General features: G+C 33.6%; 1 protein-coding gene, 3 long non-coding RNA genes and 2 pseudogenes across 14 annotated transcripts; 2 read left to right on the top strand and 4 right to left on the bottom strand.

Annotated features, from left to right (window-relative positions):
- Window positions 1-3,684: 3,684 nt before the first annotated feature.
- LOC122222409 lies at window positions 3,685-4,104 on the bottom strand. The gene is made up of 2 exons (XR_006203736.1): window positions 3,972-4,104; window positions 3,685-3,862 (listed from the first exon to the last, which is right to left on the bottom strand). It is a non-coding gene; the product is annotated as an uncharacterized LOC122222409 (long non-coding RNA).
- A 5,339-nt stretch (window positions 4,105-9,443) lies between these two features.
- LOC122222618 lies at window positions 9,444-12,628 on the top strand (annotated as a pseudogene).
- A 2,999-nt stretch (window positions 12,629-15,627) lies between these two features.
- Window positions 15,628-66,710, bottom strand: LOC122222408. The gene is made up of 6 exons (XR_006203735.1): window positions 66,547-66,710; window positions 64,480-64,529; window positions 38,312-38,420; window positions 35,338-35,485; window positions 22,045-22,155; window positions 15,628-15,669 (listed from the first exon to the last, which is right to left on the bottom strand). It is a non-coding gene; the product is annotated as an uncharacterized LOC122222408 (long non-coding RNA).
- LOC122222411 lies at window positions 46,722-52,251 on the bottom strand. 2 transcript variants are annotated; one of them, XR_006203739.1, is made up of 3 exons: window positions 52,215-52,251; window positions 51,001-51,091; window positions 46,722-46,761 (listed from the first exon to the last, which is right to left on the bottom strand). It is a non-coding gene; the product is annotated as an uncharacterized LOC122222411 (long non-coding RNA). The 2 variants fall into 2 exon arrangements; XR_006203738.1 differs by having other exon boundaries at window positions 52,159-52,216.
- A 1,051-nt stretch (window positions 66,711-67,761) lies between the features above and the next one.
- Window positions 67,762-217,027, top strand: NOVA1 (NOVA alternative splicing regulator 1). 10 transcript variants are annotated; one of them, XM_042942876.1, is made up of 9 exons: window positions 69,805-69,893; window positions 74,957-75,071; window positions 75,867-75,923; window positions 76,963-77,042; window positions 94,761-94,915; window positions 116,411-116,512; window positions 179,639-179,805; window positions 189,902-189,973; window positions 213,955-217,027. In XM_042942876.1, the coding sequence occupies exons 7-9, from the start codon at window positions 179,725-179,727 to the stop codon at window positions 214,957-214,959; spliced, it is 1,158 nt and encodes a 385-aa protein (XP_042798810.1). In that variant the 5' UTR covers window positions 69,805-69,893; window positions 74,957-75,071; window positions 75,867-75,923; window positions 76,963-77,042; window positions 94,761-94,915; window positions 116,411-116,512; window positions 179,639-179,724; the 3' UTR covers window positions 214,960-217,027. The 10 variants fall into 10 exon arrangements, with proteins under 10 accessions (XP_042798809.1, XP_042798810.1, XP_042798812.1 ...); XM_042942878.1 differs by lacking the exon at window positions 75,867-75,923; XM_042942877.1 differs by lacking the exon at window positions 94,761-94,915.
- Window positions 206,121-206,603, bottom strand: LOC122221338 (annotated as a pseudogene).
- Window positions 217,028-242,552: the final 25,525 nt, after the last annotated feature.

Raw genomic sequence — 242,552 nt, 5'->3', positions numbered from 1 at the left:
ACATCCTGTGCGGATTCGCTCCGGACGAACTCTTAATTGCCGCAGACTTTGGGAACAGACTGCGGAGGACAGAACGAGAGAGCAAAGGGAAGGGGTTCTTTACCCACACAGGTGCGAGCAATCTGACCTGTTTGCTCTCAGACCTTCAGACCCCACCAGGGGGCTATCCTGGCCAGTGGCCTTCCATTATTAGAGGAGTACTATAAAAGATAAGATTCTGTAGGCAGAGAGGGAAAGGTAAGGAACTGAGGTCCCCGGGAGGGGGAAAGCATTTATTTTGAAACGATGCTGGGAGTGTCTGACCACCGCAAACCCCTCAGGCTTAAGGTTCCTCTTAAGAATGTGACAGACAACACCTACCCACCCCTCAGGTTTCCCTCAGGAATTTGACAAAAGACCTGACTAAACATAAGTACACCTTCAAGGATCACCCACAAGCAACTGGTATGGCCATAGACCACCCCTCATACAATAGGAGCCAACCAATCCAGTTGGTCAACCTAGGCAATAAGGGTAGAACCAGAGAAGAAAAGGGGCCACTCAAAAATTTATAAAACAAAGTCCCTTGCCTATAGTGTGTGTGGGGGGCGGGGGGGGGGGGTATTCATTTTCTAATGCCCCCACTCTGAAAAGAGAGCTTTGAGGCTATTCTTACTTTCTGATCTTATACTCTAATAAACTTTTGCCTGCTGCTCATTTTAGCCTGTGTCCACCTCTTCATTCTTCCAAGCTGTGAGACAAATCCTGAGGTAAAAAATCCTGCAACAGACTGCTGGTAGGAATGCAAACTGGTGCAGCCACTCTAGCAAACAGTACGGAGTTTCCTCAAAAAATTAAAAATAGAACTACCCCACGATCCAGTAATTCTACTACTAGGTATCTATCCAAGGGATACAAGTGTGCTGTTTCAAAGGGGCACGTGCACCCAAATGTTTATAGCAGCGCTATCAACAATAGCCAAAATATGGAAAGAGTCCAAATGTCCATCGACAGATGAGTGGGTAAAGACGTATGTATATACAATGGAGTTTTACTCAACAATCAAAAAGAATGAAATCTTGCCATTTGCAACAAATGTGGATGGAACTAGAGTGTATTATGCTAAGCAAAATTAGAGAAAGACAAATATCATATGACTTCACTCATATGTGGAACTTAAGATACAAAACAGATGAACATAGGGAAGGGAAGCAAAAATAATATAAAAACAGGGAGGGGGACAAAACAAACTCTTAAATACAGAGAACAAACGGTTGCTGGAGGGGTTGTGGGTGGGGGGATGGGCTAAATGGGCAAAGGGCATTAAGGAGGACACTTGTTGGGATGAGCATTGGGTATGTAAAAGGTGAATCACTGGATTCTACTCCTGAAATCATTATTGCACCATATGCTAACTAACTCAGATGTAAATTTATAAATAAATAATTATATATATTAACAACAACAATAAAATCCTGCAACATTACTAGGGTTAGACTACTAAAGAGCCAAAAAGAGAAAGGAGGGAGTGGAGGGTCCCTCCAGAAGGCAAAAGGTGAAATCCTTCACACTTTCAGGCAAGGGTGATCTGGCTCGTTCCCCCTTGGGACTTAGGATCCTCACCTAGGAGTATCCTCTGCTGATGCACATCATAAGTTCCCCAAGGAGTACTAGAGTTGGTCCACCAAGGAAAGTCCCAAGAGATTCCTGGAGAATCTGGGGAGAGCAAAGGCTCCTTGTGCAGGGTTCCCCCAAGTGTGGGGTGGGCCACAAAGTCCCCCCATATGGGACACCAAATGTGGTGCCTAAATGGGGTGTCTCTGGATCGGACGGGGTCCTCCAAATGTGGGGGCAAAGATCGGGTGGAAGTTGGTGGCACTGAAGGTAAAAGAATTCACCTGAGGCAGAACAAAGCAGGAAGAAATTTATTGAATACACCACTAGGGAGTGGTGGGCAGGACAGCAGAGGAGAGACTGTCCACCGGGAGGCAGTGGGTGAGGGCTGCTTTAAAGGGGGAAGATGAGGAAGCATGGCAATGTATGGAATCTTCCCCTTTTCAGTAACAGTGCCTAGTTCTAAGTAACCCATTGGTCAGTTAGTGCCATATGGATATATGCCAAATATATGGATATTTCCAGGTGGGTCACCTGATGGGCCTGTTTAAAGTCAGCCAGGTGTTGCCTGTGGGCCCTTTCTACATTACATTGTTCAAGCCTGTTTGCCTGAAAGCGGCCCCTACATTCCTCATGGTATACAGTCTTTCACAAGTGCTTTTAGTCACAATGAAATAAGAAAGAATACCAACTGCAATCAACTAGGAATGCACAGAGAGAGTGTGATTTTATACATCCTAGTTATTCATAAACTGAATTGAATTCAACATGTCTTGGGCCTGGGATTATAAATAACATCTGAAGCAAGATTTTTCCAATATGGAAGAATATTTTTTTTCTGTAAGCCCTTGACCTTGAGCTTGCTATCCTAAGCCCCCAGACACTTGATTCATTTCTGGACACCTGATTGCCACTGCTAAATGCATTCTGTTCTCATCTATTGCCTGTTCAACTTCTTTGGTTACCTGGATGCAACTCCTAGATTCTAGCCTGTGCCTGTATTTCTATACTTACTCTCCTTTTTAACCTGATTTTAACCTAAAGATTTTCCTTGTATCTATGTTTATGTACTTTCATTCAGTATAGTTGGGCTTCTGGCTTCTATTCCCAGACATATCCCTCCTCTGGTGGCCTCTTGACTGAAATATAATTAATATTAAAATGTGTTTGCCTTTCCTGAGTATACAACAACCAGTGGCAGTAGGAAGAATATAGAGAGAAGGGCATCCTTCAGTTAAACATTCTTTGTGGAGAGTCTACAAATGATACAAACATTGCTAGACAATCAAAAGCTCGTTGTATTGAAGGCTGATTAATTTTACCTAATTATTCAATTCTTTTATTATCTGAAACATTTCCATTTCTCTTTATCTATTATCTACCTTTTTACCATTTCACTAAATTGAAATATTAACATTTCTTAAACCAATATCTAAAGTGAGATTTAGAGGAGCGCCTGGGTGGCTCAGTCGGTTAAGCATCTAACTTTGGCTCAAGTCATGATCTCATGGTTTGTGGGTTTGAGCCCCACGACAGGCTGTGTGCTGATGGCTTAGAGCCTGAAGCCTGCTTCAGATTCTGTGTCTCCTCTCTCTCTCTGTCCCTCCCCCATTCATGTTCTGTCTCTCTCTTCTTCAAAAAAAATAAACATTAAAAAAAATTTTAAGTGAGATTTAGAATTTGTGAATTTCAGTGATTTGTGCACCATTGTCAAATCAAGAGTCAACACTTTCAGAAGAAATACCTAAAATCTAGATAGTTCCAAAGGATTTAAATATTTCGTCATTCTAAAACTGAGGTTTTCAGGGGTGTAGCAAGAAGAAAACGTATGCCAACTTTTTCTGAAAAGTAGTGGGGAGTCAACTTATTGATGCCAGTAGCTAAAAAAATTGCTTTAAACTAATTTCCTTTTGGATAATTTGTACATTACATTTTCCACTCACCTACTTTATCCTTATATGTGTTGTTTTGTCTGGCTGTTATTATATAAAATATATGTTTCAGTCACTACTTAAAATTCAGGGGCATAATAAAAACAATTTAATCCTTTGCCATTTTAGCATTTTGCTACACTGACAAGAATACACAGCATTGAAAAAAATGAGGATATCATTCTTTATCATGTTTTAATCTTACATCTTAAATCTATTCTTGTATCTTCAATCAGTTGTTTCTTATAGTTTTAGCTATTTGAGTATGGCTGCTTTGTTAGGCAGGATTTTTTCCAAGCTTCTTTTTTCAGTTGCTTTCCAAAGGTGCAAAAATAATCCTGTCACAACAGAGAAGAAGAGCTTATAAAGATGCTTTAAAAACCTTATCACCAGGAAACAGTGCACAGTGCATTGTATAATATAGTGTCTTAAAATACTTCTGCTTACCTCCTCATTGATGCTGCTACAATATTTACATAACACTGCTAACTAATTCTTCATTATGTAGATTATTTATCCTTTCTCTTGGAGACTGTCTTCCCAGAACATTTAATATTATCGAAGAGAGGCATTGTTTTTATTTCTACCTGTTTAGCAGCAATGTATCTCTTCTCAGTTCTGGGGCTCCATTAGTGGGTCAGGATTCATGTTTACTGCTCCTTGGGGTAAGAAATGAAAGTAGGAGGAGGTCTGTGGCAGGACAGAGTCTTGGCTAGCCATCAAGGCAAGTTGTTTATGGATGCAGGATGGGTTATTTCAAAACCAGAAAAAAATAAAATAAAGGAGCAATTGTGGTTCAGAGGAACAGTTGTCCTGGGAACAAAAAAGTGAAAGTGGAAACTAATATTTTTAAAAATATTTCAACAAAAAGACACTTTTAGTACAAGATACCTAAGAGGCTGGGGAAAATTATTTGAAGCATTAAATATTTTCAAGACTTTCTGCATTGAATACATTTTTAAACCCTAGGCAAGATGTTTTTTTGTTAACATTTCATGTTGAAGAGTTGATTCACATCAGAAACAAACAAACAAAAAATCCTATTTCCATGTGACAGAGGAGCACTCCAAGGCAAATAGCATATAGGCATTTGGCTCTACCTAGTTTCAACCTGAAGGTCAATCCAGATGGACAAGGCCTTTGAGTTCCCTCTTTAACACTTCAACACTCTGTTAAGTCTCCTTTCCCATTAATCTTGTTGTACATGTGTCTACCATTACAGCACAGTGCCTCAGGCCGAGATCACCTAGCTTCCAACACCGTTGTTGGTCCCACTCCACAAATAAGTCACCTCATCAAGCAGCAACCCACAATGTCTTGGCTCATACCCACACCCTAATCTCCTGACGCTTAAATACACTGCTTCTCAAATACATCCCTCCTCCAGAAGCTAGGGAAATGAAGCCTAGAGGTCACTTCCAAGCTAGGTTTTTCCATGATTCCTACCAATTCCCCAAGCAACACCAAAGGCAGATATTTACAGTAATAGAGTTGCTGAACTGCCTTAGATTTGCTGAGGGAAAAAAACAAAAAAACAAAAAACATCCAGGTTAACGTTTTTTTTTTTCTTAGCTGAAACGATCAACATCTAAATTTTAGAGGTTCTATAAACCTGTATATTTTGATGTACTAAATCTGGCTGTGTTTATATATAGAGTGGCCATCCACCCTTTTTCTCACCAAGTCAAACAATAAAATCAGGATCATTCTGTCAAATAAATGCAGTAGTCCTTCCAAACCAAATGACCAAATTCATAGGGTCATTTAATGAGCAAATTACACCTTTTAATATGTCTAGCTAAACATTAAAGTCATTTAGTGTTAAGGCTAAATAATTAAGGCTTTGAATACATACATACATATATATATATGTATAGGGAAGTATGAAACCTTCCCTATTTCTTATAAAATTAAAGAAATAAATATTTATTGACTAGTAGAAAAGTGACACTGAACTGCAGACTTTCACAAAGTTGCTCCTCAGTGATACTATGAGTTGGATTTTATCATCCATTCAAACTGAGGAGAAAAACAGCCTCACAGAGAACAAGTGACTTCTCAAGGTTACTCAAGCCATTAAATGAGCTCTGATTCAGTTCTCCCAACTCCAGCCCCAGTGTTATTTCCACTACTTGATGCTGCAACTCTTCATTTGAAAATTTAATCATAAAGAATACTATATCATTAATCTACCAACATGTTTTCATTCCACCTTGTAAAATTTGCTGAGTAAAAATGCTGTCCTCTGTTAAACTGCATAACCTTGGACAGGGCTAGGGTAGTTCTGATGTAGTGAAACAGATCTGATTACAAACCTACATCAAACTATAGGATTAAGAATTTGAAAAGCAAAAGTAAACTTTAGAGCTCACAGTTCTGTTTCCAGCAAGAATGTTTTTAGATGATTTATAATGGGAATTTTTCAAATTACTTATTATAATAAAAATACTTGATTGTACTTAGTAACTGTACATAAGCATATTTTAAACCATTTTAAGAGGATGAACATGATTTAAAACTCCTTATACTAATTTCTGCCTGATGTAGAGGACTTATAACAGATGCATTAAGGAGATTTAATGAACTTCACAAGGATAAAACTTACAACAGAGCACTTTCTTTAATGCTGAATTTTAACTCTTATACAATACTAGTTTAAGAGTACATTAATGAGCTTTAAAAAATCTAAGTAGATTTAATGTGTTTGGGGTTTTAGTTTTTGTCTATCCATAATGCAGAAGGGTGTGTTGTCTCATATGAAATTTTGTTGAACTGTAGATAAGTCATTTTTATGACCCTGTAAACAGCACTACATATTATATTAAGTGTGTTCAGTAGGTATTAAATAATCATTTTGACTTAGTTCCACAATTTACATGCAATACGTTACTTTAGCTTCTGGACCAAAGAATGGTATGCTAAAAGTGCTATTTGACAACTGGACATAACTGAATGACTACTATTTTGTTAAAATGAAATTAATAACAGGTGCAGCCATTTCATGTGCAGTGTATTCATCTCTGGTGCTTTAGATTCTTATGCAATTTGGGTCGTAATGTAAATAAAATACCTTTTGTCCTTTCTGTATGATCCCCAGTGGGCATTTGTTGGCATTTTCTCTACACTAAGCAACCTACTACTGTTTACAAATATCAAGGTAGGAGAAAGAAAGAAAGAAAGAAAGAAAGAAAGAAAGAAAGAAAGAAAGAAAGAAAGAAAATTAAAAAAGAAAACTACCTTTTATAGTTTTTTAAATATAGGATTAATCATTTTCTATAGCTATCAATTATTCTAATTAGCAGGTCTATTGTTTAATCATCCCCACCTTGTTATTCTTTTCATTCTCATACTTGATTCTTGGCTACCTGAGAAAATAGAAGTTTCAGGCCTTGTGAATATACATGTGAATTCCACCTATTTTTAGTTGAAAAATCCTCTTCAATATTTTTGTATGCTAGCAACTTGGTTCAGATAGAGCTTATATTCCCTGCATAATCCAATAAAAATAGCTTATGTGTGTTTAAAGTGCTTTATACATATTAATATTCTTACCAATACATTTGATCCTCCAAGTCCAGAAACATATTTGGAAAGTTTATGTGACTTACATAAGTGGCATCCACTTACCCACAGTCCTGACTCTAGAGCTCTGTACCTTCTAATGAGAAGAACCCTAGTAGAAACATATGTAGTAATATCTAGAGAAACATAAATAAGTAAACTAAAACCTTGGGAACTATAGAAAGACAAAAATACACATCTGTACAAATAGCTTAGAATTAAGAAATGCTCCCAAGGCTGCTTCTGACTTCTAGGAAACAAATTCCTGAAGAGTTTAAAGGTTGCCCTACTCTCGTGGACAAATTAGTCTCTAAAGTTTCTGAGCCTTGACTTCTTACCTATATAAGGGAATTAATAACTGATATATCTAAATCTTCTTCAGTGGGCCTCCATTTTATTAAATCCAGATCTTCCTGAGCAACATGGAATTCTATGTAGTCTTCCATTTAATTACCAGCATAAAGTATTGTCCTTATGCCATTTGGTATCATAATTCCATTTCACTGGAAAATGAACAAAATCGAATTCAATTTTAGAACTAAAATCAAAATGTGCATTATTGAAAAACTTACATATAATATGAAAAAAACACACAAAAACTCCGTGTTTGTTTTTAAGATGCCAAAAGAAAACTGAGGTTATTTTTATAAAGAATATGATTTTTTTAATGAAGAAAAATTAGGATGAAGAGACATACACAGAAATAGATTCACACTACGGATTTTGATGACAAATCTCTCTCTCTCTCTCTTTCTCTATCTTTCTTTCTCTCCTAATTTTCCATAAGAACCAGGAGCACAGAATTGATGATAATTCACAGCTCATGGCCACACTAATCACTGGATTGTGAAAAGGACAAAAGGTAGTTGAATTCATTTATAAAAGAGAACATATACAAAAGAGAGAAGAAAGGGGCGTGACCAACAACAAATATGTAAGAATGGCTAAAAAGTATAAGAATGATTTTTAAAAGGCCAATAACCATAATGCAGTGAGGCTTGCCAAAAATTCTAAAGACACACAAAATAGGGTTTTGAAGTTATGTTCAGAGAAAATGAGCATGTTGCTTCAGAGTAACATTTTTATAACACATGACAAAGAAAAGGCCATACCACTCAACTTTTATTTTATTTCCATCTTCTCTGTCAAGGATAGCAAAAATAATGTTGGTGAGAGGAAATTGAAACCCAAGAAATGTAAGATTGTAAGAAAGCAATTCTTTTTCTAAATGACATCATATCTTTTGTCCCAGACGAATTATAACCCAGGTTAAAAAAGGAACTTTCAAATAAAATGTCGCATACCATTGAACTATTTCTTGAGGCATTGTTAATAATCAGAGATAACCAAAATACTAGAGCAGGGGAAAAATGTTATAATTTCTTTTTAAATTAAAAATCAAGGACTGAGCCATAAAAAAAGAATGAAATCTTGCCATTTGCAACATGGATGTATCTAGAGGATATAATGCTAAATGAAATCAGAGAAAGAAAAATATCATATGATTTCACTCATGTGTGGAATCTAAAAACAAAACAAAACAAAACACTTAAAATAGTGAACTGGTGGTTGCCTGGGGGAGGTGAGCGGTGGGATGGGTGAAGCAATGAAAGGGATTATGAGTACTCTTATCAGGGGCACCTGGGTGGCCCAGTCAGTTAAGCATTGGACTATTGATTTCTGCTCAGGTCATGATCTCAGGATTTGTGAGATTAAGCCATGTGTCAGGCTCTGTGCTAACAGTGCTGAGCCTGCTTGGGATTCTCTCTCTCTCTCTCTCTCTCTCTCTCTCTCTGTCTCTCTCTCTGCCTCCCCCCCATCTCCCTCTCTCTTTAACAAAAAATAAATAAACATTTTTAAAAAGGTACAGTTATCATGGTAAACATTGAGTGATGTATAGAATTGTTAAACCATTTTATTGTGTACCTGACACTAATATAATGCTCTATGTTAATTATACCTAAATAAAAATATAAGAAGTTAAAAAAATAAAGAACACTTGAAAAAAAAATCCAAGAATTCTATACTATACTGGAGAATGAAATTAATTCCATAGAAAATCTTAGAAATTATTATTAAAATATGGTTTATTAACAATTGGAAACAAATGTTCAGTAGGAAGTAACATGAGTTCACTAAACGTAAATCATGCATGTCTTATCTCGTTTTTTTGTTGACAGATTTAGCCCATTTAGGTAGCAGGTGATTTCTAGACACATATTCCAATTTGGGAAAATTATCAATTAGATACAATCTTGGATCATATATTAATCAACAAGAGAAAAAAATCACTCAATTCCATTATAATTTGCTAATGGTTTCAATGGGTTGTATTAAAAATACATTATACAGCTCTTTCCCTTTCTAGCTGCTGTAGGGAAAGGGGCTGCCGCCATGTCGGCCCACCTGCAATGGATGGTCATGCAGAACCGCTCCAGCTTCCTGATCAAGGGCAACAAGCAGATGTACAACCCTTTGCCCAATAACCTGAAGGCACGCAACTCGTTCTTCTACGATGGGATGATTAACCACAAGACTGTGGGCATGGAGCCCACAGCCGGCCAACTGCAAAGGGGTGGTTGTGGTCATTAGGCAGAGATCTGGCCAGCGAAAACCTGCCACCTCCTACGTGCAGACCAACAAGAATGCCCAGGCCACTCTCAGCAGCATCCGTCACAAGAACAAGAACATTGCTGCCATTCACAGAACCAGCGCCATCCTGCGCAGCCAGAAGCCTGTGATGGTGAAAAGGAGGCACGCCGCACCACCAAAAGCTGCCTCCACTTCCAGAGCAATAAAGACGTCAACCACCTCTGCGGGGGGGGGGGGGGGGAGTTATAATATATATAGATTTTATATATATATATATACATATATACATGTATATATGTATATAATCTGAAATGACATTTTTAGTGGAACAGGGTTCTGTTCTAGGTTCCATTCTCATCAAATTCATCTAAGAAAAATATTGCATAAGTCTGGATTGAGCAGAGAAAAGCAGTGGTGGCTACAGGCCATGATAATATACCTCAATGATCAACTACAAGTCTAATTGACCAGGGTCTGAAATCCAAATGTGTGTTTGTGCTGAAGGTGCGTCTCCCAAGGGCTGCTCATAATTAACCATGGAACCTGGTAGGGATCCTGAAGCAAGTATGTTACTGGAAAATGTGGGACTCCCTGACAGGTGATTTTGGCTTAAGGGCTCCCCCATGGCCTTGCTGAACCTTCCTCATAATCCAGGATTGGATCTCCAATCAGATTGAGGGAAAACTTACTCAGTTAGGCACCTAGAGCATACTCATGGATCACTGGATTTCAGGTCTCAGCTACAAAAAAAAAAAAAAAAAAAAAAAAAAAAATAATAATAATAATAATAACAATAATGATTGGAACTCTAGATTCTAAGTTTGATGTAATTCCAAGATCTATTCAATGGGAAGTGATAATAATACCATAAATGTAACTTCCTCAGAATCGTAGGGCATCAGTAGATTCAAATAGGAAAAACAAAAGCTAACAAATGAGGAAGATTTCAACATCTTTGAGATTGTATTAGTCTAAGAGTAGTTTATATTTCTTTAAAAGAAATCAACTTGTAAGTAAAATAGGGTCACAGGAAGTACATAAAAATAGTTTGGTAGTGCTTTTTAAAAGAAAATTTTTTAATGTTTATTTATTTTTGAGAGAGATAGAGAGAGACCGACTGCAAGCAAAGGAGGGGAAGAGAGAGAGGGAGACATAGAATCCGAAGCAGGCTCCAGGCTCCGAGCTGTCAGCACAGAGTCCAACACGGGGCTAGAACTCACAAACTGAGATCATGACCTGAGCTGAAGCTCAGTTGGTTGAAGATCAACCAACTGAGCCACCTGGGTGCATCAGTTTGTAGTGCTTTTGAGACAACACATGACCACATACATATACACTCCACTGATTTAAAGAATCTAGCCTTTCATTCTTCTATCAGGAAACCTCAAGTTTCCCTTCCACTTCCTCTCCTGTGCTGGATATACTGGATGTCTCCTTCTGTTGCAGGCCACCCTTCTTGATGTGTGTTAGTGTGGCTCACCACCTGGTCTGTAGAGGTCTTTATCTTAATTTTTTAACCATCCTGGTAGAATGTGGCTTTCCATTATTTAAGTTTTTAGGAAAGACCAAAAGATATGCTTTATTTTCTCATTCACAGATATCCCTAGTGGACTTGACCTGCCAGCTCTACAGATGTATATGGATAGCCATGAATGTAGTTTAAGCTCTCAGGCTAGGAGCCAGAAAAGGTAATACAAGAGATATTCAAAGACGAACTGCTCAGCAGGCATTTGAAAATACTAGATTGGAATTCAGGAGAAACTATACCAATGGATATAGATTTAAGGATTGTCTGCATTAAAACAACAACTGAAGAATCAGAAGAGATCCATTTAATGAGGGAAGAAGTGTAGAGAGAACAAAGGACCAAGACTGAATCTTAGAAAATGCCAATGTGACCTGGGTTTGGGGACCTATTTGAGCCTCTCTACAGGTCAGCCCTTAGACCTTTCCATGGTCTCTACTATCTCTCTGTGTACTTTATTTCTTTCTGTCTGTCTTTGCAGAAGCTCCCACAAACTCAGCCTTCTCCATTTGACAGTTTCTAGCACCATTCCAACTTGGGATTCTGTTCATGTCAGCTACACGGTAGCATAGTCTCCCCAACTTCCCTGACTTCCTTTGAAAATTATCTAGACTCTCCTTTCCTCAGGGTCTTTCTCAGTAGCCTCTATAATAAAGCACAAAAATACACACAACAGAACACGTGCAAATATGCACACATGAGGGAAATCAAAAATAAAAAGAACAAGAAATACAAACCGTTAAATGTAGTTTTTAATCTCTAATTGAACAAGTAGGGGTAAATGGATACCTGATTGTCTCCATTTAGCCCTAGGTTTTCATTTCCCCACAGATAAGAGCCCATTACAGTTTCCTTCTTGCCTCATTCATTGTCTTAACCCCTCTTTAGGAGACACCATTTCAGAAGTTCTCTTAGGCTTAGCACAGTAATTTTCAAACTCTCTTATCCATGACCCATAGTAAGAAATACACTTTATATCATCGCTCAGCAAACACTTAGCTGAGTGTGTGTACATGTGTTTGAAACAATAATTCCTATCCTTACTGCAACAAATGATATTATTTTTCTTCTACTTTTTTCCCCCCTGTTGTTGGTTATTACCTACTAAACTAATCCAATGACCATCTATTGAACCTAGAGTAGAACCATGTTTTGAAAAATCCTGGTTCAGAGACAACAATCATGCACGCAGATAAAACACATGGAGAAGTAAAAATGTTCCCTTTCTCTCAAAGGGGTCATTTGCATTTCCCTAGACCCAGCAGCCCTCATCCACAAGTCTTCTGCTCAGTTTGGCATTTTCCTGTTTTTGCTCATATTTTCAGCATTTTCCCACATTTACTCATAGGAGTCTATGGGGAAAGGGTTGAAACTCTGGCAAGAGGTATTCCTAATTACAAGGGCACAGGAGGAGGCCAGAGAGTAATAGCACTTACCTCATATCTTTTCTCAAATGTCACTTCCTCTGGGAGGTCGTATGTGGTCATTGCACCTAAAATCCAGACCTCTACTAATGCATATATCCCTATTCTCCTTCAATATTTGCTTTTCCTTAGCAGTTGACAATATCTAATATTTTATATATTTAAAATACCTATTTAATTTATTATCTGTTTCCCCACTGTCATAGTAACTCTAAAGGAACAGATGCAAAGAACCAGAGTGTTTTTTTGGAGGAAAACTTAGAAGCAGAGAAAGAAAAAATAAACATTTTTCCTGAGCTCTCATTATCCAGGAGGAATGTGCCTAGGCCAAGTGAGGCTAGACTGCATACCCTATAGCAAGCATGCAACAGAGAGGAACCCTTATCCACATAGCACTCTACACATTTATAGGTACAGGGAGAGAAAACAGCTTTGAATGTAACAAAGGAAAGTTCTGTTCAAGAAAACAGCCTTCTAACTTTCTCTTAAAACCTACTAAAGATTTTAAGGGAAAATTTTAAGGGAAAAGACACGATCAGACTTGCTTTTAGAAAGTATACTTTATTATAGTGTGAAGTTGGTTAGACTGGCTATTAGCAGTTCCTCTTGTCACTCTCTCTACCTTCTGAAATTGGCTAAGTTTTCTCCAGGTTAAGGAATTTGGCTGGTCGAGACCTCAATAAATCTTAGGTAGTTCAGGGAGACACTTGGCTCCATTAGCTGTAAAGAATATGTACTTGAGGGTTGCCGATGCAGTCATTATGTGCAAGGCAGAGAGAAGAGGGATTACAATATAATTTTGTGTACTTTATTCCAATTTTTAAAATGATAGAAGATAAATCAGGAAAAACTTCTTTTCACCTTGTAACTCTAAGGAGCCTAATCAAAAATGTTTGCTATCTGGTATAATTTGCTTTTTACAAGATTTTAATAAAATATGATTCCTTTCTACAAGGACTCTGAAGTATTAAAACACAGTAAAACCTTTTTTTTTCTCTTATACTGATTAGGAATTTTATTAGAACCTTGGATTTCTTAAATTTCGCCTCTAGAGCAGCACTATTTAAGAGGGACAGAATGTGAGGCACAAGTATGTATGCAATTTAAAACTTTTGTATACTACATTAAAAAAAGAAAATAGGTGAAATTAATTTAATATTTTATTCACATTAATGTATCTAAAATATATCTATTTCAACATGTGACAATGTAAATAATTAAATGAGACATTTCACATTCTTTTTTCTTATAATAGACTTCAAAATCTGGCATGTATGTACTTAACACATATAGCATGTCTTAAGTCAGAATAGCCACATTTTAAGTGTTCACTTTGCCTAGTGGCCTAGTGGTTACCGTATTGGACAGGCATATTTCTAGATCTTTTTTTGAGAGAAAACATTGGTAAAATGAGATCAGGAAAGGAATGTTTACTGAGTACCTACTGCCGGCCTGACTGTACAGGCAATTTTACATTGATTTAAAATTTAATACTCACAAACGCATGTGAGGTAGTTCTTACTATACTCACATACTGCCACTCAGAGGTTTAATGAACTTATCAAAGGTCATCAAGCTAATAATTCTAGTTGGCCCCAAGATATCCTCTGTCCACCCCTCTTTTCTCCCTCAAAGGAGATATCCTTACTAAACCTTTTATTATCAATAAATGCTTAAGCTATAGTAAATATTACCCAAATCCTAAATTGTTATCTATTAAGGCAAGGAATGAGGAAACTGTATTCATTTTCTTTATTACTTCTTTATTATTATTATGCATACACTACCATGATATCACAAAAAAAATGTAAATTTGGATTCATTGATTTGTATATTTCAAGACATGTTTTTCACAGAGCTCATAAATTTGGAATCTCTAAAATGATACCTAAAGCTGGTGCTTGTCAGCTTCTGTCATTATCAGATCAGTCTTTTTATAAACTGAATTTCTTGGTCTTGGTTGTGAAGGGCAGTGAATATGACAGTGTCTGACATGGCTGAAGAAAATATGTTTGTTCTGATTTGCTCTGCATGAAAAATATTAATCCCACAACATGTAGGCCTATATTTACAAGCCATTGCAAATTGATGCTCTGCATATTTTGGTCACAGATAATTCTAACATAGTTGAATGTGAAATTGGCCATGCAGTATTAAGAAGATAAAAAAGTAATTGTTGTACATATTTTGTTGTTTGAATTTGACATATTCTACTACTTGAGAATTGCTTTATTTTGATAACCTGCCACTGATAAAAAAAAATAAAAACAATTTTCAAGAGTTTATAAAATGTTCTATGCTCTATCTGATTGAAAGACAAGAAAACAATTTCTTTCAAAAGTATAAAATTCCAGATACTACTATTGTAAAAGAATAGATTACGGAAAAGAAGCTATTTTTGAAATAGAGATTGATTTAGTCCTATAGAAAAATAATGACACATGCATCAGAACAGATATGCAAAGATAATTTTATAAACTCATACTCTCAAATAAGAAAAAATGTTAAAGTTAAAAACTGAGAACAAGCTGAGGGTTGATGGGGGGTGGGAGGGAGGGCAGGGTGGGAGCGAGGGCAGGGTGGGTGATGGGTGTTGAGGAGGGCACCTTTTGGGATGAGCACTGGGTGTTGTATGGAAACCAATTTGACAGTAAATTTCATATATTAAAAAATAAAAAAAAATAAAAAAAAAATAAAAAATGTTAAAGTTTTATCTATGATTTAAGCAAAACTGAAATACAGTATACATATATATTAGATAGAAAATTAAAAGAAATAAAAACCAAAAAGAAAGAGCTCTACTTTTGATAACTTAATCACTGACTAATGTATAATTCATATACTTTTATTGGTGAACAGGAATTCACTTTTTCTTGAAAACACTACTCATTTTCTTTGGTTTCTTTTTTTAAAATTTTGAATATTCAAATATTTTTGATGTATTGAAATAATTTTATCTGTAAATAACATGAATGTTGGCAAGGATGTGGAGAAACAGGAACGCTCTGCATTGTTGGTGGGAATGCAAACTGGTGCAGCCACTCTGGAAAACAGAATGGAGGTTCCTCAAAAAATTAAAAATACAACTACCCTACCACCCAGCAATAGCGCTATTAGGAACTTATCCAAAGGATAAAGGAGTGCTGATTCATAGGGCATGTGTACCCCAATGTTTATAGCAGCTCTTTCAACAATAGCCAAATTATGGAAAGAGCCCAAATATCCATGAAATATTTATTTAATTTTGAGAGGGAATGAGAGAGAGAGAAAGAGGCACAGAGAGGGAGATGCAGGCTCCAGGCTCTGAGCTATCAGCACAGGGCCCAACACAGGGCTTGAACCCACTAACCGTTATCGCGGTGAGAGCATGACCTGAGCCTAAATTGGCTGCTTAACCGACTGAGCCACCCAGGTGCCCGGGTTGATTACCAGTTTTTGACATGAAAATTAGATATTACAGAATTCGACATAACTATAAATGTTTGTTTTATATGAAGTATGTGATTTTTTAAATCAAATCATAATGCAGATGAAAGTATTTAAACTTTATTTTGAAATTTTATTTGTTTTGATTTGCATTTAAAAGAAAATCATGATTCACATAGAAAATTCAGTTCTAAAAGCAACAGTTTTGAATGGCATGCCTTGCAATTTCATGACCCACTTGATCATGATTGATCCACAAATATGGAAGAGGATTCAGAGGTAATTATAGCCAAGTTGAATTATGACAAGTTATAACAATGGGTAAGAACATAATTTTTGAAGTCTGAAAGACCTGAGACTAGAGTTCTGCCTCTCCCATGTAATTACTATTTGACCTTGACATCTTTAAACCTTTTTATTGAGATGAAAATTAGAAATACTAATCATATCTACCCCATAGGATATTAAGTCAGATGATATTTACCAATGGATTAAAGTATGGCACATAATTAGAGCCATGTTAATTTTGAAAGACTATGGGTAAATGGACTCAAACAAATTTAAAGTTTTGTAATGAAATATTCACTTGTGTCATTTTTAAAATTTGGATAACATGCTAATTTTTGTTAAATTTTCCCTCAAAATTTCAAAACAAATTTCTTCTTTCTATGGCAAGTGATTTAGAAAGTAATAAGTACCCTTCTATTCACACCACAGTAAAAAAACAAGTAAATGGGGAGCTCTGGAATATTTGTTCTCTTGTCCAATTGAATTGTAAAAATTTCATGTATGTCAGCCTATGAACTAATTAGTCAAGTAACTTGTGTGCACATTCTTGTTGTCTCTTAGCTTTATTTTCAGACAATGTGCTAATTGTATTTTCCTAGCTGCCTGCTAATCTAATCTAATTGTTGCGATATAATAGAATGTCATTTAATAAGTGCATTTTCAGCATCAGATTCAAATTATGTTTGCATACATTTTTGATAACATTAAGCTGTTCCATTTATTCTTAAAGAATTTGAAAGCTTTATTTTTATACTCACTTTGTTTTGTTTCAAATAATGTTGTAACTTGGCAGAGATTGTAGAACTCTTTTCAAAATTTCACTGCATAAACACACTAAGGATTTGAGTAATTTTTATTCCCATGAAAATTATCCCCAACAAAAATAACTTTAACTTTCTTGTCATATTTTTTTCTTTAAATTTCTAGTGATTTTGTAGAAGAATTTCTGGCATAATATATAATGGCTTAACATTTAATATAATATATGTTACTTCATCTTAAACCAGATGAATCTCATTGCTAGATTCTTTCCTTTTTTTAAATTTTTACCAACAATTTTAGCTTTAATAGTAATTATATTTCATTTGAAAAAAGTAATAAAAAAGTTATGAAAAACTATAAAGGTTATAATAACACTATTATAAACAATCATAGAAGAATCTAAAATTTAAAGTAACTGCTAAAACCATTTCAATACCATGTGTATTAGAGTTCTCCAAAAAATGCAATCAATAGGGTGATTTATAGACACACGAGAGAGAGAGAGAGGGAGAGAGAGAGAGAGATAATAAGGAATTGACTCAAGTGATTATGGAGACTGACAAGTTCCAATATCTACAGGGTAAGCTGGCAAGGTTGAGACCCAGGAGAGCGGATAGTGTAGTTCCAGTGTGAAGGCAGGCAGGCTAGGGTCCCAGGAAGAGCCTACCTTCACTTTGAGTCAGGCTTTCAACTAACTGAATGAGATCTGCTCAGATTACAGAGGGTGATCTGCTTTCCTCACTCTGCCTATTTAAATATATTCACATCCATAAACAACCTCACAGAAACACCCAAAATAATGTTTGAGCAAATATCTGGGCACCCTGTGGCCCAGTCAAGTTGACACATAAAATTAATCATCACACCATATTATACACAGAGTTTACTATATCATTATTCCCCAGTCCACAACAAAATATGACCCTATGAGTTGAGCCTGCACTCATAGATAATGCCTGATCCTCACCTGGCATTAAATTCAGTGCAAAAATATACACACACGCTATAATAGTTTTCTGCTTTCCACAGTTTACAATTCTTGGCATGCAGGGGTCTGAATCTTTTTGGTACCAGTGTAGCATTAAATTATATTCAATGATTCGATGAAAAGTTGCAAATATATGCACAGAGATGACAGAACAAGCTTTTTCTGATACATGTAAAAAATGAGTTAACCTGGCAAAGCAAGTTAACTAATGGTCTCTGATGTTTTGAATTCAGCATACAACATTCTTGATATATTGTACTGCTTTATTTTATAGTTGAAGTTATTTTCTATTAAATTTTTTACTAACTTTCACAGGATCTGAATCCTCTTTGTACTAATTCCTAGCAGCCACTTTTTGTTCTTACTTATGGGTCACAGATCATTACTTGTAGAAGTAGCACATTGAACATCAACTCTCTAAAATTCTATAAAATCTCTAGGAGACCATCTGGAAAGGAAGAATTTTCCACTTGATAATAAGGAACAAGCATATTCTAAATTCTGGTATAGGAATTTAAATAATCCTCCATTGATAATTTGGTATTAAAAATAAGAACCTGTCTGGAATTCTCTCCTTTTCCTTACCTATTTCCTGTTTTTCCTCCAGTAGGTGGGGTTCTGGGCATATTTGGTCAAATTGTTGTGCCAAATCAGCTGTCATACAGAAGCCCTCTCTGCCCGTTAACTTTCTGGCTTCATACCCTATATTGGCAAGCAGAGTGCTTCTGGACATGTGTGCGTTTTGCCATTTTAATGTCCTTCAAAAGCACATTGATAGAAGCACTCTTTGTGTCTCCCTTTAGAACACAAATTATATTCTTATTTGTCCACCATATTTTTGGCCTTTGATTCTTACCTATGTCCTGAGTGAAATTCAATGAGACCTCCCACCTAGAAGGTCTCATTGCATTTTACTTAGAAGCAAATCAGTTTGACATTTAAACCCAGAACAAGGGTTCTTATCCCTGGGCACCTTGTATATTTATGCAAAATTTTGTATGTATGTGCATGTATACACATTTTCCTGGGTAGAGAGCATACTGTTCACTGAGTCTTAACTGTGTTCTTCATCCCAAATAGGTAAAGCCACTGAACCAGTAGGAAGAACCGAGATTCACTAATTTCTTTTTGTATTATGGTTCTTCAGGGTTCTCCAGAAAAACAGAACCTGTCTCTCTCTCTCTATATATATATATGAAAGAGTGAGTTGAAAGAGGAATTTTAAGCAATTGGCACACGTAATACAGAGGCTAGCAAGTCTGAAATTCACAGGGCAGGCTATCATGATGGAAATTCTGGCAAGAGTTGATGATGCAATCTTGAGTTCAAAGGCAGTTTGGAAGAAGAATTCCTTTTCTTTGGGGAACCTCAGTCTTTTCTCTTAAGACCTTCAACTGATTGGATAAGGCCCACCCACATTTTGAGAGTGATCTGCTTTACTCAAAGTCGACTGATTTAAATGTCAATCACATCTAAAACATGCCTTCATAGCAACATCTAAAAAGGTATTTGATCAAAAATTGGGAACCATGGCCTAACCAAGTTGACACACAAAATTAACCATCAAGCCTTTTATGCCCAAGGGCATCTTTCTGAGTACTTGCTTTTAATAGTAGTATTCTGATTCCCAATAAACATTCAATAAATGTTAGCTTTGTATTTGCACATTTCAGCCTGCCTTTGGCTTCAGATCCAAGAGGGGCCACCTACCACACCTTGCTAAGAATAGAACGGACTGCAATTCTTTATCCTAACTGTTCTCCAATAGCTTGTCTGAACCCCCTTACCTCTGTGCATGCTATAAAACCTGTTTCCTAATGGGTAAAGTCAATAAGATGAACTAGTCAAGTTGAAAGATAAGTAGACAGGAGAAAAATAAACAAGTAAACAAACAAACAAAAGACAGTGCCCGTAATGAAAAAACAGCAGTATAAAGAGAAAACAGAGAAACAAATTTAGAGGTAAATCTTTGCTCTTGCCCTCTAAGTTACTAATTGATTTGCTTCTTGAAATAGGACAAAGTCATGGAATCATGAAGACCCAGTTTCCTAAAAATGTATACTGACTAAATTTAAACTAGCTAATCACTGCTATTTAGCAATTGTGTCTTTAGTTGACTATTTATTCCCTATGAAAATAATTCTTAAGGTCAGGAGGGAGGTTAAGAGTAGATATTTTATTTGAAACAATTTTTCTTAAGATGAATATATACTATCTTTGGAGGACCAGCCCTCACTGGGGAAAAAACCTAGAGCAATCACTGTTACAGATAAGGGTACATCATATTTCTCAGGGATGATATGCTGACAAATATTTGAGACTACTGCTGTAGAATCATAGAAGTGTTTATAACTGGAAAAGGCCTCAAAGTCCATAATGCCCAATCTCATCATTTAATAATGAAATTATGATGTCTCAAAGGGATTCAGAGCCTTGCCATAATCACTCAGCTGTAAGAACTGTTTCAAACCTTTTCCATTTTTTCAAGCTTTTCCTGGCTGCTCTCCTTTCCCTGTCCTTATCTCCTGAAAGTTCACCTCAAAGTCTTAACACCTTTAGCCTTACAGTCTAAATTAAAACTATTATCTTCATTCTACTTTAGCTAAGCTCTCTCTTGATATTCATTTTTTATCTTCCCCTATGCCTCAGAAAAAACTTGCCCTTCCTTTTCGAAGCTAACCCCAGTGAATGATCTTGGTCTTTCTCATCTCCATCTCAAGACCTGAGAACTTCAACATGTGATCTGAGGATACCAACACCTGAAATATATTTTTTCTTATTTAAAGTTCTATTTTCTGGTCTCCACTTTGATATTACTGAATCAGAATTTCTGAATGGAGGCCAATTTCAGAAGAAACATCATCTTTTAATTTTTTTAATGTTTATTTTTTTTATTTTTGAGAGAGGGAGAAAGAGGCAGAGAGACAGAGAAACAGTGTGAGCAAGGGAGGGGCAGAGAGAGAGGGAAACACAAAATCCAAAGCAGGCTCCAGGCTCTGAGCTGTCAGCACAGAGCCAGATGCGGGGTTCAAACCCACAAACTGTGAGATCATGACCTGAGCTGAAGTTGGATACTCAACTGACTGAGCCATCCAGGCACCCCGAAGAATCATCATCTTTACCCAAACTGTCTAGATACTTATCCATACTAAATACTTGAGAAACATTGCTATCAATAATGTCCACCAATATTTACCTCTTTCTCTAACACATCCAGAAGTTTCCTCTTAGCTGTCTCTGATATTTGACTTCCTTTCCTCAATATGGTCTACAAATTACACTCAGGGATTATTTATAACACCCTAAAATGGCATTAAAATGACGTTTCCCCAGTCTCTATTCTTCCTGACCTCTTAATGGCATAAAAGAATACTCACATCACAAAGCACTGAACTTCTGAAATTTCAAAGTTGGCGAAAGACAAGGGAAAGAAAATGGTAACATAAGCAGGTGACTTTTGTGTTATTCCAGACAATGAGGCCCTGCTCCAAAACAGGCATCAGATGGGATACTTCAACTCACCATCATCTCAGTAGGTCTCACATAGTGTGAACTACTTGCTCACCAAGTGTAAGTCCAGTGTTAAAAATTGTCTTGTACATGCAACATGGTCCCTACATGAAATTCAACTATGTCTTATGGAGCTGAGAGGGAAGGAAGGAAGGAAGGAAGGAAGGAAGGAAGGAAGGAAGGAGGAAAGGACCTATTCCAATTTGTGGGAAAAAAAAATTACTTCTGTTGAATTTTTATAGAAAAACTATGTGTCAATATACAATATGGCACTTCTGTAAAGTAGTTTTGACTTTGTCATTTTCAACTTATGCCATGAGGAATCATAGATAGATATCATAGATAAGATGAAAATTCACTCCTTAACTAACTATACTGTTTATTAAACCATTTCCTTCCTTAGTCTCAACAAGGTATTCTTGTCTGGGTTTTCTTTTATCTTACTGTTCATTCTTGGATCTTCCAGATTCCTTTCCCTAAAAATGAAGGCATTTTTAATCCCTTCTTTCTTCCTTCTTCCTTTACTTTCTCTAGCTTCTTCTACCACAGGCCCAACTGTAGAACAAGACCATCATTTAGTTTCTGAATTCACTCCCACCAAGGATAGAAGTCTTCTAAGAGCACCAACTCTACCAATTTAAGTAGATTTGAAATAAAGTCCTGGTTCCTAGGTAATGAAACTTAGTGATCCAGTCACAAATGTCAAAATGCTGTATTGCTACCCCAGATTTCCTTATTAATTTTCAGATCAATTACTTTATTACTTGGGAATATACTGCTAATACCTAGGTCACCTGGAAGTGATAGGAAGTCTCTGTTTCCTCCTATGTTGACCTTGTCCACAGGTTTAGTTTCTGTCTTGAATCTTATTGGGTAGGCTGATTGTTGGCCTATGCTTTCTGTGAGACATTATCAGCTTCTCTAATTTTAAGTTCTATCAAATAGTGAAGCAAAGAAACAGATGAATTGGCCAGTGAGATAGACCAAAACCTAGAGACAGAGTTCCAGTGGACCCAGGTATAGACACTATGGGAGCTGAAAGTAAAAGAAATGGAGGGACGGGGAAACTTATGGAAAGCTCTTATTTTGCAAGAGGTTAGCCTTTAAGGCACTTTTCATTTCATAACTACTATCCAATATTAGACTGAACTTTAATAGTAACTTTTACAATTTATGATATGTTCTCACTTTTATTCAGAAAAGCACACATTTCTATGTTTGAAAATGTCAAAGAATCACTATGAAATTAGTTCTAATCGGATCCTTGCCATTAGCGAAGTGTGAATTCAGCAGCATTCAGAGGAAATGGCTTTCTGAACATAAAAGTTAATCTATCATGCTAAAAGATCATTGAAAACACTATTTTATAAGCCAAATTGATGGCAGCTATATTAACCAAAATATATTTGCAAAGGAAATTTTTAAGAAGTATATCTTTATTTCTGTTAGATGAAAGTATATGCATGTCTCCACTCATACATAAGCAGTTAAAATTATAGAATATTTTATAGTTGTGAAGAACTTAATTATGAAGTCCAGCACTTTCATCTTACAGATAAAAGTACTAAGGCCTAGAAAAGGCAGACTAAATAACATTTCTAATATCTAACTACTGGCATTACTAACTCTAGAGCTCTTCTCCAATGCTATTTAATTTATGCAACAGTTATGTATTGAATACCTTCTTTGTATATCAGGACAATGATAAATGGAAGAATCCTGTTCCCCCAAAGCCCACAGTACAAAGGAAAAATCATTTAACCCAAATGTCAACTCCTTCAGCCGCAGTTACCACCTTCCCCTTAATATTTAAATAAATTCACTCAAGCTCCTGTCATGTGTATGTTGGAAATCATAGCCTTCTTTCCCATCTATTAGCTTCTCTGAAGGTTCATGTTTCTCCTCCCAAACTGACAATTTCCTCCTTTTGATGAATTATCACATTTATGTTTCATCTTTTCCAAAGCACCCATAAATGCAAGACCTTAATATTCATCTTAGTTTCCTAAAAAGTTGGGTACAGTGAAAAGATATTAAATAAGAACTGTACTCTTAGGATCTGTTGGTTGTAATCAATTAAAAAAAAACTCAAATAGTACTAAACTATTTATTCATTCAATAAACAGTGCTTTATTGGTCCAGGCATTGGGAATTAGTAGTGAAAAAATAGTAAAAAAATCCCTGTTCTTGGGGAGATGAATTTTTCTTGGGGGAAACAGATAAGCAAGCAAATAAATAAATATGTATGTACAGTGATCATACTAGAGATAAGACTAGGGGAGAGAAGGGCATAAGGTATAGCTCACCTTTTATTTATTTATTTTAGTTCATCTGTTAGGGGAGTCAAGGAAGAACTTGTTGAAAAGGTGGCATTTGAAAAGAAACTTGAAGGAATTGAGGAAGTGAGCAATGAGAACATCTGAAAGACAGGAGTTCTAGGCAGAGAAAACAGCAACAGAGCGACACTGAATTTGAAGAAAAGTAAGGAAGTCAGTGTGAGAGACCAGGAAAGTAGTGTATGAGGTCTGGAAGATAACTGAGGTCCATATCAGAGAGCTTTTTAGGCCAAATGAATGTACGTGGGCTTTTACTGATAGTGGAAATTTATGACTAAAGACTGGCTTGGTTTAACTTACATTTTAGGGAATCACTATGTTTACTGAATAGAGAATAGGATGGCAAGAGTAAAAGCAGAGAGGCATTTTGGAGGCTATGGTTATAATCCATGAGAGAGATAATGTGGGTTTAGATTAGGGTAATGATAACAGAAATAATAAAATGGTAAGATTCTGTATACATTTTGATTGAAAAGCTGACAAAATTTGCTAATGGAATACATATGGGTTGTAAGAGAAAAAAGGGAACAACTGGGAGGAAAGAAGTGCCATTTAATAGAATTAGTAAAAAAAAAAAAAAAAAAGTAAAATCAATAGACAAATTAGTAACGAAATATGTTGTGTTTCTATCCACAAACAGTAAACTAACACAAATTAAATTAAGAAAACAATCCCATTTACAAATGCATCAAAAAGAATAAAATATCTAGGAGTATATTTAACCAAAGAGATGAAAAGTTGTGCTCTAATAACTATAAGACACTGATGAAAAAAATGAAGACAGTACAAATAATGGAAAGATATACCACACTCATGGATTGGGAGAATTAATATTATTAAAATATCAATACTACCTAACATCTATTGATTCAATAAAATCCCTATCAAGATACCAATGATATTTTTCACAGAACTAGAACAAACAACCCCCAAAATTGTAGGACACCACAAAGAGCCTGAATAGTCAAGGCAATCTTGAGGAATATTAAAGCTACAGGTATCATGCTCCCAGATTTCAAACTGTACTACAGTGCAATAGTAATCAAATCAGTATAATAATGGCACAAAAACAGACACATAAATCAATGGAACAGAATGGAGAGCCCAGGAATAAATCCACACATATATGGTCAATACAATAAAGGAGGCAAGAATATACACTGGAGAAAAGATAGTCTCTTCAATAAATGCTGTTGGGAAAACTGGACAGCTATATGCAAAATAATGAAAGTGAACCACTTTCTTAAACCATAAACAAACAAAACCTCAAAATGATTTAAAAACTTAAATCTAAAACCCAAAGTCATGAAACTCCTAAAAGAAAATATAGGCAGTAAGCCCTCTGACATTGGTTTTACCGATATTTTTTGGATTTACCTCCTCAGGCAAAAACAACAAAAGCAAAAATAAGTAAAAGGGACTACATCAAACCAAAAAAACTTTTGCACAGTGAAGGAAACCATTACCAAAATGAAAAGGCAACCAAATAAATGGATGAATATATTCACAAATGGTATAGCCAAAAAGGGGTTAACAACGGAAATATATAAAGAACTCATACAATATCAAAAAACAAACAATCCAACTAAAAATATGGGCAGAGAACCCGAATAAACATTTTTGCAAAGAGGAAATGCAGGTGGCCAACAGGCACATGAAGAGATGTTCAACATCACTAACCATCAGGTTAGTGCAAATCAGGTAGATGCAAATCAAAACCACAATGAGATGTCACTTTACATCTGTCAAATGGCTATTATCAAAAAGTCAAGAAATAACAAGTGTTGTCAAGGCTGTGAACCAAAGGCGATCCTCAGATACTGTTGATAGGGATGTAAATTGGCACAGCCACTATGGAAAACAATATGGAGGTTCCTTAAAAAAATTAAAAATAGAACTACCATTATCTGAAGAAAATGAAAACACTAATTCGAAAAGACATATGCACTCTATGTTCATTGCAACTTTATTTACAATAGCCAAGACATGGAAGCAACCTAAATGTCCACTATATAATGAAATATTATTCATTCATAAAAGAATGAAATCTTGCCATTTGTGACAACATGGATGGACCTAGAGGCTATTATATAAAGTGAAATAAGTCAGACAGAGGAGGACAAATACCATATTTTTTCATTTGTGGAATCTAAGGAAACCAAACAAATGAATATACAAAGGAAAACAGAAACAGACTGATACAGAAAACAAACTGATGGTTGCCAGAAAGGAGGTTAGGTAGGGGGTTGGAATAATTAGGAGAAGGGTTTTAAGAGGTACAATCTTCAGGTGTGCCTGGGTGGCTCAGTCTGGTAAGCATCAGACTCTTGATTTCAGCTCATGTAATGATCTCAGGTCAAGGTTTGTGAGTTCAAGCCCAGAGTCAGGGTCTGTGCTGAGAGCATGGAACCTGCTCTTTCTGTGCCTCTCCCTCTGCCCCATGTGCACATGCTATTTCTCTTTTTCTCTCTCTTTCTCTCTCAAACTAAATAAACTTAAAAAAAAAAAAAAGGAGCTACAATCTTCCAGTTATAAAATAAATAAGACACAAGGGTGTAGTGTACAACATAGGGAATATAGTCAATAATATTGTAACAACTTTGCATGAAAACAGTTGGTAAATAGACTTACTGTGGTGACCATTTCATAATGTATATAAATGTTGAATTACTATGTTGTACACTTGAAACCAATATAATACTGTATATCAATTATCCAATTAAATAAAACAATAAATAAAATTTATAGCAAATGCTGTAGGAGAAGTTTTTGGAAGTGGGGGGAATTAAGAGTTTGGTTTTATTCAGTAAATGAGATTCACTGGGTCATCTAAGTTGAAATCTAGACAAGAGATTTGGAAGCCTTCAAGATCAGTTTATATAGGCCATTTGATCTTAGTGACTACATCAAGTCATCAAAGACTCATCTTTTTCTTTCCATTATTCCATCTCTGTTATTCACAATTACAGTCTTCCTAAGGATGGGTCCCCATGTGATCAAAGGATAACTGCTGTCAGAAATTGAAACTATGTCACCACATGCAGTTGGACAGGCAAGACAATTCTCACAACCATTAGACACAAAGTCTTGAGGCTCTTCTGAATAGATCTTCCCTAAACCAACTCCTGTGCCTCAGAAAATGTCAGGAAACGTGTTGACTGGATTAAGCCTACGTTGTTTTCAAACTAATCACCGTTTAAATGGTATTATGGGATTACCTGATTATTTAGACCAATTTGCTGTCACTACTGGAGGAAGAAGAAAGGTTCATCCAAATGGTTGCTACATAGTCAGGGAAGAGTGGAAGAGATGTTTTAAAGACAGACAATGACCACTATAAATGCACAGAAGAGCAAATGACTTAATATTAAATGCTGGATGCAACCATTCTTACAAGTCCTTTGGCAATTCCCATTCTGGGGAAATCTCACTGGATGTTTTATTTTTATTTATTTACTTACTTAATCATTTGTTTGTTTGTTTGATTGATTGAGGTTCCCCAACTCAAAAAGAGTTCCATGTTGCATAACCTTTCCTTCAAAATCTTTCTCATATTTCCTCCTCATATTACTTCTCTGGCTCCCTAAACCTCTCTCCCTCATGTTACCACAAGAATATGCAAAATCCCCATCACCTGTCACTTTAGTATGCAGAGAAATTAGCTTCATGCCAGTTTTGCATATATACAAATTCATGAAGGTGGCCTGTTAAATGAAAGACCGTTCACTCTAGTTACGAACTCCTTAGCAGACGAACCTACAGAAATTTGTAGTTTGGGTCTTTTCCCTTTAAACACATGTAAGTTTTTATTCTTCCCCATCAAGCTCTGTGGGTGAAAGGTAACTATATGGATCTTTTTTAACAGGCATGAATTGCCTTTAGAAAACAAAAATAGCAAGATAGGATTATGTGTGTTTATCTGAGAATTTATTGTATTTACTGTTTTAAATAGCTTACCCCTTTTTCACAATAATTATTCAGTGAGTCAAAAACTCTAAATGAAGTATGTACAGAGTGTTATAATAGCTAAACAGAATGGGCATCTAATTCTGCCCAGATGGTGATAAAAACAGGTATTAGGTATCGTTTAGACATTACTGAAACTACTATGGTTTCCAAGAGACACAATTGTATTCTAGAAAGATACCTCTAACAGTTACAGAGGAGCAGTTAGGAGGATGCTAAATAAAACTAAATGCCATGCAGGCAGGAAGCTGCAACAATAGTCTAAGAAGCACAGAATAAGGGACTGGCCCACAAGAGTGACAGGTTGGAAAGAGGCCCCAGTTCAAAGATAATTATGAAATTGAATTATTATTATGCTGTCTCTCTAATATTTCATATAAAACTCACTATAGCAATATGGGGTGATATTTTTGGAAGCCTTAGAATTTAATAAACTATTTGTTATTTTGCCACATTCTTTTGGATTTTGTTATGTTGTCAACATCTTTTTTTCTTCCTCCATTAACAACACCTGAATTTTGCTTCAAGGGCAATGCTCTTCTCCCATTAGATACAATCTGGTTACAGCAATCAAGAGAATCTGTCTTCTTCCATATTCTTCTCTTTTTTTTGGTGCAAAAAAAAAAGTGATTTTATTAAAGCATGGGGACAGGACCCGTGGGCAGAAAGAGCTGCCTTCTATATTCTCCAATTGAGACCAATAAGATAGATCTTCTCTGAAATTTGCCAGAGTGGGAGTGGGAAGGAAGAAATAAGGATGATCACAAGCAGCACCTGATGAGACAGTCTATTTGTTGTTACTCCTACAATTCCAAAAGCTGCTCTGATTCTTATATTTTAGATTTTCCATACTATATTTTAAGTAATATATCCTTATATCTCCCTATAACCTCCCAAGAAATTATTTTCTGCCTATATAAGCTAGGATGGGTTTCTATTCCTTATAACAAAAGCAACCTAAATAACACAAAAGTATGCTAAAAACAAATGAGCCAAAATGTAACAGGGATAAGAACACCAGTCTCCTAATACTTGGTCCAGTAGCTTTCACACCATGTTATGCTACCTGTAAATGCCAAACAAGAGAAAATGTTCTTCAGACATAAAAAATATAGCATCTAATGGAAATGTCTTCTTTAACATTAGAATAAATAATAAGGAAGGATATAATAACCGGTTTAGATCCCACAAGGCAATGGCAAAGAACAACTTGGATATTACACATGTTTTGACTTTATGATAGCACATCCTACCTTAGCCATTTCTGGGGATTATATAAAGATGCTCAGCAAATCTAACACAGTTCTAAGGGTTTGGAAGTAACAGACCACATGCTAACTACTCAGATCTTGTCATAAAAACAACCTAGGAATTTCTGAGCTCTCATTGTTGCTACTGCTACTGCAAAATTCCATGTTGTGGTTTGTGGGTGAATTAAAGAAACTTCAATCAAGACTTTACATTGGAGGTTTTGAAAATAATAAAAAGCCTACTTGAATAAAATTTAAAATAATATTTTTGGTTCATTGAGCACAAGAATAAAATTTAATGGAACCAGGAAGCTCCTTTCTGCTCAGTTTGCCCTCAAGTTTAGGTGATGATCAAACTCCTATGATGGTACCTTGATCTTTCTGGCTTCTTGGGCATGAAGGAATTCTCTAATTTATCTGCTAAGTGGGGAATATGGCTTCCACAATAAAAATCAAACTGAAATTTATAATACAGGAACCATTAGAAGGGGGAGGAAAGATGAATTCAAAGAGAAACAAACCAACAGGCTGAACAATCCTGAAAGCTGACACATATCAGTGCTGAAAACATTGGCAGATCGCCAGAAAGTATTTCTGCAGAAGATATTTAAGTTTAGAAGAGCTAACTTTGGAATGAGAAAAGGCAGTTAAGTGGAGAAAAATCAAAACAAAATGGATAGAGGGGAAAAATAGTTAAAATAATCAGAGTTATGTTCAAGAAGAGACACTGACAGTTCCTTTGTTTTAATAAGAAAAATACCAAGAGCAAAAAGTGAAAGTTTCCCTACGTCTTGAAGAATCTCTAAAAATGAAAATCCATTATAAGTAACCAACAACACTGATGCTTTCTCTGATTTAATAGACTGTGGTCTAATTAACAAGACAAATTACGAATACTGGTAAATAAAGTGTAATTTCCTTGACCCTTGCCAAATAGATTTGAAACTATAGGCCATGACCTCCCATTGATCTATTCTCCAAAATCCCTTTGGTAAAGGTGACCTTTTTGTTTTTCCTCATGAAGCCATTTTATTTAGATTCCAAACAAACCAGAGAAGAGGTGACCACAAATTAATCTGGTCACTTGGGAGTTGGGAACCTAAAGTTTCTGGCTCCTGCCAGCAGGAGCTGCAGACAAGGCCAGGTTCTAGGTCTTTCAGGCCACCACAGTTCACCCACCGACGTGCCCCGCCCACCTGGGCAGGCCCTGACCTAGGTACCCAGCACAAGTAGGAGCCATCTATGGTGCTAATGAGAAGGTGCTGGGTTCCATGAGAAGGGAAGTGATGCTCAGGAGGATAGTCCCGACGTTCTGGGTGGGGTTCCACCGCTCTGAAGGGGGATCCCTGCTCCAGGGGCCAAGGACCCGGGGGGTGGAGGACCAAGGATGGAGACGCAACATCTTGCAGATGCTGGAGTGTCACATGTTGGTCGGCAGGTAGTAAAAGCAGTCGATAGTGAACTTGAGGCATGTCCTGAATTGCCCCCCCTTGCAGTAGATATTGGGGGACCCAAAGATGGCCACCTCTCAACTGTACACTTTCATCCTGAAGGTCACCTGGAAACCCTCAATGTCCTGCGGCCCCTTGAACTTGAGCAGCTGTGCCTTCTGTGAGCCGGCCACTAGCAGTCTTAGCAAAAAATTACTTGTCTACCCAATGCAAGATGGCAGGACAGCAGTTCAGTATTTCTAGATTTTTTTCTTTAATTATATTATTTGGAAATTTTTATTAATTGAATTACAGAATAAATAATTTTTTAAGGAGATTTTGAATTAATTGTGAAAAGAACTTAACAAAAGATAGTATTTATATACAATCAAGTAACAATAGTATAAAAAGCAGATGAAGGAAACTTCCTTGATGACCAAGTGGAAAACATTTTGATTTCCTATACATTGTTTCCCTTCTATAAAAGATAATTTTGTTTGCATGTTGCTTAACTGGATGGCAATCAGTGTGACAGAGGTGTAGTGGCATGTTATAAATATGTCTTCACAGTCTTTTGGCTTTCATTCCTTAAAAACATTTTATGAGCTGTGTAAAGTTACTTTAATAATTAAACTGTGTAAAAATATAATACTACATATGTAGTTTATAGGTGCATTCAGAGTACAAGTAAATATTTTGATCAAAATTGGAGAATAAAAGTAACTTCTACACGAGAAAACTTTAACAAATTATCATTTGAAAACCTGAATTTGCGTGTGTTTCTTTCTTTATAATTAAACAACTTATGGTCTAATTCCAAAGCTTCAACAGCACATGTTTTGAATTATTGTTCTTTTATTTTATTTTTTTTTTAATTTTTTTTAACGTTTTATTTATTTTTGAGACAGAGAGAGACAGAGCATGAATGGGGGAGGGTCAGAGAGAGGGAGACACAGAATCTGAAACAGGCTCTGGGCTCTGAGCTGTCAGCACAGGGGCCCGATGCGGGGCTCGAACTCACAGACCGCGAGATCGTGACCTGAGCCGAAGTCGGCGCTCAACCGACTGAGCCACCCAGGCGCCCCAGAATTATTGTTCTTTTAAAGCATTCTTCTATTCCCAAATAATCTTTAACATTGCTCTATCATATGTATGAATCTGAATGCAATATTTAATAACTACTGTCATCTATGTAAGCATATGTCTATCAGAAAAATATGGGGTAACTAGAATTTACCATCCCTACCAGTTATATTTCTACAAGATATCGATGACCTATGCATCAAATCTATTCACAAATAAGCAATGTTTATTTATTTTGAGAGAGAGAGAGAGAGTGCACGAGTAGGGGAGGGGCAGAGAGAGAAAATTGGAAAGAGAGAATCCCAAGCTCTTTGCTGACAGTGCAGAACCCAACACGGGACTCGATCCCACGAACCGTGAGATCATGACCTGAGATCATGACCTGAGCTCCAACCCTGATATCAAGGGTTGGATGTTCAACCAACTGAGCTACCCAGGCACCCCAACAATTTTTATCTATATCATTGTTTGAAGAATGGCGTCTACTTATGAAAATATTGTTTTAACATTTAAACCTATTTCTAACCTGTGTGGAAAGGGTGTGGTGAAATGGAGCAAAGTTCCTAGACTTAATTGAGATTTTCCTGTTATAAACTATTGAGAAGACTACATTATTTTAATGACTCAAAACTTAATAAAGATATGTAACACATAAAATATTTAAATAAATATCACTATCTTAATACCACAGATAACTTCATCTGTAAGCAATTAAGGCTTAGCTGAACCATGAATTTTTTGGTGAGGAGATTTATTCATGTGTTAGGAATTTCTCCTGGTCCGTAATCATTCCAAACTTTGGATTTATGAAGGGAAAACCTTTCATTAACTATAGGTACTTACCAGAGAAAAGCTTTTATTGTTTTTTTTCCCTCAATTTGTCTAATGAGCCCATAGTAACTCCACCAAATGACAGTTTTCCCAAGGTCATGGGAACATGACAACATCATGAACATGGCAACATGTAGAATATGTGTTTTACAAATGCTGTTTTTTCCTTCATTCAGAGAAGTATCTGAAAGCATGCTTCTATATACTTTCAATTCCATCCCAAAAGCTCTTTCAATTTTCAATTATTTAATGGTCAGTTTATTTTAGAGGGTTTCCTTTTCTAAAGTCTACAGTTGTGTCTATGGCCATACCATCCTGAACGTGCCCAATTTCCTCTGACCTAAAGTCTACAGTTGTACAACCAGATTGTCTTAAAGGTCCCTAACTAAATTGCCTATGGGTACCAACTTTTCCCTTTCAGTATATTAAAATTACTCAAATTAGAAAGCATAGTTTGTTATACAGATATAAAGAAAAATACTCCAATAATTTGGGGTCTCATTCGCTGAGCAATTCTGTTTAGGGAAGGCACCTACTTTTCAATTACTCCATGACACTGTGCAAGTCACTTAACATCTCTTGTTCTCATCTTTCTTCTTTATACAGAAGTTGAACAAGATGGGTCCTTTGGTTTATTTTAAGCTATTACATCTTATTCTATTCTCAATAGCACAATTCTTGAATGCATGAAGGTATTTCTTTCCTAACTATCATTGACTATCAACCTACTATGTGTTAGACTCTACACTAGACCCTTTTTTCAAGGTGGAGCTTATTTTTGAGAACACTCTTAGATTTATAGGGGAAAAAACTGAGATGATAATACAGAGTTTATTTACACTCTGCATGCAGTTTCCTCATTTTTATTTTTTTAATTTTTTTAATGTTTATTTATTTTTGAGACAGAGAGAGACAGAGCATGAATGAGGGAGGGTCAGAGAGGGAGGGAGACACAGAATCTGAAGCAGGCTCCAGTCTCTGAGCTGTCAGCACAGAGCCCGACGCGGGGCTCGAATTCACGGACTGTGAGATCATGACCTGAGCCGAAGTCGGCCGCTTAACCAACTGAGCCACCCAGGCGCCCCAATTTCTTCATTTTTAACATCTGACATGAGTATGGTACTTTTGTTAGAACTGATGAACCAATGTTGAACCATTATAGTTAACTAAAGTTCACACCTTATTCCAGTTTCCTTAGTTATTACCTTATATTCTTTTTCTGTTCCAAGATCCCATCCAGGATACTGCATGATGTTTAGGTGTTATATCTTTTTAGACTGTTCTTGAGTGTGACAATTTTTTTTAGATTTTTCCCTGTTTTGTATGGCCCTAGCAGTTTTGAAGAATACAAGTCAGATATTTTGTTGAATGCTCCTCTAGTAGAATTTGTCTGTTTTTTGTTTTTTGTTTTTTCCTTCACAGCGAGACTGGGGTTACAGGTTTTAGCAAGGAAAATAATAGTTAAACTGCCATTTTATCACATCATGTCAAGGGCACATACCATCACCTTGATTTATAACCTAATATAGATATTGATGTTGACCTTGATCACCTGGCTAAGGTAGTATTTCTCAGGTTTTCTCACTGCTCATCCTCCCCCTCCTTTCCATATTGTCTTCTTAGGAAAAAAGTCACTGCACATCTCCTACACTTAAGAAGTGGGGGTTTATACACCTCCCTTCTATGAAGGCAAATATCTACATAAATTATTTGTAATTCTGCTGCAAAGGAGATTTGTCTTTTCTTCCCTATACATTTATTCAATCATTTATATCATCATGGATTCATGGGAATTTATCTTATACTTTGGATTATAATCTAATCCTTTATTTTATTGCTCATATTTTTCCAGCTTTGGCTATTTGCAATTCTTTCAGTTGGCTCTGTTATCCCTTCAACATACCACATCAGTGTAGGTTTTTGTTTTGTTAGTTTTGTTTTGAGCACTCCTTAGTTCAGGCTGCTACAATACAGTACCATACCATTAGCTAGGTGGCTTATAAACAACAGAAATTTATTACTCACAATTCTTCAATTCTGGAAGTCTAAGATAAGGGTACCACCATGATTGGGTTCTGGTGAGGAACCTCTTCTGGGTTTAGTCTCCTGACTTACTGTATCCTCACATGACAGAGAGAGAGAGAGAGAGAGAGAGAGAGAGAGAGGGGGCAAGCTACTACCTTTCTTCTTCTTACAAGTGCACTAATTCCATTTATGAAGAGTTCACCCTCCTGTCTTAATAACCTCCCAAAGGCCCTGTCTCTAAATACAATCACATTGAGGATTAGATTTCAATATATGAATTTTGGAGGGACACAGATATTCAGGCCATAACACTTCCTTACTTTCTAGCACTACATAATGCTCCAGATTCATCTTATATATTTCCAGATCCAGTCTTAGAATCAACCATTGATCCAAGAAGCCCTGTTTCTTCTTATGTAGACAGTAGTAGAATCCAAAATCTGGGTACTCAATACCCTTGTTGCTACTAGGGTGTCATTGTTTCTGGATCTCTCAAATGACAGATTGAGAAAATGTAATTGCATATATAATCTATGTATTTATAATATAGAAATATTTCTCTATGTAACTATCTATATCTATATTAAGCTAAATATGAGTTCCTACTGGTGTTTCCAGCTCTGATCTTTTACAGCATGGATTATTCTAGTTCTTCCCTTTTCTTACCTCTAACCTCCACCTACGAGGGAGAAACCAGGCTTCCACCATCTTCTATTCATTTATTTAATTCTTCAATTTAAATATGTATATTGTGCTTTATCAGCATTGTTAGCTAATACTCCATAGGAAACAGCTTTATCAACTAAAGTGTTTTACCTTAAGTATTATAGGCTCCACTCATTTCCAGCTCTTTACATAGCACCTTTCCTCTCTATGTCCTTCTTTGAAGTTTTATTCGTACACTTATAATACAGTCGGATTCTTTCATCACAGTCTGTATTCCATCCTGGGATTCTCCAACTTTCTAGACGAATTTTTAAATATTTGCATACATTAAGGTCACTCTTTGTGTGATAAAATTCTATAGGCTTTTGACAGATGCATACTATTACGTATTCACCATTATCACATAGAATAATTTCAGTCCCTCAATAAAAAACTATTTTTCACTTATTAGAACTTTCTCCCTCTCCTCTAGTAACCACTATATTTTTTTATTGTTTGTATATTTTTAACCTTTATATACCATTTTAAGAATAATACTATAATCGGAATTCTAATGCATGTAACCCTTCAGACTATCTTCTGTGAAAGAAGATAGCAATATACATTTAAGGATACTTCATGTCTTTACCTAGGTTGATAGCTCATTTTCTTTACCACCAAGTAATATTCAGTTGTATGGATGCACCACAATTTATCATTCACCTACTGAAGGATATCTTTGTTGCTTGCAGTTTTTGATAATTATGAATAAAGCTACTAAAAACATTCACTTGAAGGTTTTTTGTAGACATGTTTTCAAATCAGTTGGGTAAATACCTAGGAATTGAACTTTTATGTGCAGCATGACTATGTTTAGCTTTGTTTAAAAAATCCAAAAAACAAAAAACTGCCAAAATGTCTTCCAAAGTGGCTGTACCATTTTGCATTCCCACCAGCAATGAACGAGAGTTTCTGTTGCTCCATCTTCATAGTGTTTGGTGTTGTCAGTATTCTGGATTTTGGCCATTCTAATAAATGTGTACTGGTACCTTACTGTTCTTTTAATTTGTATTACTCTGATAACATATGAATGGAGCATCTTTTCATATGCTTCTTTGCCACTGTATATATCCTTTGGTGAAGGATGCAAATCTTTTGTTCATTTTTCAAACGGGTTATTTTTTCTCTTTTGTTTGAGCTTGAAAAATTTGTATATTTTCTATATTTGTATATTTTGGCACCAATCTCATACCTGATATGCAAGGTAAGGAAGACTGAATGGTACAGCTCACACGGATAAGACTCACAAAGCAAAGATCAAAGATAGATGTGAGTAAGGGTAGTGCTAGTAAATACAATTTCAAAAGAGAGAACAACCATCTTAGAGATTTCTTTGCATGTAGGCATATATGATCTTTTTCATTTTAAGTTATAAGAGAATGAAGCTAATGGGGAAAAAAGGTTGAAATTTAATTTTGAAAAACTTCCTACTCACTAATTCTACTATTTTGCTATTTTTTTCCAAATTGAAACTTATTTAGGGGTTGTCATTTAGGCACCGAAATTTATGTGGCATATGTAAACTTAGAAACTGAAATAATGTAAACATCATCTAAATCTATAAACTTTATTTCAAAATCAATTTACATAATATGTAAACAAACAGGCTTTCAATCAAAATTTAATCAACTTATTATTAAATATTAATATAAAACTGACATTTCCTCTAATTTATGTAACTACTGATCAAGAAAACCCTTAATGTACTTTGTGGTTTCAAACCTCATTTGTTTTCTTCAAGTACTAGGAAAACATTCCATAGACAAAAATTATAAAAGTCAGTTTATGGAACATAATTTTAATATTAAGCTTATCTCAACTTGAGAAAGTGTATTTTCAACCAATTAAGTCTAAAGTTTTATAGATTCTTTTAAAAATTCATGTTAACTTTTTTAAAGATCTCACGTTCATTTAAAGACACTGACCTGTTATTTGGCAAAAACAACAAAAACCCAGCCTTTAAAATATTTAAACATTTCTACTACTATTTTCTAAGTATGAATAGTTTTGTCTTAGATATAACCACCACTTGAGGTAAGAAAACCAGAAAATGTATTGTCCAAAGTACAGTTCTGTGAATAAGAAAGAGCGATAGTAATGATAACAGTCATAATGAGACAGTGGGCATAAACTGAGTCTGTTCTGGGTAAACTTGGATAAAGGGTTAAGCCCAACATTAACTTAAAAAATCTGAGTCACACATTACCAAAAATACTCAAAAGTTTACAAAATGCCTAGCGTTAGGTGGCACAAATATAATGATGTGTCATTTACAGTAGATAATTTACCAGCAATTTATTTACCAAACTGGTAATACTCAGTTTAGTGTAACAATTAGAAGACTAACTTGATCTTGGCTTGTTAATAAAGGGTGGGAGACTAAATATAAGATAGTAAAATTTTTATTTATTTTATAAAACAATTTAAAAATATATTGAGGAGCGGGGTGCCTGGGTGACTCAATCGGTTAAGTATCTGATTTCAGCTCAGGTCATGATCTCACAGTTCATGAGTTAGAGCCCTACATCGGGCTCTGTGCTGACAGCTCAGAGCCTGGAGCCTCCTTGGGATTCTCTGTCTCCCTCTCTTTCTGCTCTGCTCATGCTCTCTCTCTCTCTCAAAAATAAATAAACATTAAAAAATTTAAAAAAAGAAAAAAAATATATAGAGAGAGGAATGCCTAGCTGGCTCAGTCAGTGGAGCATGCAAGTCTTGATCTTGGGGTCATGAGTTTGAGCCCTACCTCATGGGTAGAGTTTAAAATAAAATAAATTAATTAAAATAAATAAATAAATAAATAAATAAATAAATAAATAAAATAATAAATAGAAAAATCTTTAAAAGGCTTTCCTTCTCCAAACTTATTTACCTAACAAGTTCCCTAAAAAGCCACCATTAAACATTAGTTGCTTTTGTTTAAGGCCACATTTTTGAAAGTCTATTCAAAGCACATCAGACTGTCAAACCCTACTAGTTATGGCAGAACCCAAGGAATATGTCCTACTTGAGGACTAAAACCTTTTGATAAGACATTTAACATTTGCTTTTCCTTTTACGGAAAGAAAACAAGATTAATAGACCTTACCTCTAGCCTATTTTTAATAGCAGAGGTACACCAACATACTTCTTTCCAGAGATAAGATGAATTTGCAAGAAGGCAGGAGAAAGAGTTAGAAGATTTCTGCTTAAACCTCCTGTATTAAAAAATAATAATAATAATTAAAGTAATCTCTATTCTCAACGTGGAGTTCGAACTCACAATCCCCAAATGGAGTCACATGTTCTACCAACTAAGCCATCCAGGCTCCCCTAAATCTCCTATATTTAGAAATCATGTCTCCTTGATTTTATAAAATTTGGGAGATATTTTCCCTTTTTATAGGAAATAAGACAAAAGAATAATGAGCTTCACAATAAATGCACAATAATCTTGGGGTACCAAGATGGGGAACATGTTACCAGTTAACAGAATCCAGAGGATGTAGCTGCAGGGAAAATTTGCCAGAGAGATGTGGCCCTTAGTAGGGAAGCACAACTTGCATGGAGAGAGCTGGGGAATGTTTCAATTAACTATTGATGCATAACACAACACCCCAAAACTTAGTGGTTTAAAACAACTATTTTACTATTGTTCATATTTCCACGATTTCACTGTGTGGTTCTTCTAATCCACATGATGCCAGGAAGTCCAACAGTCATTTAGAGTTCAACAGGGTTGGAAGGTCCAAGGTGGCTCATTCACATAGTTTCCATTTGATAGTGGCTATTAACAACACACTCAGCTGGATTCATCCACCAGAGTATTTTCCACCTGGCCTTTCGATTTGGATATAGCTTTTCACAGCATAGGCTACCAGATTCTAAGGGTCAGATAGTAGAACCTATATGTCATAGGTTGGATTCTCCAGAAGAAGATTCTGAGAATTTTGGGGTGCAGAACATTTATTATTGATCAACACCTGAGAGGGGGAAACGTGGAAGAAGCAGGATTAGGCAAAGGAAGAAGTCCAACTGTGATGCAGTTGGTTAACCTGCAAATCTGTTGCATATCAGGCAAAATGTCCAGACCTTTTATAACATCCCTTTGCTTAGTCTTCAGGAAAGGCATGACCTGAGGTGAGGTGGGTCTCTTTAGCTGAGGCAGATGCTGAAGGAACCGACACTTAATGTCTCTCTGTTGTCTTCATTCCTCACTGCTGAACAAGAAGTTCTTCTCTAACGTAGGATCTGAGTAGCTCATCTCAGATCTGCCATATCACCAATCTTCTTAAAGCCTGGGCTCTTAGGTCCCAAATCAGTAATTTCACCAATTTCATGGCCATTTGATTGATCAAAGTTAGTTACAAGGGCAGTCCATATTCAAGGAAAGGGGCAATAAACTCCACCACTTGAATTAGGAGTAACACGCATATAGAAAGGGAGGAGGAATTTGGAAAGGCACTCCAGCCTCTGCCTTCTGGCTATAACAATTCATGTACAAAGTACACTTAACACCTCCCAATTACCCTACAAGTTTCCATCCCCTTATGGCATCAGCTCATATCAAAAACTCTTATCACCTATATCAGAGCCAGATATAGATGAGACAGAGTCCTCAAGCTCCTCAGGAGCACCTGAAAACTAAAAAATGAAACACTAACACAATAATTATCTGTCCCATACACACCTAACATACAATAATGAGGAAAACACATGGCAGGCACAATAGAAACCTTCACTCTAAAAGTGTAAAACTGAAATAACATAGCAGTTACTGGCCCAAAACAATTCTGAAATCTAGCAGGACATGTTACCATTTCCTCTGTCTCCAGGGATATACCATGTTTCTTGATTAGGTCTATACTCCCTGAGAATGGTTCTTCATGGCTCTGCCTGCTCTGTTATTGTTACTTTTCTATAAGAAGTAGAATGTGTTTGCTGCTGAGTAATTTTCTTAGCTTGTGTCCTATTCATAGGAAATTACTAACACCTGAGACCTTTTTCATTTTGTACTACCTCAGTCCCTTTTAGTCCACGCTCTTAAAATTTCTGTTAAAATGTTTGGACTTCCTATGTACCTATACCTTATTTTATGACAGATTTTAAAGACACACTCCTCTCTACTTAGGGCTTAGAATCAGGACGCTGTAAGGACAATGCCTTTAAGATTCTTGAAATCTTTTTTTTTCTAGCTGAATGGGCCTACAAGGCAAAAAAAACTTTACTGTCTAGCGAGAAAGAAGGTCAACAAGGCAAGCCCCTTAAGATTTTTAAAAATCCCATTGTCTAGCTGACAGGGTCTAAGGGACAAATCCTTAATCTTTATGAAGGTTAAACAGTCTTTCAACTGCATTATTGAACTGATCTTCATAATGTGGCAGCACTCTGGATTTTATCTTTGCCCCCAGGTATTAATTTACTCTGAAAATCTCATATGGGCTGGAAGAGATAAATAGGAGAATAATTTATGTTCCAACTCACCAAATCCTTATTTGAAAATGTTTTTTCTGGGTCAGAGGTTGGTCAACTATGGCCCACAGGTCAAATACAGGCTGTCACCTGCTTTTGTCAGTCAATTTTCTTTTTTTATTGGAGCACAGTCACATCGAATCACTTACAGATTGTCTGTGTCCACTTTCATGCTACAAGTACAGAGTTGAGTAGTTGCTACAGACAACATACAACCTGAAAAGCCTAAAATATTTACTATCTGGCCCATTTCAGAAAATGTGTTGTTGACTTGTATTCTAGATACTGCTTACGAGTTAAATGGTTTCTTCTCAAGTCATTTCACCCTATTAATGGTCATATACACCTAAAGAAACCAGTAGACTCTTAACTTTGTTTGGAAACCTTCTGAGCCAAATACACAAGGTTGTTAGATATATTTTCTATCTCTCATGTTACCAAAAATTACAGCATTGTCAAACATTCTCCCTCTACATAATAGGGCAGAAACTCACCTTTGCTCCAGGCTCAACAATTTCTTCACTGTCTTACAGGCCTCCATTGATTACCTCTGTGAGATCCCTTATCCCAAAGCCAATGCCACATGTTTAAGGTTTTTGTTACAGCAGCACATTACTCCCTAGGTACCAATTTCTGTTTTGGCTATCTATTATTGCAAAACAAACTATCCCAAAGCTTGGGAAACAACCTTCATTGGGTGCCATATTGGTGACTAGCTACCACAATGACTCACTCAGATGGCCGTCAATAAGTGCCTGATATAGCTAGAGTGCTTGATTCTCATTTTTGTGATTCTTCCATCTATCTTGGGCTTCTGTCTATCCTGGGCTTCTCATACCATGGTGGCTAAATTCCAGGAGGCAGCAAATAGAAGCTTCCAATTCTCTTTGGTCTGAGTTTGGAAGTCTCAAATTGCCCTTCTGCTACATTCTATTTGTAGAAGCTAGTCAAGGGCCAGCACAGATTCAAGGAGAACAGAAATAATCTCCAACTCTTGATAGCAAGAGTGATATGTATATACAAGGAAGGAATTGTTGGGGTTTACCTTTGAAGACTAGCTAATATAGGGAATGAATACCCCATCTACCCCATCTCATTCTCTTCCTGCCCTCTAACGTATTGCAGAAGCTTCCTATTGGACTTCCATCCAGTAGTCAGAGGACAGGTCATCTCTTGAGGCAACCCCTAGATGTCAGCCTTTGGGGGTACAGAGAAGATTCTGAAGGAGTGAAACTAGACGGGAAAATAGAAAATACCCATCACAATTCTGAAATATAGGTTAGAAGTAGTCCCATGGAAATTATATTTTTCCATAAAGTTTGATTATATTAAATAAAAAGTTTTCACTATCTATAAAAGTAGCATAGCAAACAGGATGGCTTTTATAACCAGTCCTTTCCTCTTTGGTCTGGCCAATTGCAGGTACAGAAATTCTTCACCTTGAAAATTTAACCCTGTGCAATACAAAGTTGGGAATCATGTAAGTCTGGCCACAATTCAAATTTCCATTCATAGCTAAATGAAAATATAATGTTCTTAGTGTGAACCTCCTGGAATAAATAGCTAATTTGTATATCTTTTATTTGTGATTATTAGCCTAATTTGTGTTCAGATTTACATTCTACCTCCCTGCTAGCAAGCCCTATTCTGCTTTTCAGCCTACTCTGTCCTCATCTGTAACTTCTCTTTGTAGAGACAGAGCCCTATTACTTTATGGCCATGTTCTAGGTACTACTACCAGAGGGCTTGCATCCATCACATCACATCCCATAGGTATGCTTTCTAAATCAGATCCTACATGATATTGTCTTGTTGCCTTAGACATTATACCTGTGGTCACCCATACTGGAGTCAGTCCTCTAACCCCTATTTCATTCATGCCTGATTCAATCTCCTCTCTTTAATGACCTGCCTTTGAAGAAAGCACTGTACTGGACCTCATACACTTCTAAAAAAAGGACAGCTGGTAATTTATCTGTGATTTTGGCAGTGACAATATTTTTTTTCATGACCATTTGAAAAACTAATGTTGTACGGTTGGTTACCTGTCATCTTCAAGAGTTAAAACCAAAATCAGCAGCACGGCATTTTAACATTCAGCGCTAACATCCTAAGTAGGAAGGTTGCCTTTTGGTACTTTGTTGAAAACACTCTTCCTATGGATTTGTATGTCCCTGAAAAATTTTTCTACCATGCAAAAAGCACTATTAAAGTGTTTTCATAGTTTGGTATGTGTTTAAACTTTCAGCTTTCAAAAATCTATCTAATTGCTATCATTTTTTATCTCTTCCATTAAGCTAAATGTTTCTTATCATCACTTACAACCAAGCCAGTGATGATCTAGATTGCCAATATATCCATTATTCGTCAGACAATTTCCATTAGTCAGAAGCTAAGGTGTATTTTTAATATATTATTTTAATATAGTATATGGAACTATATTGAAGGTATAAGGTATTTTGCAAACATTAATCTTCAAATAAGCTGGTATATTACTGCTATTCTATAAATATAAAAATGGAAATGGAGCTAATAAGTGAATTTCCCAACACCTTGCGAAAGTCAAAACAGAATTAGGGTATAATCAATTCATCGTCAAGTGTCCTTGGACAACAAAATCAGACTTTTCTTAAGGAGTTATATAAGTCACTTATCAAAGTATGATTCAACCTATTTTATGGGTCCTCGTGTGTCAGGATTATTACTGAGGACTTCAAAATAGTTTTGTCTGTGAAATATAAAATACATGAAGAAGAGTATATAAAATGTATAAGTATAGGTTACAATGCAATAACAACATGAACACCCATATTTATACCCCCCATGTTAAGAAATAGAATATTAGGGGTACCTGGGTGGCTCAATCAATTGAGCATCCAACTTTGGCTCAGGTCATGATCTTGCACTTCATGGGCTTGAGCTCCGCATTGGGCTCTGTGCTGACAGCTCAGAGCCTGGAGCCTGCTTCGGATTCTGTGTCTTCCACTCTCTCTACCTTTCCCCTGTTTGCACTCTGTCTCTCTCTCTCAAAAATAAATAAACGTTAAAGAATAAAATAAAATAAAAAAAGAAATAGACTATTACCAGTTAAATTCCCTCTATTGTACCTCCTTACCCTCTACCCAGAGAAAAACCAGTATCCTGAATTTTGTATTAAACATTTCATAGGTTATCTTTATATTTTTACAATCTATGCACAAGTTCTAATACAATACATAACTTCCATGAACTCTTCATGCTACATTCAACACAAATGAAATCTTAACTATATCTATTCTGACTTGCTTCTTATACTAACCAATATACCTTGAGATTTATCTATGTTGATGAATTTGGCTATATGTGTTTCATTAATTTTCTCGTCTCTATAGGAGTTCACAGTATGAATATACTATAGTTTCTTCTTTTATAGCTGATAGATATTCCATTTTTTTCCACTTTTTTGCTACTACTGCGATGTTCTTTAAAGCACTGTTCTTTTTTTTTAGGTTTATTTATTTATTTTGGGAGAGAGAGAGAGAGAACGTGAGTGGGGGAGGGACAGAGAGAGGGAGGGAGAGAGGGACAATCCCAAGCAGGTTTCTCACTGTCAGCGCTGGAGCTCAAATACACAAACTGTGAGATCCTGACGTGAGCCAAAACCAAGTCCAAGAGTGGACCCTTAACTGACAGAGCCACTCAAGTGCCCCTTTAAAGAATTTTTCTAAATGGCTTCTTTGTGTACAGAATCAATAGGATAAATGCCAACTATTAGAATTGCTGGCTAATAAATACAAGCATGTTCAACACTACTTGGTGATACTAGAGCAATCATAATGGACTAGTACAACCTCCAAAATCTTAGTGGCTTAAACATCAAAGTGTATGTTATTGGTGTTACATTTTCATCTTAGATGGGGGTTGAGTAAGGAGAGTTTCTTCCACATCACCTTCCTTCAGCGAAGGAAGTAGCCATGGAAGAGGGGGAAAAAACTTGATCACTCACTCACAGGTTTTAAAGCCTCCCACTTCGAAATGATACTGGTCACATAGTCACACATAACTTCAAAGGGTTGGTACAATTTAAGCATACACCCAGGAAGAGAATAAAACGCATGTATGAACAATCTGAATGTCTATTGATGATGACTACAAATTGTTTGTTCCTTGTTATGATGAGCACTGGGTATTGTGTGCAAGTTAGGAATCACTGAATTCTACTCCTAAAACCAATATTTCAATGTATGCTAACTAGAATTTAAATAAAAATTTAAAAAGAAAAAAATACTGCTAGGGTAATATCTTATTAAATACTAAGATACATTCTACCCTTAAAAAAATAAAGTGACTGCTTCAATTTGCACACCTACAAGAGAGGATGAGAACTCTGTTGCTTCACATTCTGCTAAATCTGATACTGTCAGATATTAAGACTTTTAAAATCTTATGCATATGATCTATCTCAACTGTGGTTTTAATTTACATCTTTTTGATTAGTAATGAGATTTAGCATTTCACAACTTGGTAAGTGCCTTGTACTCATACAAAATTCTTCTTTTGTAAAATTACTTGTTATTTTGTCCATTTTTCTATTGAGTAGTTCAAACTTTTTCTTGTTTCTTTTTAATTCAAGTATAATTAACATACAGTGTTATATTAGATTCAAATATACAATATGATTCAACAATTCTATAGTCAGTGCTTATTGCGATAAGTGTACTCTTCATCCCCTTCACTTATTTCAACCTTCTCCACACCTACCTCCACTCTGACAACCACCAATTTGTTTTCTATATTAAAGAGTGTTTTTTTTGTTTGTGGCTTTTTTTTCTTTCCTTGTTTCTTAAATTCCATATATTAATGAAATCATTTGGTATTTCTTTCTCTCTGACTTATTTCACTTAGCATTATACCCTCTAGATCTTTCCTTGTAAATAGCAAGATTTCTCCTTATGGTATATATATATATATATATATAATAAATATAAATATATATAATATATAATGTAAATTATATACTATATATAATGTAAATTATATATTATATATATTTACATTTTATATATCATATGTTATATTATATATTATATATAATTATATGTAAAATATATAATTACATATAAAAATATAAAATATGTTTTATATATATATATACACACATATATATATATATTAATTCCTCACATTTTCTTTATCCATTCATCTGTCAATGGACATTTAGGTTTCTTTTATATCTTGGCTATTATAAATAATGCTACAATAAACATAGGGGTGCATATATCTTTTCATATTACTCTTTTAATATTCTTTGGGTAAATACCCAGCACGGAATTGGTGGATCATATGGTAATTCTATTTTTAATTTTTTGAAGAATCTTAATACTGTTTTCCACAATGGCTGCACCAGTTTGTATTCCCATCAATAATGCATGAGGGTTCTTTTTTCTCTACATCCTTGCCAACACTTGTTATTTCTAGTATTTTTTATTCTAGCCATTCTGACAGGTGTGAGGTGATAGCTCATTGTTTTGATTTGCATTTCTTTGAGATGTTGAATACCTGAGTGATGTTGAATATCTTTTTGTGTGTCTCTTGACCATGTGTGTGTCTTCTTTGAAAAAATGTCTTTTCATGTCCTCTGCTCATTTTTTAATTGGACTATTTGGGTTTTCTTAGTGTTGAGTTGTATAAATTCTTTTTTTAAAAAAATGCTTATTTATTTTTGAGAGACAGAGAGAGAGAGAGAGAGAGTGCCAGCATGAATGGGGGAGGGGCAGACAGAGGGGGACAGAGGATTCCAAGCAGGCTCCATGGTGACAGCAGCAAGACTCACGCAGGGCTCGAACCTATGAACTGTGAGATCATGACCTGAGCTGAAGTTGGACACTCAACCAATTGAGCCACCCAGGAACCCTGAGTTGTATAAATTCTTTATATATTTTGGATATTAACACTTTACCAGACATGTTAGTTGCAAATATCTTCTACCACTCAGTGGGTTGTTTTTTGTTTTATTGATGATTTCCTTCATTGTGCAAAAGCTTTTTATTTTGATGTAGTCCAAATGGTTTAATTTTGCTTTTGTTTCCCTTGCCTCAGGAGACACATCTAGAAAAACTAACATAGAGAAATCTGTAGCATTTCTATACACTAATAATGAAGTAGCAAAGAGGAATTGAGAAAACAATCCGATTTACAATTCTAGCAAAAAGAATAAAATACCTAGGAATAAACTTAACCAAGGCGGTGAAAACCTGTACTCTAAAAACTATAAAACACTGGTGAAGGAAATTGAAAATGACACAAATAAATGGAAAAACATTCCATGCTCATGGATTGGGAGACCCAATATTGTTAAAATCTCCATAAAATCCAAAGCAATCTCCAGATTTATTACCATCCCTATTGACAACCAAAAGCATATTTCACAAAACTAAAATAAATAATTCTAAAATTTGTATGGAGCCACGAGAGACCTTAAATAGCCAAAGCTATCTTGAAAAAGAACAAAACTGGAGGTATCATGATCTCAGATTTCAAGCTATACTTCAAAGCTGAGTAATAAAAATGGTATAGTACTGGCACAAAAATAGACACATAGATTAAGAGAACAGAGAGTCCAGAAATAAACCCACGCATGCATGATTAATTAATTTATGACAAAGGAGGCAAGAATACACAATGGGAAAAAAGACAGTCTCTTCAACAAATGGTGCTGGGAAAACTGGACAGCTATATGCAAAAGAATGAAACTGAACCACTTTCTTATACCATACACAAAAATAAACTCAAAATGGATTACAGACCGAAATATAAAATCTGAAACCATAAAATTCGTAAAAGAAAACATAAGCCATAATCTTTTGACGTCAACTGCAGAAACATTTTTCCAGTTTGTAAATAGTGGTTTGGAAGAATATATATATATATATATATATATATATATATATATATATATATATTCTGAATATTAATTATTTATTGGTTTTATGTGTTGCAAATATTTTCTCAAACTCTGTGGCTGATGTTTTCACTCTCTTTAAGGTGTGTTTTCATGAACATTTTTAAATATAGGCAAATTTATTAATTGTTTATTTTATTACATTTTTCATGTCTTTTTAAGGAAATCTTCGCATACCTGAAGAAATAAAGATATTTTACATATTATCTCCTGTTTAATAGCTTTGTCTCTCATCTGTATGCCTTCAATCCACTAGAATTGATTTTAGTGTAGAGTGTGACATAGAGCTCCATTTTTACTTTGTTACTTCTATATGTGTAATTGTACATGAATCAGCCAAGTGGCTCTCAGCTGGGGCGGGGAGGGAGTTTTGCCTTCTAGAAGACGTTTGACAATGTCTGGAGACCATTATATTTGTCACAATGGGAAAGAGGGCACTTCTGGTATGAAGTGGGTAGAGATCAGGGATGCTAATAAAAAAAAAAATCCTTCAATTCACTGGACAGCCCCCAACATCAAAGAATTATACTATCCCATTATTAACATGGAGAATTATTAATATCATATCATATCAATATCCCATTATTGACATTGAGAAACTCTGGATTAGATTATCCCAGTGGTTACCAACAACAAACAAATCTTTTGACAATAAAGGTTACTTCTCCCTCCCATTCATGTCAATTGAGGACTGGCTAATGTTCTATTCTCCAGCATGGATCACTGCCAATCTCATTAGCAGAGGGGAAAAGGGAATGCAGTCATAGCATATATGCAGTGGTTCTGCCAGAGGAGTCACACAGCTCTTCCTCTCAAAATTTTTTTGGACAAAATCAGTGGTCTAAGTTTCCGTCAAAGGAGCTACAAAATAGGGCAAATTAAACCCAAGCTAAACATAAAAAAGAAGATAATAAAGATAAGAATGAAACCCAGTGAAACAGAAATTAGCCAAACAATATAAAAAATATATCAAGTGAAAAGCTATAGTTTGGAAAGATCAATAAAATTGATAAATCCATAGATACAAAAGAAAAAATAAAGAAGCCACAAATTATTAACATAAACAATGAGAGAGGGAACACCATCATAGACCCTAAAGATATTAATAGGACAGTAAAAAAATATTATGAACAACTTCATGTCAATAAATTCAATAACAAACAGAATGGGCAAACTCCTTGAAATTCCAAACTCCTTGATATAACAATAAATTTCAAGAGTCTGAATAGCTTTAGATCTCCCCAAAAGTTAATTAACAACCTTTTACAAAGAAACTCCAGGCTTAGAGAGCTTTAGAGATGAATTCTGTCAAACACTTAGGGATGAAAGAACACTGACCATACACAAAATCTTTCAGAACACAGAAAAGTAGGTAATACTTTCCAACACATTTTATGAGGCTGGTATTACTCTGATACTGAAACCAGACAAAGATATTATAAAAACTGAAAATTAAAGGCCAATATAACTTATGAATATAAACACAAATATCCTTAATATAATATTAGCAAATAATTAGTAATAATTTCCTTCCATTCTAGTTAATACTTAGTTCACCTATAGTTGTAACTAACATAAAGGAAGTAGGGGGGAGGATTTTACTTGTGCCTTTGTGGATGTGTAGAAAAATGGGGTCAAAAAGGGTCAAGGTCAGGCTAGAGGATGTAGAGGAAGGAAGTAAAATGGGACAATGAGGTGAGTATAATAAATAATGATAAGAAGGGCCCAAACAGCACAAAGAAGAAAGCAATGGACATTTTGTTGACTCCTTCAATATGCCAAAAGAAGGAATCAGTTCACCTTTCCCTCACAGAGGAAGTGGTAGTTTAGGGATATTATTGGAGACAAAGCTTGACTCTAAAGTCCTGAAAGTTGTGTTCCTGTGTATAGGATATTTATTATTTGGGGAATACTGGTGGATAGAGCCTTGCAGTGGTTTTATTGCCTATATATTAACTAATAACAATATATACATACTAATACATGGTTACTATTTAGAAAATTCATAAAGCATATATTAGTGATTAGTTTACATAATAATCTCTTGATTTTGAGATCTCACATACATATGATAATTTAGTGCTTCTTACTATTTTGACAGTGTTAAAAATGATTAAAGACAATTTAGGTGATACAAACTATTGAACACTTGGTAAGGCAACTAATTTCAGAGAACTGCAAAAAGGGATGGAAGGCAGAAAACTTTTACAAGAGAAGAATGACCAACAAGGAAGAGAAAAATAGAAAATATTTGATTGGCTGGGGCCATATATTCAACCTTGTTTAGGGTGAGAAGATGTAGAGTTGGCTTGGCATTTAGGGATTGGTGGGCTGGATGTAGTGCATTCCTGGTCAAGCAGAGCATTTATAGGGGTACAGAAGTTCAGTTTCAGTTTGCTCACATGGCACTCTAGACAGAAGCAGAAGAGGGACCATCTTGGGCCTAGAAATTGTTTCAACAACAGCCTGCTATTTTTGAAATTTGAATTGTATACTAAGTACGCTATCTAAAATTTGTTTAAAACTTCACCTTTCATCCTTTTAACTACAAAATTACAAGCATCTGTGTGAATATAGTTTCTCATACTATATGGATTATAGAACGATGTAGTAATAGTAATAAATCTATCCGTTTACCAAATGTGGAGGCTTGTGTAGATTTAGTTCTAAGATGATGACAAGCACTGATCTAAAAATGGTAAAATAAGGGCTACCCATCATAATGTAGCTGGCTTAAGTATAGCATAAACCTTGCAAATTTGACTCCTCCTCCTCCTGAGTAGCTTGCATTTGTCTTCCTTATGGTTAGTGTATACCCCAAACCTCTTGAGTTCTCACATACTACAGATGAAATCGATAGGTAATTAAATAGTAGCAGTGACTCATTTAAAAAATATTTACCAAACACATATTCTGGCCATGTAGTGTGCTAAGAAATGAAAATGCAACATGACCTAGTTAGATATAAGCCTTGGATTTCATAACCTCACAGTGCAAATTAATTAAAATGTCTAACACATATTCTGTGAAGCCCTCTGAAACAACCTGTACTGCATCTACTGGCCAGGCCAATGTAACTTTTTGATGGTATTTGAATCAGAACTAGGAAAAAGAAGCAGCCTTATAAGACACCATAGTGAAGTGATTTTCATATTTGTACATCTGGTTAGGAACATCTCAAGATGTCTTGTTATCTCCAGCATCACCACCAAATCTCAAAGCAAAATAAAACAGAACAAGTAAACAAACAATGAAACCCCCCAAAAACTAATTATCTATGCCAAGTGACCTATTCAGGAGGCTGGGAAATATTTGTTATAATACCAAACAAAAGGTATTTTTACAATTTCTGGACGATGCAATTCCAAAAAGCTTGGAATATCTACCTTAAGGTCTCTATCTTCATTTTCTTCTATATAAACTTCCATGGACACAATGCATTATTTCCTATTCCTCCATTCATCTGAGATTTCTTAGCTGAAAGAGCACAAATATGGCTAAGGCATCAAGATAATTTCCTGGTTTAGCTGGTTGTAGATTTCTCTTTCAGAATTAAACATATTGTAAGAAAGGAGGAAGAAAAAGGAAAAGAAAAATGATCCTAGTTTTAAGTAAAATGTTCGCTAATCCTCTAAGTATTTTTATCTTGTGCTAATTGGTTATTGAACAATATTTTGCAAACCTATGACTCCTATTATCTTCCATAAGAGCTGAGATTCTGCATACACTTGATTTGAATATTTGAGCCTGTATATATTTTTATCATTTCAAGGTTATGTTAATTAAATGTGTCACTCACTAAATTTTAATACATCGGTGGCCAGCAATACTTGCCTTTGTGTTGTCATATTAATTTTTTTTGGACTTTGCTTGAGTAAAAAATTTTGGGGGGATTTCTCAATTTTAAATTTATAAAGCTATAAATTAATAAAATTATACATGTGTAAAGCTGTAAGTTTATAAAATAAAGTTCCTATTATAAAAAGAATTATAAAATTAGCAGAAAAGATAATATTTTAAAAAATCTATTATTACAAGTTTCAACTTGTCTTTGTGAATCAGGATTTTCTTGCTACTCTGCCACCAAATAAAGAAATAAATCAGATGCTAAACCTGTTATTAAAAACCCCTAATTTCAAATCTTTATATCAACCAATAGTTTAATTTTTAATAAAATTAAATTTTAATAAATAAATAATTTTTATTTATTAAAATAAATGTGGTAAATTTAATTCATATAGTAAATTCATATTAATAAAAGGCTCTTTCCTTCCATTTTATAAAAGGATTATATATTTATTGGGAAAGGATTCTACTTAAAACCACAACCTATATTATATAGTATATCTAGCTTAGCTTTTATTTTCAGTGGTTGGATACCTGAACAGCTTTCTGTCAGGGTAGAATATTTGAGGAACTATAATTATTATTTAATGTTGCTTATGAAGTTACAATGAAGATATTATGTCTTTTTAATTGGCATACAAAATCAAATTGAAAAACTATAATAATATTTTTCTGTATTATATCTATAAAGTACATACAATGCAATTCTTGTCTATTTGGAAATTACACCAATCAAAGGTTGATATTCACTCACTTTAGAAGGCTTGAAGAGGGGTGCCTGGGTGGCTCAGTTGGTTACGCGTCCGCCTTCAGCTCAGGTCACAATCTCATGGTTTGTGACTTCAAGTTCCACGTTGGGCTCTGTGCTGACAGCTCAGAGCCTGGAACCTAGTTCAGATTCTGTGTATCCCTCTCTTTGCCCCTCTCCCACTTGCACTCTGTCTGTCTCTCTTTCTCTCTCTCAAAATAAAATAAAAACATTAAAAAAAACTTTAAAAAAAATTGAAGAAATTATGCTAAATTTGGGTGACAAGAAATACAAATTCTTTATAATAAATCCAGATTAAAAGGGTTTTTTTCTTTATTTGTTAAAGGTTTATTTATTTCGAGGGATAGCAAGCCTGGGTGGGGGGATGGGGGTGGGCAGAGAGACAGAGGAGAGAGGATCCCAGGCAGACATTGCACTGTGAGCACAGAGCCTGACGCAGGGCTTGATCTCACAATCCTGTGAGATCATGACCTGGGCCAAAATCAAGAGTCAGACATTCAACCATCTGAGCCTCCCAGGAGCCCCTGAAAAGTTTATTTTAATTCAATATTAAGAGTCTTACCAAATGGGGGTAAACATATTGGCTGAAATCCCAGGCAGGTAACAAAATGAGTGCAGTAGTCCAGTATAAGTGTAAATGATGGGAACCAGAGGAGGGCCCCATGCCTATGTCCTATCTAAAGGGACAATTGCTATTTAGCTTTGGCCAATCATTGCTACATGGAAATGTGGCACCAAAGTTACTAGAACGTGATTTTTCAAAATGACACTGAAAAACCTATTTTTTTACAACATGAAACCTATTTACTTTTAATTTTTTTTGAAGTTTGCTCATTTTTGAAAGAGAGAGCATGTGAGCAGGGGAGGGGCAAAGAAAGAGGGAGACAGAACTTGAAGCAGGCTCCAGGCTCTGAGCTGTCAGCACAGAGCCCGACGCGGGGCTTGAACCTATGAGAACCGTGAGATCATGATCTGAGCCAAAGTCAGAAGTTTACCGATTGAGCCACTCAGGCACCCCCAAGTCTATTTACTTTTAAATGCTGGATCCCAAATGGAAATACAGTTCTGGCAAAATAAACAAGGCAGTCAGTCTGTAACCTCTCAACTATATAAATCAAGCTCAATTCTTTCAAATTTCAAAATTTATTTTGCATGAATCACAGGGATTCATGTAAGTCTCTATTACAAAAGAATACATTCACTATTTAAAACCATGTAAAGAATTTAGGCTCACAAATAAAATGTAAAGCCACTTGAAACTTTATATATTCTTTAAAAATATGTATTTCAGTACATTTTATTCTTCTACCTTTGGCTACCAGTAATACATTAAAAGTCTATACGGGAATATTCTCTCCAAAAGTAATAGATTTAAACTTAATTTAACTATTTAACTCCTTAGAAAATAAAGAGGCATTTCCTTGACTTCTTAATCATATTTCATAGTGTTTTCAAATCACTCTTACAGAAAGCCAGAAACATAAGGATTCTTAAAAACAATTTAATAAAATCCTTTATGTTTTGGATGAATAATATCCAGAAAGGGCCAGTGCTTGTCCAGTATTATAGATTGTTAACAGCAGAACTAAAAATACTTTCAAAGAACATAAAGTTAAGAGGTAACATTTAATACTCCAAATTGAGAATGTGAACAGACAGAAGTACAGAAAGCATGTGAAGAAACACAGCACATGTAGTAAATTAAAATATAATAGTGGTGTACATGCACACACACCTGAGTGAAATTTACTAGGTCTAACTAAATAAGCTTAGTCTTATTTTTAGTGGACATTCACTAGTATCTTTATGGCTGGTAAAAGAGTTTCCAAGTTGTTAACTTAGGAAAGAATTCTGGATGGGTGCCATTTGTGAGCGTCTGGGGGAATTTCAAAAAGACTTGTGGCAATGGACAGAGCTGGTGTCCAAACCTTCAGTAGTAATTAAACTTAGTATCTGTCATTTATCTCTGTTTTGCAAATAAGCTGGGAACTCAGAGATTTCTCATCGACAGAAAAATAGGAATTTAGTGGGCAGTTCAATATATAAAAGGTTTTAGAAACTGTAAAAGATGAGAACTCTGCTTCTAACTGTCAGAAGAGCTGACAGGATTCAGACAGATTCCAGCAGGGAATGATGGCATTTTCTATCAGAATCACAGAGCTGCTGCAGAGACCAGGACTGGATATTAATGTAGCCAGTATGAATTTGCTCCACATACTAAGTAGCATGCTTCTTTTGTCCTAAAACAAGCCAAATACTCACCATGTGGAGTTGTACAGAATTATATTTGTTGTATTTAATGGAAAGAGCTATCTTCCTTCCTAGGAATATCTAAGGATCTGGTGGGCATATAGTTGCTATCTGTCCAGAAGTTGGGGGCATGGGATGTGGGCTGGTCTTTATGTTATGGCAGTCATTATCTTCTTATGTTCCATGATAATGTTATTGCATTTCATCTTCTGCTGTATGCTGGACACTGATCCACTGACACTCTCAATAAGCTTGCATGGTTACACCACTCATTGAGCGCAGGCTCAGCTGTCGAGACCTACAGGACTGCCCTGTAGGCTGCAATGCTGAGTGGTTAGTCTTTCACAGCATCACTTAGTCATTCTCCATTAAGAGAGCTGCATGCAAGAGGACTCTGACATTTTACAACTCTCTCTGTATCTCGGATACAGTCACTTTCCCCTTCTCAACTCTCAATACCAACATTTCTCTCCTTCTTTTGAACGAGTCTCTCTTGCCTTAAAAATTCTTGGGTGTTCCGGGGTGCATGGGTGGTCAAGTCAGTTGAGATCAGGCTTCACTCAGGTCATGATCCTGCAATTCGTGAGTTTGGGCCCCACGTCGGGCTCCCTGTCAGCATGGAGCCCGCTTCAGATCCTCTGTCCCCCCCTCTCTCTGCCCCTCCCCAACTTGTGTTCTCTCTCGGAAAAAAAAAAAAAAAATTAAAAAAAAAAAAACCACAAAACCTCTTGGGTGTTTCTTCTCCAGTTACCTAACAAAACAATTGTTGTATTAGGGACCTGAAACAGAAACTTTTACATCGTCCCACTTAAAGCAGAAACTTCAGATTCAGAATACTAAGTCTTGGCTATCTTCTGATAGGAAAAAAATCTCTCTCATCTTTAGAGTATCCTATATTCCAAGGTGATACAAAGCAGATAATAGCCCAATAAATTCCTAACACACAAATTCAGGTAAAGGAATTCAGTTTCATTTAAGATAGAACTAACTTTATAGCTGGTCAGTAAAAATGCTTCAGACAAACGCATGATGTTTGGGTCAGGGGTGAGGTGTAAGGTTGTGTTAATAATATAAGCAATTACAATCTTTGAAATTAGTTAGGGAAATATGGGGCCATGTCCTGGCCCAAAGATTTGGTTGAAACATAAAAATTATAGCTTGGGACTGTGTGTGGGGTGGGGCAGAGAGCAAGAAGTAAACCTGAATATTAAACTGAGAAATTTATTACCTAGCTGTGGGGATATCTCAGATCTATCTTCAGCTAACAACACCTGGATAAACATGCCACCATGGAATATTTGAAGTAAGAAAAAGGGGAGCAAGCCCTGGTGTTTCATAAACATACACTAACTAAGCCATTTTATGGATAAAATTCATGATACAGGGAACACTTCAAACTTTTATTTTTCTATGCTTTCTGTTTTTTCTTTTCTTAAGTTTCCTACAAGTTCTATTAGAAAAATTCCAATTTTTCCTTAGTTTAGGGGGCAAAATGTCTTCTGAGACCAAAGCCTAGGCATAAAGAAAATCTGAGTGTTCATGAAGTTGAAGCATGGTGGTAGTACCATTCATTTTGGCTTAGCACTGTAAGAAGAACTAATGGAACAAAGAGGTGAAAATCCAGAATGAGAAAGTTTGGAACACTTGAAATATTTGTCCCTCAGCACCATACGATTTTCCCTCATGTGGGATAGTAGGGCTTCTGGAAAGTGGAAGATAAAGAGAGTCATTTTGTAGGCTCTGAAATATACTATGTATATGGATATTGATAATTCTGTTCAATCTAAAAGAGAATCTTGCCATCTACTTCCTTATGTTTCTCTTCCTTCTCTATCCTCCTCCTCAGGTACCAATAAACTCTCCTAAATTTTAATTAAAAAATAAATTATTGTTAATATTCAGGTCATTAGGAAGTTATAACTATGACCCTCTGGCTTCTCATGTCTTCCACAATACATGACAAGAATAGTTAACACTGTGCTGGGACAACCGAATTTCCACAAGTAAAAGAATAAAGTTGGAAACCTACTTCATATCATACACAAAATTAACTCAAAATAAATCAGTGATGTAAATATAAGACATAAGATAAAATTCTTAGAAGAAGACATAGGAGTAAACCTTCATGACTTCAAATTTTGCAGTTGATTCTCAGATATGACACCATAAACAGAAACAAGAAAAGATAGGTAAGTTGGACTTCATCAAAATTGAAAACTTTTGCATATCAAAGGACAGTACTAATGAACTGAAAAGACAATTTTACAAGATGAGAAAGAATATTTGTAAATGATATATCTGGTAAGGGACTAATATGCAGAGTATATAAAGAACACTTACAACTCAACAACAAAAATAAAAATGTGCAAAGGACTTGAATAGACATTTTTTTCAAAGATTACAGAGGCTATACCCATGAAATGCATAATTTCTGAAAGGAAATGTAATATACTTTTCCTTAAATATTTTTATTAGGAATTAAAAGCTAAATAGAAACATTGTATGTGAGTGGGGTGGTGTATATGTGTATATAGTATTCTTTGTTCTATCATTGTAGAATATCTACATAAATATGATAAATATGCTCTCATTCAGCATATAGGCTATATACTTTTTGTTCAATAAACAAATGCTTATTATATTTCTAGTATAATGTTTTTGAGGTTCATCCATGTTGTAGTATGATTAAGTACTTCATTTCTCTTTATGCTTAAATAATATTCTATTGTTGAATGGTATATATGTTACATGATGATACAAAATTTTGTTATTCCTTCATTAGTTGAAGATTTGGGTTGCTTCTACTTTTTGGCTATTGTGAATAATGCTCCTATTAGAACTTGTGTAAAGGTATTTGTTTGAAACCTGTTTTCTTTTGGATAAGTACATATCTAGGAGTGGAATATCTGGGTCATATGAAAATTCTATGTTTAGCTTTTTGAGGAACAACCCAACAGGGTGGCTAAAATTCACAGTGTAACAGAGTACTGAGAGAAAAGAGCCACAGAAATAGACCTTCAGAAATATGAAAGGTTCTCCTTGGGTCTTCAGTTGAATACTAACCAGCAGATGCACTGAAGGAAACTACGTAAGGAAACTAGGTACAGGGCCTGGTGCTCACACAGAGCTGGGACTAGTTCCTGCTCCTTGTACCTGGAATGGAAAACCTCATAATTCACTGTGCATCAGCTAGAGTATTAAGAGGGTTTTGCCTAAGTTGTGGGACAAGATTATCCCTAGATTAGGTGGTGATTCGGTCCTACCTCATAAAGCAAAACTCCAAAATATTGGACTGTTTCCAATAACCACATTCAAGGACAAAGCTCAAAAATATTTGTAGAAATGAAACACAAAAACACCCAGCATACAACACGGTAAAATTAATAAAGCTTGACATCTCACAAAAATTACCAGGCATGCAGAAAAGCAGGACAGTATAATTATATTGAAAAGAAAAAATAATCATATCAGGAATGACACATACTATAACCAATAAAGATATTAAAATAATAATTGTAACTGTCTTCCATATGTTCCAGAATCCACAGGATTTATTCAACATATTAAGTGGATACTTGGAAGATATAAAAAAAAAAATCTAACCTTAATTTCTGGAGATGGAAACTATAATGTCTGAAATGGGAGGTCTACTAAAATCTTACTTGATTCATATATGTGGAAAATTCTATGTGTAGTGTCCTGAAATTTGACTTGAACCACCAAAATGGAGTGTCATGGCCCCTCACTCAAATTCTGGACTTGAGTCAATTTACAAATCCAAGAGGGAGAACTTGAGAAAGGACCCTGCTATATTATAAGTCTTTTTACTATAAAATTTTTATATTGTGTGACAATGAGCTCAGACTCATGGAATTCAGCTGGCTTGACAGGACTGTGGATTGCCCTTTTGAAAACTCAATCATGGTATCAGCTAGGTGGCAATACCTTGTGAGACTGGGGCAATGTCCCCTAGGTTGTGGTCCATGCTCAAATCAGACTTAACATATTGGTGCTCTTTCTCCCATAATCAGGATTTATAGATCTTTAAGTTGTAAATCCAAGGGCTGGAAATGGGAGTGGCTCCTCTTATGATTGCCCTTGGTCTAGAGGTCTTATTGTTATTCCTTCATTAGTTGAAGATTTGGGTTGCTTTTCCAAAGAAAAGAATGCATCCACCAGACAACAGAATAAAGAATCTATTGAACTAGAAGTTGAGGCTGCCATCTGGCCACCTTGGGCTCCTCGAGCCTCTGAATCAACAGGATGAGAAAGGAATTACTGTGCTGGCTGTGGTGACTGATCCTGTCTCTCAAGGAAAATTGGGTGCTATTATACAATGAGGGTAAAGAGGATTTTTCTTAAATACAGGAGAATCCCCTAGGAGATCCCCCTAGGGCATCTCTTTCAATTCTCATGTCCTTTGATTAAAGTCAGTGGAAAGCTACAATGACTCAATTCAGGTAGGATTTCTAATAGCTCCAGAAACTTCAAGAATTAAGATTTGGGTCATCCCAGGTGGCAAAGACCCAGAACCAGGTAAGGTGCTTGCTGACAGCAAAGGGAATACTGAAAAGGTAGAGAGAAGGCTCCCACGCGGGGCTCGAACCCATGAACTACGATATCATGACCCCAGCTGAAGTTTGACAGTTACTGAGTGAGCCACCCAGGCACTCCTAAAGATTTTGTATCCTCTCCTGGGGAAAGAGGTTGGAGGGCTAGCATGTTTTTAGTCTTACAGGGGATAGTTCATTCTGTTATATCATTATTTGCAATATGCTATGATTTTGTTAGTGTATTTATTTGGTGATTGAAAGTGGTTTAAGAAGCTGTGTATGGTGTCAAGGTGAAAAAGAGTTGTCTGTGATGGCTTTGTGATATGTCAACTTAGGTTGAACTACATTTCTCAGAATTCCTTGTCTAGTATGTTTCTAGTTAGGGTAGTCTACAAGGAATATTATTTGGTGACAGTTGGAGGACAGAGAGGAAGCAGCAGCCACTTTGCAGCATATACACAACTTCCTCCAGCTATTCAATCAAGCAATAGTCTAGGGCCTGATGTGAATGGATTTTGGAGATGTGATTAGAGTTCTAATTTCCAGTTAACCAAAAGGGAGATTACCATAGGTGGGCCTCATTTAATCAGATGGTAGCTATCAAAGCAACTAGGTCTCTGAAAATCAGAAACTTAAAGCAGTTGGGCCTGCAATTGCTCTCCCTGTATTTTCCCTTCCTGAGTGACCATCTGTGGACTTTGGGCTTGTTTAGCCAGAGCCCACAGCTGTGTGAGCCAATTCCCTTAGTATCACTATCACTATCTATCTATCTGTGTGTGTGTATAAAATAAAAATTTTTTAACTATATATCCTAGTGGTCTGCTTCTCTGGTTGAAGCTTGACTGATAGAGAATTAAAAGAGATTTAAGTAACATATGAACCAGTTGTATTTATTGGGTAGAGGTTTAAACAAAATGTAAAAAAACGTTGTAAGACCATTGAAAAAAAATTAAACACAGACCAGACACTTGATAGCATTAAGGAGTTTTTGCCAATTATTTTCAATATAATAATGGTATTTTGGAGATTTACAAAGGATATAATGTTTTCAGAATAAAAATGTAATATTAGATAGTTAGAATTTGCTTCAAAATTACCCCAAGAAAGAGGTGAAATGAAATAAGATTGACCAGGAGTTTACAGTTTTGAAGGTGGGTATACAGTACATGGGATCCATTATACTCTATCATCTCCTCTTGAATAATTATGAATTTTCCATTATAAGAATGGAAGTTTAAGAAAAAAACAGTTGTCTTAAAGCCCCCAATTTGACCTTGAGAAGAAAAGGCTAAGTAAAGGCACATTATGCATTACTACTTTTTCTACTCCCACTACAGACATTAGATAGAACTGGTATACCAGCCTGTTCTCCTCTCTCTCTCTCTCTCTCTTTCACACACACACACACACACACACACACACACACACACACACACTTCTTTCTACACCAAATGCACATAAACATCCATATATAAAACGTAGGTTTGTTAATAAGTAAGCTCTATGCATTCTCAATTACACAAAATAAACATGGATAAAATAATATAGAATTACATGAAGTCAGTTAAACACTTCTGACCTACCATAGAAATGCTTACAGAGTGAAACCAAAAGATTAAATAGCAAGGCAGAATCTGGCAAGGTAGAGTATGGTAATGCATTTTTTTTTAATATACAAGGAAACCAATTTCTTCTTGTACTTATAAACACATGTAACATTATTATAAGACAAATGGAACTTTCTATTACTTGACCTATAATAAACAGTGGAAATAGAAAACAACATTAGAAAGAAGCCTTGACCAGAGACATTAAAAGCTTGTCTGGAAGTTAAGAAGGACTAAGACTTATTTTAACAGTAGGAAATAAACCCAGAGAAAATGTGAATAATCCATAATGTAAACAATTCTCTGATGCTGTATGTGGGTCCAATGTTTATCATCTGAAGATGTATTTCGTTATATTTATAATGTCTCATTTATTATTTCTTCAATTCACTTCATCTTGCTACATACAGTACTTTCGAAGAAGACTTGTCCTATCAAAATGATTGTTTCCATGTTAAAATGTGAAAAAGTAAAATTTAAAACTCTATCCTACTACTTTCTACCTCTGTTCTTGATCTCTGGTCTTAGCTACAGCTAAGAATAGTATAGGTAGGGAATTAAAACACCATGAAGAGTAGAGGATATGGGGATGTACAAATTTTTTATACTACAATGCAATATGAGTGAACTATGATAAACATTTATATTACACTTGGGGAAATTGACATATAAAAGAATCCGATGAATAAAAAATATTTTATGGTTTATAATTAGCAGGCTAAAACAAAAAGTCAAAGCTCTTGAGTATTATTAAGGTGACCATATAATTTACTGTTCAAACTGGGGCAATTCTGAAGGTGTTGAACATTGCTCTGGAGCATATGGCCTAAGCCAGGACCAGAGCAAACGGAGACTCAAGATCACTCCAGGCATTATAAGAATAAATGACATTGATTCTTCAGATGAAGATGTTTTATGCATGTAACAGATAAGTAATTTCAACTTAGTTGATATAATATATGAATATTAATTATGGTTTCCTTAATTTTCTTTTGAAGTTCTTGTTTTTCTTAATTTTTTCTGTTTATCACTCTATCCTCTTTATCATTTACTGTTTTACTCCAGCAATTCTTCATATTCAAATGGCTTAAAAGATGAAATGGTCACATTTTGAATTGTGGTGCCAGTAAAATATCTTTAACTATAGACTTCAATGAATGATTGCTTTTAAAATGCAAAAACATAGAGAATATATCAAATATACTCTTTACCGTACCAAATTGTTTTCCTTGGTATATTATTTTCCATTGTGTCTAAAGCACATCTTCAAAATGTGTATTATTAACAGATTTAAAAATACATGTTAATGCACACAGTATGTATTTTGATGTTGACAATTTTCTTTATAAGATTCTATGAATGGTCATAAACATACTGAGATAGAAATTGGTTTTTAGAGATGTAAAGAACATCTACCAACTCTCCCATTTTACAGATTAAGAAACTGAAAATCAGAGCAGGCAAATGAGTTACTCTAGGCCACAAAATTAGTAGGTAGAAGAGTCAGAACCAGATTATCAGTTCAAGGTTCTTTATTTTTAACTTTTTATTTTGAAATAATTCAAAAAGTTGCAAAGATTAAAAATTCCCTTATAGCCCTCATGCGGATTCTCCTAACACTTATCTTTTACATAAACATGTACCAATTATCACCAGGTTCTTTTTATTGCACTGTGTAAGTGTGAGTTCAGGTTTATTGTCTTTAAGGTAAGTGTGGAAAGATGTATTTCATAATATGTAGAAAAATGCTAGAAAAATTATTCATCTATTACAGACCAAGGAAATATATTCAGTGCCAAAAAATTTAGGATTCTTTCTAACATTAACATATCTCTTTATCTACCGGGATGACATAATCGCAACTGGAATATTAAGGCTTGGGGACTTTTTGGAATAATGCTAATAACACATTTATGTTTCTATATAAATTAGGGTGAGCTTTCATATACTGTTTCATAAACATATTCACCAACTGTGAATTTATGTGATTAAATACATAAACATAAAAGCTGTTTGAATTTTTAAGAAGATAAAGTTTAACAAATCATTTTCTAAGAAGTGCAATCTCAGAAAAGTATTTCTAATCAATATGTCTATTTATAGAACTTGTTATACAACCCCAAGATGTGGGATTAGGTGATAAACTCTTCAGTATATACTTGCTCCTATTTTCTTTGTGGTGCATTGGATGAAAAAATAATCAGAATATGTACATTGATTCTTCATGTCTTATATCTTAAAAAATTAAAATGTATTTTTTAAAAACAGAAAAAAAAGCCCAAATTATTCAATCTTCTTATAATCAATGGTTACAATATTTGGATTGTGAAAATTATAAAATCTTAATTTCCTCAGTATCTTAAGCTTCCCATATTCTTTCATATTTATTTGATCTTTCCAAAAATGCCGTGCATTAACAGTTTTCTCATTTTCCTTTTTCCTACATTTATGTTGATATTTGTAACAAACTGTTATTGCCCAACCCATATCTCCTTGCCCTACCGTTTCAGAGCACACTGGCCTGATTTTCCATAAAGGTGGGGGATGTGTCCACAGCAGGGTGTTAATTCCCTAGCATTGCCAGCCTGTGTAAGGGCAGAACAGATTCCAGCTGCCAGAGAAAGTCCTCAGAAAAAGATGCAGCTCTGGCAATTGGAAGACTGGCCAGCAAGCATTGAATTCATAATGTACCCAAGGAAAAGACCTCCATCAATGACTGAAGGGAGTTGGTGCATATATATCTGAGTTTTCTCACATTTTGAGTGGGTTAATTCTGAAGCTACTGTTTTAAATGGTTTCTTAGGAATCCCAGTGAGATTAAGCTCTGTTTGCTCACAATGTAACTTGCTTGGGTAATTCACCCTTCATTGCCTTCCTTCCATTCCCTGTCTCACTTCCCCAAATCCCTACTGTTTCCTGAAATCACTTTCTAAAATACACTATTTGCACTTGAATCCTTAACTCAGGATCTGATTTCAGCAGAACACAAACTCAGAAAAGTTTCCTAAAGCATAGACTGAAAAGATACTCATGTAGAGGGGATATTTATGTTCTATAGTTAACAGGATTTATTGTAGGAAAGGCAGGAGGATGGGGACAAATGGGTTTAGGAATATTTGTGGACATCAACTACCTGCGTTTTCTCCACAAAGCCAATCATTATTACTGAAAATAGATTATCTTGTGTCCATATTACTCAGACTAAAACTCAGGAAGAAAAATAACCTTACTGAAAGTCAATAAAGACTAGGAATTTTGTTCTTCAAATTAATATCATTTTCTATCAGAGTTGCTTATATTCATAACTCATCAACTAAGCAATGAAAAGTATACACGTTCTCTTGTATCTTATGGTATTAGAAAATAACATTAAATTTGCAGTGCCAATTGTTTGGTTACTTAAGAAAATAAAATATTTCTTTTCAGAGAATTAAAAGGTCAAATATTTCTATTATATTTTTCAAAAAGTTCATTCAAGCAGTTTATTTGTACCCTAAGAGGTACAGCATACTATAAAGTGGGAGCTGCTTTTTAAAAATTTCCTCAGTTTTTTTAGCTGGTAAAAAAATGCAGGACAAGAGATCAAATGTTTATGTCTGTTTAACCAGAATGGTGGAGGTATATAGTGTGAAATGGAGAAGTATCCTTTCTTAAAGAACAAGAAAATACAAGAGAATAAAGGCTGGAATGTACTCTCTGATAACCTTCATGACCAAATCATAATCATAGCTAACTGACCCTTTGAAGTCTGAGCAGGTCTTAGGATAGTCTGTGTAATTCCTGGCATGCCATAGTTAAATAAATTATTGGTAAGCATGCTATCCACATTTAAAATCATACCTTCTGCTCCTAGGCCCCATGGAATGGTGGGTAATATTTAAATATTAAGTCTGAAGAAGGAAATAAGAGAAAGGTCAAATAAATAACATAAGAATACAGTGTCACGACTCTCAGTAAGCTTAAGTCTATAAGGCAATTTAACTTAGCTCACTTTCAATTTAACTTACACATGGCAATGACAGATATTTTCTAAGATATTTTAAACATATTTTACTTATTTTTAGAAATTTGGTAACGTCAGTTTCCAATTCTCAGTCTTTTCCAAATTCAAAACTACATGATACTGAATACTTTGTCCAAGCTTTAATACAATATAGCTTTGAACTATTTTCATTTTTGTATTATCTTTGTCTCCTTTTACTGTTTTAGAACAATATAGTAGCAAACTCCAGCCCTTTTCCAATTTTTTATTTAAAAACATCCTTGCATATTTTTGGTACACTTCACAGAACACTTTGATTACACAATGTCTGGCATCAGCTTTTTCTATCTTGACTACCACATCCTTATTCCAAACCCTGATTTTCTTTCATCGCAGCTCATTTTTTTGTTGTTGTTTTAAATCCAATTCCGTGTATAAATCCTCTTTATTCTGGGCATAAAGGCTGTATCATGGTTTCCTATTACATCATATATCAGATAAAAATTCTGGACTTTTAAAGGTTCATAGAGTTTTACCAGTTACATACTAACTTACCTGCTTTCCCTTTCTTTGAGGTCTCAGCATTTCTTCTTCTCTGACTTGAGGCAAAGTGTTTTTCATACTCCAGATAAACTTTTATTCCCACACTAAATGTTATTTTTTCCCTTGTTCAGCAGACTATCATCTATCTTTCATCACTTAAAAAGCACCAGAAATCCCAATGCCTCCTAGATGTTCCTTGCAATAAAGGACGCTGTGAGGAGGGTTAGTATTCTTTTTCATTCCCTCCTCAATCAGGAATTAAATTTTATTCTATTCGCTTTGGTGACTGCCTCAGATATGCAGGTATTCTTGGTTAGACTATCATAGAATTACAGCGAAGTTCTTTATTATGCTAGCTTTTAATAAAGGCATCTTTCAGGTTGAAGTGCTGTAGTGAAAAGTACAAGGAAGGAGCATCTTTGTTCTAGAAATGTAGCGAATATGTTCATACCTTTTCACATCTTTCAATACATTATCTCATTTGACTCATAAGACCTATGGGAAGCAGAGTTACAGCCCCTGCTTTCAGTGGAAGGAACTGAAGCTTTAGGGTCCTGCAATATTCCAAGAGGATAGACTTTGAAATCAGGAAGACCTGAGTTTGAATTATTGCAACAATGCTTATACCTGTGCGGCTTTGGGTTATTAATGTCTCTAAACCTAAACTGCCTCGTATAATAGGTACAGTAATAACTATATGATACACTGCATGTAAAGAGCATCGCATGTAAAATGATTCCTTGGCACATGGAAAGCACTTAATAAACAGCCAACATGTTAAAGGATCTGCCCAAGACACTTTTAGAACATGCCTGCAAGGAGGTGAAACCAAGATTTCGGGCTCCAGAGCCCATGTGTTTCCATTATCCCTAATTCCTAGCGCGCTGATTAATTAAACAACTAACTTGATAGATGACCTTGAGCAAAATACTTCACTGAATCAGTTTACTCATCTGTAAACTGAGTCTTTTCAGACTTTCAGTCTATTGCAGCTACGATATTTTTTTTTCTGTAGCCTTGTACACTTGATGTTCAGACTCCTTATATATCCAAGATCTGTATAATCATAAGCTGTGCACATTGCAATGAGTTTCATTCCTATATTCATACTTAGTTCAATAATTAGTTTTGTGTACACTCAGCTGTTGCCTGTCTTTAGTCTGCGTACCAGCGCCTCTGAGGGGAAGACCCATACCTAGCTTTATTTATATCCTGGCTTGCTCCCGAAAGGATTAAAGGCAGCGAGCGACACTAGAAGTTCCCTAACGATGTTACACAGTGCTACTAATAAATACTCTTTTTATGAAATCGCCCCGTAGAAAACCGCCGATGAGTTAAGATGATGTCTCTTACCTAACTCTTAAAAATAAAAACTAATGTACCTAGCTAGAAGTCCTGGAAGCATATAGTTAAGGTTCTTTCTTCAGCCTTGACGCTGTTTCACCCGTTGTCAACGGTCACTCGAATGCCCTTCTCAGACTAGCCAAAATTGTCGCCACTCCAGCCCCGGCTTGACCGAGATCCCACCCCGCCCCTTCATTCCCTCTCATACCCAAGTTTCCTGATTGGGAAGGGGCCTGAAGAGCCTTTCTCACATTCCCATTTTATTGGCTGGCACGGCTGTCAGTAATCTCTGCTTCCCGCCTTCTAGCCTAGCGGGTTTCTTGGACCCCTTGGTTTCTGCGACAAGCCGCTTACGTTTGCCTGAGCCGTGTTGCCGGGGACCGGCGACCTTTCACCCCTCCCTTCCCACAGGAGCGCCCCAGCCCCCGTCCCCTCCCCCGCCGCCTGCGCGCGCCCCCGCGCACGCGCTTAGCCCGCGCGCACACACGCACGCGCATACACACAGCCTCCCCCCCACCCCCCAGCCCCCGCCTCCGGCGGGGCCCCCTCCGCCCCCGCAGGCTGAGGCATCAGCGCTGGGAGGCGGCAGCGGCGGCGGCGCTGCTGAGAGGCAGGGACCGGAGCGCGAAGTGTGTGGGAGTCTACGAACTCAACCCCTCTCTACCCTCCCCTCGCAGCCATCCCCCTCCCTCCCCGCCAGCCCCCCCTACAAGCGGGAGAAATAATGAGCGAGACCCGGCGGCAGCAGCAGCATCGCCGAGCAGCCCAGGCAACGGCAGAACCGCTCCGGCAGCGGCGGCGGCGGCAGCACCAGCAGCGGGAGCGAGCGCAGCGCTAGCGCGGCGCGGGGACCGCCGCGCTCCTTCCCGGCTCCTGCCCTCCTCCGCCGCTCGCTCCTCTCCGCATCCACCTCCTTCCCCTCCTCCTGCTCATTCACTCTTTCCCTCACTCTCCCCTCCTCCTCGGCTTCTCCCCGCGCCCCGCCAGCCCTCGCGCTCTCCCACTCCCTCTGCCCGTCCTCCCCGCTCCCCTCCTCCCGCTCATTCACTCGCCCCTCTCCCTTCACTCTCTCCCCCTCTCTCCTTTCTTCTCCTTCTTTCACCCTCCGTCTCTCACACCCCCTCCATTCCCCTGTCTCCTTTCTGACACTGCACTGCAGCTGCTCCTCAGCCCTGCCCCCTCCCCAGTGAGAACAAACCAGCAACATTGCTTTTTTTTCCTAAAGAGATTTCTATTGATCCGATTAAAAAAAAAAAAAAAAAAACAAAAACCTTAAGAAACCCCAAACGCAAAAAAAAAGAAAAAAAGCCAAAACAAAAGGGAGAACCTTCTCCCCGTAGCAGCGGCAGGAACTGCAAACATGATGGCGGCAGCTCCCATCCAGCAGAACGGGACCCACACTGGGGTTCCCATAGACCTGGACCCGCCGGACTCGCGGAAAAGGCCGCTGGAAGCCCCCCCTGAAGCCGGCAGCACCAAGAGGACCAATACGGGCGGTGGGTATCGCTTCCACCTCCCCGCTGGCCCCATCCCCCGCCGCCCGCCCCTGCCTCCCTCCCTCCTGCCGGCCTCCCTCCCTCCCGCGGCCCGGACACCTCCAGCCCGAACCCGGCGGCTCCCGCGCCCCTGCCCCGCGCCCCCTCCCCTGCACCTGCCCCGCACCTCGCCGTCCCGGACACATTTCCATTTCTCTGTTTATCATTCATCAAAATGGCGACCGGTTTTTCGGAATAGACCTATCTTTCCATTTAATCGGTCTAAAGACTGACCATTTAAATATCCTAGACCTGGGCAAGGGGGTCCGTTAAAGAGGAGGAGGATGACCCCCGAGTGAGGTGATGGCCGCTCGAAGATGCGCGCTGCATTTAACAGTCTGATAAAATAAATAAATAAATGGCACTTGGGTAGCGGATAGCAAATGATTGGGGCATCGGAGAGTTTTTCCCTCTCCATCCCCTTGCTTTGGGCCACAAGTAGTATGCAAAATCTTGATGAGTGCATGCTCTTACCGCACTTACACTGTCGTTGCAAATATCTCATTGATTTGTCTTCAGAGGTGTGCATACGAGGGTGGGGGTGTCTGGTACTGTGACTTGTTAGTTTAACATCCTGCGCTTCCTGGGAAGATGAGTTATAACGGGACCGGTATCGCTTCTTCATTTGCACTGGAGTCATCTTAACAATGCACCCAATGCATCGAGGCAGAGGTGAATTTATCTACAGCATGTACATTAGAGACGGATGGGGGTCTTGCGAATGGCACACCCGCAAAATTTAGAACGTTTATTCACATAAGCTGGATTTACTGGGGTGTTTCCGATTTAAGACTTGATCAGTTTGTCAGAAATTAAAGTTTATGGAGTTGGCTTTATATTTTCTACAACATTTCATTTCACTCTTTCTTGGTTCATCCACTTACTCTGTTTTTAAAGCTGCGGCTATTTTGGAGAAGTAACATAATCTGTTTGGTCACTTTTAAGTGTATTTGATATAAATGACTCCTAAGCTTTTTAGTATTGGCAGAATTCTTCTTAAGGTCCTTTAATTAATGAGCTTAAACGAGATCATGGTAGACTAAGAAGTGCTAAAGAAATACACCAGGATTAGTTAGATTTGCCAGTTCACATCACTTTGAGTTATTTCCTGGCAGTTATTGCAGACTTGGAATACACCCTACAGTTTGGGTGGATTATTTGGTAGGAGAAATGTTTGTTTTGCATACTTTAAGTAAGATATAGGCAATGGCTGATTGTAGTCCTTAGGTGTTTGCTAATGTCAAACCAATATAGCTCATCACTATTTACAGTCCTTTTACTTATTTGTATTGCAATATGGTAAGTGAAGGTTTGTCATCATATAAATCTCTGAAGTTTTGTTAAAGGGTCAGTTCATTTCATTTTACCATAGTAACCACAGATAGAATTGGAAGACTTCCATGTTTGGAATAACAACTGGAATTTAGTCATCAGTTTCTACAGTGCTGCAAAATAATAAAACATGTTTAGATTTTAATTCCAAGTTTAAAAGTATAAATCCTACAAAATGAGAAACATTTTGTACCTATTTATTTTTCAGTGTAATTGGCTTACTTTTGTTCTTTAAAAAAAAAAAAATTAACCCCATATTTCCTGCAGCTATATGCCCAATGTTTTAATTGCTGTTTTTCCCTCTTGAGGGTGGAGAGGGGATAGAGAGTTTAAAATTATCATGTTAACCAAATATATTTCTTTGCATTTTTCAGAAGACGGCCAGTATTTTCTAAAGGTTCTCATACCTAGTTATGCTGCTGGATCTATAATTGGGAAGGGAGGACAGACAATTGTTCAGTTGCAAAAAGAAACTGGAGCCACCATCAAGCTGTCTAAGTCCAAAGATTTTTACCCAGGTAGGTGCAATGGTGAAGAGATTGTTTGATAAATCCCCAAGGAAATAAAGAGAAGATCTACGTGTGTTGTATGTTGTATTGAAGGAAATTCTTAATAGTATAGACTTTATTTATATATTGTATTTGTGGAAAATTTTAAAGAATATTTCCACTCTTGATTATGTTTTGTTTCTATAATCGATATACTGTGTCTGTGATTTAGAACAATTACAAGATAACATCTTTTGGGTATGTCTAAATACTTCTTTCTAATTAGGAAAAAACTCTAAAATGTAAAGATAGAAACATGGACAGCTGGCATCAGGAAATAGGGTTCTTTTGAAGTTTTCAGACATCATTGTAATGACAATTAGTCTAGAGTGAATTCAGAAGAGGGGGTAGGAAGGCTTCTTAAAGAATGGACCATTTACTTCTAAATCCATTATGTACCTCTTTCTGCTTCACTGCTTTGTTTGTTGGCCCTGGAGTGAAGTAAAGAGGACAAGTGCTGCCTCTTCAGATTTTTAAAATACTGCGTTTTTAGTGTAATTGTGAAAAGGAAATATATTATTTTGTAAGAAGTAAAGTAATACTTCAAAATTTGTGTTATGAAGAGCTGTATTGGATTAAAATCTGGTAACAGTTGTGTGGTACTATAACCTACTGGAAAATGGCAAGTTTCCTAGGTGGCATAATTTTTTTTGTACTTTTCAGTGTGTGTTTTTTATTTCAAGTGTTATACAGTTCTCTGTGTTTTATCTTTTTCTTTTTATCATTTTGCTACTCATTATATGGATTTTAAATATAATTGGATAATCTGCATAATTGCATAGTATATCTCTTAGATAAAACATTAACTGATTTGCTTTTACTCAGGTGTAGCTTCTGCCATTTTTTTTTTGGTTATTTTGTCTTCATGGCCATAAAAAAGTATTTATTCAGTGCTGAGGGGACTGATACTGCTTCTGCCCCCCCCCCATAGAAAAGCAAAGCTCATTTGCTTTCAATGATCTAATTTCAGTAGAATTCTTTAGTAGAGGATTTCTTTTTCATAGCCAATTGATTGGTGGGAGAAAATGGACCATTTTGCTAGATAAGAAGGTTTTAGAATGGTTGAAAATATCACTTAGTTGTATAAACTAAATGTAGTATATTTGGTAAATACTACAAACATTAAGCTAAAATGTAATCTCTTAGATATGCTGTCCTTCGAAAGTTTGTTCCTGTGAGTGTAGTTTTGTAGATGGCTCTCCTTGTCTCTGAAACTTTCCTTATGCATTAAGAAAGTTTACTAACATATTCACATTCATATGTTTGAAAGGTATATTATGATGAAAAAAATCAATGTGGAATTGTGAAAACCTTAGTACAAATAAAAGCATTCAAAAGAGCTTGATTGCAGAATTAATAACGTGATAGTTCTAGGAAAAGAGCTGCAATGGTAAATTAAATTCACTGTCAATAGATGAAAATGAAATAGCTTTTTTGCATTATACATGAGGTGGTATCAGATGTGCAGGGATGTTACAGAAAATTGGTGTTTATCAAGGATATTCCAAATAGTAAATTAAATGCCTTTTCATTTGAATATAGTTTATTTTCAGTGGGTTTGAAAGGGTGCACCGAGAATTAGATCTTTTGTTTTTAGTCCACTTAGTTATACATTTTTTTCTTATTACATTGAAATTGCTTATTTTATTTATAGTTCTGAAGCACGTTATTCATATAGAACAAGAATATCTGTTGGAAAAAATGGAAAACTGGAATGCGTTGAACAAAATTTTGTGTGTGTAGTGACGTAACCTGATCAAATGTGATTTGAAATGTCTGGATAAAAGAAGGCTTATACTCTGCCTGTAACAGGTGGAAACCAAGCACACGCTATGGAATTAATTTTAAGGATAAAGTAAAGCCTTGTAATTAATAAGAAGTTGTATTAATTCTGAACACTTTAATTTAAATATGGTATTACTGGATTACTCCCTGTTCAGACAGATACATCTCTCTTCTTCTGACAGCCTTCAATTTTAATAGTCTTTCTGTTCACACTTGACCACAAGCCTGTGGAATTATCTAAGGTCCTGGTATTCTTCAACATAACAGCCTCTGAGCTACTTTCAACTTCTCGTACTCAGATATATTTAAGGGATACTTACCTGCTCATCTCAGATGAACCAAATTATAAAACTGTGATTTCTTATCGCCGAGTTCTTATAGGATTATGCAGTAATTTGGAAGCCCATTTTTGTGTTTCATATATGTATTTATGAGTCCTCTATTAGAGTGAACATGCCTGATGTTTATTTCATCAAGAATCTTTCTATTTCTTGTTTGGTAAGACAGTGTATTTGGGGAAAAGTATACTTTAGTTGTGTAACCTAATGGATTTTCTCAAATTACCTAAGTTTCAAACAGAATGTAATTGTGTTCGGAAGGTTTAGTTAAAATACTGATGTATTTAACACAGACTTTCTTTAGGATGTATAAGCCAGTATACAGACACACTTTGGGGATATTTTAACAAATTTCAACTCAAATGTATGTCCATTGTTTTTACTATAGCCAATATAATATACTCATATTTATCATATTTGTGAAGTTTTTTGTTTTTTGTTTTTTGTGTTTTGCTCAGCTTGTATCTTTAAAATATCTTAAACAACCTCGCCTTCCTGAGTAATTTTTAATATTTATGGTTGAAATCAAAACATTTTTTGTGCATTAATTGGTGTGATTTAGAATTTGTAGAACTGTATATTATATTGTGTATTTCAGCATGGCATAGTAAATAAAATAATTTGGGGAGATTGAGGATTGTGAAATGAATTTTTTAAATTACTGTAATCAAAAAAGATGTATGAGTAGATATACTTTTGCTGTGTATAATTCATCTTTTTAGAAATCTAAATCTTACAGGATACTACTTATTATCTGTGGTTTATGAATATATCTTTTTTTCTTACTTGATTAAAGCAGCCTATATATTTACATATCTTTTCTATAATTAGGTTACCTGAAGTTGTTGCCTTGTAGTAAAAAGCAGCTTTCTCATTTTCGGGGAATATATTACTGTATGCATTTTCAGAATGCGATAGTGTTCTTTTATTCTTTTATTTGGCATCTGAAGATGTGTTTAGTTTTGTTAATAAATTGATTGATTTTATATGTTAAAATAATGCATGGTTCAGGTAGATGATCCAAAAAACTTATTGAATACATTATTGGTTGGGAATAGTAAAGGATTTATAAAAAATATTTTTTCATGTGTGCCTTAAATTTTAGAACATTTCATAATGCACCTATTGTTATTCCATTGTATGACACTAGAGATCTTCATTATATCCACCAAACAGAAATACTTCACTGTAATCGCAGCATATATTAGTGTGTATCTTACACTTTCTTCGTATTTATGGCTATAAAACTGGATCACATTTGATGTAAAGTATTTCCTTTTATGGTCCTTAAGTTAAAATTTGAACTTATATCCCTAGATTTATTATATCGTAATCTTAGCATTGCACAACTTGGGTGATTTTTTTTGTTAATCACAAGCCAGTTATGTGTTAAATTTTTAAAAGTCTTGAAAAAGAATGTAAGTGCATTTTTCTTTTAGTGAAGGGAGTACTCAACACTGCCTTAATTTTGACATGGGGAAAATTCAGTAGCCAATTTAACCTTTAGGATCGAGACTGTGTAACATAAGAATGATCATTTTTTTGGAAATGAGATGAGTTAATAAAGTTTTAGAATAGATCACTTCTTTTGTTTACATTATTGAAAGAAGAGAATTATGGTGTTGGTAGTACAATGGGAATACTTTTGTCCAGCTTTTAAAAGTTGCAGTCCAAACACTTTTCTTTAATCTTAGATGCAAAGCATTTTAGAAATTTATTGGTATGTATTTTAAGGAAAAATTAGTAGATACATAAAATTGTAACAAGGAAAAATAAAAGTAGTGTAATTTCTAGTATTGTTGAGTTTAATATGATGGTTATGATTACACTGTGCTATCCCTTTGATTTTAGTATGATCAAAGAGTTGCTGGCATGTAATGTGCTTTTCTTTAAATCTTCAACTTGTAATATTTATATTTATCATATTACCTGTTGTTATATTTTGTCTCTCTATACCCTTAGTTGAAGGAAGAACCATAATCTTTCAGTTAGACATTAGTATCTCTCTGAAATTTGCTGTATTTTTAATATTTTCTCATTTTAAGAAACAGGAAATCTCAACATATGAAGGAATGTTACTGGCATAGCACAATCTATGTTAAAATTGTAGAGTCTGAAGATATAGTTTTGATACTTAACTCCTGTAAACAAATGTTTTATAGCATAAGATTTTTAGAAAAATTGAATTAGCACTAAAAGTCTTAGGTATTCTATTTATTTGATTTTTTTTTCATTCTGATGTTTTATCTTCTATCATTGATTTAGTAAGTTGTGGAACATCATTTAAAGTATTGACGTTTTCATGAATTATATTGTATAATGTCACTTTGATATTAGCTATTCGAAGCCTTCTGGATTTTGGAAAAATAGCTCATTTAAATTTGTGACGTTGTAAGGAAATTCAATATGTCTAACAATATTGCCTTGCAAATATCACCCCCCAAAGCTTTCAAGAAGAGTTTAAACATAGTGAATATAACCAGTGAAATAGTTCAATATTTATGTATGGAAGGTGTTTTGTATAATATATAAGAGGAAAAACAATCTGCGTCTTGGGAACTCTAAGGAGTATGTGGTATCACTAAAAATCTGAGCAATAAACACCCATCAAAAACTTGTCTATTTTATAGCTATTTTGTTTTGTTTTGCTCTGGCTTAAGAAAATTAATTTTTAAGCTTCTAAATAACACAGATAACATTTATTGAACATAATTATGCCACTTGTTACCTAAAATTCAGTACCTAATAAAACTGTTTTTTACCATAGAGTTTAGTCTTAGTTGTTTTCAGTTTAGCGGAGTTGTTTTAAAGCACTTTTATGAGCAAGTGCAGCTTTTCAAAATAAAATTGGGGGGACAAGGGTGGGAGATTTGTGCTTGATTGCCATCTCATTTCCATCTTTGGATACAGCTCTAGCATAAAGTTAAACAACATCTGCAGAGATCTGACTGACAAACATCTCTCTGGGACTCATCATTGCAGCCTGCAGCAGGTGCATTCAGCTTGCAGTCTTTTCCAAAAAGAGGTTAGTTTGTTCTAACATTTATCAGTAGACCAGTGGGAGCAAGTGACTAGAGAGAAGAGGTTGGTTGTCACTTGTCCAGTGCTGGAATACTACAGGTAATTGGACTGGACTGGTGGGAACCGCAGCAGCGTGTGTCTCACATTGCACTGCAGCTGCTATGGGGCTTAATTAACCTGACCCTCAGAGACTGAAGTGTCATGGTATAAAACACAACATGCAAGAAACGAAGCAGTATTTTTCAGATACTTCCTGGTGCTTGACTTGGTGAAATTTCCATTTTCTTCGTCTCGTTCTTAAAAAGATATGGCATAGGCTTTTTTCCATTTTTTTATATGGAAATATTTGAAACTAAAATGATTTCTATGAATCTGATAGAATCCACACACATAAAAAGATGTTGTATAGAAATAGAAAGAAAATAATCTTAAGTCAGAACATATTCCACAAGTACGTTTTCAAATCATGAACGAGCAGAAAACAAGTGGAAGTACATTGTAATTTTTTAATTATCATTATCGTAGCTTAACATTTGTTTATTTTCAAACATAACCCATGTAAAATTAAGTTATATCATTTTAGCATGTTAGAGGCTTTGGCAAGCAAGCTTTGCTGAGTGCTTTGAAGTGTCTCAACAAACAAGACAGGTATAGCATAAAAACTCAAAAAAAATTAATCTGTCATTTATTTCTATTGTTTGAAATTTCTTAATCTGTTTGAAATACTGACTTACGATATGCTTCCATGACATATATAGAAGTTTCTTACGTTTTCTAATAGTGTTCCCACTTATTGTAGGTGTCTAATCACAGTGCTGTTTATTAATTGGCCCTTGAATGGAAAATAACTTGCAAGGTAAAAACGCCTTTAAGTTAAATACGGCAAGTGCTATATTACTTTAAAATAATTCTGAATTAAAAAATATATTTGGAATTTTGTGAAGGAGTTTTATAGTTTTGATTTTTCTCTCATTTTTACTGATTTGAATTTTTTGGTCTTCGTTGAATATAACCTGTCAATTACCAAAGAGGAATTAAGTTTTGGAGTTTGCACAGAGTTTTTTGTAACTTACATGCTTTTATTGAAGGAATTTTTACCAGTGTTGCCAGTAACTATTTGATTCTGAAGTTACTGCTTATAAGAAATCTTTTAAAGTTTATTTTAATTGAATTATGTATAGTAGTAGTTTATTGGTAGTTATAGTAATCATGGGAAATAAGATTAAAATAATCATCACTAGAAGTTAATATAATCATTCCCGTACTTTTAAGCATATGTTATTTTTCAGTCAAGACTTTTCATTTTTGAGACCTTGGATCTTTGTTTTCTTTCCAATTCTTATCAATATAGAAATGATTCTTTAAAATTCCACATATATACTGCACCATCATTTTTAATTTTTTTTAGAATTTGGTTTGTATGGATATTTATGTATGTGTGTAATTTTATACTGACCGACTCAAGTTTTTTTGCTTTTTTTTTTTTTAATTTATTTGTTTTTGAGAGGGAGAAAGAGTGCACACAGGGAACAGGCAGAGAGACAGGAAGAGAGAGAGAATCCCAAGCAGGCTCTGCACTGCCAGCGTGGAGCCTGATGTGGTGCTCGAACTCACAAACCCTGAGATCATGACCTGAGCCGAAGTTGGATGCTTAACCAACTGAGCCACCCAGGTGGCCCTTTAAATTTTTGATAAAGAAAACTGAATAAAAATAAACATTTAAGACTACAAAGTAAAAATGAAAGAATATTATATACACTGATGAGCTTTTGAGATATTTTCTGTATTCCCTGAGTTTCAAACTACTATATGGATATCCTTTCCCATAACAAAACTTGATCATGAAAACATATAATATCTACGTTCCATCATTGATCTTTTGCTGCTTCCTGCAGGGCCTGTCATAGCATCGTTGACAGGACCAGATGAAAAATGAAATCAGTATCTTGAGTTTTTTAACAGCAAAATGATTCAGGTAAGATTATTTGGCATAGAAAATAAACCATTTTTTACCATTCCTAAACTAATTTTATTTAATAATTGATATTTAAAATTAATATATATATTTTTTATTTCAAGACCTGTTCTATGTTCTACTGATGTTCAGTATGTTTGTAATTTGCAATGAATTTTATTCTGAACTCAGTAATTTTTAAATTTTAGACTGTAGTGTTTTTTACTTTCGTCATGAAACTAAACATACTTTTTGAAGTTTTGAGAAATAACTTCTCTCTTTCAAAGGTTTTTGAGAACAGTTTTACACTGAAGGCTCTGTAATTGTTTTGCAGGATAAATTTTCACATAATGTACTTATTAATTAAATAAGACTTCAAATCCTGCATTCCCTTTAGGATATAATATATGCTGACTCTCAGTTGATTCAATTTTTAAAAATCATTTTTATCTTAAAGAAGAAAGTTTTCATTTAAATTGTTAATAATCTGCTTCTCTAGGAATTAGATTCAGTGACTTTTTATAAGATCTAGTAATTGTGGGGGAAGGGCAGAAAGGAAGGAATTGGCAGAGCATTTCATTAACACTGAATATAGTAAAGGAATGTGGTATGTATTTTTGTTTTATGTTACTAAATATTTTAGAAGAACGGTAACTTTTCAATCTGATTACATTCATTCTTGAAATAACTTGTTTCTAAAGGAGTTAGTATTGGAGGCTATTGAGCTTATCATTCACATTTTTAGTCTTAATTATTCTTTGTATAACTGCATTTTAATTTTTCTAAGATTAATTTATGTTTTTTTAAGTCACGGAGGTACTTTTTAATAAAACCTGGTGTGAAATCTGTCTAGAAGCTTTTCTCTTGTTTATTATGTGTATTTATCAGATGCTTCCTATGAACCCAGGTGTAGGAGCTCCTTGGTCATCACGACTTAGAGTTATTACAAAGCATTTTTTCTTTGTTAAAGGGTTATGGGTATGTTTTACTTTTTCCTAAAAAGTTGTGCTTTAATTGTTCTTGTCTTCTTAAGTTTTGTGTTAAATTTTTTTCTCTTATATGGCATCTCTGTCAAAAGACTTATTGAGGACCCTTAGAAATAGCAGAGAGGCTTTCCATTTTAAGAGACTGAAAAAATCATGGAATTGTGGAACCAGATGAAAGGAATGGATCTTAGATCTCATCTCTTCCAGAATCTCTATTTAACCATTGAGCAAACCAGGATACCAAGATAATAAGTGGTGTATGTCAGTAATCATCCTTTAGCTTTTAAATATGTTTTCTGAATTTGTGGTACAAATTTTAGTAGGTACTTCTTTCTCTTCCTGTTTTGCCCCACTCTTTTTTCCCTTTCTTTTTGGATATGACTCTCTGAGGAAATAATTCTTTAATTTTTCTCTCTCCTAGTTTTAAAATGAATGTGCCTCCCCCCCCCCCCTTATTTTAAATAAGTTGAAAGCACGTTAGTTATTTTAGAACAGTTTTTGTTGTTGATTTGCTATACTGAAGGGCCAAATACAGGTATACAGGTTCTCTTTATCACTACCACACATTAAAAAAAAAAAAAGTTATGATAGATTATATTACTTGGAATATAGCCTGGTCTCTTTTTCCGTAATTGTAGTTTGAAGATGTCAATATTTCCAGGGTGATTTGATTTCTACACTTTGTTACTTTTCTTCATTGGCAATGTTTGCTTTCTTTTTCTTTCTTTTTTTTAATGTTTATCTTAAGAGAAAGTGGGAGCGGAGGGTGGGGCAGAGAGAGAGAGAGACAGAGAGACAGAGAGACAGAGAGACAGAGAATCCCAAGCAGGCTCTATGCTGTCAGAGCAGAGCCCGACACAGGGCACGATCACATGAACCATGAGATCATGACCTGAGCCGAAATCAAGAGGTAGGATGCTTAACCAACTGAGCCACCCAGGCACCCCTGCTTTCTTTTTCTTTCTTTTGCTTGCTTCCAGTGTTCCTTAGCTAAATTTTTTGTTTTTGGTTTAACAGAGTATTGACCTTGATTTAAAAAAAATGTGTAGACTTTCAATTCAAAATCTGTTTTCAAGGATATATATATTTTCTATATTTTTATGTCTTTCATAAAAATTTTCTTAAGTATTATATATTTGGCTGGGTATTCATAACAGTTGGTTTAAAAAGAAAAAAATATTATGGTTAAAAAATAAGCAACAGGCTAGTTGTAAGGCATTTTAAGTAAAGGTGAAGATGTATTATACAATAATTTTTAATTTTAAAACATCACTATTTTCTCTTTTTTGCCTTTTTCGTTAAATTGGTTTGCTTCTCTGAGTTCTGATGATGTTTGCGTTGTAAGCTTATGGACTACTTTCTAACATAAATATAAAAGTACTCTGTGATTTTTGAGGAATTTTTTTTCTTCACAGCTTTAAACCAAAATGAAAAATCTTTTGTGATAGCCTTTACTTATGTCATTTAAATAATTGAATTAAGCTCCATTGGTATGAAGGAATTAATGTTGTCCTTCATGCCTGTTGCTGTATGTTCAGTTTACAGCTCAGTGCTGTAAACATAGGTGGCAGTTCAAATTTAAAAGAATGTATGTATGAATGAATAAATGACTGATTTGAGGCTTCTTCTGTGAAGTGTGAGTACAATGGATAGTGGGCAGTTTATCTTTAAATTTTCATTATATATCCAATTTACCTTGAATGGGGGTGGTGTGTAAAACCCATATTTCAGATAAGTGAACAAATGAGTTCAAAAATTTAAACAAACAAGAAATGGCCGTAGAAGTGTTAACACAAGTATGGGCCAGGTATTAAAAAAGAAGAGTAGAGTGAGAGAAGGGAGTTTTGCTTTGTATTTAGCATGTTGTTCTTTGTGAAGGAAACTGTAAAGCCAGTATTATGGAGTACTTAAAAGCCATTTCCAAAATGTAGATAATTAATAAAAATATTCTGACTTAACCAACATGAGCTTAATTCACATTTATTAATAAAAGTGATTTGAAATACCTATATTACAAGATTTTAGAGTTACGTCACATTATAGTTTTTTTGCTGCCACATGTCTACTTGTTCGCTAAGGAACATCCTGTTGATGACTTTTCTTGAGATATCCTGAAAATCAAAGTTTATTAACCACTAAATTAAAGTTACATTATTAAAAATATGATTATTTTAATTGTATTTTAATATCTTCACCTGTAGAGGGGAAGTTAACATGTATAAATACATTATGACTTTTAGAAGCTAGACTATTTAATTTTCTTATTTGTGAAAGAAAAAAGTATACCAGTTAACATAGTAGAGCAGAATTTATTTGCTTAGAGTTTGACTAACTTGAATATCAAGGTGTTAGTATGTGTTACTTTATTTGAAAATAAAATTATAGGAAAGTTATTAAATTTGGGCTTCTTTAGTCTTTTACTTTTTAAACAGTTAAAATTTAGAGAAATCCATGAAATACTAATGCTTTTATTGTATTAGTACATTCAGTTTTGCTACAATGAACCAAGAAACATCTAAGATTTAGTAGATAAATCTAGTCTTATGCTTAGTCCTTTACATTTTTATAAATTCTCTTAATTTTTTTAAAAGCTGGTGCAGAATAGTGGGCTAAAATACTTCTATTGTAGTGTTTCTTTACCTGATGCTTCCTTTGCTACTACCATGGGATTGTACTTTGCTACTACCTCTTGGGGTTAGAACTAGGTATACAATGCTCTGAAGATCTTATTCTCAAGAAAGAGAGCAGTAAGACACAAGAAAGATAAATATCTGGTTATAATAAATTTTAATAAATGTATAATGGTAGAGTTGTGTCTACAAGTTGAAACTACCTCTGTCCGTGACCAGATCTTGCAGGGAGAAGGTGGACTTCAAAGAAAACTTCAAAGAGGAGGGGGGTTTTGAGGGTTGAATTTTAATTTGCTTGTTGGGCAAGAGTGGAAGGTCATTTGAAGCAGAGACACAGTGTATATTTAGGTAGATATGAAAATTCCTGTCCTATTCAGGGATCCAAAAGTAGTTTGGTATTACTAGGTAAAAAGTGGATGTTGCTGGGGGGAAAGTGGGGATAGGGAGATACTATAGATATTTTTGGGGACGAGAGAGAATGTATTACATGTGAAAAAGATAAGAACTTGTTTGAAAACTGCTATTATTAGCAAGAATTATTTTAAAGAAAAAATACCTCTGTTGTGTCTGTAAAATGACCCACAATGGTACTGAAATTAAAATTTATGCACGTATTTGTATAAAAGTTAATAGTTGTACTTTGGAGGAGGATTGCCTTAATTATCTAAAAGTAGAGCTGAGTAGTAGACTGAGGAATGTGACTTTCTGCTTAGCAATGTAAGTAGAATTAAAGAGAAGACTACTTTGTTTACAAAGGAAAAGACTAAGGGAAAGGTGAGGCAACTAGAAATACGGAAAAAGAGATGTTAAGAAATACGATAGTTGTGTTTTATTAAGCAGTTATGTGCCAAGTGTAAAAGAAAAGCATGGGAACCTAGTGAAGGACAAAATCCAGTGAAGAATGTTTTGCTGTACTCAGGAATAGTGTGGAGAGAAGTATGTTTTTGACATTTATTCGCTTTTACATACCTTGTTGTCTGTGCAGACACATTTACAATTAGCGACTTGGTTTCTTTTACTAGTTTGTTTTTGAATCATATATCTGATACAATTTTTCTCATTTCTTAAATTACATGAATATGTAGGCCATTTTAGCTCTCTTGATATGTGATAAACAGATCTATTCATTTTTAATTTGATGAAAATTCGTGATTTACACAGCATATACATTTTTTTTAATGTGTGAATTTGATGTCGTTCCAACACTAAAGTTTTGGTATATGAGAGAGACATTGGTCAATGAAAATAAAAACTGAAACTTCTTATTCATTGTAAATGGATTTTCTGTTATGTAATTATTTTATTTGGAGTTTCACACGATTATTGAGATTCAGCAGGATTCTCCATCATTGATATTTATTTCCTAAAGGAGTCACTGTTAATCGATACTCGATCAAAATCAGATTAACTTAAAAAAGACTGAAAAATATGGCACTGTGTTTCCATTTAGAAAATGAGATTAAAAATCTATCTAGTGTTTTATACTGATTTGTGAAATCATTGGCTAGTTGTGTAGAGAAACATTAAAGAATTGAACAGCTGAAGTGACATTAAGCACCAGATGGGTATTTGAAATGAAAATATTCACTGTGTAATCTTTATTTAAGTGCTATTCATAATTCAATAATACCAGTCGTATAACTCAAAGTTGAATTCAATACAAAAAGGAAGCATAAGCAAAATCTCTGCCTTCAAATTGATACACATATCATGGTATGATATCATGACTTGTTCTTAAAAGGGATAAATAATATAGGTAAGACAACTGCATACATTTTTTGCAGAGGCAGTACAATTCTCTTTGAGAAAAATTTTGAAGAATTTTGGGTTGTGAATTGTTTCAAAGTAATGTTTATTTAAATGGAACATCTTTTATGAATTCTGTCTTTGAAATTATATTCTATTTTGCATTTACAAACATCTTCTAAACTAGAAACTTCCAGCCATATTTTCTTTACAGTAATATTTTAAATTTCTTCTGAAGTGTATACCTATTTTGTTTAAGGAAAGGTATGTTCCTCTGAAAGCTTTATCACGTTTTTAGCTAAATTGGTATATTTGACATCTTGTTTAAGAACTAGAATGACTCTGGATATGAAAACACAAACTGTGATAATAAGAAAGATACGCCATATGTGGCAGTTTAGGTTGGCATATATCTCAAATGGCATGTTTAATGTACTGTATTACTAAAATTAGTAATTTTACAGTGGAAGGCTGCTACTCTTAGTACATAGTTTCATGCTGGTGGGCTTAGAATGCTGACAGACCCTTTACTTTGTAAATCCCTGTTTTCAGTCCTTGTAAAAATCTTTTCTCTGTTAAAATTATCTACATGGGATATGTGTTAGTAACTTATTCTCTGAAGTTTGTGAAAGTTAATGAAAGTATTATAAATAGTATATAGTTTGACAGATGATTATCGATGTGAATAGCAATCCTGTATGTTGTTTTTTTTTGTCAAGGAATAATAATGCTAATATATTTATATGGCAAAAAATAGTTTAGCAAAATAAATAAGAATCGAAAACAGTATTTTTACTTTTAGGGAATGTACATATGTTGGCAGGAAAAGCTTTGAGGTTCTAGAGTCTTGGCACTGAAGCTATTTGAAACAAACTGAAATAAATTATTGCCCTTTACAAGAAAATACTCAACTTTGAAATCATATTGCAGCTTTCTTGAACATAATTTTTTTCTTTTCTCTTTTAAAAATATTGATTTTACTGAAAATTTTTCTTAAGGCCCATCAAATAATTCAGCAGACTGCATTAAAAATAAGTAGAGGGGCGCCTGGGTGGCTCAGTTAGTTAAGTGTCCAACTCTTGATTTCTTTTCAGGTCATGATCTCAAAGTTTGTGAGTTTGAGTCCTGCTTCCAGCACAGAACCCTTGGGATTCTCTCTCTCTTCTCTCTCTGCCCTTCTCCTGCTTGCTGTCTCTCTCTTTTTCTTTCTCAAAATAAACTTAAAAAAATAAGTAGAAACTGCAATGTGATGGGGATAATTTAGGTGATTTCAAGGGATAAATAATATAGGTAAAGGATATGAACATTTTTTGGCCACTTAAACTATGCAGGACAAATGCAGTTCTGCTTGAGGAAAATTTTGAAGAAATTTTAACTCAGAGAGATGTTTCAAGAAATAGTTATCTAAGTGCAGTATCTTTTAACGAGCCTGGCTCTGAATTTATGTGAGTATTTAAACTATCTCTATTATCGTTAATGGGAAAAGTGATAGTCTTGTTTTTAAAAGTCTAAAACCAATTAACTAAAAGTTACTTAATAAAAGTAAGTGGTATATAAAAGTAGTTTATTAATCATGGCTTAGTTAGCTCTTACATTCTATCACTTATTTCAATTCTTAAAATTTCAATGTAGGCAAGAATTCTTATTTCTGTTTACAGTTCAGGAAAAGTAAGAAAGACAGTGAAAGTTGAAATGATATGTGGTATAGTAAGTTAATGATGAACCTGTTTTTTTTTTTAACTGTTATTCTGTACCTCTTTGCATTAGACTACTTACAAAGTTGATTTCAGAAATACAGTATTCAAAATTTAAGTAAGGTTCACCAAAATGCTGCATTCATTGGTCAATCACTGGGAAATAATAGATTTTTTGATGGCTTAATAATTTTTGGCCCTATTCACATAATAAGGAAATCTTACAAATTTGAATTTTGCCATCAAAAGAAAAGCTGTAATAATTAAACAAAATGGAGACATAAAAACAAGTTTTCTGTCTTGACCAGATCTCTGTAAACATTGAATTTTGATATCTTTTATGTACTTTTCCATCTTCCTATTGATATTAGACCTCTAAGGTAGTTTGACATTTCACCTTATCTATGAAATTATTTTTGTGAGGTTATTTAATTATTCTCAGTTTGGCACTTATGATTTTGCTTTTACTTTTTAAGTCGTATATAACCACTGTAGAGATTTGTTAAATTATACATGAAGTTAGAAAGATCTAGTCAAATAAATATGACAGTACTTCCTATAATAAAATTTTTCATGAGGAAAAAAATGTGTTGGGTGTTAGATAGTGAAGTTTATTAAGAAATTATCAAGTCAGGGGCACCTGGGTGGCTCAATCAGTTAAGCATCCAACTCTTGATTTCAGCTCAGGTCATGATCTTGTGGCTCATGAGTTCCAGCCCCTCATCGGCCTCTGTGCTGACCCTGCAGAGTCTGCTTGTCTTTCTCTCTCTCTGCCCTTCCCGTACTCACTCACTGTCTCTCTCTCTCTCTTTCTCTCTCTCAAAATAAATAAACTTAAAAAAAGAAAGAAATTGTTAAATCAGCTCAGTGCTTTTTAATGCCTTCTGGGTATGTAGAATGGAATGCAAGACCCTCAGGGACCGTGTGGTGTCAGAGCAGAGTTTATCCGATCTCGACATTTAATAGCTGTATGATTTTTTTTGTCAGGTCCTTGGATCTATAATTTTTTCATCTGTCTAATGGAAATATTAGTACTCCTCACACAGTCATAAGTTGTTCCGGGTACCACAAAAGGGAAGATGTAAAAGTATGTCACATAATACCTGCCATATAAGCATTTTATAACCATCTTTTTAAATTTTTTCTTTCCCATATTTGTTACATTTATAACACTAAATATACAGCAGACATTTTAATGTAAAATAAACTATAGAAATGTAGCTCTAAAAAGGAAAACATTGCTATAAGGAGTTTTTCTTTCAAAATTGCTTTTTTCTTTTAATAACTGATTGTTATTAAAATATAAGCAATACATAGAAAGTTAAAGCTCATTTTTCATCCCATCCCTTTAAAATAATATAAATAATTTGGTGTATATTCATTTTGACTTTATAAACGCCTTCTTATATTTTTATATATCTTATATATTCAATTTTTAGATACAATTGTCATATATATTTGTATTTGAATAGATAATTACAAGTGATATTCATTGTTATAAATGGGATGAATTTGCAGCAAATCACCTCTGTTGGTTAATGGATTTGTAGAACTTCTAAATACTCTAAGGTGTCCTCCCAGTCACAACTATGTGGATATTTTTATGTGAACATTTTTATGTACATAGCTTAAAAATGTGTTCTGTGATACCCCTGAGGGTACACAGAGCCTTGTTGTTTATTTTTTACCCATATGATTGACCTGAAAACTAGAGATAAGGATTTATAATATTGAAGCATATTATAATCTCATATGAAGCACATGGGCTTCATTGTATTTAAGACTCTTGAAAATTAACATAATTTATTAAACCCTCCTTTCTTCATCTTTGTACATTCAAATATAAAATGTTAAAAATATTTAATAAGAAATCAAATCGTATATAGAATATTTAATACTTCTTTCATGATCTTTTTCAAGATACTGAGACTTCTGAAAATCCTTTACCTGTTAGTTGAAAAGAAAGTCATAGTGTATTAAATGATGAAGCTAGATGTTTAGTAATATAGGTGATCGTTCAAGACTTATTTTTCAGCCGTTTTTAGCTTAAAACATTGTTTTAATTGCTTTTGTAAAGCAATGTAGTTCATGTTCATGCAACTTTCAGGGAAGATCCTCTAAAATTTAGTGGTATAGTTTTACTAAGAGTATGTTTTGGGGTCATAGCATATTACTTTCCATTCCTTAACAAATATTCATATTTTCCATGACTTATCACAAAAATTCTTGATTACCATTATGGTGAAAAATTTTTTATGATGTGTGTATATTTTGTTATCATCAGTGTGTAAACTTAATGTATTCAAGTGCCTTGCATATTAGATATATTTATATGTTAAATATTTAGGATTTGTCTAATCCCATAGCAAAAACAATTGTGTATATGATTTTTTGTGTGTGACTGTGACTTTAAGGGCAATAAATATACTTAAGATCATATCGATTCTTACTGCTTTGTGGAAAGTATAAAACCTTAGTGAATATCTGCCATAGTACAGAGTAAATTCAATTAAATATTTAGAATGTTACACCTTTGAATATGTAAGAGTACTAAATGTTTTAGGAAAAAATGAAGCGAGAAACTTTGCTAAAGTTTATTTAATTCCATAATAATTAAATTTGTGGGCCTAATCTTTAGAGTGATGGATTTATTCTTAGATACTTAGAACACATAGAGATGTTGAGAGTGTTTGAAATCTGATTAGATTGAGTGTAATATTGAATGTTGGCAGTTTATGGAAGAGGAATCTGTATTAGTCGAGGGTAGAGGAGACTGAGGATTATCTCTGATTATATTAGGGTATGGGTTGAGGAATTATTGAAATTTGAGATAGTCTGTGAAAGCTGAAAATAGCTCCAACTTCCTTGTCACCTGCAGCATTTTCACTCTTTTAGAACTAGGGCAGCAGGCTACACCATATATGATGACTTTAAGTATTAATTCCAAAACTTTCACTGTCATCCTGATTGATGATCTTACGTCCTGTTTCACTGAGAAAATAAAAGTAATTAAAAGAAATTTCATAAGCTCCCATCACCAGATCTAGCCACCTAACTACATCAGTGCCTATGTAGTCTGTATTTTCTCTTATTCCGATAAACTGTCCCTGCCCATACCAAAGGCTAATCTTCCACTTTTAGTCTAGATTTCATTCCCTCTTAGCTACTCAGGAATGTTTTAGCAATTCTTTCTTCTTCTTATGTTATCAGTATACCAGTCAACAGCATTTGACAGTGATCACTGTCTTCTCTTTAAAGCATTTCATTTTGCTTTGAGCACACCTCTGCCTCACTGATTGCAGCTTCCAGTTTCCTTTGCTGGTTTCTTCTCATTTTCCTGAGCTCAGTCCTTGGACCGCTCCATACTTTTTCTTGTACATGTTTACACCCTTGGAGATCCTATTCATATTCAGTGTCATGGCTTTAAATAACCATCTGTTCTTCCATGACTACCAAATGTTTATATCCATTCTGGACCTTTCATCTGATCTCTAGACTAATGATGCAGTTACCTACTGGGTATCACTTGTATGTCTAATAAATATGTTAGAATGAAATATTCTGATCTTTCAAATCTTCAAATCTACTTCTCCCACCGTCTTCTCTATCTTAATTGCAACCTCATCCTTACAGCTGCTAAGGCCAAAAATCTTGGAGTCATCCTTACTTTCTCTCTTTCTGTTAAAGTTTACATTGAATCCATCATAATTCCGACTTTGTTCAAGATTATTTGCCTAATGTGAAAGCCAAAAGCATATATTAAAAACAAAGTAAATATTGTAAAAATGCATTCTGTTCTGCTTACCCAGGTGCAGAATCAAGGAAAGATGTAGTTAGCTGTGAGTTCAGTGTTAAAACTCTGGAGAGTGACAGAAAGTAACCTGTCCTAGTTACTGGATTGACCAGACTGAGCCCTCGAATTGTTCATTGTTTCAAAAGATAAAGCAATGGGAAATCTAGATTCATGTTTAATTTTATGTTATAGGGAAGTCTATAGGAAATAATCTGTATTCTAAGGATTATAAGTATCAGTACAATCATAATAGTAGCATAAATGTTTTATACCTGCAGGAATTGATTTTCAGAGAATAAATACGAAGCAGTAGAATTAAGAAAATTCTAAATAATGCCAGTTCATTGGATTGTATCAAAATTGAATCTTTTGAATGTTGAGGACATAGTTTAAAATGCAAACTGTTAGTTTAAAATGTAAACAATATATACATTGTGAATGATGATTAAATATATACTGAACCATTTGGAATATTGTGCCAAATCAAAACTTCATCTTTTTTTGAGGATTATACCTTAAAGAAAATACACACCTAAAAAAATAAATTTCCTGAGTGGTAATTGTTTTCCTATAAAATATTTTGAGATACTTTTATGCTTGTCAACTGGGAACTTCCTCATTTTGCTGTCTGTCCATGAAATATTATTCTAGTTAATGGACTTCATTTCTCTTTCTAATTTAAATCAATTAGTTTTCCTTTACTATTTTATGTTTCTCATTCTGAAGTCAGTTATTAAAGGAAATTGTATTATTTCAAACACAAGGAGAAAAAAATAATTGAGTTTTTATAGTGCTAATATATTTTCAATAAATAATTATGTATAACAATTTGGATTTCTTTCTAATTATACATTTCATTGGTATGTCTTCCTGGCAAAAGATCTTTGATCTCTGGAAATAATCTGCCAGAATAAGATAAAATCAATCTGTATACCTGTCAATGTATAGATGATTCAGTAGAGGAAGTTTCAGTAGAGGAAGGAAAGCTGATGGATGTGGCCTCCTGGAATTTAGGGGCAAGAATGTGTGTATGCATTTGATTTCATTTTTACATGCAACATTGAAATTTGATTTTTGTGGCTCAAAATTTTAGCTTAAAATTTGTGACTTAAAACATTTTATTTTGGCATGCTTAGTAATTACATACTTCTTTCTTAAATCATTCCTTAGTATTATTAGTGCTCATTTATGTGAGATGTGAGTTTGCACATCATTCTTACATACTATTTTGGAAATATCTATATGATACTATTTTCATACAGGTGATAGAGACAGATTTTATATAGGCTTTTCTGATTCCAAAGCCCATTCTCTTTTTATCATATCATATTATGTTGTCAAAAAATCCTTTCAGTGAAAGCAGTTTTCCCATATTTTACTCATTTTGAAGTTTTTTTAATTAAAATTTATTTTTAAAGTATTATTACATCATTGGCTGGTTTCAGCATACTCAAGTCATGCTTTTAAATTTTCATCTGTGTAAAATAGCTTTAAGATTTGTCTGCATAAGCAAATAAAGCATATTTAGACTATGGTTATATTTAATAAAAGTTATATATGAGAATGAAATATAACTGGAATTGTAACCTAATTGCTGATTCATAACTTGATATTGTTTCTATAAATTTGGTATTGACTAAGTTAAAGATGTGAAGTAAAGATTTACTTATTTATGTACTTAGCTAGCAAATATTTATTAAGTGTGAATTGCATAGTGGGCATTTCGCTATGTGCAGAGATATTAAAGACCAAATATCCTCTCAGAGAGAGGATATGAAATGAAGCTGGAGTGTCTGGCTAGAGGGTCTTTTAGTTGTGTCAAATAATTTGGAGTTTTATTTATTTTAAATCTAATTGCATATAATATGTTAAAACGACTTTCTAAATCTCTAGTTATTACATATTCAAACCTATATGGATGATCAAAACACCTATATGGTAGAGGGTATTTGCAGTTGTCAGAGAATTATTTAGTTAGAATTTACCTAGGACATATTTGACAATATAGTTAGCATTTTTTAATATTAAAAGGCATTATGTTTGGAGTAGCTGGCTAACTTTAAAAATGTGAAGTTATTAGGTAACTATTTTCTGATAACATTTTTTTTTTAAGTTTTAAGTAACCATTCATTTGTATGGCTCTGTTTAAAGCTGGAACCAAAAGTTGTTTGCTGCAAAATATAGCTTTATATTAAGACTTTGTTAAAGAGAACGATGTGTATGGAAACTATCAGAATTAAATGATTTGAAATTAAATATGAGTGACATTACTAAAGTAGCAGTGAATGTGTTACATTCTACACTAACCATATCATTACTGTTTTACTTTTTCCAGTTTTATGGTATCCATTTCTGTTCTTGAAAATCTTTAAAAATGTGTAATCCTTGTTTTCTTGAACTGTCATTATTTAAGATAAAAGTGTAGGGTCTGATGCTGCTCAGCCTCATGCTTTTATTGTCATCCACTTTTTGTACTTTTGCTCTGAGGTCACTGAGCATCCCTAGATAAAAGACTAAAATTGGACCAATTGATTCTGCTATTCAGCATAGCATATTATTTCCAATTGAGCCAGCTCATGTTTGTTTTTTTTTTTCTTTCAATAATCTCCATTTAGCTTTCTATCCTGTGCCTGTGCTTCAAACTTTCCATCTTTGTCAGCCTAGCAATTCACCCAACACCTTCATACTCTGTAAATGAACTTGCTTCAGTTTCTTGAGATCATCTTCACAGACCTCCATTAACTTCTTTTATACTTTATATTACTCTGTAACTTTGCTTTTAATCTTTTCTTACATTTATCTTTTGAGATGGAATTCTCTCTTCATCTTTTGAGGCTATATTTCAGCCTGTTTCTTTTTACCTTTTTTAGACTCTTGTTTTATTATCTCATTCTTTTGGATCTTTTTATTTTTTTCATTAGATCCTTCTCTTTGGCTTAGAAATCTCTTCAGTTCTTATTTATCTTAAAGTACAAAACACTACATCCTTTCTTTGATTCTGATAATTCTCTTATGGTTACGCCTCTCATCCCTCTGCAAATTTTCTTGAAAGCATAATCTGTATGCTGAATTTCCGTTTTCTCAACATTCAATGCTCCTGAAGTTATTCAACTCTCTTAAAGTTTTGTTATCTCTTAGTTCTTTAACTCACTGAAATAACTTTTTCAATTATCTAGTCATCACCTTCTTAATTTTCTGGAGTATTCCATGTTGATAATCACTCTCTTGATACTTTTCTTCCTTTGACTTTGTTGACATCGTAAGATTCTGTTTCTCTTACTGTCTTTCTAACTGTGTCTTCTTAAGCATTTTGAGGAGTTTCTCTTTTTTAAATCATCCCCTCAATGTAAAATTACATTAGATTTTGTCCTTGCTCCTATAGTTTTTTCTGACTTTATTACCTTTGTTCAGATCATTCTTAAGACCATATGTTTAGCTCAAAACTGTTTTGAACTTTAATTTGTGTAGTTCTCATCATAGATTTCATGTATTTCAAAAAAAGCTGATTATTATTTATTTTTTATTTTTTTTAACATTTATTTATTATTTAGAGACAGAGAGAGACAGAGCATGAGCATGGGAGGGGCAGAGAGAGGGGGAGACAGAATCTGAAGCAGGCTCCAGGCTCCGAGCTGTCAGCAAAGAGCCCGACGCAGGGCTCGAGCTCATGAATTGTGAGATCATGACCTGAGCCACCCAGGTGCCCTTAAAGCTGATTATTTAAACCTTATTTACAATCTTTCTGTTACCTTGCCCTAAAAGTACAAGTTCCTTAATATGGTTCACATGATTTGCCCTTTTTTTCTTTCCATCTTAATCCTTTATTAAATGAAACACACACAACATATCCACATGCGCGTGCACACACATGCGCGCACACACACCACTATTCCTATGTATCATTAAGGTTCCTACTTATATATGTCATCATTTATAAAGTCTTTCGTGACCATGAAAATCTAGTTAAGGCACCCTTCTTTTATGCTCATGAAGCATTCTGTTCTTAATGTTCATTGCAATTGTAAATCTTATCTAGCAGAGTAAACTACTAGCTCATTGATAATACAGACCATATCACCTTTACTTACAGTGTATCCCTAATATTTGACATAAGATCTTAATGAAAATGTAGTCTCTTTCTTTTGAGTACCCTCAGCATGTAGAGATCATTCCCTTGTTTGGCAACACCACAGTGGCAGGGTACTCCCAAAGAGAGACTGTCTGATCTCAGTTGTTCTCTGTTCTCTTTAGAATGTAAGATATTTATTTCCTCCTTCTTCCCTTCTTCAGATTCTAGTTTCCAAAACCGCAGGCAATATGAAAGGCATAATTATTCATTATATTACATATGTATCGAAATCTTTTTTTTTTTAATGTCTTATTTATTCTTAAGAGTGAGAGCAGGAGCAGATGAGCGGCAGAGTGAGAGAGGGACACAGAATCTGAAGTAGGCTCCAGGCTCTGAGCTATCAGCACAGAGCCTGATGCAGGGCTTGAACTCACAGACTGCGAAATCATGACCTGAGCCGAAGTCAGACACTTAACCGACTGAGCCACCCAGGTGCCCCTGTGTCAAAATCTTTTAATCCATATTGTTTAGTCTCTAATCCAAAATAACACGTCACCAGTCTTTGCTCTCTACTTCACTAATCTGTAAGTCAGGTGTGAGTTGATATAGAGGAAGGGAGAGAACAAATTCTGTAACCCATCTACTTCCATATATATGTGGTCAGTAGACTGACCAGGAACAATACTTATGCGTATATATAATCTGTGAAAAGAAGCATTGCACAGAATTTAGGAGGATTAAATGAGGGAGAACATGAATGATACATTGAACTTAGGCCTGTTTGGAATTATTTTAAAAGGTAAAGTGCCCACATACTATAAAACTTATGGAAGATTCTATTTCTGCATATTACAGTATTGTAACACTGCTTCCTGAAGAGGTGATTCAGGAGATGATAGTTGTGCCAGAGTGATTTACCCTTATGTGTTGTTTTGGGAACAAAATGCCACTGCAACTTTTATCTGTGGTTTTAGAGTGTATATGTATATGTGCATGTAAATGTGTCTGTATATTTGTATATAAGTGTACATATATATTATATAGATAATAGCCCTCCTTAATCTGTTTTGCTGAGAAGTTCACCTTGACAACTGCAGTCAAGTGATGAGATTTTCAGTGCTGAGATTTGCAGTGCTACAATCACAGTGACTGAGGATGGATAACTTTAGTCAACTCAGTTTTTGGAAATAATAATTTATATCTTTAGTGAGGGAGAAAAGTATTTCCTCCTGTTACCTTTTTTGACATTTACTGTTGTAGATCCTTTCATATAAAGAACCAAGAATGGAAGTTGTAAAGCCATTAAGTAATGAAAACAATGGACTCCTGTTTCTGTGTTGAATCAGAACTTCAAAATTATTTGGGCTTATTTCATTATGATACTGAAGATCACAAAGAAATAGTATACTATTGAGGAACTAAAGATTTGAAACAATCTGGGACTAATTCTTTTCAATTAGAAAATTGCCTTAGGCTACTTTCTCAAGTATTACAGTAGTTGAAATTGGGTGTGGTAATTATTCGTCATTAATAATGGGCAAGTTTTACGTCTTAAATTTTGCCGCTTTGAACTTTTTGATAGTTTGTATACCTAGATCTGAGTCTTGTCCAGTTACTTTCCATGATAAACAGAATTTTCTAGATAAAGAAATAAGATTGCTATGCACATGTAATTTTTAGAAATTAGATTGGAAACATTCTTTAACACTCAACTATATCATCCTTATCCACTTCTTGGTCTTTGTTAATATTTTAATCATCTGTTTTGTTGTCAAGAAATATGATCTAATAAACTGCATGCAAATGCAGACTATAATTCAGGCTTTTAAATAATTCACATTTCCTGTTCATTCAATCAAAATGTTTGTGTTTTTGGGGAGGAAAATGGGGAAGAAATGAATTAAAATGTAGTATGATATTCTATATGCAAGATACTTTCCTCGGTTCTTTCATTTCAGTGATTTTTCATTTCTAGAAGTGTTGTTTGATTCTTTTTCAGATTTCTTTGCCCATATGTTTACAAGACTCTACATACTTATTTTAAATTCTCTGTGATAATTCTGCTGTTTCTTTTTTCTGCTGGTTGTAGCCATGCTTCCTTGTGCATTTTGTAAATTTTTTGTTGTTAATTTTTGTTATAGTTCATGTAGGAATTTTTGAAACCTTGGATAAAGGTGGTTTCCTTCAGAGTGATGTTGCATTTACTCTTGTAAGGTGGCTGTGGTCAATCCTAATTGGAACAACTTGAAACTGAATTCTTGGCTTGAGGTCATTTGAACTATGGAGGTCTGAATTCAGGCTGAAAACCTGCTTGTAAGTGGACTTGTAGTTATGAATTCCCAGAAATTCCTCCTCCACACTTTCCAAGTGTGTGTGCTGGGGGACTTGTCAGAATGAAAAGATGTTTCTGTTTAACTCTTACACTGTATTGGTGTCAGGATTATTGGGGACTCTTCCTAGGCTGTCCACCTTGGACATACTCTGTGCTTTTTTTTTTTTTTTTTTCCTAATCCTTATGGTCAGGAAGATAAAAAGACAGAAGCTCAGATTACCTTGGTTCATCAAATGTACTCAAAGTGAATATGCTCTCAAATGTTCTACTTACTCATCTGGGTTCCTGCATTCATTTAGGTCTTGACTTCGATATATATTACTGTCTTGCTAGCTAACCAGTGCCATTGAAGAATGTGTTAGTATTTTTCCCCAGTATGTTTAGATGTTTCAGGCAGAAAAGCTGATCTGATTATCTAATGTACTATTTTGTAATATATAAAGAATGCTATATTTTTTTATACCAAATTATCTTACCTGTTTCCCCTAGGTACTCTTGTAGTCAGTACATGTATTAAAACCATTTCAGAAATGAGGTTACCTGACCTAAGTCATGCAGCTGTAACTGAAGAAGGTTGATCTTTATACAGATTGATCTATCTGACTCCAGAGTCCATGCTCTACATTGTACAACACTGCTTGCATGTGAGTTTAGATTCTTCATCTACAAATATTTGTTCTAAATAGTATTCATTTTGTTGATCATTGGTGGTATATATAAAGAAATGGAATCCTGAATTCGTATCTGCAAGGAGTCTTGAGAAAGAAGATATAATAACCATTACTATACTGTAGAGTTAGCAGTATGTGTCAAAAACAGGTCATAAGTGCACTGGGATTCCTTTACAAAAAAAATCTATTTTCTATTTTCCCTACATCTCTCCTGTTATCCCAATGTTATCTGCCTAGTTTTTTTTCTAACATCCCAGCAGATCCTTCCTTATAGCCATCTTTCCCTTAACTTTCTCATAGCAATCCTGTCAGTATTTTTGTTAGGATTTGTCACCTTGTAAATATCAAGAAACTCTTCAGGCGTTACAAATGCATGCAGAAATAAACATAATACAGTATTTGCCAAGCTTTTCTCAGTAAAGACACAGTAGTGCAGGAGAGCTTTATTGATTACCAAATGGAAAACTATTAAATAAGAAAAAGCATAACTGGTTCATCTTGAGCAAGAAAAAAATTGCTTAAGATGTTCAGATGTTTTTCCTTTTGAGATAGCTACTTCAGATTTAATAGATTTGAGAAAATGGAAAGTTAATGAAGCAGAAGAGTGGAAATGAAACAGGTATAAAATAACCATGTGCATAATAGAAGTGATCTTATTAACAGTTGTCCAGATTAGGTTACTCTAACAACTACCAAACTATTCAAATCAAACAAGATGTGTAAATGTTGTAGGATAATGCAAATAAGAGAAACTATAAATAAATTTTTCTAAAAGCATTCTTCATAAATTACATTTAAAATTGATTATACTGTATATTATTTTAGATTTTAACATTTAAATCAAAAGTACATAGACTTTAATACAGTTGCTGTTTAGATTATAACTTAGCATCTTTTTTGTGAAGTTTATTGGGAAAAGTGAGCTAAATTAAAGGAAAGTATTTTTATAGGAAATTAAATGGATTTTTTTTCATTTTCTAGTCATTCATTGAACTCATTTTCTGTGAGAGATACTTCTGAGTACTACTGAAGAAATATATGAGGTTCTACTTTTGGGAGAGGCAAAAGAAAAATATGTTTGTCTAAAGATTGGTCTCTTAGGGAAGATTTTAAAAAGTAGCATTTAGCCCTTTAAAAAGTATGTGAATGGCTCTATTTGCTTTTCTGATCTCTTATTATGATCACTCCTGTTGTCTTCTAATTTTTATTGATAATGGAAATTACCAATGTCAATAAGAAATACCAAGTAAGAAAGAATAATTATAATGGGTCTTCTTTCTCAGTGTCTGTTATTTTACTTTTAGAACTATAGTTTTTGCTTTCATAGTCTCGGTCATATTATGGGATTAATTTTCATATTAGTTAAGAGGTAAAATAGTAGATAATAAGGGACAGAATGTAGCAAAATGATAACAATAGTGATAATAATACAGCTAACATTTATTGACCATTTACTGTTTATAAGGCTATATTCAACACACTACATATTATTCGTTCTGGCCAGTAATTTTATGAAGTAGGGTCTATTCTTTTTTTTTAATGTTTATTTTTCAGAGAGAGAGAGAGAGAGAGAGAGAATGGGGGAGGGGCAGAGAGAGAGGGAGACACAGAATCCAAAGCAGGCTCCAGGCTCTGAGCTGTCAGCACAGAGCCTGACACAGGGCTTGAACCCAAGAACCCTGAGATCATGACCTGAGCCGAAGTCAGATACTTAACCGACGGAGCCACCCAGGTGCCCCTGGGTCTATTCTTACATATAAAAAACTAAAGCACACACAGAAAAAAAGTTAAATCACTTTCCCTAGGTACTTAGTTGTAACCACTGAAGCCAGACTAGAAAACACATGTATATAGCAGTCTGCATACAGTTGATTTTTAATGGTAATTCTTGTTCTGGTGACAATGAACTAGACCTGGAATTTGAAGCTACTGATAATATAGAATAGTTCTGTTAATAGCCTTCAAAATAGATATAATATTTTCTTAGAAGTTGCAAATCTGTTATGTACCCTGTGTCTAACCTTAAACTTTGCTTAAATTCTTTAACCATGGCATTAAGATTTGGTTAGCTGTTTTGTTATGTCAAAACATAACATTATGACATTTTTGTTTTTTACATTACCATGATTCTGAAACAGTATTTCATCATTCATGTAATTCATGTAGTTTTGTTCAAATTATATTTTCATCTGTGACTTTCTCCTCCATGCAGCATGTTTTCCTACCAGTTTTTCAGTTTTATTGTATTTTCTTTCCTTTTGCTCATTTAAATGCTGTATAATGATCATAGATCGATTTCTGAGTTACTATGTTTTTTTTTCTATATGAATGCCCATTTTATGTCTTTCTTTTTTTGTTGTTTATTTTATTTTTGAGAGAGAGAGTGAGTGGGGGAGGAGCAGAGAGAGGGAAACACAGAATCTGAAGCAGGCTCCAGGCTCTGAGCTGTCAGCACAGAGCCCAATGCCCGGCTTGAACTTACAAGTCCTGAGATCATGACTTGAGCCGAAGTCAGACAGACACTTAACCGACTTAGACACCCAGGTGCCCCTATAATGTCTTTCTTTATTTAAGAACTTTATCTTTACTTTGTGTTCTCATGCTCCTTTTTTCTTGTGTCACATTTTCAGTACAATCAGGGATTAAAGAAGATTAAAAAGAAAATGTGGTGGTCCTGGTTTTAAGTTAGTTTCATTTGTTAGTGACTTCTTTTTATTATGTAGTTAGTTCATTTCCATCCAGTATCATTTGGTCCTTACTGTAGAACAGTGTTCAGTGCTAGATTACACAAATGAATGAGCATGGTCTGCCTTTTTTTCTTTGTCTATGCAGTCTCTTAGAGTGTCTTGGCCTCATATCATACTGAACTTTTGGTCTTTTATATATGGAAGCCAAGAAGTAATAAGACAGATCTAGAATAAGACAAGAAAGAAAAAAGGTAAGGGAAAAGAGTAGAGAGTGGTGGACTGTGGGAGCAGGTGTGCAAGCACTGTTGTACTGGGACAACAGCAGATACCGTGGCACAGAAAGAAGCCCCTGGAGGACAGAATGTCTTTGTAATCTTGCAAGCGGAAAGGGTGCTTAACAGACCTCAAGGGCAGCACTGTAAAATAGTGAAAGTCTTAGCCACAGGATAGTTGCCCATCATCTGTTTTGGGGTAGAGGATAAGTCAAATAGCTACCTAGATATTAAAAATGATAACATTTTGTTATTGCAGAAGTGCAAGAGTCCAGGTACAGTGCGTATAGATGAAGAGCAAAGTCAAACAGCTATTGTGTTTTTTTTTTCCAGACAGAAAGGCCAATGACAGAAGTGAATTTTCTCAGTATTGACTTAACAAGGTGACAGCTCCTCCTGACTTCAATAGCTCTTGCGTTTTATCTTTTGTTATTTACACTAACTACCTTGCCACACAGTATAATTACTGATGCTCACAGTGATGATCTTACTGTATCAGAAATGTTTAAGTTGCATACCTAATGTTTTATGAAGTTAGGGATATATATGATACATTTTAGAAAAATTTCCATAAATGTATTTAAAACTCAGGTATAGTACTTAAAGGTTTCACTTTTTTAAAAAAATACTATGATGGGAGAAAACCCAGTCCCTACCTGAAATCAATTTGCATATCTCATGTGTAATGCAGAGACCTTAAAGTAAATTTCATCATGTAGGTTTTAAAATAATTTTATCAAAAAGGACTTAAAGCATTTTACATAAGTACAAATTGCAAATTAATATGATTTTTTTGTTGAGCCATAAATGACTTGTAACATTATGTATATGAAAGATTTAACATTTTTATCTCACAGAAACACTAAACCAGACATACATGTTAGACATATTTTAATAATTAAAATAGTCCTTTACCACATTGTTTATATATTACAGAGTAATAGGGTTATTTACTATCAGTTTTATTATAGTTTTCACCCATTTAACTAACTTACCATATTTAGTAAGAGAAAGAACAAAGGCTTTGAAATAAGTCCAAATAGAGTATGAATTTGTCTTTTCATTTCATTTGTTAACACTGTGATCTTTGGGCAAGTGGCTTGATCTCTTTTAGTTTCCTAGTATAAATATGGATATGGGAGTACCTGTTGCAAAGAGCTATAATGAGTGATGATGTACATAAAAACTATAAAAATACAAACTGAGCCCTCAGTAACTCATGTTGTCTCAGTATAAAGCAGCATGTGGTTACAAAATTATGTAAGAATGGCTTCTTGATTTTTACCTTAATTAGCAGTGCTTGAGGTTCTCTGTATGTACCAAAGAAGAATGACTCAGATCTACACAAAACTTATTAGTAAAGTTAATTGTAATTAAAATTGTTTGACATTTCTTCTTTCACTACTCTTTATTTATTAAAGTAGCCATTGTATATAGTTTCTTCAGGCATGGATGTGAAATCGTGTTGTGGAAAACTTTTGTTTTTGGAAAATAATTATTACTCTGTATCACATGTATGCCAGTTCACTGCTTAAACATTTTCCATCCGAACTGAAAGTATGTTGAGAGTTTATATCCCAGGGGATTACAACAGAAAGGGTGAGAAGCAGCTGAGCAAGGAATTGAAGAATGAATGCTGACTAATTGTCCCATTTATGCTCCGTATTCACTGGCAACCAAGTAGTTCTACTTTTAATTTTAGTCTTTATTCTTATACAACCAAAGAAACAGTAGGTTCTGTTTACAGAAAATGCTCTACTTAAAAGCAGTTGCAGTTTCAGAGAAGAAAAAAGCGTTAGAAGTTAACAGGTCTCAGGGAAGGGAATGAATTATGTGTAGTGATGTGACAGTGCTGTAAAATATTTTAAAAGTCTCTGGAATTAGGAGCCCCTGGGTGGCTCAGTTGATTAAGTGTCTGACTTCGGCTCAGGTCATGATCTCGCCATTTGTGAGTTCGAGCCCTGCGTCAGGCTCAGTGCGGTCAGCTAGGAGCCTGGAGCCTGCTTCAGATTCTGCATCTGTCTCTCTACCCCTTCCCTGCTCGTTCTCTGTCTCTCTCTTTTTCAAAAATAAACAAACATTAAAGAATTTTTTTAAATTTCTGGAGTTAGATTTCCTACTGAATTTGGAATTTTCTGTCTTCCATTCATTAGCTATGTAAACTCCAGCAGTTTACTTAATCTGTGTTTCAGTTTTCTTGTGTGTAAAATAGGAATAGAAATAGTACCTATGTCACAAAATTGTGAGGATTACATTAGTAAATACGTATAAAGCAATTCATACAGAGCAGTTCATACACAGCAATTGGAATAGTGCTTGACATATTGTAATGTTAGTTACCATATTTAACTGGGTCTAAAAGTACCATTGTTTGTAAGATAAACTATTACTTTATGTACCAAGAAAGAAAAAAGTGTAGAAGGATATGTGTCTTAGAATCATTGCCATATAATGTTATTAGGTAAGTAAATTTAATAAGCTTTTCATATTGTGATTCTTCTAAAGGTAATGTTTTTTTTTTTCTCCTTCTGTGTTATATTGGTAATATTTCACTGACTTTAACCAGATACATTATTTATTTTAGGGGAAAAATAAAAATATGACAAACCATGTATGGAAGTATTTAGTTTGTACAACTCTTGTTTTGTCAATTTATAATTTTTGTGGGAGAAATTCTCATTTTAAATTTATAAAGTAAATATTATTTGGCATTCTATTAATTTTGAACACACTTTCATATATCTCTAACACATTCATAATAATAGCTTGTAGTTACGTCCTTTGGAACCTATAAGATTCTAAAGTGTTTTGCAAATAACGACTATATATTGTGTTTAATAGATTTATAATGCTGAGTAGAACATAGTAGTAAAGATAACAGCCTCTGGGATGAAATTGCCTGCATTTAAATGTCAATTCATTCACTTATTAACTACTAAAGTCACTTTGCCCCTGTGTGCCTTTCTTTTCATATCTGTAAAATGGAGACTACTTCACAGAATTGAAATTTATGTGAAAAGTGCTTAGGACAGTGGCACTTAGAAAGTACATTGTGCTTGCTTGCTTGCTAATTTTTTATGTTAATTTGATTTTGCATTGTAAGTATTTTTTGAAGTTCTAATAAATTTTATTAACCAGAATTGTTAGTAAGCCAGATTATTCTAAATTTTACATTTGTTTGTTTATTTGTTTATTTTACTCTTTTAAAATGTAAAAAAAAGACAGACCTAGGGCTGTTTAATGCAGGACAGAGTGTTCTGTATACTCCAGAGATCTGTGCAAGTATGATAATTGGTATGCATAATAACACCTAATCATCGAGAAGGTAAGGAATGATATTTGATCACTCAAGATTATGTGTGGTAATTAAAAATATCTCTTTAATAACAAATTGTGAAAAAAGGAAAGTTTTGTCGCTTGAAGGTATATGTTTCAGTTCATGTCTGGATTTTATGTGAAACAGTGCTGGTGCTGGGTAATTTAGATTATTACTAAGTTAAAGTTTAGAAATTGACATCAGTCATGTATTACTTCACTTTTTAAGTAGGCAGTTTATCTAATTTACTTTCTTAGGTTGATTTTAAAAGCTTAAATAATATATGCACAAAAAGCAAAAAAAAAAAATTGAAAGAATTGAAACTAAATGACTGCATTCCCGTTTCACTGCCTGACATCTTCCACAGTCCTGCTCTCTGGAGGCTGTCACTTTGCACTTTTGGAGCTGTTTCTTATAGCATTTCCATATCTTTAAATAATACATAAAATTTTTTTTAATGTTTATTTTTTGAGAAAGAGAGAGACCCAGAGCACGAGTGGGGGAGGGGCAGAGAGAAAGAGGGAAACACGGAATCTGAAGCAGGCTCCAGGCTCCAGGCTCTGAGCTGTCAGCACAGAGCCCCACACGGGGCTCAAACCCACGAATTGTGAGATCATGACCTGAGCCGAAGTCAGGTGCTTAACCGACTGGGCGCCCCCATATTTTTAAATAATACTTTTAAACTGTTGTGTATTAATTGATCAATTTTATCTTTATTAATTTCACTTTTTATTAGTTGGAGATTTATTATTCTTGTATTTAGTTACCTTGTTCTCATGTATTTACACAGTAGTCACTCCATTTTCTCAACATACTTACCCAGTAATTTTGCATTATATCAGCACTGTTATATTATCAATATGGCTACTTTTTGAATGAAGTAATGCATTCTAATTGTCTCCTTTGTCTTGCTTTCCCCTTTTTTCTGCAGTTAGTAATTACTTCATTTTTGTTTGCTTACTTTTTGTGTACCTACTATTTTTTCCCTTAAGTATTTCAACATGTTATATGCATATCAATAATTTCTTTGAATGCTCAAATATGATTTCAAACACTGTATCAAATACAGTGTTTTTTTTTTTTGTTTTTTTGTTTTTTTGTTTTTTTGTTTTTTTTTTTTTTTTTGTCTGGAGACTTCTCTTTCCATTATGGTCTGTTCTCCATTTAGATTATTTGCTTTCTACTCCTAGTACGTAGTGAATATCTTGGGGCTTCCCTTAGCTATTCTGCAGGGCCAAATCCTTTAGTTCCTGAATCCCATGCCCCCTCCCCTTTTTCCTTTTTTTTTTTAAGAAGTATATTTTATTTTTCAGATGCTTCCTGATAAAGGAGTCATAGAAGTTTGCTTACTTGAAAATACCTTATCCCATTATCACTTTTGATATTAGCTTATATAAATAATTGCAATTTATAAAATGAGTTTTCCTCAGAATTATCAAGGCATCACTCCCATTCTCTTTTCTCTCTTTTTTTTTTACTTTTTTTTTTTTTTTTGCTACTTATTAGGACATTTTCTAGACTTTCTATTTCATTGAATATTTCATTTTAGCTACTTTTATTTTCTAAATGTTCTTACTGTTTCTCTGATTTTTTTTTCTTTTTTTTAACATAGCACATTGTTCTTATTTTGTGACTGTAATTATCATTTCTTATGTCTAGGAGGATGGTATTTTTTTTTTTTTAAGTTTTCTTCTGCTCTTTGTGTTGTATTTCCTTTGAGTACTTTTCTGTTTATTTATGTTGGTTTTAGTCTTTCCTGTTGGAGACTTTTCTGAAAGCCTGGGCTTAATGAAGTACTACAGATTAGGTTGGAAGCTGCGTGTCTGGGGACAAGAATTGTTGCTTCGTGAGGCTTTATGAAGATGATCAAGTAGAGAGCCAGAATTTTTCTTGGAGATGCCAGATTGTGGTATCTATGTATCTATTCTCTGGAGTCTTAAAAGTTCTCCAGTGAGTTTGCAAATATTCTTTCTGAGTGGTTTACATCTACCTGCCAATTTGTAGGAACCAGTTCCGGTCCAATTGACCCTTGTTCCTTGATGTTTATATATGTTGTGCTTGCTAATGTTAGGAACATCTCTGATCTTCTAGAAGTGACAGAAAACATGTGAAATTAGGGTAGTTTAGCCTGTGTGTAAAAATGTTCTCTGTATAGCCTTTTAGAGAATCCCTCAGTATTCATTGCTAACATTACCTCTGCGTTTCTGGGGTTCCATTAAGCAAATTATCTTGATTCTATTATCCTGTTTTTTCTGCCACTTAGTTTTCAGCTTCCTCTACTGTGCTGAATCACTAGACTTCTGCCCGACTTTTTCATTTTCTGAAACCATGTTTAATTTCTTGTTTGCTGTTGTCTTCTGTACCATTTTCTTTGTCCTTTGGTCATTTTAGTGGAGTTTGAAAAGGTAGTGTGCTGAATCTGCCATATTTACTGTAACAGTGATATTATTAATAATAATACTAAGTAGCATTTATCCAGTACTTTACCATGTGCTAGATTTATTCTTAGTATTTTAATGCAGATTTTCATTTAATCTTCAAACAAATTTCATTAGAAAGACACTACTGTTATCCTCATTTTATAAATGAGGGAACAAAGTGAGAAGTAATTTGCCTAATGCCACATAACTAGTAAATGGCAGAAAGATTTGAATCTGGGAACTTGTAGAGCCTGAGATTGCTACTTTATCATTATAGACCAGAAGTCTACAATACCTTTATGACATTTAGAGTTACTGAAATGAACACACATCTTAAAAATCACTTTAAAACAGGCAAGTCACTAGATCATTTAGAGGAAAACCTAGTATTTTATAAATATGCTGCATATAGACACATTCACAAATGTACATACAGAAGTTACTTATTGAGTGAAGAGTAATTTTTCTGGTAACACAAAATTTAATATAAACTATTAATTATCATTTACCACCATTTTTATAAGTTGTTTTTTTTTTTTTAATGACATTTACTGTCTGAACTGAACACAGTGTTCTACATACTAGGCATACCTAAATAAAATCAGAGGACCAATAAATTTTAGTTGATCTTATAAAAGTTTTCCCTTTATTTAAAAATTTCAGGAAAAGTGGAAATGTTTGTTTGCAAGATTTAAAGATACTGAATAAATAAAATTTTTATTTTTTAAAAAATACTATAGTCAAACACTTGAAATTTAAAATAAACTTAATTCTACATTGAGTATCACTAGCCTAAAATAAATTCTTTTCAATATACTTTGAATATATATAGTTATTCAGTATCAATATCAATATAGTTATTTTCTTCATAATAATAATAAATCATTTCTATTTGTGTAATTTTTTTATCCTTTTATTTCTTCAGTATAGACAGAACCTATTGCCTTCCTGCTGAGGATATAATTTCTGAATCTAGGCAATGTACTGTCAGCACAGTGAAGCAGGAAATTATTCTCCTGTGTCAGCTGCTGCTGTTAAAGAATAAAGAAGGTGGGGCGCCTGGGTGGCGCAGTCGGTTAAGCGTCCGACTTCAGCCAGGTCACGATCTCGCGGTCCGTGAGTTCGAGCCCCGCGTCAGGCTCTGGGCTGATGGCTCGGAGCCTGGAGCCTGTTTCCGATTCTGTGTCTCCCTCTCTCTCTGCCCCTCCCCCGTTCATGCTCTGTCTCTCTCTGTCCCAAAAATAAATAAAAAATGTTAAAAAAAAAAAAAAAAAAAAAAAAAAAAAAAAAAAAAAAGAATAAAGAAGGTTTGGGATAGGATGCAATTCTATTATCTCTACTCACAAATCTCATATGGCATGCAAATAGGTTTTAAATTCAAGACAGTTCAAAGCTTTTTGTGACAAGAGATACTCCCTGCCCTCAGTCCTTCATCTATTCTCTCTAAAAGTCCCAAGTATGTTTCAAAATTCCATGCTTTTTTCCTTTTGCAGTGGCAGTAGTCCCCAAACTTATTCAGCTTATTTAAGTGATAGAACATGTGTAAATCATTGTGTTCTTCAGAACACCGGGAGCACTGGTATAGTGCTTAAACTTAACATTAGTAGAGCAGCAGCAGTGATAATAATAATAGCTAATAATTATATAGAACTTAAATGTGAGCCAGGAACAGTTATAACTACATGCTTTCTATATTTTAATGGAATTAGTCCACACAGTAATCCTGTGACATAAAGGGATTTGCTCAAAGCATATATGTATGCATGGTCCATATATATGTGTATGTAAGTGTGTGTGTGTGTGTGTGTGTGTGTGTGTGTGTGTGTGTGTGCGCGCGCGTGCGCGTGTGCGCGCACGTGCATATATACATATCCATAAGTATATGGAGACACATTAATTATATTACTTGGAAATGTATGTATGTATACATACATATGCAAATATATGCATATTTGTTATATATGTAAATGATTTTTTACCTGTAAAATTAAAGGCAAAGATGGGATTTGCTCATAGCTTGCCCCTAAGGTCTGTTCTCATAACTACCATGTTATGCTAATAGAATATTCTAGTATAGGCAATTAGCAGGGAGCTATCAAATATTAAAACTTAGATAAAATGTCAAAATTAGGTAGTTTTATCCCTTAATCTAATTTTATATGAATTGGGCAAAGACTGGTGTTACTTGAGTTTTATCTCCAAAAAGCCTCAGGAAGTTATAGATCATCACTTTGTTGATAGTCTCTACACTATGTTTTTACATGGCATAGATAACAAATTTATATTGTTCAATAAAGTTTTACTAAATTATTACAATGAATGATTTTAATATTATATTCCTATAACTCTGTGACAGAGGAAACTATAACAGTCAATTCTTTTTTATTTGATAAATTATTATTTAAGGACATGTATTATTAAATATGATAAAATACATTATAGACATTATAAGGAATTCTGAGAGATTCATGTACATTTTTAGCATCCTTAAATTAGGGGATGGTCTCAGAGTCATGAAAAAGTGGGTTTTATTTTAAATGTCATTATAAAGTACATATTTGGTATATGATCTCTTGGATATCATTCATGGATATTTAGATTTGAAAATGTCGACAGCAATTGATGATAAGAGAGTCTCAAATATAAGCCTGTCTACATAATATAAAAATGGTATTAAAATTTATAGTTATCCCATATTTTTAAAAATGGGTGTTCAGTATACTTTCCAGAATTATGGGAACCAGTAGAGTATTTAATAAGTGATAAGTGTAAGATTAATTCCACATTGTTGGATGCAAACCAGATTTTATCTAATTATTCTCTTTAACACAGCTACCAGGGTATTTCATATTTTCCTAAAATTGATGGTTGTCATTTTACAAAAGATGCATTAGAGTCATAAATGGTACTGAAGCATATTTAAAGATAAATCAAAAAATGATTGCACAGAGATGTACATAGATCTACAGATCTATACACTTTAGAAAAGTACATATATATAATTTTGATCTCAAAGAGTAGAAAACTATTTCCCTCTCTTGGTGAAAAATAATCTCATAGTTAATTTAAAATTTCCTGGTCCATATAAATTTTCTGTTGCATCTGGGTAAGACCTATAATATGTAGGCAGGGAGGAAAAACTTACCCTTGCATTCTTTTGATCAGGAGTTTTCTATTTCAGTTTGCTGAGACAATATCACCTAGTTCCATCCTAATATCATCAGGTAGGCAAGGGAATTTTAGAATGATTAAAGTAAAGCATGAATATTTTTAAAAATATAACCTTAAACTCTTGGTACTGTTATATCCATAGCATTATCTGGGTTTCTGAAATTAAAATAGCACATTAAACCTAACAAAATCTCTTGGCCTATTTAAACCTTGTTTCCCAGATACAGCTTTTCTATATATAGATTACAGTTTTATTGAGTTTTATGGTATAAATTACCTTTATAAACATATAACTTAATGTGTACTGTGATCCTACAAACTGGAAATGTTACTTGCATGTGACGAAAGCAAGTTTGGTTAGCTGTATGTTTAAATTTATTTCTTACTTTGAACAGGAAGTGCTTATTATGCTCCTTCACTGTGTTCCATTTCAAGTGCAATAGCTTGAAAAAGAAGCTTCAGAATGAAAATATATTTTGGTAAGACTATAAAAAAATTGCTTCACAAAAGAATGTCATTGAAAAAATGTGGAACAAAAAAGTTTACCTCGATAAACTCATTTGCGTATCAGCCATCATAACAGTGTTACCATTGTTTCTCTACCTGCATTGCACTCAAGTCACCGTATTTTAAAATTAGACATAATGTGTCTCTTGCATAATTTACTTTCATGACAATTGCTGAAAAAACAATATTATCATTTACATCTAGATTTCTAGACCTATTTCTATTTTTATGTAATTATTCTAAACCTTTTACTTCTTGATATCTTAATATAACAACCAGTTTTCTTTTTTTAATTAACAAACTTCAATTTGTAGAGCAGTTTTAGGCTTGCGGAAATATTTAATGCAAAGTTCAAGGAGTTGCCATTTACCCTTTTTTGCCCCTCCTTTTCCTGTACCTCCAGAACACTGTTTCCCCTTTTATTAACATCTTGCAATAATGTAGTACAATTGTTAAAGTTGATGTACCAATATTGATACATTAATAACTGAAGTCCATAGTTTATATTAAAATGTTTTAATGTTTTTATTCGTTTGTTGAGAGACAGAGAGAGACTGTGAGTGGGAGAGGGGCAGAGAGAGAAGGATACACAGAACCCGAAGCAGACTCCAGGCTCTGAGCTGTCAGCACACAGCCCAATGTGGAGCTCCAACCTACGAACCTTGAGATCATGAACTGAGCCGAAGTCTGCTGCTTAACTGACTGAGCCACCCAGGCACCCCCATATTTTACATTAGAATTCACGCTTTGTGATTTTACAAACATATAGTGACATATATCCATCATTACAGAATCATGTGGAACAATTTCTAAGTATCCCCCCTGTGTTCCACCTGTTCCTCTCTCCTTCTGTCCCCATGCATTTCTGTTAGTCACTCATCGTTTTACTATCTTTATGGTTTTGCCTTTTCCAGAATGTCATATATTTGGAATCATAAAGATTGGCTTTTTTCATTTCGCAATATGGGTTTAAGGTTTTTTATGTCTCTTGGTGCCATGATAGCTCATTTCTTTTTATCACTGAATAATATTCTGTAACATGGATATACCACAGTTTAATTCATTCACCTGTTGAAGAACATCTTGGTTGCTTCTAAGTTTTTGCAATTATGAAGAAATCTATAAATATTTATGTGTGGACTTTTGTGTGGACCTGAGTTTTCAACCCCATTTGTGTAAATACTGAGGAGTGTGATTGCTGGATCATGTGGTAAGAGTATATTTTGTTTGAAAGAAATTGCAAACATTTTCAAAAATAGCTGTACCACTTTTCATTCCACCAGCAATGAATAAAAGTTTCTGTTGTTCTACATCCTAGTTAGCATTTGTCAGTGTTTTGGATTTTAGCCATTATTATAGGTGTGTAGTAGTATCTCACTGATTTTTTAAATTTGTAATTCCCTAATGAAATACTGTTATGAACTGAATTATGTCCCCCACCCAATTTCATATGTTGAAGTCTTGACCCCTAGTACCTCAATATGTGGTTTTATTTGGAGATAGGGTCTTAACAGAATTAATCAAATTAAAGTAAAATTATTAGATTGGGTCCTAATCCATTATGGCTAGTGTCCTTATAAAAAAGGGGAATTTTGGACGCAGTGATATGCATACAGGAAGAATTCCATGGACACATGAAGACTTGTCATCTATAAGCCAAGGAGTGAGGCCTGGAATCTGAATCCTTCCTTCATAGCCCTCAGAAGGAACCAACTCTGCTAACACCTTGATTTTGGACTTCTAGCCTCGAAATTGTGAGAAATTAGTTTCTCTTGCTTAAGCTATCCAGTTTGTGGTACTTTGTTATGGCAGCCCTACCAAGCTAATAAATATATTCAGCATCTTTTCATATGCTTAACGTGCCATCAGCTTATCTTCTTGATGAGGTATGCATCCGATTTTTTGCCCATTTTTTGTTGTTTTCTCACTGGTAGATTTTAAGGTTCTTTATATATTCTTTCTTTGTATATTTGGATATGTGTTTTGCACATTTTTCCCCATCTGTGGCTTGTTTTTCAATTCTTAACAGTGGTTTTTTTTGCAGCGCAGTTTTTAATTTTAATAAATTCTAACTTAGTTTTTTTCTTTGGTGTTGTCTTAAAAGTCACTGTCAGTCCCAAAGTCATTACGATATTCTTCTATGTTATACTTTAGAGGAATGTTGTAGCTTTGTCTTTGATTCATTTTGAGCTAATTTTTGTGAAAGTTTATCTGCATCCAGATTCTTTTTTTTTTTGAAGGTGTATTCTTTTTTTTCAGCATCCTTTGTTGAAAAAATTATCCTTTGTTCGTTGATTTTTTTCACTGAATTTGCCTCATGTCAAAGATCAGTTGATTACATTTTTTTGCATTTATATCTGTTCCTTTTCATTGATCGATTTGTCTGTTCTTTCACCAATACCACATTGTCTTGATTACTGTGGATTTATAGTAAGTCTTGAAGTCCTGTAGTATCAGCCTCCAACTGTGTTCTTCTCCTTTAACATTGTGTTGACAATCTGGCTAACATTTATTTTTAAATGTTCGTTAATTTTTGAGAGAGATAGGGCACAAGTGAGAGAGACGGAGGGGGAGGCACAAGTGGAGGAGGGGCATAGAGATAGGGGGACACAGAATCTGAAGCAGAGAATCTGAAGCAGGTTCCAAGCTCTGAGCTGTCAGTGCAGAGCCTGATGCAAGGCTCGAACCCTCAAACCATGAGATCATGACCCAAGCTGAAGACAGACACTTAATCTACTGAGACACCCGGGTGCCCTTAACGTTTTTTGTTTTCTGCTTTTTTATTTTATTTTTTTTTTAATTTTTGAGAGAGAGAGAGAGAGCGAGCATGAGCAGGGATGGTGCAGAGAGAGAGGGAGATAGAGAACCCCAAGCAGGCTCTGCGCTAACAGCAAGGAGCCTGGCACAGGTCTTGGTCTTACGAACTATGAGGTGATGACCTGAGCTGGAATCCAGAGTCAGGACCTTAACTGACTGAACCACCCAGGTGCGCCCTCACGAACATTATTTACTAACAGTGAATTAACATGTGAGTGTGGATGACTTGAGTTTGTATGATTTTCCTTACTTTCCAATTTAATTTGTAACTTACATTATTTATTCTTACAGCCTTTTAAAAAGAGGTTAGAAAAAAAGGTATAATTAGAGAACTCAGTTTTGTAATTTTGACTTACATTTTCTTTTCATTATGTTGTATCTCTGAGAAGGACTAATAAAATATATGTCGAGTATGCATGGTATAATTTAGGATGATGAATGATTATAAAATGAATGGGGACTTTACATAAACTGTTGTAAAATAACATCAATGTAATAGGATCCTGAATTCTCTAAAAATGTGACATTTAAACAGAGATAAGGTTATGCATAATTTAGCCATGTAAAATACTGATACTCCTTAATTTATTTTAAAGGATATATCTGAGTTTTTAGGGAATTCCCATTAAATATTAATTTAAGTATTAAATGACTTGAAAGAGTGTGATTCAGTTTGAGGGAAATTCCTAAGTTACTAACTATGAGAGCGGAATATTCTTTAAAATTGTGTTTTAGATTACTCCATTGTGAATATTGAAAGTGTTCCTTTAGAACAATAAATATTCTAACCTGTTTTTTTTCTTTCTTTTTTGCTTTTTCCTTTGCTAGAGCCTTTTTGTTCTGCAGGCTTTTAAGTTTAGCATCCTATTTAGGAGGTTTTACTTTTTAGCTTGTATACAGGCTATTTGTTAGTTTTTGGAATAAGACCTATATTATTTATAAATGTTCAGAATGTTTCTTTAAGTTTTATATAAGGGAGAAATCTAAGGAATTCCTGACAAAATGTCTGTAGTTATATTATTACCAGTTGTTCTTTAAGAATAAGAAGTAAGACTGATAATGCAGGCATTTAGCCTGACATTCATGTAGTATTTTAGATGGAAAGTCAGAAGCACGTAGTAGCTCTTTGGTGCTAACCATTTCATAATATGGTATGAATCAAGATGAGGAACTAAATGGAGATGCAAATATAGAATGGCTTTTTTTTTTTCTCCTGTGGCACCTTTGTTTATGATTGGTCAAGTGATTTATTTATTTCTTTAAATATCTCAAGAAAAATAGCTTTTTGGACACTTTAGGAAAAGAGTTTAATCTGACTTTAATCTGGTAAAGTCTGTTTATCTGACCAGTTTGAATCTTTAACCTCATAGCCCAATTTAAAAGTCAGCTTTTCCCCTTCTGCTCATTGCCACTTGGCTTTTCTAGGAGATTAGAGTGTGGAAGAGTTGAATCTAGTCATTCAGTCTGTTCACTCCAGTGAGTGGAGAGTGAGCTGCTTTTTCGTTTTTATTCCTATTTCTCCTCCTGGGTTCTGGTACCTAAAGGAGAGATGGAAAGATCTCCTACTTAAGTAGGAGAACTTTAGTTTTCTTTTTCTCCTCTGCTGAAAACTGACTAGACCTTAATGCTTTCTGTCGGGGAAAGAGACAAAAATACTGGCTTTCTGATGCATCACTTACTGTAAAACTTGTTTTGGAGGTGAGATATTTTTGGTGTGTCAAGTTCCATCCAGTTCTGGCTTGTCTTCTACTTTTTTTCAGTTTCTACCTCTCCGGGATACTCACAGCCTCTGGCTGCTGGGATCCCCATTGTCTGGAGGCTCAAGTTCAGCTACTTTCACAGTCAAGACACTCTTTGCCATTACAGTGGTTCTCTTTACCCTGCTTTCCAACTTTGAGTCTTTTTTTCCCCTCCCCTCAGATAAGTCTACCAGGATGATAAGCATACATGCAAGCAGAAGTCCAACTGAAAGATAACTGTCTTCCTTCTTGCCAGTCTTTGGGACCCCCTCATACTGGGTTTAGATTCTTGGACAACAGCACTGTCCAACTACATTAAGTCATTGAAGGAAACTCTCAAGTTGGTTGACTCACTCAAAATGAGACAAAATGGGCAGTTTGGGATAACAAAGAATTGGGGAAGGTAAACATGTTTCAGTTATGAAGGAGTAGTTGGTTTCACATTTGATCTCTGACTTCTGAATGTTAAATACTTGATTGATGATTTTTTGTTCTTAGTCTTGAGTTCTAATTATCAATCCCACCTCATATTGTTATGTAAATTTTACCATAGTCTTGCTGGTACTGTAGTATCAATGCAGAGTATATGTCTAAACCCCCCCCAGTGGATGCCTGAAACCACAGACAGTAATGAACCCTATGTATAGTGTTTTTTCCTGTACATGCATAGCTATGACAAAGTTTAATTTATAAATTAGACATGGTAAGAAATTAACAACAATAACTAATAATAAAATTATATACTGTAATAAAGTTATGTGACTGTGGTCTGTCTCTCACAATATTGTACTGTGCTCAGCTGTCTGGTGATGTGAGGTGATAAAGTGCTTCTGTGAATGAGATGAAATAAGGTTAATGACAGGCGTTGTGTTGTAGCATTAGGCTAGTATTAATCTTCTGAGGATACGTTAGAAGGAGGATCATCTGCTTCTAGACAGCATTGACCACAGGTAACTGAAGCTGCAGAAAGCCAAAGTGTGGATAAGGTGATTTCCATTCTTGCTGGCTACGATCAGTTCAACCACAGCAACTAGTATGATCCTTACAAAAGATTAAACAAGTGATATTACTCCGCCAGTCAAAATATTGCAGTGGTTTTCTCTAAGAGTTTTTTTAAAAAAGTCCAAAGTCCTTATTATGGTCTGCAAGTTTCTGTGTGATCTGACACCAGGTTAAAATTTTTATCACTTGCTCCTGTCACAGGACTTTGCTCTTATTGTTCTTTCTGTGTAGTGTTCTTACCCCAGATAGTCTGTGGACTCCTGTCATTTCATTCTTTGTTCATATACTGCTGCTTCCTTTGGTTTTCTCTGACCACTTTGTTAAAATAGTATATTTGTTAGTTTGTTCCTATAACTTGCCTTTCTTTTGTTTTATACCTGAGTCATTTCCATACATTTTATTATAATTTAATAGTTTATTATCCGTCTCTCTCATTAGCATGAATTCTCTGAAAGGTCATTGGCTCCTTTGTTCAGTGCTTTACCTAGTGTCTTAAATGGAACCTGACTCATAGGAAACTTAATTTTTTTTGTTGACTGAATAAATGAAGGAATGCTAGTATCTATACTCAAACTTTAGAAATAGCTTTGACTTATCTCACAATTTTTAGTCTTCTAGTGTTTTTACATAGTAGTATACTTTTGTTTTTTATAGATTTTTTAAAATCCTAATTATATATTCCCAGTGTTCTCATCCCAGTTGAACCATCCACACCTCTAGTTGGTCTTCCATGCTGCTGCTAGAGTGATTTTTGTTAAATGCTTCTCAAGTTGCCACCCTTTGGAATAAAATATTTTAAAATTCCTGAGCCTAATTGGACCTGTGGCTGTTGTCCTTCTCACTGACCTGTGCATGTACTCTGTTCTACTAATATCCTTTTCATTGCAGTATTCTGAATGCTTTCATATGCTTCTCTCTTACTCCTATACCTTTATGTAAAGGCTTTCCCCTTTTTATCTTACTGCTAGATATTTTATTAGTGTGTGAATACACAAAACGTAACTCCTATCATGAGAAGGCTCATGAACTTTTTCCAGTTCTTTACATTTGAAGTGGTTGGGAGCCAAGTGTGTGTGTGTGTGTGTGTGTGTGTGTGTATACATATATATATATAAGCAAACCTTTCATTTTCTTCGCTGGGTACCTTTAATACATGGTGAGAGTTCATTTGTCATTTTTGATGAGTATTTAAAAAGTTGCTACAGTCTTGAAAAGCACCATAAACACTCTTTTGTAATGTTCTTTGTAATGTGGAATTTATTTCAAAGGTATGGCTAATCTACAGATGTTGTAACTCACAGATTATTTTTAAAGGCTGTGCATGTATGAATGTATATTGAATCATTACCTTCAGCAAGACAAACTGAAAGGAATAGGGAAAATAATTTACGAAATTAAGAGTATTGCTTGTAGTATAACCTTTTCAGAAAATATGGTCCCTTGATCGGTTCTTCAAATTTAGATTTTTTTTGTTTGTATATTATTATGTGTGTGAATTAAAGGAGGGACTGATAAAGGAAATGAAATTATTTTATATAGGCAATTGAAGCTCTAAATATTTTCCATATCTGAGCCTGTTCAAAATAAGTACAGTGTCATAGAAGGGATCAGTGTGGCCTTTTGGGAAATGTACACTATAGGAGTACATAGCAGTGTCTCAAAACTTGTATGTAGCAACTTTGCATCTAAAATAGTATAGAAATGTATAGTTTGCGGTGTTGGTCTCTTTCAGAAGATACAGCTAAATAAAAGTAGAAAAGACTTAGCTAAATAAAACTAATAAGAAGTTATGTAGCAATAAACAAAGATGAGACCCTATAAGGAAGTTCTGTTTGTTTGATATAGCTTTTTTGAATAATTATTGCTATTACTGATAATTTTAGGTCAGGTATTGTACCATGTGTTTATGTGAATTATTTCATTTGGTTATTGGAACATCCCTGTGTCTGTTTTTCAGTAAAAAAAAAAAAAAAAAAAAAAAAAAGGAACAGCTGTTCAGAGTTAGACATTTAATTTAAGTGATTACTTCCACCTACTCAATTGGGTATCTTCAAACCACTTATCAGTAGTTCCTTAAATTTTGGAGGGGGAGTCACAGAACCTTTTGAGAACCTCACAAAAGCTTACGGCCTGTTCGCCCTAGACAAATGTGCTTGTGGTCCCCTATAATAGGTCTTTATTTTTAGCATGCAATTTTGCAGAATTTCTAGATTACCTAAGTCACATACATGGACCCCACAATGTAATCTCTGATCTGTGTCTTCTTTTAATAAAGAAACTGATAAACTCTGTATTTTTTTCTTCCTCTACTACCTTTTATCACTTTAGGAAGGTAATATTTGTTTGCACTATGCCTTATTCTAGAAAGAATTTGAAGAAGCTGAAAGGAAATTATCAACTATCTCTAACTCTACTAGGTATATACCAAAATAAATACATAAATGCTGTTATGGCAAGTGAGATTCAGAAGTTCGATGGATGGGACACTTTTTAATGGTCACATTTGTTGGACTTTGCTTCAGAGCACCCTCATTCTGTTTCATGACTGTATGTGCGTATTTTGAAGTAATGTGAACTGTTACTTCTTCAGGGTAAACAGAGTAGCTCTGCCTAGAGATAAAAAATTAGAAAGGTAGTGCCTTCCAGCTTCATGATTGATTCGGTGATATTTCTCAGAGAATAATCTTTTCTTGATATTGTAATTCCATCAAATATAAATTACATAGAAAGGGTGTTGTAGTAAAAGTAGGATGGTAATAGTTTTCCTTATTAATGAACTAGTTATTGTACACTTAGTTAACTCATTGATATGTGGGCTAAGGATGAAGACTGTATTTAGATTATAACTCTTTGAGACTTTGGAGAAGAAAAGTTGTTATTTTACATGAGATCACTTTTAAAGGTCCATTATATGAAAAATAATTTAACCATTGGTAATTGTTGAGGACTAGTTATTTCACAACATTGGTTTTTAAATATAAAGTAATTTAGAATTTCAGAACGGGTTTCCTTACTTTTAAATATATTTTCATGTCACTGATGCTTCAATTCTGATATCTCACCTCTTTTGTTTTTCCCCCCTTGAATTGTCATCTAAAGTAAAAGCATTAAATTAGCTAAACATAATGAAGTATCTTACTGTATATATTTGCTTGGTTTTAGGTAAATTACTATAAAAGTAATGTTATAAAACTGTATACAGTGTTTGGGTTTAATTTTTCTACGTATGTGTTTTAACATTGACTTACAGTTATGTTGTGTGAATAATTGTATTTCTACTTTTTCCTTCAATCATTCTTAACATCGAATTTTTAAATGAACGGTAGCCCATCTGTGTAGGGCTCTTGTGACTGAATGATGTATTTTGTTTTGCTGTGGCACAGTTTTTAGACAGCCACTTTTGTTGTTAAATATTTTCATTTTCTATAGTACTTTTCATCCCTGTATATATGTACAGGAGTCACTTCACCCACCACCGAATTGCAGCCACTTCTGAGGTGGAACGCAGCAACTGTTTAACAGCGCACTTTCCCCTAGGTGCTGACAGCTGCAGAAGAAATTGTACATGGTCCTGTACAGAAGGTATTTCTCCACTGTGCCATCTGCAGAGTGAAACTGACTAGGAGTACTACATAGACTGTAAGTTTCTTGTGTACCCGTCCTAGACTGGAAAACCCAATAAGAGAGAATAACAAATAACTGGGAAGCATCATTTAAAAATGTATTGAGGTCAGTTAAACTTAGTGCTGCTCTCCCTGGCTCTAAATTTTATTTTAACGTCATCTAATTTGTGATTGGTACTGAATTGAATAACAAACAAATAGATGCACTCCTTGGCAATTATTTTATTCTAAAAGCATATGAAACTAAAGTGCTTTCATAAATACTTCACTTTTAATGAAGCTTAAAAGAATCAATTTGTTTAAATATTTTCAAATAACCAAACCAATATTATATAAGATCTTAGAACTGTATTCTTAAAGTAGCAAATCAACTTAAAATTCAACAGGAACATCCTAATTAGCTTTCCTTATAGTGTTTTATGTTTTAGTTGTAATACTTTCATTCTTGTGGTGAAAGCTTTGCAACAAAGCCAGTTTATAATGAACCTAGTTTTGATTTTTTGTTTTAGAAGCTTTGAGTTTGATTTTTTTTTTTTTTTTTTTTTTTTTTTTTTTTTAGTGTATTGAAACAAAGCTTGGGAGAGAAGAAACAGTAAATATTTGAAATTTCACTTAATGTATTTTAGTCTTTCTCTTCCATTTCATTATTTAATGATTTTCTTTTTCCTTTTGTAAAAGCTGTTTACCAGAGTGCTATCTTTAATAATAGTTTGGTATGTTTATGCCTTATAGGATAGGAAAATAACGTTAGAAGCTCCTGTGTCTATTGTTAAACAATATGATATGGATTGTTATATTTCATTGTTTTGCAAAATTTCTAGTCAATAATATGACTTACTATCTATTTTTGTGTGTGTGTGCATCTGTAGACATTTCTCTGGTGAGAAATTAGGATCTCTTAGTCTTCACAGAGTCTTAATTTTATGAAATATAGTGTCATTTGTTTTAGGTAACTTTAACTTATATCATAATTTAAATGATGTTTGTGTACATCTCTATGCCTATAGATTCTCAATGAAAGCAGATAAAAGCCTCTCTGGGCCACAGTTTACTTACTTGTAAAATGAGGTGGGTGGAAGAAATTATTTCTACAGACCCTTTATTTACGTGTTTTCTGTTTAACTCAGGGGTAGAATTCTATGTATATAGAATGTACCTTACATTGTGTAACCAAGATATTTTGGTGCAAGTGACTTTGTTCTAGTTAGAATATTATTTGTGTTAATTAAATGCCGAGTGATGGTATTTTAGAGTCAAAAGAAGAGGTCTGATTTCCAACAAAGATTTTTAACTGTCTCTAATTGTTAGTGGAATTACCTCGCTGTTTTGAAATAAACTTTTTTGAGAATAAATAAAATTCTCAACAACCTGTTCATCATAGAGGCATCTGGTAAATTTTTTAAAAACTAAGCTTTACATTCACAGTGGAATGCAGTTAAATATTACCAAAAACTAACTTTTTAATGAGATTTTCCCTCTTACTTAGACTTAATACTTCTTTCAGCAGTCAAAGCACTAAAGAAGTAAACATTCATATTTTAAAGAATATAGTTTAGACATAATATAATGTACTTATGTATCTTTAGCAAGAAGGTATTTTATCAGTATATGTAATATTTGATTTGCTAGAATTGGTTCTTTTGAATTTTCTACAAACAGTGTAATTGTAAGTATTGCTTCATCTCATTTATCTTAATAACTGAAGTTAATATATTTGACAGAATAGACCATATGCTTTATATACTGTTTTGGTGAAAAGTGCAAACTATACCTGTTGTGCATATCTGAGTATATAATTTTCAATTATACAGAGTTGTTATATATTAGACCTTCTGTGGATGATGTAAGTTTAGCAACTTAATAGATTCAGTTTTTAGCCAAATGAATCTTATACTTTAAAATACTTCAACGTATGTTATTTGGAAAAGGGAATTAGATGGAAACTTTCATTTTTATTGAATATACTTATGTATTCTATGAATTTTATGAACATGTACTACTTGTATAATCAAAAATAAAGGAAAATATTGGCATTTCAGTTAAAATGTATATTTGGAGCATTTGTTTAGTTTATTTAGAAATCACCTTCATTGCGTAAAGTATCTTATAGATACTTATTATCTCTGTTTGAATGTTTGTTTCTCAAAGGGAAGGGTTTTCATATTATTCTGCAGGACCAGCATTGTGGTTGGGCTTATTATATAATTTATATTCATATAATAGTGTTTGAATTCAGAAGTAAATACTAGATCAAGATTAACGAAATCTTAAAGAAACCTGTATTTTTTCCATCTTCCCCCATTATAATCTTCTGTTTGAAATAGAAAAATGAGAGAAGTATGTAGATAAAATGAATTTTTAATACTTAATAATATGTACTTAGACTTATGGCAATAATGTTCTCTGACAACATATACCTTTCAGTTGGAAGCTTTAAAAAGAAATACAGCACCAGCTGAAGAAATAGTGAAATTGATGAGAAAATAAAATGCAAGGAAATGTACTTTTGGTGTAGATTTTACTTAATTTAAACTAATTTTAAAGAACATTTTCATATAGAGTTTCAATCCATATTTTAAAATTCTCATATGCTCTCCTCAGTTTTACAAAATAACATCCTCTGTCTTTTCAATTAAAGGCATATTTTTATATTCATCCCAGATGTCTAAAAAACTATTTGTCTCATCAAATTTGTTTGAGCAGAATCTTGTCATGTAATAGGAAAATGAAACACTTTCAGATGTTTCATTGTGAATAATGAGGAAATGATTTTGTAATTTCACATTAGGTGGACAATTCTTTTTATACTAAATGGTTAATATTTGAGTTTATTTAATAAACTTTAGTATTCAGACATTATCTTCTGTCATCCGAAATATAATTTATATCCGTTGAATAATATTTGCATTTTGAATTTATATAGAAACAAATGTGAGGAATTTTTTTTTCAAAGAACCTCACACCAGTTATATGAAGTTAAAATACTCATATAATTACCTCAGTCTTTGATATTCATGTGTTACGTATCAGTTAAGTCCAGCCACTTTTTATGAATTTTGCAGATATTTCTCATGTACATTTAATTAGTTGAAAAATTTAAAAGTCTAAATTTGTATAAAGAACTATGCCGCAAATCTCTTTAATAGTAAGTTAACATACCTTTATTACCTAAAATTTGCTTAATCCCTGAAATTTCTATGTGTCATAGGTAAAGTGTTTTACATAGGTAAAAGTGTTTGTGTGTGTGTGTGTGTGTGTGTGTGTACGCGCGTTCAAGTGCACGCATGTGATATACTTTATGAAGCATGGCCTGGAATCCTGACTGCCACTTTGTAGCTATTTAAATAAAGTATAAATTGTTTAATAACTGTAAGTTTTTTTTTTTTTAATCTGTTAATAGGAAATCATTACACCTACCTCACAGGGTTGTTGTGAGGAAAAACAGTAAAACATGTGAAAGTGCTTTGCATATGCTGGATAGGCAGTATATAAAAAATGAGTGTTAGTAGAACTTCAGTGGACCTCATTTTTATCTTATGATAAAATCTATATTCTGTGCATGTGATCTGACTCCCTCTTTATGTCCTCAACCTCATTTCTTTCCTTGCAGACTGCATATATTGATTAATTGATGCCAAGTGCTTTGCAGTTCTTAGAATATGTCATGCCTTCTTTGGGTCTTTGTGTGCTTGCAACATTCTTTCCAACTACTCACACACCCCTTTTCCCCAGACCGCTATCATCTGTGTAACTCAACCTCATTCTTCAGGTCTTCCTTTACAGATTTCTCCTTAACTAAGATATTTCCTACTCATCCTTAACCTCTTATACTCCTGTTAGATGACCCTTGTATATATATGGTCCTCTGGGCTTTGCTCGTTCCTATGCTAGCAGTTAGCTCATGTATTATTACTGCCTTTGTGCTTGTCTGTTTCCTCTGTAAACTCGTTGAGAGTGGAGTCTGCCTTTAACTTCTTTAACTCAGTACTTAAGAGTTTCTGCAACTCAGGAAACAGTGAGCATTTTATAAATAGATGTAAGTTCTCCCTAAACAAATTCATAACACATGATTCATACTCCTTAAAAAAATGTTTAATTCTGTATTTATAGGATAGATTTTAAGCTCCATAATAAACAGATCAAAATTACGGCATTTTTATAATTGACTACTTTACTCACCATTTGTCACTCTTAATGGATTTATTAAGAGGTGAACTCACCAGGGTGCAAGTGGAAAGTTACTTTATTCTTTCCTGTCATGGCACCTGAAATCCCACCTTGAATATTTTCTTTTCTGCTTCTCGATACATGCTTTTCAAGTGTCCATCTCTTCTCTGCTCTTGTTCTTCTTCCTCTTGCTCTTTTCTTTCTCTTGTTCTTTTCATTCTCTCTTCAATACTTTCTTTGCTTACTCCCTGGCATTTGAAAATATACTAACTTTTCAGATAACTTTTTTTTTTTAAAAAGAAGGCTATGAAATTAAAATTCCAAATTCTCATCCAATGTGAAAATTTTCGCTTATGTCAGCTTTGTTTAAAGAAGGCTTGGGGTGCCGGGGTCAGTTGGTTTAGCTTTTGACTCTTGATTTCTGCTTGGGTCATGATCTCACAGTCATGAGATAGAGACCTGCATTGGGCTCTGTGCTGACCATGGAGCCTGCTTGGGATTCTCTCTGCCTCTCTGTCTGCCCTTCCCCCATTCATGTTCTCTTTAACACACTCACTCTCTGTCAAAATAAATAAGCATTTAAAAGAATTTTTAAAGATTAAAAAGGAATAAAGAAGGCCTACAAACCTGAGTAGAGACATGTCAACTAGTGGACATTTGTATTAATGTCATTTTGCCTTAGTTTTTCTCCCAGCTTCTCATGCTGCTCCTGGTGGGTCTTCCAAAGTTTAATGTTAGAAATGAAGAACTAATTGGCAATAAAGGCATGTTGGAAGTTTAACTTTTTTGCTTTCCTGGATTTATCAGACTCCCACTGTTGGGGGACACCCCAGTTGTAATTCCTTGATACAGTTGAGACTTCCTTTGTTGGTCTTCTTTTGACTACTATCCTTAGTTTCTGACTTTCTAGTCTATGTTGAACCTCTTTCTTCTGGGGTTATCTTGTTCCCTTTGCAGTCCTCTGTGTAGAATTCCTTTAAAAATGGCTCAACGCCAATTCCTTTCCCAGGAGTCCTTGGAAAATGTCCCATTGGAAAATGTAATTCTTTACTTCAAACTCTCAAATTGGCTATTTCTAAGGTAGTAGCCCCAGACTAAGGGCATCTTAACCTCTTGCCTTTAGATGTTTTTAGGCCTAGGTCCAGTTCCTGTATCATTCGTTTAATGCCCTGTATCCTAAGGGACGTAGGCCAAACTATGAGTGGGTCGCTGTTCTATTTCTTCCTCAAACAATGTAAGCTCCTCTCCTCCAGTATATACTTATATTTTTTATATGAGTGATGGATTAAACAATGCCTGAGCAATTTTTGGCCACATTTTTCCAAATGTTGCATAGATGAGCTGTTACCTCAGGTATAGTACTTAGAACCTTTTGTTGTCAGCTTTGGTTCCTATCTGAAACTGAGAAAACAAGAAAATGGCCATAATGGTCAGCTTGCATTTCTAGAAATTTCTGTGAACATTCATCCATTTCTATATTTCTGTGCCTTGTGTTAGGTTATACTGTGAGTTTGTAATGTCCTTCCTACTTTTTCCTCCTGGTGGAATCCTTCCCAGTCTTTGATGACCAATTTAGGGGAAATCTCTGTTGGTGCCTGCAGTTAGAATAACTTCTGTCTACTGTGTTCTCACAAATACTTTGTGTGAAGTGTTATTGTATTACTTATAAATTTGTCTGACTAGATTGAGAGCATTTTTTAGATAGCCACTGACTTATTGGTGAACCCCTTGCCACTTGGTCTCTATTATGTGTTTCATATATTATTTGGTAAATTAATCTCTTCTGAACACTGAGATTAAACTTTGTAAAATTATTGTTAAGTAATTAATATTTACATTCTTATTTATTTCTGTCCATATTTCAAAAAATATTTGAGGCGGTAAGGATTATATTTTATGCCTTTGATTTTTGTCTCCCGGTGTTATTGCTCTTTGTCTGTTCTTAGGCACATTCATTCTTTCAGTTCTGGTTTTCATTCAGTTTTCTCCATTTCTCCCTGCATTCCTAATATTTCTTCCTTGTTTTGTTTTTCTTCCTTATTTTATTCCAGTTTTCCAATTGACGGATTTAACTATGAGAAGTAAAGATAACCAGGTATTCCAAGCAGGTTCAGGCTGAAAGTTTAAAAAAAAAAAAGTAAATATGACAGATCTCCAGACTAGTTGAATTTCAAGCAGTATAGATGCCAGAAATTGTAATTTATGTGATTATTTGTCTGCAGTCATATTGCTTATACCAATAGATTTTTGTGTGTTTTCATAAGAAGGAATGAACTATAAAAGATGGCCAAGTGATTGATTTTCAATTTTAGATATCAAGAAACACTGTTTATTTCTATTCATTATCCCACTTTCTAATCACTACAGTTATTCAAATATCTATTTACCTTACAAAATTAGTAAAATTAATTATTGAATTTTTTACTTAGTTTAAGGTGAATATTACTCTATGATTAAAGTTTGATATTAAGAAGAACAAAATTCCATTTTTCTAAGTTTTTGTGAACATATTGACAAAGCTAAAATCCAGGAGAGTTTTTAGGAAACATCTCGTATGGATCAGTTATCAAATAGGAAAATTAATGCTAAAACATATAGTTTTTCTAACTATACCATCTGAAATGTACTTCTCTTTTAAATATTCATTATTCTGTTTTCTTTTCCTTTTAATGGCTATTTCTGGTTTTCAGGTGTGGTTTTGTATAGGACTTTAAGAAACCCTCTTTTGGTGGGTCAAGTAAAATGTTAAAAAAGTAAATATTATAAACATTAAAATTCATCAAAACCTAGTTCTTTATTTTATATGTAAGCCTATGTAATGTCCTAGGCAAAATACCTTACTTATATTATAGATATACATGCACATAATAAGGAAATTGGCCATTAATTGATATTTCTTTTTTATGCTTGTTTCTGAAATGCTAGCTCCACGTTTTCCCCTTTGCTGCAGGCTATGACAGATTCAGCATGTCTGAAACCAAAGTAGATATTTAGTTCTCTATTCTCATTCTGCCTTCCAAGTCAATCATTCTTGCTTATGACTTCAGTGTATATACCTTGCGACCAAGAGTCACAATATCATTCTCTCCTCTCCTTTGACTTGAATGTCATCCTATTTATTTTCACATCTTAATTATTTTGCTTTTGAGATGTATCTTGAATCAGTAAGCTCCATTCTATATATCCATTGATAAACTCTAGCTCATTATTTTATCACTTGCCAAGATTCATGTACTAGATTTGTCTTTCTGTTTATATTACATTTTTCTTGAGGATGGGAACCACATTATATTCACCTTGGTACTTTCCATGGAGAATAGTCTCAGTAAATCCTTTCTAAGCTTACTCAGCTAATTGTGAAGTTGATTCTTTGTATTGAAGCCTTAAAAATATTGAATGGGTTGCTAAAACACAGACCAGTGCCACAGTTAAAATGAATCACGCATTGTTCCAACTTGATGATACTCCTATTAGTGTTAACACTACCAGAAAAGTGCTTTAAGTGAATTCTGAATAATCTCTTAAGAACCCTTGGCTTTGTACTAATTATATTAAAACAGATTTTCTTGCCAATATGCTAGTATATATGCTGGTGTGTAGGCTCTTGCTATAACTATCCCATTAAAAAAATACATATAGTTATATGCCATCTTGAAAATGTAGCAGAAGTCTTGGTTACTTCTCTTTTTATATTAGTCCCTTTCTAGATCTTTCAGAGATAAATAATACAAATGGGAAGCGAGCTTCTTTGGAAATCTTGGAAAAGTCTTCACCCCAACTACCAATCCCACTGTGGATCTCGATTTATCCTAGTAAGGGGTTACAGTGGCCTCCTAAGAGGAGTAACTTTACTACAGCCTATATTAGTGCTTCCTGTGCTGGAACTTACAGAAAACTTATTTTCCCTTTTGCTTCTTCTCATTGTAATCTTTGAAAATAATCACTGGTTTCTGGTAATTTACATTATGAAGATGCTCTCATTTCAGACTTGATAAAATATGAATATGTGCTTTTCTGATCTTTTAGAGTGTTTTGTAAAATTATTTGAATGAGTGTTAGTATTTATATAGAAATAAGATGACCTTTTAAATGTTTTTGAAAAATATTATTTTCAGTTTATAATTTTATTTTGATCAGTATGGTCTGATATTTTCTTTATTCCTCTCCTGTTTCTTTTAATATGTACTTAGTATGTATACATCTTTATCCAGATCTTTCATTATACACATACAAATGTGTACATAAGAACTTTTAATTTTGTAGTCATCTTTTTATATTCTCATATCTCAGTTATTTCTTTGAAATGATAAGTTTTCAGATTAGTTTAATTTTGTTTTTGCTATATAAAAATACATTTTGAAACCTGTATAGGTTTTTTTATCTATTTTCCAGATTTATATAAACTTAACCATATGTTGCTTTTATACCCTAGACATTATATGATATTTATGCTTTACATGTCACTTAGTACATTAAATATAATTAACATTCTTTTGTATAATATTTAATTATTTTTACTCTTCCATTTATTCAATCAATTTTTAGTGATACAACGCACTGTCTTACATGGTGGGAATGCAGAAAGTCTTGGCTCTTACGGAGCTTTTATTCTTGTTGGTGAAGAGGGAGAGAAACATATAACACTAAATAAATAAGCATAATTTTTTATTTTATTTATTTATTTATTTATTTATTTAAATGTTTATTTATTTTAGATAGAGACAGAGAGACAGAGCACGAGCAGGGGGGGAGGGGCAGAGAGAGAGGGAGATGCAGAATCCGAAGCAGGCTCCAGGCTCTGAGGTGTCAGCACATACCCTGACACGGGGCTGGAATTCATGAACCATGAGATCGTGACCTGAGCCAAAGTCCGATGTTTAACTGATTGAGCCACCCAGGTGCCCCTAAAAACACGTAATTTTAGATACGCATAAATACCATGAAGGAAAGGGGTACTTGGGTGGCTCAATCAGTTAAGCATCTAACTCTTTGTTTGGCCTCAGGTCATGATTTCATGGTTTATGAGTTCAAGCTCCGCATCTGGCTCTGTGTTGACAGCGTGAAGCCTGCTTGGGATTCTCTCTCTTTCTCTCTGCCCCTCCCCTGCTCACATGCACTCTCTCTCTCTCTCTAAATAAATAAATAGATGAATAAATAAAAAAATATTATGAAGGAAATAAATGCATGTGATAAAAAAAAATATTGAGGAGGAGTATACTTTAGCTAGGATATCAAAAGGAAACCTCAAAGACAGGACATTTGAGTTGAGCTCTAAATGATTAGGAGGAAGAAAATCACATTCCGGTTGTCAGGAATAGCAAGGACAAAGTTTTTGGATATGAATGAGTTTGGCATGTTGAAAAACAGAAAGAAATGTTGTGTGTTGAACATTGTTAGAAGAGAGAGTGTGGCAGGAGGTGAGGTCTTTGAAATAATGCAGGCCAGATCAAATGGGTCATAGTAAGAAGTTGCAATTACAGTATAGTTACAGTGTGAAGACATTGGGTATTTGAGTTTTATGATGATTAGCACTGAGGACATTACTCTTGCTGTGTGGAAGATAAACAGGGAAAAGGAGTGAGGGTCTAGGAGAGGTAATTATAAGGAAGTTCTTGCAGTAGTTCAAGAAGTTATGTTGTCTAGGATTAGAGTTTTTGGCAGTAGAAATAATGAGAGGTGATTTATTTTAGAGGAGCACTGATAGAATTTGTGAATGGATTAGAAAGGGTATTGTCAACAGTATCAGACATAAGTAAACATGAAGTAGTTCTTGAAAATATCATTCAATGGACTTGGACTTTTCTGTGGTAAAAATGTACCATAATTTATTTAAATTACACTCTATTTTTATTTTTTCCTTAGTATAAATAACATTAACCTTTCATCATTTTCTTACCTCACTGTCATTGTATATAAATAATGATTTGTGATGGCTTGCCAATTTGAATGGTAGAAAATTATATCTTACTCACTAGACTAAAATTTTAATGTGTATATTGACAGGTTGTAGTTTTTCAATTGTGAATTATTTCTGGCCTTGTTTATTTTGAGATGTTATTTTCCTTATTGATTTGAAAGGCCACATTAGTTATAGAGAGCTAAACATCCCCAAATTATTTGGTTTTGAGATTTTTTTTTTATTCTTATATTAGTCTCCTCCATGTCCTTTATGTCCTAGACACTTCAGCTATTTCTAACCTCTTTCTTGCCTCATGGAATTGGCACTTGCGATTCTCCATTTTTTGGATCCCTCTTCAGCCAGTCTTCAATGGTGGGCTGTGTTTCAGCTCAAATATTACCTCCTTAGAAGAGCTGTTCCCAGCTTCCTACCATAAGATTCCTTCTCATGCCTTTCACATCCTGTCACGTTATTGCCTGTGTTCCCCCCACCCCTACCCGCACCCCGCCCCCGCCAGGCTTTTAAAGTCATCCTGGCGCTTATCACAGTCTGGAGTTACTCATTGCTTACTTATTACTTGTTCTTTCCAATGAGAATGAAAGAACCATGAGGGTAGGTGTCTACTCTGAATTTGTTTACTCTTGGACCTCTCAGGCTAGAATATTGTTGGACATTACCACACAATATATGTTATAGGGTGAATAATATAGGAATATTAGCTGTTTGTGCCATATGCTTGTGTTTTTCCCCTTTTGTCAGTTGCCTTCATTCTGATTCCTGTACTTTTTACATGAAGAATTTTCTGTTTTCATAGAGTCAAATCCATGAAGTGTTTTTATATATTACCTTTTCATTACTTTTAGAAGGAAAAGAAAAACTTTCTCAACTGGAGATATTCCATTTTCCTGTGTTCTAATTAAAATGTTTCTGAATGTAAAGTTACTTATTTTCAAGAACTAGAGAAGTTATTGAAGGTAAAAATAGCTCTTATAAATATGTTTCTGTGCTTTCATCTAATCTTACTGCACATTTATTTATAAAATAGAGATTATACTGTATATAGAGCTTTTCATCTTTTTTCACTTAATATTATACCTTGTGCATTATTTAGATGATATATATTCTTCATTCTTCACAAGTGTAGTTCTTTTAAGGTCTTAAAAAGATTAAGGTTTGCAGAATATTCCACCTTAGGTATTTGTTATAATATATTTAGTCTCTTATTACATACTTGTTTCAGTCTTTTTTGCTATAAATAACAGTGCATAGTACTGTATTTAAGTTTTTGTGTTCACTTATGATTATTCTCTTATAAATTACAAAGCATAGAATAATGGATTTACTGAGTCATAGGAGACATGCAGTATTATAAAATGCTTATAGATTCAGTGCCAAACTATACTTCAAAAGTTTTTTTTATATACTTCAGAAAGATTTAAGTAAGTTTACACTCCTAGTAGTAGTAGTAGTGGTGGTGGTGGTGGTGGTGTGTGTCTGTGTGTGTTTCTCAACAGATTTTCTGATTCCCAATAATTATGTGCATTTAAAATCTTGGCCCATTTCTCCCAATCTGCATCTCCCCCACCATCAAAAAATTATGTAAAACAATTATGGTGTTTTTCACCTACAAAATTAAGTATTTTTTATATAGTCAGCTCTATGATATTTTCCATTTTCCTTTCATGTCTGTGCTGAAAATAACTTTCTTCGTTCTGAGGTTAAATATATGCTTACTTATGGTTTGATCTAGTTTTTTACTTTGCAGTTCTCTAATTTATGTAGAATTTATTTTAAGATATTTCAGAAGAAAAGTTCTCACTGTATTTTCTCTAAGTAGTAATCCAGTTATGCTAGATATATAATTTTTACGTAATCACCATTTACTGTTTTCATGCTAAATTTTTATGTATTCCTGGGATTGGGGGAGAAGGGTTGTTTATTCTGGGTCTTTTGTTGTACTAATTTGATGTTATTCATTATTGTTTCATAGTATCTTTTTGTTTTGAGTTATCCACTACGATAATAATTCCCTAATTTTATTATCCTTTATCTTAACAACTGTTCTAGTATATTATTCCTTTTCTTTTTCCTAATGAATTTAGAATAATTTTGCAAATATCCTTTCCAAATAAGGTATTCCTGTTTTTTATGTTAGTGAAATTATGTTAAAACTGTTGACTTGTTTGCATAAGATATTCTTAGAGAATTTCAGATATGAGCTGAGATTACTATTTCTTTTCTGTCTCAGGAGAGCTTTTTCTATACAGATGTCCAACACATTTCATTTAAGATCATTCTTAGTTGTTTATTTAATTTAAAGTCATTCCTATTTCCTCCTTTAAATTTTTTTTTTAATTTATGTATTGAACTGGTTTTTGTAGGTCTTTAGTGTGTTAGTTTTCTGTGGTCACTAGACAATTACCACAAATTTTGTGTCTTAAAACAGCACAAGACTTGTTCTCTTCAGTTATGGTTGCCAAAAGCCCAAAATTATTGGACTAAAGTAAAGTGTTGATAGGGCTGTTTCCTTTGGAGGCCATAAGGGAGAATCACTTTCCTTCCCTGTTGTGGTTTCTGGAGGCTGCCTGTTTTCCTTGACTTATGACCCTTCCTTGAATCACTACAAGGTCTTGCTTCTGTCATCACATGTACTTCCTCCTTTGACCTTCTTGTCTCCCTCTTATAAGAATCCTTTTGATTATGTTCAGGGCCCATTTGGACAATCTAGAATAATCTCACCATCTGAAGATCTTTAATTGAATTATATCTGCAAGTTCCCTTTTCTGTATAAGAGAACATTCACAGGTTCTAGGAATTAAGATATGGATATTTGAGAGGCCATTATTTAGCCTGTCACATATGGGAAAATTTTTAAATTTTGATACTATTTTAAATTTCTATTTTATTAACTTTTACATTAAGTATGATTGCATTTACTTCATTTTCTAAACAGTCATGAAATCGTAAGTGATGGTAACTTTTTCTCTAGCTTACAGTAGTAACTTTATGCGTTTGATTCTATTTCTGTCTTATTGCTGCTTTCAATTTTTAATGCAAATGTCCAAGATATTTTCTTCTTGATTATTATATTTACTGTTAGTTTAGAATAGGTATTTTTTTAATTACAGAAAAGTAATTTGTTCATTATCTTCCTGTTCCCTGCTTTTTTGACATATTTGTGTTATAGTTATATACAACCAAATATTAACCCACACTTGCATTTCTGGATTAAACTGTATTTGACTATAGTATATCAGTTTTTCAGTACAGTACTGGATTAATTTACCAGTACTTTATAAAGATTTTTTAAATGTTCATATTAATAAACGTGATTCATTTATGTGTGGTTGGCTTAATGTATGACTTGCTTTTCCATTTGGAATATCAGGGTTATGCTAATTAATAAAATGAATTTACAGGTATATTTTTCTGTATAGACTGGAATAATTTTTATAGCATTAAATTGTTTGAAGTTTCAAGTTTGAAAATCATTTAGTTTGAAAGATCACATAAAACAATTTGAGCTCAGAGCTCATTTGAATATAAGTTTTTGAAAGACTTTTTCATTTCTTTGGTTATTTAATTTTTGTTTGAGTAAATTTTGAAAATTTACATTGCTCCTAGTGAGTAGTCCATTCTACCAAGATTTTAAAGGAACATTTGTCATTCTTACTATATGTTAAGCATCGTTCCAGGTTCTGTACATGCAAAAATAAAGAATAAGGCATTCTTTTTTTATTTTTATTTTATTTTTTAACATTTATTTATTTTTGAGACAGAGACAGAGCATGAACAGGGGAGGGGCAGAGAGAGAGGGAGACACAGAATCTGAAACAGGCTCCAGGCTCTGAGCTGTCAGCACAGAGCCCGACGCGGGGCTCGAACTCACGGACCGTGAGATCATGACCTGAGCCGAAGTCGGACGCTTAACCGACCAAGCCACCCAGGCGCCCCTAGGTATTCTTTTTTTTAAAAAAAATGTTTATTAGAGAGAGAGAGAGAGAGAGAGAGACAAAACATGAATGGGGGAGGGGCAGAGAGAGAGGGAGACACAGACCCTGAAGCAGGCTCCAGGCTCTGAGCTGTAAGCACAGAGCCCAACACGGCACTAGAACTCATGAACTGTGAGATCATGACCTGAGCCGAAGTTGGATGCTTAACCAACTGAGTCACCCAGGCACCCCAAGAATATCGGATTCTTAATCTCAGAAAGCATACAGTAATGAGAAGAAATTTAATTTTGTTGGGAAAATGACATAGGAAATAGAAAAGAAAAAATTAACACTTAAACAGATCTTCTGATAAGGATTTCATTATGAATGGAGTTAGCAGGAACCAAGGCCACAAATAGTTGAATACAGGAAGGATTGAGAGAATTGCAAATAGACCATTACAACTGGAATTTAGGTCTGGCCAGGAAGGAATTGTGGATAGGAATTAGAAGCTATGTATATTTTTTCTTATATATATATTTTTTCTATTTTCTTTTTTTTCTTTTTCCTATAGATATTGATAGTCTGTTCATAATGTTAATTCTGGGATTTTCATCAATAGATTGATATTTTTAATTTCTTTTAACGTTTATTTATTTTTGAGACAGAGACAGAGCATGAATGGGGAAGGGTCAGAGAGAGGGAGACACAGAATCTGAAACAAGCTCCAGGCTCTGAGCTGTCAGCACAGAGCCCGACGCGGGGCTTGGACTCATGGACCGCGAGATCACGACCTGGGCTGAAGTCGGATGCTTAACTGACTGAGCCACCCAGGCGCCCCAACATACTGATATTTTTAAAAGATTATTCCACTGGCAACATGGAGGACTCTACTGAAGCCAGTGGGATGCAACCAGTGGGTTGCAAACAGGTTAGCCATTGCATTACCACAAAATAACCATAAGTGCCTCCTGAAATAGGAATGTAAGTAGAGATGGAAAGGAAGGAAAGAATATAAATGAAAACATGCTAATAGAATAGAATCACCAAAGACTTTTTACTGATTGCATACAGTAGATGAGAGTTAAGACAGCATCCAACTTTGTTCAAATGTATTTGGAGTTGAACAAAATATTTGCCGCATCTTTATTTCAGAAAGTGTGGTTCTGATTTCATTTGAAAGGCTTCTTATATTGTTGATAGGCTATCTAAAGTGTGAAAAGTTGGAGTAGGAAAATCAATATCTGAATCATACATATTTTGTTAGAAACCAAGGTTATCTACTTAAACAGTAGTTTGTATATAATAGCCAGCATAAAAGAAATAGACATCCTAATAAGATTTCTGAACCGTATGGCATGAAAGGTGATCTAAAAAAAAAATTCATGTTTTATTTAGTAATATTTTTTGTAAATATTTATCTAGAAAATTGAAATAATTCTATAATGAGTGAGTTTGAACATAATATTAAAATCTGTTTGAAGTAATTTCTCAGCAAATGTATGTAGATACATGATATATGGATATCAAAAAGAAATACCTGCTACCTCAAAGGGTATGAAAGCCTTAAAAACATGTTGTATGAGGATGATTTCAAAGTCTCTGCATATGTGCCTTATATATATAACATAGGTCGATGTAACTACCACCCCAGTCATGATGGAAATGGTATATTTCCACCATGCCAAAAATTTCATTGTGCCCTTTGCCAGACCATCCTCCTCTTCCCAAGTCGCCTAAGCCCGTCTCACACCTACATCCCTTCCTGTCAGTGACAATCACTTATCTGTTTTCTCTCACTATAGATTTATTTGACGTTTCTAGAGTTTTAATGTAAATGGAATCTTATATTATGTAGCCTTGCGCCTGCTTTTGTTTTGCATAATGTTTTTGAAGTTCATCCCTCTTGTTGCACGTGTAAATAATTTATTCCTGTTTCTTGTTGAGGAGTAGTCACTGGTTGAATATGTAGCTTTTTTTTTTTTCATTCACCTATTGACAGACATTTAAGTTGCTTTCATTTTTTGACTATTAGGAATAAAATGGCTATGAACATTTGAGTTCACATCTTTGTGCACACAGATGTTTTCATTTATCTTGAGTAAATACTTAGGAATAGAATAACTAGATCGTATGGAATATTAAACTTCATAAGAAATTGCCAGTATTCTAAAGAGGTTGTGCTATTTTACATTCCTGCCACCAGTCAATATATGAGCATTTCAGATGGTTCATATGCTCACCAGTACTTGGTAGTGTTAGTCTTTTAAAATGTTCGCAATTATAAATTGTATCTATCTGTATCACATTGTGGTTTTAATTTGCACTTCCCTAATAGGTTTTCTTGTGCTCATTGACCATTGCTATATTTTCTTTTGTCAACTATCCCTTCTCTTCAATTTTTTTGCCCATATTTATTGTATTGGATTACTTTCTTCTTATTAAGTTACAGGAGTTTTTTACATATTCTGGATACAAGTTCTTTGTCAAATATATGTGTTTTGAATATTCTTTTCCACATTATAGCTTGCCTTTTCATTTACTTATTTGTGCCCTTGAAGGAGCAGAAACTTAATTTTCATGAAGCTCAGTTTATAAATGTCTTTTATATTTCTTTTTGTATCTTAAGAATCTTTTGCAAACAGCAAGTTTTTTCCTGTGTTTTCTCCTTGAAGTCTTGTCGTTTAACTTAAAATGATTGATTTTGAGTTAATAGTTGACTATGGTATGAAATAAATTTGATTAATAAGTATATTTAATTAAGAGAAGTCTGAAAGGGTTATCTCCACACATTTGAATATAGAAAAAGGAGTAGAAAGATTTTCTTTTGAAGTTAAAGATAGATGTGGGATTGGTTTGTGTAAGAAATACTCTTCTAGCTTCTGTATCCTTCCAGCAAAGGCAGATGCTTCTGTCTTGGAGAATTTGTACATATAAATGCTTAATCTTGGTTCTTATCAGGTATAAAATATTCAGTAAAGGTTTTTGGATTTTGTTATTACTAATGTTGCTATTGTTATGATATTCAGACTTGAAGTTTAGAGAAGTGATATTTAGATGAGGTAGGTCTGGATTCTAATATTTATTTACTTACACATAGTGCTCATATTTTTTTTTGTTTTATGTTTATCCACTTCCCCCCCCCCAACAGAGAGTTTAATTATTAATGGGTACCAATAAATATATACTCAGAATCATTTTAATCATCTCTTTTGATTGCATGGGCAATTCATGAATACTTTGAAAGTTCAAGTAATATTGATGTAGAATAAATAGTGCAAGTGCCTTATTACCTACTCCTTTGGTCTTCTCCCAGAGGTAACTGTTAAATATTTGATGTATATCTGTTCTGATTATTTTAAATGTATTTTTACTAACAAATTTCTATATATACATAGGTATACCCATTTGTAGGTTTTTTTTTTTTTTTTTTTTTTTTTTTTTTTTTTATATAAGCTTGAGACAAACATGTTATACTTGGTTTTTTTTCTCTTAACAGCATGACTGGTAAATCTTTCCATGTTGATGCCTTCACTCATTTATACTGTTTCATAGTATTTAACAGAATGAATATACCATAGTTTATATTTCTTTCAAGCATGCAGTACGCAGATAAGGGCAAGGCCAACACCAGACTACAAAATTGGCTGTAAACATAAAACAGCTGCTTTTAGATTCAGTTTATTACTAACATAGACAACAAAGGGAGGAGAAGCCAAAGATACTACATTCCCAGGTCCTTGTCTCACACAATGAAAGGACAACATGAAAACAAAAGATTTTGGATGACTGCAGTATGAGTAATGGAATATCCCATTACTGAGGAGCCAGTTCTAGACTGCAGCTAAATACTTTTTAGTCTGTAGCTATACCCTAAGGGGTTGAGAGTCGGGCAGGGTGAGGTAGGAAACCTTATAGCTAGCTCATCAGAAGCTGTGAGGCTATGAGAAACTGTCTCCTGGTAGCCTCCTTGAGAGATAGGGAGGTGAGTTGGGGGTGGCCCCATAGCAGCTCCTCACAAGCCTCCCATTTTCTCATGTTCCAAAAAGATCACAAAGCATTCTGGCAAGATGCACATTAGCTGCATTTAAAGACATTGCCTGTGTGGCCTGTAAGTATACATTCATAGATTCCAGGCCATTATGATGGAGCCATTCCCATACAACTCCTGTCCCCAGCCTTTACCTATTCAGATAACAAATCTCAAGAGCATTAACCACTTCATCAGACACTTCACTTCATTGTCCTTATAGGGGCTTATTGGGTAATCAGCACATTTTGGAGGATAGACCTCAGCCAGGCTCCTTATCCATAGGCAAGCCAGTTAAATATGTCATTAATCCAAGTGTAGCAAGAGGTGTTGGCAGTCACACATACCCCACTTTGGCCAGCAGGGAGTCCAGGGGAATGCAGTTTTTCATCACCAATCACCTAGAGAGTTAGAATAATCAGCTATAATCTGAGAAACATGCAAAAGAGTTTCTCTTCTCTTAAGTAGCAGAGGGAGACCACAAGTTTTACACAGTAAGATTAGACTAAATGGAATCATAATAGCGTCCAGAAAATTAATCTTATTCTACTGCCTATTCACTCCTAAAGTCAGTAGCTTCTAGGAAGTTTCTGAAAGTTCATAGGTTTAGATTCTTCAGTGGTCAAGTTGAAAGTGATGGCTACATTCTGGGCTGGATGCTGTGTGGATAAGAGCTGAGAGAAATTATTTCGTCTCTCTACCTCCAGCCCACTTATGTCTAAGTTGTTCACTTTTGCACAGGGTTGTTGCTTTCTGTCAGCAGCCTTGTGATTCATTGTCTGCAGCATGATCAATCCCTTTAGTAATCACTGCCCTTTTTCTGATTTTCCCTATATCTTACCCACACTATAAGATCCAGACTCAACCCTAGGTGGCTTATCACAATGGTACCTAATACAGTCAGTGCTCAGCAGTATCCTGAAGAGGAGAGAAGGGATGTAGATAGTTTATCTAGCAGGACTAGACTGATATGGTACACCTGTCTGTATGCATTAGAATTCCCTTTTTGCTTGACTGTGAACCTGTCTTTCTGGACAGATTTTCAGGCTTCCTTGACCTTGTGTGCTAGAATCACTAGGCTTTGTTTTTTTGGCCCTGTTCTGAATTGTAGATGAATAACCATGTTCTGGACAATGCTGTATCCAGGTGGCTGTGGTTCCTACCTAGACAATGGATGTCTGATCAGCTTGTTGATTTTCTTAATGTTCATCCTCAAAGGGTTCTTTCCCATGGGCATACAGATAGATCATGAAGTATGGGTGTTGTGCAGTCTGCAGCCATAGTATTGAACTCCACACAGACTGGGATTTGATTATCTAATTGTCCCACTGCCAGGCCCCAGAGTCATTGAAAATGTGACAAACATTGGGGGCTATTTTCCAGGGTAAGCATCATACCTCATGACTTAACCCAGTGAATAGAATTCCCCTTTTCTATGCAGAGTTTTAAACAGTTTTCTTTAGGATGGCACAGCTGTTAACACTCCATGCCCTCTATCAGATTTTAACATACCTGATTCCTCTGTGAACCAGGAACTTCAAATAAATGAAGCCCTCCCAAGGTTCTAGTACAGACTCTGCATCTGGGATAGCCACATTCTGGGTATGACTAGCCACTTTTTAATGTAGCTGATATGTTTGCAGATTTCTTTTTCTTTTTTTCTTTTTAAGGAAAATAAAAAATTTATTTTAATTCCATTATGGTTAACATACAATGTTATATTAGTTTCAGGTGTACGTATAGTGATTCAACAAGTCCATAAATCACTCGGTGCTCATCACAAGTACACTCCCTAATCCCCATCACCTGTTTAACCAGTCTCCCTACCAACCTCCCTTCTGGTAACCATCAGTTTGTTCTCTACAGTTAAGGGTCTCTTGGGGCGCCTGGGTGGTTCAGTCAGTTGAATGTGCCACTCTTGATTTTGGCTCAGGTCATGATTCCAGGGTCATGGGATAGAGCCCCATATTGGGCTCCGTGCTGAGCATAGAGTCTGCTTAAGATTTTCTCTCTCAGCCCCCTCCCTGCTCACTGTCTCTCAAATGATTTTTAAAAAAGGTTCTTGTTTTGTCTGTCTCTGTCTCTCTTTCTTTCTTATTTTTCCCTTTGCTCATTTGTTTTGTTTTGTTTTGTTTTGTTTTTTAATTCCATATAGGAGTGAAATCATATGTTAACTGTCCAATATTCTTCGGTAATATAAAATCTATGTTATGCATTTGCAAGGGCACTGTCTTAAAAGTAGATTTTCCTGTAAATTATTTTAGGTCTTTTGAAGATAGCAGGTATTGTTGAAAAATAAAGACAAATTGCTTTTAGTTCTGTGCCTCTAGATTCTGAATTTAGGGCAAACCTTAAACATACAATTTTCACCATCCAATATTAGTGTTAGGTTCAGGTTGTAGATACAGTGTAACTAATTACAGAGGAATATGAGTAACTATATGTAGTTCATTTGCTAATAAACTAAGCATGTATTTTTTTCTAATATTAAAAATGCACCAATTTCTTTTTTCCCTTGTCAGTAAGAGAGGGACAGATACAGATTAACTTTGTAGAGTTATCACAAGGGTTAAAGAAATTCTATGACTAAAGTACTTAGTATGGTGTCCGCAGTAAATGCTCAGTAAGTGTTGACTGGGAAAAATAACAAATTTTTAAATAAGGAAAATATTTTTTCATTTAGAATTTTGTAAATAGTACTAGAACTTTGAAATAAATATATGTGTTTTTGGTTTTATAGTTATCTCGGCTTAAAAATTATGCCAAGAATTTTTTATTTCCTCCTTTGAAAAGACATGAAATGTTTATATAGGTTTCTAAGCAACACCAGCTTAGAAACTGTAAGAAGAATGACTGAATACAAAGGCAGCTGATCCAAATTTGTTATACTTTTGGTATTTAGTAATTGATGAAAAACAGAACCACGTTAGTCATCAATAAACCCCACCTAGTTTGCAGAGTTAAAAATCTATTCTCATGTTGAACACTTCACAAACTTGAAATGTTTATTGAGCAATATTAGGGTTGATTTCTCCATACTGTCAGTTTACTCTCTCATTTATTAGCATATTGAGAGGATTTCCATTGAGTACATCACAAATCAGTCAGCATGTGTTTTTTTTTTTAACTGAACTTTAACTTAAAAAACAAACAATAGAAAAAGAAAGAATAATCTCCAGTATGTATTATAATGTACACTGAAACTACCAAGTGGAAAGAATGTTGTCTTATAATTTAAACTTCTTTAATAACACTTTGGATTTTAGAATCGCAAGTTAAAGAATGTGTATTGTCCATAATACTATCATATTCAAATGAATCCTGAGTCTCCCCAAAACAAATAAATTCACAGTCTTCTTTATGGAATACAAAGCAGAAAAAGACTGCAGACAAAAATACTGCAGAAACAAAGCGGGAAGATTTAAGAGAGGAGGCTGTAAGGGGGATATGCTGTAATGAATTTGAGAGAGAGCTTTAGACCACTTGAATACTAGAAGTTGGTTACTGCATGTGAATCCAGTAATAAAAAATATGGAAGCCCATGGACCTGTGTTTTTTTAACAAAAAAACCTCCTGATTGTTTTACATATATATTCCCATTAATGATTCTGTCATTGTTTATGAAATGCACAGTTTTATGAATTAGCTATCATACTTGGATCCCAGGTGATTGTTAATGAGATATGTATTTACTGATGGATGCAAATCATTAAGGTAGTAAGAGAAGGAAGGAGAAAATGAGGCCTTATAATAATAAGCAGAAATGATACTATGATGGGAAATGTGATTTCATTTTCTAATTATTTCACAAATAACTTTCAAGTATGTAACTGTAATATGAAGTGTGTCATAGTCATTTAGTAAATGTGTGATAAGACAGAAGTGCTTTTACAAAGATTGTCACAGGTCCTTTCCTAAATCCCATTTGCTTTTTTTCTTCATTATAAATATAGTAGTAGGGCATTTAAGTTCTAAGAAATTTCCCTTTTATATGAGAAATGGAGGAGAAGTTAGCAAAGTTATTTGTTGACTACAGGAAAAAGCTCTTGTAGGAATTGGCTACATCTGTTTTAATGTTAGCAGCTGAGACATCCAATGCAAAATAAGTTGGCTGATAATAAAAGTACAATAATTGCTAATGTAAAACAGACAGATGTTTTTCTCATTACATAGCCCTGGACAGATGTATTTTGGCAAAAGAGTTGAAATTTTTAACAAAATTAAACTACTTATGAATGTATTTCTTTGAAATCAAGTATGTGTTAACTCTTGTAAATATTTTGTCTTTTCAAAAATTATGTGAAATGATTTTTTTGTTGTTTTATTTCTGCATTATACTTTGAAGTACAAGTGGCCATAATTGCAGCTTATTGCATTTTGTAAGTATAGTAATATTTCTGATAACAAAATAATTACTAATGTACTACTAAGGTTGTATAACACCTTCTACACTGTAAATATTGATACATTTCTCTGTTTTATGTTTTTTTTGCTACTTCCTCTCATTTCAAATTTTCACTTTTTATTCAATGATTACTTGAGTTATGCCGTTGGATGTCTTCTTGGCTTCCCCATTTATATGTAAAACCACATTTAAAAAGACATTTCACTTCATTGATTCCTTCACATTTTTTATGGGAAAAGGTATTCTAAATACACCCTGAAGAACTTGTTGGATACTCTGAGATATTCTTTATTATTATTCCAGAAGATGACCTATGACTACTAGGTCATGTTGGCTGCTTTAGTAAATTGACCAAAGAAGTCCCTCTGCATCTTTCTGTGATTTGACAGATGTAAAATATGTGATGTCATTTTAGTGACATTTTAATGATTAATATTATTAATATTAAGTATGAGTGAAATTGTAGTGGCACATGTTCTTTGAGTCATGTTTATGATGGAGTTATGTTAGTCCATTTGAACTCTAAACCGCTTTAACAACACCAGTGAATACAGGTGAAGGTCTTTCTGCAATGTGACTTAACAGTCCCCAGTCAAGAAATAGTCTTGTCTTTTCTCTAAAGGTATTTGATCCTGTAGGCACCAGATCCAGACTGCTTTTACACCATGTTCAGACTAATTAAACTGTGATCAGTAGGTTTTAGAGAGCCTTTTTTGGAGACATGTTTTATTTGTACCAGGGTTTGGTAGATTTTAATCTGTGAGTCAAATCTGGCCCACTCCCTTATTTCCCCAGCCTCCAAGCTAAGAATGGTTTTAAAATTTTAAGTGGTTAAAAATTGTTTTTAACACATTTAAAGAATGATATTTCAGAAACTTGAAAATTATATGAAATTCAAATTTCAGTGTTTTAAATACAAATTTATTAGAACATATCCACACTGCACTGTCTGTGGCTATTTTTGCACTACACTGGCAGTTGAGTAGTTGCAGCAGAAATCACATGTGGAGCTCTCATCACTGCTCACTGCTTCTCTGTGCACTGCAAATCAGAGTTACACTGTAATAAGTCAGCATTGTTTGCTATACCCCAGCACTTACTTGTTTTTACCAAAGCATATCCATAATGTCAAAGCAAGAAGAAAAGAGAAATGTGAACTTCAAGTGTTTGACTATTAAGGCACCATGGGTTTGGATTATTTTGTTACAAATTAGGTCACACAGTATTGTGTTATTTATGCAATAACATAGTGGCTGTGCTAAAAGAATAAATGTTAACATTAACAGATTATGTACTCATCACAACATTCCCGATATACAAAAAAGCAACAGAATATAAATGGAATCTTATTCACAAAAATTAAAAATGAAATGAGGTTGCAACCAAAGTAAGTTTATGAGTAGCTAATTTTTAGCCAAGCAAAGGATGCATTTCCAATGGTAAGTAAGTTAAAACCTGTCCAGAGAAAATAAACTTTATTCAAGGAGTTAATGGCAATTTTTATTCAAGGAATTACTGGGATTGATGTATAAACTTCTGTTAATAGTCTGTGAGACTGTTTTCAAAGAAGTTGAGAAAACATCAGTTCATGGCAACATTAAGTAGAATGTGGTAAGATGTGTTATTACTGATGGTAGTAAAAATATGTATACAAGTATACAAAGTATACATACAAAAATATGTATACAAGTATATGGAGATGTGTTGAAACCTGTGTTTATTCACTATATTATTAAATCAGCAAACACCTTGTAGAATATATTGGAATCTATTGTGTGTATAAAGAAATCTATTGTGTGTATAAAACCAGTAGTTTCAGTGGTCAGTTTCCTTCACTTCCATAAGACTTCATCATTGTCTATGAATTTTTGTCAGAAATAAAAGATGAATTTGTCTTACTACTTAAGCAGTTTGATAACTTAGCAGTGATAAAGTTTGTTGAGGTTTATTGAGCTCAGACGAATGTGGAAGTTTTTCTGAATGAGAAAAATGACTCTGACCCTCAACCACTGTTACTGACATTATTAAGTACCTTTGAGAATTAGCTCTTGATACGGAGTTGATAATGTTTGTAAGGAATTCAATCCAAGATTATATGGCAGAACAACACAATGTGCAAAACATAAATTGCAATAAAGTCATTCCTACAATAACTAAACTTTTGGATCACAGGTGTGTTTCTTCTGTGCTATCATGAATTAAAATAAGAAGTGATAATTCCATTCTCACACAAATTTGCAGCAGTTGTGTTTTCAGAGTTCAAACCAGAGTTCCTGCAGCGTTTTTCAGACCTCAGTGCAATGCAGAGGAGATTTCCATATTTCAAAATCTGTTTAGCTGTGCAATTGAGATTCCACTTAATCTTGAATTGGCAATGATTAATCTGTAATGTAATGACATGCTAAAAGCAAATTTTAAGAGAAAAATCTATTAGAATTCTATAAATGCCTCCTAAGTAATGGATATGCCCCCCAAATATCATACACTCTTGGATTGATATCAGTATTTGGCAGTACCTATCCGAATGAAAAGACATTTCATTTTCAAAAATGAAACATGTAAAATCTCATTCTGGATTGAGATTTGCATGTGATTTGATAGGAATACTGCATGTGATTTGATAGGAATACTGACTTTCAACCCTGTGATTTGCATGTGATTTGATAGGAATACTGACTTTCAACCCTGATTAAGAAAAAGGTTATTCCCCTCCCTCCCCAAAAATAATTTTATTAGATCTGTCTGTTGTTCTCCACTGCTGTTGCTGTTGTTAGTAATAGCAATACTGTTAAAAATTGAATACAGAATTGTGGACATGTTTTCTCTCTTGTTATATAGCACCTACCTAATATCCTTGATTTTACTTTTTGGCCTACAAAGCCTGAAATATTTACTTTTTCTAACCCATTGTAGAAGAAGTTTGCCAGTCCCTGCTCTAACATGCCTACTTTTGCTTACTAGGTGTTTAAATACATTTCCATACTCTATCTTTGATTGCTTACCTTTTAAGAGTAAGATAAAGAGCAAATTAAAAAGAAAAGTCATGGGGTACCTGGGTGGCTCAGTCAGTTAAGCATCAGACTCTTTATTTCGGCTCAGGTCATGATCTTAGGGTTGTGGGACCTAGCCCTGTGCTGAGCATGGAAGCCTGATTAAGATTCTCTCTCTCTCTCTCTCTCTCTCTCTCTCTCTTTCTCTCTGCCCCTCCCCCACTTGCACACACATGTGCTCTCTCTCTAAAAAAAAAAACCAAATAAATAGAAAGTCATGATTTATAAGGAATGGAATATTTATGCAAATACTGACTACTTAAAAACAAAAGACAAATCTGATGCACAGGAAAAAGCAACAACCTAATTATATTCTCATATCACTTAATGCCAGCCAACAAAACCAAATGTACATTCCAAGCCAAAGGAGAACAGTTTTTGAAATGTAGACCATGAGTCTGTTTCATTTCTTTATGTTCCATAAAAACAATTGGTTAAATAAATTATTAAATCCTTACATCATTTTTTTCTTTTATATTGATATTAATTTTGCTAACATTACTATGTATATGTATGTTAGTATATGTGTATGTAAATATAGTATATGTAAAACTATAACATTGAGGTTATAGATAACTTAGGGTTTATATATTAGAATGATAAGTCCAGTAAGCTGATCGTAAGACAAGCAATATACAATCTTGGCGGTTTTGAACTGAAATTCTACCCTTAGGAAATTTAGGGCTATGAATTTTTCTACATATTTTTCAGCTTGTGACCTGAAATGCTGAACTATCTCAAATGGACATTGAATTTCAAGCCCTATTCTCTGGAAAATTAGTATTTTTGAGTACTTTTCTCAGAACTACTTAGGGTTCACACTTTCTTCAAATTGTTTATTTTTTGATATGCATAATATTTACCAAATCTAATGTTAGATTTTAGGGTTCTGTACCAGAGAGCTCTATCCTTAATGTTTTCTGAGCTTGTTTGAAAATTTCATTAGAGGGGAGTATAAGTTGCACGTCAGAGTTATTCAGTGTTTGAGGTGGAAGAGTCTAAAGATAAATTTGGAGGGGCTTCCAGTTTTTTAGATGAGAAAATTTGTTTCCTATTCCTGGTTATGTATCTATTTTAAGAATAGGAATTAAGTTCAAGTCATACAACTCTCATTCCATTAAATACAACCAGTGCTCATTATTCCTGGATTCCATATTTACAGATTTGTCCACCTGCTAAATTTATTTGTAAACCCAACATTAATACGCACAGGACTTTCAGTATCTTTTGCAGACTTGCATGCAATGCTAAAAAATTTAGGTCACCTGGCGCGCACATTCACAGCTTAGGTCAAACAAGGCAACGGTTTGCCTTCTTATATCAACTCTCATACTCTAAACAAGTATACTTTTTACAGTTTAATGCCACGTTTTTCACATTTTTGTGCTTTTTACTGGTGATTACACTGTTTAAAATGGCCTCAAGCATAGCTCTGAGTGCTGTCTAAATGGTCTAGTGTTTCTCAGTGCAAGAAGGCTGTGATGTACTCTGCAGAGAAAATACATGTGATGGATGATCTTTATTCAGGCATGACTTACGAGGGTGTTGGCCCTGAGTTCAATGTTTATGAATAAACAATATATACTAAATAAGGTTTCCTAAGTAGAAACGGTGTTAAAACAAGGTTATATGTTGAAGGTTGATAAAAATGTGTGACCGGAAGCTCACAGAAACCTAAGCCCTGTATTTGCCTGAAGAATTCTAGTTCATTGTTCACTATCTTCCTATTTGTGGTGACTGTATGGATAACTACAGCAAATAATGAGAATGTATTGATATGTATATCAAGAGAAATTTCACCCATTCATTAATTCATGCAGTTTACCATAATTTTTTTCTTTCTAAGATCATGCTGATGGGAATGTAAATTAAGAAACACATTTCCCCTTCTGTTACCTGTTTTAGAAAATATGTTTTCCTGTGTTATTTTCCAGATAATTATTTGTTCCTCTCAAGGTTATATAGCTTTTGTTTTTCTTCATCATAGGATGATTTTCTAAGACTGGTTGTGGTTTTACCAGTCTCCATTATTGAGATCCAAGAGGAGAGAAACTGAGTCCTGCAAATCTGTTACCATCACTAGAAAAGCAATCCAAAGTACCTATCAGGAAGATGTATTTTATCTTAGTTTTTCATTTTAGGAGTTTGTTACCATTCCTTATCCTCCTTTAGTTATTTGACTTTGGCTTCCCTAATTTTTTGCATATGTGTTAACAGACTAATTTTTCTAAAACAAACTTGAAAGGCATCAGTCCTAAAAACTCATAGATCAAATCCAAAATCTTTTGTTTCTATTTCAGAACCCCTTATAAATTAGCCCTATTTTACCTATCCTTAATCTGTCCTATTTTTTTTCTCTAATGCACATCATTTGCTACTACATTTATGATCTTCTCACTGTTTATCCTCACTTGCTCTCTATATGTGCCTTAGCTTATGCTGTCTGTTCTTATCCTTCAGAAGGTTCACAAATTGTGGAATGATTGCTTCATACTTCAGGAAACCAAAAATCTCCCATAATTCCAACACAAATACTGGTAAAGTTTAACTGCTTTCTCCTGTCACAAACTTTATCTTTTTATCCTTCGCTCTATACTTAATTGTGATTCTCACTGGAAATTACTATTTTTTATTCATGTATCACTAGCTGCATAATATCCTATCTAACATAATATTTCAACTATTGATCTATTGTTGAAAATTAAAGTTGTTCAGAGCATTTTTGTTACCTTGTTTATGAACTCCTTCACCCATAAATATTTGTATTTCTGAATATTTCTTTGTAGAGATTCCTATAAGAAGGATTAGAGAGCCAAATAATATGAAAATAAATCTCCTAAATTGTATTGCCAGATCACTTTCTAAAAAGGTAAACCTTTAACTCTTTAATATACATGATGTAAGATGTTCTGTGGTATAAATTGCAAATCCACCTTTTTTTCTTCCTAAACCAGCTTTTTCAATTTCATTTTTACAGGAATAATCTGGGTTCCCATTTGTTTATGACATCTTATCATATACATATTTTATTTTCCAGAATATTTTTTTTCTCCTGACCCATTTTTTTTATGGTGATGGTGGCAGATAAATACCAAAATATTCTAATTATTATAGATATAGACTTGATAGGATAATACACATTCCCATCTATGTCCTTTTTCAAACATATGAAATTATGCCTAATTTTCTAATGAGCATTCAAATCACCTTTTCAGTTTCCAAGATCAACTACAGTAGGATTTATTTTTAAATTTCTAGGTTTGATGTAATTGGGAATGAATTTAGTCTTTCCCTCAAAGATAACAATGCAGTTTTATAGTGTATTTTTTTCTGTAGAATATACATTGTATTTCTTGTCTAATTTTTGTTTTTTGAAAATTATTTGTGGAGAGTTATGATTTTTACCTGACTCAATTATTTTTAAATTTTATTTTCAATTAATACTTGTGGATTTGGATATTAGGTGTCTATGTTTTAGAACTTTTAGACTATATTTTGCAGTTAGAATTTGAAATTGCAAAGAAAACTCACTTAATTTTTAATCATAAAAATATTTACAGAAATCACTATCTTGTTTTGCAAAGTATTATGAATGATTCTTAATATTTGTTATCAATTATGTTAATTGTTATTTGGAAAAATTATAATTTTATTGATGATACTACTATTAAGATTTTGTGAATGCCCAAATTTAGTTGAATAAGTAGTATAGAGTTTTAAAAAATTCTTTTTCTATTCATTACAACTAAAGTGATCCACTGAATGAAAATTTTTATCAGATATAGCATCTTTATATAAAATTTTTCTTCAATTTGGAATAAGTGTGTTTAAGAATATTTGATTATAGGGGTGCCTGGGTGGCTCACTCAGTTAGGTGTCCGACTTTGGCTCAGGTCATGGTCTCGCAGTTTGTGAGTTCAAGCCCCACATTGGGCTCTCTGCTTTCAATGTGGAGCCCATTTCAGATCTTCTGTCCCTCTTTCTGCCCCTCCCCCGCTCATGCTCTCTCAAAAATAAACATTAAAAATTTTTTTAAAAAGAACATTACAAAATAACATTATGATTTATTATACCTTTGAAATAAAGCTATTTGATGTAAATTACTGTATTGGATTTATGCCATGTTTTTGATAGAGATTAAAACTTGGGAGTGTAATTAACTAGATAGTCTCTTTTATAAGTGGTATTTAACTACAATAGTTGGTGTTTTCCAATCTGTGTTCAGCCCAGATTTTGCATACTTGTTTCAACAAGTATCTCCTGAGAATTAATAAAAAATACATATTTATTCTGAAATTGAGGAAGAGGAAACTGAACTACTTTGAGTTCAAAGGATGTCTCTGTTGAAATGGAGTTGTGATTTACATACAGTTATGCCATTAAACAATACATAAATTTTCAGACCTGTATTATTAATAGTGAAAGTAGCATTTCAGTTTTGAAAGTGACAAGTAGTAAATTTGATATTTATAACAAAACTAATACAACTGTTAAATTCTTAATTAGCAATCTGGGTACATATTCCATTTTAGTCTACTTGACTTTTATAATTTTGTTTTCTTTTAACCATAGTATACAGCTTCACATTAAACAAATATTTAATGAGCACTTATATACCTAGGTACTTGAAATAAAACAATAAAACAGGACCTGTAAAAATCCCTGTTCCTATGAAGCTTATATTCTACTGACCAAGAAAACCAATACACACCCAAATTACTAATATTATTTGAGAAGGAGAAGGAAGTCTTGTAGGTAAACTGGATAGCAAAGATCTGTCTCAGGAGTGGTGTTTATCAAGAAATAAAACATACAATGATGGTGATGTTTGGGAAAAGGGCATTCTAGCAAAAAAAGCTAGTGTTGCAAGAAGGCCAATGTAGCTGCAACATAGAGAACAAAGGGTGGAGGAAGTGGGGCAGTAGACAGGAGGGGAGGTTAAATCAGAGAAGTAGGCAGTGGTCAGAACATGAATGGCATTGTAAGCCCTCGAAAGGACTCTGGATTTTATTCTAAATATGCAAGGACTCAGACCATGAAAATGATGTGGGCTTCACTTTTTCAAAACATAATAAAGACAAACACAGCTAAATGACTACATGGCCAGATACCCAGACCCATTGAGACAGTGTGGTATTGCTGCAAGGGTAGATTGTAGCCCAATAAAATAGAAAAATCTGTTCAATAAAGAGACCAGGTACAAAAACTATATAGTTCATTTATGACAAAGGCAACCCTGTAGTATAGTTGTGAAAATATAGTCTAGGTTGAGTAGCCAAATGGGGGAAAAATATGTATCTTGGCTCCCACCTCACACCATTGTCAAAAATCAATTGCAGATAGATTGTTAATATAAACGTCAGTGATAAGAAAATAAAAGTGTTAGGAAACAACACAATGTCTTTATGACCTTAAAGTAAGTAAATGTTTCTAAAGTAGGACATAAGCTGTAACCATAATGGAAGAATGATAAATTTGGAACATTACTAAAATTAAGAGTTTCTGTTCTTCAGTGGACATCAACAGAGTACACAGACAAGCCCAAAAATGAAGATATGTATTTGCAATACAAGTATCTGATGAGGACTTATATTTCCAGTATGTACAAAATGCTTTCAAATCAGTAAGAGAAAGCTATAACCTAGTAAAAAAAAAAAAAAATGGGCCAAATAACTGAATAGGAATTTCACAAAAGAGAATATCCTAATGGTCACTAAACTCCTTAAAAGAGGACAAATCCATTAGTAAGATATCACTGTACATCTACCAGAATGACTAAAGTGAAAAAGACTGACATAAGACGTGTTGGCAAGCATATGGATTAACTGTAACTCATACACTGCTAGAAGTAGTGTCCGTTGGTACTACCCACTGTGAAAACATTTGAGAGCACGTAAGCTGAACATACACTTAACCACATAGCTTAGCGATTCTGTTGCTACAACGTACCAACAGAAACATAACACCTGTATTCACCAAAAGATGCACAAAACTCTCCACAATGACACTATCAGCAATAGCCCTAAACTGGAAACTAAGTACACAAATACTCATCAACAGCAGAATGTAAAAATGTCTTAAGCTCACACAGTGGGATACTATACAGCAATAAGAATGAGTTAACTACAAATAAAATGTGACTGAGTCTCACAAATGTGATATTGAGATAAAGAAACCAGACATAACACCGTTAATGCTGTATAATTCTATTTATATATAGCTCAGAATCAAACAACTAATCTTGGTATTGGCAGTCAGGTTAGTGGTTAGTCTTGGGCAAAGCAGGTAGTGCTGCAGTGGGGTGCAGTGGGACCGTTTTGAATGCTCTATTTCTGGATTTGGATGTTGGTTACATGGATGTGTTTTTGAAAATTTAAGATACACATTGATGACTTTTCACTTTATGTACACATGTATACATACCTCAATAAGCTAAAACAGCAAGTAACATAATTTGTAGAAATTTGTAAATGTAAGAGGGGAAATGTATAGACTTTGTAAAGTGTTCCAAGGAACAAACATAATGTTTTTCTTTACAGATAAAACATTGCAGTAATTGTCATGGAAAAGTAAATGACAATTTAATCAGTACTTGTTTTCTCTTATTATCATTTCATTCTTTATCATGCTTTTAATAGAAAGATGATGCATGTTCATGATCACATATTATTATAAAAATGTAAACCATGTTAAAAGTACCAATACATACTGATACCTGTATAGATTAGTAACATAAAAGTTTGCATCTAATCTTTGAGCCCATTCATCTGTTAGATAACAACTTAGACTTTCTTTTTACATATTTGATGACTATATTGTAAAGAATAATTGTGGCTGGCAATTGACCTCATCTAATCAACATAAAGAAAGTAAAGTTGATAATGTACAATTATTATCAGTTTTGAGTAATGCACATATAACAATGAAATACTCTCCGTAGTCAGTGTTTCAGGAAATTTCTTGAGGAGCACCACCTGATTTTAGGAACTTTTAGAGTTGGACAGTTTTCCTTTAAATAAATATAAACTCAGACCTTATAATGCACAGTTCCAGTTAACACATCATACATAGTCTGTGTGAACCGGAACCCAAAGCAGAGATTCTATGAACCAGCCAGTTTTCAAAGGTAATACCTAAGAACAGCACGAGGAATTAAATGAGAGTTTCTCTTGAAATTGTTTTCATAGCTTAAAGGCAATAAATATTGTCCATTTTTACTCTTTATTGACCCCTTGAGGGTCAATACTTGAGGAATACTGTTTAAAAGTTTGTAGAGACATTGGAAAGAAGAATAAGTAGATAGTTGGTTAAGATAAAGGGGGGGGGGAGTTATTAGACATACGTAAAAGATTAGTAACATAAAAATAATGAAATAGTATATATCCTAGGGTAAAATGATATATGAAGAAAATAGGATGTGGGTTTGCTTTTGAAGATAAGGGCAAGATACAATAAAGGATTGATAATTAAGGGAAATTGGTATAGCTTACAGTGTTCTTTCCCAATTCATATTTTTTTTAATGTTTCTTAATGTTTATTTTTGAGAGAGAGAGACACACACAGAGCACGAGCAGGGGAGGGGCAGAGAGACAGGGAGACACAATCTGAAGCAGGCTCCAGGCTCTGAGAGCCACCCAGGTGCCCCCATATTTATTTTTAATTAATAGAATAAATTTTCTTCAACAAAACTCATTTGAAATACTTGACTTAAACTGGTAAAAGAGTAAGAAATAAATTGAAGCAACTTTTATGTAAACTAGTATAAAACCTGTTTATTTCTGGGGAAGCTTTGATTTTGATTTGATACTTTTCTTTTAAGTTTTTATTTAAATTCCTGTTAATTGACATCCAGTGTTATTTTAGTTTCAGGTGTACGATATAGTGATTCAGCTATTCCATACCTGGAATTGCTCATGATTTGATACTCTTGAGAGAAAAAGGCAAGGTACTGCTTAATCAACTGTCACAAGAACACACATGTTCCTTTATTCAGAATGAAGGAATGAATCTTAAACGTCATCTGTTTATAAATCTCTAATATAATTTTAAGCATTTTAACTCCTTAATATTGAAGTAACAAGTTAATGCTTGTCTCTTGGAGAATTACAGTCTTTTATTTAACCTAAACATTTTGTTGTTGTACAAAATATTAACCTCTGAGAATGCATGTATGTATATCTGTAAACATGTATATCAGTTTTCCCTCACGGATATCATGCATGAAAAACTGTGTTTAATAGAGTTGGTGTATGAAACTTTATTTTAATATTGACAAAATTCAGATAATGCAAGAGTCAGATCTATATATTGTTGCCTATGTTTAAACTGATGACATAAACTTTTAGCTATATGATTTTGGTATAATATAATATGGTTAGGTATATAATGTTAACCTGATCCTGATTCTATGAATTTTTAAATTTAAAGCTATTTTGCTTAGAATTTTACAAATAAGTGATTGGCATTACTACTAATTTAGATCCTTTTAAACACTTTAGTTCTTTATTTAATATTATATTAATAAATTATTAGAATATTTTGACGAAAAGCAATGCAATAATATCATATTGTGCCATTTTAATACTGGCATTAACTCTTCCAAAAAAATTTGCTACTGGCAAATGCTATCTATTATGTCTATAGTAAGTATAACTTAAGTATAATTTATTTAATAACACTTTATGAATCTAATAGTTTTGGATTTGAATTTACCAAATATAAGAACTGGTAAATTTATAGTTTCTTTTAATCGTAGTTTCCTTTCCAGTACTGTAATTAATGTTTGAGAATACTTTTCATTTGTTTCAATACTAGTATATATCAGTATTTTTACTTCTTGTTAATTTCAGATTTCTTATTAACAAGTAAAGTTTATGGAAGGGAAATGAAAATTTTAAAATATCTTAAACAACATTATAGTTTTCTTCCATTGTGGTGGTTTATTTTACAAGCAACATTTTGTGTTCATTCATTGTTCAGAAGCACTTGGCATTTTCTTCTGGATTTATTGCCATTTACACTTGCTCATTCCATGACAACAGCTTTTCTCATTCATGCTCCCAGATGATTTTAAAAATCAGATTATTTATCTTAATATTTTAGTAATTTTTTTGAAGTTTTGCCAAATAGTTAAGCATATTCCTGCTTGGTTTCCAAGAATTTAATGCCAATTGTAGCACTTACGACCTTTTTATATTATCTTATTTCTAGAAAATTACTCACTTTAAGTTCTCTAACAAATTCCTTAAATAAAATCTTTAGATTGAATATCTTTCATTAGACTTCACCAGGAGAAATATGAATCTGTTATGTTTTAAAACATGAAAGTAAAATGTCCTTCTTAATTAAATGCTAAATTGCTCTTGTAAGAACATGTAGGATCAGTTAGTTGCTAAAATACAGAAGGCAAAGTGCAACAAAACATTATATAATCTTCCCAGAGTCTTTTTTGGTCTTACATATGGAAAGTTTAGACCAATCTGTTATATTTAGGCTTTGTATATACTTTTCTGGAAAGGGAAAGCTGTAGACATTACTGATCAGCAGACATTAAACACAGACATTTTATAAGTATTTTTTATGCACTTGAAAATTAGTTCTAGGTAAAATCAGCTTGGAAGGAGAAAATATAAATCATTTAGTATTTAAAATTTTAGGGGCATCTGGGGGGCTCAGTTGGTTAAGCAGCCAACTTTGTCTCAGGTCATGATCTTTGCGGTTTGTAAGTTCGAGCCTCGCGTTGGGCTCTGTGCTGACAGCTCAGAGCCCGGAGCCTGTTTTGGATTCTGTGTCTCCCTCTCTTTCTCCCCCTCCCCTGTTTGTGCTCTCTCTCTCTCTCTCTCTCTCTCTCTCTCTCTCTCTCTCTCTCTCTCTCTCAAAAACAAATAGACATTGGAAAAAATAGTTAAAATTTGAAGTCTTCTTATAGTATGTAAATTGGAAGTAGTGTGTCTGATGCTTCTTCAAATAAAATCTGATAAGAACTATACACGTGTATATTTTTGCTTTGTAAATCATAACATATCTAGAGAGAATAAAATCACTATTTTAAGAACTTTGCTATTGGATAAATGCATTTATCATTATGTCATATTAATTGTTTTAAAACATAAAAGTTAAATGCCCTTTAATTTTGTGTTCATACTATAACACCTTATAATGCATAAGGCCTTATTATGGACATTTAATTAAGCAATATGATGAAATTTGACTGTAATACCATTTTATGTAATTAATATCACATAATTTAAAACACTGATTATTTAATAATTTCTTAATACATGCTATTTATTTTCACTTTAAAAGAAGTGACATTTAAAAATATGTCATTATCTATGTAATTTATTCCCTGTATAAACATTCATAACACTTATGTATCAATGTATACTAATTGCCTATATTTTGGTTGTCTGATAGTAGTTATGGTGAGTAAGATATCTTGACAAGCAAAATATTCATTTCCTCATGCGAATTTTTTTGACTACTAGGCACAAATCAGTCATTTGCAATAGGGGTAATAAAGTGTTGCACACAAAATATTAGCTTTAGCTTTATTTAAATTTAAGGAAATATTGCAGAGTGAGTAATCTTAGAACTTGTACTAATGGCTATGCATTATTTCATAAATTTTGTGCAAAACATCATTTTTAAATCTTTTTTTAATTTTAGTTTTTAATTTATTTAAAATTTTAGTCATGTTTTACTTTGTTGCTTTACATTTTTCTTACTGTTTCTGATATCCTATTTAAAAGTGTCAGATATCTTTTCACAGTATTCTAAAACAAATGTTCTTAACCTGGTCTGTAAAAAATTGCATGTTTATTTTCATTAACCTCTATCTGAAATTTACGATTTCTGTCAATTATAAATATAGGCCACAAGCCACAGTATTATTAGTGGTATCTGTGATATCAGTACCAATAGAAATACAGATATTTTAATATCCTATTACAGTTGTTGATGATAACTAGAAATGAGTGTAATCCTATCTCAGTAAAACTGTATTCAAAACAACAACAAAACCAAAAACAGACAGTGAGCTGTATTTGGCCTATAGGCTGTAGTCTGCTGATCTCTGCTTTAGACGCTTTTTCCTCAGAATCACTTTCTCCCTCAGTGTCCCAATTTTTACTTTTTGCTCCTTTATAGTTAGAAGTACTTCTGTGAAAAAGTGTGAAAACCATTCCTAAATAATTCAAATCATAGAACTGAATCTGCTTATTAGCTCATGGACTTGACCTTAAAAGAATTCTTAACTAAGTATTTTATGTAATTTTGGAATAAGTAACTTCCCAGGAATATGAAGTAAAGTATATATTCACATTTAAACTTCAGTGTATTCTTTTTTAAAGGGTATTTATGTTACACAGCCAAGACTATAGCCTGTGGAACAGTAATTGAAACAGAATGAGAGCCCCCATGAAAAGGTGTTCTACAGTCTAGCAAGTTTGAAAAGTGCTAGTACTATATTTCTCCTAAGAATTCATGATGTGCATCCTTGAGTTAAATGTACAGAGAGCCAATAAATGATTTTGTTTAATGATGTTTGCACCTGTCCCATATTTACTACATTGCTAGACTATGAAGGCCTCTGTCAGTCAAATCTCAGTCTTTATCTTCGTCCTTCCCTTCCTTTCCTCTCCAACACACACTTTAAAAACCTATCAGTAGAATTTGGGAAGCTCCTCTTTAAATTAATACCCTATCTATAAACTCAGTATGATTGAATCAAAATATAAGATGTACTTGAAGATGTAATCAGAATAGATGTATTATGTTTTAGTTATTGATTGATTTTTATGTGGCCAAGAAAGTATACAAATATATGTGAGGTTTTTTTCCTAAGTATATTTTCTACTACATCATGAAATAATGTAAAATACTTCATTTTTTTAATATTAAGGATATGAGTTTACCATACTTTCAGTACATCTGGAAACCTTAGCTGTACATGTTGCACAGAATTATAGGTATTAGAGACCATTCTTTTAGATAAAAATAAATCCCAGTGAGAAATTTCCTTTACTCTTTGATTTAATAGTACTTATTGAACATTTGAAATGTGCCAGATACCATGCTGGATGCTAGTTTCTTGAAACCTTTTCCTTAAGGAGGACATTATCAAGTTAATTAAAAGTAAATTTCCAACATAGTATGATGTTTTCTTTTAGATTTTCTATTTCTTTATATAATAGGTTTATTGAATCACTGAACCAATGGTAATCAGTCTGGTTTGTCCTTTTTATAATTACACATCAATAAGAAATGCTATTTGAAATTACATTTATTTAAAAAAATACTACACTTATATTGGTGAGCATTGAGTAATATATGGATTGTTGAATCATTATGTTGTTTATCTGAAAGTAATATAACATTGTATGTTAATTATACTTCAATATCAAGTAGCGAGAAGAACAATTAAAAATGTAATTTTGTCAGAATGGTTTACAATCTCATTAATGACAATGTAAAATAAGTCTATAGCTGACAAGTAGTCTTTTGAGTGAGCAGCAAGAAACAAAAGACTTTTAGTGAAATGTATTTCAAACCTTTATGTCCACAAGTTCATATTGCCATTAGTTTGTGTTCAGATAGATAAAGCAGAAGACTTTTCTTCATGCTGACTCTTGTTTTAGGTGTTTTCACTTTATACTTAATTCATTTTTTTTTCTTTTAAATACTACTCACACTCTCCTCCAATATTCATTTTCTTTCTGCCAAGTATATGAAAGCTTTTTAAAAGAAAATAGGTGTCTTTGACCTCTGTAATTTTAACCTCCTTTTATTATTATATCACTTTACTCTTTTTTATTCACATACATATATAATTTTATATTATTAGCTGAGATCCTTCAGAAATTTCCTTGTATCCAGGAAATAAACATTCACAATGATGTGAAAAGGTGTGTGGTTAGAAAGGTTCTAATTGTTGGTTTGATCTAAGAATGTAATAATCCTATATCCTACTTGTGTTTGATGAGTACCAAGATTCAACAACAGAAATTTTTATAACATATACACCATTTGTAAATACTTAGGAAAGGTGTATAATATGCCCTAAAGACCATTTCACTTATGTTCAGTAAAAAAAGCAAAATATTATTTTTAGAAGGAAGAATGCTACATTCATCTATGTGAGAGAAACCAAGAAACAACTTTATTTCTTGCCAGTCAGTACCCTGTTAGTTATTAATTAACTTATTATTACATTAATATGAACAAATCACTATTTGGTCTTGTTTCAGATAGAATGTTATTCATTTCACTAACTTCATTTCTTCCATCAAAGGAATGGATTTTCATCACATGTTTTGTGTGGTATTGCTAAGATAGTACATTTATGGTGGTAGACATTTGTGTGTTGGTTTTGTTTGTGGGTCTTCTGGTGTAGAGGTTAGTATGATGCACATGTGGCTGTAGTATAATGGAAAAACATCAGGAAACATTCTTGCTGAATGTGTTGCATGATTATTTAGAAAATTAGTTTGACCTAAAAAAAAAAAAAAAAAAAGAATATTAGTTTGTCCTGACAAAGCAAAGAACATAGTATGATTTTAATATGATATGAACCAAAGCTATTTAAAAATGTATGTTTCCAAAAGATAGAATTCATGAAAGAGTAATGAAGTATGATGGTTAATGGAAGATTTTATAGCAACTGTTATTTTATTATTACTTTCAATATTTATTTTGGGTCACATCCTTAAGAAATGCGCTTTAAAAATTTGAATCAAGCTAGGATGACTTTCTTTACCTACAGTACTATAAAGAGTAGCAGCCTAACATGAACAAAAGGGGGCACAGCAAGAAGTACTTCAGTTATCAATTCAGATCCCTTAGCCACTGTGACAAAATTTGCAGAAATCATCAGACAGGGGCCCCTGAGTGGCTCAGTCAAACATTGACTCTTGATTTCGGCTCAGGTCATGATCTCATGGTTCCTGGGTTCAAGCCCTGAGTTGGCCTCTGCGCTGACAGTATAGAGCCTACTTGGGATTCTTTCTCTCCTTCTCTCTCTCTGCCCCTTCCCCATTCACTCTCTCTCCCATTCTCTTTCTCCCAAAATAAATAAATAAACTTAAAAAAAAATAAATCCTCACACATGCCTTTTAGAGCCTCGTTTTGACATTAATCTATTTTTTTCAAGTTGATAAGTATATTCCACTGAGGTTTTCTTTCTCATTCATCCCAGTTAAGTAGGTGTGCCCTTTATCTGAGTGTTAAATGTGTGCTAAGCCCTTGTTTATTATAATATTAAGACAGACATAACTTATTATAAATCAATACTTAAGGGATTTTACGTATTTAATGCTTTTCACTTTAGCACAAGGCAACCAGGATTCAGTTAAAACATCGTGAACTACTAGTTCGGATGTTCACCACAACACTAAGTTGGAACTCTAAGGCATCTCAAATCACTGATATATACAAATAACCTCTTGCAACATGTCAAGTAATCTTTTTATATGAATAATCTAGCCTGTTTGGATTAGTACAAAAATGAAATTCAGGAAATTTCAGATAACTATCAACTGATTAAATTATTTTGGATTTTTATTTTATTTGGTATTTCTCTAATACCAAATATGATATGTTGACAGTCCCTAAAGGACAGTCATTTATCTTTCTGTCTGCAGAGACCATTCAGGTTCGAGGTCAGCAACAGGTCAAGATTTTCTTTATCAGTGAGGACTAGAGGACTCATGAGAGATGAAGAGGACTATGATTTAAATCCAGCAATGTAGCGAGCCTTACTTGGTTAAGCATGAAAAGTTTTTGGATTTCTTGAAGGAAATTTCTTCCCCAAGTCTGTCTTACTGATGTTGAATTTACTTCCCTGTATGAACTCCAGATCCAAATTTTTCTTCTAAGACCTAGTGAAGTAGTTTTATGCTCTGAAAGATTACCTAGCCTAATTCAAACATGCCATAAATCCTAACCTGGAAACATGTTTAGCTAAAGAAGGAGTAGAGTTTATTCAGGTATTACTAATATAGCACTGGCCTGAGAATGAGATTTCTAAGAGTGTTGTTTTTCTCGAATATGTAGTGATGTGTAGATTTACATATGAACTTGCCTGTTAGCCTCTCTGGATAGGGTTCACTATAGACGTTCCTTCAGTATGCCTGTAGTCCTCTGTTTTACTTGAGTATGTCTAGTCAAGCACTCTCTGCCTCTCAAGCCAGAGTATCTGTAGTCACTGCTGCCACCTGGGATCACAAGCCCATTTCTCTATTTAGCACAAGGAGAGGAAGGGAAGATGCAAGGGATTAATTCTACCCTTTCCCTTCCTACACATGTTTCAAAGAACTACGCTAGCTCTTGCTCTAGCGACCCTCCCTTCTGTTTGCTACCTAAGAGATTGAATAGCTTCTGTTTGCTGTGGGTTTGCGGCTGTGCTTTACTTTTTCTATTCCATTCATTGTCATTTGTTCATTTAACAGTTATTTGTTGGACACTGTGTATAGGGCGCACTTCAGAGCACTGGAGATAGAGCAGGAAAAAGTCATACAAGATCATTGTCCTTAAGGACAAGAAAGAATTGAACAAATGATGAATAGCATAAGTAATATTTAACAAAAGTGTAATGTAGTACTAGAGTAAAAGAGGGTGCATGTGATAAAAGGGAGCCTACTTTAGTAAGAATGGCCATCGTCCTTACTCAGGAATTCTTCAGAAAACCTGGTCCAGGAAGATAGCCATCTGTGATTTTGAAACAAGGGAGGACAGGATGTTGAAGTGTCTCTCCTTAAACTACATTTACCCTTGTTTAATATGTAAAACATCACTGGAAAAATTTGGAAATATGTTACTTGTTAACTTGGGTTTCCATATGTGTATATAAATAATGTGTATAAAAAATGTAAGCAGTCCCACTACCACTAAAATAGATGCCTATTTAATGGAAACGAAACCTTTGAATATTTTTGTAATGTCCACATGTAAGCTGCATTGTATAGTTAAAGGCTTTGTTGTGGACCATGAGGTAGCTAGTTGACATTCACCTGACATTAGAAAATTCAACTGACATTCTACAAGTGAGTTATGCATAGTATGTAAGTAATGAGTTGTTGATAGTAATGAGTAACTTACACATTTATCTAGATTTTAAATGGCTAGTCTGCCTTCAAGAAAGTTCTGGTACACAATATTTCATGTTATGTAATCCCTTAATTTCGATATAAAGATTACTCTCATTAAGCCTTGAAACAATTGTTTAAAACATGTTATTAAATAAGTGCCAAACATGCCCAGGGCACTCCATGTTTTGGTTGTCCCTGCTATTCTGTTGTCTGATTTTTTTTCCATTTAATTAATCGTGAACCTCTTTCCATGCCAGTAAATAAAGGTCTTCATTATAAATTTAATTATAATTTATCATGAGTAATCTAATTTACTTAACCAAACTCCTGTTGTTAAAATTATTCTATCATGAACAGCTCTGCATTTGCATCTGTGTACTTTTCCAATTGTTTCATGTGAATTTAAAAAATTTTTAAAGACATTGCTGGGTCATAATACTCTTGATACTTGTTGCTAAATTCCCTTCCACAAACCATAAGAGACTCTTAAATACAGAGAACAAACTGAGGGTGGTTTGGGGGGGTGGGGGAGAGGGGAAAATAGGTGATGGGCATTGAAAAGGGCACTTGTTGGGGTGAGCACTAGGTGTTGTGCGTAAGCGATGAACCACAGGAATCTACCCCAAAAACCAAGAGCACACTTTACATACTGTATGTTAGCCTATATGACAATAAATTATATTTAAAAAATAAATTGCCCTCCGAAAGAGTGTGCCAACCTGTAATTCCAATAGGATTATTTATACTAGAGTACCCATTTCTACATATCCATAGCAAGCCTTTACAATTATTTGCCAATTAGAGCTATATAGTAGAATGTGATTATTTGATTTGCTGTTTTGAATACAGTGAACGGAATATCTTTTCATTTGATTAGCAAATCAGTCTTTCCTCACTCATTCCTTTGGCTTCCCTTTCAGCATAATCTTAATGTCAGGATATGTTTACGTGTGTGTGTGTGTGTGTGTGTGTGTGTGTGTGTGTGTGTGTGTTATAATACAGTGAATGAAATGGCCATTCATATACTTTGTTCATTTTTTTTTTGGTGATGTTTATCTTTTTTTGAAGGATTTTCAAAGCACTTCATATATTAGGGAATAAGTAGTAGATATCAATCTAGCATTTATCACATGTTGCAGATGCCCCGTTAAATCTTAGCTTTCTAACTTTGATATCTACAGATGTAATAAATTATATGTTAAACTGTTTTGGAGAGCCTGTATGGAAACAGACTTTTATACATTGTTGATGGAAGACTAAGGGAAACTAAGCACACATGGCAAGAAATATGATTTATAAATCCGTGATTGCTCTTCAGTTAAGGGGAAAATTAGGAAGAACATTGTTTAACATCACTTTATTTATATAGAGCTAAATGATGTATCTTTAATTCTAGAATGATAGCACAAAACCTGACGACAGTATTTTCATTGTATGTATCATATTTCAAGTAAGGTGAAATGATGGGATTTTAGAGTTTGTTAGAAGTGTTATAGTTGTCAGAACCATTTAATTTATAAAATGTAATTGTTTATATTTGAACTTTGCTGCATAGGAAAATTTTAAATGAGCTAACACATTCTTAACTCTCCAGTTTCTGCAGTGTAGTTAACTGTACATGCTATTTTTTTTTTTAATTTCTAGAAACATTACCTTCAAGGCCAATTATGTGCATAACTTGTAATAAAGTTTACATTTTTGGGTAAATGATATTCTAAATTACTGTCATTTGAAAATATGGTCTTAGCAAGTAAAAAAAAAATCTATATAATGCTGACTGTTGTGCACTGAAATACAATGACGATGATATAAAATGAATTTGATTTTATTTATTTATTTATTTATTTATTTATTTATTATTTATTTATTTTGCTTTACTATGACTTCTTTAATAGCGGGGATGATTACTTGCAAATGAACAGCTGCATCTTTAGTGCCACAGGCTTAAGTTAAGGCCCCAAGGCCCCATAGGTTTTACATTCTGTGACATGTTAGCAACAAACCTGGGAATATAGAAGGCTCTTGTTCTAAGATGGAACACAGTTAATATAATATCCATAATTAGCAAAGCAAATAAAATTCAGTCAAATAGCAGGCTCTATGAAAGAAATATGAAATGATAAAAGAGAAGAAAAAGGAGGGAGGAACTGGTTGGTTTCTGTTAAAGTTGAATAACAGTAAACACAAACCATTTTCATCATATTAGCAGTATTGAAGAAATTGATGTAGTTGATACTATTTCTCTGAGCTGTTAATATTATAATTATCTTAAATTTCTCATTTTGTTTTCATCTAAAATATTTTCACAAATCTCTTGTAATACTTAATGATATAAACTTCCAGGCCATGTGAGTTTGTCCCTTATTTTTACTTTTATAAATGAGACACATGGGAAAAGAATGACTGAATACTTTGAATTCATAATAAATAAGCACTTCAAGTTAAGATTTGATTACTTTAATAGCTGAAAAGTTTTATAACAGCCTATGGAATGTTTTGTTCTGCTCTTTAAACTTTAAAATCTGCTATATCAAATATAGTTTCAATTTTGCTGGAAGCTTACTGAAACTGAGAATGAAGAACTCTCAATACTAAAAAGGATAGTACCACGATTCTTTACCGTTAATGCCAGTGTCTTTTTCTTAATAATATAATAACTTAAAAATGAACTTTCTGGCTGTGTTAATAGGAAGCCAGAGTAATCTGGCCACTCTTTCCTTTTACTTAAAATTACTTATAGTCAGAATTCAAAAGAAATGTATTGATCGCTTCAGTTAAGCATACTTCAATAAAGTTTTCATTAAAACAATCATAACAGGGGGGCCCAGGCGGCTGTCAGTTAGGCCTCTGACTTCGGCTGAGATCATGATCTCACAGTTCATGGGTTCAGGCCCCACAGAGCCCCTTCTGTCAACACAGAGCCCTATTGTGTTGACAGCTTGGAGCCTGGAGCCTGCTTTGGATTCTGTGTCTCCCTCTCTCTCCGCCCCTCCCCTGCTCACGCTCCGTCTTTCTCTCTCAAAAATAAACATTAAAAAAAGTTTAAAAAAACCAATCATAACAGTTGGCATACATCAGCCCTTAATATTGTGTTGTATACATACATGTATTTGCATATAGGATTTGTATACCTGTTCATATGCAATTAAACCAACATCTAGCCCCTCTTTCCTAGAATTGTACAACTAGATGTCATTTTATGGCCTCTTTATTTTCTCTGGCCCTAGATATACTAGCAAAGTAAGAATATTATCTTAGCAATATCTAGATGATGATAATGGAGATTATTTCCATTAAGATGATATTATATCTTCCTTTTTTAACATCTTGGCCTTAGGTTTTACAAATAATAGTGGATTGTCACTTTTTTTTAAGTTACAAGGTGAGCACTTCAAATATGAATTGATTTGTGACATTTTAGTTTTGGACAGCATGTTCTGTAAAATATTGCTTGCTTGGGCAGGATGTTAACAGTCATACACATAAACAGTTGTCATGGATAAATAAATTTATTTATAAAAAGTTAAATGGGTTTGGGGTGCCTGGGTGGCTCAGTCGGTTAAGCCTCCAACTTTGGCTCAGGTCATGATCTAATGACTCGTGGGTTCAAACACTGTGTTGGGCTCAGTGCTGAAAGCTCAGAGCCTGGAGCTTGCTTCAGATTCTGTGTCTCCCTCTCTCTGCCCCTCCTCGGTTCGTTCTCTCTCTCTCTCCCTCTAAAATAAATACTAAAAAAATTTTAATGGGTATTTAATTGTAGGGCTTAATATTTTTAATAGGCTAGTATATATTATGAATCATTCAGAGAAGAGATTATTATATGCAGTTTTTCCCCTCAAAAGTATTGGACCAGAAATTCCTTTTCTTTCATGGAGCATATTGTAGGGCAAGTGTTATGTAAAATTTAGTTAGAGAAGTGCTAGACTAGCATTTGGGGGTTTTAATGCTTTACAAAATCTTGTATCTTTTCCTTCAACTTATCTTTAAAAAAGGTGATTGTATAACACAATTATGTTGTTTTTTTTTCTTTTAAAAAATACTTCTCCCAATCCTGAACTTTCTTGAGGTGGCAACTTCAAAACTTTTTACCAATATAGTCATATTATTCAACTCATAATAATATCTGTTTTTCTTATAAATACATGATTCAGGTTCTTTCTTTCTTTCCATCTTCATCTCTTTTCATATTCCACTTGAGCTTTTCTCCCAACTCTGTAGAGCTACTAACATGGACATCATAGTTCTGAGAAACCTTTTGTTCTCAAACTTCCTTACCTTAAAACATGTAGTTCTTTCTTCCTGGAATAGTCCTTTCTTACTTTGCATCTGCTTATGAACTCTTCCTTCATATGATTTAGAATTCAGATTAACTGAGACCCACTCAGTAAAGCTTTACTGAGCTAATACCTACCATCTATTTATATCTCCGTTGAGTCACTTCTTGAATCATGAATATTTATTAAGTATTTGACACACATAGGTTTATGCCAGGATGCTGTGGGTATAAAGATGAACAATACAAATGTATTAACAACTCACATTCTTGTGAGTGGGACAGACTAGTAAAACAGCAACTGTAATCGGATCATTGCTATTATGGGGAAGTACAGAGTGCTGTGGATGCACACACATAAAAGCATTTAACCTAGACTATGGAAACACAGTAACACTTTGGGAAACATAATTGCCCAGAGATTTAAGAGAGAAACGGGGACTTACTGAGGTAAAAGGATGACTACAAGCAGAACATCTAAGGAAAGAGTTAAAAACAGAGATGGACTTAATTGAAACAGTCAAGCAGACATTGATAATTATGTGGTATAACTGTTACATAGTATTACCATAGTACTATAGAATTGCCAAATACTGTGACTTTGAGAATTCTAGGTCTGAACTTTGAGATCATGTTGGAATTGACTGTGATGTTCTTCTATGTTTGTAACACTTTATAAGCCACACATACCAATTTTTTCTGCATAACACGCACATATGACTATACAATAGAAAGGAAGCCCTAACTGGATTTTCATAAAAGAACAAATTTTCAACAAGCTTGGAATAGATTTGTTGTATACACTTCTTCTGCTAACATGGTGTCTAAGGAACACAGGAGTGCATAAAGTCATGTATATTTTCTCCAGACTAAGAGCAGTCACAGTCCTTGTAAATTTTTTTTTTTTTTTTACAGGCTATACACTACTGTTACCCACAAAGTTTCTATATGACTTTATTATATTCCTTTTTTGAGTTACAGGTAAAAAATAGTATCTATAGCTTAAAAGTTGCCTATCAGTAGGGACTTTCACTACTGCATTATTAGAAATTGGACACAGAAGAAAAACCAACTGGTTAAATCTTACACATTCACATTGTTTTATGTATCGTTCTAGATTGTTGGTCTCTAATTTTAAATATGCTCGAGCAATTTATAAGATGACTGGATAAATTTTCAAAATGTTTATTCCTTTTAAATCAGTTCACAGAAAATTTCTTGAAATATCCCCAGGATTAATCCATCAGGGTTCTTTTATAGGTCTTATTCAGAAATAAGACTCTTTATAATATAAAGTCTTCAGACAGTTTTACTCCTAATATCAAATTTGTGTTATGTTCATTTGTGTTTCTGTGATATTTCAGCTTGGTAATACACTGTATCTGGTCCTGTTGATAGTTCATCTGTTTAATACTTATCTCTGTATATATTTTCTCTCTTCTTTTGATATTTATATCTTATATCTTCTTTTTTTTTAATTTTTTTTTAACGTTTATTTATTTTTGAGACAGAGACAGAGCATGAACGGGGGAGGGGCAGAGAGAGAGGGAGACACAGAATCGGAAGCAGGCTCCAGGCTCTGAGCCATCAGCCCAGAGCCCGACACGGGGCTCAAACTCACGGACCGTGAGATCGTGACCTGAGTTGAAGTAGACGCCTAACTGACTGAGCCACCCAGGCGCCCCTCTTATATCTTCTTTTGAAGATATCTTGTATTCTCTGTTGATATTTATAATATAATATAATATAATATAATATAATATAATATAATATAATATAATATAATATAATGTAATATAATGTAATATAATGTAATATAATATAATCTTACTGTAGGGGTGTCTGGGTGGCTCAGTTGGTTAAGTGTCTGACTTCTGCTCAGGGCATGATCTCATGGTTCATGAGTTTGAGCCCCGCGTTGGGCTCTGTGCTTACAGCTCAGAGCCTGGAACCTGCTTCAGATTTTTTTTCTTTCTCTCTCTTTCTCTCTCACTCTCTCTCTCTCTCTCAACAATAAATAAATAAACATGTTAAAATTTTTGCTGTAATGTGATTATCCAAGGCCATAATTTTAATTCATTAAATGAATAATTATTAATAGTCTGCTAAGTTTTGGGTTGGGGATATAGCTGAGAACAAAACAGTCAGGGTTTCTGCCCTCTTCATCCTTTTGTTCTAATCAGAAGAGACAGACAGTGAAGTAAATTATAAGGAACAAGAATTTCAGAAAGTGGTAAGAATAATGGAGAAAGTAAAGAAGCCTAAAGTGATAGGGACTGAGAGTAGGCTATTTTATGCTTGTTAACAGTGAGATCTCTCTGATGAGCTATCACAGAATCATGGTCTTAAGGTGAGAAAGGGGCCTCTATAGGAAAAGACAGAGGAAAAGTGTACCTAGGGTAAAAGTCAGTAGGAAAAAAAGACCTAAGTGAGAACAAGCCTTGGCATGTTCCAGTGACTAAAAAAGACCCAACTCCCTGGAGTGAAGAAAAAGAGAGGGAGAGTAATATGAGATGAGGAATGAGAGGCCAAATCATGATGGGTTTTGAAAGCCAGAGTGAAAGATTTGGATTTAACTCTGAGAGTACACTTAGTTTAAACTGGTAAACTACACATCATTTGCGTATCCAATAAATTACTTTCAGCAAGGAGTGGATTGATAGAGGTGCGAGAAGTGAAGCAGCCTGTCCTGTTTAGAGATGATGGCTTGGACTCCGGAAGTGTCAGTACAGAGAGAGTAAAGTCATAATATATATTTATGATATTTACAACCATGGAACTAAGTTAGTTAACGTAGGCAGAATATAGCAACCAGGAAGCCAAAATAAGAAAGTGTTTCCATAAGGCAGAAATGGTTAACTAAGGCTACTGTATGGAGAGGAAAGGTAAAATAACAATACTATACCGTTTACTATTTGTCTCCATTGCTATAATTTACCAACATCCCTATCATTCTGCTTGTTTACTGAAAACTTAAACATCTGATTTACGGTCTACCTCTGTACCTGGTACTCCTCCTGTTCAGCCTTTGTTTCCAAAACCGTTGAAAGAAACTGTAATGGCAAAGACAGCAAGGGAGTGACAAAGTGGAGCAAGGAAAATATCTAAATAGTTTGTGGCCCCAAGTAACCTGGGATTTGACAGAATAAAAACTGCCCCAGTTGAGAGTGCTCCGTGGGACATAAAGAACTAAAGGAACAGCCAAATATAATCAAGGGGTGAAACTAAAAGGAACATTCATAAAAGACGTTTTGGATATGGAACATATGTTGAAACTGAGGTAAGAGAGGACACCATGAAGAGGTTTAGAAGGACAGAGTAAGGTAGGGAATTGGGTCAGACTGGAGACATAGAGAAAACTATGAGCATGAGAATCGAAGTGATGACTAGAGAGATTTAGACTTCTGGTAACTTAGATATATAGGAACATGAGGAACAGAAATCTCTTATAGGAAGATGAGCAGTTAAAGTTTAGTCCAGCTTATTATTTGAAAGGTCTGATACCACTGACCTTTGTTTCCTGCTCCTTAAAATGATGTGGTGATCTTTCATGGGAGAGGAGCAAGAGTAGTGAGATACTGAGGTGTCGTAGCCACTGGACAGGGGAACAGTTGACTCAAATGAACTAACTGAAGGAAACACGAGGACTTATTTATAGGGGTAAGTTAATGAGTAAGGGCAGGAGGCCAGAAACTACATAGTGGATGGGAAACTAAAGATCTGAATCCCTTCGAAACGAAAGGAGGCCAGAGGAAAGAAAGCCAGTCTTCTGTCTTCACATGGATCAGAGACCTGTGGGTGACCAGGAGTCCAAAGATCTGTCTTCAAGTGGATTAGAAGTCAAGAGGGCTATCCAAAGGATCAGGAGGTTTAAGTCTACGGAGAGTTATGTATTCCTATGATAGTGCATGAATATATGCGACATGGAATCACTCTGTTACGGGCAGGTAACATCTAGCCTGAGATTTCTTCAGTTGACAGACCTTATTCATAACCTTTAAGTGATTCAGAATAACAGAGACAAAGATAGGAGACAGGCTTATATGAAACAGGAATTAGAATTATAGAAAATTATTCTTATGGAAATACAGTTTTACTATTTTCTGGGACACATGAAATTAAGAGTATAATGGGCAAGTCAGTTAATTTTAGTTCATGATACCACAGAAACTCATCTGAATAATACCTCCCTGTTTTGAGCTACAGTCAAACAGGTGTTAGATGTATTATCTATTTCGTATCTCACCGTTAGCCCTTATAACTCTAATATATTCCAGTGTTCTTTAGCTTATAATTTTTTAATACTCTATCATGAAAAAATGAATTGACACCTTATTCCATTGTTTGTTCACATCAAAGAATACAAAAAAAATTAGCAATTGAGTTGAAGAACTTTGAAAAACTTCTGAGCCTCACCTTCAGCCTCAAGGCCACATTTTTCTCCAAATATGTTGTGGCATGCTGCAGCTATTTACATAAGATATTTTGCTACTTACTCTCAGCATCATGGTCATAGTAAAACTACCATGCACACAGGGAGAGTACATATTAGCAGCATGTTTTAGTGGAAGATTTGTACTTCCTTTCTTGATAAAATATTGTCATTTTTTTCAGCATAATAATTTTATGGAATCCACTGATAATATCACAGTAATGAAACTCAGAAAGCTTTAGCCCTAAGATCAAGAACAAGACCTGGATACCTGCTTTCAACACTGTTATTCAATATTGTACTGGTAGTTCTAGCCAGATGATTGAACAAGGAAAGTTTTTAACAGGTATCCAAATTAAAAAGGAGGAAGTAAAACTATCTCTCTTCACAGATGACATGATCTCATGTATATAGAAAAACCTAAAGAATCTACAAAAAGCTACTAGAGCTAATAAACAAATTCAGCAAGTTGTAGGGTATAAAAATCAACACACAAAAATCAGTGTATTTTTATACACCAGTAATGAACAATCCCAAAAGGAAATTAAGAAAGCAACTTCATGTGCAACAGCATCTAAAGGAATAAAATACCTAGGAATGAATTTAAGGAGATGAAAGACCAAAGACCTAAATAAGTGGAAAAACATCCAATGTTCATTGGTAGGAAGACTTAATATTTTTAAGATGCCAATACTATTGATCTGAGTGTCTGTTCTTGTGCTAGTACTATAGTGTCTTGATGATTACAGCTTTGTAGTATTGCTTGAAGTCTGGGATTGTGATGTCTCCTGCTTTGGTTTTGTTTTTCAAGATTGCTTTGGCTATTCAGGGTCTTCTCTGGTTCCATACAAATTTTAGGATTATTTGTTCTAGCTCTGTGAAGAATGCTGGTGTTATTTTGATAGGGATTGCATTGAATATGTAGGTTGCTTTGGGTAGTATTGACATTTTAACAATGGAACAGAATAGACAACCTAGAAATGGACCCACAAACGTATGGCCAACTCATCTTTGACAAAGCAGGAAAGAATATCCAATGGAATAAAGACAGTCTCTTCAGCAAGTGGTGCTGGGAAAACTGGACAGCGACATGCAGAAGAATCAACCTGGAACACCATACACAAAAATAAACTCAAAATGGATGAAAGACCTCGACGTAAGACAGGAAGCCTTCAAAATCCTTGAGGTGAAAGTAGCCAAAAACCTCTTTGATCTTGGCCGCAGCAACTTCTTATCAACACGTCTCCAGAGGCAAGGGAAACAAAAGCCAAAATGAACTACTGAGACCTCATCAAAATAAAAAGCTTCTGCACAGCGAAGGAAACATTTATCAGCAAAACTAAAAGGCAACCGACAGAATGGGAGAAGATATTTGTAAATGATGTATCAGATAAAGGGTTAGTATCCAAAATCTATAAAGAACTTATCAAACTCAATACCCGAAAGCAAATAATCCAGTGAAGAAATGGGCAAAAGACATGAATAGATACTTCTCCAAAGAAGACATCCGGATGGCCAACCAGCACATGAAAAAATGCTTGACATCACTCATCATTAGGGAAATACAAATCAAAACCACAATGAGATACCACCTTACACCTTTCAGAATGGCTAACATTAGCAACTCAGGCAACAACAGATGTTGGCGAGGATGCGGAGAGAGAGGATCTCTTTTGCACTGCTGGTGGGAATGCAAACTGGTGCATCTACTCTAGACAACAGTATGGAGGTTCCTCAAAAAATTAAAAATTAAAAACTACCCTATGACCCAGCAATTGGACTACTAGGTATTTATCCAAGGCATACTGGTGTGCTGTTCTGAAGGGACATATGCACCCCAATGCACTATCAACAATAGCCAAAGCATGGAAAGAGCCCAAATGTCCATCGATAGATGAATGGATACAGAAGTGGTATATATACACAATGGAGTATTGCTTGGCAATCAAAAAGAATGAAATCTTGCCATTTGCAACTATGTGGATGGAACTAGAGGGTATTGTGCCAAGCGAAATTAGAGAAAGACAGATAATGATTTCACTCATATGAGGATTTCAAGAGACAAAACAGATGAACATAAGGAAAGGGAAGCAAAAATAATATAAAAACAGGGAGGGGAACAAAACACAAGAGACTCTTAAATATCGAGAACAAACAGAGGGTCACTAGAGGGGTTGTGGGAGGGGGGATGGGCTAAATGGGTAAGGAGCATTAAGGAATCTACTCCTGAAATCATTGTTGCACTATATGCTAACTAATATGGATGTAAATTAAAAACAATAAAATTTAAAAAAAATAGCTAACATAAAAAAATAAAAAAGGTATAAAAAAAGAAAAAGGTATAAAAAAAAGAAAAAAGGTATCAATAAAAAAAAAGATGCCAATACTACCCAGAGTAATCTACAAATTCAATTAAATCTCTATTAAAATTCTAACAGCCTTTTTTAAACAAATGGAAAACCTAGTCTTCAAATTCATATGGAATTTCAATAGGACTAGAATATATAAAACAATCTTGAAAAAGTGTGGGGATTCACTCTTCCCTATTTCAAACATTACTGCAAAGTTACAGTAATCAGAACATTGTGATGCTTACATAGGGATAGACATACAGAACAATGGCATGTAATTGACAGTCCCGAAGTAAACATATATATCTGGTGTTTGTAAATCATATAAATGATAAGGCTTTATTATCTAGAATATGTAAACTAAAAGTCTACAACAAAAAGACAAAAACGAAATTATGGGAAAAAGGGGTGAGTAGGCCTTTCTCCACAGAGAATATACAAATAGTCAATAAGCAATGAAAATATAATCAACATCATTAGTGATTAGAGAAATGCAAATCAATATTACAGTGATAGCTATTTATTTTTAAAAAATAAAACAGTTGTTAGTGAGGAAATGGGGAAACTGGAGTCCTCATACATTGATGCTGGGAATGTAAAATGGTTCAGCCCTGTGAAAAACAGGTTAGCTCCTCCTTAAAAAGCTAGAATAGAATTTCCATACTGCCCAGCAATTCCACTCCTAGATATATATCCAGAAGAGGTGAAAACGGATACCTATGTAGATACTTGTACATTAATGTTAATTGCAGCATTATTCACAATAGCCAAAAGGTGGAAACAACTCAGTGTCCATTGATAGAAGAATGAATGAACAAATGTAATATATAGACACAATGGAAAATTATTTAGCCATAGAAAGGGATGAAGTTCTGATATATACTACAACGTAACTGATAAAAGTACTATGCCAAGTGAAATAAGCCAGCTACAAAAGGGCAAATACTGTATGATTCTACTTACATGAAATATTTAGAATTGGAAAATTAATAAAAACATAAAGTAGATTAGAGGTTACTAAAGGGATGTGGGGAAGAAGAATTGGGGATTTATTTCTTAAGAGTTACACACTTTCTCTTTGAGATGATAAGAAAATTTGGAAATAGTGGTGATATTTGTACAAGCTTCTGACTATAATTAATGCCAATGAATTGTGCAATTAAAAGTGGTTTAAATGGGGGGGTACCTGGGTGGTTCCAACTTCAGCTCAGGTCATGATCTCGTGGTTCTTGAGTTCAAGCCCCATGTTGGGCTCTGGGCTGACAGCTCAGAGCCTAGAGCAGCTTCAGATTCTGTGTCTTTCTCTCTCTCTGCCCCTAGCCTGCTCCCTGCTTGCACTCTGTGTGTGTGTCTCTCTCTCAAAAATAAATATCAAAAATGGCTTAATGGCAATTTTATGTTATATGTAATTTACCACAATTATAAAATATTTTGCCATTTTATATCATCTCAGCACAATTTAAAACTGTGCCCTAAATTAATAACTTTTTATTAAAATAATTCTCCGTATTAAAGGATTACATGTACCCTTGAAATTTTTAACATTTTTCCAAACTTTACAAATTTACCTTCCCATATTCCTTCCCCCAGCAAGTTAATGGGTCACAATTCTTCATGCTTCCTGTATATTCATTTGATATAGTGTATGTGATCAACAGTAGGACATTTGTTATCATTCACTAACTGGAGTAATTCACTCTTAAAACCTATGCAAATGTGGGTCTTGTCTTTGTATTTGATTTATAGGCTGGCTCCTAATAAAGATGGAGTCATTTTCAAAATAACTATTTTTCAAGCAAATGTGGAATAAAGTCACTGCTTAGACTTGGGTAAAACATTAATCTATATTGGATCTCAAAGTGATAATTTCTATGTTGGGAACAGGACCATCACTAGGGATGTTCATCTTTTTACTCTCAGCTTACATCAGTCCTCAGATTTTTTTACAGTGCTTCATGTCCAGTGGTATGTTTCTTTCCTTACCTTCAGATGACTTTGATTAGCTATGCATGCTAACCACTGGTCATGCTTCTGAGTTTGTGAGCTTAATTTGATAGCACGTGTTTGTTGCAAGCTGTTTTCCAGCTTCCAAGCATGGTCCACAGAATTCTGCAAATTAATCCCTGTTAGTACATAAGGAATAGCTAGGAAAATTAATTCTAAGTGCAGTTTTTCTTCTGGCAGAAATTTAAGAGTACAAATCAATGTCAAAAATGGTGACAGGGTTTGGTAGTGAAAAGAAAATCAGGAAGTCTATTTTATATATACATATAAAAACATGATTAAAACTTCTAATAAAATTTAGTCATGGCAGTTTTATATTCCTATAATCCATGATGGAAGTTAAAAGGTGATAATACTGACCAAACTAGAATTGCCGTGTCTGAATTTAAAATCATAAACCTATGTATGCTAAGGATGGATGAATAACTAGTCAGTCATAATTATAACTGTTGGTAGAAATTTTTGCATGACCTCAGAATTTAAAAACTGGAAATGAGTTACAATATATATGAGAACAATTGCAATTGTTACTTAGAATTTTCAGGTATGTCTGCTTTCAAACCTCAGGGTTCTTCAGAAGTTAATGTCTCCTATGATCTTGTTGCTGCCTTGTGAGAATAGTTATTGAAAACTAAATGACCATGCCATTTGCATGCTTGGGAAGAGAATGAGTAAATAAGAAGCTGGACATCCACTCTGATTCCCATTCATTCATTCTCTCATCTTAAGTTCTTTGAAGACTCTATACTTTTAGATTTTTCTGAAAAGTAGAGTAATTCTTTGGCTTGACTGAGTATATATCAATGGTGAAGCATGCTCTGTAAACAGATTATCAAGCCTTTGCTACATTGGTTTGGGACTAACGCATGTTATAATGGCCCTTTTCAGATTTTTACAGTTTAGAAGTAGAGACATGATTATGTGGAGAGTTAATTACCTGGAGAAGAAAAGCAATTATTACTTCGTATCATAAGATGTCAATTCCTATGATTTCCTTTTTTAAAAATGCCTCTTCTTGAAATAGTATATTTTTTTCCTTAGAAATTGTAGGGTAGGAGGAAGCATTATCAAATGTGCATAACTGTACAATGGTATAAAAGCTGCAATTACAAATTGGACAAACTTTTTATGGCAATTTTCCTAAGTGCTTTTGTTGATCTGAAAACTTGTTTTCAAAAATCTGCTAAATAGTCCACACAATTATTAACTATCTCCTATGGTGGTAAGTTCTCTGCAAGAAGGGTCAATCATTTCTTTCATTTTATGCCAGATTTGGAATAAATCTGTGAAGTGATATTAATGGTGTGACTCAGTGTATGTAAAAAATTGTCAGATTTGGGTGAAAATTACTTTTCCAAGCTGAAACATGTGACTTTCTTAAATGGATGTAATTTGGGACCTGGCCTTTCATTATATTTTCAGAAGGTATATGTTATAATGGATATAAGGTGTAACATATAAAGTATATGTTATAATACCGTATTTGGCAAAACCTTACATCTCTGCATTTGTTAGTTGTGTGTCCTTGGGCTAGCTGCTTCAAGATAATATTATCTGCCCTGGTTATTGTGAGCATTAAGTGAGTTAGTATATAATATATAATATACAATACACTAATATATTAAATACATGTATTATGACATATATATTTTTATATAAATCATAAGATGGTTTATAAATTTACATATAATCAATGTTTAAAGCACTTACCTTCCAGTAATATTCTGAGATACATATTGTAAAATTGCTTGTTAAATTAGCTCTTCCCAATGAGTATAGGGACATGGAAAAGAAAGTAAGCCAAAAGGAAAGGTAATAGAAGGTAATACTCTATTTCTATACCTACGAAACCCTTAAATACTCTTAAGTGGGGCTTTTGCTGATGTAATTACAGCAATAAATACAGAATGCATATAAATCAACTATTTATAAAGGCATTAGTAGGAATAGATGTTTCTTATATAGAGATTATTGTAGAAGATACATATTAAAGAAATGGTAACATTATCTGTTGAAAGGTAATGTGTTAAAGGCATGTATTTTCAGGTATCTTTCAACAGTTTTAATCTGTTAAATTTATGATTACTATTACTGTTTTTTAATTCTTTAAAATAATTTACATTTTGTTGTCTAACCTAAAATTTATAATACATGTTGTTACTAGTGATAAATATTCTATAGGTTATTTTTAATATCTAATCTAAGGAAACCTAATGAGCTAATGCTCCTGCTTTTTTTCAAACCACAAAAACTTGCAACTAATTAAATTACCATGTATAGACTGAGACTAATGAAATAATCCCTGAAAATTGCTTTATTCATTTAAAAAATTATACTCTCTGTTTTAGTTTTTCATTACTGAAATACAGTTGACATAAAATGCTATATTAGTTTCAGGTGTACAACATAGTGATTCAGCAATTCTATACAATACCTAATGCTCATCACAACAAATGTAGTCACCGTGTGTCACCATACAGTGTTAATACAATATCATTGGCTATATTCCCTAGTCTGTACATTTCCTCTCTATGACTTATTTAAAAATAAATAACTGGAAGTTTGTACCTTTTAATCCCCTTCACCTATTTTGCCGATCCTTTTACCTCTCTCTCCTCTGGCAACTATCAGTTTGTTTTTTGTATTTAAGTCCGTTTCTGCTTTTTTTTTTTTTTTGTTTATTTGTTTTGTTTTTTAGGATAAATTGACTTACATACACAAAGAAATCTTGAGATTACCACTTTACTATTGCCCAGAATTATATAGTTGACTCCCAAGTTATTATGGAAACATTAAATATATTTGAAATACACAATAAATTGGGAGATATTTCTTAAAATAGTAGAAATTAAATTTTATAATGAAAGAAATAAACTTTTTTTTAAGGTTTATTTATTTTAGAGAGAGAGAGAGAGAGAGACAGAGTGTGAGCAGGGGAGGAGCAGAGAGAGAGGGAGACACAGAATCCGAAGTAGGCTCCAGGCTCTGAGCTGTCAGCACAGAGCCTGACGCGGAGCTAGAACCCACAAACTCTAGGATCATGACCTGTGCCTAAGTCAGACACTTAACCAACTGAGCCACCCAGCCACCCCAAAGGAAATAAACCTTTATTCAGAATATATTCTGTCTAAAATAAGTAATTTCTCAATGATATAAGTAGCTGTTGTCTTACTGTAAAAATTATCTATATGTTATATTTTGTTTTAAATCTCAATTTTTGCCTATTGCAAGGCTAATTGGCACCTGCATTTTCTTAGTCCTTTTCAAGACCAAAATCATTGTCAGTAAATTGTCCTAGAATTATTAGTAATCTACTAGATTTTTTATATTAATTTTTCATTTTGAGATGTTTCACTGACATCCAACCAAATTTATTATTTTAAATTGATACTGATATTTTCTAAAGAAGTATATACTTGCATTTTCATTATAAGACACTAGTTATATCCTTAGTAGGAGTATTTTCTTACATCCAAACAAAATGTTCACTAATTTTCATTATAGTTGGCAATTGGAAATAATGTGGATCAAATCATTAGTATGTGCCCATTATTCTAGACTAGACCTATTCTAACGGACATGATAATTTATAATTTACTATATTTTTTAAATAATTTTCTCAAATTATCTAGTTTTATACACATTTACTGATCTTCTAAACCCAAAGAGGGTAACTGCTTTAATGTAGACATTTTATTAATAAAAAGTTCTTAAAATCAATCACATATGTTTTCAATATACAGATGAGAAGATTTAGACTAAGGTTTTCATTTATTCAAAAAAGACTTCTTAAGCATCTACAGTATACTGTGCACTCTTCTAGACACTTGAGGATATAGTAGTGACCATGACAGACAAGGTCCCTTTCATACTTTAATTTTTATCTTTGCTCATGTTATTATTGTTTCCAGATTTTCTTCATAGCACAAGTTCATTTTGTATTCTGTATATATATGTTATTTGTTTTATGTATAGTGTCTACATGAACTAGAATATGAACTCCTTGAAAGCAGGAGTATTCGTCTGTCACTCAGCTTCTAGGATAGTACCTCACATTTAGTAGGGAGTTAATAGACTTTTGTCAAATGAATGAATGAACTGAATAAAATAAAGACCCAGGAGTGTGTGATAATCTGAAAGCTAAGTGAAATGTTTTCAGAATGGATTGGTTAACTGCGTCAAATTCTGCTGATGGGTCAAACAACATAAAGACATGAAGGTTGGATTTACCCAGGTACAGCTGTGATGAATGGTTTGAATGGAGTGAGGGACAAAAGCCATACTGGAATAGATTCAAGTAAAAAGAAAGTGGTGAAGAAGTAGAAAGGGGATCATTCAAGGAATTTTGAGGGATAAGAAAATTGAGCTATAACTGGAGAGAGGAGTATGAATGAAGTCAAGGAAGCCTTTGAAATGTTTTTCTTTTATTTTGAAAATTCCAAACATACAGAAAAGAATAGTACAGTGAGCCCCCTTACACTCTTCACATATATCAGCAATATCAAAATTTTTGTAGACTTATTTTATTTACTCATTTTGTTACTGTTTAATATTTTGAAGTGAATCCCAATCATTTTATCTGTATATGCTTTGATATGCATCTAAAAAAAAGAAAAAAAGAAAGGAAAAATGACAGTTTTTTTACACAACCTGATGTCATAATCATACCTGTTAAAATTAATAGTAATTCCTTGATACTATCTAATACCTAGATCTTATATTGTCACAATTATTTAAAATAAAAGTTGTTTGAATCTAGATTAGTCAAATTCTAATTTACATTTGATCATTATATCTCGTAAGGCACTTTTAGTCTAGAGGGAAGTCCCTCTTTTATTGATGGGGCAAGAACAATTGACCTGTTGAGTGTCCTACATTCTTGATTTGTATCTTTGATTCCTCATGGTGTCATTTTTTTTCTGCTTTCAATATTATTTGTAAACTCTAATGTTGTATGTTTGACTGGATTTAGGTTCATCTACCTTGGGAAACGTACTTCATCATTAGTGCCCTGTGTGTCATTGGTATTGCTTCACATCAAGAAGTGCACGGTTCACTTTCACATTCTTTTGGTTTTATTTTTGTTTTTTTGAGAGACAGAGAGCAGGAGTGAGCTGGGGAGAGTGGTAGAGGGGCAGAGAGAGAGGAAGGAAGACAGAATCTTAAGCAGGCTCCATGCTCAGTGTGGAGCCTGATGCAGGGCTTGATCCCATGACCCTGGGATCATGACCTGAACAGAAATCAAGACTTGGGTGCTTAGTCAATTAAGCCACGCTGACACCCCCACTTTCTCATTCTTAGTCATGCTAATGGCTATCAGGGAGGACAGTTGGTGACTGCCTGAACATTTCCACTGAAAATTACCCATTAACCTTACATCATATGATTTGATGATCTTTGCCTAAATTAGTTACTTTATTTACTTTGTCAAATAATTTTTAGTTCTGTCATAAAGGAGGAGTCTTTAAAAATTGAAGAAATTATAACATGTTTTTCTGCTGATAGAAATGATTTAATAACAAAGGAAAAATTATGATGTAAGAAAGAACTCTAATACCTGAAGAAATCGTGAACTTGGTAGGTAAGAAGGAAGAGGGCCCACTGCATAAGTGATAGAATGCTGTAGGTAGGACCAGGAACAGTTTAAGTGACTTACTTATTCAAGGTTACAGCACAGAATGAATATATTTTATTAAAATTCTATCAAAATTCTGCTATAGAATCTGTTTGAAAATTGTACCTAATTTTAGAAGCATGCATTTTCAATATATGATATTGTATGTGAAATCAAAACTGAAACCACTTTAAATTTCACTGCCTGTATTTGACATTGATCCTACTTGTTAATTTTTCTAACTTCTCCCTTAAAAGTGCATTTTTAAATTAGTGTGTCTTATACTTCTGTATCTTTACATCATAAGAAATGTGGGCATATACTTTTATGTAATTGTTTTTCAGCTTCTGTTACTAGTCTATTGCAAAGAGTAGTAAATGCTACTGCTAAACAAATAAAATGATAAATAACTAGCAGTTTAGTTTAGACACTAATGGAGCCTGAAAGCCTTTAAAGTGACAAAAACAGCAACTTTAATGATTTATAGGTGCATTTTTGTTACACAGTTTGGTCATATACCTGACAGTTTTCTCTCTTTGTGACTTTTTCCTAAAAATTATAGTTTTGTGTTATCTGAGTAAAAAGGCCATTAGGGTTCAGGAGAAGAATTTGACAGCATGTCTTCTGAGGATTGCAGCAATTCCCATTGGTGGATATACAATCTCCTTTTTTTCCTTCTTTTTTTTTTCTTTTGTAGTACTAATGGTAGTGATATTTAATTCTCAAAGATTATGTACTGCAAATTTGAACCAATGAACTATCTCCAAATTGTCTCCTATATGCTATATGAAATTCAGTTTTAGACAATCGTATTTCTTTATGGCTCAGTGATTTCCATTTACTACCTGATAGTCTGTACACTCTAAAGTGTTGTTACTCTGTTGGGGTTACTGTATTGTCTGACATAATATGTAGTGTATTAAATTAGAATTTTAAAGGCAACATGGATTATATAATGTCTTCAGTTATTTAGTACCATGTTGTTTTTTAGAATTCCTATTGAGGTTGAGCCTTTCCTATCTGGCATCCCCAAAGGAGCACTCTGTATTTGTCTCCAAAAGCAGGAATATAATCTGATCTATTTTGTTTTGTCTCCCGACTTAGATGAGAACACTTTGCATGAACTACATTGATCAGTTATTATTATCCTTTCTAGTTATTTATTAGACAGTTAATACAACCTTGTCAAGACTTCCCTAGAGTATCCCTGTAAACTAGATCATTTTACCCAAGAACCACCACAGAGATACATCTAGGTTGACAGGATGAGAAAAGCTGATCAGGAGAAAAAAATATTAAGCCTTCAAACTCACGTTATGTTTTTCAGATTTTCTTCATCCTTACAAATGAGAGGCACACTTGCTCTCTACTGAAATATTTTGTACAACTTAAGAAACTTAGTTTTTCATAGACTTGAATCTTCATTGTTTAAAATAAGAAGTTGTAATTTAGGTGTATTCTTGTAATATTATTCTTTAAACTCTTGTGATGAGTCTTTTTACTAGAAGTAAGAATGATAAGCTTTTACTATTCTTTTAAAAATTCAAAACTATTAGAAACATAGAAAAATGGTTTATGAGGCAGTTAATCCTTAAAGCAACATAATCTCCCTGTGATTTTTTTTTTTAATGTTTGTAGCTTCACAATTTTGTCCTTCCAAATGTACTTTAAAAATGTTTTGTAGAGTGGCTTAGAATTTTTAAACTGTAACACCAAAAAGAAGTGTGTCAGGTACTTGGAAGTTTTCATGTTTATTCAAAACCCAGTATTTTAGAAATTTAAAAATAATCATTCTTTTGATATTTTTTGTTAACTGTTTAATAAATGCTTCTGAGAAGTAACTTTATGTGTTGTGTTGGGATGCTGAGAAGATTACAATTTAATACCAAGCTGCTATAATGAGGCTCACTTTTATAGTCTGAAAATGAATTTTTTTTCCTTAAGGTTTATCTGTAAAATATAGAGTTGTAAGATCTATATTGGACCCAACCAAATTTATTCACTAGCAGTGGAAAGAACACTATTAATTATATCTGTATCAATTATTCATCAATTTCAAATTTCATGAACTATTTTAAAATTTTGGTCTTAATTCTGATATTCTGTCTTATTAAAATTACATAATAATGACAGTGCTGTTTCGTTCATCTAATAAATATTTATTTTGCACCTGTTATACACAGGGAGTGTTAAAGGCTGTGGGGAAACTACAGCACAAAACAAAACAAGCTAATCCATTGTCCTCTGAGGGCTTGCATTCTAGTGAAAAAGTTAAAAATTAACAAATATAAAATATCAGGTAATGTTGATGTTATAATTAAAGGAAGAGCAGGGTAAGTGAATAAAGAATGGTAGAAATGAAGAAATATACCTGCCATGTAAACCTTCCAAGACCTCCTCTCCCCACCAGTTTAAATGCTCTTTGCATTGTAGACCATCTATTTGTGCCATCCATGTAGATACATCCATTATTTTTCACATCATACCATCGTATAATTGTTGACCTGATGCTAGCTTTTTACCCTTAAGATATCTTCTTCGAAAGCTGGGTCCATAGATCTTCATCTATGTGTTACTAGCATTTACACGAAGTATTTTTATAAACGCTCTGCAAGTATTTTTTTTATGTCAATGAAGGAATGATAGGCTCATAATTTCTTAGGATCTCTGGCTCTACTGGAATCCAAAGGCTGTTTTTGAGACTATTAGGAAAGAATGAGTGTAAAAATGATAAAAAGGAGTATATATGTATGTATTCCCTCTGTTTGGTTCAGTTGAACATTTCTTTTTAATTGAGAGTTTTACGTTTTACACCATATCATCCTTTTTCATGGCTTTTTTAAAAAAAAAAATACAAAATAAGAAAGAAAGTTTTCTGAAAATTAATCTTTCATCCACAGGTACTACTGAACGAGTATGTTTGATCCAGGGAACAGTTGAAGCACTGAATGCAGTTCATGGATTCATTGCAGAAAAAATTCGTGAAATGCCCCAAAATGTGGCCAAGACAGAACCAGTCAGCATTCTACAACCCCAGACCACCGTTAATCCAGATCGCATCAAACAAGTGAGTGTTTAGTTGGGAAATCAAAGAGAAATATCCACAGCATAGTATGAATTCCTTATAAAGGAAGCTTAAAGTCTTAGCAGATGAAGTTTTGTTTTTTTCCTAAGCATACTTAATACATAACAAAGTTGTCATTTTATTTACTTAAAGACTGTCAGTCAGAGCCTCTTCCATAGATTGACTAGTTGATTTATTGATTGATTGAATAAATCACTTTTTAGTGTTATACTGAGGAGCAATTATATGGCTCATTACTTTTGTGATTACCTTTTAAAAATTTATAGACATAAATTTGTTTAGTTTATAGGGATTAAATCTTTAAAATTATATCACTTTTTAAATAAAGTATAAAAATTGAAGTGAGAGTATATCCTCAAGATTTCAAATACCATATTTTTAGTAATATTTGTAGTTTTCAGTATACTTATAAACTCCTATTTTGTTAACTTGTTATATATAACAGTTTTTATAAACAAATATGTATAAGTAAATTTTTGTACTTAGCAAATAGTCTTTTGTTACAAATCAGCTATTATGTTCTGTATAACATGTAGTCTTTATATATGTCATAAAAGGCCAATGTTTACTTTTAATGTGTGAGATTTTTCTGTAACAAAAATTTTATTTGATAAAAGACAATGTGAGTTTTTAAGGTTGAATAATGGCTGACATGCTGTAGGGGAAAAATGACATTCTTTAATGTTAAAATAGGTGAATCCTTCCCCATAAACTCTTAAATTCTCAAATTTATTTGTTACCTTATGATTATAATTATTGTTTCTGCATTTGCCCCTTTATAATTAGCTGCTTAATTTGTGGTCATACAATCAGTAGACTCTGCCTTCAAAAGAAATGTATTAACTTCATTAATTTACAGAATACTTAATTTACAGCATTTTATGTTCATTGTAATAAATTTGAAATGTAGCTCAAAATCTTATTAATTTCATGTTTCTGGATTGAAAAAAATATTATGCCAAACAGTGTTATTGACATATTGTAATTTTAACAACGTATAGATAAAAGTAAGGCTGACTAATCATACACAAACATAGGAATTAATAATTAGGTAATATATTTTCAAATTATAGGCTAACATTAAACTTTCTGTTGATTACTGTTCAAATTTTTGCCATGTTTACATCAGATAGCTGCTATTCCATATAAAATTTCATTTTATACTCTGTCACTTTGATTTCTCTACCCTTTTTAAGGAAGTATCTTTTAACGTATGCATGGCAGAATGTAAATATTTTAGAGTTCTACGCATCAGTTGATGTTTTTTTCTTCTTCCCAACCATATATAGTTTAGAAATTTAGCTTATCTATGCCAGGGGAATACAAGGAATATTTTTAAAACTGATACCTTGAAAGAGATACAAGGACTCTGTATCCAGATTCTAAAACTATGAGTTTAGTTAAAGACTTCTGGGTTAAAATCACCTGGGGCTAAGAATTTACAGAATTCCCACTAAAGTGTAGTAGGGTTTATTGACTTTCTGCCTTACTCCAGCCTATTTCTACTCTCTTTTATACTTTCTGTGAGAAAAGTGCAAACATTTATAGATAAGAGTGAGCATCTTGATTTTTTAAAAAATAAAATATACAATGTAGTTTTAGTAGTATGATATTACTGGCGGTATATTTAGGACAATGATATGAATGAATATTTATTATTTTTATAATAATAGCTAGTATCAAATAATGGAATATGAATCATTAAAATTGCAATTTTCTCTATGCAATATGAAATTTAAAGGCTCCCGTATATCCAGTACCAGTATAGATTGATGAAAACCAGAATTTGAAAATGTTTGCTTTTTTTATTTACTTGCCTTGGTCAGATAATGTTATTTAAAATCATGATAAGTGTTAAAAACAATAGTGATTGATTGATTTTTGTGTATTTTCATTCATTTGTAAGCCTGGTAGATATTAATGGAATTAAAATTATTGTTGATTTTAATATGTTTATGTAATAAGTGATGTACATGAAATAGAGTATCATTTAAAAAATTAACCAAACAAGTACACTAAATCTATTAGGGCAATATATTTAATCCTTAAACACTTTCTTTGTAAGTGTAAAAATTAAAAAATTTACTTGAAAAATCTGGAGAAACCATCAAACATATTTCCAAGATAGTATAGATCAACAGAGTTTTTTATGTTTTAAGTTTTCCTATTTTAGCAATGTAAGATTTTTTTGTTGGGTTATTCGCTAAATAGTAAGTCAAGTATATAAATTTAAACGACCACAGTTTTGTTTCTGAAGAAATTATGCTGGTTATCCATTGTCAAATAATATGTCCAAAATAAATTGCTCTAGAATATATAAAAACATTTCATATATCATATTTCATATGATATTTTTATATGATAGTTTTATATATGCATACATTAATACATAGAATCACAGTAAGATTTCTTTTAAAATGGTGGTCTTTCCTTTGACATTTATCTCTTCTTTGGGCTTTATTTGGTCCTGAAGTTAATTTTTGAAAAAATTTCTTTAAAACGTCTTTTAGAATTTTCTTTTAGTTAAATTGGGCAAAGAATAAAATTAAGAGTTTTAAAAAATGAGAGAGCTAGAAAATACAACTTCTGCACAGAAATGAGTTCATGTTGAATATAAAATTATAGCTTTCTGAATGTTTATTACTACATGACTGTTGTTTTTTATGATTGATAATTTTAAGGTTTGCTTCCTAAAAGAGTATAATTTATATGTAACTTGGATTTAAAAATAGGAAATCACAGTTAGTTCTAAACAAACATTTTAAAAGTTACAATTTCAAACCATATATATGGACTTTTAACAGAATATTGTGTTCTGAATTATGTAATCTAGATATAGTTGGTAACTGAATAAATTGCATGAACCAGAATATTCTGCCCAAATGAAACCTACATTTACTGACTGAATGAATGCTCAGACAAATACAGTTTTGTAAGAAAATAATGCAAACTGGTCTTGCAGGCCTTTGATATAGTGGAATGATGAAATCTAGGATAACAGCCTTACATCCAACTTCAGATATTAAGGTGTTGTTCCCTCTCAAATGTTTGTTGTTGTTGTTTTATTTTAAAAATATTTATTTGCCAATAGAGAGGGACTCCAATACTTTATGTATTCAAATGGTAATAGTAATAATGATTAACGTGTATTGAATAATTAAAATATTGTAACCTCTGTTCTATCACCTTAATTAGGATACTTTTATGAAGCACCTAATAACCACTGTGCTAATTTTACAAGTCAGTATACAAAGAAACAGATAACGCAGAAAGAGCCAGTAAACCAAAATTAAACATATATTACAACATAGAACATCCTATTGCTTATTTTCAGGACACGCAAATAGCAGAGACATTCAACGATCTTCAAATAGTTTAGACCTTGTTTGCCTAGAAGCTTTGAACTCATTCCTGGAGCATGTCTTTAGTCCAGAGTAGTTGGTACACATTTTTCCATTTCCACCTTTTTTATGTTTTGAGCTTTATATATACCTTTTCCCCTCATAGGATTATTGCAACTTTTCTTCTTTTTAAGCCCCTCAAATCCCTCTCCAAGTATGGTTGCTTATACATAGTAAGTCAATATAAGAAACCCTAAAACAAGGTAGAAACCACAAATCAGTAATACAGTTAGCATTTGTTAACTCCTTTTGTCTGTTACAAATTTTCAGCAATTCTTTTCCATTTTGGCTCAAATGTATTTTTAAGAAAAGCTACATTAAGAACAAAGTGGTTATAGGCATTTAGAGAATTTTCTTGTATTTAAAAAAAATCAAGTGAAGATATCAAGAATCTCACTTAGAGTTTTACCTCTATCGTGAAAAATTGGCAAAAATAGCACATAATTGTATTCACTATTCATCCATTCAGTCATGAATTTATTAAATGCCTTCTTACTGAGTTGCAAGATATATTAAATTGTAGCCCTTGCTCTCTAAAACTAGCTTGTGAGAGATCAGAAATGATTAAAATGATTTATAAAAATGTCAAACTGTATATACCAAAATCGCAGCATAAACAGTGTACTATAAAATACATAAAAGTTCAGAGGCATGTGGAAGAAATATAGGGTGGAATGACATTTGGTCTTATAATACAGGTGAGGATTTGAACCAGACCTTGAAGATTCTATAGGAATTTCCTAATTAGAGGAGAAGAAAGATAAAAAGCTTATTTTAGGCATGTGAAACAATATGGATTTGAGAAAAAAGCTATAATGGTTGAATAGTAAGGTGACTCTCTTGACAGAAATGGAACATTTGTGTTGGAGTTTAGAGGAAATTAATGTTAGGATGAGACCAGATAATGGAGAGCCTTGGATGTCTGGCCGAGGGACATTCTATAGATTTCTTCATAGTATTTCCCAAAGGAACTTTTTTAATTTCTCTGAAAAGTTAGAACAAAAGGAGGCACATCTGCATTTTTTCTCTTCTGTTCTGAAAATCCAGACAGACCCTTAAAAAGGGGTGCCTGTATGTATAACTGTTGGTAGAAGAGAACTATGACAATTAGCTGAGTGATCTACTATGCAGATCTTTAGGTCTGAAGGTTTATAAGAAAGTATTTTTTAAACTTCTTTCATGTAACACTCAAAAATTCAAGGAATGTTAAGCTTTGTCAGGCAAAATAAATAAATAAAGGTTTGGTGGTCAAGAATGAAGGATCAGCAATGTAATAGTGACATATACGGTGTTATACTCTGTTTCTCTGCCAGCCATTGTGTTATGTGCTTTACATGTATTATCATATTTTATCCATCTTCACAAAAACCTATCAGGCAGGTAAGGAGTACAGAATCCATGTTATACTTAAGGAAGCTGATGAGTAAAGAAATTTAATAACTTACCCAAGGAAATGTAATTGATAATTGATCTTGACACTGAGCTATATGGCCTCCAAATTTGAGTAATGATGATAAAATGAAATTTAGTAGATTTCTCTCTTTGGGGACATTTCATTATCTTGAATAAGTTTATCCAAGAAGAGATCCTCATTTAAAGTAGAATGTCTTGTGTCAGGGTGAAGTTAAGAGACTAGGCAATATTTTAAGAAGATGAACACCTACTCTGGTTTGGTAGTGAAGCTGAGGCAAATGCATGATGTTAAAAGAAATGTCAAAGTAAAATCTGTGAGCCTCTGAGAATGATTTGTTCTAGTTCCAAAATGGTAAGAAAAGAATAAAAAATGATTATATATGGTTTTGAGCCTAGCAGAATAGTGAAGCCTAAAAAGCAATTAATGAATTGTAGGCAACTGTTTGAAATAATATTTTTGTTTGTTGCAGGCAAATTCAATAAGTTGTAAGTTGTATGCTTTTCTCTTGAAGTAGTCTTTTATAGAAACACAGGTGAGAATGTAAAACTGAAAATATAGATCGTTAATTGCATCATAGGTGATAATTTCACTTACCATCTTTATTGTAGTAGAGAAAAAAAGGAGCAAAAAATGAGATAAAGAAACAAGAGAAAAAGTAAGTCAGAGGCATTGTAACGTAGTAGTTAAGCCCATAGGAGCCGGAGCAAGTGTGCCCAGGTTCAATTCCTGGCTCTTTAATTTACCAGCTATTGTACCTTTGGGTGAGTTGTTTTGCTTCTCTGTACCTCAACTTCTTTACTCATAACATGGGGTTAGTAATAGTAGTCTATTTCACAGGGGTATTGTATTAACTGAGTAGAACTATACCTGGTTCCTAGTAAGTGCTCTATTAATCATAAAGATAAAAAGGAGATCAGTAATATTCCCTACGATAAAATAAGGAGGGAAAGTATAAGGAAAGATGCTCAAAATGATCCAATACCCAGAGAAAAATAAAAAAAAAAAAAGATTTCAATAGGAGATTATTGGAGATTTAAAGGTTAGTTTTAATCACATGGTGAGAACACAATCATTATTTCCTACTAATATTATTTCCTAAAAGTATAGTGGCTGGGTAGGTAAAGAGAAAAAATGGTGTGGAGGTTAGAAATGCTGATTTGAAATTTTGGATATACAAAGGAGTAAAATACAAGTTAGATAAGGGAGACTTACGTAACCCCTCTCTCTACTCAAGAGGCTGATGTTAAAGAAAATAAACAAGAGCTTGAAAAGGCAGAGAAATTGGAGATGAGATTATTGAGGGGACGAGATGACTCAGCAATAGGGGAAAGTTAACATTTAGGGTATTCAGGGGAGGAGGTCTGAGTAGGAGGTCACAATTTTGTCTATAATGAAAAGAAGAGGAAGATGTAAAAAAAAAGGTGGTTTGGAAAATGGAAAAAGTTCAGACATAGTCAATTGTAGTAAATAAGGAGTTCATTCTGGAAAATCATGATTTTTTTCAAATAACAAAGACCATAAGTTGAAAGATAAGTAAAATACATGGTATTGAATGATTGAAGAGAAGGATAATGGTGTGGAATAACAAATTATGAGGAAAATAAGCTATGGAATAGGAATAAATTCTGAAAGACCTGTGTAACTTTGACAATATGAATTTATATTAGAGCTGAGGGGTTCCAGATTGTTCAGACATTGGAAGAAGGGAGGAAAGAAACTTGTCATGATGAAAAGCCAGAGATGACAATTACATATTCACATACTTTATCCATTTTTTATAGAGCACTGTACAGATTTATTTACCAGAACTCGAAACACAGGTGGAAGGTGACTACTTGAGTAATACTACTCAGCTAGTAATAGGTTTTGAATTACAATTGAGACTTCTTGTTCATTGCTGTTCTCAATTTACCTATAACTATCAGAGGTTCTTGACAGTCTGTTACTGTAGATTTGCTTGGAGGTAAGCTGCATATATTACAGAGTTCATTTATAGTAATATTTTCTGATCCAGCAAAACTGTCACTTGTTAACAAGAATGCATTTTACAATTTGTAGTCACTTTTTTAGTTCTTATTCCCAGAAACCTAGTTATATCTACACTTAACTAAATGTCTGTTGTTAAATCATGAATATTTGAAAACTGTTTCAAAGGATCCACTGTTTTGAAATTGTCAAATACTTTAAAATTTTCTGCAATACGTAATTCAGCCTCCAATCTTTAAAGCAGACTTCTTAAATGGCTACTCAATTCATGTAAATAAAAATGTTATATTTTTCCATTTGAAAGATAAAATTGTGCTAAAAAATGACTGTCCCTCACAATCACTATTTGATAAATGTGAAACAAAAAATAGAGAAAGAAGTGTCCTTTGTAAGTGTTATTTATAACAAATATTTTAACATACTTTGCTTATATGGATATACAGTTAGTTACATCTTCATGATGTGTGACAGGAATTTTACTAAATGATTTTTAACTCTGAAACCATGAAACTTTAAATCTGTGTAGTAAGTAGGAGTGAACACTGTTTATAAAACAATAGGGAAACAAACATATTGTACATTTATGTTGAAATTGAAATATTTCTTATGGATTCTTCGGTTCTATTTTTGTTGAGAAAACTATTAAAGCTGTTTCATTAATCTAATTAATAAACATTTTAAATGAGAGGTATTATTTTAATACATTTATCTGTTTGTTAGAACAATTTTTTTGTAGCTAAAAAATCTACCAAAAATGCAAACTTCCTGGAATCTTTTTATTGTTATAAGTTAAATTTGTAAAGGGAGGAGACTTTTTGTGTTTAAAGTATCTTTATGAATAGTAGCTACAAAACTCATCATGTGTTTATTTCATTATATGACATTATTTTAGAAATTTAAGTGAAAAAAAATCTATTTAGAGATGATTTATTGTGACATTTTGACAATCTTATCCCTTCAAGCTCAAACTTATATAATTTTCACCTGTTTATTTAAAATACTAAACTTTAACTTCTTATCAGATGATGATGTTTAATAACCAAACTTTTAATGATTTAAACACATTCATATTTTCCCAAAGTTTAAAGTTACTGTTTTTGTTTCTATGAGAAAGAAATAGCATCAGAATTATTAAGGACAATATTGATGACTATGAATTGTATCAGTTACTAATAATATATGTCTAATATTTCATATATATGCCAAGCAACAAAAAAGGTATTGAATAAGTTGATGGAAGTTAATATTAATTGAAGTGACTACAAATTCTGAGCCACTTGCTATTACTACTTTTTCCACATTGTTCTTTGCAGTGTTTCAGTACCTTATTGAGACTTCATAGCCAGGGTAAGGTGGATGTCATAGTGAACCTCTGGTACTTCAGGTTGATTTTACCCTGATGGAAATAGAAGAACCCAATACATACTTAGTGCTTCTGTATGTTAATGAACTTAAATTCTAACCTGTTTTGACAGAATTGGCCTCTAGATTTATTTCACATCTATTTCATCAGCAACCTCAGAATTAATCTGAGATAAGTACAGAACAGATTTTTAAGTATGTTAATTACTCCCAAGAATTCTCTGTAGTAACACTTGTAACCAGAGATGGGAAAATAAAATTTTCACTGTTTAACATATAGTAGCATCATGTCAATAATATATGTTCCAGGATAGTATTGCATGAAAAGAAAATAGTAGAGCAATTTTTAATAACTGAAAATGAAAGTCTCTCTGGAGAAATGACAGGAATTTATTACAAGGAACGAAAACAGAAAACAAAGGTTTTGAAGATGTATTTTCTTCTTTTATGAGGTTTCATTTCTGAATGTAGTTCCTGTCCCCTTTTTAAATATGATTTAACAAAAAAAACCTTGGTATAACTCAATATTAAGTCTGGTTTTCCTCAAAGTATCTTAGGTTTTAACTTAGAAGAACCAGGAATCACTTGAGGAGTGGACTATTTAAAACATGATTTGATGTTAGAACCAATCTTTACTTTGTTACTGGAGAATAGTAGTTAAGCAGAAGCCTGTGAATTTCCTATTTTTTTCTTTTTATGATCAACTGCTTTGTTCTACCCAAATTAGAACTTTTGAAATCTTAAATGAAGAAATATGATTTTGTTAAGTAATTTTATCTGTTTTTTCTGACACTGCTGAACCTTTAAAGTTATGCTTTTGCTCATATCTGAGTAATTGTGATGCATATGTATTAATATAAAACATAATGTCCACAAAGGATTATGTCTATACTATAAAACTACCCCATTTCACCTATTGGGAAATATTATCTATTGAGGATGCTTCTTAAGCAATGCTGTTCACTAAAAAAGTAAAATTACATTTTTTAAAAAGAAAAAGGCTTGACATCTTACACTTTAAGGTTATTCCATTAGACTTGAAGTTTTTAAAAAATGTTAATGTATTGTTCAACAAGTATTTTATGGTCTCATACTATATATTTTATATATAGTATGTATAAGTGTTTAGGAATGAAGTGAACAATAAATATGATTCCTAATATTTTTGTGCTTATTTTCACCACAGGCTGATGATGCTACAATACATCTATATTAAATTTTTAGTCTTTAACATAAATGATAAAGATATTATAGCAATTTGTTAAAATGCTATTAGTTACTTGTTTATTAATATGAGGTTAATGTTTACATTTTCAGACGGGCTCTAAATTTCTTAAAAATTAATATTTTAGAAGATAATCTGATATTAAGAACTCAGAAGTACAAATTTAGTTGCTTTTAAGTATGGATCCCTAAATTCATATGGAATCAACTTGTTGGTGATGTTCAACATATTAAGTAGGTAGATGCTTTTATGCCAAAGTAAACTTCATTTCACCACTTCTTCCAATCCCCGACTGTATTCATTGATAGGAAAATAACTCTTTCAGTTTTACTCATTGACTTTCTTGAATTTTTGTTTGACATCTCTTTTCCCCCAAGCAAACAAGAGGGAAAGAAAAGAGACTACTATTCATGAATATGGTCAGGATACCTTTAATACTCATGTGAATTTTTATCAGTCACCATCATGATTTCAAGTCATGAATTTATTTTTACATGCTTATGCATGCATATTTACATGCATTAGTTACTTAATTGATCTTAAATTCCATTAAATTTGAATGAATAGGAGAAAAATTTGTTCATAGGATTTTGTTCTCGTTATATTACATTTTATTTTATTTTGTTTTATTTAAATAATCAGTTTAAGGCTTTTAAAGGTTGATTTGCTCCTGAACTGCTTTGTTCCCAGACATTGCCATCTTCCCCAACTACCACCAAGTCCTCTCCATCTGATCCCATGACCACCTCCAGAGCTAATCAGGTACAGTATCATCCTGTCATCTACACCATACTTTTCACGGGTGATTGCCTGCACACTGGAGAAAAAGATAATGGTGGGTTAAGGATATATTCGTTCATTCACATATGTGCACCATGATCAGATTCCAAGTAACCTGAGAAAGAAATATCCATTATTCCTGAACCTTTATATGCATTTTTTACTTTAGATAACAAAAATATATTCACATGGTAGACTACAAGAATTTTGGATTTTTCCCTTAAAATTATGGCTTAATGGAGCTCTGTGGGTTTTTTACTGAGTCACTGTTTATAATCTTCATTACTGTTTCTTCCTAGGATTATTGGTATATATATTAAGAATGTCATATATGTAAAAAATAAATGTATAAATATGACTTATTGAGCAAAGGTATATCTTTAAAAGTGAATGCATTTTCATTTGTTTTTTATTTTAGACATGTCTTACTATGTAAACGATTTTCAACTTTCAATGAAAAACATTTCTAGCAATCTGAAAGTAACTGAAAATTGGTGTTTGTGATAATTTTAATGCTGTTTAACAACTCAGGAAATGGTATTTTCTTCTAATTTATACTAGTGTTTTCTTTGGTGGAGTGGCACACTTTGCAATTAGAAATATGAAACATGTTTTTGATGATTGTTTTGCTACTGAATATTTGTAGGTCATTTTTCAAAAATGTAGTTATTTTTGGCACATTTAAGTAAATCATCTAAAATATTTATATGTAATCCAGAGCCTAATGTACTTGACAAATGTTGAAAAATATATTCATTAAAATGATTAAACACATTTTCATTTTGTCTGAGTTGAGCTTCATTTAGGTGAGAGATGTTATTTTTTTGATATTTCCACTTTTTTACTAATACAAGGCCTTATGGGATTATTCAAATATTAAATGAAAGCTTATCTTTTTAATATATTTTTCATATAGTTGACTAATAAATTATTAACTTTGAACTATATTTGCTAACTATATTAAGTGTGCCCTTTGCATGTAATCTAATCTAAGTCTATCAGAATAATTTTGCTCATTTGCTAATTCTAATACTTTTGCAACCTCAGGAAAAATTTTAAAACAATAACTGGAAGCAAAACTAACATAGAGTGCTATTTTATTCTATAGTAGGAGCTTGATTTTCATTTTATACAGTAGCATTCCCTTTAGAAAAAAAACTACTTTATAATACTCACATTTTAGCCCCAATAAATTGGTTAAAATAATACACATCTCTAGTGATGAAACCCAGCACTTCCCTTTGAAGGAAATGATATGAAATAAATGTGAGAACAAAGCTTGTAATATTGATGCATGAAGTTAAAAAGGTGTTTATACATTTGCACTCTCTATGCCTTATTTCTTACATGAACTTTATGTGATATAGAAAACTATTGGAACAACTGACTTTTTTTTTCTAGTGTTTCTCTTGTATTTTATCATTCTTTATTTTTCGAACAAAAGACAAATGAGAACAACAGCAATACAAACAAAACTAACGGTTTTTCTCAGTGTGTTAAGTAAAAAGTCCTGGATCTGGAAAGAAAAACTATCTCAATAGTTTTGTCTTTGATGTTAGATTTATACTTTCTTTTTTTTTTATATGAACATGTGAATTTTTATTAATTGATTTCTTTAAAGGCTCATTTATATATTGAAGTTTACTAATATTTTTACCCTCCAGATATATTACTATATCCACCTCTACCAATTCTAATATTTTCCTAATTTGAAATAATAATTCGTTGCGGTTTTGTACTTTGTCTACTATACTCTGTTAAATATATTTTATTTATATTCTGGTCTCTTCTGTTTTTATACAAACAAGCATAGTATCTCCTGGATAACATAAGGCAAGATACAAAAGAAGAACAAAACAGAATTCTTAAATATTGGAATTTTAGTCATCGTCCATTCTTATGTTATTAGTAGTTTGTACTCATTGTGCTCCCTCAGTATTTCCCAATAGTTTCAACTCCACTAGATTAGCTTAGATCTTTAAGGGTATATAGATAGAAAAATGGGTTCTAGTGTGATAATCTTAAAATCTTCATAATTAAAGTGAACTTTTAAACCTATAAGTAATTTTTTTATGTGTTGCAGCTAATAGGATACCCTCTGCTGTTAAAAGCAACCAACTATAAACTTTTTCCTTGTAAATTTTTATAAACCAATGTAAAATACATCCAGTCAACTATCTGTGTTAATTTCATCCGTAATAGTTAAGTGAGTTATAATTGAGTCTATTTTCAGAATAAATAGTTTGTCTATGTTACAAACTAATGTGATAAAAAGATCTAAGGGACTATTAATATTCAGAAAATCCAAAAGTAAAAAGCACAGAAAATACACCAAAGAGTAAGTTTTATTGCAATTTCAACATTTAAAAATCTTTTCTTTTAATAATGATTACATGTTTCAGTACCTACTAAATTTTAATTTTCTACCCTCATGTTTCTACAGATCAGACTATTTCCACAGGTCAGACTGGCAGACTGTAACCGCAGTGTTGTGGGTCTATAATAATTTCCCCCCTGAAAATTGAGAAGTCTTACAGAATGGTGGTTAAAAGTCAAGACTAGCACCAAATTGTGTATGATCAAATCCTTGTTCTGCCACTTACTTGCTGAGTAAATTAGGCTTCACTTTCCCCTTTTGTGCAATTCCGATAATTATAGCACCTCAAAGGGTTGAAGAAAGAAAGAAATTCATTGTTAATAAATAGTACAGTATCTAGAATGTAATATTCACCTTAAATGTTAGGTTATGTTTATTTTTTTATGAAATATCTTTCAAGTGATATGAAAGAGTATTCTTTAAGATGGTGAATAACAGCATACAGCTTATTAAAACTGAGTTTTATCTTTAAAAAAGGATTCTAAGATACTAGTGTTCCTGCTTTTTTAACTCCAAAATATTTCTGTAATCAGTCTCTGTGTGGTTTTTAAGATAGTGTAAACTACACTACAGTTATTTTCTCCTCTAGTGAGAATACTAAGTCATGCATTCTCCAGTGATAAATCATCTTGCTATTATTTCCCTATTGAGAAAGAAAAGTTATAAGGGCTAATAGTTTTATAACTTACACTTTTTTGTGTGTGTGTGTTGCATATTGCAAAGTGCAACTTTGAAATTTCCAACAGGTGAAATTTTAAATATGAAGCAAATATAAAGATATAATAAATAGAAGTAGATTCTTTAAGCAATGTGTTTTTTAAAATCTTAACAAAATAAAAAAATAGAGGTTTGATCAGTTCTGAATTATTGATACTAAATTTTTTAGTCACTTCAAAATTCAACAAAATGGTTTTGTTAATCAGTCATTGGTGCCAAAAATTAAATTCCAGCCTTAATTTTAGATTCCTGGTGGTTAGCTCACCTAGGATTCTTCTTAAATTTCATGAAAAGAAAAAGGAAAAATAACAATTGCAGAAACATCTGCTTTATGGACACTCGTTTACTGATGAATTTGAAATCATATCTCAAAATATAATAAAACAAATGAAAACAGGTAACTCATGTATAGCACCTTTGCTATGGTTACAGGAAAACACAGATGAAACCCACTGGTCTTTCTTTAAATTCATGACTGTAGATCTCAAATGAATCCTTAATTCTCAAATAGTCATAAGCCCATTTACTTTTTTACTCTCTAGATGGCTATTTCATATGTTCTCTTCTTTCAACCTCTGTATTAGCTTTCTGTTGCTGTGTAACAAGTTACACAGTGGCTCAGACAGCACCCATTTATTATCTTGTAGTTTCCATAGGTCAAGAGTCTAGGCACTGCTTCGCCGAGTTCTCTGCTCCTGGTCTCACAAAACTGCAATCAAAATATCGGATGGAGTGCATTCTCATCTAGAAGCTTGACTGAAGTCTAATCTGCTTTTAAGTTGATACAGGTTGATGGCAGCATCCAGTTCCTTGAAGTCAGTGCCCTGACTTCTTACTGTCTGTCGACAAGAGGCTGCCCAAGTTCCCTGCAGTATGACCCTCAGTACAGTAGGCACTTTCCACTATGGCTATTTACATCTTGCAAAGCCAGCAGGAAAATCTTTGTCCCATGTGTGCTAGCAAGATGAAACCTTACATATTGAACTGAATCACATGTGTGACTTCTCACCTCCTTTACTATACAATATATAATCACAGTAGTGACATTCCATCATTTTGCCACATTCTGTTGATTAGAATCAAATCACAGTTTCCACCCACATTCAAATGGAGAGAATTACACAAAATGTAGCACCAAGGAGGCAGATCCTGGGGCTTTCTAAGAATTCCCCTATCAAACCTTCCAATATCTCTTGCTCCATCCTCACTCCCAACAGATGATCTGAGTTCCTGCTTCACTGAGAAAACTGAAGCAAAGGAAAACTTGCACAAACTCACACTAAACATAAACGTAATACCCACATATTCTACATTCTCTTACCTTCTCCTATCTAAAGCCAGTAATCTCACTTATACATTAAACCTCATCCTTTTTCCTTTACTCGAAGACATCTCTTCAGCAATTCTGCCTTCCCTCTCCTTTATTATCTTTCACTTTTTTGTCTCTATGGAATCATTCCCATCAGCATGCTTATATCTGTTTTTTCCCCCATCTTAAAAGACTAAACAAAACTTTTAATGCCACTCTCCCGACCAGCTAATGCCCCACTTCTTATACTCCTTTGTAGCAAAATTCACAAATTGTTTTTTCTCTGTTCTCTGTTTTCCAATATGTCTCTTCCTTCCCATTCTTTCTTAGGTCCATTCCAGCAAGATTTTTGCCTCTACCATTTCACCAAAACTGTGTTTGCCAAGGACATCAGTGATGACCACACTGCTAATTCCAGTTGTCTATTCTCGGTACACATGTTACTTGGCCTATTAGCAGTATTTGTCATAATTCGTCACTTCCACTGCCTTGCTAAACTTTCGTTACTTGCCTTCCAGGATACTACACACTTGGGATTTTACCCCTGCATCATATCATGTGCTTTGTCTCAGAATTCTTTGCTAGTTTTCCTCATCCCACTTAATGTTGGAAATCTCCATGTCTTACGACTTCTTTAGGGTTTATACTTTGTTTCTCCTTATCTAATACCATGGCTTTCATATGTTAACAATCTGCAAAATTTATGTCATCAGTGAGAGGCAGCTTTACTATGAACTAATGAAGCTTAAGCCTTAAGATTTCTCACCTCTACAAGCTTATTACAAGGCACCGTACCTAATTTTAAGTTCATTACTTTGAATATATTTCCCAAAGATGTCCCCTAAAATTGTATGATACCGGTCCCACATAACTTGGGTTCATATTTATCTCTTAATTCCGCTCTAAGAAACTATAGACTGTATCCAGATTCCCATCCAGCAATTTCCACTTGCATATCTAATGGACATTTTAAATTCATCAGTCCAGAAAACTACCCTAACCTTCCTCCATCTTTACCAACCTTTACTATCTCAGTAGAGGCAGTGCCGTACATCCACTTGCTCCAACCAGAAATCTCAGATTCACCCTCACCTGTTTTCTTCCATAACCCAAATCCAGTTTCTATACGATATAATAGTGACTCTGCCTTTAAAATAGAGGTAGAATCTTAATCACTTCTCGTTACATCTACTGCTATCCTAGTCCATGCCTGTATTACTGCAATAGCCTCCATATAGGATTTCCTACCTTTTCTACCCTTGCTATCCAAAAGTTCGTTCTATACCAAGTCTGTATTCCTTTTAAAAATGTGTCAGGTTTTGGTGGGGTTTTTTCCCCCTTTGCCTATATCTGTGATAGTTTCCTATTTCACTCAGTAAAAGCCGAAATCCCAAAAATGATACCCATTAACTTACAAGATCTGGCCCTTGTCACATTACCTTTTTCATTTCATTTCCTACCTCACCTGCTTACTACTCTGCCTCAGCCAAATTTACCTGCTTGTTTTTCCTTGCAGACAATAGGTGTGCTCTCTCCTCAGTATTTTGTTCTTGCTTTTCTCTCTGCTTTAAATTCTTTTATCTCAGAGATTTACTTGGCTAACACCTTCAGAGCCCTCAAGTCTTACTTCAAAATTCGCCTTCTCAATAAGGCCTACTGACCATCCTATGTAATATTGCAGACTGGCCTCCTTCTAGTACTCCTAATTCCCTTTGTCTTGCTGTATTTTTTCCATCCCTTCATAGAATACCACATATTTGTTTATTGTCATACTCACTGTGCATCGTCTCTCTCACTTTCGTAGAAAGTAAGATGAATGACAACAGGGATCTTTGTTTTATTCTCTCATGTATCAGAAGCACTAACCTGCAACATAATAGGTTCTCAATTAATATTTGTTGAATGACTAGTCTTAGGAGGAAAAATAGGCTTACGGCCTCTATGTTTAAAAATCAGTTTATTTTTAGGAGCACCTGGGTGGTTCAGTTGGTTAAGCGTTCAACTTCGGCTCAGGTCATGATCTCACAGTTTGTGGGTTCGAGCCCCGTATCAGGCTCTCAGCTGACAGGTCGGAGCCTGGATCCTGCTTCGGATTCTGTGTCTCCTTCTCTCTCTGCCCTTTCCCCACTCACAAACACTCTCTCTCTCTCAAAAATAAACATTAAAAAATTTTGAAAAAATGAGTTTATTTTTGAAAATCCCTTCAAATGAAATTTTGAACATAAGTTCTCTAAAGATCTAAACCACCTGAATAAGGATGCTTTAAATTTTTTGTTGCAATTTAGTTAATTTATTTAATAATACTTGTTTTTTAATAAATTTATTAAAATATATTTTAAATATAGTTGAGGTACAATGTTATATTAGTTTAAGGTACACAACATTGATGATTTGACAATTCTCTACATTACACAGTGCCATGAAAAGTGTAGTCACCATCTGTCACCACACAATATTATTGCAGTATTATCGATCCTATTCTCTATGCTGTACTTTGCATCTCTGTGACTTAATTATTTTATAATTTGAAGTCTGTAACTCTTAATTCTCTTCACCTATTCCATCTATCTGCCCACCCCCTCCTTTCTGGCAACCACCAGTTTGTTCTATTTATGTGTTTCTTTATTGAATAAATAAATTGAATATTAAATTAACGGGACATAGCTTTCTTCATTAGACTTCTGTTTTACTCAGAACACAGTTTGAAAGCTAGTCAGGCTCTTGTCTCAGGTATTGTCATAATTCTCCAACAAAAAATTTTCATTTCCTTCAGCATATGTGTGTGAGTTGGTGTGTGTGTGCACGTGTGTGTAATATCAGGGTAGTGTTCATTAGAAGTGTATTTAAGAAAGTTCCAGAAAAATAATGAAATACAAATGTTCTTTTTAAGAGAAGTGATTTTATTATTTTTATTTTAAGGGAATTGTATTTATTACACATTATAGTTTATGTATTGTGCTTACAACTAGGATGAGGTTTATAAAATTGCTGATATTAAAAAATTGCTACTATATGAGTGAAGTTTCTTAGTATATATCATATACATATCAAAATCTGTAAAACTTTCCAAGAATAAATTGAACCAAAAAAAGGATAGAATCCATATTAAGAGAATGTAAAATTTTCATATAAGTACATAAAATGCTTCCTTAATGAATAGACTTAAAATAATTTTGGAAGAGAAAATTTAATATAGAAATAGCAATGTTTTTAAATTAAAATGTAAATGTAATTTTCATTTTCTCCCCAATTTTTTTGGTATTGTGGGAGCTAGAAGCAAAGGCAAAATGATTTTAATATTCATATGAAAAAGAAATGCCTAAGAATTACCAGGAAACTATTAATAAAAGGATTATCAAAAAAATAATATATGTGTGGGACGGCTTACTTGGCTCAGTATTAAAATTTACTATAAAGCTATCATAATAAAAGGAGTGTGATATTAACACAAACAGGTATAATTTATCAGTGAAATTCCAGAAATCCAAGTACATATGAGAATTTACTGTGTTTTATTATATATTAAGAAAGGTAGTATAACTTAGGGATTAAGAGAACTGGATTCTCGAATCATAATCTTTGGCTTCAAATCAAATCTTTCCTGCTTTCTTATTTTCTGATTTGAAGAAACATCTTTAACTTTGCCATGTGTGTTTCTCATCGTTAAAATGTGACTAACAACGGAGCCCTAGCTCATAGGTTTGTTATGATTCTTAAATGAATGAATACATGAGAAGCACTTAGAACACTGCCTGGTCCAGAGTAATATTTAAGTGTCATTTTAATCCATTTTAGAAAAGGATGTTAGGCATCAGGGAAAGATGAATCAACATCATAAAATTATACTTTTTTTTTAACCAACAGATAAAATTCTGTGTGTTAATAATGCACATGGATCAGGAACAAATAATCTGTGTGTATGTGCATTTATAAATTTAAAGTACTGGCACGGATATAGGAAATAATCATTCTTATGCAATATTGATGTAAGTGCTATAATATTGCAGCTTTTGAGAATCTATCCAGTAAAACTTAATGCACCAATATTTAGGAATATAGAGACAAGGATGTATATCATAGTATTATTTGCAGTGGCAAAGTTGGGAAACAACCTGACCTCTAACAGGAGAATGACTGAATAAATAATGGTATTACAGAATATTATGGGGTGATGGTATTAAAAATAATAAGTTGGAGCCACATAAATTGGCTAAGAATAGTGTTCATAATATACTATCTAAAGAATACTAAGTTGCTAAGAAACATATGGCCCTACGTTTAATAGAAAACATCTTGTGTGCATGTATCATAGGGTGATGACGAGGAATATGAACATGATTAACTTTTTCTGTTTATATCTCTACTTTGTTTTTAAAATGTTAACTGAGAATGTGAAACAAGATGGAGAAAATGACTTCAGTTGTGGTATATACTGTGTTTTGAAGAATATAAAGTGGGAATTTTCCAAGAGAACGACTGGACCATCTTTATCATTATATATCTGTTTGAGCTACCTGACTCTTCCTTTTTCTAGTCATGGAATGCTTTATTGAGTTTCCAGAAGGGTTACATAGAGAGGGTTCAGGCCTAGAGGAGACATTTATTAAATGACAAAGGAAATGACATTTTTTTCATATTTTGAAGTTATATCAAGTTATGTACTATATGTAATATTTTTCTTAATACATCAAAGGTTCTCAATCCTACTTTTACATCAGAAATACCTGTGGAGATACTTACTTAATAGATCTTGCATGAGATTGGGTGTCTATATTTAAAGAGTTAGAGAAATGTTTTCTGAAGCTGTTTACTATATGAAAAATGCATATTAGTTGACTAAAATGATTGTGTACTATTCTTACACTGTCTCTTCTCTCAGACTTTAGTTTATTAAGACTTTTTTCATTAAATAACATATTTGAAAAATAATAAATTAAAAAATACTTGATTTGTGCAAAAGTTGAAGGGTAGGTGTTAGGTTTAGCATTGAAAACAATAAGAGTTTACTAACTATAACTAGTACAACTTAAATCTATGAAGACTTATTATGCAAAGGGTGATTATCTTTTCACATAGCATTAATAGTCCTTGACGATTACCAGGAATGATTAGGAGTTCTCTTACGTTGTATATCTTTATATACAGATTACAAAAATTATGGAAAGGGGTTAAATGAATGCTTCTAACCATAGTCATTCCATTGCAAGCTTCTAAGTTAGTTTGCTATGCTGTAGATAGTGTGTTCTTAACACCCAATGGTGGGAATCAGAGGATCTGCCTGAGAGCAAGTTAAGAATTGCTACTGAAAGCACCTAATTTATGTTTGCGTAATACACCTTGTGGTAAATACCAGCCTATGTGACCTTCTGAAGTCCCTTTTGAAGGTACAATTTCAAATGAAGATATATTCCTGTTTATGGAAAATCTAGTGCTTTACAGTTACTCAGATTGAAAAAAAAGTGGTATACTTCAGGGAAAAAGAATGAAATAGTCACTCTGTAATGTCGTTTATTTTACATCCCATACATGACTCGGGCATTGGCTCATGAGTAGGCAGATTTGCAATTATCTGTCTTTCTGAACTACCTACTAGGTAAAGGTGTTTTATTTATTTCATCAACGTTTTTCTTGCAGTCATAGCTGTAGTAATTCTTACACCACAGCGTGTTCTCAAGACAGCACATTATACATGCATTTATATAACCAAAGCATTTAATGCTCTGTACTCTGGAATGTGTATTAGTCTTCTTGCTCTGTGTGTGTGTGTGCGCGCTCACACGCACGTACAGTTCAATAGAATTTTTTGTAATCTTTCAAATAAAGCCATATAAAAGGGGTAGTTATCAAGTTTATTTTCAATATTTTACTTTTTAAAATGCTTAGAAATTGGAAGCATGTGAATGTCTTTGCATGTTCTTTCAGATAAGAGTAGTTTTGCCAGATTAGAGAGTTTGACCCCTATTCACTATAGAATAAATAATTATTTCTCATTTTTGACTTTTCTAATTTATCTTTGATTAAGGAATATCCTAGGAGATAATAAGTTGATCATTTTCATCTTTTCTTCTAAACCTAATACCTTTATAATTCATTTTATTAAGTGTTTGGTTTAGCTATTGTTTTTTTCTTGTATTAGATGATACCATTTTTTAAAGATACTCTTTAAAAATATTTTGGAAAAGGAAATGCTCTATTTTATTAACTAACTGCAATTTGTTTTGAGCCAAGTAATAGAAGTTACAAAATTAATGTTTTTATTTATGATTTATTAAATATTAGAAGTGAACTACTTCAATCCATATTTAGGGAAAGGGCTTAGTTTTGTGACTAATAATACAGTTTGTTAAATTACAGGCATTCTTCTGTAGCCTTTTATGTTAGTATTTGTTTATCTCCAGTGTTAATTAAGAATAATTTGTGAAATATTCATTTTCTTAACGATAGTCATGTGTGATAGTAAATTATCAAACTTTACTAGTATGTTACTGAAATGAAAACATGTATTATCTTTAAAAAAAAGTACTGGCTTCAGAAAAATTGTTGGTAAAATCAAATATAAGCAGTGTTGTATTAGGATGATTAGTAAATATAAAATACCTGTAAGCACCTGTATTTGACTTCAAAGTAGCTTAAATCAGGTAAAAAATATTGCACATCAAGCTTTTCAACTAAATAATAACATTTAATTTTAATGGTAAAAATGGCTTAATCAAAAATTTGAAAAAACAAAATTAAAAGTCCAAATTATGCAAGTTTTTAAAATTCATCTATTTACAGAAGTTTAAGTGGAGACTGATTTTTCAAACATAGTTGAGATGTTTACTTCTGAAAATATCTAATTAGTTTGGTTATATCATAGCATATTAAATCAATCCATGAATAAATTCAGAATTAAAAAAAATTTTAAATTCTAACATTAACGTTCTGGTTTTCCTAGATAGGTATTTATTTTAATTACATGATTCTTATTTAAAACTATGACTTTAAGTTTCCTTATTTTAAAATTTAAAAGTATTTTCTAAGTCTCCTTTCTATCATTTCTCAACTACTTGTATAATATAAATTTAAATATTTAGTAGTCTTTATGATAGATGCTACCTGACTGTAAACTTCATAAAAGGGAGATCTAATTCTTTTTATTGACTTCTATAAAATCCCCAACATCTGCACCAGTACCTGGCACACCATAGGCACTGAATAAATAATTGTGCAGTGAGTACCAAGAAATGTATTAAAACTATTTTAAATATGTTGTTTATTCTACTTTTACATAATTTGTTTTTTCAGCAGTTTAATTTGGAAGTAACTTTTTTATTTCCTTTTATTACTCTGCTTTTAAAATACTAAAATAAGACAAAGTTTACCTGGTAGAGGGAAAAAAATGTCACCTGAAATTCAGTCTCTGTTATTCCCTTCATTTCAGTTTTACCTGCATATAATTTTACACTACTTAATCCAAACTCTACATACACATTTACATATATTTTAGAATTTTGTGTTGTTTTCCACATCATTTTATAATTCCATGTAGTGCCTGTACACTGTTCTTTGTATATGATATTTTCCGTGTTCTGGATTATTTTCCAGAAGGATCACAAAAGGAGAGATAGACACTAAGGCAAAGCTTATGTTCATTTTATAACTTAATGTATTCTCCATAGTGATTTCCAAGAGGTAATATATACTACTACACATTTTTTAGAAGAAAGAGATTAAGGGGTGCCTGAATGGCTCAGTCGGTTGAGCATCCAACTTCAGCTCAGGTCATGAACTCACGGTTTGTGAGTTCAAGCTCCATGTCAGGCTCTATGTTGACATCTCAGAGCCTGGAGTCTGCTTTAGATTCTGTGACTCCCTATCTCTCTGCCCCTCCCTGACTCGCTTGCACTCTCTCTCAAAAGTAAATAAACATTAAAATTAAAAAAAAAAAAGATTAATAGTTAGACCATTACCTCATGTACATTTGGTTCACTTTTTTTAAGTGATTAATTTTGCTGCTCTATTTTAAATATCTCTGATTGATTTTAGCAGTTTATATTTTCTTATCAAAGTTCTTTACTGTTCACTATTTAATGAGTTTTTTCACTTTTACCTTCCCGTAAATTACCTTATCCATTTCTATTGCTTTAAATAACCTCAAATTTCCTATGATCACCAGACCAATAGCTAATCACCTACTTGCTGTCATCACTTAGATGTCTCATGAGGATTTCAAACTTAAAATATCCAAAGTAGAATTCTTGATTCCCTCTATCCTTATCTTTCATACCTTTTCATCATCCACTTCTGTGAACACAACCCCTCCTTTAATGTTCATAGCTATTTTTCACTTTTTAAATTGACATTACAGCTTTTAAAATATTAAATTAAAAGCATTAGTTTTCATATTAAAAGCCCAAATATTTCAAGTACATTTTTTCACTAATTGGAATTGAGAACTCTGAACATATATCTTATTATGTAAACTCTAAAACAGTTTGTCTAAGAAGATATGGTTTAAAATAATAATAGTAATAATAATAATGATTTCTAAGAGGTTTTTGATAATTTGACATGTAGATGATGTTGACAGGTGGGAGTTCAAGAAATTTAACCTCATTTTAGTAAAATATGGTTTAGTAAGCATTAAGAAGACAATACTGCAAGTTATTTTCATTTGGAAATAATAGGCTGCCCTAAAATAGTTTATTATTTACAACTTTTATGGTTTCTTTATAGTTGTTTGACTTCTGGTATTTTTCTTTTTTGACGTAATTATATCTAGAGCATTTAGCATCTCAATAGGAATCATTTAAAGTGCTTTTCTTTTCCTATAAAAAATGATTTTTCCTATTTTTCTTATACCTAAGTGTATCCCTGTCTGGAATGTGATGTGATGTGTCTTTAACATAGGCAGCAGTCATCAAAAGGAAAAGAAAAAAAAAACCAAACAAGCAAACTTTGAATAATGCTTCAAGGGGCAAAGTGAAAAAATGTATTAAGTAAAAATATAGTTAAGTTAAACTTTATTTTCCTTTAGAAATTTCATGGGGATTATCATTCAGTTTTTGTCTTCTTCCAAGGATACACAAAAAGAGGTGTATTGTCTGTCATTCTCTCTCATATCTTGTATCCGCAAGGGGAAATAGAGTATGGCTCTTTGAAAGAAGATATAAAATGAAGTATAAACTTTTAATTATTCTGAGGTAAAAATGTAATTACTTGAACCAAGGCAAAGAGGTAGGAGGTAATTGCACCAGTTATGAATTGTGATTATGACTCAGTAGAAACTGTCATTTGAGTCATGTTATTAATTGATCCAGTTCATCACATAATCAAGGAAATGCTAATATATTTGTATTCTGGACTTTTAGAACCAATCTGACTATATTTTGATGGCTAAGGAAGCCTAGCCACAAAACCTTAGTGGGTAAGGGGTAACAAACTATGAAGTATCATAGGAAAAACATAATATATATCAATAAACATTTAAGAAAAGGCATATAGTGCATATTTAATCATTTAGTTCTTATAATGTTAGTGATTTTTTTCTCAAGTTTTTATTTAAATTTCAGTTGTTAACATACAGTGTAATATTAGTTTTAGGTATACAATATGGTGATTCATCACTTCCATACAGCTTGCTTATTACAGCAAGTACATGCCTTAATCCCCATCACCTGTTTCACTCAACGTCCCCTCTGGTAACCATCAGTTTGTTCTCTATAGTTAAGAGTCTGTTTCTTGGTTTGCCTCCCTATCTCTTTTTTTTTCCCTTTGCTTGTTTGTTTTATTTCTTAAATTCTGTATATGAGTGAAATCATATGGTATTTGTCCTTCTGACTTATTTTGCTTAGTGTAATACTCACTAGCTCCATCCGTGTCGTTGCAAATGGCAAGATTTCATTCTTTTTGATGGCTGAATACCTATAATACATCTTCTTTATCCATTCATCAGTTGATGGACACTTGGGCTGTTTCCATAATTTGGCTATTGTAGATAATGTTGTTATGAACATAGAGGTGCATGTATCCCTTTGAATTAGTATTTTCGTATTCTTTGGGTAAATAGTAGTGCAATTGCTGGATTGTAGGGTAGTTCTATTTTTAACTTCTTGAGGAACCTCCATACTGTTTTCTACAGTGGCTGCACAAGTTTTCATTACCACCAACAGCACAAAAGGATTCCCCTTTCTCCTCTTTCTCGCCAACACCTATTGTTTCTTGTGTTGTTGATTTTAACCATTCTAACCAGGTGTGAGGTTATCTTTCTTTTTTTCTTAAGTTTATTTATTTATTTTGAGAGAGAGAGAGAGAGAGAGAGATCATGAGCGGGAGAGGGGCAGAGAGAGAGGGAGAGAGAGAATCCCAAGCAGACTGCACTGTCAGCGAAGAGCTTGACACAGGGCCCGATCTCAGGAACCTGAGATCATCACCTGAGCCAAAATCAAGAGTCAGATGCTTGACCAACTGAGCTACCCAGGAACCCTGAGGTGATATTTCATTGTAGTTTTGATTTGTATTTCCCTGATGATCAAAGATGTTGAGCATCTTTTCAGGTGTCTGTTGACCATCTGTGTTTTTTCTTTGGAAAATTGTCTGTTTATGTCTTCTGTCCATTTTTTTAAATTGGAATTGAGTTTTATGAGTTATTTATATATTTTGGATACTAACCTTTTATCAGGTTAGTATAACCAGGTTAGTATATTTGCCATTTGCAAATACCTTCTCCCATTCTGTAGTTTGCCTTACAGTTTTGTCGATTGTTCTTACCATGCAGAAGCTTTTTATTTTGATGAGGTCCCAGTAGTTTATTTTGGTTTTGTTTCCCTTGCCTCCAGAGACATACCTAGAAATAAAGTGCTACAGCCAGTGTCAGAGAACACAGTGCCTGTGTTCTTCTGTATGATTTACATGGTTTCTTACCTCACATTTAGGTCATTAATCCATTTTTAACATAAAATATAAAAAAGTGGTTTTTTACTTAACTGTAAAAAAGTGGTCCAGTTTTTTTTTGCATGTTGATGTCCACTTTTTGCAACACCATTTGTATAAAGTACCAAAACTGAAACAGGAAGAAATAGAAAACTTGAATAGACCAATAACCAGCAAAGAAATTGAATCAGTATAATAAAAAAATAAATAAATAAGAACCTCCCAACAAACAGAAATCCAAGGCCAGATGGCTTCACAGGCATAGTCTACCAAGCATTTAAAGAAGAGTTAATACCTGTTCTTAAACTATTCTAAAAATAGAAAAGGAAGAAAAACTTACATACATTCATTCTATGAAGTCAGCATTACTCTGATACCAAAACCAGATAAAAACTCCACTAAAAAAGAAAACTACAATCCCATATCTCTGATGAACATAGATGAAAAATCCTCCACAAAATACTAGCAAACCAAATCCAACAATACATTAAAAAATCATTTAACTGCGATCAAGTGAGATTTATTCCTGGGATGTAAGTGTGGTTCAATATTTGCAAATCAATCAATGTGATACACCACATTAATAAAAGAAAGGATAAGAACCATATGATCATTTCATCGGATGCAGAAAAAGCATTTGACACAGTACAACATCCATTCATAATGTTAGTAACCATAAATCTATGAGTGTCACTGATTTCAGTAATTTTGTAAGATTAAAACATCTATGCATTTATCTTTTTGTGTATTTTAGTATGTTTGCCATATAATCTTTGAATATTTTTTTAGTCTTGAGGTATTTTTTTTCACACTTACCATCCCATGAAATGACAGGGAATGGGTTCCAGCAGCTCAGGCTCCTTTCCATTGGTTCTCAAAAAGTGTGATTCTCTGGGTGAGACAGGCTGGCACTTCAGGTGAACCCAAGTACCTTTCTCTTTGACTACCTTCTTTTTCTTACCATTTTTCTTCATGCACTTCAGGAAGCTATCTCGGCTCTTTGAGTGGTTTATATGCTCAATATGTACATTAATTCTCTTGGCAAGGATCTTGCCCTTGTTTGTGCACAACAGTGCCAACAGTACGTGGGTAACATTGTAGACTCTTCCAGTTTTGCCATGGTAACATTTGTGGGGAATTCCTTATAGAACAGTGCCCATTCCCTTGATGTCCATAATGTCACCTTTCTTGTAGATTCACATGTATGTGGCCAAAGGAACAATTCCATGTTTTCTAAAAGTTCTAGAGAACACATAACGAGCACTTCTCCTCTTTCCCTTTGTGTTGATCATTTTGGTGAATTACTAATATATGATGGTTCCAGTTGAAAGGATAATCTTTGAATTTTGGATTTTAGAGGTGGTAAAGTTATTCTTGTTTTAAGAACCGGATGTCTTATTTTTACACACACACATACACACATACACACAATTGCATGGCCATGATGGAATCTTTTAAATAGTTTATTGTTTGGTTCTTATTAATCTATATTTTACTTTTTGGTTGTATCTTTTAAACAGTTATCCAACTGATCATGTCAATTAAGTGCAAATAATCCAAAACTAAATAAGATAATGGCTTTCTGGAAAATATAATTTTGTGAGAGAGATAAATATCTGTTGCATGCTAATATAAGCCAGCATAGAATAAGTAACATAATAAGAAATACAGAGAAGTATTTGACACTTCTTTAGAGAACCAGGATTGAGTTTACAAGCGCTATTGCATTTGAACTGCTCTTACAGGACATATAAGATTTAAGGAGGCAAAAATATGCATTCTCAAGTAAAGAACAGTGTGGGAATATAGGTATACAACATTTCAGTCAGTTGGGACAAATGAATAAACAATAAGCAAAGACATGGAAAAACAATGAATATAGAGTATATCCAAGAATTAGAAGGTAAAGTTTGGATTCAGCATAGCATACCAGTCTTAAAAGAAGCATTTCAGAGAGAAAAAAAAATCAATAGTGCATAACAGGATGTAGACATCTAGGGAGCAAGAAAAGGCACAGATGGCTCCTGGGTTTCAAACCTGGTGTTGGTAGTGGTGGGGAAAAAGAGGGTGAAGATATCTAAGAAAAGACAGCATGGCATTTACAGTGATACTATGCATGTTTATGAAAACTGTATTGCCTTTGATTTGATTATCAAAAGTGGGAAGATTAAACAGACTACTAGAAAGTTAGAAGAGTTGCTTTTTTTTATTTCAATATTTTGTATTCATGTAGCAATCCTGTACATATTTTGTCAAATCCACACTTTTCAGAAGGCAGTTATTAATCGGTATAAAATCTATAATCAAAGGAAAAGATGTTTTCAATTTACTTTAGTCACCAATTCAAGATAGATCCCCAAATGACACATGCATCTTCATTGGACACTACTAAATGCTGCCTCAGCAGCCAAAGGTGTACATTACGGAAATGAAAGAGATTTATTCTTTTAGATCATGTAGGGTATATCTTGGTAATGTCTTGATTTTTAAAGCATCAAGACATACAACAAAATGTATTATTTCTTTTAGATAGGCAAATAATATATGATATAGTAAGAGCGTAAAAGTTTCTAATATACCAGTTGGCTTGTTCTAAATTATAGAAATCCAACTCAAAGTGGCTTAAAAAAGGGAATTACATTGATCTGGGCAGGCTTTAGACATGATTAGATTCAGATGCCAGAATGCTGTCAGAAATTTTCTCTCTCCATTTCTGGAGTTTCCTTTTATCTCGGTTAACTTTATTTTTCAGTCAAGCCTTTTCTCTTTCCATATGGTGGCGAGATACTACTGTCAGGCTTATGCTCTGCTAGATTGGAAATACAACTATCTCTGTCCCATCAGTTTTACCAGATTCTCAGGTTAACTCTTACTGGGCCATCCTGGATCATGTTCTTAATCCCAAATCAATACCTGCCAGGGGTGTGGGAATTTTGATGTGTCAGGCTTTGTTGTGTTTCCACTGCTAGAGCATTGGAAAGTTGTCAGCCTTACCTGAAGCACATGTGCTAAGAATGAGAAAGGGTGCCTCCAAAGGAAAACGGGGTCTGTTGCCAGAAGAAGGAAGATCAGATGTTGGATGGATGAGTGAGTGAATGAATGAATGAATGAATGAATGAAAAGTATCCACTGTTGATAGTCATTGCTTTACAAATGTAAGTCCATGCATATGTGCTATATAATATGGCAGCCCTAAATAAAATAGTACATACTATTCATTGAGATATCTTAAATTATAATGGACCTTGTTTTGCATGTATATTAAGGTATGGCTTTATGAAATAGGTAATTTTCCTGCCGTGATGATGAAATGTGACTACAGACACTCTCATTGTTTTATAAAACCATAATGAGTTACAGGTCTTATTTGGCAAAGGAGTAAATTTGTTTGTCTTAATATTTATTTTTAATCAGAAACATATCAACATTAAAACCTACCTATTTAGTGGTTTTGATACTAGATTCCAATACAGGTTCTTCTTTGGCTGCACATAGAGAAATAGTCACTTAATTACTTTTTTTTTCCCCCTGAAAAGCAGTTGATGCTAGTAAAATTAGTATAATTATATTGTTAATATTATCTCATGTTTATTTGATAATACATAATTATAAGTCTAGGAATAGGGAAAATTTAAGTAAAGATTTTTTTCTTTAAAAACAATACTTAAGCACATGATTACTATTCAAATAGGTTTAGGTTCGAATGGGAGCTCTCCAACACAGAGATAACAGAGAGCAACCTTATGGGAATGTCTGATAATAGAGAATAGGATTCTTTTTTTAATATGAAATTTATTGTCAAATTGGTTTCCATACAACACCCAGTGCTCATCCCAACAGGTGCCCTCCTCAATACCCATCACCCACCTTCCCCTCCCTCCCACCCCCCATCAACCCTCAGTTTGTTCTCAGTTTTTAAGTCTCTTATGTTTTGGCTCCCTCCCTCTCTAACCTTTTTTTTTTTTTTTTTTTTTCCTTCGCCTCCCCCATGGTCTTCTGTTAAGTTTCTCAGGATCCACATAAGAGTGAAAACATATGGTATCTGTCTTTCTCTGTATGACTTATTTCACTTGGCATAACACTCTCCCGTTCCATCCACATTGCTACAAAAGGCCATATTTCATTCTTTCTCATTGCCATGTAGTATTCCGTTGTATATATAAACCACAATGTTTTTATCCATTCATCAGTTGATGGACATTTAGGCTCTTTCCACAATTTGGCTATTGTTGAAAGTGCTGCTATAAACATTAGGGTACAAGGGCCCCTATGCATCAGCACTCCTGTATCCCTTGGGTAAATTCCTAGCAGTGCAATTTCTGGGTCATAGGGTAGATCTGAGAATAGGATTCTTATAGTACAAAAAATGTGAAAGACATTTAGATAAATATAATCACTGTCTCTCAGAGGTTTTCTTACTTACTCCTTCTCCTTCCAGTTAGGCTTTGTGTCTACTTTGTACTCTTCATATATACCAGCACTTTTAAGACTTCACTGCACTGTTGCATTTACACATCTTTTTTTCTACAACTAATCTATAATTTCCTTACAGGTAGGAGCACTGTCATATATATCCTTTATCTCTAACTCCCAACACAGGACCTGGGCCACTCAGTATTCCATAAAAGATTGAATTGATGGTAGCAACTCTAGAGTATAGTTCTGAAAACTGATTTATAACTGTCAACATTATGTCTGATTTAGTTGGTATATGTTACACCAAATGACTTGTGTGCTATCTAGGACCCAGCTTTATTATTATTATTATTGTTATTCTTAATTCTTTAGAAATAAGTATAGAGGGCATCTCGGTGGCTCAGTGGGTTCAGCATTCGACCTTGGCTCAGGTCGTGATCTCGCAGTTCGTGAGTTTGAGCCACCATCAGGCTCTGTGCTGACAGCTCAGAGCCTGGAGCCTGCTTTGGATTCTGTGTCTCCCTCTCTCTCTGCTCCTCTCCCACTCGTGCCCTATCTCTCTCTCTCTCTAAAAAGTAAACATTTAAAAAAAAGATTTAGAGATAAGTATGCATATACATATGTGAGTCAGTATTGCAAATGCTATCAATGCACAGACTTTTTCATTGGTAAATGCTATATTCCCATATCTAAGAAATAAACAAGTAGACCGTCTTACATAATTTTCCACCCTCCTTTTCTCTTCCCTACCCTACCCAGTATTCAGTTGCCTGCGATCTCCAGGCTTCCATATTAGTGCCTCACTTCTTCTTGCTCTGGCCTGACACATAAAATGGCACTAGAACATTACTTTTCTGAGACACTATGCAAATGGATTAATTTTTCTTTTTGTCTCAACTTCTCATTTTCAGAGTGTGTTTCTTGTTAGTGTCCATATTAAGTGTGCAAATAGATACATACATATTTTTTAATTCTTCAAGAAAAAAAGTATAAATCTGAGAGGTTTTTTTTTAAAGGTTCCACATCTTTTAAAAATTTTATGTATGTATGTATGTATGTATTTATTTTATTTATTTATTTTGAGAGAAAGAGAGAGCATATAGGGGAGGGGTAGAGGGAGACAGGGACAGAGAGAGAAAGAATCCCAAGCAGGCTCTGCACTGTCAGCGCAGAGCCCCACGTGGGGCTCAAACTCATGAACCATGAGATCATGATCTGAGCCAAAACCAAGAGTCAGACGTTTAACTGACTGAGTCACTCAGGAGCCCCATGAGAGCTTTTTCATTTTCTTGGGCCGAAAACAAAAGTTGGGTGACATGTTCCTTTGGCTAGGCTATTCAGTATTTATATTTTTTTTATTTGGAATTTAATAATTTTTTATATTTATATTTTCCTTAATTTTTTAATTTAATTTCTAAGATCAGTAATCTTATGTAGAATTATTACTATCTAAAATTAAGGAGTGCTACTACTAATATGAATATGCAATCATTAATACTTTCTCTTAAATCATAACACACCCTTATTAAGTTATATGTGGACAGATGTAAGTTCTACCAACAAAATTTGGGGACCACATCACTATTTGATAAAATAGCAATTATGGCTGACAGTATTTTATATAAGATAATTTCAAATAGTTAAAACTAAAATCCAGGGAATAGTACTTATTACATAAAGATGACTTTATTTGTGTGTGTGTGTGTGTGTGTGTGTCTAATTTGTATTAGAAGGATATCTTTAATATAAAGATAGATGGGATGGTGTCATTTTTCAGTTCACAAAGAGACAGATATTTTGCAAGATGTTTACTTTTATGAAAAGTTTACACACCATTTCTGAACTATGCATTATTTCAGCATCTTTGGATATTGAAAAGAAAGAAAAATGACTAATGGGACAAATAAAAGAAAGGACAGACTAATGTGCAATAATGAAAGTACTTTGCACACATCTGCAAGTTCTTTTGGAAGAATAGAACAGTAAATATAGTAGAAGACTGGTGGACTGGTGTGCAGTGTAGTAGAAATTAGTATTACCTTTCCACATCTCATAGAAGCGTAAGGTGATTTTAAGATATTTTAAATTTATATATTTCATTACTTTTTATTGACAGTGTGTAGAACAGTTCCCATAGTTAAACTTTCATGTGCTTGTCTCTTCTTGGGCTATAATCATGCAGGTAATTACCACGCTGGACAAAACAAAAGTGATATTAGAATTTAAGCTAATTGAAGAACAGTTCTTTTGAAAGTTTTGGTTAATTAATATATTTTTCTTTGCAAAAATTGTGTTAAAACATAAAAATTATGTTAAAACACTACATTTTGCCAGTATATAAATGTTTTCAACTGTATAAAAAATGTTCTGATTTTGAAAAGAAGTACTTATTTTAAAATATCATATTTAACATTCACATATTTAAACCCTTAAAAGTACATTTTCTCAATACTTCATGTGCACAGTAAAATAGAAGGATGATTCTAATTCATCTTTGTAATTAATATAAGGGGTAATCATGGTTTAACTTTCTAATTATAATACTAACATACTATATAGCATTTCAAACATATGTTTCTATAAAAAAGGTCTGTGAACAAAATTAACAAATTAACATGTTTTAAAAAATTATTTCTCTGTCTACCTCTTGAAATCCAATGCACTTAATCGGGGATATGAAGGATATATTTGATATTTCTAAACAATGTTTCTAGACAGTTTAGGTTGTTTCCATTTAAAATGAAATTATTTTACACACAAACTGGAATGAAACAAAATCCTGTTCCTATCAGTTATAGGTGTGGAAAAGAAAAGTTGTGCGTGAATGTACATGTGTGTTAATACATGTAAACATATTTATGAGATGACCCAGTCTGGAATTTGAATTTATACTTTCACTGCCTGCTACCTTCAAGAGCAAAATTGCATGGCTGTTATTTCTTTAAAATATTTGTCTTAAAGAGAGCATGGCAATACTTGCTAAAAACTAGCTGGTGAAATATTTCATAGAATATCTCAACTAATTCCTGTTCATTTTTCAATAAATTATTTCAACCTGCCCATTTTAATATCTAGAACGGGGAAGGCGGTTCCTTTAGCGCTTTGTCAGCGACACAGCACTCACAGTCTCTGACCTACCCAAGGAGTCATAAAACAACACCATGGGGATCTTTGTGCCACCAAAATAAAAATTTTAATATTTATATTTTAATTTCAGGGGTTATGGTAACTACCCTACTGATTTTATACTTTCTATAATAGTATTTGATTGTACTTAAATAAATCAAACTAGGCTGGGTTTCGTGGGTGGATGTTTCAATACAAATTAGCTAAAATGCCTATACTTCATATGGTCACATTGGATCATTGTAAATATTCATGTGACTCCAGTAATTTTTCAGTCACCTTTGATAATATGGTTGTAAGCCCTATTTTTTAAAATGTAGCTATTACTGCCAGAAAGAAAAGTATCTAACTAAAATAGTCATTTTACAAATTTAAGTAGAACAGCCAGGTAATATTCTCAAATAGCCTTCAAGACCTACCTCAAAGTGACTGAAATTTTTTATATTAATTATTTAGAAATATTTGTTATTTTTATAGTTATATGTTGTGTGTCAGTTTAGGTGAAAAATCAAAATACTACTAGTAATTATTGATTTCGGAAAATATTAGTCATGAAACAAGTAAATTTTGAATAACACAAAAATTACTAGGTGATAAGGAACATGAAATTAATTTTTTGAATGGACTCAAGCTAGAACTTTACTACTTTTATCTTTACTAACTTTGCATCATAATCCTGCACTCTTTGTTTTTATATGTTTTAGACCAAAGGTATTCTTAAAGCTACAATAGGTGAAGAATATCCACATTATTTTTATTTTGAAGCTATATAAAAATGTTACCATTGATGTATAGTTATGATACCCTCTTTTTAAAACATACTAATTTCTTAGAAGTTGTACTGCAAAATGCAACAAATCTCAAGGAAAATTCTGTTTAGTAATTTTAAACTGAAAATTGCATTTTCTTTTAAAAATTCTGATTTTACAAGCTAAGTGTATTAAAATGTGATAAAAGTCACTTTAGAAGTTGTGCTATTTCTGTCTTTCATAAATTATGTTTAAATTAATTTTCACTTATTTTACTTTTGCTAGGATAGCAAAGTAATATAATGTATATGCGCAAAACAGAAGTATTATTTATACGTATTTTTTTTAATTACAGGTAAAGATTATAGTTCCCAACAGCACAGCAGGTCTGATAATAGGGAAGGGAGGTGCTACTGTGAAGGCTATAATGGAGCAGTCAGGGGCTTGGGTGCAGCTTTCCCAGAAACCTGATGGGATCAACTTGCAAGAGAGGGTTGTCACTGTGAGTGGAGAACCTGAACAAAACCGAAAAGCTGTTGAACTTATCATCCAGAAGATACAAGAGGATCCACAGAGTGGCAGCTGTCTCAATATCAGTTATGCCAATGTTACAGGTCCAGTGGCAAATTCCAATCCAACCGGATCTCCTTATGCAAACACTGCTGAAGTGTTACCAACCGCTGCAGCAGCCGCAGGGCTATTAGGACATGCTAACCTTGCTGGCGTTGCAGCCTTTCCAGCAGTTTTATCTGGCTTCACAGGCAATGACCTGGTGGCCATCACCTCTGCACTTAATACTTTAGCCAGCTACGGATATAATCTCAACACATTAGGTTTAGGTCTCAGTCAAGCGGCAGCAACAGGGGCCTTGGCTGCAGCAGCTGCCAGTGCCAACCCAGCAGCAGCAGCAGCCAATTTGTTGGCCACCTATGCCAGTGAAGCCTCAGCCAGTGGCAGCACAGCTGGTGGTACGGCGGGGACATTTGCATTAGGTAGCCTGGCTGCTGCTACTGCTGCAACCAATGGATATTTTGGAGCTGCTTCTCCCCTAGCTGCCAGTGCCATTCTAGGAACAGAAAAATCCACAGATGGATCAAAGGATGTAGTTGAAATAGCAGTGCCAGAAAACTTAGTTGGTGCAATACTTGGCAAAGGAGGGAAAACATTAGTGGAATACCAGGAGTTGACTGGTGCAAGGATACAGATCTCCAAAAAAGGAGAATTCGTACCTGGCACAAGGAATCGGAAGGTAACCATTACTGGAACACCAGCTGCAACACAGGCTGCTCAGTATTTAATTACACAAAGGATCACATATGAGCAAGGAGTTCGGGCTGCCAATCCTCAGAAAGTGGGTTGAGTGCCCCGATTGTACATCAGATTGTTTTAACCCCTCCTTTACCCCATTTTCAAGAAGGATGTACTGTACTTTGCAGAAGTGAAGTTTTTCTGTTATTAATATATAATTATGCAAATGAATGCGACTATGTTGACAATGTGTATATGTAAATAATATGTGTTTTACCAGATGTTTCATAGAAAGAATTTTTTCTTGATCTGTTTTGTTCTCTATACTTTGCTTGTGTATATTTGTCAGAGGTGTTTCTAGTGTAAGATTTAAGCCTGCCATTTTACCAGCATTATTGTAGTTTAATGATTGAATGTAGACAGGGATATGCGTATAGTTTTCAGTATTAGTTCTAGATAACACTAAATTAACTACTGTTAGGTTGAGTATGGTGGGTCAGTGACCTAAAATGGAGTGAGGCCAAAGCACTGTCATGTAAGTCTTACTTCCTGCTTAGGGCACAGTGAAGTAGGAAACAATATTTTGAAAATAAGTTTTAAATTTAAAATGATCAAAAAGCAATATAGTTGCATAAAAGCACTGTAAAATATTTAAAAGGTTAAAACTGTGGAAAATTATATTGGTAAGTTTACAGATCAATAAAAGCACCTGTTCTCCATCTGAACTAGACAATGGAAATAATGCTGCATGCTGGCCATGGCCCATTCTTCATCATTTGTAAGTTCAACAAAAGTTCTCACATGGAGTCCCACCTCTTCAGAGGTTTGTACATTTGTTTTTAAGCACTGAATTCACTACTGATCCCATCGCCTGGCCAGTAGAACAGTCATTACTCCATTAACATCCTCACTGTTTAGACACATAACTGTGGTACAGTGTATTGGAAATTTTATAAACAAAAGTGAAAGTGCCAACAAATTATTGATAGCTGATAATGTTTCATTATCTGCAACTGCTTGATAAGTATGTTGCATTTTAAGAGCTTATAATTGTGTATAATTTGTTAACACTAGAAACCTATTAGTATTGTGAATGTAGATTTTACTGTGAAGCTATCTGTGATTTAGCTGTTTGCTCCCATGATGGAGTCTTTGCAGCATGGCGCTAGCAGCCAATGCAGTTTCTAATACTCGGTAATTTGCATGTTTTGTGGAGCATTTTTATGTCACCAACCAGACAGTATTTCCTGCATGCTTATTTAGAAGAGGCAGTTTATCTTGAGAGGTAGTGTGATCTACCTTTGTCAGGCTTTTTGACAGGTCATTTCAAAGTAAGCCTTTGTTCCCAAGACCCAACAACTGTCACCCTCTTCTGTACCTCTCCTGAGTGCCAACTGTCCAGGCCATTTGACACACCATCTGTTAACCTCTGAGTTTGCCCACTCAAGGCCACTCATAGGGGCATCCATCCCCAAGCACCTCCTCATGCTGTGCATGCAGTCTTAAATTCAATGGACAAAAATAAAATGCTGGCTACCTCTGGATCATCTGGCTGAGCAACTGAATTACAAAAGAGAATTACTTCCATCTCAACTTCAACCCATTGATTACGTCCATCCTAGCAAGCTAAATGGCATCCCAGCTGCTCCTTTCTGTGCAACCAATTAAAGAACAATGAGTGTGATGCTCCATGTCTGAATTTCGTCCAGCCTCTCTCTGAACTGTGATCTTTGTCCTCATGAACTTTCCCTTTTGTTCATTGAACTATATGGACTCTTCATTTCATATTGATTTACTGTGCAATTTACTTTTGGACATTGAGAACTTGAAATTATTTCCTGATCCCTTCCCCTTCCACTATTAATAATTCATTTCTGTCAAACTGTAAGAGTAGATTCATTTTTTTTTTTAGTTTTTAACATTGGACTGTTATTTCATTTTAGAGTTCTCTATCTCTAAATATTTATTTAGAGAATGATTTTAAAAGGGAATGATATGCTTGTTTAAATGAAAGAGAAAAGCTGTAGTAAACTGTGTTAATTGGTAATGACTATTTATCGTCGATACTCTGTAGCTGTGTAAGTTTTGACAAATAGTGTATCTCGTGGAATCAGTGGTTAGCATTGCCGCTATTATATTTACTCATTTTATCATTATAAATGTGCTTAGTTCATCATGTAGCATCACTTGTCTCCCGTCTCATTTTTTCCTTGCATGTCACAAGTCTCAGATCATTTATAATACATTAACAGTAAATAATATCTATGTAAATTTCTTTCACCATGCTGTCTCAGAGTCAGCAGTGAACAAAGGCGAAGATTGGGGCCCCACTTAGTTGAAAAAGAGAAAGGAAGTGATCTAGGATGTGTATTAGAAGCATTTCAAATGTTGGGTCTTTAAAATGTTTTGTTCAGTCTTAGCAAATTTTCAACCTTTTATTTCAAAATTCCAGTAGTCCACTGTGGAGCCCATGCATTTCATCTGGAATTAATGTTACTTTGAAGCCAAACCATTTAAACAATTATGTGTATTTTATTAGCTAGTGTTGCTGAAAATGCACTCAGTTCAATTTCAATTGTAAATGGGAATTATAAACTTTTGCTAGTTGGCATGGTTATATGTTAGTTAAAACTGAAAGCTAAATTGAAGATATTTACATTTTAATTTATGGTAACAGATAAGGGTTTGTGTGCATTATGTGTAAATCAGCTTCATGCTGTCTAAAAAGTTATTCTCTGAAATTTATAGACCATGTAGAATTGATTTGTGATGTGATGCTTTAATTTACTGCAAGAAAATTAGTATGGCTTCAAACTGCCACAGGTAGGCATGTAACAATGGCTGTTCAGCTATACTGATCCAAAATGGAGAAAACTGATGATACAAGGGCCAAACATCTTATGAAATGCAACTATTTATAGACTTGTTTTGCTATAGGGAGGCTGGTGAACATGCTGAATACGAATTACCTCAGTTCTGCAGCTTTCTATGTCTTTTTAATGCATTCTGTTTCAGGGTCACTTTCAATCAATATTTCATTTACTTACTGAGATTGAATGGGCGCTCTGAGACACAGTGTGCTGTTTATCATACAGATTGGACACCTCATTCTAGATCCAAGATCTTTTCCTCAACACTGGGAGCTGTCCTTTCAGCACCACAAAATTACTGCTTGAAGTTGCATTGCAGTTTTTATTTTTTTTCCTTTATCACTGGGAGCTTTTCTTTCAGCACCACAACATTGCACCTAGACTTTTTAAACGGCTGCCTTCCTCTTTGCACTGAAGACCAATTTCGTCTGCACTTCCAGTTATTGCTATTACCTGTAGGACTTTCAATCCTACTTCACCTCACCCACCCCACTCCTGAAACAGTTAAATGTATCTATTTCTGTGGAAGTCATTTTCTCATTGAATGATCAGAAACAAAGATAAATTCTAACCTGTAACGGCTCATTTCGACTCATTGCTTACAATAGATCTAAGCTCTTTTTTCTGCTTATTCGACTCCTTCCAGCTTCCCATCACATCTGTAACAAACTTTTAAAATTATATTGCCACACCACCATGCACAGCCTACCTGCACAGTAGAGATAGATTATTCCATCGTATTCAGATGGTTAACAGAGGTTAGCAAGTCCTGTATTATATATTTATATCGCTTTCTAAGAAAGTGCATATTAATGTTTACTTTAAGAATGTGTAAATGGTGCTATCAAGAATCTGATAAATTTTATCCCAGTTTTTTGTGTACCACTTCTAATGTATGAGATTTATTTTTCTATTGGAAAAAAATAAACAGTATGAAAGCATTAAATTGGTAGATTTTAGTAATTTAACAATGAATGGAATCCCTATGTTACAGGCCCTATCTTTCCTTGGAAATTTTAATGGTGGTAATAGGTTTCAACAAAGGTACTGATAATCACATTTTTTTAATCCATTCTTATATTGCATTCTTAATTCACGTGCTGATTCCTCACTGAGTCCTTAAGTAAATTTTACTTACTGTAAGTCTTCTCCAAGAAGGGAATTTTTGCTTTCCAAGGCAGCAATTGAAAGAAATGAAAATATAATTTAATACTATTTACATCACAGACACGATTTGAGACCAGTTACTCTGTTAGTAGGAGAAATTCATCACTCATTAAATACAGGGCAAGCATGGCTATCCATAATAATTTTGGGTGCAATGCAGTCTTAGAAATTTAATGTACACACTTTATTTAAATGATGCAAACAGCCATATGAAATTGCACATGATTAGAAAGCAGAATGAACTCATTTTGCCTCCTGCTTGGTTTCTCATAAACATGAATACATAATATTGTTATGCACTGTTGTTCATAGATGTCTTATTACATAAAGGGTAAGTATCATATTACTTTAACAGATTATTTTTGGAATTCTGCATGTTATTTTTTGTTTCATCAGATATGTGCCCCAATAAAATAACATTTTTTTCCAAAAAAAATGAAAGTATTAGAAAACTTGTCATGTTAATTTTGAAAAAAATGAAGTGTAGTACATATTACTAGATATCATTCCACTGGTCTATATATTAAAAAAAAAACTGTTCTTGAAAATTGAAGCATTACCTTGTGTAATTAATAAAGTAATCAAATCAGATTTGTAAATAAAATATTGTTTAAATCTAAAGTATTCAATATTTTGATTAGATTATTTTTTTAAGGAAAAATATTTAACGTGTATGTGCCGAATTTTTTTTTAAATAGTTTTTTATAATTGCAATGGAAGGGCAATTGTCTCATTACAAGTGGTACAGAAGCCAATACTTGGGTTACCATAGATATATAAACAAGTAAAAACTGTGGAACAAGTTTTAAGCTCATTTTGGAAAAAAAACCAGTTCTGTAGAAATGCATATTTGTATTTGTTTCTCTAATAAATCTGCAAATAGCTTTAAACACAAATTAGTTTTAATTATTTAAATTATGAGTTCTTTTAAGTAATTTAACATCTGTTTTGCCTTACATTTGTGAAAACATTGTTTCATGGAAATTAATAGAGGCTTACTGTGAAAATCAAGGTAGGTCTGCATTTATTTGAAAAGGCCAGGTATTTAGCATTCAAGTATGTTTACCTCCATGAAATAATTAAAGAATTTTTACAAAAAAACTACACTTCTCTACCCCTCCCCAATCACATCAGTTTGGCCACTGCCCCAAACAATTAAAGGCCAATTTGTATCAGCTTTAATTCAGTATCAAAGAAAAGTGCAAAAAAATAAGTGAAATCACACTTTCAAATGGTTGATAATAAAAAGATTATTTGATATAGATAACTGACTTCTTTATATATAGCAATGAAGAAATTTTGCCTCTTCTGAACCACAGTGCCTCAATCTTCTTTAATGTGATTTACACATTATGATTGAAATTGTTGTATAAAATATATATATTTCCCTTGAATTGTGACCTTATAATAATTTATGTTGAAAATGTTTTAGGGTAAAATAGTCTCTATTTCTGTTACTAAATAATGTACAGTCCCCATTTAATAGAAACTGCCTTGTAGATGAAAAATATACTAAGTACACACACACACACACACACACACACACACACACACATATATTTTTTTTAATTGTCCTTCTGCTAGAGCAGAAATGCTAAGCTTTTGATTAAGGACTCAACTGAGTATTCCAATCCTATTGAACTACAAAGAGCATTCAAATTATAATGAAGTCTTTGACTTTACCAATCTGATTTTATTAGGAAAATGTTTTGGGAGATCTGGCTTACAAAAACTTAAAGCATTTTCTAAGATATTCATTGGCTTAAACAATTTTATAGCTTTTGATCAATAACAAAAATAGTGTTTCTGCCAATATTAAGATGGTGAGTAATTATCTTATTTTTTTCTTGAAAGGAATTATTGTAACCTAAATTTCAAACTAATGACTTCTCAAAATTTCCACACTTTTAATGTAATATCATTTTTAAAAAATATTAATATATATCAAGTCTTTAGTAGATAAAAAGTAATGTATTAATAATATTTTGATATATTTACCAAAACATCTTGGATAGATTTTATTATTTTAGGTTATTTACATATTTTACATTGCCTATATTAGGATATAAATGCTGCAAATGGCTCGGTTTATGGGAAGACCATATACTTGTAGTGAGACCAATCCATGCTGAAATTGTATTGTAAAATAAACCATTACTTTTGGATTTAAAGCATAGGCAAGAATCTAATTATAATTTTAAAAAATCTTAGCAGGGTACAAATTAACATCTCATTTTAAAACAGAAAAGAAAACAATTTTGAATCTAATAAATTGAAGCCTAGTCATATTTTCTAAAAATATCTTAGGATAAAAAGTAATAACCTTCCCCAGTCAATTCTGTACAGAATTTTTGTGGGGTTCAAGTCCTTAGTAAAAAGTATTAATAAATTCACCACTTAGGTAACACAACCCTTACAAGTATTTAACATTTGTATCTTAACATCAAGATTGTATGTAGTGGTTTTCTTGCGGGGTGGCGGGGGAATGTTTATGAACAATCAAATAGAGGATAGAGGCAATTATCAGGACTATTTGCATTCAAGTTACTTGTTCTATAAAAAACTATTTGGAAAGCTAAATTCTCAATTAGTTTCAATGAGATTTTCCCATTGCTTTGCCAGTAGAGAAAAAACCTTTGTGGTTGAACTTCCTCTGAAGTTTGACTTCATAAATTCTAGAAAATGTTACTTCTATATACACTACAAAGGCTTAATCTAAATTAGAGAACTTTATAAAATTCATTTTTATATTCAGACTCATGAAACATTTTACACATTCTAGCAGATAGCAAAATACAACTATTGTTCATTGTCTTAAGAACACACTTACAATTTCAAAGCTTTAAATAATCACTGTAGTTATTTCTGAACATAAGAATTCAGTGAAAATTTAATACCTTTTCTTAGGACTTTTTAAAAAAAGTTTTCTTGTAGTCTGTCCTATTTAGGAACTGGTTCATTTAAGATTAGTTAATTGAATAGCTTTAAAAACTATACTTATCATTTATTTCGCATCTGGATTTAATTTTATGCATTAACTTTTACAGGTTAGAATAGTTTTCTCTAGATATTAAAGATAATTAAAAGTTGGATAGGTGATTATAATGATACCCTTTTTTTTAACTTTCTGGAAAGAATAATGGGTACTGATGGATCCAGTCATCATCAGCATGCTAAAATAAATATCTTCTACACAGCCATTGAATCTGTTAGGTATTAGTTTTCTTGTGGATTTTTTCATTGTGAACGAAGTCAGGTATTCTAAATACATAGCTCAGACAAAAATAGGGGGAAATAGTGAAAGAAGGCAAAGCACTGGAGAACCAGTCTTTTGAAGAGTGGCAGAATAATCAAATCAGAGACCTGAGCCAACCAAGGACACCTCATTCTGAAGCCTTGACATTGCTGCGGCATACAGAGGTTGATGACAATATAAGATCATCTCTGTTGTGCATTTTCACATTTTGTGGGCTTGTTATATCTTTGGTATTATTTTCAAATTAATACTATATTGATAGGTTCCCTATAAGTGAAAAGCAAAAATAAACACTAATTAAATTACCAATGAAGTGGCATGTGAAATGTAATGATATTGAAAAAACGTTATTATATTGGTAGTACTGCCCCTATATCTTTATTATATCAAATATTTACAGATTCACACCCACTTTTTGATTATTTTCTTTATTTTTTCATTCATACTTGCATCCTGTTTTATCCTGACATGAAGAAATCATGGAGAAGAAGTACCTACACCAATTTTTAAACTTTAAGCACAGTATTATATTCAAGAGCACAAAGTTGATAATAAAAAATACAGATACAAAATCCCCATTTTTCTGAATAGTAAGTTATAATTCTCAATTGTGATTATATATTCTCTGCATATACTGTATATATACTGATTGTGATTTTGAATTGAGAGTACATTATTTTCACTAACAATATGAATGCCATCACTTGTCTGTGGTAAAATAGTAAGACTGGTGTAATTAATTAGCTTATCATGCCTCCATATCATTTCAAATGTTTAAGAAAAAGAAAGTTACAGTTAAAACATTTATTCATTATGGTATTTTCCTTATTAACACAAGCTCTATTGCCATTAATGATTAAGTATATTTAAAAGGTTGAGCTTCTAAAATTAAATACAAAGGTATCTACATTTTTTCTCTCAAATATTATTAGAAGTATTTTAATAAATGATTTCCCAATATGTGGTGAGATTATAATAACTGATGTTTATATTATCTTCTGTAATATACATAATATACTTTTATTCTTTAATTCTCACAATATTGGAAGGTATAGGTATTAATTTTATCCCTGTATCCTAGAAAATGGAAGAATATAAACTGTTGAGTCTCGCTCCACTAAGCTAAAATTAGTAAATTGAGGATTTATCCCATTATACTGAGAACATAAAGATTTCAAATTTATAAATTAAAATTATAAAGAAAGTTTATTAGAATATATTAAATAGTAAGTGACTTTAACACAAGTTGTGTTTTGTTTCCAAAATGTTTAAATAGTTTGAAACTCAGAACCATAACTTTAATATAAAGCAAAACACACTAGTAAGGATGTTTCCATTTACATTGTATTTTTAGGGCTGTCACAGCACATGTTGCCTCTTTGGGATACTTTGAAAAGTGGAGAAATAAAGCCATAAGTTTTTGAGAACTAAAGCATTTTTATGGGAATAACACACTTAAGCAGTTGGAATGACATGGCAGAGATATATGGAATTACTTGGGATAGATGTGTATCTCTTTATCTGTCCAATGCATGATTACTTTTGTGGGCCTAGAGAAAATTCGTATTATTTCATTTTGAGTGCTCACAAGATGCGATTTACTACAGGTTCAAAGCTATTTCTAAGTGCTATTGTTGGTCAGCTTTGTTCTTAGAAGTTAAAAAAGTTTTCTCACTTGGTGTATTTTTCAATTAAAAGATACAAGTTTTTTCAAACTATTGAAGAATGCACATGATATGCACATGCAAATGCAAATGATGCAAAGTCTAAAAATATTGACATGGGTAGTTTATCTTGTAAACCTGTGGGGAAGAAAGTAAATTAATAGTGTATATTCAGAATGTGTTTAAAATTTATTTAGAAAGTGTACATTTTAAAACCAAAAGAAAATTAATTCACATTAATATTAACTTGAATAAATAGTACCTATCTGGAAATATAAATGACCTCATATGGAATTTATATCTCAATTTCTTTCAAGATTCATGGGAGTACTAATACTTTGTTTCTTGACAGTTCTGTTGGTGATCTAAATTTTCAAGTATTTATTTATAAGAAACATTTTGTCATATTTTTAAAATTTATTATACTAAATTTATTTATTGTACTAAATTATAAAGATTATTGTTTAAAAATAATTATTAATATGTTCTTATAAATAAAAAGTTATGTGTTATAAAAAATTTAGAAATGACATTTATGAGTAAGATCTAAAGGAAATTTTTAAAAATTCTGCAATAATAATTCTCAGTCTGTCACTTGTTGTCCTTTATCTTTCTGAGATGCAGGAAAGTTAAAAATATATGGCAATATCCATATCTGGTATAACTTATCATTAATAGTTTATCATTTTTTTCCAGTCTTCTCGACAGTCAAATGCATTCTTTATATACTTCATCTTTCCTTATTTATCAAAACAGTTGTGAGAATCCAATTAACTCTGTCATAGCCAACTTGATCATCACATTTAACAAATCCAGAGATACTTATTTCTTTGTAGGATAATTGCAACACTTAAAATTCTAAGTCCTAGAAATGCTGAACTATTTTAAAAGGATTATTTTGATATCACATCCCTTATACCAAGTGGGTTTGTTTTTTTTTTTAATTTCTAAAAATTAGAATTAATGTTTCCTAACTTTTTCATCAAATGGTGCTGTTTTCCTGTTAGGAAGTAACCTTTATATATTCACTATTAATAATATATTTATTTTCTTAGGTCTTCAGGAAAAGCAAAAGTATATAATCACTGAAAATGCTTCTTATAAACATTCTGTTTGCCTTACACTTTAGAGTGATAACCAAAATTTTAGGATTAGTGTGGCCATTCAGTCATAGGATAATTATTCTGTTCTCTCAAAATAATAATTATCAATCAATAGCATGTCCTACTAGGAAAATTACAACTATTTAAATCTCAAAACAATTATTGCCTGCACCTTGCTCTCCAAAATGAAAAGACACATAAATCATTTTATTAGATCCTCCAATTTTTATTCTTCCCTAAAGCAGAATCTAGGCTGTAGGCAAAAAGTATAGTTTGTGTATCCTAATATGGATTGAAATCCCTTCTCCAGAATAAATGGTATCTAAAATGAAACATGGTTAAGAATTTAAGAATTATAGATATGATTCTATAATCTCAAAATAAAAGCAATAAATGTCAGGGGTGCCTGGGTGGCCCAGTTAAGCTTCCGACTTCAGCCCAGGTCATGACCTCATGGTTCATGGGTTAGAACCCCTGTCTGGTTCTGTGCCGACAGCTCAGAGCCTAAAGCCTGTTCAGATTCTGTGTCTCCCTCTCTCTCTGCCTCTTCCCCACTTGTGTTCTCTCTCTCTCTCTCTCAAAAATAAATAAACCTTTGGGAAAAAGACAAAAAGCAGTAGATATCAGTGTGCTTATTTTCATTATTAGGAAAAATGTTTGTGACTCTTAAGAAGTTAAGTTTTATTATCAGAAGTTTTAACTAAAGAACATCAACTAGACAATATAAATCCAAACAATGCATGATACAGAGGAAAAGGGCCTTAGAGTAGACAAATAGAGATTTAAATCTTAGTTTCACTTCTGCTCTTACTGAACATTTTGTAGATGTCGATATCATATGTACAACATGGAGATCACAATTACCTCAGGATATAAAAGTTAAATGCGATGTTTGTTTTAAATACCTAACTCTCAGTATGTAAATTAAACCTCAAGGAGACGAGATTTTCAATAAATATCAATTGCCTCTAAAAATAAAGGGAAATCAAAGGCTAGTAAATTTTGTGAATACACTTTATAAAATACATGAACATGAAGGAACCTAAGATAAAGACCTAAATTTGAAAACTTAGATCAAATGCCTACATACAATACAAACAAAAAGAGACATTAAATATTTTCTCATACCCATTTATTTGTTACCCTTCCATCTGGGTGATCCTATAAAGGTATTACAACAGATTTTTATTAAATTATTAAAAGAAATACTTATATTGACAAACAGCTACAATTTCCTAAATTAATCAGAGTAGAAAAAATGATTATATAAAGATGTGAATTTTTAATCTTGGCTTATTAATGAAGTAAAATTAGAATTCTAATTACAGGTACAGGAGAATGTTTATGAACACTTAAGGAAAATACTTTTTAAATTATTTTTCTTTGCCCATAAACTTCAATGAGTAAATGAGAGAAAATGAACTCTTACAATATTCTAAAAGTTTATTACAGAAAAACTTACAATGGATAAAAAGACCTGATGAAATTAAATGAACACTGGCAATTAATGACTTTATTTGAGATAGTAGTTCATTGAACTGACAACTTTATCAGATTAAGTCTTATTTCATTTAAATCTTTCATAAACTTGTCTAAAATACTGCTGCTTTATCACATAAATAAAAGAACAAGTAATGAAGAATTAGAAGCTCATCAATAATTATACTATGTTGAACATTAACAAAATCTGACTAACATCTCAGCAAGTTTTTGTGTGTTTAGTGCTTAGTGTTTTACATTTCAAATAAATAATTTCCCTGTAAATTATTTTTAAATTTATTATTGTTTTGTATTTATAAAAGTTAACACATAATAAAAAAAAAAAACACCACAGACCTTTATATTTAAAAGATTTAGTGCAAATGCATTATTTAAAGTAAAAAGAAATTTCATTTGGAAAACTGTTAAGGTAATAAGTATCTACTTCTAAGAAAGGATTCTTAAAAGCTAATCAAAGAATTCTGAGGTATGCCTCTCTTCCTTAGTTGAAGAATTGTAAGAAAGCAAATAAAAATCATGGTATTAAAAGATTGTAAATGGTCAAAGGTAAGTTATACAATAAGGAAAATGAGAGGAATTTTTGTCAGTCTTTGTGGGGTATATTTTGTGAAATAATTTTATCCATACTGCATTCCACAGAGTGTATTTACTCTTTAAATAGACAATTTAAGGTCTTAATAAGTCAGCAGATTCCCACACTTTTACAACAAGATTATAACTTACCCTAAAGTTAACAAAGTGCTTTGACATTGCATCAATTTCATTTTTTTTTCTTTAAAATAACTCCTTGAAAATGGCAGAACCAGTATCAAATTTAATATTCTTTCCTTAAGCTATGAAAATGATTTACCCAATTTCAATAATGGGGAGAATTGCACAGCAGACATAACTGTTTATTCTTTGTGAGTATTTTAACATACACTACGTATTCAAAGGTAGCTCTTGGGCAGTTAAAAATCCCTATTAGAATTTAAAAGTTCTGGTCAGGTTTCCACACCCGTGTAAAACCAGAAAGTGAAGGGTAATTTGAACAATCCCACAGGAAAAAATGGCACTTCAATTAGTATTAAGTGAGCTTATAAATCCTCAAAATACCCGTCATTTCAGTCATAGCTACTGGTTGTGGGATATTTAAAACTCTAATGAAAAAAATATTTTTAAAACACTCATTACCCCATCTAATTTGAACAATCAATACCTTTGCTGAAATTGGCTCTTAAGTTTAGTTTCCAAATTTGGGTAAGAAGTAATCATCATTATGCATATGATTTGGTATACAGGCAAAGATTTAAAACATGGTTCAATGTTTGTTTGTTTGTTTGTTTCTGCTAAAATGTGTTTAGTTTATTACAGACATAATATGTTACTAGTTTGGTAGAAATCTGATTACCAAATTTATATGATCTAAAGATGTTTTTGAAAAGCATCCAAAATGGAAACTCAAGGACACAAAATTGCTTTTCCACTCTGGGCAAGAGTTATTCACTGTAAAGCATGTATCAAACACTATATAGAGGTTAGCCAAAATGATACTCAGCATAACATAGTACATAAGAGCCTAGCTCTCCAGGGTAGAACGAAAGTCTATTTGCTGTCATTAAAATGTTTCCTAAGACCCAATTGTAATTGGAAAAGAAACAAACATTAGGAACATGAGGAAGGGAGAAAACATATCTACAAACATAAACAAGGCATTGTTAATAACTCTTGACATTTGAAAACAACAAGATTTTTATAAGCAGTTTTTTATTCTCATTAAATTGAAATATTGGCAAGTAATCTCAGAGAATTTTGCTTGCTATGATCTTTAAAGCATTAAATTGAATATTATGATAAATATTCAAAGTGCACTGTTTTTCAAATGGTAAGAAAAGGTCTCTGAATAAAAATAAGTCTATGGGTATATAGTTAATGGGGAAAAAAGGAAATGAGTTATTCTCAAATTAAACTATGAAGCCTAGTTTATTTAAGCTTATTACTATTTCTGGTGTGTAATAAGCAACAGTAATCATCTTAAGAATTTTTGGTGGGTGATTATATTCATTAAGAAGATAGAAAAAGAAAATGAATATTCTATAATCTAGATATATAAAAATCACTTTAAAATTATTTCCTAATGGCATGAATGTAATATAGTGACCATCTCTTATTATCATTGCCAACAAAGATAGTTCTGAAACATAATGTAGTTTCAAAAGTAATTTATATAACAATATGGAATTCTAAACAGTCTACAATAAGTGCAGTAAAAACGAATTACAGATAGTGACCCTGAGTAAAGGATTATCATATACCAAATATTTTTAAGAGCTAAATCTAAAGGGAAAACATATTTTTTAACTCAGTGAAATTTCAACCATGCTTTTAAAAAGAGGAGGTGATTTTGAAGGAATTGCTTTATTTGTGATTCAGAACACTTTTCCGTCTCAGTCTTTGGGTATTCAAGCTGGAAATTCTCAATGTAAAGTTTAGAAACACTCTTTGATTCATGAAAAATACATTTTTTTACTTCTGAGGCTTAAGAGGATAACAGCATTTCAATCCAAAGACCTATGTTTACTGAACTAATTAGGAATTTTTTTTAATTTTCATTTATTAAATATATTAAAATTATATGTCAAGTTGGTTACTACATAATATAAGAAAACATATTTTATTATGTTAATAAAACAGAAAAGCCATACCATAGAAATGTACATGAAAAGAATGATCCAACTTTATTTTTCTTGCTGTCAGTTTTCTCTGACTTCTCTGTGTGAAAAATGATGTGAACATTCACTAGGGAAAATTGCATATACATGAACAATATGAAGTATGGGCCTGGCATATTGAGAGAAACAGCCACTCCACACCATGGGCGAGAAGACCTGAAGATGATCTTCTGGATACATACAACAAAGCTGAAGATAACAATGCTACTTTGCATTTGCATTTTACCCCACAGAGTGCCACTATCTCATTATACTCCTTTAAAGTAGCAGAATTCATTTAAATTCAACAATACGAAAATTTAAAACATATATCCCACATTGTAGATTTTCTAAAGTATCAAACAAAAAAATTCTACTTTCAAAATCTAGCCCCTAAGTTGGATTCCTTCAAACGTACGTACTGCTATTAATTTTACACTGGTTTTAGAAAAACCTTTATAGGAAAACCTTCAAACAAGAAACGAATGAAATTTTCTTTTGTTTATAATATGGCTTGACTTGAGTAATATTGAACTTAAAATATCAGAGGGACAAAATTAACATTTAGGGATGCTTTGCCTCTTGTCTTAGTATAAAGATCAAAGAAAGTATCTGAAAAATAAACATAAATAATCCCATATTGCACACCCTTCCCCCTGACATTTAAGCCTAGAATGGGTTGTATACTGATGAAATTGAAGGGGTAATAGGTAAGCTTGTTTTACTTCTATCATTCCAAAATTTTGAACAAAGAATATTTTTCTTGACCTCTTCACAAATTTCATTTCTAAATTGATAAAGTTATTTCAGGTTCTACATATTTGGAATTTTTGTGTCCTGGCTTTCGGCATAACCAAGAAAGATAATAATAAAAGCTAAGAGAAAACTGATTTTACCACTTTTATCTTTTATAAAATGTCATAAATTTTATTTTGTTCGACTTTGAAATAAAAAGTAAAAACAAAAATTACTTTGTATACATTCTTAATGTGAATATCTACTAATTTAAAAAACACTGATTCCTATAAATACCCTTACATTGTAGTGTACAGTATCACTCAAGAATAATTTTCTTTGTATTTCTCTTAAAGACAAAAAAAAGCTAATTTTAAATATAAATATATTTACCTAAAGTTCTGACAACATGTATGCTGAATACCTGACAATTAAGGCCAAATCTATGAGCGTCCATTAACTTTTAGTGTGCATGAAGAATATGACACATTATTCAGCAACATTGGCAATAATAATATTTAAATGTGCAATGTGTTAATATTTTAACCTGTTTGGTACCTACTTAGATTAGCAGCTCTCAAAAATAATCCCGAATCTGAGAAGGTAAGTTAAAGTGTGCTTGGATTACACTCTTTATGTCCTAAACCATTGTTCATTACAGAGGCCTGACTTTCAAGCAATATCCACCATTGACATAATAAAATTTTAAAAGGCCAATTGATGTTATATGTTCCACATAGCTCAATTGAGAAATTAAGACGTAGAAAGTGGGAAACGGGCTGTGTAGCACCCACTGTACAATCTTTTAGTATATCTCTTTAAGACTTTTTCCTTTTTGCATTAAACAAGCTCACAGTTGGGGGCATTGCAGCTGACTCAGAGACATATGATTGGTTGAAACCAGGCTCTACCCTTTTTTTCCTACTTTGGTCTTAAATGTTTTTCTTGCTGAATGATATGGTAAAGCATGGTAGGATAAAGTTTCCTGTTTAAATTTAAAGCAACTGACTGCTAATCAAATTTATACTTAAAAGCTTTCTACAAGCTCTTATTTTGGGGGAGGAGACACTGGAGTTGGCTTATTGCTAGTAGCTTGTAAAATGACTATATAAAATTAAATAATGCCACAAAATACAAAAGTGCCCTGTGTAGACATGGCTCAAAGTCCACATTATGCCCAAACACACATGGTGGCTCTCTTCCTAAGCATGCAGATGATCAAATCTCTTATAAAATTATGTGAATATAATTGTGATATTCATGTTCATATATTTCTCAACAACATCATCATTCTTTAGATGTGAAAATAAACATGAGAAATGACTGAGTCAAACACTGCTTGATGGCAGCATCAAACCAACACACATCTATGATGGTAAGTTTTTACACTAATGTTATTAAAACACACGGGTCATCAAAGCCCAACACTGAAAATCTCCTTTTAGGACCAGACCACACAATTATGATTCTATAAATTATGTAGGCAGCCACATTCAGATTCACAAAAAATCAACCCTAAGGAAACATAAAATCACCTACACCCATGTATTATTCCCTAAGCTACCTTCAAGCCACAATCCAACATAACAATTAAGTATCAAGTTGAAATCCTCATACCAAATAAAAATGAACATATATTTAGTTCGTGAAACAAGGACCTACATATTTTTTATATTAAATACTATCTTCCAACTTTGAAAAAAACTTGGGATTCAAGAAATATCCCTTAGTTCCCCAAAAAGGAACCTGAGAAATTTCAGGAAAATAAGAAGTTGCATTTTAAAAGTCTCATATATTTACAATCTTTTCAAAAAAAAAAAAAAAGAAAGAAAGATAGATACAAAACTAAATAAGATAAAAATTGGCACCAAATAAGATTCTTTTTTTTCCTTTAGCATATATTCTCTTGTTAAAAACAAGGAGAAGTTTAGAGTAGGTTAATGATAATAAAAGCAGCAGTAATTTTGTCACACAAAAATATAGGGCATTTACATTTGCTGAGTAAGAGTCTCCCCATTGCCACATATGGAAGTCCATTATTCACTCAAGAATTTATTGAGTGTCTATGTGCCTCTTTATAAGGCACAACAGATTCTAGGTGGAACAAGACAGATAAGGTACCTGCCTAATAGAGCTAACATTCCAGTGGGGAAGGAAAAAAGTAAACCATGAAGTTAATAAAAGACAGTAAAGGAAGAGAAAATCACATGGGAGAGCGGTAGAAAGGGGTAACTTTAGACAAAGGAGTTAGAGAAGCCCAGTTAAAGAAGGCAAGACCTCTTTTATGAGGTCTGTCTTATGAATTAGAAAGGGCCAGAGGAAGTTAAATCATTCCCTATCTTTAAATGAACACAGAAATTCATAGCAGAGACTGGTTATATTATCTATGATTTTCATTCTTTAATTCAATAAACTTTATGTGCCTGCCATATGCTTGGAATTGGGATAAGTCTTGGTTTATTAAAATGAAAAAGAAATAAATCTTGTCCTGACTTTGGAGGAAACATAAAAGGAGACCAAAGATTAGAGTACATTATAACACTTGATATAATAAAAGTTTCTGATAGGTTCATTACAAAACACATAGGAAGACACAAAAGGAAATGACACCAGTAGGTGGAGAAGTGACCAGGCAAAGTAGGCTTTATTTTTATTTTATTTGTTTTATTTTATTTTATTATTTTATTTTATTTTATTTTATTTTATTTTATTTTATTTTGTTTTATTTTGTTTTATTTTATTATTTTATTTTATTTTATTTCATTTTGTTTGTTGAAGATTAGTTAGTGATCACATAGGAAAACACATAACAGAATTGTGACTGGAAATCAGGTTTTCTGTTCCTCAGCCAAGTTCCTCAGCTAAGCTTGCTTCTTAGTAATCCATTCCACATCCATAAATCTAATTGGGGAAAAGTTCATGTTGATATAAAGCTTCTATAAAAAAGAGCTGTTTTTAGCACTCATTAAGGCATATTATAATCCAGAAATGACTGAAAAAGAATCTGAAAAGAAAAATTTAATGTTCTTATGTTCAGAGAACATAATTGAAAAAGAAAATTTTCCTGTACATTAATATATAAGCTACTGCATTAAGATATTTCCACAATAAAACTTACAGTGATACAAACTGAGCTGTACTCTGTTCTGATATTCTTTAGATATTAATGAATATTATTATCTAGGTACACATTGGGAAGAGTAATTGCATTTTCCAAAGCTAGACAGAGTGGGGAGTAGGAGTGGCTTTTACACATGGATACAGATAGTAACAATTTAAATCATCTATGTTTTCAAAAAGAAATACCCTACTTTCAAAAGCCAACAATACTAGCAAGTATCAGTCATAAGACTGTAAAGAAACACAGAGGCAGGGCTCACATCTTGTGATAATGTGCAGTAGGCAGAGGCCTTTGGGTATGAATTAAAGAATCAAGGGTCCACTGATCCAAAATAACTTTTTCTCCTTATTCTCTGCCATAGCCCTCCATATAACACATTCTTGAGTAGGTTAAAATGCCCTCAAAGGTCTCTGTTAACAAAGTAAGTTTACTGGAAAAGGTGTTTTAAGTCATTTAATCATTATGGGAATTTATTCTATTGACCCTCACGAAGGCAGAGAAATGAATAAATAGAATCTGAAGAAGAATTTAAACAAGAGAAGGGACCAAGAAGTAAATAATAACACTAGTGCCAAAACAAAGATCGTGCGGAAGTTTACACAATGTTGGGGCAGGCACTATCTGATTGGGGATGTGTGAGGATGAATGCCACCAGAGAAATAGCAGTGAAAGAAACATTGGAGAAGCAGCAGTGCCGTTCACCTTCTTCATAGGATGCCTATTCATGTACTTCTTGAGTGCTCTATTCTTAACTTCATTTCCTTCTTTCAAATCCTTCCCTCATCTGCTCTTCTCCCACTCTCTCTACTTTCTGTTTACCATATTTCTGTTCTATCTCTTTTCATTCTCTCCAATCAAGAATGTTGCCAGTGAAAAGATCCAACCCCAAGTGTGTGCTCTGTATCAGAACTCAGCTTAACATGATGCCTGGCAAAGAGGAGGATAATGCTGGTGGTCAGAACCTAGGTAAAAATGAAATCACCTGTGATGAATGTTCTCCTCGTTTCTCAGTAATCTATCTGGCCTCATAAAAGAGGCCTTCACAGTTGGGAGGGAGAAAGAAACTGTTAATCAATGACTATATAATTTATTGTCCATGCCGGGCCACAAGTCAAACGGTGAGCTATGAATAATTAGCAGTGTTATAAAGCACATAACCTGGGTTTCCCTGCAAACTGGAACATCCATTACATGGTCACACTAGCCAGTGGCCACCAAGAATCAGCTTTGAGTCACACTCATGGGTGACAAAAGAGACAACCACTCTCGTCACCAAAGCGAAGGCCTGAAATATAAAACAGCCCACTCACACAAAACGTTCACCTTCTCTTTATTGTGGTAACAAGAGTTTATCTTTCTGAAACAGTGTTTCATAACAGAATAAAGATTTGAACAAGTAAATCTTAAAAACACCAGTGTGAAATATATCTACTTCATCGGAACATCTCCAAATGTGGAAGCTGTCGCATTCTGGGTTTTTTAGATGGTGTTTATTGTTTTGATAAATAAGTCCTAAATGAAGGAACACCCTTCCAGCATACATTTGGCTTAAGTGACAGTGAATATTCATATTTGGGAATAGAAGGAATTTACATCAAAATTCTACCATGTTCCATTTTCCTGCATTCCTATTGTCTTTGGAACAATTGATGAGGGAAACCCCAATCAAAAATATATTCCTACCCCACTGAGTGAGTGGGATGGTGAGACATGCCTAAGAAATTTAATCACAGTGAGAAGCCTGCACACAGCTTCTAGAATCTAGACTACATTTTCAGCACATGTGGGACCAATGGCTCCAGTTGCCTTCTTGAACTACCTCACGTCCAGCAGTGGTGCACCCAGTCTCTCTTCTAGCACTTACCTGTGGAACAGCTTGTAAGTAAACAGCCTTTCTTGTTTTTTCCTACTGCCCTCACCCACACTTATTTATTTTGTCTTTCAATAACATATGGTGTTTTTTTTTTTAAAAAAAAACTCATCAGCATAGAAATTTCCTAAGACATTCTTCATCAAAATTGGCTAATAATTCAGGATTAAAAGTCCTAGTTAGGAAAGGTAAACAGACTGAGCTTGCAGAAGAGATGGTTGGCAATAACTTGGTAACTTTAGAAGGCCGAGGCAGGTGAGTTACTAAGCAATTGTGTTATATTTCTCTTAGAATGGAACAAATTGGAATAGTATTAAATTTTAAAAAGAAGCTACCTGGTCAAGGAAATAGATTCACTGTCAGAAATACACAGTACTATATTTTATCATAAATGACTTCTTGTGGAATATTTTAAGACAATAGCAGTCATATTTTCTTCTGAGTTATCCTAAGGACACATTTTCCATGGCAGAAAAATAGTGTAGTGGCTTTCTAAATTTTATTCTCAAGTAGATCTTCTGGCACCCTAATAAGTTTTCGAAGTCTCCTCATACTGAATTTAACACAAAATTAACAAATTAAAGTATCTACAAGAAGTCACTTCCAAACAAGTTTTCTTCTAGAGGATTATTTCCAACCATCAGTCTATAAGTCAACAAAATCTAGTGAGCAAATACATGTAGCAATATATCTCCTTAAAGACAGCATTCATGTCTCTGCTGAGTCTTGCACGTAATTAGTATTCTATTAACATTTAATGAATAAAGTGTTGAAAAGTGCAAAGATGTATCTAGAAGGGGGAGAAAACAGAATATTCATCATAGGAGAGATTAGAATCCACTGTGCATTTTATCATCTTGGACTAAGTTTATACACATGAGGATATTTTACAGTTGACATTTCTTGCCAGCTTACACCTCTTGTAATAATTCATTTGTATTCAGAACAAATCCTCTACTTAAAGCACAAATAATCCTGGAATCAGGTTTACTTGTTTATGATTGTGGTTTCCTACAGAAATCAGAGTTAAAAGAGGTTTTTTAGTTTTCTAATTATATCATCTTAAAAATTCTTGGCAAACACCATGGAAAAATTCAGGCTCATTATTCTAGTATTGCTAATAAGTTCAGTATACTCTTTCTCTGTCCCATCAAGGTTTTCCTGGTCCTTAAATTATCATTCTTTTATTAAGGAATTCTTTTTAGTTAGGAAAGTAATGTAATGATATGGATCCATAAAATTTTAGAGTTAGAAAAGAACCTTTTAAAACATATTATTTAAAGAACATATGTCAAAGGAGCCAATGACTTTGCAGATGAGGAAACTGATAACAGGTTGAGATTAAATAATTTACCCAAGGTTACATGGCTTGTTCTAGAAGTAGACAAATGGCAGATGTCCTTTAGAATGGGGGCTAATATGTATTCTGGGGGTTCTTCCTACCATACTACTTTGTCCAAACTTGACTTTCAATATCCATTATGTGGCTTGGCTCACAGACCTAAGAAAAAACTTCAGAACAGCCCCATCTTAAATGTTACTGGAAGTCATCTACGTTTTGATTTATCTTAAAGTGAGAGATAATATATACAATTAACTGCCTTTCAGAGATATTACTAAAATAAGTGAGGAAGGATTAGAAACATTTAATCCGTGCTAGTTGTAATGAGGCCAGGGAGACAAAACAACAGCCAACCCAATGTTGTGTAATGTACTATATTATATTTTTAACATACTATATTTCTCTTTACATTGTGTTTAGGAAGATAACATTTCCTTGAAACTGATAGTAATAGAGCCAAAGAAGCCAAGCAGCAATTGAGCTGTTGCTATAAACATTCAAAGAATGACCAAGATGTGCACAACACAGATTTTCAAAACAGTGAATAGGCTGCTTTTGAATGTGCTTTTCCATGAACTCCAAGGCACTGACATTGTGAGTAGTAACTACAGATACCTGTTTGACCTATGCACAAAAATAGATCAGATTCGGGCATTTGTAGGGAACTCCTTAGCATTTAAATCTAACTTACTGGTTGAGCAAATGTGATTGATTTCTTGTCAGCCTAATGAAGTATAAGCTTTCATTTTTCTTATTCATTAGCTTATGTAAACTCCTGCCAAGGACCACTTATAGGCTTTACTTTGCTAACACATGAAACTAAGAGGTCTCCTGATGCTTTTTTGCTTCCCAAGAGAGATTCCACTTCTTGGTATTATAGTTCATTACCTCTTCAATCATACTGTCTTGTCTAAAATTCATGGTACACATTGCAGGATCCAAGTTTTGGTGCAGACTTCATATATATGTGTGTATATAAATACACACACACACACATACACACACACACATACCTATTCCATATACATATATATGTATGTGTATGGAATCATACATAAAAATTGTTTGCCAGGGAATCATACATAAAAATTATGTGTTCAAACTCCTTTTACAATAATTGAATTTCAAACCAAAGTCTAGATTTTACATAAATCTTCACTCCCTGCCTCCTTAAAATTACAAGTCCCTTGATAACAAGTTTCTTCCCTCAAAATCTTAATTCCTGAATCTCCTCATTCTTATTTAGAATTAAATTATAATTAAACCTACTAGAATGCCCTGAATGATTTTTTTTTCTTTTTCTTCATCAGTTGAATCCCTTAGATCCTGAATTTAATTATTAAGTAATTTTATTCTTACAAACATGAGTAACTGACCATGTGTTGTAGGAACTATTTTTTTTTTTTTGTCCTCTCATAAATAAAGAAAAGAAATGCAAACCTCAATGTGGATAACAACTAACTTATCTGGTTGTTTGTTTGTTTGGAAATCTTTGGTTGCCACAGTATTTCAATCAATAGGAAACTCCCTCTTCTCACTATATACACATTATCAGGATTTCACATCTCAGACAAGAAGTAGAAGCTCAAAGAGAATGGAGTGCCTGGGTGTCTCAATGGTTTAAGGGTCTGACTTCAGCTCAGGTCATGATCTCACAGTTCGTGAGTTCCATCCCCATGTCAGGCTCTGTGCTGACAGCTCAGAGCCTGGACCTGCTTCAGGTTCTGTGTCTCCCTCTCTCTCTGCCCCTCCCCTGCTCATGCTCTGTCTGTCTCTCTCTCTCAAAAATAAATAAACATTAAAAAAAAAAAAAGAAGAAGACGAAGCTTACAGAGCAGCGGCACTTATTATGAGTTAATCCTCTCCCAACCTTGAGCCTCTCAGTTTTGTCTGGTTGAGATCTATTACAAAAAATGAAATGTATAAGAAAATGTATTTTTTTAATCCCCTTTCTCAGCACAATGGATTTCTTATTCAGAATACATCATGAATATATTAACACCATCCCAAAAGAAGCTAAAAGATGCTTCACAAAATAAGACTTTGATAGTGTAATCAAATTAATATCATATACTTTCTTCTCATGCATTAAAGACCTGGGACCAATGCCCTGTGGACCTTGGGATCTTTTTATGAGGAAATATAGATATATTTTTCTAGGGCTAAGTAGAAACTCATGGAAGAGTATATATTCTGATGATTACAATCTAGAAAAAAAATAGGTTAAGAATCTGATAGAAAAACATGACTGATAAATCCTAATGATTAAGGGACTCTAACGATACTTACAGTATGTATGAGACCTTATGACGTAAATCATATAAAAAGCAATTACATGTCCTTTTGAAATGACCTTTTATGTCACCAACTTTTGAGCCTCCTCAGGTAGGATACATTTCGTATTTTCATTCGTATTTCACAATCCCAGAAATAACACTGGTCCTGACATAAAGCCAGTGCTTAAATTACTAAATTGAACAATCGAATGAATGAATGAATAAATGAATGAATGAATGAATGAATGAGTGAGTGAGTGAATGAATGAATGAATAAAACTTACTGAGGTTTTAAAAAAGAATAAAAGAATTTCACAGAATCTAGCCAGATGGTTAATTGGTCTGACAGCAACAGCAGTAATTTTGTTCTACGGCCAAGAGCATGGAGGATAAAACAAAAAGAACAAGTATGTTTAGAAATAAAAGAGATGTAAACCTGAAAACACAAGTTTAAAGGCATTTAAGCCAACTATATCATCTCAAAAGAGAAACTATATATTCAGACTCACACTAACTTCATGAGAATCTTCCAGGGTGGGGGAGGAAACAGATCCAGGTTTCAGAATTCATGCTGGGGTAACAGAACCCGAAACACAAACTACAATGAGACAACAGACTTTTTCCCCCAGCCCTCTATGTGGCTTGTAAAAAGCAAGTCATCCAAAATGAGAAAGTAATTTGTTTGAAAATAAAGTTTAACTGCAGTTCTAAACTCCAGTTAGTGGTTTTACTTGATTATATAACCTTTCTGGAAAGTAAATTGTATTGTTTGCAAAATGTTTAGCATTCTCCAAGCAACATAATAAACAATGAGTAAAAAAAAAAATAGATGTTGACAAGTAAATGTTAAATCTTACACCATGTAACATCTCAATAATTGTACATTTTGATGGGAGCAGCAGTAAACACAGTCCATCTGTCACATTCTGCTTAATCTATTCACAGAGTGGAAGCCTCTGTGAAAACCCACTTTCCTCTCAAAGCTGTCACAGGGAAATTGGGCATATATTCTTGCTCCAACTCAGCCACTGACCACATGACAGTCATCAAGTTATTTAACTTCTCTGGGCTTTAAATGCTGGCCTTTATAAAATGAGAGTCTAAATGATTTCTAAGATGCCTTCCAGCTCTAGACAGTATTTTATGTTTTAATCATAGAAATTAACTAAAGGCCATAATGCTTACCTACAGATTTATATAGAGTTACCAAAAATGACCAGCCTTTTCTCTTCATTTTAGATTTTACCATGTACATTTGTCATTAATTCATCTGTAGCCCACATTTACCATTGAGCCATTCACATCCCTTTCTGGCTATTTGTCTATTTTACCCTTAAATTTCCCCCTCCTTCCTTGATTCCAAGCCTAGTTTCCCCAGGGGAAGTAAGAAGAGTTGGAATATACTGAATTCCTACTAGCAAACTTTTATTAACTTTGCCCTAATGTTTATCAGGGCTTCTGCCTATAGGGCCATTGTTGCTTTTAGTAATAGCATGTCCCAGAGATATAAACAATTGAGAATTTCTATGAGAGAGGCTATACCTGTTATAATTCTGCTTCATGATATTGACTTCAAAGTAGTGAGCATTATCATCATCATAGATACCATCATCACTGCCATCACTGTGATCATTACTCTCTTCAAATCCCACTTTATCTCAGTGATGTCTAAGAAGATATTGTGCAGTTTAGGCAAAAGCCAGGGATCTTTTGTAACATCATTCCTTTCTTGGGAACCAACTGCCCTCTGAAAACAAGTGGGAAATCAAATGATCATTTGCCTTTGGTTTTGGCATGTGACAACTCTTAAGCTGCTATGATACAAATGTAAAAAAATGTCCTCATCTCTGGGCACCTGGGTGCCTCAATCAGTTAAGTGTCCGACTCTTGATTTTGGCTTAGGTCATGACCTTGTGGTTTGTGAGTTAAGAGCCCTGTGACAGGCTCTGTGCTGACAGTGAGGAGCCTGGTTGGGGTTCTATCTCTCTCTTCCTCTTTCTCTGCCCTTCCCCACCCCCTCCACAAAATAAATAAATAAACTTTAAAAGAAATGACCTCATCTCAAACAAGTCAGGTCACATTATCTCACTTGTAACTCTTAACCCAGATGTTTTCTTAAGTATCTGACTATGACAGTATACAACACTTCTCTTTCCATTAAGGAAAGAGCAACAAGAAATGGGATTGATCAATGTTAAGTTTCATGTAAGTGCTTCCTAATTTTAAAGTGTTAGGCAGGGGTGCCTGGATGGCTCCATCGGTTAAGTGGCCGACTCTTGATTTCAGCTCAGGTCATGATCTTTTAAGGTCATGAGATCGTGCCCCATGTTGGGCTCCGCTTTGGGCATGGAGCCTGCTTAAGTTTATCTCTCTCGTTCTCCCTCTGCCCCCCCCCTCTCTCTCTCTAAAATAAAAAATAAATACAAATAAAGTGTTAGGCAAATTAAGAAAAAGAATGGAAAGAAGGTTATTGATACATCATTCTCCTCCTCTCCGTTTTAACTGTACTAACTATATTTTAGAACAGGACTACCATTGGGAACACACCAAATGTAAACTTCACCTGATTCAGAAATTCACCAAGGCGAACCTTTTTTGGTTGAGTTTTTACAAAACCATCTCAAAAACCGTCTTTGGAATGCATACCAGAAGCTGCTGATCTAACTCCCAGTCTCGCTCATTTCACCAAGGCCTCCATTCTTGAAGATGTGACTGCCTGGGTGACATGATCGAAGGGGCTCCATGGAAACCAGCTGTTCAAATGATCTCTTAGCTCCTGCTGATGTATGAGTGGTATTGTATACAGTTTCACTTCTTTAACAAGATTTTTATCCTTATAAAAATTCAGTGAAATACGGAGAGAAAATGTAATAAAAGGCTTAACAAATTGAAAGCAGACAGTAATGCATCCTCCTTTTTTAGTTTTTTTAGCCTCCCAGTGGTGAACAATTCCAGAAGATATCAGTTATTTAATCCCTAGTGTATATGTTGCCCAACTGGACGGCAAAATTCTTAAGAATAGATAGCATGTCTCATTAATTGTACCAACCCCTAACCCTTTCTCCTTCTAATTCTCCTTTCCTCCACTAACCAAGAAGTGTGCCTGACATATATTAGGTACTCTACAAATGTATACAATTGAATCAGATTAAGTGGAATTCAGTTTTTGTTTCTTTTCAGCCCTGATTTTCACTTACTACCTCAATAAGAAAGAATGTGAAATAGTCTAAGACTTGCTTTGAAGATTAATAATTAAAGAAGTAATCTGATATACCTTGTTATTGCTGGCCAACCCAGGTACTAACTCCAAAATTTCTTCTGTGGCTAGTGAGAATTCTCTTCTTTACTCAATTATTAGTTTTCCTTATGGCATAATCTATTCTGAGAAATTTTGAGTACTTTACCACCAAGTTTTCTTGGTCACTGCTTTTAGGATTTCACTGATAGAACAGTATCAGTCAGACTGTATATCTTCACAGATGCCCTGTAGAAATAAAATAGCATATCCCCAATTTCACATGTTACTGGCTGGCAAATATAAATTTCCTTTGACACAGGTTTAGATATTATTTCTCTCAAGAGAAAAGCACTAGTAAAGAATATCAAACAGTATAGTTTTTAAATATATATATATATATATATATATATATATATATATATGGCCATAAATTTGGGGACATATTTTCAAAGTAATATTACTGGAATCTGGCAAGACTCAATATCAAAAGGAGAGCCCACTTCTTTGACTTTCCCAGTCATACCTTTTTAATTTATGTCTTTTATTTTTAGCATCCATTTCCATAATCCCCACTTAACATTGATCTGAGATATCTGATCCTTTTTTTTTTCATATAATAAAGAAGACTTAAAATAACCACCCTCACTCTTGCTGATAGAGTGAGGTTCTCACTAATTGGGCTCACCTAAACTTTTAACAATCTACTTGGAGGAAATTTAATTGATAATTAAGAGCAATTCAGATCATCACCCCAAAGGGCTTAAAAAATACATGAAAAGCATATGGCTCTTTGCTTGGATTAAAAGAAAGGCAAAAAGAGAAAAATTTTTTAAAAAACTTAAGTACACAATTAGGTAGAAAGACAATCTTGAT

This window comes from Panthera leo, chromosome B3 (genome assembly GCF_018350215.1).
Source record: "Panthera leo isolate Ple1 chromosome B3, P.leo_Ple1_pat1.1, whole genome shotgun sequence".
NCBI classification, from domain to species: domain Eukaryota; kingdom Metazoa; phylum Chordata; class Mammalia; order Carnivora; family Felidae; genus Panthera; species Panthera leo.
The sequence above is the reverse complement of the archived record's forward strand: the minus strand, read 5'-3'. Positions and strand labels throughout refer to the sequence as shown.

Excerpts from the sequence above, each read along its gene's own strand:
- NOVA1 (XM_042942875.1), top strand. The coding sequence starts at position 67,869 with ATGATGGCGGCAGCTCCCATCCAGCAGAACGGGACCCACACTGGGGTT. Across the intron at positions 68,005-69,749 it reads CAAGAGGACCAATACGGGCG|AAGACGGCCAGTATTTTCTA; the intron begins GTGGGTATCGCT and ends TGCATTTTTCAG. Across the intron at positions 179,806-189,901 it reads ATCCAGATCGCATCAAACAA|ACATTGCCATCTTCCCCAAC; the intron begins GTGAGTGTTTAG and ends CTTTGTTCCCAG.